Genomic DNA, 288,358 nt, shown 5'->3' on the forward strand with positions numbered 1-288,358 from the left:
CTAATATATCGGGATTGATTTATTTCATTAAATCAACATTACTCCAAACATTCTTAAAAATATTTTCGAGTCTTCAAAATAATTTTTAACCACCACAATCCAATCCCACAAATCCCAATCGCAATCATAACTTAATTCAAGCACAATCAAACAATTACAACTCCTAATTCAATAACCTAGAATAATAATATTTAACTAATATTTTGCATCAAACTAAATAAAATTTATACATTTATTACTTTTATATTTATTAATATTAGGACATAGATAACGATCATCACAGTCCACCGTCAGCTCACCGATGTTCATCGCTGACGGCGGTAAAACCCGGAGGTACCCGGTTCGGATTCCAATCACGGGTTTTGCCAATAAAATTTTGATCGCAAGTAATTTATATCATTAAAATAATCAAGTAAATGTTTTTCCTGCAAAAGAAATTCAAGAAAGAAAAATTCGAACCAATCTTAACACATAACAGAAAATGAAGTGCGGCAACAATACAACCGGAAAACAATCACCGGCCGAAATTCAAGAACACAGCGTCAACACACCCAACTGAAATACACATACATATATACCTATGTATATATATATATACATACACAATCATGTAGAACAGACTAAGCAACCCGACCAATCGGAGATGGGGCGGCAGCGACAGCAAAGTCAAGAACAGGAGAGAAATGACCGGAGCCGAAGCAATTAAACGGCAAAAGCAGAAACGGGGGCCGAAAAAATCAAGGTGGCCAAAAATCTCAGCAACAGGGGAACAGACGTGGGGAAGAGTAAGATCAGGGAGATGGAGCTGTGAGAGATATAAAACAGAGATGTAAATTTTGTGTGTATTTATCTGTTGTTTGGTTTTCATGGTTATCAACACAGTAGCAACCCACCAATTAGAAAATTCCATGCACCTGTGCAAGTTCCCAGCACTTGACACATGTCATTTTTCCTTTTCTGACAGCTTTCTAACAGCCCTATTTGGCCCCGTTTTTGCAATTAACGAACCATCGCGCGAATAAAAATAATCCTGAAAAATTCCAAATTAATTTTAAAATATCACAAATATTTCAAGGTTAATAAAAATATTTTTTTCATAATTTTTAAAGTATTTTTGAAATGCAACTCGTACCCGCATTTCACAATTAACGAACCGAGCTGCACTTAAAACATTCAGAAAATCACGAAAATAGTCTTAAAATATTACAAATATCCCGAAGTTTATAAAAACATAACTTTCGTAATTTTAAAAAAAATTCTGAAAGCAATTTATACCCGCTTTTATCAATTAAAGGAATCAACATGCGGGTAAAATTAATCCCAAAAATTTCGAAAATATTTTTAAAATTCCCAGAATAATCCAAACTTAAAAAAATATGAGTTTCACGATTTTTGAGACATTTCTGAATTTAATATGGAAATTACACTTAAACATAATCAAAAAATTATACAAGGCTAAATAATTGATGAAATATTGATTTCTAAATTTAATAAAATTCCAAAAATAATTATTGTAATTATAAAAGCATAACAACAATTTTAGGGATAATCCAGATATTTATGGAAACAAATCTATAATAAAACCACTTTTAAAAATAAAACAATAACAATACGGCTCAATAATTAATTACGCGAACAACCCTGTAGACCACAAATCACCCATAGATAATAATAAAACAACACATAGCTGACAAGAGCTATACAATAATTTATTTATTTAATAATTCCATAAACACACATTTAAATAATAAGAAAATATACGAGTCGTTATATCCTTCCCCGCATAAAAAGATTATGTCCTAAGAATCTAATCTTAACTAACTAAACAAACGAGAATATTTGTCGAGCATATCTGATTCTAACTCTCAAGTAGACTCTTCTATTCGAGGATTTATTCAAGCATACTTACTATATATATAAACCCATTCCTGAGGACTCGCTCTTAACGATCTAGAATTTGGATCAATCACTCTACGCAGAACAAATTTGGATGAGAGCCCATTTGCTCCTAATCAATGACTTGGTTCGAATCAGAAACAAATCACTTTAACATTGACATGTGGAACACACTATAAATTTGCTGCAACTGCAGCGGTAATACTAACTCATGAGCAACTTTATCTATCTTTCTCGATACTTTGAACGGTTCCGTATTTTTAGGACTCAACTCTCCCCTTCTAATCAAACCTAACCAATCTCTTCCAAGGTGAAACTTTTATCGCTACAATTGATCCTATTTCTATATCCATACTCTTTCGATGCAAATCCGCCTTCTTTCTTTTTCTATCCCAAGCTGCTTCAACTCAGGACCTTACAACATCTCTACTCCCACTTTCTCTCACTAGTGTGGGGACCCACACTCATGTCCATACAAGGCTTCGCAAGGTAGCATTCCCCTACTAATATGATAATTATTAGCATAGGAAAACTTAAACAATGGTGGGTGATTACCTCGGTTTCCTTTTTAAACCCAACATATATACCCTCAACATATCTTATATCTCCTGAACGTCCTCTCACTTTGACCCTTCGACTAAAGATGCTAGATGGTACTCACTTTCAACTTAGTTTCCAATATTCGCACACCTCCTAATCATTTCCATCCGTTAAGACTGAAAAGTAATCTCTTATATTCTCTTCTTGTCACCTTCAGGTATTCGAACTTCAACTTTCACTCTTTCCAATTCTCTTATTAATTTTTCCATGATCTTAATTACATTCAATCCTTTCCGTCTGTACAAGGCATCTGTAACTACATCGGCTTTGCTTAGGTGGTTATTAGTGGAATAATCAGAATCTTTTGTTAATCTCAGCCAAAATTCATACTTGAAACTTAATGTATAGTTGCTTCCCTTCTAATCTTCGTAGGAAAATCCTTGGGCGTTCTATATAAACTTTCTTATTCTTTGAATAGCTGAATATTTTATCAATAAATACAATTTTCTTATCCAAGTACTCCTTATAGACTATGTTCTATAAATCCTTAGAGACGACTCATACACTTGTTACCCCACATAATATCATCGAAACTTGCAACACTCATAACTTGTTCTAATCGCAGTCTTTGATATGCCCTTAGGCTGGGTCTTGAGTCAACTTAGAGCATAACACAATCCTTAAATAAGGTCATATGAATAATCAATTCTTATATAGGGGTTACTTATTCTAATTTATCATCTTTTAAATTTTCCAATAATCGGTACATAATCTCATATTTTGATTCCTCTTCTCCAACAACATCACCGGTACACCCTACAGAGGTATATCTGGTATGATCACCTCCCCTTTTTAATAATTTCTGCAGTTACTTAACTAATTCCTTCATTTCTACTGGCCTCTAGAGAAACTCTAGCGCATTCATTTATTACTCAAACTTCTTCCAGCTTAAGTACTTTTTTTCTTCGTATCTCTACATATGGTGGATCTACCTTATATTCATGGCTTATTAACTCTTTTTCTCGCATGATTGGAAGAACTTATTATCTTTCTCCTGCACTTAGAAACTTACCTTACTATTGGCTTCCGTACACTTTACAATTCACTTCTTCTAAAAAATCAATATTTTCCTTATAACAGGTCAACCAATCGGTTTTTAAAATCACACCGAACTCTTCTAGCTTGAAGGGTATCATATCAGCTGCAACTACGTCCAAATTCTAAACGCTCGGTCTCTTGGTCCTTTTGAAAGTTTTGCCTCTAGCTGTGCTAGATGTTGGCCCTTGGGATGTAGTATCTTGAGTAACCGTTCTACAACTCCTTGCAATATGCCCAACTTTTCCACATTGTAACATGTAACTCCTGGATTTTCTGGATTGCCCTCCGACGCATAATGACCCTTATGACCATATTTGAAATATTGAACATTCTTTTTGCACGACCCACTGTGTCTCCTGTTACAGGACTTGCAATCCACTGTTGACTTGACTGACTGGGCTGGAGTGGAAGCAACTGAAGTAGCATTAGACCTAGCCTGAGAGAAACTCTGTCTCCGGAATCTCTTACTCATGTTTTGGCCAAACCGATTCTGCAACTCCTGACTAAATTCTCCTTGGTATGTCCCGTCCATAACACCTTCAGACTTCCTTTTCTTATCACCCTCTTTCTTAACAGCCAACTTCTGGTCACTTTCCATTACTAGGGCGGCCTGAACTACAGAAGAGTTTATTTTGAGTTGCAATGCCACAACTCCTCAGCAAATTTTAGGCTTCAACCCTTGTTGAAACCTCCTTGCTTTCTGGATCTCCGCACTTACATACTCAGGAACTAATCGGGCCAATTCTATAAACCTGGCCTCATATTCCAACACACTTCTTCCACCTTATTTCAGTTCTAGAAACTCGACTTCCAACTGATTCCTTAGACAATCGGGAAAATACTTTTCCAAGAACAATTATATAAATCACGTCCAGGAAACAGGGCCTTCTCCTTCCAACACACGAGTGGATTCCCACCAATAATTTGCTTCATTCTTAAGAAAGTAGCTCGCATAATCTGTATTAAGATCATCACTTACTTGCATGAGGGTAAATGTCTTTTCCATTTCCTTAATCCAATTTCTAGCAACCACAGGGTCCACGTCACCTTTAAACTTCGGGGGCTTAACAGACTGAAAGGATTTAAAACTAGTTGTTTGGTTTAGCTCTCTTTGTTGATGTTGTTATTGCTGAATCTGTTGGATTAACTGCAACTACACTTTGAGCAAGTGGTTCTTATGTAGCCTGGGCATTAACAGGTGCATCTGCACTTTGAGAAGATGGTTCTTATGGACTGTACCCCTTATGTGGTGATTAAAGCTTGGTCTTTTTACGGAGAAAAACTGTTGAAGTCTTTTCTATTCTCTTGAAAGACTTCTGCAGACCAGCTTCCTGAGCAATTTCAACAACTTTGGTTGTTTGAGAATCAGTAATTGTCTGATCAGGATTTTTCACTATCTTGTCACGAATTGCTAGAGACCTGTCAGGATTTGATGATGACTTATCAGGTTTTGTTGATTCCTGATCCAGAGCAATATCAGCCAATACATTAAGACCATCTGTTTGCTTTAAAACTCTTTCCTGCCTTGATCAGTCTCCTTTTTTAGGCTTAGCAGCTGTAATTGAAATTTGGTCTTCTTCTGCAATAACACCAATATCCTCCACTGGTCTAGCAGGCATCTTGAACACAATTGGACCATCACTGTCACTCACAGTGTCTGATGGCTCATCTACCAGCTTAAAAGAAGCTGTAGTCTTCCTTCTCTTTCTTCCTACATTCTCCTTGATACTTGTTAATGAGAAAACATTTTTCTTTCTTACTCCACCTTGTGTCTCCAATGATTTAGGTGAATATGAAACAATAATTAGACCTGATTGTCTCTGAGACACATCAGTCTTAGCTACTATCTTTGATTTTGCAACTGATTCTTTTTTAGAAGAATCAAAGGTGATAGAATGTTTCGATTTAAGTGAAGAAAAATGAACACTGTGGTCAGGAATAGGGTTGGATGTACCCTGTTCCACAATGTCAGGATTTGGAAAACTGTACTTGTGAGGCATTTTGTTAGGCAAAAGCACCCACAATTCTCTTGGTATATTATATATTTTTAAAAAAATAATGTAAATTACATGATCAGTTCCATTCGAAGCTCCTCCTATAACTGTGCTGTCACTTCCTGATAAATTTACATTGCTCCCCCTCAACTTGTGCATTATCATAATCTTGAATTAATATCATCATGATTTGCCTTCTTTCCTGATACCACCACAAGTGCAACCTTTTCATGAGTGCATTCTCTTCCAAATTTTATGTACTGATGCTTTAGTACCAGACAAGTTTCCGGACCATCAGTATTTGCATAAAGTTTGGCTTCATAGATGTTTCCATGTCTGTAGGCATTGAAAACAATCTTCTTTGTGATCTTATGAACTACTTCACAGTGAGTGTCATAGAACACAACATAGAAACCTCTGTAAGTAATTTGAGTGATGCTCAACAGATTGTGCTTCAGTCCATCTACCAGAGCTCCGTTTGAGATGATGACATTTCCAATGATTATTGTAACGACTGTGAATTTTCGTGAATTAATTATGTGAGTAAAGTGTAATTTTGTGTTATTATATGAGAATGGAAATATTTAAATAAATATTATATTCCAGTTTGACGTGACAACTGGTATAAAGAGAATGATTATGAAGCGTAGTTGAAAACGCTCAGCGTTGGGCCGTCAGTCAGGACGCGACCCGTTACGCGAAGAAGGAATATTAGTAAAAAGGAAAATTTTATGATTAAGTATATTTCATTACGAAACGTGATATGTGAAACTATGTTAAGGTGCATGATTATGTGATTATATGCTTGTACGATATTATTTGGAATTTTAGAAAATAAGAAGTGCATTAATTGCTATATATATATAGGTTATAAATGCATTTTTATTCTTTAAGAAAAAAAGTTTTTAAAATTATTATTATTTATAAAATTCGAATTTGATTTTATTAAATTCCTAAAATTCTAAGCTATTTTATGATGTCACTCCTCTAATTTATAGATTTATGGTTTTATTTATAAAATGTATTCTTTGTAATTAATTAGATTAATAATTATTAGATTACCCAATTGCCCTTGCATGCATTTCCACTCACAATATAAGAGAAGGGTAGTTGTGTCATTAACCACCCCACTATCTCATTTCAACTTAACCAAATTACCATATCATCCTTGCATGCATTTTGTGCTAGTAGTGAGAGAAGAGTAGGTTGGTAATTTTACAATTCCACTAATATAAGCACATGGGAGGATCAAACACAAGGCTTGTCATTTCTACCACCACTTCATTCACATCATTTTTCATCTCTCCCCTCTCCTTCTTCTCTCTCCGCTCTCTCTCCCTCTCTTCTTCTCTCTCTCACCGAACTCTCTCTCTTTCTCTATCCTACATGCAACACCAAAATCTACTTAAAATTCAAACATCTTGCCATTAATCTTTATCTTTTTCAATTCTCTATCCATATACTCTTTTCATGTAAGCGTTTAAGGGAGTTTTTGCATCAACATCTTTTGGTTATATCTAAGAAAATATAATTTCTTAGTGTATGACATTAAGAGAGAGTATAGTACATGAGTTATGTGATTTTCTTGGTTTGTTTTGGAGATAGGTTCGACTTTTGCTATTAAAAAGATTTAAATAGTGGAGGCATTCAGGCTAGAAAAGGGAAATGAAACTTAGGTGGCAGTAGTTCAGCTTCAGTAGTTCAGTTTTAATTTCAGTAAAGCAGGAAAGCGATTTAAGGTAAGTAACTCTGCCTTGTCTTATGAATTGATATTAATAATGCCATGATAAAGTAGTGATCCTTTTTAATACTTGTGATAAACCTGTTATTGATTTCTGAGAAATCCTAATATTGATTCTTGTGGTAACTTGTTGTTGGATCATGTTTGTCCCGTTTATAACAATTTAATTGATTCATACCCTATTACATTTCCTATTTCCTTTGTCACCCAATGATCTCGTAAACCCTAATAGAACCTTTACTAATTTCCTTGCAAAATATTTTGATTAACCTGAATTCTTCATTAACTTGAATACCTTTGCCTTGTTGATTAATTCCCTTGTATACCTCAAACTTGATTTCTAGTATTGCTTCAATAATTCCTTATATTGAATATTGCTTATAATTCGAATTCCTTAAACTACCTTTGTTTGATAACTATCCTTTGTTTCCATCTCCAAACTTTGTAACTGGATGTACGCTATGTACTACACTTGATATCAGACACCCCTACCTTTGTTGATTATCGTTATAACTCTTTTTCAATACTTCTTCCTTAATTGTTGAATCATTGATATTCATCCTTGATGACCCCTCTAGTATGAGGATGGTTCTTCTTTTGATAAGAATCTCGTAATCCTAATCCTTTGATTGTTGATCGTAGTCTTATTGTTTAGAATCCCTTAAAGATTGACATGATTCTTTCATGCCTTAAGAACTTTTGAAATGTTATTCTTTCTGACATCTAATTCTTATAAAAATGCAAAGTTTTTAAAAGTATAATTGCCAAATGAGCAAAAATGTTTTCTTAACTTAGTGGATTAGACCTAGACGTAAGTCCTTTTCACACTTATTGATAGGCTCACATATAGCCTAGGGATCCCATTATATTTGAGAACCCAACGCGGTTCGGGATTACTCCACGGCTGATCACCGACTGTAATCCGTAGCGTCTTAAAATGATTTTGAGCAATATTTTGGTTAAAAAGTTTTGATTTGAATAATGATGCCATGATATCATATATCTTGTTCCATGATATTGTTATGCTTTTCTGATATGATTTCTGCTATTGAATTGCGATGAATGTCGACTTTCACCCTATCTTGATCCTTGATTCTTGAAAGCCCAAACCTTTCTTCATAACCTTTGTATAGCCAAAGATAGAAATCTTCCACCTAGAAATTTAAAAGTAGAATGCCTCAGATTTTGCTATTGTTATTATTATTGTTTTATAGAACTGCTATATAGTTATTTGCTGAGCTTTTGTACTCATTTATATTTGCTTTGCTCTAACCATAGCAGTTAAGAAAGAAGATGGCTAGATTTAGACGTTCAGCTTGCATGGGCGTTCCAGGAAGTCCCTACCATGTCATAGGTTTCCAGATGCCAGAGCAGGTAGCAGTGAGTGTGAGCATGCGTAATAGATGGAAAGATTCTTTAAGTTGGTTCAGATTCAATGTGTTATTTGTCGGTTCCATTTAGGAATCGAATGAAATTGAATTCATTAATATTTTGGGTTGTAATATATTTATTTTGGTTGGTAGTTGCAATCTTGTCTCAAACTTAATACTGTGTAGATCTTGTTAGTAGTTAATCGGGGTTTAATATATCTGTTGATATTATTAGTTTAATGGTGTGTGATTCCTCATTTCCTAACCCCGAGATTAAGGTCGTCACAGGTTTGGTATCAGAGTTACAAGATCTAGTCCCTGAGACAAGTTAGGATAAAGGGTAATTGGGAAATTATATTGCGAGAGTGTTCGACTCATATAGAGTTGAGTTAGACTATTAGGTGTAGTCTAAGTGAATAGGATAAGAGTGTGAATTGAGTTAGGGCTTTGAGTCAGTTGGAGGTTTATTTAACCCTAATGTTGTTTCGTGGCTGCTATTTTATGTCTTCTCTCAGGACCCTACTTCAGACGATAGCGGTTTTAATTTAGTTTCTGATTGATGTTGATAATTAGGTTGTTGTTAAATATCAAAAGTGGTATTAATATAGATGATTGATGTTGACTTCAGTATGGGATGTTGTGAGCATCAAAGTTCATATTGATATCTAATTTGATAGGAAATCAAAATGTGTATTAATATCAAGAGTTGAGAGCTTTGGTGGATAGATTAGCTCGTAAGTCTAGGCAGCAGACTTCAGTGTTGGACGACGAGTGGATAGTTCGTGATGGTGGAGTAGTTTGTCGGAAGAGATTGGACGAGGGACCGTCCACTAGTGATGCAGATGTTGAGGCCCGGAGGGTTTATAAGATCATTCGTTGGATGTAGTCCATATTGAGAGAGATCTTGGATAGTTAGATGGTGATGACCATGTAGGACCATTGGTGGAGCAGTATTTGTCGATGTTGTTGTATTATGTTTGGTTCCTTATGGTTGTAGTCAGTAGAGGCTAGGTAGAAGTTGAGGGTAGGAAGTGGGATGTTTTCCAATTTTTCCTCGATATTATCCTGCTGTATTATTGTACCTTATGCCTGAACCTATTGTACCTAAACTTCTTTATTATGCACTGTTGAAGCCTTATATAAATCTTTCGCCTTGTAAACCCTGGAAATCTTTATCAACTCTTTTATATACCATGTTTCTAATACCTTGTAAATCATATCTTGTACCATGTGATGACCATAACTGAGGAGCGAATTATGTAGTAATAGGATTGCATGTGCAAGCGGATAACCCTATCTTGATCCTTGATTCTTGAAAGCCCAAACCTTTCTTCATAACCTTTGTATAGTGAAAGATAGAAATCTGCCACCTAGAGATTTAAAAGTAGAATGCCTCAGATTTTGCTATTGTTATTATTATTGCTTTATAGAACTGCTAAGTAGTTACTTGCTGAGCTTTTGTGCTCATTTATATTTGCTTTGCTCTAACCTTGGCAGTTAAGAAAGAAGATGGACAGACTTAGGCGTTCAGCTTGCATGAGCGTTCCAGGATGTCCCTACTGTGTCATAGGTTTCCAGATGCTAGAGCAGGTAGCAGTGAGTGTGAGCATGCGTAATAGATGGAAAGATTCTTTAAGTTAGTTCAGATACAATGGGTTATCTGTTAGTTCCATTTAGGAATCGAATGAAATTGAATTCATTAATATTTTGGGTTATAATATATTTATTTTGGTTGGAGTTGCAATCTTGTCTCAAACTTAATCTTGTGTAGATCCTGTTAGTAGTTAATCGAGGTTTAATATATCTGTTGATATTATTAGTTTAATGGTGTGTGAGTCCTCATTTCCTAACCCTGAGATTGAAGTCGTCACAATTTTATTGCCATATGCCAGTGTTTATCCTACATTTCCATCACCATAGGAAACCATTGGGCCAGTCTTCTCCTCATATTCTGATAATAGGGATTTAGTTCCAGTCATATGTGATGAACAACCATTGTCCAAGACAAGCACATTCTTCTTGTTTCCCTGTAATCAGAAATATTAAAATCAGTTAGAATTTTTAAGAACCCAGACTTGTTGGGTCCTTTTAGACATCTTATGTGTTTTTTCATTAGAAGACTGCTTGTCAGGATTTGATCCACAAGAATTACCCCATTAGGATTTGTCTTGACAACTTTAACTCTATAAGATGTATGCACATTCAGTTTAGCAATTCTATTTAAAATAACATTTTTATTGATTTTTGGTAAAGGATCATAAGTTTGGTGATACAGACTATGATAATCTTTACTAGTGTAAATAGAATGACAACTGTTACCACAATGAGAACAAGGGTTCCGTGGCTTGTAAAGTACTGATCTACCACTAATATCAGACTCAAGAATCTTAGAGATTTTCTTTTTAGGCTTCCTGCAGTCAATAACAATATGATTAGTATTACCACAGTTAAAACAGACTTTCCTAGGAGCATCAGGAATGTACTTGTAGTTGCTTGCCTTATTTGTCCCTTGTTTTCCATTTCTACCTCTCTGAGTCCTAGATTTGAGAGTCCTATCAGTTAACTCATAAATTTTCTTGTCTAACTGACTTTTAGAAAGAATTCCTATATTTTTGCTTTTCTTTTCTTGTATTTTAGGCTCTTCTTTCCTTTTATCAGAGACTCTCATTTCAACTTTCTTCTCATCAGAATTCTTAGAGGTAGAACCAACTTCATAGATAGATTTCACTCCATTTTCATCAGTTCTAAAAAACTTAACATGAGTAGTGTTATTAATAGCCTTATTGATATTCCTATCAGTAAATTTATTATAACCTAGACATTCTTTCCAATTTTTGTCACTGGTGAAACTATGAACATTCTTTCCTGAAGTCATCTATGTTTTAAATACCTCTCTTTATTTCTCAAGAAATTTCTCTAGTCTGGCCTACTTGATGTTTATCTAAGTTTTATTATATTGAGCCTTCTTACATGCTTTTTGATTCTCATGCATGCATACTAACTCAGCTTCTAGGAAATCATTTCTTTCTCTAAGCTTCTTATTATCAGCAATTAAACTGTCATATTCAATAGTCTTACTTTTAAAAGTGACATGCAAAGAGTATAAGAAAGTTTTCAGTTCAGAAATGTTATCAATATCAATAGGGAACATAACAGAAGGTACCTTATAAGTTCTTGAAGCATCCTCTCCATGATTTTCCATGAGTGCATAACATTCATCGTCATTGTTAGTTCTCGATGAGTCCATCCAGTCTTTGTTGGAGTTTGTTATGACCAAATCCTTTCCAGTTGACTTGGGGCACTCAAAAGCCAGATGTCGCCTTTCATTGCAGTTGTAAGAAGTCACTTTGGTCTTGTCAAACTTCCTTCCCTTGTATTGTCCATCACTCTTTCTGAACTTGCCTTTGCCATCACCATAGAAATTCCTGTTGAAACCACCTCTTCTTTGTGGTTTTGCAAACCTCATCCTTCTAAAGCCTTTCACCAATATTGCAGCCATTTCAACAACTTGAGGTTCATTAGATCGATCTCAGAATCCTCATCAGTATTTGTGTCAGGATCTGATGAATAATCAGTATCTGACTCTTCCACTATGTTCCTTCTTGTTGAACTTTCACTCATATTTTCCTTGCCTTTGTGAGCCTCAGCATTATGAGCCACAACCTTCATCTTCTGACCCTTTATATTCTTCCTTTGTGGGATCTCCAGGTCATGAGTTTTCAGCATCCCATACACGTCATCGAGAGTCAGTGAATCAAGTTCATATTGGTGCCTAATTATTGAGGCTTGAGTATCCCAATCTTCTGGAAGAGCTCTCAAAAACTTGGTATTAGAGTCTTATCTTTCATACTCTTTTCCAACCAGTGATATATCATTCAACAGTGTCAGAAATCTATCATAGATTTCAGTAATTAACTCATCAGCCTTGGAATCAAATTGCTCATATTCTTGCACAAGAACAACTCTTCTATTCTTCTTGATTGCCATTGTACCTTGACACTGTGTCTCCAAGGTGTCCCATATCTCCTTTGCAGTCTTGTAGGAAATTACCCTATTCGACATCACATTATCCAGACTATTGTGCATAATATTCCTGACCTTTGCATCCTTAAGAATTGATGCTTTCTCAGCATCTGACCACTTTGACTTCTCCTTTCTGACATATTGTTCAGGAGCATCTACGGTCAGAGATATAGTTTCCATGGGATAAAGAGGTCCTGGATATCAACATGTGTGTCATCAATAGATTCCAGGAACATCAGCATCTTTACTCTCCATGTAAAGTAATCAACTTTCTTTAGGATGGGAATTTTCATGCTTTCATACTTACTTTCAGGCATCTTGACCTTTGCAAATTAATAGTTAATTTGACCGCTCTAATACCATTTGTTGCCCAGTAAAGTAATTGTTTAAGGGGGTTGGATACAATTACTAAACAAATCGATGTATTATGAAAGTAAAGTAAGAACAGATGCATTAAATAACAGTTTATATTGACCTTTAATAAAATGATACAAAACTCTCTCAAGAACAATATTCGTAAGAGCTTCTAGGTTATACGAATACTCGAGTTCCATACCACACATAAAACGTTAACCAATTATGTATTTATATGCTACACAACTACAACCAATCACTATCAATCACATAGTATAATTCTACCACTTTCTATACATATCTATATCAACTGCGATCCTATAAATCAGCACCTTCTGATTTATCTCGCAGTTCTGAATTGTCATCAAAGTCATTCTCAACGGATAACCTGATCAACAGATATATGTTATAGCTTCGACGGATATTCATATGTAGATATCAACGGATAACTGAATAGATTGTCAACGGATGATAATGAAGCTTTCAACGGATAATCATATCCTAACAATTGATCATATCCCGATTCCTTGTCAGATCCTGACGCCTTGATAAATCCTGAATCCTGAAATAAACAGTTCCTAACATCATGATAATCACATTGTCGATTGTAGGGTCGACTCTCTTGGGGAGTCTGCATTGGCTTTGGTGGATAGTAGAATGACATATCTTTAATTTCCTTCCGGATTCCCCCCGGGTCCGGTTTAGTGGGGTCCAATCTGACTCCTGCCTAGGATCCGTGGCTTGCCTAGTTGGTCCTGGGTCACTCTTGGATTCTGTCCTGGGACCAAGTCTTTGAAATATGGGAGTACTCTGCACAACATGGGTCTGTTGAATTTGCTTGAACTTTTTATCCTGATGGTAACCCCCTTTCGGTCGGTCATCAGAGTTCTTGCTCATGGATCTACCGTTATGGGTCATCCTTATAGCTTGGAGCACATCAGTTTCCTTGATGAACCTGACATCCATGGAGTAGGAAGCAGCCATACTTTGGGGTTCTTTGTTGATTAATTCTATAATGTACCTTTCATTATGCTCCGGGTTTAGGTTTCTCCGGAAGATGCTTAGAGCTTCTCGCTCATCCAAGTTCGAGATCTTATTTATTTCTTCTTGGAAAAGCCTCATGTAGGCTGAGAGAGATTCATTATCATATTGGCATATAGTCTCTAGATGGCACATATGCAGCTCATGTGTCTTCTTGGCTCAGAACCTTCTGAGAAAGGCTCTGCGGAATTCTTTCCAGCTGTGGATGCTTCGGTAGAGGATCCGGCTAAACCATCTCTGAGCCCCCCCTTGAGAGTTGATACAAAAAACCTGGAATTGGTTAAGTCATTGTAGTTGTAATATCCGAAATGTATCGTATAATTATTTTTGACAATACATGAATATTATGTGAATATTATATGAATTTTTGGTGAATTATGTGTTAATTGGTATCTCTGTTTGATGTTTATATGTGATAAAATTTGTGAATTTTAATTTTTATATTTCAAGAATGAGGTATAGATTATTTTGATATTTTTTTAATAATTTATATGTCATGATTTGATTTTATAATTGTTTTATAAATTTAATTAATTATTTTTTGATTTAATTATTAATTATTTTGATTATTCGGGAATCGTCCAACTTCATCGATTTTTACATTTTTGCTACCCGAAAATTATAGGAAAACTCATTTCTAGCATAATTTAATTATTCCAAGCATTTTCCGTGTTTTGACTTTTTCGATCTGGAGTACGGTTTTACCTGTACGATTCCCAATACAAATTTTATGATATTATTTAATCATTCCGATAAACCGATAAAACAGATATACGAGATATACGAGATATTTAGATTAAACTACTATATTATCTTCTTATAGTACATGCAACCAAAAGCTCAGGATCCCAAAACTGTATTTTAAAGTCCAGTTTTGATGTTTATCCTAAAACCGGTACCGAACTTGATCAATTTTATTAATACTTAGCTATTAAGTATTTTATTTTAATATCCGATATGATCCAACGGGGTACCAATATTTTTGTAAATATAAATAGCCCTTACATTACTTTGTTTTCTACATATAAACACAAACAAACAGTAAAATTAATTAATTATCCAGAGAAAATAGTAATATTCGTCGCGTTCTTCATAATCAAACGAGGATTTGATGGCGTTATTGAAGTCTGATATTGGCGTAAGAGTAACCAAAACGAATCTCTCGAAGAGTAGATTCAAGTTCTTCAATCTATACACCTGCAGAATCATCAAGTAATTTCCTATATTTTTAATTAAATTCGAATTTAATTTGATTAAATTAGGACTTTTTGATTTTGATATTGTTGATGTGATTTGATGATTGCATGTTGTAGATCAATAAATTCTAGTCAATTTTATATATTATATGACTAATTTTGAGCTTCATATCATAGAGAAATCAGTGTTTGATTCTTGAATTTATAAAATTAGGGTTTATATGCTTTGAATGTTCTTAAGTAGAATTTGGAGGTTTTTGATTCAAAGGTTATTAGTGAAATTGATTAGTACCATTAGATAGATCGTGTAAAAAGCAATCGATTGATGTTGGTTTGGAGTACGGAGGGTTCTTGGTTTGAGCTCACCAGAAAACGAAGCATGGCTGCGGCGTTTTTTTTTAAATCAACGTTATTGCCGTTTGGCCGTGTTTTTGATGAAATTAATATTGTCAACTTGTTTCTAGAATCAAGTAGATCAAGTACCGTGAATTTGGTTCATTTATGGGCGACTTTGGAGCCACCGAAAAAGCTCCATGGTGGCGGCCATGGAGTTCTGGCCAGCGACGGGGGAAGGGGGGAATGGTAAAATTACCATTTCATCATTCTTCTTTATAAAAATTATATTTCCCTCCTAAACATTTTCAAAACTTACAGTTTTCACCCCGTATAAAATTTTAAATATTTATACTTTACCCTTTTTATAATTTTTTTAAAAAAATTGTTTTTATTTATTTATTTTAATTCCAAATTTCTTTTAATAATTTAAAAATCCAGAATTAAATTTAAATTAATTAATTAATTAATTTTAGTTAATAAATAATTATTTAATTGGTTAAATAATTTAAATAATAATTAGTTATTTAATTAATTTAATTATTAATTAATTATTTAATTGGATTTAATTATTTTTTTGATTTAAAAATTCCGAAAAATAGTTTCGAACTTTAAAATATTTTTTCTAAATTATGTTTAATGCTCAATGATAATTTATAAATGATTTTAGATCCAATTTCGGGTATTCGAACCTTGTTATTTTTTATAAAATGATTCTTTTACCCGTTTTAATTCCGAAAAATGTTCAAAAATTCATATTAAATGCCAGAAAAATTATTTTAACACCGAACCTTCTTTGAAAAATTATTTAGAAAACATTTTACGTGCTATGTGATATGTGTTATCTGATTGATGTGTTATATGCCTATGTGCTCATTGTTTGATTGTTTTAGTCATAACTTTCAATTCGTAAGTCGGATTTGGGTAAAACGAAGGGTCGATGGAATCTTATGACGTCTGTGTGACGATTAGAATGAAATGTGATTGAGTATTGATAGATATTTGTGATGTCTAGCAAAGGAAGTGAGTCGTAGGAAAGGAAAGCAAGTGGTTAGTGAATAGAACCCTAGACGAGTACAAGTGAAGTTGGAAGTCAATTGAGATAAGGCAAGTTTATTATGAACCTTTATTGAGATATATTGCAAGTGCTTTGAATATAAGTGAGTTATATAATATAGTAGCATGTGATAGTTGAATTGCTTAGCCCTAATCCCTGACCAAAACATTTGATACTTGAATTGTAAGCCTTATTCATTGTGAACCACTGATTCTTGAAGTCCTAGATACTAAACCATATAAATACGATACTACTCCACAAATACATTCCCACCATACACCAATCACTGAAACAAAATTGCTTAATATACAATAACTCATACCCTCTATAGAATTGAAGCCGTTCTTCATACATATGTTGATATACCCTTGTGATACTCATGAATTACATTATGGTTTGAGATAAATGTCTTATCAATATTGATTATAATCTTGTTTTGTTGAAGCACATTGTTTATTATATTGAATTGTTATAGAATTGGATAGCTTTCGAAATGTGGACCAGATTTGTGGTCAGACTAGATTTGTGATCATGTTAGGCCGATGTGTGCCTTGGATCTAGTATATAGAGCAGACCTTGTGACATCAGAGAACCAAACTTTGTATAACCATTAAACCATTGTTCATCTATTACCTGATTCTTCTACAGATTTGAAGCCATTTTTCATACATATCTTGATATACCCTTGTGATACTCATAAATTGCATCATGCTTTGAGACAAATGTCTTATCAATATTGATTATAATCTTGTTTTGTTGAAGTACATTGGTTATCATATTGAATTATTATAGAATTGGATAGTTTTTGAAATGTGGACTAGATTCGTGGTCATGTTAGGCCAATATGTGCTTTGGATCCAGTATATAGAGCATATCTGTGTGCCTTGCTCGGGGTTAGTGCGTGACTGATCAGCAACCTAACCTTGGTTTTTAAAATTTAAAAGTGAATATCCAAATCTAATAATCGTACGATTAACTATCACCCAGGAAAAGCAAATGTAGTGGCAGACGCGTTGAGCATGAAGGAGAGATTAATTTTGTTGACTACACCAAAATAGTTATATAAGGAGTTTCAAAAGTTGGAATTGGAAGACAGAGTTGTAAGCCAGTAGAAGTGAAGATGTATACTGACCTTTCATTCAGAGTTGTTAGAAAAGATAAAGAGATGCCAAGAGGAGATAATGAATCAAGATATCAACAGTTTGGTAGGAGAAGAGTTATGCACTTAGAAAGATGATGAAGATATTGTCAGAGTTTCTTCCATAATTTGGATTCCACCAGTAATGGAGTTAAAGAATGAGATTCTACAAGAAGCCCACAATTTTAAGTATTCAATCCATCTAGGGAGTACTAAGATGTACAGAGATTTAAAGGAAAACTATTGGTGGCCAGATATGAAGAGAGAGATTGCAAAATGGGTTAGTAGATGTTATACATGTTAAAGAGTTAAAGCGGAGCCTCAAAGACCAAGTGATTATTGCAACCATTAGAGATTCCAGAGTGGAAATGAGAGCATATTGCTATGGATTTTATAGTCGGATTACCATGGACAAAAGCAAACCACGACGCTATTTGGGTTATAATGGACAGACTAACCAAGTTAGCTCATTTTCTTCTTATTAATGAAAGATTTTCATTGGACAAGTTGATTCACATGTACTGGAAGGAAATAGTAGTTCGTCATGAAGTTCATGTTTCTATTGTATCTGAATGAGATTTATGATTCAATTCAAGGTTCTGGAGATGTTTTCAGGAATGTTCGAGAACTAAATTGAATATGAGTACAACTTATCATCCACAGACTGACGACCAAAGTGATGAACTATCCAGACTATTGAAGATATGTTATGTGCTTGTGCCATCGACTTTAAAGGAAACTGGGATGAACATTTACCGTTAGTAGAGTTTTCTTACAATAATAGTTACCACGCCATATTGGAATGCCTCCTTATGAAGCGCTATATGGACGCAAATGTCGATCACCATTATATTGGGATGAAGTTGGAGAACTTAAACTACTTAGACCAGAGTTGGTGCAACAGACGAAGAAAGTTGTCGAGGTTATTCAGAGAAGACTAATTGCAGCACGATATCGTCAAAGGAAATACGCACATCAAGCTAGAAAGGACATAAATTTTGCAGATGGAGAACTAGTATTGCTGAATGTGTCGCCATGAAAGGGATTGTCCAGATTTGGAAAGAAGGGAAAGCTGGGTTCTAGATACGTTGGACCTTTTAAAATTTTGAAACGTGTCGACAAAGTAGCATACGAATTGGTGTTACCCCTGCATATGGATCATATTCATAATGTCTTTCATGTGTTAGTGCTTAAAAAGTATAATCCAGATTCTAGGTATGCGATAGAGTATGAGCCGATAGAACTTCATGCAGATTTATCCTATGTTGAGAATCCAATAGAGATTCTAGAGAGAAGAGAGAAAGTATAGATAAATAAAGTTGTAAATCTAGTAAGAGTATTATGGATAACCCAAAGGTTGAGGAATCAACTTTGGAGTTAGAAACTGATATGCGGGAAAAGTACGCTCATTTGTTTGCTTAGGTGATTTTGAGGACAGAATCCTTTTTAAGGAGGAAGGATGTAATATGCAGAATGTATCGTGTAATTATTTTTGACAATAAATGAATATTATGTGAATATTATATGAATTTTTATTGAATTATGTGTTAATTGGTATCTATGTTTGATGTTTATATATGATAAAATTTATGAATTTTTATTTTTATATTTTCAGAATGAGGTATAGATTATTTTGATATATTTTTTAATAATTTATACGTCATTATATGATTTTATAATTGATTTATAAATTTAATTAATTATTTTTCGATTTAATTAATTATTTTAATTATTCGGGAATCGTTCAACTTCAACGGTTTTTATGTTTTTGCTACCCAAAGTTACAGGAAAACTTATTTCTAGCTTAATTTGATTATTCCAAGCATTTTCCGTATTTTGACTTTTTCGATCCGAAGTATGGTTTTAACTGTACGATTTCTGATACAAATTTTACGAAATTATTTAATCATTTCAGTAAACCGATAAAACATATATATTCTATATACGAGATATTTTGATTATACTACTATATTATCTTCTCGTAGTACGTGCAACCAAAAGATCAGGATCCCAAAACTGTATTTAAAAGCACAATTTTGATGTTTATCCTAAAACCGGTACCGAATTGGATAAGTTTTATTAATACTTAGCTATTAAGTATTTTATTTTTATATCCGATATGATCCAACGGGGTACCAATATTTCGTAAATATAAATAGCCCTTATAGTACTTTATTTTCTACATATAAACACAAACAAACTGTAAAATTAGATAATTATCCAGATAAAATAGTAATTTTCGTCGCGTTCTGCATAATCAAACGAGGATTTGATGGCGTTATCAAAGTCTGATCTTGGCGTATGAGTAACCAAAATGAAGCTATCGAAGAGTATATTCATGTTCTTCAATTTAAACACCTGCAAAATCATCAAGTAATTTCCTATATTTTTAATTAAATTCGAATTTAATTTGATTAAATTAGGACTTTTTGATTTTGTTCATGTGATTTGATGATTGCATGCTGTAGATCATTGAATTCTGGTCAATTTGATATATTATATGACTAATTTTGAGCTTCATATCATAGATAGTTCAATGTTTGATTCTTGAATTTATAAAATTAGGGTTTATATGCTTTGAATGTTCTTAATTGGAATTTGGGGGTTTTTGTATCAAGGGATATTAGTGAAATTGATTAGTACCATTAGATAGGTCGTGAAAAAATGAATCGATTGATATTGGTTTAGAGTACGGAGGGTTCTCAGTTTGAGCTCACCGGAAAATGCAGCATGGCGGCGGCGGTTTTTTTAAGTCGATATTATGGCCATTTGGCCGTGTTTTTAATGAAATTAATATTGCCAATTATTTCTAGAATCAAGTAGATCAAGTACCCGTGAATTTGGTGCATATCTGGGCGACTTTGGAGCCACCGAAAAAACTCCATGGCGGCGGTTATGGAGTTCCGGCGGCGGCGACGGGAGGAAAGAGGTGAGGGGACAATAAAATTACCATTTCATCCCCCTACTTTGTAAAAATTATATTTTTCCCTTAAAAGTTTTCATAACTTACAGTTTTCACCCCCGTATTAAATTTTAAATATTTACACTTTACCCCTTTTATAAATTATTTTTATAAATTATTTTTATTTATTTATTTTAATTCCAAAAATACTTTTTAATAATTTAAAAATTTATAAATAAATTTAAATTACTTATTTAATTAATTTTAGTTAATAACTAATTATTTAATTGATCATTTAATTTATATATTAATTGATTAATTAATTTAAATATTTAGTAATAATTTTAATTGATTATTTAATTGGATTTAATTATTTCTTTTAATTTAAAAATTCCGGAAAGTAGTTTTGACCTTTAAAATATTTTTTATAAATTATGTTTAATGCTCAATGATTACTTATAAATGATTTTAGAGCTTGTTTCGGGTATTCGAACCTTGTTATTTATTTATAAAATGATTCTTTTACCATTTTAATTCCGAAAAATGTTCAAAAATTTGTATTAAATGCCAGAAAAATCATTTTAACCCCGAACCTTCTTTTAAAAATTATTTTAGTCATAACTTTTAATCCGTATGTCGGATTTGGGTAAAACGAAGGGTAGATAGAAGCTTATGACGTATGCGTGATGATTAGAATGAAATGAGATTGAATATTGATAAATAATTGTGATGTCAATAAGAGGAAGCGAGGCGTAGGAAAGGAAAGCAAGTGGTTAGTGAATAGAACCGATAAACGAGTGCAAGTGAAGTTGGAAGTCAATTGAGATAAGGCATGTTTATTATAAACCTTTCTTGAGATGTATTGCAAGTGATTTGAATATAAATGAGTTATATCATTTAGTAGCATGTGATAGTTGAATTGCTTAGCCCTAAACCTTGACGAGAACACTTGATACTTGAACTGTAAGTCCTATTTATTGTGAACCACTAATTGTTGAAGTCTAAGATACTAAACCATTTAAATACGATACTACTCCACAAATACATTCCCACCATACACAAATGACTGAAACCGACGCTTAATATACAATCACTCATACTTTCTACAATACCTTGTGACATTAGAGAACCAAACCTTGTATAACTATTAAACCATTGTTCATCTATTACCTGATTCTTCTACAGACTTGAAGTCGTTCTTCATGCATATCTTGATATACCCTTGTGATACTCATAAATTGCATTATGCTTTGAGACAAATGTCTTATCAGTATTGATTGTAATCTTGATTTGTTGAATTACATTGTTTATAATATTGAATTGTTATAGAATTGGATAGTTTTCGAAATATGGACCAGATTCATGGTCAAACCAAATCCGTGGTCATGTTAGGCCAATGTGTGCCTTGGATTTATTATATAGAACATAGTTGTGTGCCTTTCTCGGGGTTAGTACATGATTGATCAACAACCTAACCTTGGTTTTAAAAATTTAAAAGTGAATATGCAATTATAATAATTGCTTAAAAAGAAACTTGATTCCTCTAAATCATTTCATTTGATCATTGGTTAACCTCAGTTGTTGTTATTGTAACTTGCTGAGCTAGTTAGCTCACTCTTGTGAATCTTTTTATATTCTTTTCCAGTTATAAAGGAAACTGTTGGTAGCGAGGAACCCCAAACTATTGCACGATATAGGATTCCAACTTGAGTGTTGGAACGAGCTAGCGAAAGCTTTATGCTTTAGTTAGAGTTTTGCAAGTTTGCAAGAATGTTTTATTATCAGTTGTAAGTTAAAAAAGTTGGGATTTGGTACATTTTAATGTAAATTAAGGTTGTGGCTTGTTTCATACTTTAACCTGTTACGATCCGTGGTTGAGTAGTGTAGGGTCAGTGCTTATAATATTTCATATACAGGTTTATATTGTGTGTTGTGAACTCCAAACTTCTGACTTGTGTTTGGAGGGCGTCACAGTAGTAGTATATCTGGGCAATTTGCTCAAAATAATTCAAGTGTTCTTCCGGATCCTCCAATCTGTCAAATGAATTAAAGTTATAATGCTTGAGGCCTCTTTTCCAAGGAATGGCCTCTAAAGAATGGCTGAATGGTGTTAAATTTTCCCTAACTTCCATTCCAGAGTGTTTGTCCATCTTTCGTTGTAGCTTCATTATCATCAAAAATGACCTCGGGGATGGGGTCCCTCCGGGTCCTTTTAGTCTTAGACTTGGTTAGTAGCCTCTCCTCTTCTAGCTGCATTCTTTTCTGAATCTTGAGCTCAAGTTTTGCTTATTCCTCCCTTCTTATCCGCTTTTCATCTGTTCCAACCTTTTACATCTGACTTCTTTTGTTTCTTTCTTATTACTTTGATCCTTTTGATTCTTCTTCTATTTAGCCTCGATTCTATCAAAGACAGAGCGCCGAGATTGTTGAGAGTCCTCGGACTCTTCCTGATTATCTTCTTGTTCAACTTCCTCTTGAGGCCAGACTTTCTCTTCCCTGTACAACCGAATTGCTTCAGCTAGTTCATCACTGGTTTTCTTGGCCATGTGTTCCTCTGCCACTAGGACATTGGTTTGTACTGATTCAGCTCAATAAGGTTCCTGGCATCCAGGGTGTTATCATTCTCTCCATAACCAGGGTATGGGTTAATGGTTTCTTCTGGAGAGTGTCTCGATGTAATAACCCAAATTTTTTAGACTTTGTAAAATATTTGATGAATAGTAACCCTGACGATCGAGGAAAAACTTTTTAGCCCACACTATCTTATGCATGGAAAATTTAGTTTTCGAGTCGATATTATGATTATACGTACCAAATGAGTGTGTGTAAAAGCCAATAGTTTTCAAATAAAATGAACTTTGTAAAATGACCTTATCTTACGAACCATCTAGGAATAAGAGAATCACATTACAATCACGAATCTGGAATTCTATAAATCAAAACCCAAATACAAGGTTTCAAAGTATAAAGGACTTATAAGAAATGATTTACCCCGTGAATCGCTGACGAAGATTTATTACGGGAACGAATAAGCGACCAAGCGAATACGTAAGCGAATAAATAAAATATATCAAGCCATGCAACTTTCCATGCAATCCATGCAAACTAATTAGTAAGAATGTAACCAAGGACTGGCAACCAAATAGTAACCAACCTAAGAACATAGTAACCTAGCTAGGGCAAATAGTAGCATGAATAGTAGTTGAAGTACTTGGCTAGTAAACTAGCTTTGAAAATAGCCAAGCTAGCAAGATATGATGAAGATATGCATATCTAGGATTATATACACAAATAAGATATCACTTATTCAAGAATAAACCCAAGAAAGCAAGCAAAATTCTCTCCCTCTCTCTCTTAAAGCTTCCATTCGGCCCTTAAAGAAAAACCAAGGAATCAAAATTCAAACTCCAACTTCTAGCCATGGATAAATGCTCCAATTAATTACCAAGCTCCCTATATATCAAACTAAGGTAAGATAAAATTTTCAAAGTATTTCATTAAGATTTGGATGGTTAAATAAATCCATGAAAGTGATGATGAATAGTGTCAAATAGTAACATTTCTCGATTTCTTGATTTTCATGGAAAGATTTAGGAATCTTAAGCACACCCAAGCCTCACCAAACATCATCCATCAAGAAGAACACCTTCTAAGTTATCAATAAAGTTATAAATCTTTACCCAAACTTTGTTTAAGGTTCAAGTTTCAACAAAATCATGGATCTTAGTAATAAACCTAGTTTTGATGGTTGATATGTTGATCTTGATGATTAGTTAGTTAGATTATAAGGTTGATGTTGTGGCCTCAAAAACTTGATGTTCTTAAGAAGATTAAGTGTTAAGATAAGTATATGATGATTGTTGATTATTGATTAGTAGTGTAGAGGGAAAACGAAACTCGAATCGCGAGCGTAACGTCGATAAAACAAACGAATTGTAACCTTAAGTTTTCAGTAGAACTACAGAATGTATAAACTGTGATTTCTTGAAAAAGTAAGATTTGAAAATGATATAGCTTGTTTTAGGATCATTTAGGCGCTTGAATCGCTTGATTTCGATTTATAGTTCAAAAGTTAAGCCCGTTTTGGTGAAAACGATTTACGCGATAAAAACTGCTACGAATTACGAACTTTGGATATATAAATGATCGACTCAAAAGTATTAAAAAATAATGAAATTTTTATAGAGAGTAATAAATGGAATATATTAATATCTATAAAAATTTCAAGTGAAAATATGGATTTTTCAATTTTATAAAAATGTCGGAGCCGAGATCGTGCGAGTAGAAATCCTTAAGAATCGCGAGTGGAGCCGAGTGGCAAAAGTAAAAGAGATTAATGGACATGATGGATTAAGAAAAGAAAATGGAGTTAATGAGTACTCGTACTTTATTAAAATTATGAGAGTAAAACGAGTCATGTAAATGGATAGTAAGTATTGCGTATTTACCAAGTGACGATCAATACGATTAAAATCTAACGGAACAATAAATGTTCTTGATTTTAGATTTCCGGACGAACTCTAGAGCTCCCTCCACCTCGAAACTTCCAGGAAAGTTTACGAACCCGACTCTATATATTGTTGTATTGTGAAGATTGTTTTACTGTCTTTCGTACCAATACCATGTTTGTCATGATAGTAAAATACGAGTTTTTACATATTAATAATAATTGAGTTTACGATGAATATATTGTAGAATATTTTAACGCTATAGTAGAGCGTGATGTACAAATTATACGACCGAGAGTCGGTCAGCTTTTATAAAGTAAAAACCTGGGGATCATCCCAAAGTTGTTTTGGACGATTAAGAGTCCGTACGTATTTATTCCAAGGGACTCGATGTTCTCTTGCGAAATATTGAATACCTCGAATTCATTTAAAACGATTTTCAACGATCGTATTCCCTCAACTATATTTAATTAATCGAACATTGAATATTATTTCAAATATTCATTTAAATAGGAGAAGTGTTCTCCAACAAATATTTATTTCAAACTCAATTATTTTATATTCATTAAAGGTTACTTTAATTATTTAAACATAAATTACTTGAGAAATATTATTTCAAATATATTTTTTAAAATATAACAATTCGAGGTTTAATTATTTAATTATTTAATAATTAATATTTAATTATTAAATATTCATTAAATGATTTAAATATCCAAAAATCTATTTTATAAAATATTTTATGAACTCCAGAAAATCAGTTTAATACTTTTGGATCGTCGAAATATTTTATCTTGATGTATTTTAAATATTTTGACTATAGTTTCAAAAGAAACTCCCTTTAATTATTTATCTGTTAACAATGGTCAACTCACATTATCATAATACTTTCTCAGAAAATTCATATATATATATATACATATCAATATGTACCTATCAAAAAATAATATGCTTGGGAAACAATATAAGTTTCAGATATATGATAGGATTCTTACAAGAACAAGGAGAGGTAGACTCCAGTACTTCGTGGACTGAGGAGACTACCAATTTACTACCGCATGTGAAGGTACCTTATATACCGATGAACATGTGGAGTATGCGTACCTGAGAGGGATGGACGCAAAATCGTGTCTTGAGAGGGATAGACACGAAGTGTTTACCTGAGAGGGATGGACACAGAAAATACCCAAATACAGCCAGGGTGATAACTGATAACAAAGGAAATCATCCTTCTACATGTAGAGGACAATAATAACATTCTGATATACGACTGATCATCTATATTAGGGACTTCGGTGGATGTCATATTCTTCCAATTGGAATTGAGATGCAATACCGTAACCCAAGCCTATGTGCTGGGTTTACCATTAAGGTATTTGTAGACTAATAAGTCAATCAAAGAATTTTTTTAAAATAGGTGTGTAATCACCAAGAAAAACTATTTTAAACAAAATATACATATCATATACGGAATCAGATATGAATTTCTTATATAGTATTTTCATACTGTACATTATTGTGCTGGGCATTATAGCTCACACTTATTTTCTTAAAATGACACAACACAACAGTGAACCAAGATTCCGGTCAGAAAGCTCACAGCCCTAAAGGGAGTAGAAAATGGTCAGCTTTTCCGTAGATTGTTTGGTGTAGTGCCATAGGTAGACCGTATAAGCTGGATTGGGTTTCAGTTGTTTTTAGTCCGACTTATATGTAAGTATGACTTATGTAAGGTAGCAATAAAGAAATGTATATTTGTCTAACCTTAAGTAAAGGTTACACCCGTGGTAAGTCTTAATTAATTTTGGTCTGTAATAACTATCACCTGGCGGAATTAATAACTTTAGTGATGCATTATTCGTTTCCAAGACAATAAACTATAAGACAATAAACTATAAGTGTGTGTGTGTTTATAAGTGTGGAGTCATAGAGGTGTGAGTAAATATATAATGTTGTGCAAGATAAGTGTTAAACATGATTCAAGATGGCGTGGCCTCCTAGATCCCTGACCCCGGATTTTGGGGCATCACAGAAATGGTATCAGAGCATTAAGTTATCAAATCTTGGAAACGACAGGAGATAAAATAAGTAGACATTAGAATAATAATAATCAATTAGAACTCCAGTCAAGTTCGTTGTCAGACTACATGGGTAGTCTTGACATTTTTACCCTCAAGGGAATCCCGACTCTAAGTTAGTAACACCTTGCCTATTGTGTCATGTACCAGTGGAGCCTATGAGGGAGGTTGACCCTGTTGATGACGTTATACCATTTGAGCGCGACCCTACTCCCGAGCCGAAGGACCCACCTATTGATAACTCAGATGATGACCCTATCGAGGATCCCCCAAAGGAGGAGAATGACTTCCCTACCCCTATAGCAGATGATGTTGAGGAGCCCCAGGACGATGGCGTAGACTGGGTAGACATAGAGATGTACCCTCTCCCGACTGTTCACCCTCCCACCCCTTACCCAGGGATACTGAGCCCCTTTTCCTCCGCTGATAATAATAAGAATGACGAGATGGAGGCACGGAATTATGAGATTCATGACATATCCTCCAGTGACCCGGGCTCGCCCCTACCACCCCAGCGACCATCCATGTAGCAGTGCATGAATGGATAGTGGCTCAGTTGAATGCTGAGATCACCGTGATGTTTGCCCGCATTGTGGAGCTACGATAGGCACTGACCGCCGAGAGAGCTACCAGGATTGGGTACCCCGGGGACTTTAGGGCTACTTCCCCGACCATAGCTCGTCGGGAGATTGATGAGATTGAGCTCCGTACTCAAGTACAGATGAGGATGACTACGATGGGAGGATACATTCCAGTAGTTGATGGCGAGCTGATGCTGGCAGGTATGATAAGGAGGGTCCGGTAGCTCACGCGCAGTGACTCAGACTGAGAGAGCAGTGGCCGCATATGGACCTTGTACACGGCTGGGTGACTTGACACCAATTTTGTCAGGATAGCTAGTAGTAGATAGCATTTCTAGCCCTTCAGGGTGCCTGGTGTATGTATTTGTTATTCAGTATTCAGGATTATATAGGTTATATATTGTATTCAGAAACAGATATGGATTCGGATGGTTATTATTATCCCTAAGGCGTAGTTTGGTAGACCATATTATATATTATCTGACAGTTATTAAGAAATTGTTTTACCTTATTATTGCACCTTGATAAAAGCATGCTAAATATTTAAATACATGCTTACATACAAATAAACTAATCCAAATATAAAAATATGCAACTGTATTAACACCATTTTTAATACCAGAACGATGCCACCCCGTAGAAGAGGAACCAGGGCTCAGCCTATATAATCTATTAATCAATGGCAGGATAAACCTGACCATATAGTGAATGAGGAAAGTTAAGAGGACCTAGACTTTAATGAATTCGATGAAGAAGGATATATAGAAGATAAATCTGAGCATACCCACCAAGGGGGAAACCCCATGAATGAATTTATGGATCTTTTAAGGGCAAATCTGAACCAACAACCCCTTCCACCACTGCCACATGTTGTCCAACAAACTATTTCTACCGCCTTCAGGGCATTTAAATCCCTCATACCCCCGGAGTTTCTAGGATCCACCGAACCCATCGAGGCACGGGCCTGGTTTAAGGAGATAGAAAAGTATTTCGAGATATTAGGTGTTGAAGAGCGATATAAGACTATCTTCGCCTCCTACATATTGAAGGGGGAAGCTAACTATTGGTGGGAGTCCAAGCGTAACTTCGAGACTGACACTGTAATCTCATGGAATAGATTCATGTGGTTGTTTTTAGACAAGTATTTCCCCAGGTTTATGGAGACTCAGATGGAGATCAAGTTTCTAGAGCTGAAGCAGGGTAGAATGACGGTGGCGGCGTGTAACACCACCAAATTCGGGGTCGGGGATCCGAGTTGTCACGAGTTCCATTTCCTTTAATAATACTTAATCTTAATAATCAACCAAATACTGTGTACTGTGACCTCATAATATACACACACACCATAAGTTATAGTCTCAGAGATGAATATCCAAAAATAACACAAGTCATTTTATTCCACAATTATAAGTCATTACACCTCAAAAGGATTTCTGAATAAATTTACATATTCTTTTCCATTATTACAATGCATAAATATACATAAGTCTAGTACATTAAAAGTTGAAAGCCTAGCCTACTGGTAGTTCCTACCTCAGCTACAACGGCATCAACGCCAACTGGAAACTGCGGAACGTTTCCTATCCGCTCACGAATTAGGAGCTTGGTCCTGTTCATCTTGTCTATCTGTTGTTGTATGATGAAAGAAGAAAGCAAGGGTGAGCAACAAGCCCAACAAAATAATATGTATAATAATTTACAATATATGAGTATTTTCATAGTACTCATGAAAGTCTTGGTCAAGTAAACATGAACCAAGTTTGATATATTAACGCGACCAAGTCGCAAAATATTCAGTATATATGTATATATACTTTTAAAAATCTTGGAAGTCCTCTTCCATGCATAATATACACAGAGTTCTAGTTTATAACTGTATAATAATATCGTTGCAAGGTGATCTCATATATCTAACCTTGTCTCAACATTTTTCTGAAAATCTTTATCATGCATAAGATAATCATTAACCATATATAAGTTGAAAAGATGAAGTTACAAGATATTCCAATATACTTATATCTTTTCTGAATACTACTTGAACTACCACCGTTCAAGGTATAATCAGTATCAAAAGTTCATCACATAGATGAGACTACAAGATAAGACTTGAATAGATTCAATCTTCGAAATATCATTACAAAGAATGAGGTTACGAGATACTTCATTAAGTCTCGATATATATATATATATACCTATATATATATATCTCATACACTCCTTGAAAACCTCTGTCATGAAAAGTATAAACAGAGTTGCAATATCCAATGAATTTGGAAAGGAGAAAACCTTGGCATTAACTTGATATCTTGCTGATCAGGAAAAGGTACCAATTAAGTCACCTTTTCTACTAGTAGATGGATGAATCCCCCACTGGTCATCACGCTGGCCACATTGGGACCTTATGCTGGACTGCCACTTAGCCACTTATGCCGACTCAACTAGATGGACTTACTTCCCGAACGTTGGGCAAGTAATCAAAATGTTTTCTCAAAACAGCAATCTCGTTGCGAATATAAAATACACCACAGAACCGGATCCCTCAGGTTTTGAGCGAGTATTTAAATCCTCTTCGAAAGGAAGATCTTAATTCTGAAAATGAGTTTTGGGATCCGCTCTAACTTTTAAAATCATTTTAAAGACTCGTAAACCTTTTAAAGAATGTTTAGAGTAATGATGATTTAATAAAATAAATCAATCCCGATATATTAGGAAATATCTGAATATTATTATTTAAATAATATTCCCATAAGGATAATCTTTATGAAAATATTTGAAGTAGAAGTTTTAAAACTCATACTTGAAATGAATAATAAATAACAAAAGATATACTTATATGAAAGTAGGATCTTTATTTGAATAATCGAAATAAGTTTGATTATTATTCACACCATCAAATATACCTTTTTCGATTAATATTTATAGAAAACTATATATATATATATATACTCGGGAACATCAACTTTCGGTTTAGAGAAATGTTCACCTTCGGGTCCCTTATACTAAGGGTATACGCAACTACTGCTTATCTCTAGCATATGTATTATGCAGTTTATAAGCATTTGAATTGACAATAGAATATCAAGATTATGAAACAGGAATGCATATATATCATATCAACATGCTCCAATATATCGCAAGATTTGCTAATAACAATCATGCACTTATCACAAGATAATGCATATACACATATACATCACAACAACAGTTATACGGGTAGAAAACTTGCCTGAGTGCTCCGGGATAGACTTAAGCTTAGAGTGGGTCCGGTAACCTATGAACAACAACATAATCCTGAATTAGACCACGGTCGCTTAAGAAACTAGTCAAAACTCACTCATACCCGAACGGTCGCTTATATGCTTAATGATTTACGTACCCTCGACTCCACCAATTTTAATAAATTAACCGTTATGAATTTTAAGGCGACTCTTTCGTGAGTACTTTACCAACTGCCCATTCCACCTTACATAATTGTTTCATGTTTCGATTAATCATTTACGGGTCTCAATTATGGTCTCAAAGTTACTCGAGGTTTCGGGGTTCGCCCGCGAAATGCCATTACTTAAAATGGTCGTTTCTCCTAAACCGTAAATCGGATCTAAGCGAACGACATATCAAAACGAAGCTTGAATCATAAAATTTCTAATTATGGTAATGGTAAGTTCATGGAAGTGAGTGTTCGGGTGCAAAAGTCATGCACAAAACAGTCTACGAAAAATTGGGCATTACGACGGCTATAACTTATCGATTCCCAAATTTTACCAAATCAATTCAATAACAAACCACCACCAATCAATACCATTTCACCATAATTCAACCACAATACAAGATCATTCAACCATAACTCAAGATCTCAACTTATTCATCTAAACCAAGTCAAAATGTGTCCAAGAACTTCAAATCCAACAAATATCATTCCTAACTCCAAAATCAAAAAAACCACTTACTAAACAAAGCTCTAAACATGATTACACACCCATTACACTAACCCATCATCTAAACATTAGGATATCCAAATAAACAAAACTTAAGATTAAGATCATGAAGAGTTATACCTTCCTTGAAGCTTTTAATCCATGAAAGATCCTTGGAATGCCCATGGAAGCCTTGATCTATGCTTAAGCTACCTTGACCTTACAAATAAAATCAAGAATCAAAAATTTGTTCTTGAAAGTTACTATTCACCCTAAACTTTTAGGAATTGTTTAACTAGGTAAACCTTGGATCCAAACTTATAGTATAACTAAGTTATGAAATATAGGATCCAAAGAAATAAACCTTGCAATTTTCCATGGCCTAGAGCTTGAGTTTTGAAAATCTATTTCACCATTTTTATGAAAAGGCCGAATGGAAGAAGAAGAAAATGGGGGAGAGCTTTTTCTTGCTTGTTTTTCCTTGGGAAATGAGAAAGAAATGCTTGGTGGAGGAGATTTTTGAACAAATATCTTGATAAAGTGATGACATCACTTGCTCATTTCATTGCTTGCATCATTCCTTTGACACATGTCCTTCCCTTATGGTTTGATGATGTCATACTCCTCTAATCTCTTTGATTAGTGCTTAATTATTTGTTTAATCCTTTGGTTACTTGTATAAGCTTGATCCTGGGTCGCTTATTTGTTTTACGGTTCGCTTAACTCTCGTTCTCGGTGATTGTTTGAGGGATCATATCCGGGATCTTATTACTTGGGCTTCCATAACCCTCTCTTCATATTTTATAGTCCTTTAATGATCCTTGCTTAAAATCCTTGAATTAAAATCCTTGAATTAAAATCCTTGAATTAAAATCCTTTTAATCATGTTACCTTATACTCAATCCTTTCGGTATCTGGTGGATTTTTGGGAAAAATCAAAGTGTTCGTATTTGGATTCTGACGATCTTTACATACACTCATATACTTTATGGAGTACTAATAAGATCTCAGAATATCAATAAAAGAACTCCTACATAGTGTGGCATGAAAAATTTCCTTAATCAGCAAAAGTTACTATTCATCAGAGTCTCAAAAATTCCAAAATTTGGGGTTATTACAGTCTCCCCTCCTTAAAAGGATTCCATCCCGGAATCAGATAGAAAATGAATAGGGATACTTTTCTAGCATGCACTTTCTAGCTCAAGTCAATTCTTCCCACATTGTGGTTTTACCAAAAAACCCTAACTAGTCTGATAACCTTGTTGCTAAGCACTTGTTCCTTTCAATCCATAACCCTTACTAGTTGCTCCATATAGGTCAAGTTTGGTTGCATGCCTATGCACTCGTATTCCCTTATATGTCTGACATTCAGATTATCGTTCCTTAATATTGATATGTGGAACATGTTATGGACTTGCTGCAGGTTACGGGGTAGGGCCAGTTCATTTGACAGCTTCCCAATACATCTTGATATAGCCAAGGGTCAACAAATTATGGACTTAGCTTTCCTTCCTTTCCGAACCTCATCAATCCTCTCCAAGGGAATGCCTTTAACAATAATAGGTTCCCTACTTCATACTCTTTGTCCTTTCGTTGTCAAATCAGCTTACTTCTTATGTCCATCTTGGGCTACTACCAGCCGTCCTCTGATTAAATCTATTATATCCTTGGTCCTTTGGACCACTGCTGGTCCGAGCATCTTGCGCTCTACAACTTCATCCTAACATAAGGGAGATCGACATTGTCTTCCCTCAAGGGTCTCATAAGGTGACACCCCAATACTGGCATACGATCCATTGTCGTAAGAAAAATCAATCCGTGTTAAGTGATCATTCCAAATTCTTTCAAGTCTATTGAACAGACTCTCATCATAGCTTCTAGCGTTATAGCTTTTGCTTCTCAATACCCACTCTTTTCTAGTTCGTAATCGTTACTATCTTCCGTACCTAATATTATACTCGTTACACTTTTGCTCGTTAGTGTTTTATAACCTTTTAATAAATGCGTCAACCTTAGTATCACGAATGCATTTTCATTCCGAATACCACCATACTTTTACTACTCCTTTTTCAACTGCTTCTATTTTCCAAAGTTTGATGAATCATATAGAAGTAAAGGAATTTATTGAGATATCACTATGATCATGAACACTTGTTCTATTGCATAGTTAGTACAGAAGGTGGCCAGCCTTTAGTACTTGACAAACAATTTAAACAACATGTGGTATCCTACTAGGCTTGTATCACACAGATAGCTAGTCATTCAGAAATACCTCCCCTTCTAGAAGGGTTGTTCTTCTCAGCTTACACGATATGAAAAGGAGAGAAAAGAACGAATTGAAGAGAATTGTATATATAACAAAAATACTGCTACAAAATATCTGGCTTGGAATCTACCTCTGAACTATAGAGGTTTTTCACAGGAGAACAAAATATAAATATATATATATATATATATATGTATCAATATCAAGTATTATAACATCGCAATTCACGTGCCTGAATATTTACTATTCCATCCATAATTCCATGGACCCATGCTCTTGCGAGAGCTTGTAAACAATCACCTTTGAAACTCCCTCGACTTCGAAAATCGAATCTGGGATTTCATTCTAGATATCATCGTTACTAGAATCCTATGCTTGCATGCAACCTTCCTCGTATAGTAATACTACTCTTTATTGATAAGAAGGAATAATTATATCATAGGTAAATATTTGGCTTAGTTGGTCTATCAATAATAACTTATACATTACCACGACCCGATTAGTGGTACTGAATCTCAACATCCATTCCAATCGAACTCTTACAGTTGTAATCGGCTCCTTACTCGCAAAATCACTGCTACATTACTATGGTCCACCATTGACCTACTGTAGTTATTCGTTTTCCTTGGAATCTTAATAGCTAACCATACAGAGTCCATACTTGTCGTATCGAATTCTTCTAAGGAGGTAACATAATCACCATTCATGATTCATGAATAACATTCCCGAACTTGACATACATATGACATGAACCAAATAAAATTACAGAAGAGTTTCAATAAAAGCAACGATAGCAGGTTAATACCATTATTAACCATATGTCTTTATTGGGAGACATGCATCTCAAAGATTCATTTAGTCATTTCGTAACATGGTCCTGGCTTATCTCAAGATAGTACCTTCTAAGATAGATAACCCGCTCATGGCAATTTCATGAATTAAACCTTTACCAAACTACTATTACGGTTGGGTATTGCACATTCATCAGAAGGAATATCAATCTTCCAAACCATAATACAACCTTCACGGCTTTAACCATCATCACTGTATTCCTCTGGCACGAGCGCCTATAATTGTCCTCTTACACTTAAAGTGTCGGCCATCTCTTTGGCCTTTCCTGATAGTAAAATTTCCTTACAATCAATGTCATTTTAACCACCTCCAACTAAATTTTCTACCTCATTTCAATCACTGCTTATGTGAAAATGCTTTTCTTAAGTCCCGGTGAGAAAAAAAATCACCATTTTTCCATAAGTCATTGCCTTAGTCTTTAGATGTGAACATTGTCACGGCTGACTCTCGATCATACTTATGACATCTCTTATCTTGGGTCCTTCTTGTTTTCACCAATCTTGACCCTCATTGGGTCAATCTATACTTTCTTATGGTTCAACACGTGCCCCACCTGGCATTATTATAATTACGTCATATTTCCTTTATCAAAATTTCTATTCTTGAGAACTTTGAATACTACCTTTCTCCTTGTAAAACCTCTAAGGTTATCCTTAAATCCTTCATCAGGTACACTCTAGGCACATGGCATATCCAGATACCATTTACTAATACCATAATCATTGTCTATATACTTCTGAAAAATTTCTCCACTGATCCTTAAAGGTTGTTGTTACCTTAATCCTTTCCAATTTATACTGTCAAAACTCATAATGTCCCTATTAAGGGTGAAATGCCAACCTTTATGCATTCCCCTAGGATTTATCTTAATTTACCGAGGTTCTATCCTTAATTCCACCTTTAAAAAGGTACATGCATCCTTCCATGGATAAATCAAGTCATATATCCTTGATAGATTACCTTATTTAATCATTCCCATCTCGATAGTCTATACCAAATTTCATAATAACATCCTTATTCAAAACGAGGTCAATCAATATGGCCTCCAAAAGATAACAACGGTTATCCGCTTTTCTTACCTGATTTAGTAATGATAACAGGGATGTTCTATAAGATATTGGTCGTGTTCAACGTGAACTTTTTAGTTCTAACTACTCATTTACCTCTTTATTTATCTCAACAGTCATCTTAATGTTGGGATATCTTTTATACCTAGCGTTCCCCTTTTTGGGTATCAATTCACATGCGTTACTTACACTTCACATTCTTGAAGGTCACTTCCTTCATCCAATTTCCTAATTTCTTACTTTCTTGTCTCCTCAGTCTATCCACGTCTCATTATTTATCCTTCGAACTATCTCAAGGTTTCCTCGAATCCTCCCAACTTAAAGGGGATAAAATATATGTATCTCTTATGCCTTCAACCGTCAACTTTAACTCATGGTGAATCACCCTCATCCTAACGATCATATATTTTTCTATTTCTATTACTATGAGTCTTTAGGGTTTCCTCATACCCAACTCCCTTATCATTCCTTAAACTCTATTGCCTTTATATTCCTTTCCACTTCAGTTTATTTTTATTTTCCTTTCTTTTACAATCATTTCATGAACCCAGTAATCATTGACTTCAAACATCATGTCGTTCTGGGATTCTTGTCCTTAGAACGAATCTTGACAACTTTTACAACTTAGATTCATAATTCATCATACTCGTCTGCCTTTGTTCTGGCTCTAAAGCTTTTACACTATCTCTATAACCTTGGGAAGTACTTTCCCGAAAATAATTGACTGAACTTTAATCGGTTTATTATAACCTCTGGCCCCGTGTCTTTCTTGGCCTTTCACCAGCGGGTGGCCTCTCTCTTAGGAGGGTAAGTGACAAAAATAGTCTTTTGTGATTCGTCAATCCTTTAGAATCTCATATGATTCCTATATTTCCTTTATCTAGATTCCTGCCTCGACTGGGTCAGCTTGTTCCTTGGAACTCTGAGAGCTTAGCGACTTAAAGGTCCTGAAAAAATTTCTCACCGCATTGTTTCCTCAGGGTGGTGGTTAGGGATAATAGTCTAAGTTCTGTTTAGAAAGGTCCATGAATTGTCGTATAGGAGTACCGTCTCAGGTCTCCTTTCCTTACTCGGCTTCTGTTTCCTTAGTCTGAACGTTCTGTCCTCCTCCCCATAATCGGGGTCATCCTGCATGTTTTAAATCCTTATTTTCCACTTCATTATGTTATGGGTTCCTTCTATCTTGATGGCGACCTCCCTGACTATCACGTTCAGGGTTTACTCTAAATCTTATTCCTCAAACTAGGGCTTTTATCTAAGATCTCATCTTTAAGCTCTTGAACATTTGGAACCCCAAATTTTTTAGGAACACCTCATTATTCCCTTATCATCTTTCTCGGTATTAATCTCTTCTCTAGTCATTGGCTCTCTTCCTTCATTCATCAATTTTTCTTGGCACAATATGATCTTTTTCAATAATTCGGGCTGCATTACAATCTCAAACAGCTTTTCGGTACTGACTCCGGTTACCTTCACTTCTATTTCCATTTTCTCGTAATCTCTTACCAATTCTTCCGAAGACATTATCATCTCGTGTCTCTCCTTTCTACTAAGGGCGTCAGCCACCATATTGGCTATTCTTGGATGATAAAGAATCTCATAATCGTAATCCTTGATTAGATCTAACCATCTCCTCTGGCGTATGTTGAGCTCTTTCTGCGTGAAAATGCACTAGAGCTCTTATGGCTTGTGTAAATCTCGCATTTCTCTCCATACAAGTAGTGCCTCCAATCTTTAGGGCAAAACTATTTCCATGAGCCCAAGCTCATGGGTGGGGATATCGAATTTTATATTCCCTTAATTGTCTTGACGCGTACGTGATTACCTTGTGGTGCTGTATAAGAAGCACCCTAATTCCCTATGTGAAGCGTCATTATAAATCATAAAATCTCCTTTTCCATCCGGAAACGCCAACATAGGGGCCGTCACCAATCTTTGCTTTAGTTCTTAAAAGCTGTTCTCGTATTTCTCTGCTCATTCGAACTTCTCAGTCTTACGAGTAAGCCGCGTTAAAGGGGCTACTATCTTTACAAACTTGAATGAACCTATGGTAGTTATCGGCCAATCCTACCTCTGGCAGTCGTCCTGACCAAGGTTATCCATTCCTCATCGGTCCTTTCTTCATTCTTGTCAGGATCCTCCACAGAATCCTCTTCAGCAACAATCCCTTCTGGGATAACATCCTCAACTGCTACATCCTTAATATGAACATCATTTGGTCCCTCATTAGGGTGCTCCATTGGATCCACAATCTGATCCCCAATATGTAGTAAAACATCATCATATTATTGCTCTTGAACTTCAGGGTTCGGAGTCCCACTACCACATACGATAACGAACTACGCTTCTATCACGATATTTATAAGGGTTCCCATAAGGGTTTTAACGGTCAGTACTACATTAGGTAGTCTGACTATGAACTTGGCAAGAGTTCTTATTATCTTAGTGAACTTCTTATCTTAACGTCGCATCATCTCTGAGGTTTATAACGCTTAGCTCTGATACCATTTCTGTAACACCCCCAAATTCGGGGTCGGGGATCCGGGTTGTCACGAGTTCCATTTCCCTTAATAATACTTAATCTTAATAATCAACCAATTACTGTGTACTGTGACCCCACAATATACACACAAACCACAAGTTATAGTCTCAGAGATGAATATCCAAAAATAACACAAGTCATTTTATTTCACAATTATAAGTCATTACACCTCAAAAGGGTTTCTGAATAAATTTACATATTCTTTGCCATTATTACAATTCATAAATATACATAAGTCTAGTACATCAAAAGTTGAAAGCCTAGCCTATTGGTAGTTCCTACCTCAGCTACAGCGATATCAACGCCTACTGGAAACTGCAGAACGTTTCCTATCCGCTCGCGAATTATGAGCTTGGTCCTGTTCATCTTGTCTATCTGTTGTTGTGTGTTAAAAGAAGAAAGCAAGGGTGAGCAACAAGCCCACCAAAATAATATGTATAATAATTTACAATATATGAGTATTCTCATAGTACTCATGAAAGTCTTGGTCAAGTAAAAATGAACCAAGTTTGATATCTTAACGCGACCAAGTCGCAAAATATTCAGTATATATGTATATATACTTTTCAAAATCTTCGAAGTCCTCTTTCATGCATAATATACACAGAGTTCTAGTTTATAACTGTATAAAAATATCGTTACAAGGTGGTCTCATGTATCTAACCTTGTCTCAACGTTTTTCTGAAAATCTTTGTCATGCATAAGATAATCATTAACCAGATATAAGTTGAAAAGATGAAGTTACAAGATACTCCAATATACTTATATCTTTTCCGAATACTACTTAAACTACCACCGTTCAAGGTATAATCAGTTTCAAAAGTTTATCACATAGATGAGACTACAAGATAAGACTTGATAGATTCAATCTTTGAAATATCATTATAAAGAATGAAGTTACGAGATACTTCATTAAGTCCTGATATATATATATACACCTATATATATACATTTCATACACTCCTTGAAAACCTCTGTTATGAAAATTATAAATAGAGTTGCAATATCCAATGAATTTGGAAAGGAGAAAACCTTGGCATAAACTTGATATCTTGCTAATCAGGCAAAGATACCAATTAAGTCACCTTTTCTACTAGTAGATGGATGAATCCCCCACTGGTCATCACCCTGGCCACATTAGGACCTTATGATGGACTGCCACTCAGCCACTTACGCATTCATGGACGCCCACTGAGCCCATGTTGCTAATGCCGACTCAACTAGATGGACTTACTTCCCGAACGTTGGGCAAGTAATCAAAATGTAAAACAACAATCTCGTTGCGAATATAAAATACACCACAGAGCCAGATCCCTCAGGCTTTGAGCGAGTATTTAAATTCTCTTCGAAAGGAAGATCTTAATTCTGAAAATGAGTTTTGGGATCCGCTCTAACTTTTAAAATCATTTTGAAGACTCGTAAACCTTTTAAAGAATGTTTAGAGTAATGATGATTTAATAAAATAAATCAATCCCGATATATTAGGAAATATCTGAATATTAATATTTAAATAATATTCCCATAAGGATAATTTATGAAAATATTTGAAGTAGAAGTTTTAAAACTCATACTTGAAATGAATAATAAATAACAAAAGATATACTTATATGAAAGTATGATCTTTATTTGAATAATCGAAATAAGTTTGATTATTATTCACACCATCGAATATACCTTATTCGATTAATATTTATAGAAAATTATATATATATATATATATATATATATACTCGGGAACAACGACTCCCGATTTAGAGAAATGATCACCTTCGGGTCCCTTATACTAAGGGTATACGCAACTACTGCTTATCTCTAGGATATGTATTATGCACTTTATAAGCATTTGGATTGACAATAGAATATCAAGATTACGAAACAAGCATGCATATATATCATATCAACATGCTCCAATATATCGCAAGATTTGCTAATAACAATCATGCACTTATCACAAGATAATGCATATACACATATACATCACAACAACAGTTATACGGGTTGAAAACTTGCCTGAGTGTTCCGGGATAGACTTAAGATTATAGTGGGTCCGGTAACCTATGAACAACAACATAATCCGGAATTAGACCACGGTCGCTTAAGAAACTAGTCAAAACTCACTCATACCCTAATGGTCGCTTATACGCTTAACGATTTGCGTTAATTGTTTGCGTACCCTCGGCTCCACCTATATTAATAAATTAACCGTTATGAATTTTAAGGCGACTCTTTTGCGTGTACTTTACCAACTGCCTAATCCACCTTATATAATTGTTTCGTGTTTCGATTAATCATTTACGGGTCTCAATTATGGTCTCAAAGTTACTCGAGGTTTCGGGGTTCGCTCGCGAAATGCAATTACTTAAAATGGTCGTTTCTCCTAAACCGTAAATCGGATCTAAGCGAATGACATATCATAACGAAGCTTGAATCATAAAATTTCAAAGCATGGTAATGGTAAGTTCATGGCAGTGAGTTTTCGGGTGCAAAAGTCATGCACAAAATAGTCTAAGGAAAATTGAGCATTACGACGGCTATAACTTAGCGATTCCTAAATTTTACCAAATTAATTCAATAACAAACCACCACCAATCAATACCATTCCACCATCATTCAACCACAATACAAGATCATTCAACCATAACTCAAGATCTCAACTTATTCATCTAACCCAAGTCAAAATGTGACCAAGAACTTCAAATCTAACAAATATCACTCCTAACTCCAAAATCAACAAAACCACTTACTAAACAAAGCTCTAAACATGATTACACACCCATTACACTAACCCATCATATAAACATTAGGAAATACAAACAAACAAAACTTAAGACTAAGATCATGAAGAGTTATACCTTCCTTGAAGCTTTTATTCCATGAAAGATCCTTGGAATGCCCATGGAAGCCTTGATCTATGCTTAAGCAACCTTGACCTTACAAATAAAATCAAGAATCAAAAAATTGTTTTTGAAAGTTACTATTCACCCTAAACTTTTAGGAATTGTTTAACTAGATAAACCTTGGATTCTTGGATCTAAACTTATAGCATAACTAAGTTATGAAATATAGGATCCAAAGAAATAAACCTTGCAATTTTCCTGGCATAGAGCTTGAGTTTTAAAAATCTATTTCACCATTTTTATGAAAAGGCCGAATGGAAGAAGAAGAAAATGGGGGAGAGCTTTTTCTTTCTTGGTTTTCATTGCGAAATGAGAAAGAAATGCTTGGTGGAGGAGATGTTTGAACAAATATCTTGATAAAGTGATGACATTACTTGCTCATATCATTGCTTGCATCATTCCTTTGCCACATGTCCTTACCTTATGGTTTGATGATATCATCCTCCTCTAATCTCTTTGATTAGTGCTTAATTATTTGGTTAATCCTTTGGTTACTTGTATAAGCTTGATCCTTGGTCGCTTATTTATTTTACAGTTCGCTTGACTCTCGTTCTCGGTGATCGTTTGAGGGATCATATCCGGGATCTTATTACGTGGACTTCCATAACCTTCTCTTCATATTTTATAGTCCTTTAATGATCCTTGCTTAAAATCCTTGAATTAAAATACTTTTAATCATGTTACCTTATACTCAATCCTTTCAGTATCTGGTGGATTTTTGGGAAAAATCAGAGTGTTCGTATTTGGATTCTGATGATCTTTACATACACTCATATACTTTATGGAGTACTAATAAGATCTCAGAATATCAATAAAAGAACTCCTACATAGTGTGGCATGAAAAATTTCCTTAATCAGCATAATCAACAAAAGTTTTTATTCATCATTGTCTCAAAAATTCCAAAATTTGTGGTTATTACACGGAGTACGAGGCCAAGTTTACTGAGTTGTCATGATTTTCACCAGAATTTATGAATATGGATGAGAAGAAGGCACGAAGGTTTTAACTTGGTCTGAAATAGTGGATTCAGAACCGAGTGGCGATGTTAGAGCTGACAAATTATGCCACCCTAGTGCAGAAGGCCTCGATTGTTGAAGCAGACATCGAGCAAAGTTTAAAAGAGAAGGAAAATAGGAAGAGGAAGATATGATGTCAAGGAGGAGGAGGAACTAGGAATAAGAGACTTCCGAGCAGGTTTGTCAGGGGAGTGGTGTCCCAACCTGCGAGGGGCCCCAAATTTAGAAAGGCCCCGAGTGAGAGTGTCGGCCAGGACGGAGGACCATCTAGAGCGATATTTCACAGTCAACCCCGCGCCCCTATACCAGATTGCTGGACATATGGGAAGAAATATCACGGAATGTGTCCAAGCAATAGTCCCTTTGAAGTGTTACAAATGCAACCAACCAGGGCACCTTTCCCTAAATTGCCCATAACTAGGAGTGACCTGCTTCTAGTACGGAAGGGTAGGACACATGAAGAAGGATTGCCCCACGTTAAGGCCTCAGGCTTCAGGGATGAGCAGAGCTGCTTCCAACCAGCCTCCAGCTGCTAGGACTTTCAACATGACCATTGAGGATGCTATCTGGAACACTAATGTGATAGTAGGTACCCTTCTATTAAATTTCGAACATGCAAATGTCTTATTTGATTCCGAAGCGATCAAGTCATTTATATCTCAAAATTTTGCTATGAAATTAAATCTTAATGTTATAACTTTATGTGAGGTATTACAAGTAGAAATCGCGAATCGAAAGATCATTCTTGTTAATCAAGTACATCCTAGATGGAAGTTGAAACTAGAAGGGAAAGTCTTTGAGGTTGACTTAATCCCATTTGTGTTAAGAGAGTTCGATATGATCCTAGGAATGGACTGCTTATCCAGAAATGGAGCGCAAATAGATTGTGAGAAAAAGAAGGTAAAAATAAGAGTGCAAGATGGAAAGGAGATAGTGTTTAAAGGTCAACGATAGACCCAAAAATTTCTAACAATGGCCTAGACCAAGCGGTTGTTAAAGAAAGGTAATGAGGCCTATTTGGCATATGTGATGGACATGAAGAAGGAAGTCCCTGACATACAGGACATACATGTATTAAATGAATTCGAGAATGTCTTTCCAAAAGGACTTACCACAGTTGCCACCCAACAGAGTGATAGAATTCGCTATAGAACTAGCACCAGAAATGATACCAGTATCTAAGGCCCCATATAGACCAGCCCTAATTGAGATAAAGGAACTAGCTTCTCAACTACAAGAATTGTTAGACAACGGGATGATAAGAACAAGTGTGTCACCATGGGGTGCACCAGTTCTATTTGTAAAGAAGAAGGATGGTAGCATGAGGCTATGCATAGACTATCGAGAGTTGAACAAACTGACAATCAAGAATATGTATCCTCTCCCTAGGATTGATGACCTATTCGACCAGCTTAAAGGTGCTATGCACTTTTCCAAAATAGAATTATGGACATGATATCACCAGTTGAAAATCAAACCTGAAGATATGCTAAAGATTGCCTTTTGCACTAGGTATGGACATTATGAGTTCTTGGTCATGTCATTCGGATTGACCAATGCACCCGCAACCTTTATGGATTTGATGAATAAAGTGTTCAAGAAGTACCTAGAGATATGTGTCATAGTCTTCATATATGATATTCTAATCTACTCAAAGACAGAGCAAGAACACGCGTAATACTTGAAGATAGTCTTAGAGATTTTGAGGAATGAGAAGTTGTACACCAAGTTCTCAAAATGTGAGTTTTTGTTCAAGGAAGTTCAGTTCTTAGGACATGTGGTGAGTAGAGAAGGAGTGCTAGTCAACCCCGCCAAGATAGAGGCGATATCCAATTAGGAAAGACAGACTACCCCAATCAAGGATATGAGTTTTTTGGGCTTAGCAAGATATTACCAGAGATTCGTGCAAGATTTTCCAAGATAGCTAGCCCATTGACTAGGATTACCCGAAAGATGGAGAAGTTTTTGTAGACAGGGAAATGTGAGAAGGGCTTCCAAGAGTTGAAAAAAAGACCGGTATCGGTGCCAGTACTCGCTCTTCCTGATGGAAAGGGAGAGTTTGTGATATACACCGATGGCTCGCACAAGGGTTAAGATGTGTACTTATGCAGCACGAAAAAGTGATGGCGTATGCATCTCGGCAGTTAAAGGAATATGAGATAATGTACCCTACCCATGATCTAGAGGTAGCGACCATAGTGTTTGCCCTGAAAATCTGGAGACACTACCTGTATGGGGAAAATGCGAGATTTAAATAGACCATAAGAGCTTTAAATATTTTTTCAGCTAGATGGAATTGAACATGAGATAGAGGAGATGGCTAGAGCTGATTAAGGACTATGATTATGAAATCCTATACCACCCGAGTACAACTAATGTGGTGGCTGAAGCCCTTAGTAGGAAAGAGAGACTTAAAATGATAATGACATATGAGAAGCTAGTTAAGGAATTTGAAAAGATGGAGATCGAAGTGAGGATAACCGGTAAGGGATTTGAAGGACTATTTCAAATCAGGTTAATACCGGAACTAGCTGAGAAAATACGAGTGTGTCAGGAGAAGAAGATGGATGAAGACAGAGAGATATTGACCTGTTAGAGAATCATGAGGTATGCATCCCAAATTTGGGTTCCAAATGTGCGAGAACTAAAAGATGAGCTGCTGCACGAAGGGCACAACTCCAGGTATTCAATCCACCCAGGATGTACGAAGATGTACCGCGACCTAAAGGAATACTATTGGTGGCCTAACATGAAGAGAGATGTAGCAGAGTGCTTCAGCAAGTGCTTGACTTGTCAGAGGGTAAAGGCTAAACATCAACGACCGAGTGGACTATTACGGACCCTGGAAATTCCGGAATGGAAATGGGAGCATATAGCCATGGATTTTGTGACATGCCTACCAAGGACTAAAACCAATCACGATGCCATATGGGTCATCTTAGATAGACTGACCAAGTCCGCACACTTCTTGCCAATTAACAAAAGGTACACTGTAGACAAGCTAGTGGATATCTACCTGAAAGTGATCATAGTAAGGCACGGAGTTCCCATTGCTATAGTGTCAGATAAGGATCCAAGGTTTAACTCCCGATTTTGGAGAAGTTTTCAAGAATGCGTAGGCACCAGACTGAACATGAGTACAGCTTACCACCCCCAAATGGACGGGAAAAGTGAAAGGACTATCCAGATCATAGAATATATGCTAAGGGTCTGTGCCATTGACTTTAAGGGAAATTGGAATGACCACTTACCCTTGATTCAGTTTACCTACAATAATAGCTATCACGCTAGCATAAGAATACCCCTGTATGAAGCTCTTTATGGAAGAAGATGTTGCTCTCCCTTGTGTTGGGATGAAATTGGAGAACATAAGATCCTAGGGGCTGAGTTGGTCTTGCAGACCCGAGAAATGGTGGAACACATCAGGAAGAGGCTGCTAGCGGCTCAAGATAGACAAAAGAAGTACGCCGAACAGACCAAAAAAGATAGAGAGTATGAAGTGGGAGATTTAGTGTTGTTGAAGGTGTTGGGTTTCGAGGCATAAAACGCGGCGAAAATAATAAATAAAATCATAAAAATAGAATAAACTGAAACCCACCGCAGGATCCATGCGAAAAACAATATTTAATTCGTGGATGGGATGTTTACCTTAAGGAGCTTTACGATTATGGTTGTCAAAAGGGGATCCTAGCTTTAACCGAACACCAGGTATCCCGCCTTAACGATCTCCGCCGTAGAGGTATCCACACGAAAACTGGTACGGAGGAGGCGTGTACTAGTACCAAGAATGAACCTATTTTCCCCTCTCTCTCTCTCACCTTTAGCTGCTAGGGTTTTTTTTATGTAATAAAAATGTAAACCTAATGGTAGCCTTAAGGATGTTTATATAGAGAGGCCAAAAAACGGTCCTAACCCTAATCCAAGTTAGAGTTTATTAAAAATGAAATTCTATTTATTTAATAATTAAGTTTAACTCAATTATTAAATAATAACTGAATTTCAGATTTAATAATATATAAATTCGAAATTTATTTATCCCATTAATTAAGTCTAACTTAATTAATAATAAATAATTCAAATTTTCCTTTATAATTCAAATCCGAATTTGAATTAAATATTCCTCCATGCTTTTTTTTGTGCGACACTATAGGTTATTATTACATTAGAAATAATTTAAATATCTCAAATTTAAATTATAAACGATGAGTGGCATCTAATAATACATCATTACTACCTAAATAATAATAATTAAATCGGCGATTGATTAAACCTTTCATGAATAATGTATAAAGTAATATAATCCCTTTAACCATATATTATAGATTAAAATTGAGGCATGTTATGTGTCATCCTCTTCATGGTTTAATCCAGGTTTCCTTGATCAATGAGTAGACTGTCATTTCAAATCAACATTTGAGCGTGACGTCACGCATTTCATGGTCTAGCTCACACAAGAGGCCAATAATATTTCTCCAATAATTAGGAGGGTTAAATCCTTTCTAGATTATTCATATTTCTCACACGATTCTTAAGATACCCGAAGTCCACTTTTATCATTACCCGGTCAAAGGAAACTTTTTGATGTAATCAAAGTATATTAATCATCGTATAGAAATATAATGATTTCAAGTCGAAGGACCATTACATCATGATCACTGTGAGAATTACCTATGACACAACAGACATGTAGAAACTCGCATTGGGTATATCCAACACCATGTATATTTACATATGCATGTGTTTTCGACTTTAGTAGCACTATACATATGATCAATGAGATGTGATCATCAGTCAACAAACACACTAGTCTGAATGCATCATTATTGTCTCCTAATAATAATATTCGACTAGGGATATTTGGGAATATAGATACTGTTCACATAATCTCATTTCTAAGTCATGTACTTAGAGATATAGAATTCATATCATATTCCAAGGATATTTATTAATCTAATATTTATATCACAGTAAATTAAGACTTAATAAATTATTTAAAAGAATAATCGATAAAACATAAATATTAATAATCTAAATATCATAAACAAAATATAATACTGTTGTATGTAGGGCACAAACACCAACAAAATGTAGCTCCATGGAAAGGAGTAATGAGATTTGGAAAGAAAAGAAAAGTACTAAGTCCCAGATTTATTGGACCCTTTAAGATCTTGAGGAGGATAGGACCTCTAGCTTACAAACTCGCCTTGCCCCCTAACCTGCGACAAGTGAACATTGTGTCAATGATAATGAAATACGATATTGATGTGCGACATGTGATAAAATATGAACATGTAGACTTACAACCGAACCTGACCTACATCGAGCAACCAGTAAGAGTTTGAAGTATATATTTACGCAAAAAAACTTAACATGAGATAACGAAGATGGTTGGAGTTGATCAAAGATTATGACTGCACGATTAACTATCACCCAGGAAAACAAATATAGTGTGTTAGGTCCCAATGTGTATGTAGAAGGGGGGGTTGAATACAAACAGTACCGAATAATCGAATTAAATGCGGAATAAAAAATGTGAAACAAAATTCAAGTTAAATAAAAATATTATTAAACTTGAAAGGTGTTACAACAACTGTATCGATTAAAAGGAATTAATCTCAAATTAATTATCACAAATCTAGAAACATGAACTTTTTCTATTTTTGTAATAAAAAGATTCAAATGCTAAACGCAATTTGAGATTAAGTTCTAGGGATTTTGATCCGCTAGATTGTTACACAAGAACAAGATAAAGATTTCTAGTTGATTGGATTTAACTTTACAATCTAGAAATTGATCTTGAATAAAGCAGATGAAAATGAAATATTTGCTGCGGCTGCTGTGTTCTTGTTTTTGACTTGTGTATTGGATGATAATGCTTTATGCTGCTTCTGTTTCTTTTTAATTCATTCAACATAATTGAATTGAACTGGAATGACAATCCTGAGCTCAGCAAGACTTTCGGTATGACAATCAAATGAACTAGCAAGACTATCAGAATGAACTAGCAAGACAATCAGAATGAACTAGCAAGACAATCCTCCTCCCAGTGTAACTTTCAGTGAGACTATTGTTTGTACTAGCATGACTTTCGGTATGACTATTGATTGTCATACCGATTGTCATACTAGTACAATCAGTTTGACTTGCTGAATTTAAATGAATTTTAATCCAATTTAAATTCTGAAAATTCCTAAAATTAATTCAGAATTAATTAATCAATTAATTCAATTAATAAATAAATTATTCTTCGCAGATATAATTTATTTTCTTAATTAAATTAGATGACTTAATTAATTAATAGAGAATTAATTCTAGTCTTCAACAACACCCATCTTTCTGCAAATCTTCTGAAAATCACTGAAAATTATGAATCAATTCCACCACTTTAATGTTGACACTCGATGTACTGTCTGGTTCATGAGTGACTAACTTCCGTGACGTTTCTTCATGTCTTGACTTTGACACTTTGATTTTCTTCAGATTAAATCCTTGTAATTAATGATACTCTGACGAGATCTCTGTCACTTGATTAAATCCACGATCTTGATTTATATCACTGAGGCATGATCAACTTCTTGAACTTCTTCCAGTGAATTAACTCCTCAAGTCTGTAGATGAACCTTATTTCTGAATCCTTTGACAGATATTACTTTGCGAGATCTCTCTGACGGTAGATCCACTATTTACTTATTACATTCTTATTTGAGTTGAGTTAAATCCTCGAATATACAAATAGGCCTATGACATATGACTTACAATCTCTCCCTATTTGTTTGTTAGACAATAACACACAAATACCTATAGGATAACTCAACTAACAAATAAGAAAAAGATATAAACAGAAATGCAAAGTAAATAGTAGAAAAGTTCTGGAATAGATTTAACATTTTCCAGATTCCAAGTAGATGTTCCTCTAGACTGAACATATCTTCAAGTAGTTCCATCTTCTTCTGTACAACCACATTTCCTGTTGAGAAGCACATATCTCTCTTGCTTCTCCCCCTATGAGAATCAACTGATTAAAGAAGATCACCTTCGTTTACCACCTCTCCTGTACAATAGGATCCGCAGATAAAAGCCAATGGTACTCCCCTTTTGAAAACAGCTTCTTCCCTTACTTAGAAAATCACCTTGTGTTTACCACTTCTCCCGTACAATATGATCCGTAGTTACAAACAACAATGGTGTGGTGTAGTGTACATATGATCTTTTTCTTCCTTCCTGCTATTTCTCCCCCTTAGTTGAGGAATCCTCCAAACTATTACTTAAGCTTTTATCTCCCCCTTAAAGAAGGAATGTATGCCGTCGTCTGAAGGAGTTCTCATATTTCACTTGGTTGGAAAAGAAATAACAAGAAGTTTCTCTTTCTTCCTCATTGTGAGTGTGTGATTCTGTTTAGTGTACCTCACATGTGTTTCACTCTTCTCTCCACTCGTGTTTATACTCATTTTCACAAGTGTATCACTCTTCTCTCAAAGCTCCATAATCCAGCTGTACCTGCAAAGAAAATCACCTTAGCCATCCTTAAGGAGGTCACAGGTGGTGCAATGGGAGTTCACAAATCCCCATCCTTGTTAAACTCGTCAGATGAATCTGAGTCATAATTTACAAGTTGCTAGCTTCCCTTTTAGGGTTCCAGACTTGAATTCTGGGAAGGTAAACAATGATCCAACGAATTTACCATAAAGATCAAAGTTCCCTTCTAATGTCTGTGAAGACATTTCCTTGTGACTTATCAGGTAATATCTAAATCATTGTCAACAAGTTGCCGATCTGCGCCTATATCAGATCCACTATCCACAGATGCATCCAGGGGATTTAAGCCTGGGGAGGTAGACACTGACCACTGACATATGGCTTTTGGATCAGTATCCTCTCCTAACACCTGTAAAGGCAATTGGTCCACTAACGAACCTTGAACAATCGAATCTGACCTTAAAATGGTCGAAACTCTTGTTTCCGTCAACTCATCCTTTGTGTGTGTAACCTATCCTTGTGCATCAAGAATTGTTTATGTTTGAAGTGGTGACACTATATCGGATACCTTGGCCGACAGGCAAATTTCAATAGACGCACCCTTTTGAGAGAATGAATCTAGTAACTGTTTTTGTGCCTTTTCAGCAATTACATCTTTTTGAGAAGATGTATGGGGGCTAGCAGTTGTCTCGGTTTAAATACTACTCATCTATGTAGGAGACAGAGCTACTGGGTTGACTACAGAACCTTCCTTATGTGGTGTACTAAGGCACTATCTCCCTCACGCTCATTCATACTACATTTAGTGGTAAGAGAGTGTTGGTTGGTTCTGTTTTTGTGTTTGTCTTTACAGTCTGGGATAGACGTTGTGGGTTTTCAACCTCATGACTGTCAATGAAAGAAAGTCATTGGAGACTGAACCTGTAACACAGAACATATGGCACTATAGAGAGATAAAATGATTTATAATAGTGATTTCAAAAGATTTTACATGAAATAAGAAATCACTAATGTAGAAAGAAGTTTGATTTTGTTTTTCAATATGAATGAGTTTTTGATAAAACATTGATCACTTAGGGTAAAGTCTAAGTAATTCTCATTCATGTCAAAAGCTTACAAATATCTGCAACATAATGTTAACAAAATATCATTGACCGATACTTGTCAAGTACTTTAGATACTAATTGTTATGTTGCATAAACAATATATCACTGCATATATAAAACAATATAATTGTGCCTAATGATAAGAGAGTTAAAAATATGATGACTCTACTAGTTCATATTAAACAATAACTTCAGTTAGAGTGCCATACCATGTTCTTGACGATTGCTTGAGTAGTACACTAGTTCATACCAACCTGAAATGAGATTGTGAAGAAGAGATTGCATAGTCCAATAGATCTGCAGCTGCAAAGTCCATGAACTGTGGTGCATTGACTTCCTCTTTTGACTCACCAACCAGGAGTACACTTGTACACATCTTACTAGAGTCCAATTCCAAGTGTAATGTGCAGAAGGTGTGTGATATGTCGTAATATTCTCAAGTCTCGTCACTGGTGCTATATGTTAGATGATGCTTCCTGATAATAACCTAGCACACTATACAAAATATTCAATGATAACATTCCCAGCTTGCAAACAGCCATATCCCCCGGATAAACCTTTGCTGTTATCTCCAAAGGTAACCAGGGGGCCAGCTTTCTCAATCCACATTTAATAGCAGGGCTCTATCTCCGGTCATATGTCTTGATGATCCACTGTCAAGAATCCACACTTCCGGTTTCACCTATTTTAATGCCCTGCAACATAAATGGATTAACCTTTCTTCGGAACCCAAACTTGGTTGGGCCCGACATACTTGTAGAACTGTCCTTTGTCAGGCAAAACAACATTTTTAATTTTAATTGCCTCAACTTTCTCAATGACTGAACATTTGACCTTGTAAACAGCCTTAACAAATTTCTGTTTAAGCTTAGGCATAAATGTCTCCTTTCTAGCCTTAGAAGGACTAGCAGTCTTAGACCTATCATGCTTCTTGTTATTCACATGATGACGAGGAGTAGTCTTATCATTAGAAATATGCTTACCATTAAAATAAGCATACATCATATTAAAAGCACAAGACATACAATTAGAAACACCACATGATTTATGAGAGTGATTAACAGCAGGCAATTTATGCATGGTAGACATGGCATTTTTGTTATCCAACTCATGTGTGTCTGAGTTAGTCTCAGTTGCTTTCACAACTTTGACTGGAACTTTCGACACACTTGACTTGGAAACAACCTTCTCATTAGCAAGATCTTCAGCACGTATTTCTTCTTGAATAATAGAAGAGGTCGCATCAAATGGTTCAGCAATTGATGGTTTATAGAGGGGTTCATCAACACCCTTAAGCACATATGGTACTTCCCTCCCTTTAGCACAGACACGAGGAGGGGAGTTTATGCCTAATTCTCCAATAACAACATTATAATCATAACCTATTCCAGATGTTTGATTAACAGATTGCTTACTATAGAACTCTTTAGCCTTCGAACAAGAATTGAAGTAGGCTCTAACCTTAGTCTCAAGACCGGTGATCTTGTCTTTGAGAATAGTTTCGAGTTTTCTATAACAGTCAACTCTATTCTCTAGAAAAGATACTTGTTCTTTTAATTTATCTTGATTAATGTGCACAAGTCTTATTTCATTGACCTCTTTCTCAAGGTCTGTGATCTGTAAACTTAACAGTTCATTATCACGACGTGCACAATCTAAGTTACCTCTTAGATGATAAACCATTTCAGCATTAGAAAGTTTTACCTCTATTCTTGACGATGAAGCTTTTCCATCAATAGCCATAAGAGCAAGATTTCCTTCATCTTCATCTTCACTATCAGTATCATCCCAACTTCTTCCCTTTGCCAGATAAGCCCTTTCAGAGTTCTTTCTTACTTGCTTTGGCTTCCTACATTCTGTGGCAAAGTGTCCCAACTCATTGCAGTTTTAGCATCTGATGGTGCTCCGATCAACCATCCCTGTTTTGTATCCACCACTGCTGGTGTTAGAGGATGAAGATCCACCTTTCTGGAATTTGTTGTAGTTGGACTTGTACTTAAGTTTGGGATTCCTCTTGAATCTGACATGGGAGAATCTCTTGACAATTTGGGCCATTGACTCGTCTTCCAATTGCTCCAGCTCTTCCAAGGAATAAAAATCATCACTTGATTGATTTGTAGTAGGAGGATCATATTCTGCTACTAACATATTTTCCTCAGCCTTGGAACACTGTACCATTCTCTCCAATTGTTGAGATTGCTGTTGTTGTTGACCTTCAGCTACAAGTGCAGTAGATGTGCTGACCATTCTATCTTTCCCGTAGACTTCCTTTTGCTGAATCTGCTCCAACTCATAGGTTTTCAACACACCATAGAGTCTATCTAAAGAAATCTCACTCAGATCTCTAGCTTCTCTAATGGCAGTGATTCTATGTTCAAGATGAGTTGGCAGTGTTAAAAGAAACTTTTTGTTGACTTCCCTGATTGAATAATATTTCCCATTTATGTTCAGGTTGTTGATCAACGTATTATACCTCTCAAACACTTCAGTAATTCCTTCTCCTGGATTTGATTTAAAATATTCATACTCAGAGGTTAGGATCTCCAACTTGTTCTCCCTAACTTCCTCTGTGCCTTCATTAATCACCTCAATAGTTTCCCACATGTGTTTGGAATTTTACAGTTCATCACATGTCTGTTCATCAAGGGATCAAGGGAATCAATTAATATTAATTGAAGGCTGGCATCCAAGGAGGCTTCATCTTTTTCAGCAGGAGAAAAATCCTCAGGATCTTTAGGATAGGTTCTGGCTTTGGTGATCACAACATCATCTACTATCACCTCCGGTTCAATAACCATCGGATTTCTTATCCCCTTCTTTAACAAGTTTGAATATTTGGGATTTGCCACTTGTAAAAATAAGAGCATCTTCTTCTTCCACATAATATAATTCTCTTTATCAAATTATGGAATTTTAACGGTTCCAACTTTTTGTGAAGTCATTATGAATTTTTGAATGAATAAAAATTCAAGGAGTTGAAAAATCACAAAAGTCTAGGATCTTGATTTGTTCGTTAATCAGAAGGCTCTGATACCAATTGTTAGGTCCCAATGTGTTTGTAGAAGGGGGGGTTGAATACAAACAGTACCGAATAATCGAATTAAATGCGGAATAAAAAATGTGAAACAAAATTCAAGTTAAATAAAAATATTATTAAACTTGAAAGGTGTTACAACAACTGTATCGATTACAAGGAATTAATCTCAAATTAATTATCACAAATCTAGAATAAATTCGACATGAACTTTTTCTATTTTTGTAATAAAAAGATTCAAATGCTAAACGCAATTTGAGATTAAGTTCTAGGGATTTTGATCCGCTAGATTGTTACACAAGAACAAGATAAAGATTTCAAGTTAATTGGATTTAACTTTACAATCTAGAAATTGATCTTGAATAAAGCAGATGAAAATGAAATATTTGCTGCGGCTGCTGTGTTCTTGTTTTTGACTTGTGTATTGGATGATAATACTTTCTGCTGCTTCTGTTTCTTTTTAATTCATTCAACAGAATTGAATTGAACTGGAATGATAATCCTGAGCTCAGCAAGACTTTCGGTATGACAATCAAATGAACTAGCAAGACTATCAGAATGAACTAGCAAGACAATCAGAATGAACTAGCAAGACAATCCTCCTCCCAGTGTAACTTTCGGTGAGACTATTGTTTGTACTAGCATGACTTTCGGTATGACTATTGATTGGCATACCGATTGTCATACTAGTACAATCAGTTTGACTTGCTGAATTTAAATGAATTTTAATCCAATTTAAATTCTGAAAATTCCTAAAATTAATTCAGAATTAATTAATCAATTAATTCAATTAATAAATAAATTATTCTTCGTAGATATAATTTATTTTCTTAATTCAATTAGATGACTTAATTAATTAATAGAGAATTAATTCTAGTCTTCAACAGCACCCATCTTTCTGCAAATTTTCTGAAAATCACTGAAAATTATGAATCAATTCCACCACTTCAATGTTGACACTCGATGTACTGTCTGGTTCATGAGTGACTAACTTCCGTGACGTTTCTTCATGTCTTGACTTTGATACTTTGATTTTCTTCAGATTAAATCCTTGTAATTAATGATACTCTGACGAGATCTCTGTCACTTGATTAAATCCACGATCTTGATTTATATCACTGAGGCATGATCAACTTCTTGAACTTCTTCCAGTGAATTAACTCCTCAAGTCTGTAAATGAACCTTGTTTCTGAATCCTTTGACAGATATTACTTTGCGAGATCTCTCTGACGGTAGATCCACTATTTACTTATTACATTCTTATTTGAGTTGAGTTAAATCCTCGAATATACAAATAGGCCTATGACATATGACTTACACAGTGGTAGACGCGTTAAGCAGAAATGAGAGATTCAATGTGATGATAGTACCAGAAGAGTTATATAAGGAATTTCAGAAGTTGGAATTGGAAGTCAGAATCTGCAAGCCTAATGAAGCAAAAATATATGGTATGACCTTTCAGCCAGAGTTGTTAGAAAATATAAAGAAATGTCAAGAGGAAATAATGGATCAGGACATCAACAGATTAATATGAGAAGAGTTATGCACTCAGAATGATGATCAAGCTATTCTCAGGTTTTCTTCCATAATTTGGATTCCACCAATGACATAGTTGAAGAATGAAATTGTAATAACCCCAATTTTTGGAAAATTTTGAAATCCTTATGAATAGTGTTTTTGCTGAATGAGAAAACTTTTCATGCCACACTATGTAGGGGTTCTGATATGGATATTCTGAGATTTTATTAGTACTTTATATAGGATATAAGTGTATGTAAAGATCGTCAGAATCCAAATCCGAACACTTTGATTTTTCCCGGAAATCCAATAGATACGGAAAGAATTGAGTATAAGGTAACAGGATAAAAAGGATTTAAATTAAAGGATTATAAGAGAGGATCATAAAAGGAATACAATATATTGAGAAAGGTTAAGGGAACCTAAGTAATAAGATCCCGGGTATGATCCCTCAAACGATAAACGAAAACGAAAGTTAAGCGAACCGTATAACAGATCAGCGGTCATTAGGCAAACAATTAGGAAGTTAATCAAAGGGATTAGAGAGGGTGATGTCACCCAACCAATGAGAAGAGGACAAGGAGGGGAGGATGACATCATGAGGATGACACAAGCATGACATGGGAAGGAAGGAGATGTGGTGACTTTTTAACCACACAAACTCAAGGGCAACAAGGTAATTAACAAAAAACAAATCAAAATCTCATCCACCAAGCCAATCATTTCATTTTTCATCAAACAAAACACAAAAATCTCTTTCTTCCCAAGCTAGCTCTCGGCCCATTTCTTAAAAATTGAAGATCCAAGCTCCACCACTTACTATTTAGCAAGGTAATTATCTAAGCTTCCCCATGGATAGTTACATACTTCCTATAAGTTTAAGCTTCTTGTTAGGAATATATGTGCATTAGTTTGATGATATGTTTAACAAAACACTTAAGTAGAAATTCAGTGTCTGTAGCCTCAACGGATAAGACCACTTTGGCTATCCGTTGATGGTGTAGCTTTACTTAGAAATAAGTCTAGTGTTGTAGCATATTTCAGTCTCTGTATTTAAGATGTAATTCTTAGAAGTTGAGAGAAACTATGAGTCATGTTGACTACTAGAAGATATGCAGATAGGAAGGCCAATTGTAAATATTTCATGCCTTGTAATTTTGTATAAATGAAATGGTATCAACGGATGACTTAAAGACCTTCAACGGATGAGAAGCTAAGCTTCAACGGATGTCTCTAAAGCTTCAACGGATAACATCCTTCAACGGATGAGTGCATCAACGGATGAAAGCTTCAACGGATGTTCTGTTGATTAACCGTTGATAAGTGGTAGTTGTACCTACAAACAGAGGCACGTGGGTGAACAGAGATAACTGAAATGTGGCAGCCTAATTTCAGGAACATCAGAAAAAGCAGCCGTTCTACTCTAGTATAAAGAGACATTAAGTCAACAAAGTACTGGAGTGAACTGGAGAAGAAACAAGTGGAGATCTTACTTTATTATTTTATATATCCTTGTCTTCACTTGTAAACTTGGTAATATATAAACCAAGTAGTAGCTAGTAATTAGATAAGAATTTTTCCAGAGCTGTTTAGAAAAATCTTGAGAGAAAAATTATCTAGTTTGTACTAGGATGCAGCTGTGATCAAATTCTTAGATCACAGAATTTCTGAAATACCATCTCTGGTGGAACAACAAATCCACCAGAAAAGTTTTTAAAGGTTTATTGTGTTCTTTACATTTGTGTTTGAATATATATCTGTCTATATCAGCTTAAAGCAATTCACACACTTGTTCATCTTGAACACACAGTCTTTATAAACTGCTCAAAACTTGAAAAAGTTTTGAGATTTACATTCAACCCCCCTTCTGTAAATCTCATTGTTAGTTCTCTAGAAATAACAATTGGTATCAGAGCAGGCTCTTGACAAACAAAGAGTTTAAAGATCTTGGAATCTAACAAAGATGAGTAAGAAGGATATTGGAGTAAAAATCCCAGTTCTTGAAAGAGACAGTTATCACCACTGGAAGGTGAAAATGCACCTTCATCTACTCTCCCAAGATGAAGGTTATGTAAACTGTATTGAGAATGGTCCTCACATTCCCCACAAAGTAGCCACAGTTGCTACGGCCACAATTGCTGTTGGTCAATCCATTCCAAAACCTAGAGCAGAATGGACAATGGAAGACACAGAAGAAGTCCACAAGGATAAGAAGGCTATGAACATTTTGTTTAATGGTCTTGACAAGGATATGTTTGATAATGTGATAAATTGCTCAACTGCCAAAGAGGTTTGGGACACAGTTCAGCTGCTGTGTGAAGGTACAGAACAAGTAAAAGAGAACAAGATGCAGCTTCTCATTCAACAGTATGAGTATTTTCATTTTGAAGAAAATGAATCTTTAAATGACACATTTAACAGATTCCAAAAGCTGTTGAATGGATTGAAGCTGTATGGTAGAGTGTACCAGGTGAAGGATTCAAATCTTAAATTCTTAAGATCCTTGCCAAAGGAATGGAAACCCATGACTGTCTCCTTAAGAAACTCTCAGGATTATAAGGACTTCACTCTTGAAAGATTATATGGAATCTTGAAGACTTATGAACTAGAGTTGGAACAGGATGAGGTATTGGAGAAGGGGAGAAAGAAAGGAAGTTCAGTTGTATTGGTAGCTGAAAATGAGAGGGAATGCAGACAAGAAACTGTGAGATCTACATCAAACTCCAAAGATGGTACAAGATATCAGGAATCAAGCAAAGGAAATGAGCAAGTTGCTGAGAATGAAGACAACTCCAGTCAAGATGACTCTGATAGTGTTGATGAGCATCTTGCATTTCTGTCCAGGAGATTTGCAAAGATGAAGTTTAAGAAAAACACTAGAGCCACTAAACCTCATAAGAACATGGTGGACAAATCAAAGTTCAAGTGTTTCAATTGTGGTATAAGTGGACACTTTGCAAGTGAGTGCAGAAAGCCAACTTCTGAAAAGAAGAAATTTGACCAAGTAGATTACAAGAAGAAATATTTTGATCTGCTCAAGCAAAAGGAAAGGGCTTTCATTACTCAAGAAAAAGATTGGGCAGCTGATGGAGAGGAAGAGAATGAAGATGTGGAGTATGTCAACTTAGCTCTCATGGCTAATTCTGAGGAAAATGAAGTTAGTTCATCAAGCAATCAGGTAACAACTCAGGTAATCACTACTGATGTAACACAACTTACTAAAGAAGAGTGCAATGATGCTTTTAATGACATGTCTACTGAATTGTATCATTTGCGTGTGTCTCTTAAATCTCTTGCTAAAGAAAATAGTAGGATTAAAGAGAACAATCTGTTTTTAAGTAATAGAAATGCTATGTTAGAAGATAAGTTGATTGACCTAGAGAAAACCAAGCTTGCATTGTATATCTGTTGAGAATGAACTAGCTGAATCTATTAAGAAAGTAGAAATACTTTCTAATCAATTAAAGAGAGAGCAAGAGGTGATTAAAGCCTGGAAAACATCTAGGGATGTTAGTGCTCAAATTGCCAAGGTCCAAGGAATTGAATCATTCTGTGAAACTGCCTGGGATAAAAACAAAAAGAAACTGGAATTAATTGATGGGCTGTCAACGGATGTGGAATCAACGGATGATGAAGGTTATCCGTTGAAGGAAGAAAATGAGCATCCGTTGAAGGTTCCTCAATTAAAACAGGCAGATGTTTCTAATAGTGAAAATCTAAAGAAACTCAACAAAAAGTTTGGTTCAACTTCCAAGAACTTTGTTAAAGAAGAAGCAAGTACATCCAAAGATGTCAGTAAGGTGAATATAGGGCACATGACCTTAGAACAGTTAAATAATAGGCTCAAGATGGTTGAGGATAAAAAGGAAACTAAAAGAAAATCTAACAGAAATGGGAAGGTAGGTGTTAACAAACATAACAATTACACACCTGATAGGTATGCTCCTAGAAAAAGCTGTGTGCATTGTAGTAGTGTTAATCATCTATCTGCTAATTGCAAATCTATTAAGAAAACCCCCATAACTGTACCCTCTTCCATGCCTAACATGTCTGCATCATCTCTACATGCTATGCCTACTATGTCTCAACAGAATCCTTATGCACATTTTGCAAACATGCCATATTTTAACAATCCTTATCTTGCTGCATTTAGTATGCCTCAAATGCCATACAATATGCCTATGTGGAATAACATGTATGCACAATCCATGCCTTATCATATTCCAAATGTGCTAAATGATTCTGTGACTAACCCTACACCTCAACCAACTACATCCAAGACCAAGGTTGACTCAAAGTTACCTAAGTCTAGAGATGCAGGAGGAATGAAGTCTAGGAGAAAGGCTAACAAGAATGGACCCAAGGAAACTTGGGTACCAAAATCAAATTGATTGATTTTATGGTGTGCAGGGAAATAGAAGAAATCTATGGTACTTGGACAGTGGCTGTTCAAGACACATGACAGGAGATTTCACCCTGCTCACAGAGTTTAAGGAAAGAGCTGGCCCTAGCATAACCTTTGGAGATGACAGCAAAGGGTTTACTATGGGATATGGCTTGATTTCAACAAGGAATGTCATCATTGATGAAGTTGCATTAGTTGATGGTCTCAAACATAACTTACTGAGCATCAGTCAACTATGTGATAAAGGGAATACAGTTTCCTTCAATTCTGAAGCCTGTGTTGTCACTAGTAAGAAAGACAACAAAGTGGTTCTAACTGGAGTTAGAAAAGGAAATGTGTACTTAGCTGACTTCAACTCTGCAAATGCAGAATCTATTACTTGTCTCTTCAGCAAAGCAAGTTCAGTTGAGAGTTGGCTATGGCACAAGAAGCTATCCCATTTGAATTTCAAGACAATGAATGATCTAGTCAAAAAGGACCTAGTAAGAGGAATTCCTCTTGTTGAATTCTCAAGGGATGGTTTGTGTGATGCTTGTCAGAAAGGCAAACAAAGGAAAGCATCATTCAAAAAGAAGCTTGAAACAACAATTGATGAACCATTACAGCTGCTACATATGGATTTGTTTGGACCAGTCAATGTATTGTCAATTGCAAGAAAAAGATATTGCTTAGTGATTGTAGATGATTTCTCAAAGTTTTCATGGGTCTATTTTCTTGGATCAAAGAATGAAGCAAGTGAAATCATTATCAATCACATCAGGCAAGTCAATAATCATCCTGACCTGAAGGTTAGGAATATCAGGAGTGACAATGGAACTGAGTTCAAAAATTTATCAATGAGGTTGTTCTGTGAAGAAAATGGAATCATGCATGAGTTCTCAGCTCCAAGAACACCTCAGCAAAATGGGGTAGTTGAAAGAAAGAACAGATCTTTAATTGAGGCTGCCAGAACAATGCTTGAAGAATCAAAGTTACCAACATATTTCTGGGCTGAAGCTGTTAATTGTGCCTGTTTCACTCAAAATATCTCTTTGATCAATCAAGCTAAAGGCATGACTCCTTATCAGTTGTTCAAGAGAAGAAAACCAACTCTAAACTTTCTTCATGTCTTTGGATTTAAATGTTTTATACTAAGGAATCAATCTGACCATAAAGGGAAGTTTGATGCAAAGGCTGATGAAGGGATATTTGTTGGTTATTCAGCTGGAAAATCTTATAGGGTCTACAATCTAAGAACCAACATTGTTATGGAATCTGTGCATGTTGTGTTTGATGATGAAAAGATTGATGGACTAACAGATGAGGGACAAAATGAGAGACTCAAATTTGACAACATTGAGATATATTGTGATGATAGTGAAGAGGAGACAGATGGAGATGACACTTCAAAAGGGATTCAAAACATGCCCTTGGATAATACACAGAATTCTGCATCCGTTGATAGAGGCAATGCAGTATCCGTTGAAAGACATGGTGTATCATCCGTTGAAGTACTAAATGAAGCATCCGTTGATCATAGTTTATCAACGGATAATCGATTTACATCATCAGTTGATAGAACTCCAAGTTCCCTGCAAAGGACCAACAACTCAGGGGGAGTTTCAACTAGTCAACACTCTGTCTCACATCATGACAATACTGAGGCCACCTCATCTAGAGCACATCTTCCACTTCAAAGGAAATGGACCAAGAATCATCCCTTTGAACTGATCATTGGTGATGCATCATCTAAAGTGCAAACAAGAAGAGCTACTCAAGATGAATGTCTGTATAGTAGTTTTCTATCTAAGGAGGAACCTAAGAAAGTGGAAGAAGCCTTATTGGATCCAGATTGGATATTAGCTATGCAGGAAGAGCTAAACCAATTTGAGAGAAACCAAGTTTGGAAGCTGGTACCCAAACCAAAGAACAAGAGTCCTATTGACACAAAATGGGTATTCAGAAACAAGATGAATGAAAATGGCATTATCATAAGGAATAAAGCCAGATTGGTTGCTAAAGGCTATTCTCAGCAAGAGGGAATAGATTTTGATGAGACATATGCTCCTGTTGCAAGACTTGAAGCCATCAGAATTTTTCTAGCCTATGCAGCTCATGCCAATTTCAAAGTCTATCAAATGGATGTCAAGAGTGCATTTCTAAATGGGAAATTAGAGGAAGAAGTCTATGTAAGTCAACCTCCAGGATTTGAAGATCCAAATTTTCCAGACTATGTATATTATCTGTTGAAAGCACTCTATGGACTGAAGCAAGCACCTAGAGCCTGGTATGAAACCTTATCAAAATTTCTTTTGGAGAATCACTTCACTAGAGGTACTGTTGATAAAACTCTCTTCTTTAGGAATGTTAATGGCTCTAGTATACTTGTTCAAATTTATGTAGACGACATAATATTTGGTTCTAAAGATGATAAACTTTGTAAAAAGTTTGCTAAGCTAATGCAAAATAATTATGAAATGAGCCTTATGGGAGAACTAACCTATTTTCTTGGTTTACAAATTAAACTAGTTAGTAATGGAATTTTCATTAGTCAAACTAAATATATTCATGATCTTTTAAAGAAGTTTGACTTAATGGAATGTTCATCTGCAAAAACTCCCATGGCCACTGCCACCAAACTTGAATTAAATAAGACTGAAAGGTCTGTGGACATTACAAGTTATAGAGGCATGGTTGGTTCACTTTTATATTTAACTGCTAGCAGACCAGATATAATGTTTGCTACATGTCTGTGTGCTAGATTTCAAGCTGATCCTAGGGAGTCTCACTTAATAGCTATCAAAAGGATTTTCAGATATCTCAAGGGTACACCAAATTTAGGTATTTGGTATCCTAGAGAATCTGGCTTTGATCTAATTGGTTATTCAGATGCAGACTATGCAGGTTGCAAAATAGACAGGAAAAGTACAACAGGCTCCTGCCAATTCCTGGGAAACAAGCTTGTATCATGGTTTAGCAAAAAAGCAAAATTCAGTCTCTACTTCTACAGCTGAGGCTGAATATATTGCTGCTGGAAGTTGCTGCTCTCAAGTGTTATGGATGAGAAATCAACTCCTTGACTATGGACTTCATGTTGATAGAATTCCTATCTTTTGTGACAACACAAGTGCCATAGCCATAACAGAGAATCCTGTACAGCACTCAAGAACCAAGCACATTGATATCAAGTACCACTTCATTAGGGAGCATGTCATGAATGGTACAGTGGAACTACATTTTGTTCCAAGTGAACAACAAATTGCAGACATATTTACCAAGCCACTTGATGAATCAACATTCACAAGATTAGTAAGTGAGCTAGGTATGCTTAATTACTCTTAAAATTCATGTCCTTATTGCAATTTGATTTGAAGCCTGAAATATATTAGTTGCTAGAACAAATTTGACTTTTAACAAAGTTTATACCATCAACGGATGTTTCCTATCCGTTGAAAGTCAAAATTGCTCTATCAACGGATATTCATTATCCGTTGAAAGACAAATACATTTCTGGAATTTTTATCCGTCAACGGATAAAACTGAAGTACCTTTCAACGGATGACAATTTGCCTTATCCGTTGAAATGTCACATCAGTCGATTCAGGTGTTTCACAGCCATTGATTCTATTTTCTTAACCGTTGATACTCATACATACATCTGTATGTATTAGTTTTAAAGGTAGTTGTTAGAATACTTACAGTTTATTCTTAAACGGCTGAAATTCACTAACATATACTTATTGATTAATCTTTTACTAATTTTTTTTTGAAAGCATATAAGCCCTTCTGATTTTTCATTTTTACTTTACGCTTTCTTAAAATTTCAAGCATTTACCATTTTCTCTCTGCAAAGCCTTCAAGTTATTCTCTGCAATTTCTACTCACAACAATGGCACCAGTCGTGAAAATTATGTCTCAATCTGGGTTCATCTATGAGAAGAACAATTTCATAGCTTTGGTAGAAAAGAATGAAGCCCATTCAGACTATCACAAAATGATGGACTTCATCAAAAACTGTAAACTTAGCTATGCAATGCTGGAAGCCCCAACGATTTACTGTGAAGTAGTTGAGGAGATTTGGACAACTGCTGAGTTCAACTCCAAAGATATGACTATCTCCTTCACTCTCAAAGGTAAAAATCACTGTATTAACTGTGATGATTTACAAGCATGTTTTAAATTACCTGAGAACAATGCCATGACACCACACACTGATAATGATGTATCCAGCATGTTAGATTCCATAGGTTATTCTCTTAACTCTGCTAGTTTAGGGAGTATTAGAAGAAAAGGCCTTAGGAAAGAATGGAGTTTTCTTGGGGATGCCTTTATAAAGGTTTTCTCTGGGAAAATTAGTAATTTTGATACCATAACTTCATCTCTTGTTAATATGCTCTATATGCTTGTTTCTGATAGGTATTTTAACCTTAGCAACTATGTGATGCTAGAATTGGGTACTAGATTAGGTAACAAAGCTAATAGACCTAATAACATCTATTATGCTAGATTCTTTATGTTATTGGCTAACCATGTTGCTGAAAAGAGTTCTTGCAGATTTATTGAGAATGGATCTCAACAGCAGTGTGCCATTGGTATATTTACCAATCATGAATGCACCTCAGGTAGGTGAGGTAATTGCTTCTACAACTCCTACTTCTTCCAACCCCTCTATTTCTTTATCTTCTAGTGTGGCCATGAAATCTGTGACAATGCCCCAACAGATTTCTACCAAGGTCACCAAAACTAAACTTTCAAAATCAAAGACAAAGAAAACCACCTCTGTTGTTTCTCAAAAGACAACAGTTGTAACACCAACCATTAACCCTGAGGGGAGTGAACAGGGTGTGAGTGGTGAGGGGAGGGGTGAACATCAAAGAAACCCCCAGGATAAGGAAGGAGAGTTAAGTGCTTCCCAAGCTAGCCAAGCCACAGTTTCTCAAAAAGCTGTGGTGGTTGAAAAGGTATCTAGTACATCCCTAGTTGCATCCTCCCAAAAGGATGTTACTATTGAAAATAGTTCCCAACCAGGAACACAGAACAAACGAGGGAGGGACACTGAAGCCAAACACTCACCAACAAAAGCTTTTATTAGAAGAAAGAAGGCTAGAACCCAATCTTCTACACAGGGTGCACACACTGCACAGATACATCCATCTGTATCTATGCCTTCTCAAACTCAGTTTGATGTGGCTCCAATAAATGTGGAGTCACAGCCCCATTCTCTCACAATAATCACACATCAATCACCAAACACTTCATCACCATCTCTGGATGTGGATATGTTATTCCCATCAATTCCTGATTCTCCCTCTTTACAACTCAGGGAGGAGCCCCACTCAAATACAGGTGATCATCATCTCTTAGATGATTTGTTGGATCACCCGCAAATTCTTTCAGATATAATTGAAGGATCTGTGTCACCACATCTCAAATCAATCTACACAGATTCAACAGTTATATCACTTTCAATTTCAACTTCTTTTCCTTCTTCAACGGATATCACTCATCCGTTGACAAGCGGTTGCTCTTCAACGGATAAGCTTAACAGCAGTTATCCGTTGATAACATCAGTTTCACCTTCAACGGATATTCCACATCCGTTGATAGTCTCTCCACACATAACTGAATCAATTCCAAGTGAAGAAGACATGAATACTGTGCAATCACTCTTAGGATTGAGGGAAGGGAGTGAAAATTTGAGTGAGAGGCTGGGTTGCTCCCAGGCAAAAGGAGAAATTGAGAGCTCAAAAATGCATGCTATTTCTTCCAGCATGGCAAAAGTAAGTGAGAGGAGTACCACCTTAGTAGGTGAAGGTGAGGGAGTGAGTTGTGTGAGCCAGGGGGAGCCCCTGATGCAAGAAAATAGAGAAAAAGAGAGAAAGGCAGGTACAGTAGATATAAGGGTGGAACCAGCCATTGCTAGTGAGTCAATGATTGTGGATGATGCTGAAAAGGAAAGACAATTTCAGCAACATTACAAAGCTGTAATTGATAACATTTCCTTGGATGCTGACACTTTTACTCATCCTGTGTCAGCCTATCAAATGTTGGCTGCTCAGGGCAATGAGGAGGCAGAAAAGACACTAAATCTAGTACACACAACAGAATCTCTTCAAAGGAATAAAGCTGCTATTAACAAGATGCCTTCTACAGCTGGTGAGCCATCTGAGGAATTTGGAGTAAATTCTGATGATGATGACTCTGTTTCTTTTGATGGAAGCATGAACTTAGGGGGAGATGAAGGGCCTAGTTCAATTCCAAATCTACCTGAATGGGCTTTGACAAAGGAGTATAGATCAGGGGAATTCAATGTCTCCTTAGTCAAACAAATTAACACTATTCAACAGGCCATTCAGAACACTTCACATGCAAGTATCAAAGCTATCCTTCAAGCTCACCTGGACTCACTGCATCTCATGAAGTTGCAGCAAGTAAAGCAGAATCTGAGTATGGATGATCTCAGGAAGGATATTGCTGACTTGAAATCCTACAGTTCTGAAAAATTGGATTCAGTCATGCCATATGGTACATTGCAGGACTTGGTTTTGAGATTGAAAAAGGAATCAGTTACTGAGAAAAGGCTGGCCAAGTTGGAAGACAGAGTTCAAGTTATTGAAGATTCTGTGGCCACCATTCTTCACAACCAACAATCTCAAACCAGTCTCCTAATGCAGCTGGCAAAAGCACAAGGCTTGACCCCTCTCCTTGATGATAACAAAAAGGGGAAGAGTAAAAGGGAAGGGGAAGGAGAGCCATCTACAAAAATCAAAATATCTAAAGTGCTAGTTCCTGCCATCACTACTTCTCCAATCATTCAAATCAAAGGAAAGCCTGATGGAATTGATTTGATTCAGCTAGCAGCAGCTGAAATTCAAGTGAAAGAGCAAAGGAGGAGAATTGATGAAAGGTTGCAACTGTTGTTTGGCTCTACACAAGATAAATCAACATCTGTGAAATATAGCACAAAGATTGAACCAATCAACATGGAGCTCAAGCCAGTAAGGAGACATAAGGATGGAGAAGCTTCTTCCAAAGAACTACAAGCTATAATTCTCAAGCCCAATAAAAGATCCAATAAGGACTCTACAAAGAATCCTTTAAAAGAAGTGGACTTTCCTCCTCCAAAAGCTGATGAGAACAAGCTTTTAGGTAGGAGTATTGCTTATCTCAAAGAGACCATGGATGAGGCTGTAAGGAGAAATAGGGCTATTATCTCTAGAGAGGGAAAGAGCATATGTGTGATGCAAGGACATCCCAAATTCTCAATAGCCAAGAAGGAAGAAGTCAGGCAACTAAAGGCTGATAAAAGAGCACAAGCAAAGCTTGAACAACAGCTAAAGTCAAGTCAAGTTGAAGAAGAGAAAGGAATTGAAGTCAGGGGTGAAGACAAGATTGCAAACCTAGATGAGGTTTTTGGGAGTATATTTGGTGAGAGTATGAAAGAAAGAGAGGAATGGCAGAAGGGAAACAGAAGAAAGGCCAAGGCACATAGAAGGAGTGAAGATAATACTGAAGTAACCAAATCTATATCTAAACCACTACCTTCCATACCTGAACCTCTTGTTGCTAATCCCACTATAAACATCCATGGTGAACCAATCATTCCAAAAGAGGAACCTATTGATTGGGACACCATCAAATTGCCTACCTTTCTAACCACTCTTCCACTACCAAAGAAACAGAAAAGAAAACCCAAATCTACACCTCCCATAACCTCTAAGAAATTCACTCAAAAACAAAAGTCTAAGCCTAAGCCATCCATTTCTAAAGATGATTATGTTCACATCTGTGACATAAAAGAAATTTCAGACATTGAACTCTATCTGGATGAGCTGGAGGATGTAAGAGGAATAGCTGCTTACAGACAGCTACCAGAGAGATTAGTGTTCAGATACAAAGGAGCTGGGGAAAGAACATGGCCTCTCCACAGGATTCTGAATGAAGGCTACTCTACCTTGATTAGAGTCTTTTCAGCTATACAAAAGGATTCTGGCTTTACCAGAACTGCCAAGACTGAAATTCTCAACAAGATTGCCAATATAAGGAAAACTTGGAGGGAGCCCAATGCTTTACCCAGGACTTTGCTCATTCAAGAAAGGGGAATTACAATTCACAAATCACCTCATTGGTTGATGGAATTTAGAGATGATAAATGAGTCAGAAGATTTTTCAGACTTGAAGACCAACTCAAGATTGCCAGCAATGAAACTCTCAAGGAAATGCAATCTAAGTTGGATATCAGTGTTGAAGATGAAGCTGAATTCTTCAGACAACTCCAACTCCAAATTGAGGAAAATGACAAAGGGCTAGGAAAGAAAACCAGGGAACAAAGAAGAAAAAGATGATTTGCTCAGGCTAAAGGAGTATCCTTGGAAATACTGTAAATCTTCAATTTCCTCCTAGTACATACATTTTTGCAGCATTTTCAAATTTCTACTTAGTTTCAATTCATATATCTGTTAAGTGTTTTGTTATCATCAAGTTAACCCTGAATTTATGCCTACAATTCTTATAGACATAAATAGGGGGAGATTGTTAGGAATATATGTGCATTAGTTTGATGATATGTTTAACAAAACACTTAAGTAGAAATTCAGTGTCTGTAGCCTCAACGGATAAGACCACTTTGGCTATCCGTTGATGGTGTAGCTTTACTTAGAAATAAGTCTAGTGTTGTAGCATATTTCAGTCTCTGTATTTAAGATGTAATTCTTAGAAGTTGAGAGAAACTATGAGTCATGTTGACTACTAGAAGATATGCAGATAGGAAGGCCAATTGTAAATATTTCATGCCTTGTAATTTTGTATAAATGAAGTGGTATCAACGGATGACTTAAAGACCTTCAACGGATGAGAAGCTAAGCTTCAACGGATGTCTCTAAAGCTTCAACGGATAACATCCTTCAACGGATGAGTGCATCAACGGATGAAAGCTTCAACGGATGTTCTGTTGATTAACCGTTGATAAGTGGTAGTTGTACCTACAAACAGAGGCACGTGGGTGAACAGAGATAACTGAAATGTGGCAGCCTAATTTCAGGAACATCAGAAAAAGCAGCCGTTCTACTCTAGTATAAAGAGACATTAAGTCAACAAAGTACTGGAGTGAACTGGAGAAGAAACAAGTGGAGATCTTACTTTATTATTTTATATATCCTTGTCTTCACTTGTAAACTTGGTAATATATAAACCAAGTAGTAGCTAGTAATTAGATAAGAATTTTTCCAGAGCTGTTTAGAAAAATCTTGAGAGAAAAATTATCTAGTTTGTACTAGGATGCAGCTGTGATCAAATTCTTAGATCACAGAATTTCTGAAATACCATCTCTGGTGGAACAACAAATCCACCAGAAAAGTTTTTAAAGGTTTATTGTGTTCTTTACATTTGTGTTTGAATATATATCTGTCTGTATCAGCTTAAAGCAATTCACACACTTGTTCATCTTGAACACACAGTCTTTATAAACTGCTCAAAACTTGAAAAAGTTTTGAGATTTACATTCAACCCCCCTTCTGTAAATCTCATTGTTAGTTCTCTAGAAATAACACTTCTAATTCCAAGCCAATCTTTTTCTATAAATCATGAAAGAAGATGGTGAATAGTGTTTTTCAAGAACTAAAATTTGTGTTCTTGAAGTTTTGTTTAGATTAAGCTTGGATAAGGACTTTAAGGGTGATTCCAAGCCATTCTCTTGATTCTCCACTCTCCAAGGAAGGTATAAACTACAAACCCTAGCTTTAGTTTTGAGTAATTAGGATTGAATGTGTTTGATATAGCATATGTGAAGCATGATGCTTGATTGGTTGAAGTTTGGTTGAGTTTGTAGAGATTAGTTGGTTTTGTTGCATTGTTGGAGTTGTAAATCTTGGTAATTAGTTAAAGAACCTAAGTAAAGCTTTTAGTTCATGTGGGGAATAAGTATAAATGGTTAATGTGGATTTGTTGGGGCTGTTATGATGTGGTTTGGAGGGATATTGGTTGTATGATTGATTTGGGGTTGATTTGTGGTTGGTTTTGAATGGTTTAAAATTGGGAAAACGCGTAAACATAGCCGTCGTAACGTCCGATTTTCTTTAGACTGTTTTTGTGCATAACATTAGGACCCGAGAACCCCCTGCTAGATTTTGACCATTGCCATGTTTAGATAGTTCATATTACGAGCTTCGTTTTGATATGTAGTTCGTTCGATTCCGATGCACGGTTTAGGAGAAACGACCGTTTCAAGTAACGGCGTTTCACGAACGAAACTTTTCCCCTCGCCTTACTTTGAAACATAGGTTAAAGACCAAAAAGGTTAATTAATGTATGAAACAATTATGGTAAGAGTGTTAGGCAGTTGGTAAGACACTCGCGAAGGAATCGCCTTAAAACTCGTAAAGGTTAAATTATTAAAAATGGTGGAGCCGAGGGTACTCGAGTGACTTAAGAGAATCAGTAAGCGCAAAACGAGCGTTAGAGTCTGAGTTGGTTAGAGTATAGATTTACAAGTGACTTTGGTTTAATTCCAACTTACTTGTTGTTTATAGGTTACCAGACTCGTCCCAAGCCATTCGTAACCCCCAGTCTCTCAGGCAAGTTTTCTACCCGATATACTGTTGTTGTGATGTAAATATATGTATATGCATTATCTTGTGATAGTGCATGATTGTTATTAGCAAATTTTGCGATATATTGGAGCATGCTGATATGGTATATATGCATGTCTGTTTCGTAATCTGGTTATCTATCTGTTGATTTCAATGCTTATAGTTGCATAATACATATGCTAGAAATAAGCAAGTAGTTGCGTATACCCTTAGTATAGGGGATAAAAGGTGAACATATTTCTAAACCGGGAGTCGATGTTCCCGAGTATATTATATATATATATATTTATATATATATGGATATAGATTTTAAAACTATGGATCGAATAAGGTTTATTCGATACCTTTATTTTACTTAATTGAATATTAATTTGAGTATTCATTCGAGGGCTTATGACTCAGTTTATATTATTATTGAATATTACTTGGATATTCATTTGAGGATGTATGACTCCTTTATTTTATGAACATTATTTATAGTATTCATTCGGGGTATTATGACTCCGCTTATTACTTAATAATATTCTTTATTGTATTAAAGAATAAGGTGTCGATAATCAAACTTATTTTTGATTATTCAAATAAAGATATTACTTTCGTATAAGTATATCTTTGATTATTTGCTATTCATTTCAAGTATAAGTTTTAATACTTCTACTTCAATTATTTTATAAAGATTATTCTTTATGGGAATATTATTTAAATAATAATATTCAGACATTTTCTAAATATTCTGGGGACTGATTTACTTCATTAAATCAGCTTCACTCCAAACATTCTTAAAAATGTTTTGCGAGTCTTCAAAATGATTTTTAAAAGTTAGAGCGGATCCCAAAACTCATTTTTTTTAAGATCCTCCTTTCGAAGGGGATTTAAATACTTGCTCAAAACCTGAGGGATCCGGCTCTGTGGTGTGTTTTATATTCGCAACAAGGTTGCTGTTTTGATAAATGAATTGATTACTTACCCAACACTCGGGAAGTAAAATTCTTGGAACAAGTTAATCCATTAACAGGCATCGCCTGGGAAATATCGGTGAGTTCTCCTTTCCAAATAGATACGACTTCTTGGTGGAGCCGTATCAACAAGTTTCTACTTAGGGAAAGTGGGGACGAGCTTTACGTTTCAGAGTCATGGATTTCATCTGAACTAGGAGTGGCGTAAGTGGCCGAGTAGCGCCGGCCCAGCCTTATTATATTGGCCCAAATGGCCTGGAAGTTCCGCTAAGGCGGTCCATTCCTTAGGAGTTCAGTGTTCGGTTGACAAGTAAATCCGACAGGTTCTCCTCTACATGTAGAAAATGGTGGGGTTGTACTACTACGACTGATCATCGTAAGTGGTCTTCCTGGCGCGGCAAACTCCCGTAATGAGTTCATCATCCAATTGGATAATTTCCGCAACACTACCCAGAGCACTTCGATAGAAAGGCTACGGTTGGGCGATTGTTGAGTGTTGGCAGGGTCAAGTTTTCAAAATGATGTTACATCAAATGAAGTATCTCGTAACTTCATTTTATTTTGATAATATTTTAAAGATTTAATCTATTCAAATCTTGCCTTATAGTCTCATCTATGTGATGAACTTTTGAAGCTAATTATAACTTGAACGGTGGTAGTTCAAGTAGTATTTGGGAAAGATACAAGTATATTGGGGTATCTTGTAACTTCATCTTTTAAACTTATATCTAATTAATAATTGTCTTATGAATGATAAAGATTTTCAGAAAAACGTTGAGACAAGGTTAGATATATGAGATCACCTTGCAACGATATTTTTTTTTACAGTTATACACTGGGACTTTGTGTATATTATGCATGGAAGAGGACTTCCAATATTTTGAAAAGTATATATGTGTATATATATATATATACTGAATATTTTACGACTTCATCGCATTAAGATATTAACTTGGTTCATTTCTTTTGACCAAGACTTTCATGAGTACTATGAGAAGGCTCATATATTGTTAATCATTATACATATTATTTTGGTGGGCTTGCTGCTCACCCTTGCTTTCTTCTTTCATCACACAACATCAGATAGACAAGATGAACCGGACCAAGCTCCCGATTCACAAGAGGTTAGGAGACGCTCCGCAGTTTTCTAGAAGCACTGATGCCGCCATAACTGAGGTAGGAACTACCAATAGGCTAGGCTTTCAACTTTTGATGTATCAGATTATGTATATTTATGAATTGTAATAATGGCAAAGAAATGTAAATTTATTCAGAAACCTGTTTAAGGTGTATTGGCATATAATTGTGGAATAAAACGACTTGTGATTATTTTGGGATATTCATCTCTGAGACTATAACTTGTGGTGTGTGTGTTTATTGTGGGATCACAGTACAGAGTAGTTGATTATTTATTAAGATTGGGTGTTGTTAAGGGAAATGGAACTCGTGACAACCCAGATCCCCGACCCCGGATTTGGGGGTGTTACAGAAATGGTATCAGAGCTAAGCGTTATAAACCTCAGAGATGATGTGACGTTAAGATAATAAGTTCACTAAGATAATAAGAACTCTTGCCAAGTTCATAGTCGGGCTACTTAACGTAGCACTGACAGTTAAAACCCTTATGGGAACCCTTATAAATATCGTGATAGAAGCGTAGTTCGTTATCGTAGATGGTAGCGGGACTCTGAACCCTGAGGTTGAGGAGCAACAGCGCGATGATGTTTATTACTAATTGGAGATCGGATTGTGGATCCGATAGAGTGTCCTAATGCAGGACCGGATGATGTTGATATTGAGAATGTAGCGGTTGAGGATGTTGTCCTAGAAGGGATAGTTGCTGAGAAGGATCCCATGGAGGATCCTGACAAGAATGAATAAAGGACCACTGATGAATTGATGACCATGGTTAGGTCGACTACCAGAGGTAGGATTGGTCGGTCACTACCAGAGGTTCGTTCAAGTTTGTAAAGATAGTAGCCCCTTTAACGCGGCTTACTCATAAGACTGAGAAGTTCGAATAGGCAGAGAAATGCGAGAACAGCTTTTAAGAACTGAAGCAAAGGTTGGTGACGGCCCCTATGTTGGCGTTGCCGGAGGGAAAAAGGAGATTTTGTGATTTGTAAGTGACGCTTCACATAAGGAATTAGGGTGCTTCTTATATAGCACAGCAAGATAATCGCGTCTGCGTCAAGACAATTAAGGGAATTTAAAATTCGATATCCCCACCCATGAGCTTGGGCTCGTGGCAATAGTTTTGCCCTAAAGATTTGAGGCACTACTTGTATGGAGAGAAGTGTGAGATTCACAAACCATAGGAGCTCTAGTACATTCTTACGTAGAAAGAGCTCAACATACGCCAGAGGAGGCGGTTAGAGCTAATCAAGAATTATGATTGGGAGATTCTTAGTAAAAAGGAGAGACTCAAGATGATAATGTCTTTTGGAAAGTTTATAAGAGATTTTGAGAAAATGGAAATAGGAGTGAAGGTAACCGGAGCCGGTACCGAAAAGCTGTTTGAGATAGCAATACAGCCCGAATTATTGGAAAAGAACATATTGTGCCAGTAAAAGTGATGAATGAAGGCAGAGAGCCAACAAATAGATATGAGATTAATACCGAGAGAGATGATAAGGGAATAATGAGGTATTCCTATAGAATTTGGGTTCCAAATGTTTAAGAGCTTAAAGATGAAATCTTAGATGAAAGCTAGTTTGAGGAATAAGAGTTAGAGCAAACCCTGAACGTGATAGTCAGGGAGGTTGCCACCAACACAAAAGGAACCCATAACATGATGAAGTGGAAAATGAGGATTTAAATTATGTAAGATGACCCCAATTATGGGGAGTAGGAAGAAATATTTAGACTGAGGAAACAAAAGTCGAGTAAGAAAAGGAGACCCGAGATGGTACCCCTATACGACAATTCATGGACCTGTCTAAAGAGAACTTAGACTATTATCCCCAACCACCACCCTGAGGAGACAGTGCGGTGGGAAATTCTTTCATGACCTTTAAGTCGCTAAGCTCTCAGAGTTCCAAGGAACAAGCTGACCCAGTCGAGGCAAGAGCCTGGCTAAAGGAAATAGATGAATCATTTGAGATTCTAAATGATTGACGAACCACAAAAGACTGTTTTGTCACTTACCCTCCTAAGAGAGAGACCACCCGCTGGTGAAAGGCCAAGGAAGGCACGGAGCAAGAGATTATAATAAACTGATTTAAGTTCAGTCAATTGTTTTCAGGAAAGTACTTCCCAAGGTTATGGAGATAGTGTAAAAGCTTAAGAGCCAGAACAAAGGCAGACGAGTATGATGAATTATGAATCTAAGTTGTAAAAGTTATCAAGATTCGTTCTGAAGACACGAATCCAGAATGACGGGATGTTTGAAATCAATGCTTATGTTGTGTTGGTTCATGAAATAACGATAAGAGAAAGGAATATAAAGGCAAGAGAGTTTGAGGAATGATAAGGGAGTTGGGTATGAGGAAACCCTAAAGACTCATAGAAATAGAAATAGAAAAGTATGTAATCGTCCGGATGAGAGTGATTCACCATGAGTTAAATTGATGGTTGAAGGTATAAGAGATACATATATTTTATCCCCTGTAAGTTGGGAAGATTCGAGGAAACCTTGAGATAATTCGAAGGATAAATAATGAGACGCGGATAGACTGAGGAGACAAGAAAGTAAGAAATTAAGAAAATTGGATGAAGGAAGTGACCTTCAAGAAGGTAAAGTGTAAGACCGGTGGCATGATACCCAGAAAGGGAGACGCCAGATATGAAAGATATCCCAACATTGAGATGACTGTTGAGATAAACAACAAAAGTAAATAAGGAATTATTAAGAAGAAGTTCACGTTGAACATGACCAATATCTTCCAGAACATCCATGTTATCATTACCAAATCAGGAAAGAAAAGCGGATGACTATTTTTATCTTTTGGAGGCCATATGGATTGACCTCAATTTGAATAAGGATGCTATTATGAAGTTAGGTATAGACTATCGAGGTGGGAATGATTGAATAAGACACCCTTATCAGGGATATATGACTTGATTTATCCATGGAAGGATGCAGGTACCTTTTAAAGGTGGAATTAAGGATAGAACATCGGTAACTTAAAATGAATCCTAGGGGAATGCATAAAGGTTGGAATTTCACCCTTAATAGGGACAGTATGAGTTTTGACAGTATGATTTGGAAAGGGTTAATGTAACAACAACCTTTAAGAATCAGTGGAGAAATTTTTTAGAAGTATATAGACAATGGTTCTAGTAATAGTAAATGGTATTTTAATATGCCCTGTATCTAGGGAATACAGGAGGAACGATTGAAGGATAACCTTAGAGGTTTTACAAGGAGAAAGGTAATATTCAAAATTTTCAAGAATAGAAATGTTGATAAAGGAAATATGACGTAATTATAATATTGCCAAGTGGGGCACGTGTTAAACCACGAGAAAGTATGGATCGAACCAGTAATGGTCGAAATTATTCAGGGCAATTAGGACTTAAGATAAAAGATGTTCTAATTATGATTGAGAGTCAGTCATGACAGTGATTAACCTCTAAAGACTGAGGCAATAACTTATGGAAAAATGGTGATTTTTTTTTACTCATCAGATTTTAAGGAAAGCATTTTCACATAAGCTGTGATTGAAATAAGGTAGAAAATTTATTTGGAGATGGTTAAAGTGACATTGACTGTAAGGAAATTTTACTATCAGGAAAGGCCAAAGAGGTGGCCGACACTTTAAAGGTAAGAGGATAATTATAGGCGCTTGTGCCAAAAGAATACAGTGATGATGGTTAAAACTGTGAAGGTTGTATTATGGTTTGGAAGATTGACATTCCTTCTGATGACTGTGCAATACCCAACCGTAATAGTAGTTGGTAAAGGTTTAATTCATGTAATCGCCATGAACGGGCTATCTATCTTAGAAGGTCCTATCTTGAGATAAGCCAGGACCATGTTTCAAAAAGGACTAGACGAACCTTTGAGTAAGTCTTCTATTTAAGGCATATGATTTAGAATGGTATTAACCTGCTATCGTTGCTTTGATTGAAACTCTTCTGCAATTTTATCTGCTTCATGTCATGTATGTATGTCAGGATCAGGAGTGTTCTTCATGAATCATGAATGGTGATTATGTTACCTCCTTAGAAGAATTCGATATGATATGTATGGACTCCGTATAGTTAGCTATTAAGACTTCAAGGAAAATGAATGACTACAGTAGGTCAGTGGTGGACCATAGTAAGGCAGCAATGATTCTGCGAGTAATGAGCTGATTACAACCGTGAGAGTTGTATTGGAATGGTTGTTGAGATTGAGTACCACTAATCGGGTCGTGGTAGTGTATAAGTTATCATTGATAGACTAATTAAGTAGAGTATCTACCTAGTGAATAATTATTCTTTCTTATCAATAGAGAGTCGTATTACTATACGAGGAAGGTTGCAGTGCAGGCATAGAATTTTAGTAACGGTGATGTCTGGAATGAAAACCCAGATTCGATTTTCGATGTCGAGGGAGTTTCAAAGGTGATTGTGTACAAGCTCGATGAAGAGCATGGGTCCATAGAATGATGGACGGAATAGAAATATTTAGGCATGGGAAATACGATGCTATAATACTTGATGTTGATATAAATACATATGTTTTGTTCTCCTATGACAAACCTCTATAGTTCAGAGGCAGGTTCCAAGCCAGATATTTTGTGGCAGTATATTTTTCATATATACAATTCTCTTCAATTCGTTCTTTTCTCTTCTTTTCATTTCATGTAAGCTGAGAAGAACAACCCTTCCAGAAGGGGAGGTATTGCCGAATGACTATCTATCTGTGTGATAGAAGCCGAGTAGGATACCAGCTATTGTTTAATTTCTTTTCAAGTACTAAAGGTTGGCCAACTTCTGTACTAACTATGCGATATAACAAGTGTTCATGATCATAGTGATCTCTCAACAAATTCCTTTACTTCTATTTGATTGATCAAATTTTGGAAAATAGAAACAACTGAAAAAGGAGTAATAAAATTGTGATAGTATTCGGGATGGGAACACATTCGTGATACTAAGGTTGACGTGGTTATTAAAAGGTTAAAGAACGCTAACGAGCAAAAGTATAACCAGTATAATATTAGGAACGGAAGGTGATAGCGATTACGAACTGGAAAAGAATGGGTATTGAGAAGCAAAAGCTATAATGATTAGAAGCTATGATGAGAGTCTGTGTAATAGACTTGAAAGAATTTGGAATGATCACTTAACGCAGATTAAGTTATCTTACGACAATAGATCATATGTCATTATCGAGATGTCGCCTTATGAGATCCTTGAGGGAAGACAATGTCGATCTCCCTTATGTTAGGATGAAGTTGTAGAGCGCAAGATGCTCAGACCAGTAGTGGTCCAAAGGACCAAGGATATAATAGATCTAATCAGAGGATGGCTGGTAGTAGCCCAAGATGGACATAAAAAGTATGTTGATTTGACACGAAAGGACAAGGAATGGGAAGTTGGGGACCTAGTGCTGTTATAGGTATTCCCTCAGAAAGGATTGATGAGATTCGGAAAGAAAGGAAAGCTAAGTCCACAAGGTGTCGGACCCTTGGATATGTTAAGAAGTATTGGGAGGTTAGCATATGAGCTAGCCTTACCCCCCCCCCCCCCCCGAACGTGTAGCAAGTCGTAACGTGTTTGCTTATCAATGTTAAGGAAGTGTAATTCAGATGCCAGATAAATAGGGGCATATGAGCGCATAGACATGCAACCAGACGTAACCTATATGGAGCAACCAGGAAGGGTTATAGAGTGAAAAGGAACAAGTGCTTAGGAGAAGGATTATCAAACTAGGCAGAGTTTGGTGGTAGAACCACAATCTGGGAAAATTACTTGAGAGTTAGAAAGTGCAATGCTAGAAAAGCATCCCCAACTGTTTTCTATCTGATTCCGGGACAGAATCCTTTTAAGGAGGGGAGACTGTAATAACCCCAATTTTTGGAAAATTTTGAAATCCTTATGAATAGTGTTTTTGCTGAATGAGAAAACTTTTAATGCCACACTATGTAGGGGTTCTGATATGGATATTCTGAGATTTTATTAGTACTTTATATGGGATATAAGTGTATGTAAAGATCGTCAGAATCCAAATCCGAACACTTTGATTTTTCCCGGAAATCCAATAGATACGGAAAGAATTGAGTATAAGGTAACAGGATAAAAAGGATTTAAATTAAAGGATTATAAGAGAGGATCATAAAAGGAATACAATATATTGAGAAAGGTTAAGGGAACCTAAGTAATAAGATCCCGGGTATGATCCCTCAAACGATAAACGAAAACGAAAGTTAAGCGAACCGTATAACAGATCAGCGGTCATTAGGCAAACAATTAGGAAGTTAATCAAAGGGATTAGAGAGGGTGATGTCACCCAACCAATGAGAAGAGGACAAGGAGGGGAGGATGACATCATGAGGATGACACAAGCATGACATGGGAAGGAAGGAGATGTGGTGACTTTTTAACCACACAAACTCAAGGGCAACAAGGTAATTAACAAAAAACAAATCAAAATCTCATCCACCAAGCCAATCATTTCATTTTTCATCAAACAAAACACAAAAATCTCTTTCTTCCCAAGCTAGCTCTCGGCCCATTTCTTAAAAATTGAAGATCCAAGCTCCCCCACTTACTATTTAGCAAGGTAATTATCTAAGCTTCCCCATCGATAGTTACATACTTCCTATAAGTTTAAGCTTCTAATTCCAAGCCAATCTTTTTCTATAAATCATGAAAGAAGATGGTGAATAGTGTTTTTCAAGAACTAAAATTTGTGTTCTTGAAGTTTTGTTTAGATTAAGCTTGGATAATGACTTTAAGGGTGATTCCAAGCCATTCTCTTGATTCTCCACTCTCCAAGGAAGGTATAAACTACAAACCCTAGCTTTAGTTTTGAGTAATTAGGATTGAATGTGTTTGATATAGCATATGTGAAGCATGATGCTTGATTGGTTGAAGTTTGGTTGAGTTTGTAGAGATTAGTTGGTTTTGTTGCATTGTTGGAGTTGTAAATCTTGGTAATTAGTTAAAGAACCTAAGTAAAGCTTTTAGTTCATGTGGGGAATAAGTATAAATGGTTAATGTGGATTTGTTGGGGCTGTTATGATGTGGTTTGGAGGGATATTGGTTGTATGATTGATTTTGGGTTGATTTGTGGTTGGTTTTGAATGGTTTAAAATTGGGAAAACGCGTAAACATAGCCGTCGTAACGTCCGATTTTCTTTAGACTGTTTTTGTGCATAACATTAGGACCCGAGAACCCCCTGCTAGATTTTGACCATTGCCATGTTTAGATAGTTCATATTACGAGCTTCGTTTTGATATGTAGTTCGTTCGATTCCGATGCACGGTTTAGGAGAAACGACCGTTTCAAGTAACGGCGTTTTGCGAACGAAACTTTTCCCCTCGCCTTACTTTGAAACATAGGTTAAAGACCAAAAAGGGTTAATTAATGTATGAAACAATTATGGTAAGAGTGTTAGGCAGTTGGTAAGACACTCGCGAAGGAATCGCCTTAAAACTCGTAAAGGTTAAATTATTAAAAATGGTGGAGCCGAGGGTACTCGAGTGACTTAAGAGAATCAGTAAGCGCAAAACGAGCGTTAGAGTCTGAGTTGGTTAGAGTATAGATTTACAAGTGACTTTGGTTTAATTCCAACTTACTTTTTGTTTATAGGTTACCAGACTCGTCCCGAGCCATTCGTAACCCCCAGTCGCTCAGGCAAGTTTTCTACCCGATATACTGTTGTTGTGATGTAAATATATGTATATGCATTATCTTGTGATAGTGCATGATTGTTATTAGCAAATTTTGCTGTTACGACCGGCATTTTATGTAATATTATTTGTGAATTTGGTATAATATTAAGTCAAATGAAAATATATTCAATGATTGTACGTTTGTGTGAGTGAAAATTTCTGCATTTTAAATTTGCTTTGGGTAGTATATGATTTTTCAAAGCAAGAGTTTATTTAATTTCTTTATTTTTGATTTATAAGGAATATTCTAAGCTTTGGAAATATCTTCTTTTAAAAGGCATTTTGTTCACAAATTTTGAAAATGATTTTATGAAGTCTCTAAAAATACAAGTTAATTTATGGTATAAATTTTATAATTTTTGAACTTGTATTTTATTTTATAAAAATAAATCATTATAAATTTTAGTTGTCATATTTATCAAATTACATGAATAACCTTGCATGCAAACTCTCTTCTATTTAATCAAAGGGCAAAGAAGACATTCTCAACCCCACTAACTCACATTTTGCTAACCAATTTACCCCTTTACCATTGCATGCAAATCTACCTAACTATATTGGAGGGTTACTCTTGTAAAATCTCAAACCCACTCACATTATAGTCAAATCAATGCATAAAAACAAGTCCAAGAAGTGATCATCACCTCACTTCACCACACCACTTCACTCTCTTCTCCCTCCCTCCTCCCTCACCTCTCGGTTTTTCCCCTCCCCTCTCGGCAACCACCAAAACCGAGCCCCATCCCCTTCTTTCTTCAACTCTCACTCAAACAATCATCTTATATCCAAGTAATTTTACTCCCTATATGTTATTCTTATATATATTTCAAAAGTTTAGAGTGAAAAACCTATGTTTTGACCTTGCATGGTGATGTTTTTGTTAAACTCAAAGTGAACCTCCTTGATTCTTGTGAATCTAAGGCTTTCACCATGAGATATAGTATCATAGGGTCAAGAATGGCTAGACATAAGAGTGTTACACTTATGAAATATTGTTCTTACCCTAATCCATTCGGCCATGACTTGATAGGAGCCGAATGGATGGTGTTTTGTTGCCTTGTTACATTTTTGTGTATTTTGTGATGATAACGTGAATTTTATAGTAAAAGCTTGATAAAACCCTTTTGCATGCTAGTTGATCATTTAGTTGTAATCCATGTTAGGCTTGCATGTTGAATTATGATAAAAATTTATTTGGAAATCATGTTGCTTTGGCTTGAAAGATCCGAAAGCATGCATGCATGTAAATCACTTTTGATTTTTTTTGGAAGTTTTGATCATTTAGATTCATGTTGTTAGTGAGCCTTAATTTCAGTAGGAATAATGTATTAATATTGATTTATACTTCTTATTGCATGGTAATAATTCGTGGTTATCTATTATAAAAAAATATATATATATCTTGTTGCTTCAAGAGCATAAAGGTTTGTGAATTGTAAAGAGTAGTCTCTTTTGTTTTGCCATAGTTGCACCTTAGGTAAGGATGATCTCACCAAGGTTATTTTGAGAAAAAGGGAGTTAGTTCAGTAGAATACCATGTATAAGTCTTTGTTTAAGTTTTGAGTTGTTGTTAGATAGGTTTGTCAAGTCAAAGCCTTGGAAAAATGAGAGTTATAGTTTCTGCAGAAAAATCAGTTTAGTACCCTGAGGTTTAGAGTGAGTTTTGACCATGTCATTGATGTGCACTTTGAGGCCCAAGCTACCAGAAGTTAGTATGGGGAGTATATAATAGGTTTTAGGAGTTGGTTGGAGGTTTGCATGTTATTTGGTTAGGTGCACAAGTAGAATAACAAAATCTGTCCAGCAGGGGACAGTTTTGTTGCAACTTAGAAATAGGGAGATTTGGCCATGTCATGGGTAGGCCCTCATTAGGCACAATTGGGCCTTAGTTAGAGGGTATGTCAGAGAAGTTTTTCCAACCATAGTTCATAGGATATGAGTTAGAACCATGTGTCACAAGATAATTCAAGTCAGGGCATTTTCTGCCCAGAAAAACAGGGGAACCTTGGACTTTTAGCTTAGGCCCAAGAAGGCCCAAGCCAGGCCTTTGAGCCACATCAAGCTTGGGAGATGCCCTTAGGTCAGGAGAGTCTTGTGTAAAAATTTTGAAGAAAAACTTGTAGTTTAAGAGTGTCTAATGCACTCAAGAAACCTTAGTTACCATTCTGAAATTTGCACCAGTGAGCACTTTCACTTATCACATAGCTTTAGAACACTTAGAAGTGAGTATTAGGTCGACCACCATAGTTGTAAGATAGTATAAGGTCAGTAGAGCAAAAGGCACAAGTGAGGGTCAATAGGTTTTGGATATTTTAGGAAAGGCACATTGAGTTAGGAAGCCCAAATTTGAAGACTTTGTTTAGTTAGCGACCAAGTGACTTAAGTTGTGAGTCGAGATCATCCAAGCCTAGTGTGGCATTATGGTGTATATGATGTTATTTGGTATTAATATACGATATGTGATTATGTGGCTACGTGTGTACATTTGAAAATATAATGGTGGATATGAATTAAGTGCGTATAGGCCTAAGTGCCATCCATGTTTAATTTCGGGTTGTAAATAGGTTAAGATGGTAAGAATATATTATAATGAGGATTATTATTATTTATGTAGGATCTCGAGACGAGGGAAAACTTGCCATAAAAGTCGAGTGAAGCTCCAGTTGTTGCTCCTACCAGTCAGACCAGACCAGTCTATCTCAAGGCAAGTGATTCAACTTGACCTTCGTATTTACTGTAAACAGTTCATATATATCGATGCAATTATCCTGAGTCATTTTGATATATTTAAATCAAGCGTATCTTTTGTTTATCTTTGAGTTACATAGAGATGCCATGAACCCTCGAGTACGTATTGCAAGTAGTTCAAAAGTCTTTCATGATAGTTTAATGCCATGATAAAATAGAGATTTGTTACAATACTTTATTGATCCTTTTGATTATCATGCTATTGATCCCTGAGAAATCTTGATATTGCACCCTGATGCTTTGATTCAACTCTTGAAATAACCTCGATAGAAACTTTATCTTGATACCTAAAAGCCAATCATTTCTTAAATTCATTCATGATTGTTTGATAACCCTATCCTTACCCTAAAGCTTGATACCCTGTTATATCTTGAGCTGATGATCACTTTCTTTATATTTTAACACCTCTATCCTATTGGAACCAGTGATGCTTATCTTCTTGATGTTCTAGTACCTATACCTTGTCTACAACCATTGCTTTAAGCCTAGTTGGCATTACTCTTTCATATTATCCAATAGCCTTGCTCAATTTCCTTGTCAAAGTTCTTGTTTATGGAAACCTCTCAATTACCCTAATATAGTAAAGTCTAGTGGATCATGGCCCTGAAATTTAGTGTCATATTTCCAGTGTTTCAAGTTGATCCATAATCCCTTGATAAAAATGATTACAGTCGAAAGAGATTTTGTCATAAATCGGCATCAGTTTTTAAAATGATTAAAATGTGGATTTTTCAGTCCCAAAGGGGGATAAATGTTTTCTTTGAATGGTGGATCTGGACTGAGACGCGAGTCCTTTCCACACTTATATTAGGCTTAAAAGTTGCCTAGGGATTCCCAATAATGTTTTAGAACCCAGCGAGGTTCGGGATTACTTCGCGGCTGATCACCGGCTGTAATCCGTAGCGTCATAAAATGATTTTGATTAAGAATGATTTTAAAATTGTTTTGATGCAAGCATAATGATGCCAACTCACATAAGTTTTATCTCTCGTTATCATTGATTATGTCTTTCCATTGTCATTCCTAAAGGTATATCTCGATTTATGTTTTGTGTTGTACTGTTAGCACTTGTTGAGCTTTTGGCTCACTTCTTGCTTTACCCTGATATTAAAGCTAGCAGCTATGGTTAGATTCAAGCAGACTGCCCGTAAGACCTGTGATGCTGATGCTTATGTTCGAGCTCAGGTAGAATAAGTAATAATAGCTGTGAGGATTCGGTATTTGTAATCAGATGTAATAGCTGGTAGTGATGGGCTGTTCCAAACCCTAAACTGTAAGATCTTGGATTGGTTGTGTATCCTTCATTAAAATGATATAATAGCTATATTTATTTCGCTATTTAAGTTGGGGGTGTGACAGGTTTTGGTATCAGAACTACGGTTTAGAGTCCCTGGACAGCCCAAATAGGTTATAGGATTTGTGTGTAGGTAATAGATATTATGCGAGAGAGTAGGTTAAGTAAATTATTATTAATACTCCTCTTATTGGTTGTCAGCAAAGGGCGCATTCCTCGTCATCCTCTGGGTCGGACGACACTATTGCTTTCTCCGTGTATGCTGAGTTGAGGCGCGAGTTCGACATGCTTCAGGGCAAGTACGACCGACTGATAGACCGACTGAAGAACGTGTATCCGGACAGCCGAAACTACGAAGGGAAGCCCAAGGAGCAGATGATTGCGAGACTTGAGACCTTGGTTCAGTACGTCAACACCAAGCTTGAGGAGATGCCAGCACACCGGGACCGTACCAGCCATTATGTCATTCAGATGGTGGCGGATGAGCTCCAGAGCATTGTGAAGACGCTTCGAGAGGAAAAGACTACCAAGCCCCGTTCAGATGGAGTGGAGCCTTAGTTCTTTCCATTTACCTTTCATGTTGTTGTACTATCAGACTCTATGGAATCCCCAGTTGTTTCCGTCTTTCCTTTAAATAAGCCTGTTATTCCTAGAATCAGACTATGTCCCAATCCTATGTACTGTGACCTTTAAAATTTCAATAATTATGTGCTATTGTTCCATTTGCTCTCAACTGTTATTTTATGTTTTTATCATCATATCTGCTTAATTTGGAAACTTGACCCCATATGTAAATGAGAATGCCATGCGATACCCTCGAATCATTTTATCATTCATATCTGTTATGATACAACTCTTATTTCAGGATCATGCCTCCCAAAAAGAAGAACCCAACAACCACCTTCACCACAGACCCAAACATTCTTCGACTACTGGAAACCTTGCAACAACAAACCAATGCTATAGCTCAACAACAACTAACTCTTCAACAACGAATTGAAAACCAAGATAACCGTGAGCCACACCAACCACCTGAACCACCAGTACCACCTAGACAAATTGTCACTTTCAAAGCTTTTCAGAATGTGAATCCACCTGTATTTCATGATACCACTGATCCAGTGATAGCAAACACATGGATCAAGGAGATGGAAAGGGCTTTTGAGTTGGTACAGTTAGGAGACGATCAGAAGACGCCGTATGCCACTTACTTCTTGAAGGGAGAAGTCATCTATTGGTGGGGAATCAGTAAAAGCTATGGAAGTCACTCAGCAGGTTTCTTGGGAGAGATTTAAGAAGTTATTTCTGGACAAGTATTACCCTAAGTACATGCAGAATCAGATGGAGCTAAAATTTCTTGAGAGGGAACATGACTGTACTGGAATATGAGAAGAAGTTCACTGAGTTGTCAAGGTTTGTGACAAAGTATACTAGCACTGAGGAAGAAAAAGCAAAGAAATTTCAGCAAGGATTGGAGCCTTGGATCAGAGATAGGGTGGCTATGTTTGAGCTTGAAACTTATGCGGGAGTAGTATAGAAAGCTGCTCTGATTGAGAATAATGGGATGCAGTCAAGGAAAGAGAGGGATAACAAGAAGAGGAAGGTTCCATTTTATGGAGAAAAGTCTGAAGCTGGAAGTTCGCAAGATCGGAATGTAAAGAGGATTGGTTTCCAGAAGGGCGGAAATTTTCAAAGGAAGGGAAATTTGGGCAAAAGGCAAGAATCAAAAGGGAACAATCAGGCAAGCCAAGGGCAAGTTGGAGAAAACAGGTTCCAGAGGCCAGAATGTAAGCACTGTGGAAGAAGGCACCCCAGAGTATGCAATAAGCTGAGTATGACCTGTTATAGGTGCAATCAGAAGGGACATTTGGCAAACGAGTGCAAGATGCCGAAGCCAGGAGTTACGTGTTACAAGTGTGGGAAGACTGGACACATGGCTAGGGAGTGTAAGGCAACAGGACCAGTCAGAGCTCTGATGAACGTGGCAAGTACCAGTGCAAGCGTGCCAGCTGAGGTATTGGCATTACCTCCACCACCCGCACCAACCTCGCAAGCAACAGCAAGGACATTTGATCTAAAGATGAAAGACGCTGTTCAGAATTCTGAGGTGATAGCAGGTACACTTTTATTCAATAATGTCAAAGCTAAAGTATTGATTGATTCGGGAGCAACAAGATCTTTCATATCAGAATCTTTTGTTGATAAGCTCCAATGTGATAAAACGGTTATGAGTGAGGTAGTAAATGTGGTAATTGCGAACCAAGAGAAGATTCCTGTGAATCAATTTTGTCCAAAATGTGAGATTGATATTTCGGGATATAAGTTCTCAGCCGACTTGATACTCTTCAAGCTGGGAGAGTTTGATATAATTTTAGAAATGGATTGGTTAGGAGAGAATAGTGCTCAGATAAATTGTAAGACCAAGAGAGTGTATTTAAAGACGAAGAGTGGAGAGAAGGTAGTATTTAAGGGGCAGAGGCAAGAGCAACTATTTCTTACAATTATTCAGGCTAAGAAGTTACTTAGAAAAGGTTGTGAGTCATTCCTAGCATATGTAGTGGATTCAGAGAGAGGCAGCCCCAGCATGGAAGATATTCCTGTAGTTAATGAGTTCCCCGATGTGTTTCTCGATGAACTACCAGGCTTACCACCAGATCGACAAATTGAGTTCGAGATCAACCTTGCTCCAGGCACGGAATCAGTTTCAAAGGCTCCGTATAGGATGGCACCAGCAGAAATGAAAGAGTTGGCGAGCCAGCTACAAGAATTATTGGATAAGGGAGTGATACGACCAAGTACGTCGCCATGGGGAGCACCTGTTCTCTTTGTGAAGAAGAAAGATGGGAGTATGCGTCTATGCATAGATTACCGGGAGTTGAATAAAGTAACGATCAAGAACCGCTACCCGCTACCAAGGATAGATGACCTTTTTGATCAGTTAAAGGGAGCAAAATGCTTTTCGAAGATTGATTTGAGATCGGGATACCATCAATTAAAGATCAAGGAAGAAGATATTCCCAAGACCGCATTTAGGACCAGATATGGGCATTATAAATTCCTAGTAATGCCGTTTGGATTGACCAACGCTCCGGCCGCATTTATGGATCTGATGAATCGAGTATTTAAGAAGTATTTGGATAAATTTGTCGTGGTATTTATTGATGACATCCTTATTTATTCTAAGTCGGAAGAAGAACATAAGCAGCACCTCTGGATAACATTGGAGATACTCCGACAAGAGAAGTTGTATGCCAAGTTTACCAAATGTGAGTTTTGGTTAAAGGAAGTTCAATTTTTGGGGCATGTTATTGGAAATGAGGGAGTTAAAGTGGATTCGGCGAAGATTGAGGCAGTTATGAGTTGGGAGAGGCCAAAGACTCCTACGGAAGTGCGAAGTTTTCTAGGATTGGCCGGATACTATAGAAGATCGTCAAGGATTTCTCGAAGATCGCCACGCCATTGACCAAGTTAACCAGAAAGAATCAAAAGTTTGAATGGAGTGCAGAATGTGAAAATAGCTTTCAAGAGTTAAAACAGAAGTTGGTAACAGCTCCGGTGTTGGTACTTCCAGATGATCAAGGGAATTTTGTAATATTCAGCGACGCTTCACATAAGGGTTTGGGTTGTGTGTTGATGCAACACAGTAAGGTAATAGCATATGCGTCAAGACAGTTGAAGCCGCACGAGTTAAAGTATCCGACGCATGACTTGGAACTAGCCGCCATAGTGTTCGCACTCAAGATTTGGAGACACTATCTCTATGGAGAGAAGTGTGAAATCTACACGGATCACAAGAGTTTAAAGTACATTTTTACTCAGAAAGAGCTCAATATGAGGCAGAGGAGATGGCTGGAATTGATCAAGGACTATGACTGTTCGATAAATTACCATCCTGGAAAGGCGAACGTAGTGGCCGATGCGCTGAGTCGGAAGGAGAGATTGAATATGATGATAACATCAAAAGAGTTATCTGAAGAAATCGGAAAATTTGAATTGGAACTTTGTGCTTATGGGAAAGTCAAAGAAGTTTGTCGTGCAATGACCTTTCAGCCAACACTAATGGAAAAGATAAAGAAGTGTCAAGAGGAAGTAATGGAAAAAGAGAAAAATCAGTTATCTGGAGAAGAGATTAATACTAAAAGGGATGAGCAAGGAATACTAAGGTTTTCATCCAGAATATGGATTCCTCATGTACCTGAATTAAAGAATAAGATCCTCCGTGAAGCCCACCATTCGAAATTTTCAATCCACCCGGGAAGCACCAAGATGTATCAAGACTTAAAGAAGAACTTTTGGTGGCCAAATATGAAGCGAGACGTGGCAGAATGGGTTGCGAAGTGCTATACTTGTCAGAAAATAAAGGCAGAACATCAACGACCAAGCGGATTAATTCAGCCCCTGAAGATTCCAGAATGGAAATGGGAAAATATCGCTATGGACTTTATAGTAGGGCTACCGCGAACAAAATCCGGACATGACGCAATATGGGTTATAATTGATCGTCTTACGAAGTCGGCGCATTTCCTTCCAATAAATGAGAAGTCGTCACTGGACAAGTTGGTTCATCTGTATGTGCACGAAATCGTATTAAGACATGGAGTACCCGTATCAATAGTTTCAGACAGAGATCCCCGATTTAACTCGAGATTCTGGAAGCAATTCCAGGAATGTCTTGGCACGAAGTTGAATATGAGCACGGCATATCACCCGCAGACTGATGGTCAGAGCGAAAGGACGATTCAAACAATCGAAGACATGTTGCGCAGTTGTGCAATCGATTTTGCAGGAAGTTGGGACGACCACCTGCCATTGATTGAATTCTCATATAACAACAGCTATCATTCCAGTATCGGCATGCCACCATATGAAGCTTTGTACGGGCGAAAATGTAGATCACCAACAAGTTGGGATGAAGTAGGAGAAGGAAGAATTCTCGGCTCAGAATTGGTACAACAGTTGCATGACTCAGTCAAGTTAATTCAGAAAAGGTTGCTTGCTGCTCAAGATAGACAGAGGAAGTATGCGGATCCAGCGCGTAAGGATGTTCAATTCCAAATTGGCGAAGCTGTATTGCTAAAGGTGTCACCTAGGAAAGGGTTGATGAGATATGGCAAGAAAGGAAAGTTAGCACCTAGATACATAGGTCCTTTTAAGATTTTGAGTCAAGTAGGAAAGGTGGCCTACGAGTTGGCCTTACCAGCTCAGTATCGGCATGTGCATAATGTGTTCCATGTGTCGTTACTTAAGAAATATAATCCTGACACTAGCCATGTGATAGAATATGAACCCGTAGAAATTCAGGCAGACCTGTCATTTGTGGAGCAACCGGTTAAAATACTCGACTGGCAAGTAAAGAGTCTTAGAAATAAGTCAGTAAAGTTAGTAAAAGTACTTTGGAGGAACCCTAAGGTCGAAGAGTCGACTTGGGAGTTAGAGTCTGATATGCGTTCCCGGTATCCTCATCTGTTCTCTTAGATTCTGGGGACAGAATCCCTTAAGGGGGAGAGGATGTTACGACCGGCATTTTATGTAATATTATTTGTGAATTTGGTATAATATTAAGTCAAATGAAAATATATTCAATGATTGTACGTTTGTGTGAGTGAAAATTTCTGCATTATAAATTTGCTTTGGGTAGTATATGATTTTTCAAAGCAAGAGTTTATTTAATTTCTTTATTTTTGATTTATAAGGAATATTCTAAGCTTTGGAAAAATCTTCTTTTAAAAGGCATTTTGTTCACAAATTTTGAAAATGATTTTATGAAGTCTCTAAAAATACAAGTTAATTTATGGTATAAATTTTATAATTTTTGAACTTGTATTTTATTTTATAAAAATAAATCATTATAAATTTTAGTTGTCATATTTATCAATTTACATGAATAACCTTGCATGCAAACTCTCTTCTATTTAATCAAAGGGCAAAGAAGACATTCTCAACCCCACTAACTCACATTTTGCTAACCAATTTACCCCTTTACCCTTGCATGCAAATCTACCTAACTATATTGGAGGGTTACTCTTGTAAAATCTCAAACCCACTCACATTATAGTCAAATCAATGCATAAAAACAAGTCCAAGAAGTGATCATCACCTCACTTCACCACACCACTTCACTCTCTTCTCCCTCCCTCCTCCCTCACCTCTCGGTTTTTCCCCTCCCCTATCGGCAACCACCAAAACCGAGCCCCATCCCCTTCTTTCTTCAACTCTCACTCAAACAATCATCTTATATCCAAGTAATTTTACTCCCTATATGTTATTCTTATATATATTTCAAAAGTTTAGAGTAAAAAACCTATGTTTTGACCTTGCATGGTGATGTTTTTGTTAAACTCAAAGTGAACCTCCTTGATTCTTGTGAATCTAAGGCTTTCACCATGAGATATAGTATCATAGGGCCAAGAATGGCTAAACATAAGAGTGTTACACTTATGAAATGTTGTTCTTACCCTAATCCATTCGGCCATGACTTGATAGGAGCCGAATGGATGGTGTTTTGTTGCCTTGTTACATTTTTGTGTATTTTGTGATGATAACGTGAATTTTATAGTAAAAGCTTGATAAAACCCTTTTGCATGCTAGTTGATCATTTAGTTGTAATCCATGTTAGGCTTGCATGTTGAATTATGATAAAAATTTATTTGGAAATCATGTTGCTTTGGCTTGAAAGATCCGAAAGCATGCATGCATGTAAATCACTTTTGATTTTTTTTGGAAGTTTTGATCATTTAGATTCATGTTGTTAGTGAGCCTTAATTTCAGTAGGAATAATGTATTAATATTGATTTATACTTCTTATTGCATGGTAATAATTCGTGGTTATCTATTATAAAAAAAAATATATATCTTGTTGCTTCAAGAGCATAAAGGTTTGTGAATTGTAAAGAGTAGTCTCTTTTGTTTTGCCATAGTTGCACCTTAGGTAAGGATGATCTCACCAAGGTTATTTTGAGAAAAAGGGAGTTAGTTCAGTAGAATACCATGTATAAGTCTTTGTTTAAGTTTTGAGTTGTTGTTAGATAGGTTTGTCAAGTCAAAGCCTTGGAAAAATGAGAGTTATAGTTTCTGCAGAAAAATCAGTTTAGTACCCTGAGGTTTAGAGTGAGTTTTGACCATGTCATTGATGTGCACTTTGAGGCCCAAGCTACCAGAAGTTAGTATGGGGAGTATATAATAGGTTTTAGGAGTTGGTTGGAGGTTTGCATGTTATTTGGTTAGGTGCACAAGTAGAATAACAAAATCTGTCCAGCAGGGGACAGTTTTGTTGCAACTTAGAAATAGGGAGATTTGGCCATGTCATGGGTAGGCCCTCATTAGGCACAATTGGGCCTTAGTTAGAGGGTATGTCAGAGAAGTTTTTTCAACCATAGTTCATAGGATATGAGTTAGAACCATGTGTCACAAGATAATTCAAGTCAGGGCATTTTCTGCCCAGAAAAACAGGGGAACCTTGGACTTTTAGCTTAGGCCCAAGAAGGCCCAAGCCAGGCCTTTGAGCCACATCAAGCTTGGGAGATGCCCTTAGGTCAGGAGAGTCTTGTGTAAAAATTTTGAAGAAAAACTTGTAGTTTAAGAGTGTCTAATGCACTCAAGAAACCTTAGTTACCATTCTGAAATTTGCACCAGTGAGCACTTTCACTTATCACATAGCTTTAGAACACTTAGAAGTGAGTATTAGGTCAACCACCATAGTTGTAAGATAGTATAAGGTCAGTAGAGCAAAAGGCACAAGTGAGGGTCAATAGGTTTTGGATAGTTTAGGAAAGGCACATTGAGTTAGGAAGCCCAAATTTGAAGACTTTGTTTAGTTAGCGACCAAGTGACTTAAGTTGTGAGTCGAGATCATCCAAGCCTAGTGTGGCATTATGGTGTATATGATGTTATTTGGTATTAATATACGATATGTGATTATGTGGCTACGTGTGTACATTTGAAAATATAATGGTGGATATGAATTAAGTGCGTATAGGCCTAAGTGCCATCCATGTTTAATTTCGGGTTGTAAATAGGTTAAGATGGTAAGAATATATTATAATGAGGATTATTATTATTTATGTAGGATCTCGAGACGAGGGAAAACTTTCCATAAAAGTCGAGTGAAGCTCCAGTTGTTGCTCCTACCAGTCAGACCAGACCAGTCTATCTCAAGGCAAGTGATTCAACTTGACCTTCGTATTTACTGTAAACAGTTCATATATATATCGATGCAATTATCCTGAGTCATTTTGATATATTTAAATCAAGCGTATCTTTTGTTTATCTTTGAGTTACATAGAGATGCCATGAACCCTCGAGTACGTATTGCAAGTAGTTCAAAAGTCTTTCATGATAGTTTAATGCCATGATAAAATAGAGATTTGTTACAATACTTTATTGATCCTTTTGATTATCATGCTATTGATCCCTGAGAAATCTTGATATTGCACCCTGATGCTTTGATTCAACTCTTGAAATAACCTCGATAGAAACTTTATCTTGATACCTAAAAGCCAATCATTTCTTAAATTCATTCATGATTGTTTGATAACCCTATCCTTACCCTAAAGCTTGATACCCTATTATATCTTGAGCTGATGATCACTTTCTTTATATTTTAACACCTCTATCCTATTGGAACCAGTGATGCTTATCTTCTTGATGTTCTAGTACCTATACCTTGTCTACAACCATTGCTTTAAGCCTAGTTGGCATTACTCTTTCATATTATCCAATAGCCTTGCTCAATTTCCTTGTCAAAGTTCTTGTTTATGGAAACCTCTCAATTACCCTAATATAGTAAAGTCTAGTGGATCATGGCCCTGAAATTTAGTGTCATATTTCCAGTGTTTCAAGTTGATCCATAATCCCTTGATAAAAATGATTACAGTCGAAAGAGATTTTGTCATAAATCGGCATCAGTTTTTAAAATGATTAAAATGTGGATTTTTCAGTCCCAAAGGGGGATAAATGTTTTCTTTGAATGGTGGATCTGGACTGAGACGCGAGTCCTTTCTACACTTATATTAGGCTTAAAAGTTGCCTAGGGATTCCCAATAATGTTTTAGAACCCAGCGAGGTTCGGGATTACTTCGCGGCTGATCACCGGCTGTAATCCGTAGCGTCATAAAATGATTTTGATTAAGAATGATTTTAAAATTGTTTTGATGCAAGCATAATGATGCCAACTCACATAAGTTTTATCTCTCGTTATCATTGATTATGTCTTTCCATTGTCATTCCTAAAGGTATATCTCGATTTATGTTTTGCGTTGTACTGTTAGCACTTGTTGAGCTTTTGGCTCACTTCTTGCTTTACCCTGATATTACAGCTAGCAGCTATGGTTAGATTCAAGCAGACTGCCCGTAAGACCTGTGATGCTGATGCTTATGTTCGAGCTCAGGTAGAATAAGTAATAATAGCTGTGAGGATTCCGTATTTGTAATCAGATGTAATAGCTGGTAGTGATGGGCTGTTCCAAACCCTAAACTGTAAGATCTTGGATTGGTTGTGTATCCTTCATTAAAATGATATAATAGCTATATTTATTTCGCTATTTAAGTTGGGGGTGTGACATTTGCGATATATTGGAGCATGCTGATATGGTATATATGCATGTCTGTTTCGTAATCTGGTTATCTATCTGTTGATTTCAATGCTTATAGTTGCATAATACCTATGCTAGAAATAAGCAAGTAGTTGCGTATACCCTTAGTATAGGGGATAAAAGGTGAACATATTTCTAAACCGGGAGTCGATGTTCCCGAGTATATTATATATATATATATTTATATATATATGGATATAGATTTTAAAACTATGGATCGAATAAGGTTTATTCGATACCTTTATTTTACTTAATTGAATATTAATTTGAGTATTCATTCGAGGGCTTATGACTCAGTTTATATTATTATTGAATATTACTTGGATATTCATTTGAGGATGTATGACTCCTTTATTTTATGAACATTATTTATAGTATTCATTCGGGGTATTATGACTCCGCTTATTACTTAATAATATTCTTTATTGTATTAAAGAATAAGGTGTCGATAATCAAACTTATTTTTGATTATTCAAATAAAGATATTACTTTCGTATAAGTATATCTTTGATTATTTGCTATTCATTTCAAGTATAAGTTTTAATACTTCTACTTCAATTATTTTATAAAGATTATTCTTTATGGGAATATTATTTAAATAATAATATTCAGACATTTTCTAAATATTCTGGGGACTGATTTACTTCATTAAATCAGCTTCACTCCAAACATTCTTAAAAATGTTTTGCGAGTCTTCAAAATGATTTTTAAAAGTTAGAGCGGATCCCAAAACTCATTTTTTTTAAGATCCTCCTTTCGAAGGGGATTTAAATACTCGCTCAAAACCTGATGGATCCGGCTCTGTGGTGTGTTTTATATTCGCAACAAGGTTGCTGTTTTGATAAATGAATTGATTACTTACCCAACACTCGGGAAGTAAAATTCTTGGAACAAGTTAATCCATTAACAGGCATCGCCTGGGAAATATCGGTGAGTTCTCCTTTTCAAATAGATACGACTTCTTGGTGGAGCCGTATCAATAAGTTTCTACTTGGGGAAAGTGGGGACGAGCTTTACGTTTCAGAGTCATGGATTTCATCTGAACTAGGAGTGGCGTAAGTGGCCGAGTAGCGCCGGCCCAGCCTTATTATATTGGCCCAAATGGCCTGGAAGTTCCGCTAAGGCGGTCCATTCCTTAGGAGTTCAGTGTTCGGTTGACAAGTAAATCCGACAGGTTCTCCTCTACATGTAGAAAATGGTGGGGTTGTACTACTACGACTGATCATCGTAAGTGGTCTTCCTGGCGCGGCAAACTCCCGTAATGAGTTCATCATCCAATTGGATAATTTCTGCAACACTACCCAGAGCACTTCGATAGAAAGGCTACGGTTGGGCGATTGTTGAGTGTTGGCAGGGTCAAGTTTTCAAAATGATGTTACATCAAATGAAGTATCTCGTAACTTCATTTTATTTTGATAATATTTTAAAGATTTAATCTATTCAAATCTTGCCTTATAGTCTCATCTATGTGATGAACTTTTGAAGCTAATTATAACTTGAACGGTGGTAGTTCAAGTAGTATTTAGGAAAGATATAAGTATATTGGGGTATCTTGTAATTTCATCTTTTAAACTTATATCTAATTAATAATTGTCTTATGAATGACAAAGATTTTCAGAAAAATGTTGAGACAAGGTTAGATATATGAGATCACCTTGCAACGATATTTTTTTTTACAGTTATACACTGGGACTTTATGTATATTATTCATGGAAGAGGACTTCCAATATTTTGAAAAGTATATATGTATATATATATATATACTGAATATTTTACGACTTCATCGCATTAAGATATTAACTTGGTTCATTTTTTTTGACCAAGACTTTCATGAGTACTATGAGAAGGCTCATATATTGTTAATCATTATACATATTATTTTGGTGGGCTTGCTGCTCACCCTTGCTTTCTTCTTTCATCACACAACATCAGATAGACAAGATGAACCAGACCAAGCTCCCGATTCGCAAGAGGTTAGGAGACGCTCCGCAGTTTTCTAGAAGCACTGATGCCGCCATAGCTGAGGTAGGAACTACCAATAGGCTAGGCTTTCAACTTTTGATGTATCAGATTATGTATATTTATGAATTGTAATAATGGCAAAGAAATGTAAATTTATTCAGAAACCTGTTTAAGGTGTATTGGCATATAATTGTGGAATAAAATGACTTGTGATTATTTTTGGATATTCATCTCTGAGACTATAACTTGTGGTGTGTGTGTTTATTGTGGGGTCACAGTACAGAGTAGTTGATTATTTATTAAGATTGGGTGTTGTTAAGGGAAATGGAACTCGTGACAACCCGGATCCCCGACCCCGGATTTGGGGGTGTTACAGAAATCCTACAAGAAGCTCACAATTCTAAGTATTCAATCCATCCTGGGAGTACCAAGATGTATAGAGATTTAAAGAAGAATTATTAGTGTCCAAATTTGAAAAGAGAGATTGCAGAATGGGTTAGAAAATGTTATATGTGTCAAGGAGTTAAGGCAAAGCATTAGAGACCAAGTGGATTGTTACAACCGTTAGAGATTCCAGAGTGGAAGTGGGAGCACATTGTTATGGATTTTATTGTCGGATTACCAAGGACGAAAGCGAACCACGACGCCATTAGGGTTATAGTGGACAGAATAACCAAGTCAGCTCATTTTATGCCTATTAATGAAATATTTTCACTGGACAAGTTGGTTCACATGTATTTGAAGGAGATAGTAGTTCGTCATGGAGTCCCTGTATCTATTGTATCTGACCGAGATCCGCGATTCAATTCAAGATTTTGGAAAAGTTTTCAGGAATGTTTGGGAACTAAGTTAAATATGAGTACAACTTATCATCCACAGACTGACGTCCAAAGCGAAAGAACGATCCAGACAATTGAGGATATGTTATGTGTATGTGCCATTGATTTTAAAGGAAATTGGGATGAGCATTTGCCCTTAGTAGAATTTGCTTATAACAACAGTTATCACGCCAGTATCGGAATGCATCCCTGTGAAACTTTTTGTGGACGCAAGTGTCGATCACTAGTATATTGGGATGAAGTTGGAGCACGTAAGATACTTGAGCCAGAGTTGGTACAACAAACAAAAGAAGTTGTCGAGGTTATTCAGAAAAGATTAATTGCAGCGCAGGATCGTCAAAGGAAATATGCAGATCAAGCAAGAAAGCCTATGGAGTTTGAAGAAGGAGATCTAGTAATGTTAAATGTAACATCGTGGAAGGGATTATCTAGATTTGGGAAGAAGGGAAAGCTGAGTCCTAGATACGTTGGACCTTTCGAAATTTTAAAGCGTTTCATAAAGGTAACATATGAATTAACATTACCCTCGCATATGGAGCACATTCATAATGTCTTTCATGTGTCAATGCTTAAGAAGTACAATCCAGATTCTAGGCATGTAATCGAGTATGAGCCGATAGAACTACAGGCAGATTTGTCATACATTGAGAATCCAATAGAGATAAAGTTTTAAGGAATAAATTTGTAAATTTAGTAAGAGTATTATGGAGAATTCCAAGGGTTGAATAGTCAACCTGTGAGTTAGAAAGTGATATGTGTGAAAAGTTCCTTCATCTGTTTGCATAGGGGATTCTGAGGACAGAATCCTTTTAGAGGGGAATGATGCAATATCCGGGATATAATGTGTAATTATTTTGTCAATAAATAAATATTATGTGATTATTATATGAATTTTCTGTGAATTATCTGTTAATTGGAATCGGTGTTTGGGTGTTTATATGTGGTAAAATTTGAGAATTTTAATTTTTATTTGTTCAAAATAAAGTACAGATAATTTTGGTATTTTTTATTAATTTATATGTTGTTATATGAATTTTTAAGGATTTATGGATTTAATAAATTATTTTTCAGATTTAATTGTAAGTTATTTTGAATAATTGGGAATCGTCCAACTTTAACCATTTTTACAACCCAGAAGTCTCGAGAAATCTCCTTTCTAACCTAATTTGAATACTCTGAGCATTTTCCGTGTTTTGACTTTTTTGATCTGGAGTACGTTTTTACCTGTATGGTTCCCAGTACAAATTTTACGATATAATTTTTGTTTCGGTAAACCGATAAAACCCGTAGTTTCGAGAAACAAGATATTTTGATTAAATTAATATATTATCTTCTCGTAATTCATGTAACCAAAGCGCTGAGACCAAGATTGTATTTGCAAAAAGCCTGGTTTTGATAATTATCCTAAAACCGGTATCAAATTGGATCAGTTTTATTATTACTTAACAATTAAGTATTCTATTTTTATATCTGATATGATCCAATGGGGTACAAATATTCTGTAAATATAAATAACCCCTACCATATTTTATAATGTACAGATAAACATAATTAAACATTAAAATTATATAATTTTCAGAGAAAAATCCTAGAATTCATCGTGTTATTCATAATCAAACCTAAAACCAGAAGTGTTAACGAACCTGGATTTGGATGTGTGAATAACCAAATTGAAACTTGTGAAGATTACTATCAAGTTCTGTACCTTAGACAACTGCAGAATCAACTGGTAATTTCCTATATTTTCTTTTATTTTCGAATTAATTTGGATTAAATTTTGAATTTTTGATTTCGGTGTTCTTTGTATGATTTGATGCTTTTATGTTGTAGAGAATTCAATCCTGGTCATTTTAGTATATCATAAGCTTGATTTGGAGTTCAATAACATGTTCAAATTTGTGTTTAATCTTCGAATTATGAAATTAGGTTTTATAAACCATTTGAATGTTTTTCAATTGAAATTATGGGTTTTTGATCTAGGGGTTATTAGTAAAATTTATTGATGCCAACGTGTAAAGCTTGTAAAAAAGAATCGATTGGTGGTGGTTTGAAGTGCAAATGATACCAGAATCGAGCTGGCCGGAGAAAAGAAGAACTCGTCGTCCGGTGAGTTTGCTTCGAGTTATTCCGACCAACTCAGCAAGGTTTATCTGTTTGTTTTGATTGCATGAATAGATTTCTGGTGTCCTGTAAATCATATCTGTAGTTTAATCCCTGAACTTTTGAAGATGGTCAAGTTTAGTCCCTGAAATTTCTGGAATTTGCAAAAATAAGATTCCTATTTTGCAAATTAATAAAAATCATATTTTCTATTTATTTTTAATTTCAGAATTTTTTTTAATATTTAAAAATTTCAAAAATCAATATTTTAATTCTGAAAATTATTTTTAATTGAAAAATAAATCTGAATTAATTAATTATTAATTTTAGTTAATAATTAATTATTCAATTGGTTATTTAATTTAAATATTATTAATTAATTAATTTAATTAGTTATTAACTAATTTTAATTCATTATTTCATTAGATTTAATTATTTTGGTTGATTTAAAAATTTTGAAAAATAGTTTTGAGCTTTAAAATGTTCTAAATTATGTTCAAGGCTCGATAATTATTATTAAATGATTTTAAAGTCAGATTCGGGTATTCGAACCTCCGTCCGTCCCCCTCAATTATTTACATTGGAGGACGAGGGCTTGACACGCACTTTAATGCTCTTATTAAATGTAGTTGCATAATTTTTTTTAACATATATATTCTTTTAAATAAAAATATAATGTTCAAACTTTTATAGAAAAAAAGAAAATTTTAAAAATAAATTACGGAAATATACTTTATAGTTTCATTAAAATGCGTGTCAGGCATGTGAAAAAAACTGTAAAAAATTGAAAGGGACGGAGGTAGTAATTATTTATAAAATGATTCTTTGACCCATTTTAATTCTGAAAAATGTTTAAAAATTCGTATTAAATACCCGAAAAATCATTTTTAACCCCGAACCTTCTTTGCAAAAATTATTTTTATCGAACATCTTACATGCTAAGTGTTATGTGCTATCTGATTGATGTGTAATATGCCTGTATGTACATTGTTTGACGCTTTTCATTATAACTTTCAATCCGTACGTCGGATTTGGGTGAAACGAAGGGTAAATAGAAGCTTATAGCGTCTACGTGACAATTAGAATAAGATGAGAATGAGTATTGATAGATACTTGTAATGTCTAGCAGAGGAATCAATGCATAGAGAGGGAAAACAAGTGGTGAGTGAGTAGAAATCGATAGACGTGAGCAAGTAAACTGAAGGTCAATCGAGATAAGGCAAGTATCTCTGAACTTTCTTGTGATATGTATTATAAATAGTCCTGATTTATATTGCAAGTACTTTGAATTACTTACCCTTGAACCCTGATCACCTCAATTGATATTCGAGCCGTAAGCCTTATTCTTTGTAAACCACATACAAACGATACTACTCCACAAATACATTTATATCATACACCGATTAACGAAATGGTTTTTTTAACGTACAAACATTTATACCTTCTACAATACCTTGTTATACATTATTATCCGTCGATATCATCATCCGTTGATATAAGTTCTGAAGTGAACTTCTGATAGTTTCTGTTTGATATCATCAATTGCTCCTAACAATCTCCCCCAACTTGTTCATTATGGAAATATGGACAAGTTCCAATTGATGATGTCAAAACTATCTAAATGTAGGAATCAAGTATGCATATTCAATCTTGCTTCAGTGAATATCAGACTTTACTCTTCCTTCTGAACTGCTTCTTTATCTTGAGAAATGTCAGCGGTTAATTCATCAGCCCAATCAGCTCTATAAATCTTTTTTCTTTGGCGAGCTTGGCTAATTTCTTCTTCTTCACATTCTTCTTTAGTATCATAATCTTGAACTACTCTATAGATTAGATCTATCAGCATTTGAGATTTAATTTCTTAGATACTGTTTTCTTCTTTACAACAGCTATAACTTTAGACTTTGTAATCTTTGACTTCTCTCATATCTTCTCTTTTCTTTTAAGCTTCTTGTTAGCAGCTATAATAACTTGTGATCTGAGATCTTTTGCCTGACTGATTTCTCTTATAACTATACCTCTGGTTGGTCTTTTAGAAGGATCATCTTCATAAATTACTTGAGAAATAATAGCAATATCAGCATTTACTGTCCTCGTGGAATTCTTGAAGTCTTCCTCCATTTGCCTTGACTGTTCAAGATCAACTCCAGGATTTTCTTCTGCAAATATACTTCTACTCACCTCAGAGTCAAATAATTGAATCTTTGGATCCTTGTTTAATAGAGTTGTCTTTCTTCCTTTAACTTTCAGAGTTTGAAGATATTGACTTGCTTCAGCACCAGCTTCTATCTCCAGAATACCTTGGTCTTCATCAGCAGCAGTTGTGACTTGTGAATATTTTTGCATTTTTATAGTCACAGTCAAATATTCTACTCTTTTTTTATTCCTCTTACTCTCTCCACCTTGTCTAGATTGAAATCTAGTGATTTCTTTTGATGAACCACTAATTCCAACTAGCTCTTCACCTCTTCTCCTTTCACTTTCCTTTTGTCCCACCCTTATTACCTCCATCAGGATTTTCATCATCAGTATTTGTCAATGTCAGATGTTTGCATTTAGATCTAAAAATTTTCTCCCCCCTTTTGGCATTACTACCAAGCTGTAGATAAAGAATCGGCTCAATTGAATTTTGTACTTCTGTAAGTTGATCAGACATTTGAGCTTGTTTAGCTTCCAATCTAGCTTGACTGGCTTCAATTGCAGTTTGTCTGGAAACTATTGGTGTAATTTGTTTATGAATTTCCTGATGAGTAGCCAGCTTTGAAGCAATCAATGATTCTTTAATCTGATTGATTCGAGTATTAGTTGCTTCATGAGCTGTGTGTAAGGATCTGACAACTAAAATTGATGCTTTCAAATGATTCAGCATATCAGGATTTGTAATCTTCTTTTCTTCTGTTTCCAGATGTATAACAACTTGTGTTTTGGAAATAGGATATGTATCATCTTTCCAATGAGCATTCCAGAAATTATCAAAATAATTATGCTTCTTCTTAGCATCTAACTCTTTCATTTTCTGTTGTCTCACATGCATAGGCATATCTTCAGGGAAGAAAAGAACATCCTCAGGATCTATAATAACATTAAAAACATTAGCTTCTTCACCAATATTAAATTCTTCAACAGTGATGCATGACTAATTTATAGTTATTTTATGTCATGTTATGCTTTTTTTAACCTTGTTTTGTGATGTTTTAGTCCTAAATAATTAGTACTAGTTGTTATTTAACTTAGATGGATGCTAAGACTTAATTTTATGATGCTGAGGTTCAGGGCCCGAGCCTGACGAAAATTGTAATTCAAATAGATTTCTACTTTATTTTAAAATCTCTTTTAGTTACCTTGTATGATTGAAAAAAGGTACCATCTGAGTATGAAAACAATTAATTAGGGTTTTATAGAGGGGGATGTATTAAGAGAGGCTAGAGAGAACTTGAGCAAGGATTGAAGGGATTCACTCAAAGTTTGAGAGATTTCATCAAGTTGTATCTTTCTTAACTCTATACTCTTGTAATCATGATTTTGGATATTAATATATGTTTGTTTTCTTCCTTAATTATGAGTAGCTAATTTTCTAATTCGAGAATTAGGTAGTATTCGTTGGTAATATATGTTTATTTGATTGTAATGCAAATTCTCTGCTTTGTTAATCTATCATTGAGGGCTTAACCCAAGTAAGGGAGTCATGAACCTTTAATTTTATCTATAGGAGTTGATATGAATTGGGAGAGGGGTCATAATTCTTGTTTATGAAATGATAGACATAGTTTAATTATTGATTGGGAGATTAATATGTGATCTATGAAACTTATAATTCTTGGGTCTTAATAGTTTATAGTTATATTTCAGTTGATCATGTGAGTGACTTTGGGATATAATTGTAGGCATTATTTTGTATCTTGGGAGAAAACAAGTAAACTTTAGAAGAGTTGGTTTTAGCAAAGTACGAGGAGTAGATATCGTAATACATCAATAATCATTGAACCAATAGAAGAACCCTAGTTCTCGGGTTATTTTTCCTTATTTATAAATCTTTGATTTAATTACTTGGTAGTTTAATTTAGTTAGTAGCAAACACACCAATTATTTCTACACACGTCTAGACATTAAGAGATCATATACTTGAATTAATATTGATTTAATCCTTCCTTGAGAACGAACTTACAAAAATACATAACAACAAACAACAACCGGATTTTGCACTAATTGCTGAACTTCATCACCGGCTTTAGCATATAAAATAGTATTAAAAATTGGTGCAGTATGTGATCCAGTAGCTTCAGAAGCTTCCACACCTTCTGTAGTTGACTCCACATCTTCAAGTATTGTAAATAAATGAATTGGAGCTTCGAGATTAACTTCCAGAACCTCACTTCCTGTAACATGATGTGGTGATTCTGAAATGGATGAAACTTTATGAATGGACTGTTGTGCTACTACATCTTCAACAACAATAGGGATTTTTTTAGGTGATGGTAAAGTAGAGTTAATGGACTATTTTTCAACAAAAACAGAGATTATCTCATGTGGTGAAATAGTAGAATGTATGGACTGCAAGAAAGTATTTGTACTTAAACTTGCATGGAGATTAATAGCCCTTGGTACATCAGAGTTTTATTGAGATTTAACATATTGTTGTTTAACATCTGTTTCTTTAGTACTCTAAGAACTTGCAAACATATAGCAATTAAAACTTAATCTCTCTATTTTTTTTAAAGTAGTCTCACTACTCCTCACACCACACATCTCATGACTTTTAATAGTCAGAGCTTCCTCATAAGGATTACTAAACCTTATCTCTCATCTACCTCTCCTTTTGCCAGGAAGGATCCTGCCTCTCTTAAATTCTATTTTTCTCACAATCTTTTCACACATCTCAAAGAAAAAGGCTCAGAAAGATTGTCCTACAAAAATAAGAGGTGGCTAAAGAAGGGTGATCTGTGGTCATACAACTAGAGGTAATCCTTAAATAAGGTCTAGAAGTAATCATACCAACATGATTTATATCATGAAAAATAAATGCTGAAAAGACTGAATTAGTATTTAGAATAAATGTTGATAAAGTAATAACATTATTTATACCTTGTGAATATACAATTAAGCTCACAGTTGATATTGTGGTTATGAAAGTTTTTGTTTATCAATATTGAGAACCTCCATTTGAATTGGAGAGGATTTGATCAGGTTACTTCCATGTACCATGATCTCAAACCTTGTTCTTCTTGCAAAGAACTAACACTGTAATGTGTTTATTGAAAGCTATCACAGAGTCTTCAGTAAAAACTAATGAAACCTCTTTGTCTCTATTAGTATCATTAAGATCTACCTCAACAAGTAGTTTTTAACCAACTAAATATTGTTTCTGAGTGGTGAGCACAATTCAAGAATTATGTCACTTGATTTTTGGCAATATTTGAGAAAAGAATTCAAGTGTTTCAATTGTGAGAAGAAATTTAAGATAAAGATGTGTAATGTTAAGAAATGAGTGTGAACAACTTTCTTGATGAGAAAAAGAAAGTTTCAAAGAATTTGGATATAATGCAACACTCAAAGATTATAATTCTCATAAACTCAGAATTAAATCTTTCATAAATTCCTTTTTTAACAACAGTTACTTCTTTATTGTGCTTAATCTGTATTGAAGTGATCACATGAACTTGAAAAGAGATTAGTTTATTCACATGCACTTTTAAAAACATCTGAAGTTAAGAATGTAGTACTGATTTGGATATCAACAGTTAAAAGCATTCAAGCACACACAAGAAAGTAAACAAATAGTCATTCACTTAAAGAATCAAAGAAGCTTAAAGATTATCATTAATCATTAAGAAGAAAAGTACAAGATTTCATAAAATTTTAAACATAAAATCCTAATACAATCTAACTACTAGAAATTCTTCTTCTTTTCTTCTTCCAACTTCTTCATCGAACTCTGATGGAAGATACGTGACATAGAACCTGCAAGAGAAATGATATTCTCTTGCAATGCCAACCATATGAGGCGATGTTGTTCTTCCTCGAGGAATCGTTGCGCAACCTCCTCAGCTCTTTTCATCTCTTCAAAACGGATGTATATTCGAAATTGATGAAGTGACTGAGTGTCATCCGAGTTTATTCGATCAAGAATCGACTGTGGGATCTCAGAAGAAGGATAATCTTGGCCGTTGAAGACTACCTTGAGATGAAAGGGATCGAAATACAACCTTCCATATTCAGGAATAGAGACTGGTCGATAAGCTCCATGTGAAAGAGAACAAACAGTGGCCATAACAACTGAATGAAGAAATTGAGTGAAATTTGGAGTTTGAATGAAAACGGTAGTGAGTAGTCTTGAGAGTGGAGGGTTGTATTTATAGCAAAGAGGTTTAGAAACTGAAGGGACTCTTTGATTAACCATGTAATAATTAACCATAATGCAAATACACCATTACACGTATCTAGGAAAATAAAAAGTAATCTCTCTCTTCAGATTCCTATTCCCAATGTAAATACTCAAGTATTGCTAGATACTTGCATCAGTAGCTAACCCATTTAAGAAATTAAAAGATATTCCACTAACTCACTAATAAATTAAAAATACTGAATAACCATTTATTTTGAATAAATTCAAAATAATCAATGAAGTATAACAGTGAATCATGGTTTGACTATTATCAGTATTTTAATTCCAACTATCAGGATTTATTAGTCAAAACTGGGTTGACCAATATCAAAATTTATCAACTACTGACATAACCTATTAGTCAAACCAAGTTTAACCAATAACACAACATGTACGCATAATCAGTAGTTCAACATGCATTTTTCATATGAGATAATTTAGCACAAATTGCATGTTATCATGGCATCAACATTTAGCACATAAATCAGTATCCAACAAGTACTGACACATAATAAGATACCATGCTTCAAAAATATCAATAGTCTTAATTATTAGAGTTTGAGAATTGTCCTGATATCATTGCCAATTCATACACCAATCTTGTAAAAGTAGCTTCACAAAGAGGCTTGGTGAATATATCTGTTACTTGTTGATCTGTTGAAACAAAGACCAATTCCACTCTACCTGATTTCACATGTTCCCTTATGAAATGTTACCTGATGCTGATGTGTTTAGTCATTAAATGTTGTACTGGATTTCCTGTCATTGCAATAGCACTTTGGTTATCACAATATATAGGAATAGAAGAATAGTCTAACCCATAATCCAGTAGCCGATTCTTCATTCATAGAATCTGAGCACAACAACTTCCAGCAGCAATGTATTCTGCTTCTGCAGTTGATGTGGAAATTAACTTTTGTTTCTTGTTATACCAAGAAACCAATATGCCACCAAGAAATTGGCAGCTTCTAGAAGTGCTTTTCCTGTCTATTTTGCATCCTGCAAAATCAGCATCTGAATATCCAATTAGCTTAAAGTCTGAATCTCAAGGATACCATAATCCCAGATTCATATTTCCTTTGAGATACTTAAAAATTCTTTTCATAGCTAACATATGAGGTTCTCTAGGATCAGATTGTAACCTTGTACAAAGACAGGTAGCATACATGATTTCAGGTCTACTAGCAGTCAGATATAAAAATGAGCCAATCATACCTCTGTAGTTAGTTATATCTACTGAAGAACCAATATTAAAATCTAACTTGGTTGCAGTGGCCATGGGAGTTGATGCAGTTGAGAAATCTTGTATTCTAAATATTTTGAGTAGATTCCTGGTGTATTTGGATTGATTCATGAAGATTCCTGCATCAGTCTGTTTAACTTGTAACCCCAGAAAGTAACTCAGTTCTCCCATTATACTCATTTGATACCTGGACTGCATTAGCTTTGCAAATCTCTCACAGAGTTTATCATTAGTAGATCCAAAAATAATATCATCAACATATATCTGTACGAATAAAAAGTCTTTACCATGGTATTTATAAAAGAGAGTTTTATCAATTGTACCTCTTATGAAACCACTCTCTAGCAGAAATAGAGCAAGTGTTTCATACCAGGCCCTTGGAGCTTGCTTCAGTCCATAAAGTGCTTTATCCAGTAAGTAGACATGATCTGGATACTTTGGATCAATAAACCCTGAAGGCTGTTCGACATAAACTTCCTCTTCGAGTTCTCCATTTAAGAATGCACTCTTCACATCCATTTGGAACACCTTAAACTTCTTGTGAGCAATATAGGCAAAAAGGATTCTAATTACCTCAAGCCTTGCAACTGGAGCAAATGGGTGGCGCCCCAAAACCCGGGGTCAGGAGTCTCGGAAGCCACACTATCTAAACTCACACAACTCACACTACAATATGTAAATACTCACGCTTCACGACCCGACACTTAACACACACACACACTTATAGGTTATTGTCTTGGAAACGAACCATCATTACTAGAGAAATTTTATTACAACCCAAATATAATTAGTCTTACCGGGGGGTGACCTTTAAGTAAGGTTAATCCGCCGGCCAAATATACGTTTCTTATTTCTTATCTTACATAAACTATACTTATAAATAAGCTGAACTATAAACAACTGAAACCTAATCCAGGTTATTCCGACTACTTGAGGTACCGCACCAAACAATCTACGGAACAACTGGCCATTTCCTACCCATTTCCTGGATGTGGTTCTCATGGCAGGCATCTTGATTCACTGTTGTGTTTTGTCAATTTAAGAAAACAAGTGTGAGCTATGATGCTCAGCATAATAATGTACAATATGAAAATGACTGTATAATAACATCATATTTTATGTATGTGTTTTATTTAAAAGTAGATTTCTTGGTGTCCCACACCTTCTTATGAAAACAATTCTTTAAGGGGTTTTATAACCTGCGAATACCTTAATAGTAATCCCAGCACCAAGGCTTGGGTTACGGTATTGCATATCAATTCCAATTGGAAGAGTTTGGACATCTCACATGAGCCACCGCATACGATGATCAGTCGTCTTACGAAAGTAACCTTCTTTACTAGTAAAAGGACGAACACCGTCATCTCTCGGGTATCACCCTGGCCGCATTCGGGCTACGTGTCCCATTTTCGGGTATGCAAATACTTCACAAGTTCCTGAGTACACAGAGTACCTTCGCCTGCGGTACCTTTGGTAGCCCATCTAGCACACGTAGTACCAGAGTCTACCCCTCCATTGTCCTTCAACATAATTCTATCAATATCGAGAACTCGAACCACATCAAAGTTCCCCAAGTGTTTTGCTTGTTGATAGAGATAGTTTATCTTTTTTTTTTAAAATATAAGTGTATATATATGTATATACGTACTTCCGAGAATTTCGGAGGAAGTACTAGGGATGTGAGTTGACCGTTGTCAACAGATAATTAATAAGGGGAAAAGTTTCTTCTCGAAACTATATTCAATATAATAATAAGTCGGGATAATATTCACCGACGATCTGAAATTATTCGAATAATATTTCTGAATCAGAAAGTATATCAGGATCTATGATCTTTAAATCAATAACAATCCTTAAATAAATAATCATTAATTAAATAGTAGTCTATAAATAATTAATTGATAATTGATATTAATCATACCTCGAATGAATTATTCTCTAAACGATTTATTTAAATAATATTCCTCAATTAGTTTGTGTTTACATAATTAATAATCTATAATGATTAATCGGGTTTGAAATAAATAATCGTTGAAGTATACTATTCCTATAATAAAGGAATACGTATATAGTATTTATTATCCGAAGCAATAAAATATAGTTGAGGGAATATGCTTGTTGGGAAATCGTTTTAAAAGTTCGAGGTGTTTTAATGTTTCTTAAATGGACGATGAGTCCCTTTAAAACGTACTACTATGGACTTATAACTGCCCTATGATATCTCCGGAACGATTCCCGGGTTTTATCTTAAATCCCGACCGACCCTCGGTCTTATATAACACATCACGCTTAAAGCGAAATAACATTTCACGATATATACTTATCGTACAACATCGCTATATTATGTGAAAATTCAAAAACTACGTATCATGACAAACATGGTATTTAAGCGATGATAGTAAAACAATCATTTCACAACACAACAATAAAAATGGAGTTGGGTTTGTAAACTTGCCTGGGTATCTCGAGGTGGAGGATGCTCTAGGTTCCGCCCCGAAATCTATAACCATAAACATATTTCATTTCGTTAGGTTCCGTCCTAACTTACGGTAACTCGCACTCATGTGCTACTCATTATACACCCTCTCAATTCATAATACCCTTAATATTTCTTTTAAGTCATAAACACTTTATGGTCACTTCATTTTCCTAAGTATCTTAAGTTCATTCTCAATATCGTCGTCGGCTCCGCTTAAGGATTCTTACGGTTTCTACTCGCGCGGTCTCGGCTCCGACATTTTTATAAAATTGAGAAATCATTATTTTCACTTGAATTTTTTATAAAAGTTAGGAAACTCAATATTTTACTCACTGTAAAAATATCATGATTTATGAACATTATTTAGTCTATCCTTTATATTTTCAAAGTTCGTGATTCGTAGCAGTTTTTGTCGCGTAAATCACTTTTACTCAAACGACCATAACTTTTGATCCGTAAATCGGAATCAAGTGATTCAAGCGCCTAAACGATCCTTATAAAATTTTCTATCCTAAACAGATGTTATTTCTCAAGAATCTACAGTTTACAACTTCGGGACTTTCTGCAGAATCTTAAAATTACGGTTTGTTGGTTTTAACAAAGTTACGTTTACGATCGGGGTTTCGTTTACGCCTTAACTATCAACATAACCACCAACAATCATCATATAATCATCAACACACAAAATCCTCTCAAGAACATAATGTTCTTGAGGCAATAACAACCAACCTTAAATCTACTTAACTAAATCATCGAGATTTTATCAATAACACTTAGTAAGCTAGGTTTACTAACACCTACTAAATGGATCTTAAACATGAACCTTAAATAAAGTTAGGCCAAAGATTTTTACCTTTCTTGAAAGCTTGAGATGTTTTCTTGAGGATGGTGGAGGCTTGGAAGTGCTTGGTATGATTTTTGGAACCTAAAACCACCATTAAAATCAAGAACCAAAGAGAGGTTACTATTCACACTATTCACTAGTGAGTGTCTTGAATTTATTCCACCCATCAAACCTTGATAAAAAGAGATGAAATATTTTTCTTACCTTAGTTTAGTTGCTAGGAGGCTTGTGAATTAATTGTGTGATTTTACAAGAACTAGAGCTTGGAGTTTTGAATTCCCATTTCCCTTTTTTTCTTCAAATTGCCGAATGGGAGCTTTGTGAGGGGGGGGGATATTTATAGCACTTGGTTGCTTCTCTTGGATGATTTCTAGGTCGCTTCTTGGAAGGTGACTTGATATCTTTGCAATTTGATCTTTATTCATCCTAGGATAGCCTTAGGTTTATTCCTTATCTCCAAATCCATGGACATATCTTTGTAGCTTGCTAGCTTACAAGCTAAACTACAAGGTTAGCTCCTTAGCACACTATTTGCTAGCTAGCTTGGTCATCCTAGGGTTAGCTCACTATTTGATGAAGTAACCATGGTTACTTCCTTACCATGGTTTGGTTAGTGCGTTACATTTAATTAATCGTTTACGCGTTCGTTCGGTTACTTAAACGTTCTCCGCAATACTTATTCGTAAATGGTTCGCAATGTAATTCTTTTCATATTTATTCCTTATATTTTTATTTTTCCTACTTGAATATAAATTTGTAGGATTTTAATCTCGTAATTATATTGTGATTCCCGTAATCCTTGATAAGTCGTAATTACGGTCGTTTTTCAAAGTTCGTTTTCTTCGAAAACTAATAGCGTTTACATACACTCATTTGGTACGTATAGTCGTGATATCAATTCCGAAACTCATTTTCTTATGCACTATATAGTGTGGGCTCAAAAGTTTTTCCCGTCTGTCAGGGTTACTATTCATTAAATGTTTTACAGGGTCTCAAAAATTCGAGTTATTACAGTCTTCCCAATCAATTAGAAAATAAGTGGGGATATCTATTCCTCATGGTGTCTTCAAGTTCCCAAGTTGATTCCTCAACATTTTGATTTCTCCACAAGATCCTAACTAGCTTCACCATTTTCTTCCTCAACACTTGTTCTTTCCGGTCCATTATCCTAACTGGCTGCTCGATGTAGGTCAGGTCTATTTGTAAATCTACCTGCTCGTACTCTATTACATGTCGGGCATCGACATGGTACTTTCTCAACATGGATACGTGAAACACGTTGTGTACTTGTTGCAAATTAGGAGGCAAGGCGATCTCGTAAGCTAGAGGTCCTATCATCCTCAAAATTTCAAAGGGTCCTATGAATCTGGGACTCAGCTTACCTTGCTTTCCAAATCTCATCACTCCTTTCCACGGAGATACCTTCAATAACACAGAATCTCCTACTTCATATTCTCTATCCTTCCTGGTCTGGTCGGCGTACTTCTTTTGTCTGTCCTGGGCTGCTACCAGTCTCTTCCTGATGAGTTCTACCATTTCTATGGTCTGCTGGACTAACTCTGGTCCTAATATGTTGTGTTCTCCAACTTCATCCCAACACAGGGGAGAGCGACATCTTCTCCCGTAAAGAGCTTCATACGGGGGCATTCCTATGCTAGCGTGATAGTTATTGTTGTAAGAAAATTCTATCAGGGGTAAGTGATCATCCCAATTTCCTTTGAAATAGATGGCACACACTCGCAGCATGTCTTCAAGGGTCTGTATAGTCCTTTCGCTTTGTCCATCAGTCTGGGGGTGGTAAGCAGTACTCATGTTTAGTCTGGTGCCTACACATTCCTGGAAGCTTCTCCAAAATCGGGAATTAAACCTCGGGTCTCTATCTGACACTATGGCTACAGGAACGCCGTGTCTTATTACAATTTCCTTCAAGTAAATATCTACCAACTTGTCTACGGTGTACCTTTCGTTGATTGGTAGGAAGTGTGTAGACTTGGTCAGTCTATCAATGATAACCCATATAGCATCGTGATTAGTCTTTGTCCTTGGTAAGCCTGTCACAAAATCCATGGCTATGTGTTCCCATTTCCATTCCGGAATTTTCAGGGGTCGCAACAGTCCACTAGGTCGCTGGTGTTCCGCCTTCACTCTCTGGCATGCCAAGCACTTGCTGACCCACTCCGCTACTTCTCTCTTCATGTTAGGCCACCAATAATATTCCTTAAGGTCACGGTACATTTTCGTACTTCCTGGGTGGATTGAATATCTAGAGCTGTGCCCTTCATGCAACAGCTCGTCCTTTAATTCTTGCACATTCGGAATCCAAATTCGGGATGCATACCTCATGATCCCTTCCTCATCCTTCTCGCATCTCACTTCTTCACCGGTCAATGTCCCTTTTTCCTCACTCATCTTCTTTTCCTGACATACTCGTATCTTTGTAGTCAGTTCTGGTACTAGCTTAATCTCAAATAATCCTTCTGTTTCCTTATCGGTCATCCTCACGTCAATTTCCATCTTCTCAAATTCCTTAATTAATTCCTCCGATGTCATTATCATCTTGAGTCTTTCCTTCCTACTAAGGGCGTCAGCCACCACATTAGCTTTACCCGGGTGATACAAAATTTCATAGTCGTAGTCTTTTATCAACTCTAACCATCTCCTCTGTCTCATGTTCAGTTCCTTCTGAGTAAAAATATATTTGAGGCTTTTATGGTCAGTGTAGATCTCGCATTTCTCACCGTATAGGTAGTATCTCCAAATTTTTAGGGCAAATACTATGGCTGTTAATTCTAGGTCATGCGTAGGGTATCTGCTCTCATATTCCTTCAATTACCGAGAGGCATACGCTATAACTTTGCCGTGCTACATTAGTACACATCCTAATCCTTTAAGCGATGCGTCGCTGTATATCACAAACTTTCCCTTTCCATCGGGAAGAGCGAGCACTGGTGCTGACACCAGCCTCTTTTTCAGTTCTTGAAAACTCTCCTCACACTTTTCCGTCCATACGAACTTTTCTGCCTTCCGGGTAAGTCTAGTCAGTGGACCGGCTATCTTAGCGAAGTCTTGCACGAATCTTCGGTAATATCCTGCTAAACCCACGAAACTCCTAACCTCTGTTGGGGTTGCTGGTCTTTCCCAATTGGATACCGCCTCTATCTTGGCAGGGTCAACTAAAAATCCTTTGCTACTCACCACATGTCCTAAAAACTGAACTTCTCTCAACCAAAATTCGCACTTCGAGAACTTGGCATATAATTTCTCATTCCTCAAGATTTCTAAGACTATCCTCAAATGTTCTGCATGTTCTTCCTCTGTCTTTGAGTAGATCAGAATATCATCTATAAAAACTATCACACATATATCCAGGTACTTTTTGAACACTCTATTCATCAAATCCATAAAGGCTGCGGGTGCATTGGTTAATCCAAACGACATGACTAAGAACTCATAGTGTCCATACCTAGTGCGAAAAGCAATCTTTGGTATATCTTCCAGTTTGATTTTCAACTGGTGATATCCTGTCCTTAAATCTATTTTGGAAAAATGTACAGCTCTTTTGAGTTGGTCGAATAGGTCATCAATTCTGGGAAGAGGGTACCTATTCTTTATAGTCAGCTTATTCAGCTCTCGATAGTCTATATATAATCTCATGCTGCTGTCCTTTTTCTTTATGAATAGTACTGGTGCTCCCCATGGTGACATACTGGGCCTTATCATTCCGTTATCTAATAATTCTTGCACTTGAGAAGCTAGTTCTTTCATCTCAACTGGGGCTAACCTATATGGGGCCTTGGATACTGGTGCCGTCCCTGGTGCTAACTCTATAGCGAACTCTATTTCCCTGTCAGGTGGTAATCCTGGTAAGTTTTCTGGAAATACATCCTCGAATTCGTTTACTATGGGTATGTCCTGTATGTTGGGGACCTCCTTCTGGGTATCTATCATATAAGCCAAATAGGCCTCGTTACCATTCCTTAACAATCTCTTTGCTTGAAGCATGGTCAAAAATTTCTGGTTCTGTCATTGACCTTTAAACACTACTTCTTTGTAATAACCCCAATTTTTGGAAATTTTTGAAACCCTTATGAATAGTGTTTTTGCTGAATGAGAAAAATTTTCATGCCACGCTATGTAGGGGTTCTGTTATTGATCTTATGGGATATTATTAGTACTCTATGTGGTATATAAGTGTATGTAAAGATCGTCAGAATCCAATTCCGAACACTTTGATTTTTCCCGGAAATCCACAAGATACGGAGAGAATTGAGTATAAGGTAACAGGATAAAAAGGATTTAAATTAAAGGATTATAAGAGAGGATCATAGAAGGAATACAATATATTGAGAAAGGTTAAGGGAACCTAAGTAATAAGATCCCGGGTATGATCCCTCAAACGATAAACGAGAACGAAAGATAAGCGAACCGTAAAACAAATAAGTGACCAAGAGACAAGCTTGTACAAGAAGCCAGGGATTGTGACATCATAAAACCACAAGGTGTGGACAAGTGGGAGCATTATGACATGTGCAAGGTGACACAAGCATGACATGGGAAGGAAGGAGGTGTGGTGGCTTTTTAACCACACAAATTCAAGGGCAACAAGGTAATTAACTAAATCAAACACAAAAACAAGCCAACCAAGCCAAGAAAAATCATTTTCATCAAAATCAAAAAGAAACCAAGGCATGGTTCATCATGCTCTCGGCTTTTTACTATTGCAAATGGGCAAGAATTCAAAAACTCAAGATCCAAGCCTCCTAAATTGGTGAGTTAATTCCCTAATCATCTTCATGCTTAGTTAGGGCTATATCATGAGTTTAAGCCATCAATTCCTTCTCCATCTTCTCCATTTAATCAAAGAAGAAGACTATGAATAGTGTTTTCAAGTTTTTAACTTGAAGTTTTTCTTATTTTTCTTGAAGATCCAAGCATTCTTAAGACTTCTCAAAGCTTCTTAAGGCTTCCTAGCTCCTCCCACCACTCAAAGGAAGGTATACCATCTCCAAACCCTAGAGTCCTATATATTATAAGATGATTTTGATTAGTAGGATGATTTTGTAGCTTGTTGTTGTGATTAGAGTTTGGGATTTGAAATGGTAGTGAAATGGAATGGTAAATGTTGAGGTTTTGATGAAAAGAACTTAAGTATGATTAAAGTTAAGCTTAGGCATAAGTATGAATGATTAAATTGAATTGGTTGGGGTTGTTATGATGTGATGAGGATGGATGTTGGTTGTATGTTGGATTTGAGGTTGATTTGGAATGGGTTTGAATGGTTTAAAATATTGGAAATCGCGTAAATATAGCCGTCGTAACGTCCGATTTTCTTTGGACTGTTTTTGTGCATAGCATTAGGACCCGAGAACCCCCTGCTAGATTATGACCACTGCCATGTTTAGATAGCTCATGTTATGAGCTTCGTTTTGATATGTAGTTCGTTCGATTCCGATGCACGGTTTAGGAGAAACGACCGTTTCAAGTAACGGCGTTTCGTGAACGAAACTTTTCCCCTCGCCTTACTTTGAAACATAGGTTAAAGACCAATAAGGGTTAATTAATGTATGAAACATTTATGGTAAGTGTGTTAGGCAGTTGGTAAGACACTCGCGAAGGAATTGCCTTAAAACTCGTAATGGTTAAATTATTAAAAATGGTGGAGCCGAGGGTACTCGAGTGACTTAAGAGAATCAGTAAGCGCAAAGCGAGCGTTAGAGTCTAATTTGGTTAAAGTATAGATTTACAAGTGACTTTGGTTTAATTCCAACTCACATGTTGTTTATAGGTTATCAGACTCGTCCCGAGCCATTTGTAACCCCCAGTCGCTCAGGCAAGTATTCTATCCGTTATACTGTTGTTGTGATGTATACATTTGTATATGCATGATCTTGCGATAAATGCATATTGGTTATTTAGCAAATTCTTGCGATATATTGTAGCATGTGATATGGTATATATGCATGCCTATTTCATATTCTTGAAATATATATCTGTTGGTTCAGTTGATAATACCTATGCTAGAGAATAGCGGTAACTTGCATATACCCTTAGTATAGGGACCCAAAGGTGAAAATATTTTCTAAAACCGGGAGTCGAGGATCCCGAGTAGATTTTGTATATATGGATATGGATATATATATATATATATATATATATATATATATATATATATATATCGAATAAGGTTTATTCGATAACTTTAACTTTATTTTATTATTGAATATTATTTGAATATTCATTCGAGGGCTTATGACTCTTTTATATTATTTATTGAATATTATTTGAATATTCATTCGAGGGCTTGTGACTCTTTTATATTATTTATTGAATATTATTTGAATATTCATTCGAAGGCTTATGACTCAGTTTATATTATTTAATGAATATTATTTGAATATTCATTTGAGGATCTATGACTCCGATTATTTGCTGAGGTATATTCTTTATTTTATTAAAGAATAAGGTGTCAATAATCAAACTTATTTTCGATTATTCAAATAAAGATAATACTTTCATATAAGTATATCTTTGGTTATTTAATACTCGTTTCAAGTATAAATTTTAATACTTCTACTTCAATTATTTTTATAAAGATTATTCTTTATGGGAATATTATTTAAATAATAATATTCAGTCATTTTCTAAATATTCTGGGGACTGATTTACTTCATTAAATCAGCTTTACTCCAAACACTCTATAAAGTGTTTTCGAGTCTTCAAAATGATTTTTAAAGTCAGAGCGGATCCCAAAACTCATTTTTATATTTAAGATCTTCCTTTTTTAAGGGGATTTAAATACTCGCTCAAAACCTGGGGAATCCGGCTCTGTGGTGTATTTTATATTCGCAACGAGGTTGCAGTTTTGGTAAATGAATTGATTACTTGCCCAATGTTCGGGAAGTAAGCCCATCTAATTGAGTCGGCATAAGCGACAGGCCGGGGTACGGTCTATGAAAGTGTAAGTGGCTGGGTGGCAGTCCATCAACGCGTAAGAGGCCGGGTGGCGGTCCAGCACTAGGTCCTTATGTGGCCAGGGTGATGACCGGTGGGAAATTCATCCATCTACTAGTAGAAAAGGTTACTTATTGGTATCTTTGCCTGATAAGCAAGATATCTGGTTTATGCCAAAATTCTTTTCCTTTCCAAAATTCATTGGATGTTTCAAACTCTGTTCATACTTTACATAACAGAGGTTCCAGGAAATGTTTAAGAGATATATATATATGTGGATATATATATATCGGGACTAAATAAAGTATCTCGTAACTTTATTTCATTCAATAATATTTCAAAGATTGAATCTATTCAAATCTTGTCTTGTAGTCTCATCTATGTGATGAACTTTTGAAACTGATTATAACTTGAACGGTGGTAGTTCAAGTAGTATTGGGAAAGATATAAGTATATTGGGGTATTTGGTAACCTCATCTTTTATACTTATATCTAATTAATAATTGTCTTATGAATGACAAAGATTTTCAGAAAAACGTTGAGACAAGGTTAGATATATGAGATCACCTTGCAACGATATTTTTTTATACAGTTATACACTGGGACTTTGTGTATATTATGCATGGAAGAGGACTTCCAATATTTTGAAAAGTATATATATGTATATATACTGAATATTTTGCAACTTCATCGCATTAAGATATCAAACTTGGTTCATTTCTTTTGACCAAGACTTTCATGAGTATTATGAGTAGGCTCATATATTGTAAATCATTATACATATTATTTTGGTGGGCTTGCTGCTCACCCTTGCTTTATTTCTTCATCACACAACAACAGTTAGGAAAGATGGCCAGACTCCAGCAGACCCAGCGCAAGCGCGTGGGAAGCGTCCCGCGTCTTCCCGTTGATGTTGTAGCTGCTATAGCTGCAGAGGTAGATCTATTGTTGATCAGACCATCTACTTTTGAGAATCAATTATGTATAATTATAACTTGTGGCAGATAATGGCAATTAACTGTAAATTTATCAAGTAATCATTTTGGGTTGTAATAACTTTTAAATTGTGGATTCAAAGACTTGTACTTATTTAAATTTCATCTCTGAGACTATAACGGGTTGTGGTGTGTGTTAGTGTGGGGTCACAGCATAAGGTTATTTTTTATTAATTAAGTGAAGTGATATTGTGGAAAGAAAGACCGTGACGACCCGGATCCCCGACCCCGGATCTGGGGGTGTTACATTCTTTATAATTCTACACTCTTATCTTAACTTTCTTCTGTTCACAATCTATTTGCGCTCCGTTACTGGATAACCAATCCATTCCTAAGATCACATCAAATTCTCCTAATGCGAATGGTATTAGGTCGACCTCGAAGATCTTCCCTTCTAATTTCAGCTTGCACTTAGGGTATATTTGATTTACAGGGATTATTTCTTTGTTTGCTATTTCCACTCGTAATACCTCACGTAAGGGTATGGCATTAAGTTTTAACTTGCTAGCAAAATCTTGAGATATAAAAGACTTGGTTGCTCCAGAATCAAATAGGACATTTGCATGTTCGGAATTTAACAAAAGGGTACCTGCTATCACGTAAGTGTTTCGGACAGCATCCTGAACAATCATGTTGAAGGTCCTAGTGGCTGGAGGTCGGTTGGATGCAGCTCTACTCATTCCTGAGGCTGGGGGCTTCAACATTGGGCAATCCCTCTTCATGTGCCCTACCTTCCCACATTGGAAACATGTTACTTTGGGCCGGGTGCAACTGTTGGCAAGGTGCCCGATTTGGTCACACAGGTAACATCTCAGAGGGGCTCTTGTCTGGGTACACACTCCAAGGTGCCTCTTCTTACAGGTTGGACATTCTGGTATTGGGACACGTGGTTGGCTATGAAATGTTGCCCTAGATTGTCCGCCGCCCTGGCCAACGCTCTCACTTGGGGCCTTTCTGAATCCGGGGCCTCTTGTAGGTTGGGACACCGCTCCCCTGACGAACTTGCTTGGAAGGCTCCTATTCCCGGTTCCTATTCCTTGGCTTCCTATTTTCCTCTTCCTATTCTCCTTTTCTTTCACAGTCTGTTCACTGCCAGCTTCAACAATCGAGGCTTTTGGTACTAAGGTGGCATAGTCTGTCAGCTCTAACACTGCTACTCGGTTCTGTATCCATTGTTAAAGACCAAGCTGAAACCTTCGCGCTTTCTTTTCTTCGGTATTTACAAACTCAGGCACAAATCTAGACAACTCAGTAAATTTGGCCTCATATTCTGCCACGGTCATCTTATCCTGTTTCAACTCCAGAAACCTAATCTCCATTTGGGTTTCCATAAACCTAGGTAAGTACTTGTCTAAGAACAGTCGGGTAAATCTATCCCATGGAATCACAGCATCAGTTTCTAGGTTTCGTTTGGACTCCCACCAGTAGTTAGCTTCTCCTTTCAGCATGTAAGAAGCGAAAATGGTCTTATGTCGTTCCTCAACTCCTAGTATCTTGAAGGACTTTTCTATCTCTTTCAGCCAGGCCCGTGCTTCAATGGGGTCGGCAGATCCTAGAAACTCTGGGGGTTTGAGGGATTTGAAGGCTCTAAAGGCAGTAACTGCAGTCTGTTGGGCAACATGGGGCTGTGGTGGAATAGGCTGTTGGTTCATATTTGCTCTCAGCAGTTCCATAAATTCATTCATGGGGTTCCCTCCCTGTTGGGTATCCTCAGCCTCTTCTTCTATATATTCTTCCTCATCATATTCATTATAGTCTATGTCTTCTTCACTTTCCTCATTTACTACTGGGTCACCTCGTTGTTGGTTAACAGACTCTGTGGGCTGTGCCCTGGTTCCTCTTCTACGGTGTGGCATTATTCTGATAAGGAAAATTGGTCACATGATTATAACAGTTAGGTTATTTTATTCATATATAAGCATGTCATTTATTACATAACAGGTTTTATAAAGTGCATTAATATAGACATCATTTCTTAATAACTGCTTAGATATATATTCATAAGATCTCCCAATTATATCTCGGGGATGAAACAACTAGCCGAGTTCATACATGCCTGATTACAATCTATCACTACTAGTTCTAAATACTGAAATGAAAATACCTAAGCCGTGTACCCTGAAAGGCTAGAAACGTTATCTACTACTAGCAATCCTATCAAAATTGGTGACAAGTCACTCAGCCTTTTTCAAGGTCTACATCTAGTCACTAATCTCTCAGTCACTATCACTGTGAGTGAGGTCACTCACCCTCCTCATCGCTCCTGCAATCATCATTTCTGCATCAACTACTGGGATGTATCCTCCCACTGATGTCATCCTCATCTGAACCCAGGTACGGAGCTCGGTCCCATCGATCTCTCTACGGGCTATGGCTGGGGAAGCAGCTCTGAAATCTCTGGGGTATCCTAGTCGGGTGGTCTCTCAGCTGTCAGTGCCTGGCGTAACTCAACAATGCTGGCAAACGCTGCTGTGATCTCAGCATTAAGCTGACCCACTACCCAATCGTGTATGGCTACATGCATGGTCGCCGGTGGTGGTAGAGGTGAATCTGGGTCGCTAGAGCATATGTTATGGACCTCATGGAACTGTGCGCGTATCGCCTCCTCATCATCGTCATCAGTATAGGACATAGGGCTCTGGATCCCTGGGGGTGGTGTAGGAGAGCGAATAGCCTGGTGTGGGTACATCTCTACATCTCTCCATATTACGCCATTAGCTACGGGGACAGGAAGCTCAGTCTCCACCTCTAGGACATCCTCAGTAGGGTCATCGTCTGAATCATCAATGGGTGGGCTCTCTGGCTCGGGAATAGGGTTATGCTCAGGAATCATGACATCATCAACAGGGTCAACCTCCCTCCTAGGCTCCACTGGTACCTGACACAATAGGCAAGGTGTTACTAACTTAGAGTTGGAATTCCCTTGAGGGTAAAACAGTCAAGACTACCCGTGTAGCCCGACGACGAACTCGACTTGAGCTCTAATTGATTGTTTTATTATTCTTAGGTCTACATATTTTATATCGTATCGTTTCCAAGATTTGATAACCTATGGCTCTGATACCATTTCTGTGGCACCCCAAAACCCGGGGTCAGGAGTCTCGGAAGCCACGCTATATAAACTCACACAACTCACACTACAATATGTAAATACTCACGCTTCACGACCCCACACTTAACACACACACACACTTACAAGTTATTGTCTTGGAAACGAACCATCATTACTAGAGAAATTTTATTACAACCCCAATATAATTAGTCTTATCGGGGGGTGACCTTTAAGTAAGGTTAATCCGCCGGCCAAATATACGTTTCTTATTTCTTATCTTACATAAACCATATTTATAAATAAGTCGAACTATGAACAACGGAAAACTAATCCAGCTTATTCCGACTACCTGAGGTACCACACCAAACAATCTACGGAACAGCTGGCCATTTCCTACCCATTTCCTGGCCGTGGTTCTCATGGCAGGCATCTTGATTCACTGTTGTGTTGTATCAATTTAAGAAAACAAGTGTGAGCTATGATGCTCAGCATAATAATGTACAGTATGAAAATGACTGTATAATAACATCATATTTTATGTATGTGTTTTATTTAAAAGTAGATTTCTTGGTGTCCCACACCTTCTTATGAAAACAATTCTTTAAGGGGTTTTATAACCTGCGAATACCTTAATAGTAATCCCAGCACCAAGGCTTGGGTTACGGTATTGCATATCAATTCCAATTGGAAGAGTTTGGACATCTCACATGAGCCACCGCATACGATGATCAGTCGTCCTACGAAAGTAAGCTTCTTTACTAGTAAAAGGACGAACACCGTCATCTCTCGGGTATCACCCTGGCCGCATTCGGGCTACGTGTCCCATTTTCGGGTATGCAAATACTTCACAAGTTCCTGAGTACACAGAGTACCTTCGCCTGCGGTACCTTTGGTAGCCCATCTAGCACACGTAGTAACAGAGTCTACCCCTCCATTGTCCTTCAACATAATTCTATCAATCTCGAGAACTCGAACCACATTGAAGTTCCCCAAGCGTTTTGCTTGTTGATAGAGATAGTTTACCTTTTTTTTTAAAAATATAAGTGTATATATATGTATATACGTACTTCCGAGAATTTCGGAGGAAGTACTAGGGATGTGAGTTGACCGTTGTCAACAGATAATTAATAAGGGGAAAAGTTTCTTCTCAAAACTATATTCAATATAATAATAAGTCGGGATAATATTTACCGACGATCTGAAATTATTCAAATAATATTTCTGAATCAGAAAGTATATCAGGATCTATGATCTTTAAATCAATAACAATCCTTAAATAAATAATCATTAATTAAATAGTAGTCTATAAATAATTAATTGATAATTGATATTAATCATACCTCGAATGAATTATTCTCTAAAAGATTTATTTAAATAATATTCCTCAACTAGTTTGTGTTTACATAATTAATAATCTATAATGATTAATCGGGTTTGAAATAAATAATCATTGAAGTATACTATTCCTATAATAAAGGAATACGTATATAGTATTTATTATCCGAAGCAATAAAATATAGTTGAGGGAATATGCTTGTTGGGAAATCATTTTAAAAGTTCGAGGTGTTTTAATGTTTCTTAAATGGAAGATGAGTCCCTTTAAAACGTACTACTATGGACTTATAACCGGCCTATGATATCTCCGGAACGATTCCCGGGTTTTATCTTAAATCCCGACCGACCCTCGGTCTTATATAACACATCACGCTTAAAGCAAAATAACATTTCACGATATATACTTATCGTACAACATCGCTATATTATGTGAAAATTCAAAAACTATGTATCATGGCAAACATGGTATTTAAGCGATGGTAGTAAAACAATCCTTTCACAACACAACAATAAAAATGGAGTTGGGTTTGTAAACTTGCCTGGGTATCTCGAGGTGGAGGATGCTCTAGGTTCCGCCCGGAAATCTATAACCATAAACATATTTCATTTCGTTAGGTTCCGTCCTAACTTACGGTAACTCGCACTCATGTGCTACTCATTATACACCCTCTCAATTCATAATACCCTTAACATTTCTTTTAAGTCATAAACACTTTATGGTCACTTCATTTTCCTAAGTATCTTAAGTTCATTCTCAATATCGTCGTCGGCTCCGCTTAAGGATTCTTACGGTTTTTACTCGCGCGGTCTCGGCTCCGACATTTTTATAAAATTGAGAAATCATTATTTTCACTTGAAATTTTTATGACAGTTAGTAAACTCAATATTTTACTCTCTGTAAAAATTTCATGATTTATGAACACTTTTTAGTCTTTCCTTTATATTTTCAAAGTTCGTGATTCGTAGTAGTTTTTGTTGCGTAAATCACTTTTACTAAAATGACCATAACCTTTGATCCGTAAATTAGAATCAAGTGATTCAAGCACCTAAACGATCCTTATAACATTGTCTATCCTAAACAGAGGTTATTTCTCAAGAATCTACAGTTTACAACTTCAGGACTTTCTGCAGAAACTTAAAGTTACGGTTTATTGGTTTTAACAAAGTTACGTTTACGATCGGGGTTTCGTTTACACCTTAACTATCAACACAACCACGAACAATCATCATATCATCATCAACACACAAACTCCTCTCAAGAACATCATGTTATTGAGGCAATAACAACCAACCTTAAATCTACTTAACTTAATCATCAAGATTTCATCAATAACACTTAGTAAGCTAGGTTTACTAACACCTACTAAATGGATCTTAAACATGAACCTTAAATAAAGTTAGGCCAAAGATTTTTACCTTTCTTGAAAGCTTGAGATGTGTTCTTGAGGATGGTGGAGGCTTGGAAGTGCTTGGTATGATTTTTGGAACCTAAAACCACCATTAAAATCAAGAACCAAAGAGAGGTTACTATTCACACTATTCACTAGTGAGTTTCTTGAATTTATTTCACCCATCAAACCTTGATAAAAAGAGATGAAAGATTTTTCTTACCTTATTTTAGTTGCTAGGAGGCTTGGGAATTAATTGTGTGATTTTACAAGAACTAGAGCTTGGAGTTTTGAATTCCCATTTCCCTTTTTTTCTTCAAATTGCCGAATGGGAGCTTTGTGAGGGGGGGGGGTATTTATAGCACTTGGTTGCTTCTCTTGGATGATTTTTAGGTTGCTTCTTGGAAGGTGACTTGATATCTTTGCAATTTGATCTTTATTCTTCCTAGGATAGCCTTAGGTTTATTCCTTGTCTTCGAATCCATGGACATATCTTTGTAGCTTGCTAGCTTACAAGCTAAACTACAAGGTTAGCTCCTTAGCACACTATTTTCTAGCTAGCTTGGTCATCCTAGGGTTAGCTCACTATTTGATGAAGTAACCATGGTTACTTCCTTACCATGGTTTAGTTAGTGCGTTACGTTTAATTAATCGTTTACGCGTTCGCTAGATTACTTAAACGTTCTCCGCAATACTTATTCGTAAATGGTTCGCAACGTAATTCTTTTTGTATTTATTCCTTATATTTTTATTTATCCTACTTGAATATAAATCCATAGGATTTTAATCTCGTAATTATATTGTGATTCCCGTAATCCTTGATAAGTCGTAATTACGGTCATTTTTCAAAGTTCATTTTCTTCGAAAACTAATAGCGTTTACATACACTCATTTGGTACGTATAGTCGTGATATCAATTCTGTAACACCCCCAAATCCGGGGTCGGGGATCCGGGTTGTCACGAGTTCCATTTTCCTTAATAATACCCAATCTTAATAAATAATCAACTACTCTGTACGGTGACCCCACAATAAACACACACACCACAAGTTATAGTCTCAGAGATGAATATCCAAAAAAATAACACGAGTCATTTTATTCCAAAATTATATGCCATTACACCTTAAAAGGGTTTCTGAATAGATTTACATTTCTTTGCCATTATTATAATTGATAAAGATATATAAGTCTGGTATATCAAAAGTTGAAAGCCTAGCCTATTGGTAGTTCCTACCTCAGCTACAGCGACATCAACGCCTATAGGAAACTGCGGAACGTTTCCTATCCGCTCGCGAATTGGGAGCTTGGTCCTGTTCATCTTTTCTATCTGTTGTTGTGTGATGAAAGAAGAAAGCAAGGGTGAGCAACAAGCCCACCAAAATAATATGTATAATGATTAACTATATATGAGCATTCTCATAGTACTCATGAAAGTCTTGGTCAAGAAGAAATGAACCAAGCTGATATCTTAACGCGACCAAGTCGCAAAATATTTAGTATATATGTATATATATACTTTTCAAAATCTTGGAAGTCCTCTTCCATGCATAATATACACAGAGTTCCAGTTTATAACTGTATAAAACTATCGTTGCAAGGTGATTTCATATATCTAACCTTGTCTCAACGTTTTTCCGAAAATCTTTGACATGCACAAGATAATCATTTACTAGATATAAGTTTAAAAGATGAAGTTACAAGATACTCCAATATACTTATATCCGAATACTACTTGAACTACCACCGTTCAAGTTATAATCAGTTTCAAAAGTTCATCACCCAGATGAGACTACAAGATAAGACTTGAATAGATTCAATCCTTGAAATATCATTATAAATAATGAAGTTACGAGATACTTCATTAAGTCCCGATATATATATTCACCTATATATATATACATTTCATACACTCCTTGAAAACCTCTGTTATGAAAATTATAAACAGAGTTGCAATATCCAATGAATTTTGGAAAGGAGAAAACCTTGGCATAAACCTGATATCTTGCTGATCAGGCAAAGATACCAATAAGTAACCTTTTCTACTAGTAGATGGATGAATCCCCCACTGGTCATCACCCTGGCCACATAAGGACCTTGTGCTAGACCACCACCCGACCTCTTACGCGTTGATGGACTACCACCCAGCCACTTACACTTTGATAGACCGTACCCCAGCCTGTCGCTTATGCCGACTCAATTAGATGGACTTACTTCCCGAACGTTGGGCAAGTAATCAAATTGTTTTCTCAAAACAGCAACCACGTTGCGAATGTAAAATACACCACAGAGCCGGATCCCCAAGGTTTTGAGCAAGTATTTAAATCCCCTTCAAAAGGAGGATCTTAAATATAAAAGAATGAGTTTTGGGATCCGCCCTAACTTTTAGAAATCATTTTGAAGACTCGAAAACATTTTTAAGAATGTTTGGAGTACTGCTGATTTATTAAAGCAAATCAGTCCCAATATATTAGAAATATCTGAATATTATTATTTAAATAATATTCTCATAAAGATAATCCTTATAAAAATAATCGAAGTAGAAGTGTTAAAACTCATACTTGAAATGAATATTAAATAACCAAAGATATACTTATACGAAAGTACTATCTTTATTTGAATAATCAAAAGTAAGTTTGATTATCGAAACATTATTCTTTAACAAAATAAAGAATATTATTTAATAAAAATAAGCGAGTCATAAGCCCTCGAATGAATATTCAAAATAATATTCATTAATAAAATAAAGGGAGTCATAAGCCCTCGAATGAATATTCAAAATAATATTCATTAATAAAATAAACGGAGTCATAAGCCCTTGACTGAATATTCAAAATAATATTCATTAAATAAATAAAATAAGGTTATCGAATAAACCTTATTCGATTAATAGTTTTGAAAACTATATCAATATATATATATATATATAAATAAATAAATAAATATATATATATATATATATATTATACTCGGGAACATCGACTCCCGGTTTTAGAAAATGTTCACCTTTGGGTCCCCTATACTAAGGGTATACGCAACCATTGCTTAGCTCTAGCATAGGTATTATGCAACTATTAAGCATTTGAACCAACAAATATATATCAAGATTACGAAATAGACATGCATATATACCATATCACATACTCCAATATATCGCAAGAATTTGCTAATAACAATCATGCATCTATCACAAGATAATGCATATACACATATACATCACAACAACAGTATAACGGGTAGAAAACTTGCCTGAGTGCTCCCGGATAGACTTAAGCTTAGAGTGGGTCCGATAACCTATGAATAACAACATAAGTCGGAATTAAACCCCGGTCGCTTAAGAAACTAGACTTTAACCATTTAGAGTCCTAACGTTTGCTTTCGCACTTAACGATTAACTTAAGTCGCTCGAGTACCCTCGGCTCCACCATTTTTAATAAATTAACCATTAAGGGTTTTAAGGCGATTCTTTCGTGAGTACCTTACCAACTGCCTAATCCACTTTACATAATTGTTTCTTACCCCAATTAGTCATTTAAGGTCCTTAACCAAGGTTTCAAAGTAAGGCGAGGGGTAATGGTTCGGTCGCGAAACGCCGTTACTTAAAACGGTCATTTCTCCTAAACCGTACATCGGAATCAAACGAACTACATATCAAAACGAAGCTCGTAACATGAACTATCTAATCATGGCAATGGTCAAAACCTAGCAGTGAGTTCAAGGGTCCTAATGTTAAGAACAAAAACAGCCTAAAGTAAATTGGACATTACGACGGCTATGTTTACGCGATTACCCAAATTTAAAACACTCCAATTCAACCCACAATCAATCCACAATCACAACCCAATAAAAACTCCATCCATACTACATCATAACAGCCCCAACAACGCAACATTAACAATTTATACTTATTCCCCACATGAACTAAAAGCTTTACTTAAGTTCTTTAACTAATTAACAAGATTTACAACTCCAAACACATCACAAAACCAACCAATATCTAAATACACAATAACCATGCCTCTCATGAACCATACCAAACATACTAACTCTAATTTATACAAAAGTAGGGCAAGGGTATGAGATTATACCTTCCTTGGTGAGTAAAAGTACTAGGGAGCTTGGAATCACCCTTGAAAATCCTTACCAAAGCTATATCTAAACAAAAACACAAGATCAAAATTTCAAGTTCTTGAAAAACACTATTCACAAAGAACTTTGATGAATTGATTAGCTATGATAATCATGGAATCTTGAGCTTAAACTTATGGCTCATCTAAGTTATGAATTATAGGAGCTAAAGAAACAAACCTCTTGAATTATGAAGGTGTGTAGCTTAAGTTTTGAAAAATTTCCCTTGATTTTCCATGAAAAAGCCGAGAGCTTGATGAAGAAATGGAGTGTTTTGTGTTTTTTTGTGATTTGTTTTGATTTGCCTTGGTTGGTTGACTTTTGTTTTGCTTTAATCATTTTTAACCATGAAAAAAATTTGTGTGGTTATAAATCAACCACACCTCCTTCCCTTATGGCATGCTTATGTCACCTTTCCTATGTTATCTTGTTGGTTTGATGACATCATCATCCCTAACCTCCTTGATTAACTCTTAATTGCTTGCCTAATGACCGCTGATCTGTTATACGGTTCGCTTAACTTTCGTTCTCGTTTATCGTTTGAGGGATCATACCCGGGATTTTATTACTTGGGTTCCCTTAACCTTTCTCAATACATTATATTCCTTTTATGATCCTCTCTTATAATCCTTGAATTTTAATCCTTTCAATCATGTTACCTTATACTCAATTCTTTCGGTATCTGGTGGATTCTCGGGAAAAATCAAAAGGTTCAAATTTGGATTCTGACGATCTTTACATACACTTATATACCACATAGAGTACTAATAATATCCCAGAAGATCAATAAAAGAACGCCTACATAGTGTGGCATGAAAAGTTTTCTTATTCAGCATAACACTATTCATAAGGGTTTCAAAAATTCCAAAAATTGGGGTTATTACATTCTCCCCTCCTTAAAAGGATTCCGTCCTGGAATCAGATAGAAAATGAATAGGGATACTCTCTTAACATTGCACTTTCTAACTCTCGAGTAAATTTTCCCACATTGTGGTTCTTCCATCAAACTCTGAATAGTTTGATAACCCTTCTCCTAAGCACTTGTTCCTTTTCACTTTATAATTCTTCCTGGTTGCTCCATATAGGTTACGTCAGGTTGCATGTCTATGCGCTCATATGCCCCTATATTTCTGGCATCCGAATTACACTTCCTTAAAATTGATACGTGGAACACGTTATGAACTTGCTACATGTTCGGGGGTAGGGCTAGCTCATATGCTATCCTTCCCAATACGTCTTAATATATCCAAGGGTCCAACAATTCGTGGACTTAAACTTTCCTTTCTTTCCAACCCTCATCAATTCCTTTTTAAGGGAATACTTTTAACAATACAAGGTTCCCTCCTTCATACTCTTTGTCCTTTCATTTGTCAAATCAGCATACTTCTTATGTCCATCTTGAGCTACTCCCAGCCGTCCTCTGATTAGATCTATTATATCCTTGGTCCTTTGGACTACTGCGGGTCCGAGCATCTTGCGCTCTATAACTTCATCCTAACATAAGGGAGATCGACATTGTCTTCCCTCAAGGATCTCATAAGGCGACATCTCGATAATGACATATGATCTATTGTTGTAAGAAAACTCAATCCGTGTTAAGTGATCATTCCAATTTCTTTCAAGTCTATTGCACAGACTCTCATTATAGCTTTTAGCATTAGAGCTTTTGCTTCTCAATACCCATTCTTTTCCAGTTCGTAATCGCTACTACCTTCCGTTCCTAATATTATACTGGTTATACTTTTGCTCATTAGCGTTCTATAACCTTTTAATAACCACGTCAACCTTAGTATCACGAATGTGTTTCCATTCCGAATACCACCATAACTTTACTACTCCTTTTTCAGCTGTTTCTATTTCCCAAAGTTTGATCAATCATATAGAAGTAAAGGAATTTGTTGAGAGATCACTATGATCATGAACACTTGTTATATCGCATAGTTAGTAGAGAAGGTGGCCAGCCTTTAGTACTTGACAAGCAATTAAACAACATGTGGTATCCTACTAGGCTTCTATCACACAGATAGATAGTCATTCGGCAATACCTCCCCTTTTGGAAGGGTTGTTCTTCTCAGCTTACATGAAATGAAAAGAAGAGAAAAGAACGAACTGAAGAGAATTGTATATTCGTAAAAAAAAAATTTATTGCCATAAAATATCTGGCTTGGAATCTACCTCTGAACTATAGAGGTTTGTCATAGGAGAACAAAACATATATGTATTTATATCCACATCAAGTATTATAACATCGTATTTCACATGCCTAAATATTTTTGCTATTCCGTCCATCATTCTATGGACCCATGCTCTTCCTCGAGCTTATACACAATCACTTATGAAACTCTCTCGATATCGAAAATCGAATCTGGGATCTCATTCTAGACATCATCGTTACTAGAATTCTATGCTTGCACCGCAACCTTCCTCATATAGTAATACGACTCTCTTTTCATAAGAGGTAATAAATATTCAATAGGTATATACTCTACTTAATTAGTCTATCAATGATAACTTATACACTACCACGACCCGATTAGTGGTACTCAATCTCAACATCCATTCCAATACAACTCTCACGGTTGTAATCAGCTCATTACTCGCAGAATCATTGCTGCATTACTATGGTCCACCACTGACCTACTGTCGTCATTCACTTTCCATGAAATCTTAATATCTAACCATACGGAGTCCATACATGTCGTATAGAATACTTCTAAGGAGTTAACATAATCACCAATCATAATTCATGAAGAACACTCCAAACTCTGACGTACTTTCATGACATGAAGTAGATAGAATTGCAGAAGAGTTTCAGTCAAAGCAACGATAGCAGGTTAATACCATTCTTAATCGTATGCCTTAAATAGAAGACTTAACTCAAGGGTTCGTCTAGTCCTTTTTGAAACATGGTCCTAGCTTATCTCAAGATAGTATCTTCTGAGATAGATAGCCCGCTCATGGCGATTATACGAATTAAACCTTTACCAAACTACTATTACAGTTGGGTATTGCATAGTCATCAGAAGGAATGTCAATCTTTCAAATCATAATACAATCTTCACGGCTTTAACCATTATCATTGTATTCTTCTGGCACGAGCGCCGATAATTATCCTCTTACCTTTAAAGTGTCGGCCACCTCTTTGGCCTTTCCTGATAGTAAAATTTCCTTACAGTCAATGTCATTTTAACCACCTCCAAATAAATTTTCTACCTCATTTCAATCACAGCTTATGTGAAGATGTTTTCCTTAAAATCTGATGAGTAAAAAAAAATATCACCATTTTTCCATAAGTTATTGCCTCAGTTTTTAGAGGTTAATCACTGTCACGACTGACTCTCAATCATACTTAGAACATCTTTTATCTTAAGTCCTAATTGCCCTAAACAATTTCGACCATTACTGGTTTGATCCATACTTTCTCGTGGTTTAATACGTGCCCCACTTGGAATCATTATAATTACGTCATATTTCCTTTATCAACATTTCTATTCTTGAGAATTTTGAATATTACCTTTCTCCTTGTAAAACCTCTAAGGTTATCCTTGAATCGTTCCTCATGTATTCCCTAGATATAGGGCATATCAAGATACCATTTATTAATACCAGAATCATTGTCTATATACTTCTGAACAAATTTCTCCACTGATTTTTTAAGGTTGTTATTACCTTAATCCTTTCCAATTCATACTGTCAAAACTCATACTATCCCTATTGAGGGTGAAATGCCAACCTTTATGGATTCCCCTAGGATTCATTTTAAGTTACTGATGTTCTATCCTTAATTCCACCTTTAAAAAGGTACATGCATCCTTCCATGGATAATCAAGTCATATATCCCTAATAAGGGTGTCTTATTCAATCATTCCCACCTCGATAGTATATGCTGAATTTCACAATAACATCTGTATTCAAAATGAGGTCAATCAATATGGCCTCCAAAAGATAACAACGGTTATCCGCTTTTATTGCCTAAATTGGGTAACGATAACAAGGATGTTCTGGAAGAGATTGGTCGTGTTCTACGTGAACTTCTTCTTAATAATTCCTTATTTACTTTTATTGTTTATCTCAACAGTCATCTCAATGTTGGGATATCTTTCATACCTGGCGCCTCCCTTTTTGGGTATCAAGCCACCGGTCTTACACTTCATATTCTTGAAGGTCACTTCCTTCATCCAATTTTCCTAATTTCTTACTTTCTTGACTCCTCAGTCCATCCGTGTTTCCTTATTAATCAATCGATCTATCTCAAAGTTTCATCGAATACTGTCAACTTCAAGGGAATTAACTATACGTATCGCTTACGCCTTCAAACCTTGAATTTATCTCATGATCAGTCACCATCACACTGATGATGACACACTTCTCTATATTTATTGTAAGGGTTTCTTAGGGTTTCCCATACCTAACTCCCTTATCATTCCTCAAACTCTATTGCCTTTATATTCCTTTCCACTTCAATTCCTTTTTATTTTCCTTTCTCTTATCATTATTTCATGAACCAACACAACATAAGCATTGATTTCAAACATCCCGTCATTCTGGATTCGTGTCCTCAGAATGAATCTTGACAACTATTACAACTTAGGTTCATAATTCATCATACTCGTCCGCTTTTGTTCTGGCTCTAAAGCTTTTATACTACCTCCATAACCTTGGGAAGTACTTTCCCGAAAACAATTGTCTGAACTTTAATCAATTTATTATGACCTCTGGCTCCGTGCCTTTCTTGGTCTTTCACAGTGGGTGGTCTCTCTCTTAGGAGGGTAAGTGACAAAAACAGTCTTTTGTGATTCGTCAATCATTTAGAATCTCAAATGATTCCTGTATTTCCTTTAGCCAGGCTCTTACCTCGACTGGGTCAACCTGTTCCTTGGAACTCTGAGAGCTTAGCGACTTAAAGGTCATGAAAGAATTTCCTACCGTATTGTTTCCTCAAGGTGGTGGTTGGGGATAATAGTCTAAGTTCTTTTTAGACAGGTCCATGAATTGTCGTATAGGAGTACCGTCTCGGGTCTCCTTTCCTTACTCGACTTTCTGTTTCCTTAGTATGAAATGTTTCATCCTTCTCCCATACTTGGGGTTATCTTATACGTTAACATCCTCATTTTCCACTACATTATGTTATGGGTTCCTTCTATCTTGATGGCGACCTCCCTGACTATCATGTTCAGGGTTTGCTCTTAATCTTATTTCTCAAACTAGCTTTCATCTAAGATTTCATCTTTAAGCTCTTGAACATTTGGAACCCAAATTCTGTAGGAATACCTCATTATTCCCTTATCATCTTTCTCGGTATTAATCTTTTATCTAATTGTTGGCTCTCTGCCTTCATTCATCACTTTTTCTGGCACAATATGTTCTTTTCCAATAATTCGAACTGTATTGCAATCTCAAACATCTTCTCGGTACCGGCTCCGGTTACCTTCACTTCTATTTCCATTTTTTTAAAATCTCTCATAAACTCTCCCAAAGACATTATCATCTTGAGTTTCTCCTTTTTACTAAGGGCATCAGCCACCACATTGGCTTTCCCCGAATGATAAAGAATCTCCCAATCAATATTCTTGATTAGCTCTAACCGCCTCCTCTGGGGTATGTTGAGCTCTTTCTACGTGAAAATGCACTAGAGCACTTATGGCTTGTGTAAATCTCGCACTTCTCTCCATACAAGTAGTGCCTCAAATATTTAGGGCAAAACTATTGCCACGAGCCCAAGCTCATGGGTGAGGATATCGAATTTATATTCCCTTAGTTGTCTTGACGCGTACACGATTACCTTGATGTGCTGTATAAGAAGCACCTTAATTCCTTATGTGAAGCGTCACTACAGATCACAAATCTTCTTTTCCATCCGGCAATGCCATCATAGGGGCCGTCACCAATCTTTGTTTCAGTTCTTGAAAGTTGTTCTCGTATTTCTCTGTCCATTCAAACTTCTCAGTCTTACGAGTAAGCCGCGTTAAAGGGGGCTACTATCTTTACAAACTTGAATGAACCTCCGGTAGTGACCGACCAATCCTACCTCTGGTAGTCGACCTAACCATGGTCATCAATTCATCAGTGGTCCTTTATTCATTCTTGACAGGATCCTCCATGGGAACCTCCTCAGCAACTATCCCTTCTAGGACAACATCCTCAACCGCTACATCCTCAATATGAACATCATCCGATCCCGCGTTAGGACGCTCTACCGGATTCATAATCTGATCTCCAATAAGTAATAAAACATCATCGCATTGTTGCTCCTCAACCTCAGGGTTCGAAGTCCCGCTACCATATACGATAACGAACTACGCTTCTATCACAATATTTATACGGGTTCCCATAAGGGTTTTAACTGTCAGTACTACGTTAGGTAGCCCGACTATGAACTTGGAAAGAGTTCTTATTATCTTAGTGAACTTATTATCTTAACGTCACATCATCTCTGAGGTTTATAACGCTTGGCTCTGATACCATTTCTGTAACACCCCCAAATCCGGGGTCGGGGATCCGGGTTGTCACGAGTTCCATTTCCCTTAATAACACCCAATCTTAATAAACAATCAACTACTCTGTACGGTGACCCCACAATAAACACACACACCACAAGTTATAGTCTCAGAGATGAATATCCAAAAAAATAACACGAGTCATTTTATTCCAAAATTATATGCCATTACACCTTAAAAGGGTTTCTGAATAGATTTACATTTCTTTGCCATTATTACAATTGATAAAGATACATATGTCTGGTACATCAAAAGTTGAAAGCCTAGCCTATTGGTAGTTCCTACCTCAGCTACAGCGACATCAACGCCTATAGGAAACTGCGGAACGTTTCCTATCCGCTCGCGAATTGGGAGCTTGGTCCTGTTCATCTTTTCTATCTGTTGTTGTATGATGAAAGAAGAAAGCAAGGGTTAGCAACAAGCCCACCAAAATAATATGTATAATGATTAACTATATATGAGCATTCTCATAGTACTAATGAAAGTCTTGGTCAAGAAGAAATGAACCAAGCTGATATCTTAATGCGACCAAGTCGCAAAATATTCAGTATATATGTATATATATACTTTTTAAAATCTTGGAAGTCCTCTTCCATGCATAATATACACAGAGTTCCAGTTTATAACTGTAAAACTATCGTTGCAAGGTGATTTCATATATCTAACCTTGTCTCAACGTTTTTCAGAAAATCTTTGACATGCACAAGATAATCATTTACTAGATATAAGTTTAAAAGATGAAGTTACAAGATACTCCAATATACTTATATCTGAATACTACTTGAACTACCACCGTTCAAGTTATAATCAGTTTCAAAAGTTCATCACCCAGATGAGACTACAAGATAAGACTTGAATAGATTCAATCCTTAAAATATCATTATAAATAATGAAGTTACGAGATACTTCATTAAGTCCCGATATATATATACACCTATATATATATACATTTCATACACTCCTTGAAAACCTCTGTTATGAAAATTATAAACAGAGTTGCAATATCCAATGAATTTTGGAAAGGAGAAAACCTTGGCATAAACCTGATATCTTGCTGATCAGGCAAAGATACCAATAAGTAACCTTTTCTACTAGTAGATGGATGAATCCCCCACTGGTCATCACCCTGGCCACATAAGGACCTTGTGTTGGACCGCCACCCGGCCTCTTACGCGTTGATGGACTGCCACCCAGCCACTTACACTTTGATAGACCGTACCCCGGCCTGTCGCTTATGCCGACTCAATTAGGTGGACTTACTTCCCGAACGTTGGGCAAGTAATCAAATTGTTTTCTCAAAACGGCAACCACTTTGCGAATGTAAAATACACCACAGAGCCGGATCCCCCAGGTTTTGAGCGAGTATTTAAATCCCCTTCGAAAGGAGGATCTTAAATATAAAAGAATGAGTTTTGGGATCCGCCCTAACTTTTAGAAATTATTTTGAAGACTCGAAAACATTTTTAAGAATGTTTGGAGTACTGCTGATTTACTAAAGTAAATCAGTCCCAATATATTAGAAATATCTGAATATTATTATTCAAATAATATTCTCATAAAGATAATCCTTATAAAAATAATCGAATTAGAAGTGTTAAAACTCATACTTGAAATGAATATTAAATAACCAAAGATATACTTATATGAAAGTACTATCTTTATTTGAATAATCAAAAGTAAGTTTGATTATCGAAACATTATTCTTTAATAAAATAAAGAATATTATTTAATAAAAATAAGCGGAGTCATAAGCCCTCGAATGAATATTCAAAATAATATTTATTAATAAAATAAAGGGAGTCATAAGCCCTCGAATGAATATTCAAAATAATATTCATTAATAAAATAAACGGAGTCATAAGCCCTTGAATGAATATTCAAAATAATATTCATTAAATAAATAAAATAAGGTTATCGAATAAACCTTATTCGATTAATAGTTTTGAAAACTATATCAATATATATACATATATATATATATATATATTATACTCTGGAACATCGACTCCCGGTTTTAGAAAATGTTCACCTTTGGGTCCCCTATACTAAGGGTATACGCAACTACTGCTCAGCTCTAGCATAGGTATTATGCAACTAATAAGCATTTGAACCAACAGATATATATCAAGATTACGAAACAGACATGCATATATACCATATCACATGCTCCAATATATCACAAGAATTTGCTAATAACAATCATGCATCTATCACAAGATAATGCATATACAAATATACATCACAACAACAGTATAACGGGTAGAAAACTTGCCTGAGTGCTCCCGGATAGACTTAAGCTTAGAGTGGGCCCGATAACCTATGAACAACAACATAAGTCGGAATTAAACCCCGGTCGCTTAAGAAACTAGACTTTAACCATTTAGAGTCCTAACATTCACTTTCGCGCTTAACGATTTACTTAAGTCGCTCGAGTACCCTCGACTCCACCATTTTTAATAAATTAACCATTAAGGGTTTTAAGGCGATTCTTTCGCGAGTACCTTACCAACTGCCTAATCCACTTCACATAATTTTTTCTTACCCCAATTAGTCATTTAAGGTCCTTAACCAAGGTTTCAAAGTAAGGCGAGGGGTAATGGTTCGGTCGCGAAACGCCGTTACTTAAAACGGTCGTTTCTCCTAAACCGTACATCGGAATCAAACAAACTACATATCAAAACGAGCTCGTAACATGAACTATCTGATCATGGAAATGGTTAAAACCTAGCAGTGAGTTCACGGGTCCTAATGTTAAGAACAAAAACAGCCTAAAGTAAATCGGACATTACGACGGCTATGTTTACGCGATTACCCAAATTTAAAATACTCCAATTCAACCCACAATCAATCCACAATCACAACCCAATCAAAACTCCATCGATACTACATTATAACAGCCCCAACAACTCAACATTAACAATTTACACTTATTCCCCACATGAACTAAAATCTTTACTTAAGTTCTTTAACTAATTAACAAGATTTACAACTCCAAACACATCACAAAACCAACCAATCTCTAAATACACAATAACCATGCCTCTCATGAACCATACCAAACATACTAACTCTATCTTATACAAAAGTAGGGCTAGGGTATGAGATTATATCTTCCTTGGTGAGTAAAAGTACTAGGGAGCTTGGAATGACCCTTGAAAATCCTTACCAAAGCTATATCTAAACAAAAACATAAGATCAAAATTTCAAGTTCTTGAAAAACACTATTCACCAAGAACTTTGATGAATTGATTAGCTATGATAATCATGGAATCTTGAGCTTAAACTTTTGGCTCATCTAAGTTATGAATTATAGGAGCTAAAGAAACAAACCTCTTGAATTATGAAGGTGTGTAGCTTAAGTTTTGAAAAATTTCCCTTGCTTTTCCATGGAAAAGCCGAGAGCTTGATAAAGAAATGGAGTGTTTTGTGTTTTTGTTGGGTCCCAATGAGTTTGTAGAAGGGGGGGTTGAATACAAACAGTACCGAATAATCGAATTAAATGCGGAATAAAAAATGTGAAACAAAATTCAAGTTAAATAAAAATATTATTAAACTTGAAAGGTGTTACAACAACTGTATCGATTACAAGGAATTAATCTCAAATTAATTATCACAAATCTAGAATAAATTCGACATGAACTTTTTCTATTTTTGTAATAAAAAGATTCAAATGCTCAACGCAATTTGAGATTAAGTTCTAGGGATTTTGATCCGCTAGATTGTTACACAAGAACAAGATAAATAATTCTAGTGGTTTGGATTTAACATTAACAAACTAGAAATTGATCTTGAATTTGTGCAGATGAAGAATGTTATATTTCAAGGCGGCTGCTCTGTTCTTGACTTGTGTGTATGAATAAAATGATATGCTGCTTCTCTGCTTCTATTTAAATCAACAAACGAATAGAATTGACTTGGCATGACAATTCTATAGCTGGCAAGACTTTCGGTGAGACAATTGAATGAACTAGCAAGACAATCTGAATGAACTAGCATGACAATCAGAATGAACTAGCAAGACAATCTGAATGAACTAGCATGACAATCAGAATGAACTAGCAAGACAATCATCCTCCTAGAGTAACTTTTGGTGTGACAATTGAATATGGCCTAGCATGACAATCGGTATGACAATCCTGATTGTCATGCTAGTTCATTTTCAAATTGTCTTGCTGATTTAATGCTTGAATTTAATCCAATTAAGCTTCTGAAAATTCCTAAAATTCCTAGAATTAATTCAGAATTAATTAATCAATTAATTCAATTAATAAATAAATTATTCTTCGCAGATATAATTTATTTTCTTAATTAAATTAGATGACTTAATTAATTAATAGAGAATTAATTCTAGTCTTGAGCAGCAACCATTCTTCTGCAAATCTTCTGAAAATCACTGAAAATTATGAATCAATTCCACCACTTCAACGTTGACACTCGATGTACTGTCTGGTTCATGAGTGACTAACTTCCGTGACGTTTCTTCATGTCTTGACTCTGACACTTTGATTTTCTTCAGATTAAATCCTTGTAATTAATTGATACTCTGACGAGATCTCTGTCACTTGATTAAATCCACGATCTTGACTTATATCACTGAGGCATGATCAATTTCTTGAACTTCTTCCAGTGAATTAATTCCTCAAGTCTGTAGATGAACCTTGTCTCTGAATCCTTTGACAGATATTACTTTGCGAGATCTCTCTGATGGTAGTTCCACTATTTACTTATTACATTCTTATTTGAGTTGAGTTGAATCCTCGAATATACAAATAGGTCTATGACATATGACTTACAATCTCCCCCTATTTGTTTGTTAGACAATAACACACAAATACCTAGAGGATAACTCAACTAACAAATAAGAAAAAGATATAAACATACATGCAAAGTAAATAGCAGAAAATTTCTGGATGAGATTTAACATTTTCCAGATTCCAAGTAGATGTTCCTCTAGACTGAACATATCTTCAAGTAGTTCCATCTTCATTTGTACAACCACATTTCCTGTTGAGAAGCCCATATCTCTTGCTTCTCCCCCTATGAGAATCAACTAATTAAAGAAGATCACCTTCGTTTTACCACCTCTCCCGTACAATAGGATCCGCAGATAAAAACCAATGGTACTCCCCTAACTGCTTCTTCCCTTACTAGGAAATCACCTTGTGTTTACCACCTCTCCCGTACAATAGGATCCGTAGTTAGAAACAACAATGGTGTGGTGTAGTGTACATTTTTAGGATCTTTTTCTTCCTCCTTGCTATTTCTCCCCCTTAGTTGAGGAATCCTCCAAACTATTTCTTAAGCTTTTATCTCCCCCTTAAAGAAGGAATGTATGCCGTCGTCTGAAGGAGTTCTCATATTTCACTTGGTTGGAAAAGAAATAACAAGTAGTTTCTCTTTCTACCTCACTGTGAGTGTGTGATTCTGTTTAGTGTACCTCACATGTGTTTCACTCTTCTCTCCACTCGTGTTTACACTCATTCTCACAAGTGTATCACTCCTCTCATAGCTCCAAAAATCAGCTATACCTGCAAGGAAAATCACCTTAGCCATCCTTAAGGAGGTCACAGGTGGTGCAATGGGAGTTCACAAATCCCCATCCTTGTTAAACTCGTCAGATAAATCTGAGTCATAATCTACAAGTTGCTAGTTTCCCTTTTAGGGTTCCAGATTTAAATTCTGGGAAGGTAAACAATGATCCAAAGAATTTAGCATAAAGATCACAGTTCCCTTCTAATGCCTGTGAAGACATTTCCTTGTGACTCATCAGGTAATATCTGAATCATTGTCAACAAGTTGCCGATCTGCACCTATGTCAGATCCACTATCCGCAGATGCATCCAGGGGATTTAAGCCTGGGGAGGTAGACACTGACCACTGACATATGGCTTTTGGATCAGTATCCTCTCCTAACACCTGTAAAGGCAATTGGTCCACTAACGAACCTTGAACAATCGAATCTGACCTTAAAATGGTCGAAACTCTTGTTTCCGTCAACTCATCCTTTGTGTGTGTAACCTCTCCTTGTGCATCAAGAATTGATTATGTTTGAAGTGGTGACACTACATCGGATACCTTGGCCGACAGGCAAAATTCAATAGACTCACCCTGTTGAGAGAATGAATCTAGTAACTGTTTTTGTGCCTTTTCAGTCATTACATCTTTTTGAGAAGATGTATGGGGGCTAGCAGTTATCTCGGTTTAAATACTACTCATCTATGTATGAGACAGAGCTACTGGGTTGACTACAGAACCTTCCTTATGTGGTGCACTAGGCACTATCTCCCTCACGCTCATTCATACTATATTTAGTGGTAAGAGAGTGTTGGTTGGTTCTGTTTTTGTGTTTGTCTTTACAGTCTGGGATAGACGTTGTGGGTTTTCAACCTCATGACTGTCAATGAAAGAAAGTCATTGGAGACTGAACCTGTAACACAGAACATATGGTGATAGAGAGAAAATGATTTACAATAGTGATTTCAAAAGATTTTACACGAAATAAGAAATCACTAATGTAGAAAGAAGTTTGATTTTGTTTTTCAATATGAATGATTTTTTGATAAAACATTGATCACTTAGGGTAAAGTCTAAGTAATTCTCATTCATGTCAAAAGCTTACAAATATCTGCAACATAATGTTAACAAGATATCATTGACCGATACTTGTCAAGTACTTTAGATACTAATTGTTATGTTGCATAATTATGACGACTCTACTAGTTCATATAAAATTACAATTTCTGTTAGAGTGCCATACCATGTCCTTGATGATTGCTTGAGCAGTATACTAGTTCATACCAACCTGAAGTGAGATTGTGAAGAAGAAATTGCATAGTCCAATAGATCTGCAGCTGCAAAGTCCATGAACTGTGGTGCATTGACTTCCTCTTTTGACTTACCAATCAGGAGTACACTTGTACACATATTACTAGAGTACAATTCCAAGTGTAATGTGCAGCAGGTGTCTGATATGTCGTAATATTCTCAAGTCTCGTCACTGGTGCTATATGTTAGATGATGCTTCCTGATAATAACCTAGCACAATATACAAAATTATAATGATAACATTCCCAGCTTGCAAACAGCCATATCCCTCGGATAAACCTTTGCTGTTATCTCCAAAGGTAACCAGGGGGCCAGCTTTCTCAATCCACATTTGATAGCAGGGCTCTATCTCCGGTCATATGTCTTGATGATCCATTGTCAAGAATCCACACTTCCGGTTTCACCTGTTTTAATGCCCTGCACTACAAATGGATTAGACCTTCTTCGGAACCCAAACTTGGTTGGGCCCGGCATACTTGTAGAATTGTCCTTTGTCAGGCAAAACAACATTTTTAATTTTAATTGCCTCAACTTTCTCAATGACTGAACATTTGACCTTGTAAACAGCGTTAACAAATTTCTGTTTAAGCTTAGGCACAAATGTCTCCTTTCTAGCCTTAGAAGGACTAGCAGTCTTAGACCTATCATGCTTCTTGTTATTCACATGCTGACGAGGAGTAGTCTTATCATTAGACACATGCTTACCATTAAAATAAGCATACATCATATTAAAAGCACAAGACATACAATTAGCAACACCACATGCTTTATGAGAGTGATTAACAGCAGGCAATTTATGCATGGTAGACATGGCATTATTGTTATCCAACTCATGTGTGTCTGAGTTAGTCTCAGTTGCTTTCACAACTTTGACCGGAACTTTCGACTCACTTGACTTGGAAACAATCTTCTCATCAGCAAGATCTTCAGCACGTATTTCTTCTTGAATAACAGAAGAGGTCGCATCAAATGGTTCAGCAATTGATGCTTTATAGAGGGGTTCATCAACACCCTTAAGCACATGTGGTACTTCCCTCCCTTTAGCACAGACATGGGGAGGGGAGTTTATGCCTAATTCTCCAATAGCAGCATTGTAATCATAACCTATTCCAGATGTTTGATTAACAGCTTGCTTACTGTAGAACTCTTTAGCCTTCGAACAAGAATTGAAGTAGGCTCTAACCTTAGTCTCAAGACCGGTGATCTTGTCTTTGAGAATAGTTTCGAGTTTTCTATAACAGTCAACTCTATTCTCTAGAAAAGATACCTGTTCTTTTAATTTGTCTTGATTAATGTGCACAAGTCTTAATTCATTGACCTCTTTCTCAAGGTCTGTGATCTGTAAACTTAACAGTTCATTATCACGACGTGCACAATCTAAGTTACCTCTTAGATGATAAACCATTTCAGCATCAGAAAGTTTTACCTCTATTCTTGACGATGAAGCTTTTCCATCAATAGCCATAAGAGCAAGATTTCCTTCATCTTCATCTTCACTGTCAGTATCATCCCAGCTTCTTCCCTTTGCCAGATAAGCCCTTTCAGAGTTCTTTCTTACTTGCTTTGGCTTCCTACATTCTGTGGCAAAGTGTCCCAACTCATTGCAGTTATAGCATCTAATGGTGCTTCGATCAACCATCCCTGTTTTGTACCCACCACTGCTGGTGTTAGAGGATGAAGATCCACCTTTCTGGAATTTGTTGTAGTTGGACTTGTACTTAAGCTTGGGATTCCTCCTGAATCTGACATGGGAGAATCTCTTGACAATTTGGGCCATTGATTCATCTTCCAATTGCTCCAGCTCTTCCAAGGAATAAATTGATTGATTTGTAGTAGGAGGATCATATTCTGCTACTAACTCATTTTCCTCACCCTTGGAAAACTGTACCATTCTTTCTAACTGTTGAGATTGTTGTTGTTGTTGACCTTCAGCTACAAGTGCAGTAGATGTGCTGACCATTCTATCATTCCCGTAGACTTCCTTCTGTTGAATCTGCTCCAACTCATAGGTTTTTAACACTCCATAGAGCCTGTCCAAAGAAATCTCACTCAGATCTCTAGCTTCTCTAATGGCAGTGATTCTATGTTCAAGATGAGCTGGCAGTGTTAAAAGGAACTTTTTGTTGACCTCCCTGATTGAATAATACTTTCCATTGATGTTCAGGTTGTTGATCAACGCATTGTACCTCTCAAACACTTCAGTAATTCCTTCTCCTGGATTTGATTTGAAATGTTCATATTCAGAGGTTAGGATTTCCAACTTGTTCTCCCTAACTTCCTCTGTGCCTTCATTAATCACCTCAATAGTTTCCCACATGTGTTTGGAATTTTTACAGTTCATCACATGTCTGTTCATCAAGGGATCAAGGGAATCAATTAATATTAATTGAAGGCTGGCATCCAAGGAGGCTTCTTCCTTCTCAGCAGGAGTAAAATCTTCAGGCTCTTTTGGATAGGTTCTAGCTTCAGTAGTCACCACACCATCTATTATTACCTCCGGTTCAATAACCATCGGAGTTTTTATACCCTTCTTTAACAAGTTTGAATATTTGGGATTTGCAACTTGTAAAAATAATAGCATCTTCTTCTTCCACATGATATAATTTTCTTTATCAAATTGTGGAATTTTAACGGTTCCAACTTTATGTGAAGTCATTATGAATTTTTGAATAAATAAAAATTCAAGGAGTTGAAAAATCACAAAAGTCTAGGATCTTGATTTGTTCGTTAATCAGAAGGCTCTGATACCAATTGTTGGGTCCCAATGAGTTTGTAGAAGGGGGGGTTGAATACAAACAGTACCGAATAATCGAATTAAATGCGGAATAAAAAATGTGAAACAAAATTCAAGTTAAATAAAAATATTATTAAACTTGAAAGGTGTTACAACAACTGTATCGATTACAAGGAATTAATCTCAAATTAATTATCACAAATCTAGAATAAATTCGACATGAACTTTTTCTATTTTTGTAATAAAAAGATTCAAATGCTCAACGCAATTTGAGATTAAGTTCTAGGGATTTTGATCCGCTAGATTGTTACACAAGAACAAGATAAATAATTCTAGTGGTTTGGATTTAACATTAACAAACTAGAAATTGATCTTGAATTTCTGCAGATGAAGAATGTTATATTTCAAGGCGGCTGCTCTGTTCTTGACTTGTGTGTATGAATAAAATGATATGCTGCTTCTCTGCTTCTATTTAAATCAACAAACGAATAGAATTGACTTGGCATGACAATCCTATAGCTGGCAAGACTTTCGGTGAGACAATTGAATGAACTAGCAAGACAATCTGAATGAACTAGCATGACAATCAGAATGAACTAGCAAGACAATCTGAATGAACTAGCATGACAATCAGAATGAACTAGCAAGACAATCATCCTCCTAGAGTAACTTTCGGTGTGACAATTGAATATGGCCTAGCATGACAATCGGTATGACAATCCTGATTGTCATGCTAGTTCATTTTCAAATTGTCTTGCTGATTTAATGCTTGAATTTAATCCAATTAAGCTTCTGAAAATTCCTAAAATTCCTAGAATTAATTCAGAATTAATTAATCAATTAATTCAATTAATAAATAAATTATTCTTCGCAGATATAATTTATTTTCTTAATTAAATTAGATGACTTAATTAATTAATAGAGAATTAATTCTAGTCTTGAGCAGCAACCATTCTTCTGCAAATCTTCTGAAAATCACTGAAAATTATGAATCAATTCCACCACTTCAACGTTGACACTCGATGTACTGTCTGGTTCATGAGTGACTAACTTCCGTGACGTTTCTTCATGTCTTGACTCTGACACTTTGATTTTCTTCAGATTAAATCCTTGTAATTAATTGATACTCTGACGAGATCTCTGTCACTTGATTAAATCCACGATCTTGACTTATATCACTGAGGCATGATCAATTTCTTGAACTTCTTCCAGTGAATTAATTCCTCAAGTCTGTAGATGAACCTTGTCTCTGAATCCTTTGACAGATATTACTTTGCGAGATCTCTCTGATGGTAGTTCCACTATTTACTTATTACATTCTTATTTGAGTTGAGTTGAATCCTCGAATATACAAATAGGTCTATGACATATGACTTACAGTTTTTTTGTGATTTGTTTTGATTTGCCTTGGTTGGTTGACTTTTGTTTTGCTTTAATCATTTTTAACCATGAAAAAAATTTGTGTGGTTATAAATCAACCACACCTCCTTCCCTTATGTCATGCTTATGTCACCTTTCTTATGTCATCTTGTTGGTTTGATGACATCATCATCCCTAACCTCCTTGATTAACTCTTAATTGCTTGCCTAATGACCGCTGATCTGTTATACGGTTCGCTTAACTTTCGTTCTCGTTTATCGTTTGAGGGATCATACCCGGGATTTTATTACTTGGGTTCCCTTAACCTTTCTCAATATATTATATTCCTTTTATGATCCTCCCTTATACTCCTTGAATTTAAATCCTTTCAATCATGTTACCTTATACTCAATTTTTTTGGTATCTGGTGGATTCTCGGGAAAAATCAAAAAGTTCAAATTTGGATTCTGACGATCTTTACATACACTTATATACCATATAGAGTACTAATAATATCCCAGAAGATCAATAAAAGAACCCCTACATAGTGTGGCATGAAAAGTTTTCTTATTCAGCATAACACTATTCATAAGGGTTTCAAAAATTCCAAAAATTGGGGTTATTACAATTTCCGAAACTCATTTTCTTATGCACTATATAGTGTGGGCTGAAAAGTTTTTCCCGTCTGTCAGGGTTACTATTCATTAAACGTTTTACAGGGTCTTAAAAATTCGAGTTATTACAAAATGTCTCATTATAATCAATGCCTTCTTGTTGTGAGTAACCCTTTACAACAAGTCTTGCTTTATTCCTTGTAATAATTCCCTCACTGTCAGTTTTGTTTCTGAACACCCTTTTTGTGCCAACTACAGATCTATTCTTTGGTATTGGCACAAGAGTCCAGACTTTGTTCCTTTCAAATTTATTCAGCTCCTCTTGCATTGTTGTAACTCAGTCAGTGTCTTGCAGAGCTTCTTCAATCTTATTAAGTTCAGTTTGAGATTGAAAAGAATGGCAGAGACATTTATTCTGAATGGCTTTTCTTGTTCTTACACCACTATCAGGGTTTCCAATAAATAAGTCAGGTGTGTGTGACTTAGACCATGTTCTTGCAGACGAAATTTAACTCCTTGAAGACGAACCTCCCCCTTGATCCATGAACTCTCTGTTATTTCTTTGATTAGTACCACTATCGTTTCCTGATGCTCCCCCTGAATCAATATTCCTATAGTTATCAGTATTTGACTCATCGGAATTTGAGGTAGATGAGTTTGATGATCTTTCTGTCTGATGTTTCTTGAGTTAAATCACTTGTAGTAGTCTCTGGATTTGAGTCATGTTGCTCCCCCTCAACATATGCTTCAGTGTTATAAGTATTTCCACTATTTTGTGGAACCTCAGAGCATTGAGTGATATCAGGACTTACTGTATCAGAGTCAGGACTTAAAAGTTCAGTATAAGGTACTTCATTTTCAAATCTCAATTTGTCATGGTCATCTGCATCTTCTAGACCTGTTATCTTCTTGTCATCAAAAGATACATGTATAGATTCTATGACTATTCTTGTTCTCTGATTATAAACTCTAAAGGATTTTATGGACAATGGATATCCCACAAAAATTCCTTCATCAGCTTTCAGATCAAACTTGGTCAGCTGTTTCAGATGAGTTTTGAGAACAGAACACTTACAAACAAAAACATGAAAGTACTTCAAATTTGGCTTCTTTCCCTTCACCATCTCAAATGGTGTTTTTCCATGTTTGTTGATCAATGCTGTATTTTGTGTAAAGCAAGCAGTTTGCACAGCCTCATCCTAGAAGTAGGTAGGCAATCTTGCTTTCTCTAGCATGGTTCTTGCAGCTTATATCAGAGTTCTATTCTTTCTTTCAACAAATCCATTTTCTTGTGGAGTTCCAGGAGCAGAAAACTCTTGTTTTATCCCCTTGAGTTTGCAGAACTCTTCCATAGAGCTATTCTTGAATTCAGTTCCATTATCGCTTCTGATGATCTTCACTTTGTATGTTGATTCTTTTTCCAGCTCCCTCACATGATCAAGAAGAATGGATGGAGATTCATCCTTGGTGTACAGAAAATACACCCATGTGTATCTTGTATATTCATCAAAAATTATGAGTGCATACCTCTTCTTGGCAATTGACATAACATTTACTGGACCAAAGAGATCAATGTGAAGTAGATGATATGGTTCAAGAATGGAGGATTCAGTTTTAATCTTGAAATTAGTTTTCCTTTGCTTGGATTTTTGGCATTACTCACATAAGCCATCAGGAGTAAAAACTTCATTGGGCAATCCTCTCACAAGATATTTCCTCAAAAGTTCATTGATATTTTTGAAGTTGAGGTGAGAAAGTCTTTTATTCCAGTTCCAGCTGTCTTCCACAGATGCTCTACTCAATAGAAAAACTTCTAAATCATCAATACTTTTGGAGACCCTGGCTTCATATAAACTACCATGTCTTACACCAGTCAATGCACTCATTCCATCAGACTTACTGACAATTTCACAATGCTCCTCATAGAAGTTGACATGGTAACCTCTGTCACATATTTGACTCACACTGATCAGATTATGCTTCAGTCCTGTAATTAGAGCTACATTTTCAATGATGACATTTCCAATTTTGATTTTTCCATATCCCAAGATTTTTCCTAAGTTGCCATCTTTATAAGAAATGCTTGGGCCCGCCTTCTCCTCAAATTCTGATAGCGGGGATTTATAACCAGTCATATGTCATGAGCGTCCACTGTCCAAGACTAGAGAATTCTTCCTATCACCCTGCAATCAGTAATTTGAATCAGTTAGTGTTTTTAAGGACCCAGACTTGCTTGGATCCTTTGGCCTTTTTAAGTTTGTTAACATATGCAGCAGAAGACTTTTTATTAGAGTTTATGTTATCATCCTTACTATCAGTATTTATACATACATAATAAGATTTTTCTTTAATTAAAGAGGGTTTCAGTTTATAATAATCATAATACAAACTGTGATACTCTTTGCATGTATAAATAGAATGCCAAACACTACCACAATGAAAATAAGGACTCTGTGGTTTATATCTAACTGTTCTATTCCTAAACTCTGATTTGGAAGGAACAATATTTATCTTTTAATTCTTCTTGCAAGAATTAGCAAGATGATTAGTGCTACCACAGTTTGAACAGGTCTTTCTAGGTGCATTAGGAGGAGTTACATAATTTCCATTCTTATTAACACCTACCTTGCCATTCCTATTTTTCCTAGACCTTTTCCTCTTATCTTTTATGTGTAGATCCTTCAGCTTTTGCTTAAGTTGTTTCTGAGTCATTGAACCAATATTTACTAATTTTGTGAGAACTTGTTCACTCTTATCAGTAATTAAGTTTGATCTAGGTGTTGAGGTTGTACCTTCCTCATGGATTGACTTAACAGTATTAGCACTAGGATTAAACTTAATGGTCTTTATTTGAACATTGTTCAGTTTAAACTTTCTATTAGTTTTTATTGGTTCTGTTCTCTCAGTTTCTTTTCCACTTTTCTTATCAGAATTAGATCTAGCTGAATATCCTAATCCTGATCCCCAACAGCCATTCTCTAAAATTTCTTGAGTTAGTCCAAAGTTTAATAAATTCTCTTTCTTTTTCTAGCTCCTTCTCTAGATAAGCATGTTTTTCTAACAATTTTTCTTTAACATAAACAACATTATCTCTTTCTTTTTGAATTTCTAGCATGGAAAGCAACTCAATTTCCAGGTGATCATTCCTTTTCTTCAACTCAGAGTTTTCACTCTTGATTCTATTATTCTCTAAGGTTTGATCCCTATAACTAACATGCAAAGACTTAAGAAATAATCTTAATTCATAGATAACATCATTATCAAAAGCAAGAGTAGTCTGAGGTACCTTTAATTCAGCACTGTCAGCCTCAACATCAGCTTTTGCCATGAGAGAATAATTGACTACATCATCTGAATCTGATGAATCATCCCAGTTTCTCTTCCTTGAGATCAAGTCTTGTTTCTTCTCAGCTCAGGGTTTTCTACAGTCAACTGCAAAGTGTTCAATTCCATCACAGTTGAAACATCTCTCTTTTGACTTGTCAAGTTTTCCAGATCTAGATTCCTTCACATCAGTATTTCTTCTGTTGTTCCTCTTATCATAGTTTGAGAAACTGGAACCTTTTCTGAAAAATCTTCTCCCTTTCTTGAAGTTCTTGTAGACCATCTTCTTGAAGCTTTTAACCAGTAGGGCAGCCATTTGATCCATGTCTTCATTGTTGTTATGATCACTATCTGTATATGATTCAATATCGGTATTTGATTTATCATCAGAATTTGATGATTCAGTATCTGACTTTGCAATCATGGCTTTCCCTTTGGAGTAGATTTTCCTCCTAGCTTTCTCCTTTGGCTTCTCTTCAACCTTGAGTGCAACTGGTCTAGATTTAGATCTTTTCCTCTTGTTTTTTTTGCTCCATCTTTAGTTCATGAGTTTTCAGAACTCCATAGATCTCATCTAGAGGTGTGTTATCAAGTTGATAGTTATCCCTTATTGATGTGACTTTAAAGTCCCACTTTTCAGGGAGAGCAAGTAGGAACTTCAAGTTTGAGTCCTCCAAATCATATTCTTTCTTGAAAAGAAATAAGTCATTCAGCAACTTCTGAAATCTGTCATAGATCTCAGTTAAGGACTCATTGTCCCTTGAGTCAAAGTGCTCATATTCTTGAGTAAGTACTGTCCTCCTATTCTTCTTGATAGCGGTTGTACTTTGACACTTTACTTCTAAAGCATCCCATATCTCTTTTGCTGTCTTACATCCAATGACTATATTAGACATAACACTATCAAGACTGTTATGCAGGATGTGTCTGACCTTAGCATCCTTCATGATAGATGAGATATCTTCAGGAGAATAGTCCTTCATGTCTTTGTCTATCATCTTCTCTGGTTCTCCTGCAAGCGAAACAACTACCTTCATTGGTCTATGAGGACCATCATAGATCATGTTTAGATATTCAGGGTTTGTGGCTTCCAAACACATGGCCATCCTGACTTTCCAGATTGGATATTCATGTATCTTCAGGATAGGCACCTTGATTGCTTCATACCTACTCGTGTTGCTGCTTATCTGTGATGTGGCTGGGGGTGGTGGCTTCAGATTCGGTGCTTCTTCTTCTTTATCCGACATTGTTGATTGATTTTCAGATCTTAAACTGTGTGTACGTTAATAGCAGGCTCTGATACCAATTGTTAGGCCCTTAATCAACTGTAGAGGGGGGGGGTGAATATAGTTAATATAATCAATTCGACAAAGCTTCAACAGAATCAACAGTTTTTATATTAACAGATAAAAACTGATTACAAGTGTACTCTCTTGAAAGGATCAATAAATATCCTTGGGAGCTTCTAGGTTATGCGAAAGATATAAAATGTCACAATGCATATAGCATGAACCTCATCTGTGCTTTATATAGAGCATAACTATACAATGTATAAGGAATCCTATTCTATTAACAACAAGGAAACCTATACAATACTTCTGAGATAAAGTCCTTCACCGCCTTTAATTTCTGTTACCTTTTCCTTATTGAAGATCAACTGATGTGACAAATACTGATTACATCATCCATTGACATCATCATCCGTCGATATCATCATCCGTTGATGTCATCATCATCCGTTGATATAAGTTCTGTAGTGAACTTCTGATAGCTTCTACTTGATATCATCAATTGCTCCTAACATCTCAGTATTGTCACTGTGACTTGCTGAGCTAGTTAGCTCACACTTGTGAATCTGTTTATATTATTTTTCATTTAGGAAAGAAGTTGTTGGTAGCGAGGATCTCCAGACCAGTGTGCGAGCTAGGATTCCAGGTTGAGTTGGATCAAGCTAGCTGGAGACTTTTATTTTAGTTTTGAGTTTGAAAGTTTGTAATAATGTTTGTTAATCAAATATAAGTCAAACTAGTTAGGATTTGGTACGATGTAATGTAATTATGGTAGTGGCTTGTGTTCATACTTTAACCTGTTGCGATCCATGGTTGTGTAAAGTAGGGTCATTGCATATATTATTTCTTAAAAAGGTTTATATATAATGTGTGTATGTGTGTTGTGAACCCCAAACTTCTAACCCGGGTTTGGAGGGCGTCACAAATCTAACGGAACGATAAATGTTCTTGATTTTAGATTTCTGGACGAACTCTAGAGCACCCTCCACCTCAAAACGCCCAGGCAAGTTTACGAACCCGACTCTATATACTGTTGTGTTGTGAAGATTATTTTACCGTCTTCGTACCAATACCATGTTTGCCATGATAGTGAAATACGAGTTTTTACGTATCAATAATGATTGAGTTTATGATGAATATATCGTAGAATATTTTTACACTATAGTAGAGCGTGATATATAAATTATAAGACCGAGAGTTGGTCATCTTTTATAAACTAAAAACCCGAAGATCATCTCAGAGTTGTTTTGGACGATTAAAAGTCCGTATATATTTATTCCAAGGGACTCGATGTCCTCTTGCGAAGTATTAAATACCACGAATTCATTTAAAACGATTTCCAAAGATCGTATTCCCCCAACTATATTTAATTAATCGAACATTGAATATTATTTCAAATATTCATTTAAATAGGAGGAATATTCTCCAACGACTATTTACTCCAAACTCAATTATTTTATATTTATTAAATGTTACTTTAATTATTTAAACATAAATTAGTTGAGAAATATTATTTCAAATATTTTTTTTAAATATACCTATTCGAGGTTTAATTATTTAATAATTAATATTTAATTATTAAATATTCATTAAATGATTTAAAATAATTTAAAGATCCAAAAATCTATTTAAAAAATATTTTCTGAACTCCAGAAAATCAGTTTAATACTTTTGGATCGTCGAAATGTTTTATCTCGATGGATTTTAAATATTTTGACTATAATGTCAAAAGAAACACCCCTTAATTATTTATCTGTTGACAACTGTCGACTCACACTATCATAATACTTCCTCCGAAAATTCTCGTAAGTATATATATATATCAATGTGTACCTATCAACAAGCAATATGCTTGGGGAACTAATATAAGTTCTAGATATATGATAGGATTCTTACAAGGACAAGGAGGGTAGACTTCAGTACTTCGCGGACTGGGGGGACTACCAATTTACTACCGCATCAGAAGGTACCTTATATACCGATGAACATGTGGAGTATGCGTACCTGAGAGGGATGGACGCAAAACCGTGTCTTGAGAGGGATAGACACAAAATTGTGTACCTGAGAGGGATGGACACAGAAAAAGCCCAAATGTGGCCAGGGTGATAACCAACAACAAAGGGAATCATCCTTCTACATGTAGAGAACAATAATAACATTCTGTTGTACTATTGATCATCGTATAGTAGGGGCTCCGGTGAACATTCTTCCAATTGGAATTGAGATACAATACTGTAACCCAAGCCTAGGTGCTGGGTTTACCATTAAGGTATTTGCAGACTAATAAGTCAATCAAAGAATTATTTTGAAAAGAGGTGTGTATCACCAAGAAAAACTATTTTAAAGAAACATATACATATCATACAGAATCATATATGAATTTTTTATACAGTCTTTTCATATTGTACATTATTATGCAGGGTATTATAGATCACACTTTTTTTCTTAAAATGACACAACACAACAGTGAACCAAGATGCCGGTCAGAAAGCTTACATCCCGAAAGCGAGTAGGAAATGATTAGCTTTTCCGTAGATTGTTTGATGTAGTGCCACATGTAGACCATATAAGCTGGATTGGGTTTTAGTTGTTTTTAGTCCAGCTTATATTTAAGTATGACTTAAGTAAGGGAGAAATAAAGAAATGTATATTTGGCCCCCGGTCTAACTTTAAGTAAATGTTACACACGTAGTAAGACTTAATTACTTTTGGTCTATAATAACTATCACCTGGTGGAATTAATAACTTTAGTAATGTATTGTTCAATTCCAAGACAATAACCTGTAAGTGTGTGTGTGTTGATTAGTGTGGGATCATAGAGGTGTGAGTAAATATATAATGTTGTGAAAGATAAGTGTTAAACAAGATTCAAGATGGCATGGCCTCCAAGATCCCTGACCCTGGATTTTGAGGCATCACACTCGATTTACTTTTGGGTCCTATGCCTGCGAATGGTCCTGGACCTGAGTGCTTGCAGAGGGTCTCCCCGTTGTACTCTTTCCAGCTCTAACCATTGTATCAAGTGTATGAACAACTGGCCAAGATTTTAAGCTAAAAATATAGATCTAAGGCTGCTTTTCAATAATAGAAAAAATTACCCAGAACAACAAAAAACAAACTTTCTGGGTTTTGGCTAACAATATTGCGGAATGAGTATAACTGGGTCTATAACACGAAGAAAATATGCAAGCTAAAGCAGATCTAGGTTCTAAAATAATCAAAACTATCTATAGCACATACAAACGTGGCTTAAAAATGGACGAAGCTGGGCCCACATAAATGTTTCCTAAAATGATGAGCACACACAAATGTGACTTAAATAGATATCATTCATGGTTATGCGAGAGGTAGGTTTCTTGGGTTCTTACAGGTTAAGGAAATGGAATCTTTTAAAAGTTTGCTGATGAAAGTAAATCCAGGGGTACCGAGACCCAAGGATGGAGAGCCCCTCATTCTAGCACCAAATGATAATTCTGGTGTGCGGGGCTACTCCTCCCAACACCGCGCCTGGACCCTTGTAGAGGTGTGGTGTAGTTGTTGTGGGGTTTCTGTAAAACAACATCGGAGGGGGGTTTGAGCACCACGACGACTCCAACGTGAGAGTAAGAACTCGCTTTTGGGGGAAGATGAAGGTAGATAGGAATGCAGGATGGCTGTGTATGTATACTTGTGTGTAAAAGAGCGTAACCCCTAAATCCCTTCTCTTTGAGGTATATATAGACCAAAGGTAGGGTTTAGGAGTTGGTACCTTTAGATCAGGGTCGTTCATTGCAGGAGGCGTAGGACGGCTAGATTGGATGGATTCCATACACGTGTCCTGGTAAGGACCACATTTAGGATACACCAAAGATGTGCTGATGCGTGTCATATTTATCTCAGTTGTTGGTTATTGATAGCTGTCATTGTCACGTGTCCACATGTCCCTCCTTGGTGGGATGTGGGGTATGCTTGTATCTGAGCTGAGATGGTAAACACAGTGCCAAAACCCTCTATATTTAGTAAGAGCCTTTTGAGGTGCCTTAATTTCTCAGAGTGAGTTCTAAATGTTATTTGAATCCTGACTCCCCGATGCTCCTCTTTGAGTTTGCAGCAATTTGTAACCACTTTTGACCGTGTATTGACTTGAAAGTTCCCACTCCCATTATATCATATCCATCTCCAAGTCTTGCTCAATATGAGTTATTCTAATGCACTCCTGATCCCTACTGTTGAAGATATCTTATATGACCTTCCAGTCCCAAGCATGCGTACATGTGCATGTTGAGTGGCATTTATGACACTTTATAGTGCTCTAATAAGCTTTGAATTGATGTATTTGTACTCAAGTTGTTAAGTGTTTTAATATGTTTTCTAGTGTTTTTGCATTTCTGGAATTAATCTGTGAATCAGGTGAACTAGCATTGTTTTGGTGCTAATTTGGTATGAAGGTGGTGTTGGAATAAAAGCTCGTGGAAAGCCGGCTCAAAGCAGCAAGGAAAAAGATGAAATCTGAGTTTTTCCCAGAAGGACGGCGCGCCCACGCTGTGACAGCGCGCGCCCGTGCCAGATTCCAGAAAAGCAGCGCACCCGCGCTGTGATAATGCGCGGCCACGCTGGTGCGAAATTAAAGAATCCTGATTCTAATTCAATTCTAAGTAGAGAGTCTTCCAGATTGCAAAGGGCTGCTATGTATATTAAAAAAAGGTCATTTTTAATAAGTAATTAAGAGAGAGACATACCAGAGCGCAAGGAGAGCCGTAAGAAGACCGTTTTAGCACAATTCAACAAAGGCGAAGAAGATCTTGTTTTTACTTGTGAATCTTTGTCTTAAGTTGTATTTGGATGCTAGTTTTCTTACTTGTGAACCTTTACTCTTGTTTGTACTTGGTTTTATTTATTCGTTATAAAGACTACGTTTGTTATACCATGCTTTCATCGAAACCCTCATTGATGATGAGTCTGATCATGGGCTAATCGTTATCATGGGGTTCTGGTGGATTTATTTATGGATTTATTTAGGTAAATTGTTTTGATACCTTAGTATGTGGTGATTGATTGATATCCTAGTATTGGTTGTGCATATTCGTCTTATGAGCGTCGCAAACTTATAAGATAGTGTGTTAATTCTTAATGAAGCGACAGTGAATTTAAGGATTTAGAACTTGCCATGCTAGCATAGGTTCATGTATTGTTATGCATGATTCGTAAGTAATTTTAACCATCTTACTTGCCCTGTGTAATCTAGATAGATAACTTGTGCTTAAACCATTATGTTGTCAAATTCTATAGACGTATAGGGTCTCAATATAATTGGTGTCTATTCAGCTTCTATCTCTTTTGTGGATGTCTTGTAGTATAGTACTCGTGCAACGAAAGTTGGCGTTTATCAGTTTCGTATTGTCTGATTAGTGTCATCACCATTGCATGCTAAGGTTGAGAACAATAAGGCTATTGAATGAAGTATTTAATGAAGTTAGAATCCCATGTTTGTCATATATATTAATTCAGTCAATCTTGTTCTCTTAGTTATAATAGTTAGCTTAATTCTTAGTTATAAATAACCACAATTTGTTATCGTCTACCATACATTGTTGGTTAAGTGCGGGAATTAATTAATTAACCAATACAGTCTCTGTGGGAACGAACTAGAAAATATTATATACTACTTGTGAACTCGTATACTTGCGTGTAATATTAGCGCGTGTTTAGCGACTAACAAGTTTTTGGCGCCGCTGCTGGGGACTACAGTGTTAAGTTATAGTTTATGTGCTTTCCATCAGTGGTTGTTAAAGTTCATTAACTCAGACATTATTACTTATCTGTTTCCTTGTCTTATTTCAGGTACTCTAGCGAGGGTATATGCATACGCGTTCGCGTACTCGTAACAGAACACTGGATAAAGCCGAGGAAGAACTTGTAGGAGTTCGTAAGGAAGTTTTTGAGGAAGAAAAGAAGGTAGAAGAAGAAGAGAAAGTTGGAGAACCAGCTTTAGTAGAGATGGGTGATCAAGCGGAAAATCCGAAGGCTTTGATGGACTATTCTCAGCCTAAGATTAATGACATTCAGTTAAGCATCATCAGACCAGCCATCAGGGCTAACACTTTTGAGATCAAGTCAAGCACGATTCAGATGATACTGTTAGGGCGAAATCACGCACTAATATTCACGCAAGTATACGCGTTCGCAAGTAATATAGAATACTTTCTAGTTCGTTCCCTCAGAGACTCAAACTAATTTATTGTCTAATTAAACTCACTCACCAATGTATGATTATTTCTCAATGTTAAGATAACACTTAAAATTGTTGATCAAATATTAACTATAATTAACTACTTAATTAACCACTTAACTAACACTTCAATTTATCAATAATAAAACACTCATGAGATCACAACTTCATTATTACTTCCTTCTATAGCCATAGTTATTACCTTTAGCATGTGACAGTGATGATATTAATCGAATAACACGAAACTGATAAAAGCCAACTTTCATTGTACTAATACCATTCTACCAAACATCCATAATTAAGATAGAAGTTGAATAGTCATCAATTATGTTGAGTTCCTATATGTCTACAGAAATTGACAACACAACGATTTAAGCACAAGTTATTCCTTTTGATTACATAGGGCAAATAAAACTGTTAGAGTTACCCACTAATCATGCACAACGTACATGAACCTATGCTAGCATGGCAAGTTCTAAATCTCAAGATCCACCGTCGCTTCACAAGAGATTAACACCCTATCTTATATGTTCGCGATGCACATAAGACGAATACGCACAACCAATACTAGATATCATGCAATCATCACACACTAAAGTATTAAACAATTAACTAGAGAATTTCATAATAAATCCGTTGCAACCCCATGATCACGATTAGCCCATAATAGAACTTATCGCCATCATGGGTTCATATGAAATCATGATAAACAAACACAAGAAAATATCAACTAAACTGATTATATTAAAACAGAGTACGTCACAAGAGTAAATAAGTCAAAGCAAGAAAACTAGCATCCAACGTTACAACGAAACAAGAATCACAAGAATATATGCTTCCTCTTCGTTGCTGTGTGCTAAATCGGTCTTCTTCTCTATCTCCTTCGCTTCTTGCAAAACACAATCTAAAACATAATCTCCTCTTCATACTCTGTGAAAAACGTCTCAAATCTACTTATATAATAGTCCCATAAAACTCAGATTACATAGAAGTTGGAAGCTAAACAGAAGTAGAAGTCTAAAATAATTCAGCTTTTTCCCCGACCCTGCGCGGCCGCTCAGCATTTCTGCGCGGGCGCGCAAGGCTGCTGCGTGGCCGCTCAGCATTGCTGCGCGGGCGCGCAGGACCCTACTGGAAAATTTCCAGGTTTGCTCCGTTTTTTCGCCGTAATCTGCCCGTTCTTTTCCTCTCGCAATGGTGAACACATGCCAAGGCTTATTCTTGATGATTCCTTCTCCGAAATGCAACTAATACCCTGAAATGCATAAACACTAGAAAAACGCATCAAATACACAAAATACTTGATTTCAAGACCCCAATTTAAGCCATTTTAAGACGTTCTAAGTGGTATAAAATGCCACTTATCACACCCCCAAACTTAAATCGATGCTTGTCCTCAAGCGTCACAGACTCAAAAACAAATAAAAAATATGCATGAATGCAATCTATATGAAAATGCAACGATCCCCCTTACTACAATTAACCAACCAATTTGTCACGTCTCAACGAATGCAGTTAGACATTAAAGATCAATAAACTCATGCAAACGGACATACAGCCAGAAACGTGGTGTGTGCAAATGCTTAACAGATATGCTTCAGAACTAGACCAATTACTATGACTAGACTATCCTCAAGGCAATCCTACGATTATACAAAGAATAAAAATTCTAGGCACAAAGTGATATACAACACTACAAGAACTTTGGAGCTTACTACGGAATCGTGCTTTTTATTTACAACTCAAATGCTTATTTGACCGTGCAATGAGTGAGGTCCACAAAAAACTTATACAATGGTATCCATGTAATGAGCGTTAGGTTAGCGGATCCCAGACTCTAAAAGCCTTAGGTCACTAGGCACAAACTCCCCTAAGAACTTAATAACTCGAATACCAAAGAGCCCACTCTTGATCAATTATACATAAATATATATATATATATATATTTTTTAATAACTCTGAGCAAGTGCGTTTCGCTCCATCTTGCTCAACCCTAGACTACTCGCATAACATACGAGCCGGCTACTAGCCATTTGACGCCTAGCCACAACTAGCAACACAATTCCATTTTTACTCCATTTTTTTTCTTTTTCATGCCTTTACCACTAAGAACCTATTATTAAATTCTAAGCATAATAAATAGATTATCCTTGAAAATAATCAGATCATAACAACAATCTAGTCCTTAAGCATTCTCTAAGACTTAGTGAAAATACAAGTGCTTCTAGCATGCATATCAACCTACACAACTTAATATCACTTTAATGCTATCACTACACTCGCCTCAATATCACAATTCAGTCGATAAATCATTGCAAAAGGGATCATGGTATATGCATGAGCTATATGATATGACAAACAAATAAAGCTATATAAAAAAAAACTATATGGCAAAAATTATGCAACTATATGAACTAACTATCATAAATATGCAGCTATATGACACACACAAAATATTCCTTAACTACCACCCCCAAACTTAAAATCTTCACTGTCCCCGGTGAAGGTAGTAGAAAGGAACACAGGGTATACCTACTCGGAGTCATCATCATCATCACCCTCAGTGGGTGGAGTATCAGGCGGCGGGTATGCAGAGTCCTCACCAAAAACTGGCCACTGGATATCAGCTCCAAGGCCTCGAAAAGCAGTCCCTAACGCAAGGGTGAGCTCCTGAGCAAACCTGCTCTGCGTCTCATACATGGCATCCATCCGCCGTGAAAGCCTCCTATACTGGGCATCACCCATCCCAGCACCCTCCTGAGCTCTCGAAGAACTAGCCTCACCACGCCCTGGCCTGGCCATAGTAGCACCTCGTGCTGGACGCCCTCCTGGAAGACGATAACCCAGCCCATGCTCCTCAGGCTCACCACCGGTCCACTCCTGCATCCCATTCAGAGTGCCAGAATCTATCGGAGTTGCTGGCAACTGTAACTGCTCATGAGCCGGCCAGTTCACTCCTACTGCTCGGCATAGCTTCGTAACCGTGGATGCATAAGGGATGTTCATATGTTTTGCTCCCCTCAAAAACTTCAGAATTCCTTGGTAGATAAACTCACCAAGGTCCACATAGTATTCCTCATTCAGAATTCCCCACAACAACTGTGCTCTCTCAACTGTGACCTCGTATGCATGTGAAGAAGGCAAAATATTAGCACATATAAATGCATTCTATGCACGGGCATACCTGTTCATGGCGATCGCCGGAAAGTGACGATACTCATTATTGGCTGGACTGCGATTCCAAACTGTGCCCGGTCGACAGAGAGTCGCACAAATCAAATCCAAGTCAAAGTCCTCAGCAGTCTTTTCATTCCAGTTCTCCTCCTCGGGCTTCCTCTCTCGCTGTCCAATCACACGGCGAATCGCCGCAGGATGATAATCAACCGTCAGCCCACGAACTACAGAAAACCCATTCTTTTGAGCCTTCGCGTTCGCGTAGAACTCGCGAACAACACTCATCGGTACTGCTTCGGGTGACTCACAAAAAGCTATCCACCCCTTCTTTGCAATCATGGGCAACAACTCACCATCCCTCCCTGATGGTAAAAACCCCCTCTCCTTCAGAATCGGCTTCCCCAACAGCCTAGTGTACTCCTCCTCCGCGGCTCTGTCAGTTAACCGAGGCCTTGCAGCAGTACCCCTTGATGAATCAGCAGTAGGAACTGTGCTGCTGCTGTCAATAGTGCGTGCTCTCTTGGGTGCCATTGATTTGTGAATAAAAGTGTGTAAGAACTGATTTTTGATGTTTATGAGAGGGTTTAAGTGTAGGAAGTTGTGGGAGATATGTAGGATAGGTGTATGTATATATAGGGTGTGGAGTAGGTTAAATTAGATTAGGAGTGGGGTTGAGGGATAAAATCATGGGGTAATGGGAAAAGAATTCGTGGGTTTATGGGCTGTAATGGGTTTTTGTGTTTTTGTTTTTTTTTTTTTTTTCTGAACTATAAAAAAAAATTTCTGGAACTCGACCCCTGCGCGGCCGCTCAGCATTTCTGCGCGGGCGCGCAGCAAGCTGCGTGGCCGCTCAGCATAGCTGCGCGGGCGCGCAGAGGGTCTCTGGAAATTTTTTTTTTTAGCCCCTGTTTTCTGATTTTTTTTGTGTTTTTGGATAGGTTATTAACTTCTAAGGGTTCCTGTAACAACAATTCATGGGTTGCCTCCCACGCAGCGCTTCTTTTTCGTCATTAGCTTGACGTTCCGTACCTTTCTCACGTAGTCAACAACATGGCACTAACCACCTCTCGGTTTGCCATGTCCCCATAGTAGTGCTTCAACCGCTGACCGTTAACCTTGAATGCTTGGTCCGAATCATTCTCAAAAATTTCCACCGCTCCATGTGGAAACACAGTTTTGACAATAAAAGGTCCAGACCACCTTGATTTCAACTTCCCAGGAAAAAGTCGGAGCCGAGAGTTGAATAACAGAACTTGTTGCCCTGGCACAAATAACTTAGGATGTAGCTTCCTATCGTGCCACCTCTTCACCTTTTCCTTATACATTTTGTTATTCTCGTATGCTTGAAGTCGAAATTCATCAAGTTCATTAAGCTGAAGCATTCTTTTCTTACCAGCTGCATCTAAATCCAGGTTCAATTTCTTCAATGCCCAGTAGGCCTTATGCTCAAGCTCCGCCGGTAGATGACATCCCTTACCGTACACCAACTGAAACGGTGACATCCCAAGTGGAGTTTTGTATGCTGTTCTGTAAGCCCAAATAGCTTCATCGAGCTTTAAAGACCAATCCTTCCTTGACGGACAAACAACCTTCTCTAGAATGCGCTTTATCTCTCTGTTAGACACTTCCGCTTGACCATTTGTTTGCGGATGATAGGAAGTAGCTACTCGATGATTCACATTATAACGCTCACTACTAGAAAAAGTAGAATAGACATCGGCTAAAAACTGATGTCTATGAACAAAAAAATCCGATGTCTTCGTGGGTGATGTTAAAGACCCCCCATTTAACATCGGTTTTAAACTGCTGTTAAAGAAGACGTATAACATCAGTTTTTAAAGATGTTAAATTTCTAATTCATATCTAATCTTCACATATTATCATAATATGATATTTTTATCAATTTAAGCATACATGAAATAGGCAAAATATTTTCATTTACCCATTAAACTAATGTTACTAATACCAGTAACAACGGTTTTCAAGATAAACCGATATAAACATAACTTTTGACATCGTTTCTTTATTTTAAACCGATATCTATTGGTGACAAACCGATGTCTATAAAGCTTAATAACATCGGTTTTCTGTTTTAAGATTTTTTTTATTGTAGTATTTAACATCGGTTTTAATCGGTATTACCGATGTGAATGTTCAACCAAAACTGATGTATTATGTTAAAATAACATCATTTTTCATTAATATAAATGGTGCACATTTTAAAAAAATGAATGCCAAAAAACTTGTCAAAAGAAGAAACTATTAAAATCAAACTCCAATGATCATTACCAAATCAAATCGATCAAGTCCTACAACGATGAAAAATCGAAAACTTGTAATTCCCATAGCTATGCCTATAATACAATTCATACATCTATGTAATAAATGACAACTGATTACCCACATATCATTTGCCAACTAAACTACGGAAGCTTCGCCATGGAATATTTCCAAAATATGGGCTCGGTCCACATGGAAACAAGGATGTTCTTGACTGTGATGTGGCACAATCTCTTCTCTCCTTAGGCATCTTGATACATGCAGAAGACTGTCACCAAAGAGAGAAAAAACATTGCACTATATATATTATGTCAAGCAGAATGAACTTACCATAGCAGCAAAAAATTGTAAACAACTATATTTACCTTGTACATTTTTTTATAAATATATGTTGCAGTTCCATGAGCAAGTAGAACATTGTGACCTACAACATAAGGCTCATTTGCAGAATTTCCATCCTTGCAGTATAAATAGCTAATAATTTAACATCTTCTCGGTGCCTCAAGCACTAAATCATAGCCTTGAATGGAAAAAGTATAGGGCTCATTGAAGGTCATCTGGTGTTTAACCCTGTCACCAAATTCCTGGAAGCATGTCTCAGCAAATGTGATAAAAGTCATCACTGCAAAAGCAATTATCTTCTGATAATCGAAAAACTTCACATACCTTTCTTCCTGGGTGAAACTTCTTCATAAAATGAACATTTTCCTCTTCTCTGTCTTTTAAAAGATAGCTGCCTTTCCTTTATTATATTTAGCACAAAGATTCACTCAGTAGCCAGTACCAAACACCTACATTGGGTTACTTTTGGTGTATAACAAGAATATGAAGCCAAGGAAGCATACTCGATTTCGTATTTAGAAGCCAGACGTGTATATTTTTCTGCATTTACTTTCGCAATCACAATGGAATCCTTCGATTCAAAAGGGAAGAAGCAGCTTTATCCAACTGCAGGCAACAATTACAATTGTCAGTATCATGCTCATCATGGAACTGAGAATAGTTCCTAGTATTTACGCCATAATGTTACCAAGCAATCCATAAAGTACATAGGAGCTCAAGTACTTCTCAATTTTAGGCCTAGATCAGAGTAACTTTTGAGCTTTTACAGATCCTTATTGTCTTTTTCCATTTTCCTCTTTCTGGTAAATTTTATGACTGTGAATTACAGTCAATAATCAGGCTGTGAATTACATTAGAGTATCCAAGAATATGTTATGATCCAAATCAACTCCAGACTCAACAATTACTAATAATTATGAAATTGATATCAGATTGTCTGTAAATAAAAAGCATACCTGCCCAGCAATAGCAAGATCAGCCATAACCAACTGGTTAGCCCAATCAGTGGCAACCATCAAACTCATCACATCCACAAAGCTAACCTGCTTACTACTAAGTTCATTCTCCAGATCACCAGCATCAGACACATCAATTGCCCAATAAACACTAATAAAGTTATGTTAGCTCAGTTTACTAAACATACATGGGAACTGGTAAAGAAGGCAGATCTACCATTGATTCATCTGAGTATCCAACACAAGATTATGTGATGTAGGCCCTCGATATTGGAAGACAGCATAAATGTATATTCCATCTGTTAGCATACCAAGTTGCGAATGTGCCATTTTTTCTTTTGGCATATCAAACCTTCCGCCCCATGTATTGTTAGTAAAGTTGTAAATGTCGACATGATAATGCACCAAAATCATTATAAAAAATGATATAACACAATATTGAGTACCAAAAAGTTAGCAAACACAAAAACATGAGTCCAAGAATTTACAAGATCGATGGTGCTATATCAAGTAAACACAAAAAAAGATCATTAATCTATAAAGCAGCTCCGTCGAGACAGGGGACATGTGTACTAACCGTCTATTTTCCAATTAATTAGAAGGGCAGACCAATCAACACAAGTATTTGATAACACTCTTTCCTGGTTCTATTTTTCGGCTTTTCGAAAACCACAACTTTACTAACTAATCATAAATATACATAAAAACTAGCGGGGATAACAAACATAAATAGTATGTGTAAACAAATACATAGAAGTCTTTTGTAATAAAGAAGTTGCTACAAACATTATAAGAAACATTATTTTTAGGATTAACAAGATTAGGGAAGAGCTGAGGAGAAGTGTGCCAGTTAGATATGTAAGAATTAGAAGAAGCCCAAAAGAGATCTTTACAGACCCTTGCAAACCCAACTTCTGGTATTCCAAGATGTTCACTATCAATGTCCATGAGTTTCATCTCATCTTGTGACTTGTAGCACCATAATAAGATTAGCGAGAAGTACAACCCATTAATATATTTTTTATAATGTATCACCTACATAAATAATTTAAACAATTACTCATCTAAATAAAACTTTAACATACTCAATTCAAACAATTACTCAGTTATTAACAAATTAGGGTTTAAAAATTTACCCAATAAAAGCTTTGACCTCCACCGCAAAGAGAGCACAAAGAGAGCACAGAGAGAGCAGTCGAGGAAAGAAAGAGCGATACTTTTACTTCAGTTGAGCGAGAGGGATGGAGTTGTTCTTCAGTCGAGTAGATCTTCAGTCGGGCAGAGAGAGACGAGAGTTTTTGATTTATTTGATTTTATGTTTATGTTTTTAGAGATGAGAGTATGTATATGTGTTTTTAATTTTTAATTTTAAGTGAAAAGTTGAAAAGAGGGGGAGGGAGATAAGGATTGAAATTTTTTCAAGGCAAAAACGGGGGAATTTTAAAGAGGGAATCAATTATTTGGCTAAGGGGGAAATGGGGGAGGCGTGCTGGATTAAAATTTTAAAACAGACATATAACATCAGTTGGTATAAATAATCGATGTTTATATAACACAAAGACACCGCTTGATTAAAACCGATGTAAAAAATACTTTTTACATTGGTGCCAACAGCAACCGATGTCTAAGAGGCGATGTCTATTCTACTTTTTCTAGTAGTGGCTGCATCATAGAAGTGAACTTACGGTTGCAAAAATGCGATCCTTCATCACTTATAATTACCCGAGGTGTTCCAAACCTTGTGAAAATTTGCTTATGAAGAAAATTTAGCACTGCCTTTGCATCATTTGTCGGTAAAGCTTTAACTTCGACCCATTTTGAGACATAATCGACTGCCAGCAAGATGTACTGATTATTGCAAGACGAGATAAAAGGCCCCATGAAATCGATTCCCCATACATCAAAGACCTCGACTTCAAGCATCACATTTAATGGCATCTCATCCTTCCTTGACAAATTTCCCACTCTTTGGCAACGATCACACCTTAAAACAAACTGATGAGCATCCTTGAACAAGGTGGGCCAGAAAAAACCTGCTTGCAGAATACGAGCTGCCGTCTTCTCACCTCCATAGTGTCCACCATAAACCATGGAATGGCAGTCTCGTAATATCCCCTCCGTCTCACAAAACGGGATACATCTCCTGATGATCTGGTCAGCTCCCTGTCTAAACAAATATGGTTCATCCCACATATACCACTTCACCTCAGGCAGAAACTTCTTCTTTTGCGCGGATGTCAAATTAGGAGGCATTATATTGCTGACAAGATAGTTTACAATATCTGTAAACCATGGTTCTTCCTCCTGAATTGCAAACAACTGCTCATCCGGAAAAGATTCATTGATTAACGTCCTATCTTGTGAAGTAGAATCGGGATTCTCCAACCTAGAGAGATGGTCAGCTACTTGATTCTCAGTACCTTTTCTATCTTTGATCTCTAACTCAAATTCCTGAAGTAAAAGCACCCAACGAATGAGTCTCGGCTTCGAATCCTTCTTAGAAACCAGATAGCGAATAGCTGCATGATCAGTGAATACTGTTACTTTCATACCAAGCAGATAAGATCGAAATTTCTCAAAGCCAAAGACTATAGCCAAAAGCTCCTTCTCAGTAGTGGTGTAGTTCAATTGGGCCCCATTTAAAGTCTTACTCGCATAGTAGACCACATGGAAGAGATTTTTCTTGCGTTGTCCCAGAACTGCACCTACCGCATAGTCACTCGCATCACACATCATCTCAAACGGTTCTGTCCAATCTGGTGCTGTAATAACTGGTGCCGTGATCAAACTCTCCTTGAGAGTTTTGAATGCTGCCAAACATTCATCATCAAATTTAAAAGGCACATCTTTCTCAAGTAATTTGCACAACGGCTTAGATATCTTTGAAAAGTCCTTGATGAATCGCCGATAAAAACCCGGATGACCGAGAAAACTACGGATTCCTTTCACTGAATTAGGTGGGGGAAGATTTTCAATGACTCCCACCTTGGCCTTGTCCACCTCCAGACCTTTGCTAGAGACCTTATGCCCAAGGATAATGCCTTCACGCACCATAAAATGACATTTCTCCCAATTAAGCACCAAATTAGTTTCCACGCATCTTTTGAGTACGGTGCGCAGATTATTCAAGCATTCATCATATGAGTTTCCAAAGACGGAGAAGTCATCCATGAACACTTCGACGTTATTTCCAATCATGTCAGAGAATATAGCCATCATACATCTCTGAAAGGTGGCCAGGGCGCCACATAACCCAAACAAAACTCTTCGAAAAGCAAATGTGCCAAATGGACAAGTGAAGGTAGTCTTTTCCTGATCCTCTGGTGCAATACAAATCTGATTATACCCGGAATAACCATCCAGAAGACAAAAATACTCATGTCCCGCCAATCTGTCAAGCATTTGATCAATGAATGGGAGAGGGAAGTGATCCTTCCTTGTGGCTTTGTTCAATTTTCTATAATCCATGCATACTCTCCATCCTGTCACTGTTCGAGTAGGGATGAGCTCATTCTTTTCATTTGTGACCACAGTGATACCTCCTTTCTTAGGTACACATTGCATGGGACTCACCCACGAGCTGTCAGAAATAGGATAAATGATGCCTGCATCTAGCCATTTCAGAATTTCTTTCTTCACCACCTCCTTCATGATCGGGTTCAGTCTTCGCTGCTGTTCCACAGTTGGCTTACTACCTTCCTCTAATAGAATTTTATGCATACAATATGAAGGACTTATCCCCTTGATGTCTGCTATGGTCCATCCTATAGCCGATTTGAATTCTCTCAAAATCCTTAAGAGCTTGTCTTCCTCACTACCTGAAAGGTCAGCTGAAATAATAACAGGTAACGTAGATGAATCACCTAAAAAGGCATACCTCAAGTGTTCAGGTAATGGTTTAAGCTCCAAGGTAGGTGCTTCCTCTATTGATGGTTTGAGCTTCCCTTCAGCATTCTTAAGGTCAGAAGTACCAAGAGATTCAAATGGTATATTGAGCTTTCGCTTCCATGGAGAAGCGTTCAGATATTGTAATTGCTCGTTGCTATCTTCATCATCGCTGTCAAAATCCCCCACTAAGGCCTTTTCCAATGCATCAGACATTAGCATGTGATCGAGTTCCGAAGTAACTGCGGAATCAATCACATCCACTTTTAAACACTCCTCATCTTCTGTAGGGAATTTCATTGCCTTGAATACGTTGAAGGTCACATCCTGATCTTGGACCCGCATAGTAAGTTCCCCTTTTTGCACATCTATCAAGGTACGGCCAGTAGCCAAGAAAGGCCTCCCCAAGATTATGGGAATCTTTTTATCTTCCTCAAAATCCAGAATAACAAAATCAGCAGGAAAGAAGAGCTTATCCACCTTGACGAGCACATCCTCAACTATGCCCCTTGGGTACGTAATGGAACGGTCCGCCAATTGTAGCGACATGTATGTGGGTTTTGGGTCAGGCAGATCCATCTTTTTAAAGATCGACAACGGCATCAGATTAATGCTTGCTCCCAAATCACAAAGGCACTTGTCAAAAGTTAGATTGCCAATGGTGCAAGGAATGGTGAAGCTTCCTGGATCTTTCAGTTTTGGTGGTAACTTTTGTTGCAGAACCGCGCTGCATTCTTCCGTGAGAGCAACGGTTTCAAGGTCATCCAGTTTCACCTTCCTTGAAAGAATAATCTTCATAAACTTCGCATAACTAGGCATTTGTTCCAGAGCCTCAGCGAAAGGTATATTGATGTGAAGTTTCTTGAACACCTCCAGAAACTTCTCGAACTGTCTATCCAGCTTTTGTTGCTGCAATCTCTTAGGAAAAGGTGGTGGAGGATAGAGCTGTTTCTCCCCTGTATTAGCCTCAGGCAGAGTGTGTTCAATAGTAGTCTTCCTTGGTTCCGCCACTTTCTCCCTTTGCTTAGATTCTTCATCTCTAACTTCAGCTTCGACTTCTTTTGCCTTTTCAGCATCAGCTACTTTTCCAGACCTTAAGGTAATAGCCTTGACTTGCTCTTTGGCTTCCTTCCTGCCTGGTACTTCCGTGTCACTGGGAAGAGTGCCAGGTTGACGATTGAGCACTGCATTGTCTAATTGACCGATTTGATTTTCCAAGGTCTTGATAGAAACCGCCTGACTCTTGCACAACAGCTTAAGTTCCTCAAAATCAGCACTAGTAGGTGCAGCTGCACTTCCCTGTTGAGGATATGATTGCCTTGTAGCATACTGCTGTGGTTGCCGGAATCCAGGTGGGTTAAACTGTTTACTCACTCCTTGCTGATATGGTGGCTGAATAGCATTCTGATTATTTCCCCAGCTGAAATTTGGATGATTTCTGTTGTTAGGATGATAGGTCGCTGGCACAGGCTGCTGTTGTCGCTGATAATTATTCACATACTGAACAGATTTGTTGACAAGAGAACACTGATCCGTAGCATGAGAACCTGCACAAAGCTCACAAACCATAGCTATTTAATTAACTCCATACGTAGCCAAAGAATCAACCTTCATTGATAGCGCTTGGAGCTGGGCTGCAATAGCGGTGGCTGCATCAACTTCCAGAATACCTGCTACCTTGCCTGATGTCATCCTCTGACTTGGGTTTTGATGCTCATTTGCAGCCATCGTCTCGATAAGATTATACGCCTCAGTATAGCTTTTAGCCCATAAGGCGCCTCCAGCTGCTGCATCGAGCATGGGCCGAGATTGGGCCCCCAAACCATTATAAAAACCAGTGATTACCATCCAATCCGGCATTCCATGATGTGGACATTTTCTCAACATTTCCTTGTAGCATTCCCAAGCCTCGCACATAGATTCTGTAGGTTGCTGCGCAAACTAAGTAAGAGCACTCCTCATAGCAGCAGTCTTTGCCATTGGATAAAACTTCACCAGAAACTTTTGCGCAAGATCTTGCCACGTAGTGATGGACCCAGCTGGTTCAGAATGTAACCAGTCTTTAGCTTCATCCCTCAGTGAGAATGGGAAAAGCCTCAACTTGATAGCCTCATCAGTCACGCCATTATACTTAAAAGTGCTGCAGATCTTGACAAAATTCCTTATGTGCATGTTGGGGTCCTCAGTTGCCGCTCCTCCAAAAGAAACAGAATTCTGCACCATCTGAATAGTGCCCGGCTTGATTTCAAAGGTATTAGCTTGAATAGCCGGATGAAGGATGCATGACTGAATGTCATCAATTTTAGGCCGAGAAAAATCCATAAGAGCTGGATCAGCTTGAACAATACGATCTCCCATGTTTACTGGTTCTTTCTGCTCAGTTCCTGAATCCGAATCCTCAAAATCTAACTTCTCCGGGGTATCAAGAACTTCGTCTTTCTCCTCAGGTGTATCTAAGGTCCTCTTGCGAGCACGAGAACGAGTTTGCATAAACGGTTGCTAAAGTACCTGAAACACAACCGAAAAGAGTAATTAACTACTACGTCCTAATCACTGAGTCCTAATGACCAATGATGGTAAGTACATAAACTAAACAAATACGCCGAGTCCCCGGCAGCGGCGCCAAAAACTTGTTAGGGCGAAATCACGCACTACTATTCACGCAAGTATACGCGTTCGCAAGTAATATAGAATACTTTCTAGTTCGTTCCCTCAGAGACTCAGACTAATTTATTGTCTAATTAAACTCACTCACCAATGTATGATTACTTCTCAATGTTAAGATAACACTTAAAATTGTTGATCAAATATTAACTATAATTAACTACTTAATTAACCACTTAACTAACACTTCAATTTATCAATACTAAAACACTCATGAGATCACAACTTCATTATTACTTCCTTCTATAGCCATAGTTATTACCTTTAGCATGTGACAGTGATGATATTAATCGAATAACACGAAACTGATAAAAGCCAACTTTCATTGTACTAATACCATTCTCCCAAATATCCACAATTAAGATAGAAGTTGAATAGTCATCAATTATGTTGAGTTCCTATATGTCTACAGAAATTGACAACACAACGATTTAAGCACAAGTTATTCCTTTTGATTACATAGGGCAAATAAAACTGTTAGAGTTACCCACTAATCATGCACAATGTACATGAACCTATGCTAGCATGGCAAGTTCTAAATCTCAAGATCCACCGTCGCTTCACAAGAGATTAACACCCTATCTTATATGTTCGCGACGCACATAAGACGAATATGCACAACCAATACTAGATATCATGCAATCATCACACACTAAAGTATTAAACAATTAACTAGAGAATTTCATAATAAATCCGTTGCAACCCCATGATCACGATTAGCCCATAATAGAACTTATCGCCATCATGGGTTCATATGAAATCATGATAAACAAACACAAGAAAATATCAACTAAACTGATTATATTAAAACAGAGTACGTCACAAGAGTAAATAAGTCAAAGCAAGAAAACTAGCATCCAACGTTACAACGAAACAAGAATCACAAGAATATATGCTTCCTCTTCGTTGCTGTGTGCTAAATCGGTCTTCTTCCCTATCTCCTTCGCTTCTTGCAAAACACAATCTAAAACATAATCTCCTCTTCATACTCTGTGAAAAACGTCTCAAATCTACTTATATAATAGTCCCATAAAACTTAGATTACATAGAAGTTGGAAGCTAAACATAAGTAGAAGTCTAAAATAATTCAGCTTTTTCCCCGACCCTGCGCGGCCGCTCAGCATTTCTGCGCGGGCGCGCAAGGCTGTTGCGCGGCCGCTCAGCATTGCTGCGCGGGCGCGCAGGACCCTACTGGAAAATTTCCAGGTTTGCTCCGTTTCTTCGTCGTAATCTGCCCGTTCTTTTCCTCTCGCAATGGTGAACACATGCCAAGGCTTATTCTTGATGATTCCTTCTCCAAAATGCAACTAATACCCTGAAATGCATAAACACTAGAAAAACGCATCAAATACACAAAATACTTGATTTCAAGACACCAATTTAAGCCATTTTAAGACGTTCTAAGTGGTATAAAATGCCACTTATCAGATACATAACTCAGTTCAGTTTGGAAGTTCTCCTACTGAAGACCCTAACATGTACATCAGGGATTTCATCGAGATCTGTGACACCTTCAAGTTTAATGATGTGACTGAAGATGCTATCAAGCTACGCCTTTTCCCATTCTCTCTAAGGGACAAAGCTAAGTGCTGGTTACACTCTCTACCAGCAGGGTGTATCACCACTTGGGAGGATCTTGTGTAAAAGTTTCTCACTAAGTTCTTCCATATGGCGAAGACTTCTGCAATCAGGAATGGTCTTACTCAGTTTGCTCAGCAAACTGGAGAATCTCTGTGTGAGTCTTGGGATTGATATATGGAGATGCTTAGGAAGTTCCCAAACTGTTACATATTGAATTCTCAATGATCAAGAAGAAGCTCAGGATCTGGCTGTTCGGATGTCATCAGGATCTGATGTATCATCAGGATTTTGTATGTCATCAGGATTTGTATGACATCAGTATTGGAAGATAGTCAGAATTAGAGGATTTGTTATATTTCTTATAATGTGGAGAAGATATCTGTTACATCTGAGAGATAGGACTTTATCTGTTTAGTTTAAGATATGTATAAGTTTCAGTTAGTCTTTGATAATGCATATCTTAGATTAATCTATTGTAGCTGTGTAGTATATAAAAACAATTTAGGTCATCACTTAGTGTACAACACTCGAGGATCATTCGACCTAGAAGGTCTCAAGAACATCAGTATTTCTTGAGAGGATTTTATAACAGTTTTTATCAGATATATAAAAAGCTGTTATATTTTATTACTTGTTCGAAATATTTATACAATTGTATCCAACCCCCTTAAACAATTGTATCTTTACTGGGCAACAATTGGTATCAGAGCACACTGATAAATTTACAATCAGAAATGATCTAAACATGTCTCTAAACAAGTATGAAAGCATTAAAATTCCCATTCTTAAAAAGACTGAATATCCAACATGGAAGGTGAAGATGCTCATGTACCTGGAAGCTACAAATCCAGATTATCTAGACGTAATCAATGATGGACCCTTCATACCAACAAAACTGGTGCATGCAACTCCTACTGTTGCTGAACACTATCAACTGAAGGAGAAGACAGAATGGACACCGGAAGAGAAAGTAGATGTGCTGAAAGATGCAAAGGTAAAAAACATTTTGCATAACAGTCTTGATTCTGTGATGTCAAACAAGGCCATAGCCTACAAGACTGCCAAAGAAATCTGGGATGCTCTTGAAACTCAATGTCAAGTAACCATGGACATCAAGAAGAACATAAGGGCTATTCTGATTCAAGAATATGAAAACTTTGAGGCCAAGCCTGATGAAAGTCTCACCGACATCTATGACAGATTTCTGACTCTGCTAAACAATCTGTCTTTGGTGGGAAAGGTGTATGATCGAGAGGATTCAAACACCAAGTTTTTGAGAGCTTTGAATGAAGAATGGGAGACTCAGACTTTAATCATACGACATCAGTATGATCTGGATGTAATTACTCTGGATGAAGTCTATGGCATGCTGAGAACTCATGATTTGGAGTTTCAGCAAAGGAGGGAGAGGAAAAGCAGCAAAGGCAAATCTGTTGCTTTGAAAGTTAATGATAAAGCTTCAAAAGAAAAGTCTGTTGGAGCTGTACGAAAGAAGAACAATTTTCCAGAATCAGATACTGATGATTTATCATCAAATCCTGATGATGATACTGATTCTGAAACTGATAAGAACATGACAGATTCTGATGTCATGCAAATGGCCGCATTGGTGGTTAAGGGCTTCAGGAGAATGCAATTCAGGAAGTCTAGGAACAACAGAAGCTTCAGGAAGAAGTTCACTGGAGGTGAAAAGAAGTCAACTGGGAGAAAAAATGGAAATGACTCTAAAGCTGGGAAGCTAGACAAGACAAAGATCAAGCGCTACAACTGTGATGAACCTGGTCACTTTGCCTCAGAGTGCAAGAAAACAAAGCATAATAAAGGGAAGAGCAAAGCCCTAATCACTTCAATTAAGAATTGGATTGACTCCTCTGACTCTGAAGGTGAAAACACATGCTATGCACTAATGGCCAATCTTGATGATCCTACTGCTTTTGAGCCTAAGGTACAAACTCCTTTCTTCTCTTTTGATACTGAAAATATATCTGAATTGAAATCTATTCTTAAATCTTTGCATTGTAGTTTTAAGAATAAGACTTTAGAAAATGATAGACTTTATAACTGAAATTAACACCTTGAAATTTAGGAATGATCAGTTAGAGTCTGACTTAATTCATCATATAGAACTGAAGAATGAATGTGAGAGAGCTAAACATACAGTTAAGATTCTTGTGGCTAGATACAGTATGCTAGAAAAGGATCTAGAAAATGAAATAAAAACCCTAAAGACTGGACTAATTCAGGAAAAAAGGTTCATGAGATGATCTCAAAGAAAAACTGGAAAGAATGCCTAGGCTATAAAGATGGAATTAAGGATGTTGACACTGAAAATAAAATTTCCCTTAAAACTCCTATTAAGTTTATTTCATCAGAAGCTGATGAACCCAAATCCACTTTTGAAAAGGGTTCAACATCAGTATCACAAGAAAAACTGGTAGATGATAAAACTCAAAGAAAGAAAAGCAAGGAAACCATTAAGTCTATTCAGAAAGAAAAGAACATAGGACTTTTGTCAGCAAGACAATTGAGAAAGAAAATATCTGAGGTTACTGACAAACCTCAAGTAAAAAGTCCTAAAAGAAAGAGGAATGGTAAGCAAGGTATTTCTAAGGATTCAAATTACAAGGTTGTTCCCAATGCTTCTAGGAAAACTTGTTTTAACTGTGGAAATACTAATCATCTTGCTATTGATTGCAGGAGGAATAAGAAAAGGAAAACTGCTTTTCCTGAGTCTGATGTTGGGGGTAGATCAGTATTTTATAAACCATAAAATCCTTGTTTTCATTGTGGTAGTAGTTGGCATTCGATTTATACTTGTAGTTCTTATCACAAGTTGTATCACAATTACTCTGAACCTTTACCTAAGTTTAATAAGGTTGCTTGTGTGATTAATTCTATTGGTTTCACTAAACTTGCTTCTGACAAGACAAATCCTGACAAAGGAAAGACCGTCAAAAGTATTCATGACACACAAAGCCTTAAGTTGTCCAAAAAGAGGATCCAACAAGTGTGGGTCCTTAAAAATCCTTCTAATTAATTATTCTTCTGATTGCAGGGTAACAAGAAAAATACACTTGTCTTGGATAGTGGATGTTCAGGACACATGACTAGAAATAAATCCCTGCTGTCAGAATTTGAGAAGAAGACTGGCCCAAATGTATCTTATGGAGATGGAAATATAGGACATACTCTGGGATATGGAAACTTGATAATTGGAAAGGTAGCAATATAGAATGTAGCTCTGGTGGAAGAACTGAAGCATAATCTTCTAAGCATTAGTCAAATCACTGACAGAGGTTATCATGTTGTATTCTATGACTCACACTGTGAAGTTGTTCATAACAAATCAAAGAAAATTGTCTTGATAGGATATAGACATGGTAACATTTATGAAGCAAGGCTACATGAAAGTCTTGAAAATGAAGCTACTTGCCTTATCTCTAAGGCATCAGTAGATGAGAGCTGGAACTAGCATAAGAAGCTCTCACATCTCAATTTCAACTCAATCAATGAACTTGCCAAGAAGGAGCTTGTAAGAGGATTGCCAAACATGCTATACTCAAGTGATGGACTTTGTGATGCTTGCCAAAAGTCTAAACAAAGAAGAGTATCTTTTAAAAGCAAAACAGAATTCTCTATCTCTGAGCCATATCACATGCTGCACCTGGACCTTTTTGGACCAGTGAACATAATGTCCATCAACGAGAAAAGGTACACACTTGTAATTGTTGATGATTTCACTAGATATTCATGGGTTTATTTTCTACACAGAAAGGATAAAACTCCAAAAATTCTTCTGGACTACATAAGGCAAATTGAAAATGGATCTACTCACAAAGTGAAAATCTTGAGAAGTGATAATAGCACTGAATTCAAGAACTCAAAGATGGAGGAATTCTGCAAGTACAAAGACATAGAACAACAATTCTCAGCTCCTGGTACACCTCAACAAAATGGTGTTGTTGAGAGGAAGAACATAACCTTAATTGAAGCTGGCAGAACTCTGCTAGAAGAAGCAAAACTACCCACTTACTTCTGGGATGAAGCAGTAAACACAGCATGTTATACTCAGAATGTCACTTTGAAAAATAGACATGGTGTTACTCCTTATCAAATGTTAAAAGAAAAGAAGCCCAGTCTCAAACATCTTCATGTATTTGGATGTAAGTGCTTTTTTTTGAGAACTCATACTAATCAGCTTGGAAAGTTTGAATCAAAGGCTGATGAAGGAATCTTTGTTGGATACTCACAATCAAAAGCTTACAGGGTGTTCAACCTAAGAACACACACTGTAGTAGTCTCCATCAATGTATCTTTTGATGATAAGAAGATTCCTGGTTTTGAAGAAGACACACATAAAAGTTTAATCTTTACAAATGAAAACGCATTGTTGGAATCTGGATCAATCTCTAATGAACTGTGAAATCCTGATGATCCAAATTCTGACACTCCTTCAGATTCTGAAGATAATCATTGTGCTAATGAGCCTGCACAAGTTGAGGGGGAGCAACAACAAAGGTCAGTTGATGATACTAACACTGAAGAATCATCTCAAAGTTCTTCTCAATCCAATGCTGATTCAACATTAGAAGAACATGAGTCAAGTCCTTATAATTCATCAGGAAATAACCCAACAGATTCAAGGGGAGCCTCAAATGGATTTGATGAGGCATACAATTCAGGGGGAGCATCTAGTTCCAGAAGGATACTTCCCAGTGCCAAAAAATGGACTAAGGATCCTACTCCTGATCTGATCATTGGAAATCTTGATGATGGTGTAAAGACAAGAAGTGCAACTCATAATGAATGTTTTAATCATAATCTACTTTCAAAAGAAGAGCCAAAGAAAGTAGAAGATACACTCAAGGATGCAGATTGGGTCATGGCTATGCAAGAAGAATTGAATGAGTTAGAAAGAAATGAAGTGTGGAAGCTGGTGCCTAGACCTAAGAATAGGTCAATTCTGGGCACAAAGTGGATCTTTAGAAATAAGACTGATTCTGATGGAACAATCATCAGAAACAAGGCAAGATTGGTGGAAAAAGGATATTCTCAACAGGATGGTATTGACTATGTTGAGACATTTGCTCCGGTTGCTAGGTTGGAAGCAATCAGAATCTTCTTGGCATATGCTGCTCACAAGAAGTTCAAAGTCTTCCAGATGGATGTCAAGAGTGCATTTCTGAATGGAGAACTTGAAGAAGAAGTCTATGTTGAATAACCACCAGGATTTGTGGATCCTAAACGTCCTGATTATGTTTACAGACTTGATAAAACACTCTATGGACTGAAGCAAGCACCTAGAGTATTGTATGAAACCCTTGCTCAGTTTCTACTTGAAAGTGGATTTAAAAGAGGTACAATAGATAAAACCCTACTTTATCTGAATAAAGTTAAAGATTTTCTTTTAGTTCAAATTTATGTTGATGATATCATTTTTGGATCAACTAATCAAACACTGTGTAATAAGTTTTCAAAGTTGATGCAACCAAGATATCAAATGAGTAGGATGGGAGAGATGAGTTACTTCCTAGGCTTGCAGATTAGATAGATTGATAATGGCATCTACATCAATCAGTCCAAGTACACAAGAAATCTACTGAAGAGGTTTAATATGCAAGAAAGTGCAACTGCAAGTACTTCTATGGCAACTACTACAAAACTTGATCCAAATAAAGGTACAATAGTTGATGTGACAACCTACAGAGTTATGATTGAATCTCTGTTATATCTAACTGCTAGCAGGCCAGACATTATATTTTCCACTTGTTTGTGTGCAAGATTTTAGGAAAATCCAAGGGAGCCACATATTATTGCAGTAAAGAGAATTTTCAGATACCTCAAGGGTATTGTTTCTCTTGGACTTTGGTATGCAAGAGAAGCTGATTTTGTATTATGTGGTTATTCAGGTGCTGATTTTGCTGGATGCAAAATAGAGAGGAAAAGTACTTTAGGAAGCTGTCAGTTCTTGGGAGGCATATTAGTCTCATGGTTCAGCAGGAAGTAGAAATTTATTTCTACTTCAACTACTGAGGCTGAATACATTGCAGCTGGGAGTTGCTATGCTCAGTTGTTGTGGATGAGAAATCAGCTCATGGACTATGGATTATCATTCTTAAAAATTCCTATTTATTGTGATAATCAAAGTGCTATTGCTATGACACGAAATCCGGTACAACACTCTCTTACAAAACACATCAACATCAGATATCACTTCATAACAGAGCATGTCATGAAAGGAACCATAGAGCTTCATTTTGTTCCTACTGAACAGCATCTAGCTGATATCTTCACAAAGCCATTACCTGAAGCAACATTTACAAAGCTTGTGAATGAACTTGGTATGGTTAATTGGGACAAGTAAATTTTTATGTTATCTATTTGATCAAATCCTGATGTATATTGATCAAATATGTCCTAAATGTTATGATTTTTAGTTATTAAGCCATAAATATTTGATGTATTCTATTTTTATATGCATGAAAAATTAAGTGAATTTATTTGCTAATTGTGCATGTCCGAATAAATATATCACTATCATCATTACACATCGGTCTAGGGAGGCGCGCCTTATAAAGAAATCTTTTGGTTAATTCATTAAGTTAACTCTAAACTTAATCATTACTCAGTCCTCTAGTCCCTTGATATTCCATTGACTATTTAACCGTCATTTCATCTCAGACATATCATCTTCTATTATCACACAAAACCATTCTCTCTCTTTTACTCCTCACTATTTTCTTCCTTCGAAAAATGGTTCTTGTAAACATGTTTATGAACTATAAAAACTTCAACGTCGAGTTCAGTTGTGGTGACTGGGAACAGGAATGGCACATCACTGCCATTCCTGATGAGATATGGAACTTGGTTCCACAAGAGGTTCAGACAAATCTCTTGTTCTTTGAGATGGACTATCAAATCCATCTTGATCACTTGGAAGAAGAACGTAGAGAGGCTCTTCTTCAGCAGGAATGGATCATCCGTCTTGCAGTGCTAGTTGTCAGTAGCAGGAGGAACTAATCGATAGTTTTCCTTCTTAGACCAAGGCCGTTGATGTTCACCATCTTATAGTAGGATTATCTTGTAATCTTTTGCATGTAATCTACAAATTTCATAAAATGTACTCTTTTGATATTTTAATGAAATTTCTTTTGATTGCAAGATTTAGTCTTTGTTTATCTCGTATTATGTGCATGTGAATGTTCTCATTGAAGCCTGTTAATCTTTACTTCATCTACTTGAACTGTATTTCTTGATGAATGGTTTGATTAAAATTGTGGTTACTAATAATTTATGATGATTTGACAAACAAATGTTGAATTTTAATTGACATATCTTGAGTTAGTCAAATCCTGATAACAGGTCAGCACGTTCTAATTCAGATTATTAGTGTTAATCGATCTCTGAGTAAGCTTTATTGTTGCAATTAAGTGTCCCACTTTATTAATGATTATTGGTGGATTATCATATAAACAAATTTCAACAGTTGTGTCTTGATATAACTGTATGTATTTTGTATTTACTTCCGTAATTTCCTCCAACATTAAAATCAATTACTCAGATATTGTTTCCTGTTCGAAGTCAAATTCGCTAGGTTACCTTCTTCATACAAGTGTGTTAAACATATTTCTAAAAAGTGAAGCTATAAAACCAAAAGAAATTCCGTGACACAATTCATCATACACATAGTTTCACTGCACACATCTCACACTTACTCTCTCGCACAAGCTATTCACATCATGACAACTTCTGAAGTTTCACCAATCTTCAGTCAAACCATAATCATTCATGGAAACATATTTGGCACTAACAATTGCTTAGCTCTGCTTACACATCAGCAACTACCATCATCTTTTCATTATATTCAGGATTTTCTCCTTCTATGTCCAATTGGATATGCTCTCACAAATCCTGTTAAGGTATCATACAGGGCTGTCATCCAGGTCTGGAACAAAGCAGTGGTAAATTCAACACATACTAGCTTTTCTTTTGAGTATAAGGACCAAAGATATGAAGTTGATGCTGACATTCTACTTCAAGCCTTGAGATTGCCTGCTCTTGATGGTGCTCCTGATACTCACACCAATGAGCAACTGTTTGATATGCTAAGGACTTTAGGCTATCAAGGAGAAATCACAACCATTAGAAAACTGGTCAGAACCAAACTTAAAATAGAGTGGAACTTTTTCTTTGACTGCATCAGTAGATGTTTCTTGAATAAGACAACAAACTTTGATGCTCTTCCATCCACTTCCCTGAGAATTGGGTACAATCTTCTTAACTCTGGTAATTTTGATTATGGTAATACTATATTACAGTTCATCATTGCTAGGATAGCAGATGCTTCAGGAGTAATAGGGTATACTATATTTTTACAACTGATTTTCACTTATCTATGCCCTAATGATATTTTTGACGATGATGAATTACTCCCTATTTTTCAAATTTGAAAAAGCAATCACTGATCATATCAAAAGGGATAAAAAGAATAAATTTTCAGGACCACCCTTTCTTCATAGAGTAATTGTAAAAATATAGTTTCACTGCACACATCTCACACTTACTCTCTCGCACAAGCTATTCACATCATGACAACTTCTGAAGTTTCACCAATCTTCAGTCAAACCATAATCATTCATGGAAACATATTTGGCACTAACAATTGCTTAGCTCTGCTTACACATCAGCAACTACCATCATCTTTTCATTATATTCAGGATTTTCTCCTTCTATGTCCAATTGGATATGCTCTCACAAATCCTGTTAAGGTGTCATACAGGGCTGTCATCCAGGTCTGGAACAAAGCAGTGGTAAATTCAACACATACTAGCTTTTCTTTTGAGTATAAGGACCAAAGATATGAAGTTGATGCTGACATTCTACTTCAAGCCTTGAGATTGCCTGCTCTTGATGGTGCTCCTGATACTCACACCAATGAGCAACTGTTTGATATGCTAAGGACTTTAGGCTATCAAGGAGAAATCACAACCATTAGAAAACTGGTCAGAACCAAACTTAAAATAGAGTGGAACTTTTTCTTTGACTGCATCAGTAGATGTTTCTTGAATAAGACAACAAACTTTGATGCTCTTCCATCCACTTCCCTGAGAATTGGGTACAATCTTCTTAACTCTGGTAATTTTGATTATGGTAATACTATATTACAGTTCATCATTGCTAGGATAGCAGATGCTTCAGGAGTAATAGGGTATACTATATTTTTACAACTGATTTTCACTTATCTATGCCCTAATGATATTTTTGACGATGATGAATTACTCCCTATTTTTCAAATTTGAAAAAGCAATCACTGATCATATCAAAAGGGATAAAAAGAATAAATTTTCAGGACCACCCTTTCTTCATAGAGAGGTCAGGCAATTTTTGTTGAGAAATAGACCTACTCCTACACAAGTGCCTGCAAATCCTGATACTGGCACCTCTGTTATAATTCCTGATGCTAAGACTCAAGAAATCACCCATCTTGTTTCTAACCCAAGCATTTCTTCTTCCAAACAGCAAACATAACAAGCCTCTAAATTAGCCTCCTCTGTTGTCTCTCAAAAGACATCAGTTTTAACAATGGAAGAGGCTGTTTAAGAAATCTGTCACATCTGGACATATAGCTAAACAAGTCTCACTGAGTGATAGTGAGAAGAAAGAAGACTGCTTTCCAATCAGGAAAAGAAGACTGATCATTCATGAAGATTCTGAATCAGATGATCAGATGCCAATAGGGTCCCTGTCAAAAATCAAGAAGTCCATTGATCAAAATCCTGATGACTTGATTGACACTACTTGAATCAAGGAGCCAACTAATGATGCTAGTGCTCTACTTGACAAGCTTCCAGTAATTGAAGCAACTGGTGAACACAAGAAAACTCCAAAGAGTCAGTTGAAAAGAAGAAGTGAAAAAGTAGTTGGATATATCAGAAAGAAGAAGAAGACTCATCCTCTTGACAAGGATGTTAGTACACAAGAACCTAGGTCTCAAAGGGATTTAGCAACTGCAACACATCCAGTCACACAAGAACCATCTTCTCAAAGGGAAGATGCAGACACTGAGGCTGCACAAATCATTGTTAATATTGCTCAGAGTGATCTTCTTGCAGACTCTGTTCAACTACTTCAGGAAAAGCAAACTCATTAGGAGATACTGTCATGAGTGGATGCAATCATTGATGATCCTATTTTTGAGAAGAGCACACAAGAACCTTCATCAAGCATTGCTTAAGTAGCTCACATATCTCAGACTCCATAAGAATTATCAGTTCAAAGTACTGATGATGGTCTTTCACCTTCTCCTGACAGATCAAATCCTGATGATATAACAGTTTCTACTGAGAATCATCCTTCAACTGCACTAGCTACAATTGATGATTCATTACTAGTTGCTAGTTTGAAAAAGCATCTTGATATGCTATTTGTTCCTCCACTTTCATCACTTCCACTTGAGGAATCACCTTCAGGTATTGTTAACTTCTCATATATTCTCATATTTAAATGATTATAAATAGTCTCTTATTTGAGGTTACCTCTATTTATATGACAAGCATACAACTCTTCTCAGCCATCACTTATTTCTTTGCTATATGTATGATTGAGCCTTTCTGTGAGACTGTGTGAAAATAAAAAAAAATGAAAAATATTTTGAGTGGCAGTCTCTAGTACTGGAAAAAGGAGAGGTAGTTTTGAGACAAGAACCTTATAAGTTTTTCTTTACTTATAAAGTTTCTTCTGTGAGAATAATATTACTCATAAAATTAATATATTATGTGAGAAGTGATGAGATCACTTGAAAAGAACAGAGTGATTTAGGCGTTACTATGTTTCTGTTTCAGGATCACATCAACCACAGGCATCTCTTGCAAAGAATCTGGATAAATACAAGGCAATTATGCCTGATTCTGCACATTCTTCTGATGGCTTGTCTGACTCTGACAATGATAGTGATGACGATGATCCTGATACTGCTCCGCTCAAGTCTGCAATTGATGCATCTAAGAAGTCCAATGTTGGTTCTTCTTCGCACTTCACTGAAAATCCTTCTTATTACAATCCTGATGCGGAGTATTTCAGACAGACAGAATGGAATTATAAATGGAGACTTGCAAATACTTCTATCTCATCTGCTGTTGGCCTGCAACACATTCATCGTGCTTATGATGAGATTCAAACTCCTTATCTGAAGTTGCATCTTAAGGCCACAACTATTTCTGTTAAAGGAATTCACTCTGAACTTGATAAAATGAAGAAGTCTCATGTTGGTGTCAAAGAGAAAATTGATGGATTTTTGCTTCACACACCAAACTCAGCTGAAATCAAAAGTGTGAAAAATACCGTCAAAGATGTTGTCAAATCTCAAGACAACATGGCCTCTAGACTTTCCTCCTTGGAAGACAAGGTTTCTTCTATAAGTGACAAACTGGATGCTCTATTTTCTCTTCTTTCAAATACTGATGCCAAAAAGGGGGAGAAGATAGTTGCTACAAATTGTACACCAGATTCTATTCAGACAAATGATAAAGATATTGATGATGATGGTGATAAGAATAATCCAGTTATAGATGTTTAAATTGCTTCTACTGCTCAACAACTTCAACATTATAAGAAGAATGATTCTTCAGGACAAAGGAAGTCTACTGGTGCTTATAAAGCCAAGCACAAGACTACTGCTGGTGCTCCTGAGGATGATGATATTACAATCTCAATTTAGCAGAAGCTAAAGAGATATTCTTTCCCTTACAGGCATAAGGAAACAAGTGAAGAAATTTTATTTTGTACTACAAAGATAAGAATTTAAGCAAAAGAATGCTATGAGTGCTCTTGGGTATATAACTGAAGAATTTCCTGATCTAACGCCTAAAGAAACAGTTATACAACAAAAGGAGCTTTTGGCTCAAATTGAAGCTGAAGCTAAGACTTCTAAAGGAAGAGGAAGAAGAGGTGGTAGATCTGCAAGACAAAAAGGAAGAGGAAGAGGTGGAAGAACTTCTGGATCAAGGCAAGTGACTGCTTTCAACTCTACTTTTATAAATTTTCTATCTATAGAAGGTTATGTTCCTGTACAAGGAAATGAAGAAGATAAAGAGGTTCCGAAGCCAGAAGAGTTGATTATACCAAGGAAGAAAAGATCAGCCACTGACATTGATCAAGTTGATACAGTAAATCAGAATGTAACTCCTGATGCACACACAAATCCTGAGTTAAAAGTAGATCCTGATGCTTTGAACCTGATGACTGATTTTAACTCTGATGAAAAGGTGATCAAAGCATTAAGTGAGTCAGCTCTTTTTCTAGTAATCACTCCTCACATTTTAGAGACTGATGAAAAAGAAAAGATTAATAAAAGGGAAGTTTATCAAGCATGCAAAGAATATTTGCAGAGAGTTTTAAAATCAAAGAGGGAGCTATTGCATAAAGTAAAAGGGAAGACTGATGATTTGTCTTCAAGCTATGTTCCTCTCGGTAAGAAGAATAGAAGATGGAAAGACATCCATGTATTAAATTATTCTAAAGGGTTTAAGCATGTTGAATTTGTGTCAGGTGGGTTAAGAGATTCTATCTCAGAACAGGAAGATGTTGATAAGTCCATCAAGAAGCCTTCTTGGGTGGTATACAATGAAAAACTGAAACTTATCAAATCTCGAACCAGAGGAGGCATTGGTCATTCCAGCATGGAGATCTTGGAATCTGATCTGCTTGATACAGATACTTTGACAGAAAATCTTGGTGAAAGAATTTCTCTTTCACATCTTGAGAAAGTTGAAGCTGTGAAGATTGTTCATAGAAATATAAATGGTAATGATGTCAGAGAAGAGATTCTGTACTTTTTCAGAGATGGTAAAGTAAAAATCTTCACATTGTAGTAACTCTTAATGAAGACTGTGACAAAATTGAAATACATTCACTATCTTCTTAGAGTTGAGAACAAAGTCACCAGAAACTGGTCTTGAAATGATCAGAAGAAGAGTCATGACAAAAGATGATAAACATAATGGTGATTATGTTCCTAAGTACATAACTTATACTGGTCAAGAAATGCAGATGAAAAAGGGAGCTGCAGTGCTACAAGTTTTTCTCAACAGTCCTAAGTTATCCTTCAGTCCTGATCATGAAGATGTTAGTTTAAGCTTCATGTTGATGGGTGATCTTGAGATAAGCAAAAGTTCAATTTCTAAGTTAAGATTAGCTATCTATCAGCTTGGAGAAGACACTGAAGAGAAGATAGAGTTGAAGAAAAAGCTTGTTAAAGTCCAACGAGACAAGGAGGAACAAAAATTAAAGAACTTTCTTGGAACAACCATCAGTTATCTGAAGATACTGAAGTAAGCTTTACTCCTTGTACATTTTGTAGTTTGGTTTTGGCATCATTGAGAATGGAATTTATAATTCATTGCATTAAGCATAAATTGGGGGAGATTGTTACATATTGAATTCTCAATGATCAAGAAGAAGCTCAGGATCTGGCTGTTCGGATGTCATCAGGATCTGATGTACCGTCAGGATTTGGTATGTCATCAGGATTTATATGACATTAGTATTTGAAGACAATCAACATTAGATGATTTGTTCTGTTCCTTATAATGTGGAGCAGATATCGGTTACGTCTGAAAGATAGGACTTTATATGTTTAGTTTAAGACATGTATCAGTTTCAATTAGTTTTTGATAATGCATATCTTAGATTAATATATTGTAGCTGTGTAGTATATAAACACAGTTTAGGTCATCACTTAGTGTACAACACTCGAGGATCATTCGACCTAGTAGCTCTCAAGAACATCAGTATTTCTTGAGAGGATTTTGTAACAGTTTTTATCAGATATATTAAAAGCTATTATATTTTATTACTTGTTCGAAACATTTATACAATTGTATCCAACCCCCTTAAACAATTGCATCTTTACCGGGCAACACACATCATGGCATGCCTAATTGGATGATTATCAACTGTTTCTACAATGGATTGGGTGCTACTTCTAGACCCATGCTTGATGCAGCATCAGGAGGAGCCTTGTGGGCTAAAAGCTACGATGAAGCTTATGAACTTATTGAACTGATGGCTGCTAATGAGTACTAGAATCCTTCCCAAAGGCTCACTCAGGGAAAAGTTGCAGGAATTCTGGAGTTGGATGCAGCAACTGCTATCGCTACCCAACTTAAGGCTTTGACGATGAAGGTGGACACTTTGGCTAATTATAGTGTTAATCAAATTGCTAGTGTCTGCGAGATTTGTACTGGTGCCCACGAGATTGCTCAGTGCGAAATTTCTAGTGAATCAGCTCAGTTTGTGAGCAACTTCCAGTGATCGCAGCAACCAGTGCCAACCACCTATCATCCCAACAACCGCAATCATCCTAATTTCAGCTGGAGCAACACTCAGAATGCGGTTCAACAACCTTATCAGCAATATCCAGCTAAGCAGTACAACCCCCTGGTTTTTAGCAACCGCAATATGCACCAAGATAACAACTCCTGCTCCAACAAGACAATGAAAAATCTGAATTAGAGGAGTTGAAGCTAATATGCAAGAGTCAAGCCGTTTCTATCAAGACCTTGGAAAATCAAATTGGACAAATTGCCAATGCCTTGCTAAATCGTCAGCCTGGTACACTACCTAGTGACAGTGAAGTTCCAGGAAAGAGGGAAGCTAAGGATCAGGTAAAGGCAATCACTTTAAGGTCTGGAAAGGTTGCGAATCCTGAGCAAACTCATGTGTTGACTGAAGAAGCTGAGGCTGAGAAAGAAGTAGAGCAGCAGGAAGTAGAAGTGGAACCAAGGAAGACTATTGTTGAGCACACTCCTCCTGAGGGTAATACAGGGGAGAAGCAAATCTATCATGCACAACCTTTTCCCAAGCGGCTGTAGAAGAAAAAGTTGGACAAACAATTTAAGAAGTTTATGGAGGTGTTCAAGAAAATTCATATCAACATACCTTTCGCTGAGGCTCTTGAGCAGATGCCTAGTTATGCAAAGTTTATGAAAGGTATTCTCTCTCGGAAGGTGAAGTTAGATGATTTAGAGACAGTCGCTCTCACGGAGGAATGCAGTGTTGTGCTGTAACAGAAGTTGCCTCCAAAGCTTAAAGACCCAGTAAGTTTCACTATTCTGTGTACTATTGGAAAAGTGTCTTTTGACAGATGCTTATGTGACTTGGGAGCTAGCATCAATCTAATGTCTTTGTCAATTTTCAAGCAGTTGGACTTACCTGATCCCAAACCGACATATATGACCTTGTAGTTGGCCGACCGTTCTATTACATATCCACGAGGTATTGTGGAGGATGTCTTGGTCAAGATTGATAAACTCATCTTCCCTGCCGATTTCGTAATTCTTGATTTCGAGGAGGATAAGAAGATTCCCATAATCTTGGGGAGACCTTTCTTGGCGACTGGTCGAACCTTGATAGATGTGCAGAAGGGTGAGCTCACAATACGAGTTCTGGATCAGGATGTTACTTTTAATATGTTCAATGCTATGAAATTTCCTACTGATAATGAGGAGTGCTTAAAAGTGGAGTTGGCCGATTCGGTGGTCACATCGGAACTTGATCAATTGCTAAGATATGATGCCTTAGAAAAAGCCTTGTTGGGAAATTCAGATAGTGAAGATGACGAAGGTGAAGAACAATTGCAGTATTTGAATGCTTCTCCCTGGAAGAGGAAGATAGATATGCCTTTTGAATCTCTTGGAATGGAGGAATTGAACAAAGCTCCTAAACGCCTCAAGCCATCTATTGAGGAAGCTCTCACTATTGAGCTTAAGCCTTTACCTGAGCATTTAAGGTATGTGTTTTTAGGTGATGCATCTACTCTTCATGTTATTATTGTATCTGACCTTTTAGGTAGTGATGAGGAAAAGCTTTTGAGGATTCTGAGAGAGTTCAAATCGGTAATTGGATGGACTATAGCAGATATCAAGGGAATCAACCCTTCTTACTGCATGCATAAAATTCTGCTAGAGGAAGGTAGCAAGCCTACAGTCGAGCAGCAAAGAAGACTTAATCCAATTATGAAGGAGGTAGTGAAGAAGGAAATTCTTAAGTGGTTAGATGCAGGGATCATCTACCCTATTTCTGACAGTTCATGTATAACGACTCGTAGATTTTTATTATTTAAATGTGTAATTATTGAGTAGTTAAATAAATAAAATATGTATATGGGTTCTGTCAGCGGGTTATTGCTTTATTATTATGTATATGTGATTACTAGTGTATGAGATTGAATTGCATGGTTAATTATTGGGTTGTATGATTTTGTTTCACTTTTAAAGTGATTTTATTACAGTTTTATTTTACATAAATATTTGGATTGTCTCTAAAATTTTTATTATGATTCTATAATTACAATAATTATTTTTGAGATTTTATAAAATTTAGAAATCAATATTTAATCAATTATTTAGCCCTGTATGATTTTCTGATTTCCTTTATTGGTAAAATCCGTATTTAATTCCAGAATTCTTCAAAAACGGTGAAATTCATATTTATTGAAGTTTGGAATATTCCGAGAATTTTAAAATTATTTTAGAAATTTTTGGCATTAATTTCACACGCGCGTTGATTCGTTTAATTGATAAAAGCTGGTATAAATCACATTTCAAAAATTATTTTAAAATTACCAAATTTAGGGTTTTATAAATTTCAGGATATTTGTAACATTTTACGACTCTTTTCGTAATTTTCTGAATTTGTTTTAAGTGCAGCTCGATTCGTTAAATTAGAAAAATGTGGGTTTGACGCGCAATCCAAAAATATTTTAAAAATTACGAGATTTACATTTTTATTAAATTCTGAATATTCTGGAAATTTTAAAATTATTTTAGAATTATTTTGACTTATTTTTACCAATAAGTTATTCGTTAAAATGCAGATTCGGGTTAAAAAAAATTCAAAGCTTTAGTCGGGAAATGGGACACGTATCGAATCATTACCACAATATTGTATACGTGTGACACACTGAATTGCTGATCTTTGCTGTAAATAATAATAATAATAATAATAATAATAATAATAATAATAATAATAATAATAATAATAATAATAATAATAATAATAAATAGAAAGAGGAGACCGTGTTCATCTCCTCCTTCCCCAATCTCTCCCATTTTTAATCTCACTCTCTTGAATCTCTGCTCTCCTTCAATCTTCTCTCTTCTTCTCTGTTAATTTTCACCTTTCTCCCCCACATTCTTCTGCTATTTCCGGCGAGCACGCCGGCTGTTCATTTTCGCGGCCAAGCTCCGGTTAGTCGTTGTCTTTCCGGCGATTCCTTGTTGTGGTTGTATAATTAGTTGCATATGCGTATATATACACTTGTTATGTGTATTACTGTGTGTATAGTCCTGTGTTCCGTTGCCATCAAATTCTATTGGTTGCCGCCAATATCTTTCCAGCGAGGCAGCCAGGGTGCGCGGCGTGTGTGGGTTGTGGTCCTGTTGATTGTTATACATTTGTTGTGTTATTTTTGTTGAGTATTCGGTTTATTCGAATGCTCTATAATTGTTCGAATTAATTATTGGTATATCGCATATAGTTCAGATGAGTTTCTGTGATTTTAATGAATTTTTCCGATTGATTAAGTAATTCGGACTTGAACATTATGGCGAAACTTCGATAGGAAACCAGTACGGGTACCGTCGAAGTTATGCCGCCGTCAGCAATGAACTCGTTGAGGTGACGGATAAACGGCAATGATGAATCTTGAGCCTAATAATAATAATATATAAATTTTATTTTAGAATATTCGAAACAAAAGTAATAGTAAATATTTAGTTTCAAGATTGTTGAGTGATGTGATTTGTTGGGACTAGAATTGTATTGATCGTTTGATTGCATTATTGGTTGGATTGTGGTTATTAATTGATTGGGTTGACGTCGAATTGCTTCGACGGGTAGTCCGATAAATAAAGGGGACGCTGCCCGATTTCCGGGAAATTGAACTACGGGAATACGGAAGTGTATCCGATAATTATCGGGACGTCGAGCGACTATATAAATACATGTGTGTTTTATACAAAATTTGATTGTACGATGTGATGAAATATTTTGCCAAAATCAATAACCCTGATTTCGTAAAATTACGAGTATACGTATTTTCTGGAAACAAACACCGAACCGATTTCCGGGAATGTGAACCCTAATTGTTGTGTGTGTTATTATGATATGTATAATGAATAATTACGTGTCGGGATATATTATCGTATGGGTAGGTTGTTAGCGAGCATATGTCAAGCATACCTAGATGTCTAACATAGAGTATTTTGACTTTGTCGGTTCTAGTCGGGAAATCAAAAGTGGATGTTGGAATAAGGATAACCTAGTGGACAGTCGACGAGCTCAGTAGAGTTCCCACCGAAGAACCTGAGTGTTGAAGTCGAATCCAAGGTGATCTAGTGGTTAGACATTAAAGCCTGAGCGTCCTAGTCGGCTCAGAGTCAATAAGTAATAGTTTTAAAGCTCTGCAAGGCAAGTACCCCTGTCCATTCTTTTATGGTTCAGTATATATGAATAGTTGTTGTTTTAATCTCGTAATGGAACAGAAAAATTTTAAGTTACGTATCCCCTGTATTTTAAAATGTTGTTTAAATGTATTTTTGGGGAAAAGTAACTTCTGAAAGTACCTATCTCTAAAATGTGATTAAAAATGGAAAATAGGTTTTGAATAGTGTGTTGTGACATAATTGATTTGAACAAGAGATAGGTAAAAGTGATTTTAAAACTGGATAAAATGAATCAGATATTGGATAATGTTGCGTAAGTGGTTAATTCGGTTGCGCGCATTACATAACCGATTAGTCCAGCATAGTTAATTAGAGACCTAGCTAGTCTCTGCGGATCCGGTTATTTTTTGTGAAAGCCTCATCAGCTTTCCTAAACATTTTGTGTGATAGCCCGACCAACTATCCTAGATAATTTGTGTGGAGGCCAGATCAGCCGTCGCTAGATAACATCCAATACATATATGATTGTGATTTAGTGGTTCCCATAACGGAACAGATGATTTTGTGGTTTCAGTAACGGAACAAGTGATTGAGGTTCCAGTAACGAAACAAATGGTTTTGGGTCCCCGTAATGGGACAATTGGTTTTATGGTTCCTGTAATGGAATGGAAGGTTTGAAAATGAAAATAGCATGCTAAAATTGAACTCTGGTATTTATCCACAGCACACTACAGTTTTAATTTTGTTTTACAGAGCATGCTAGTTTGGATATCCAGTTTATACGTCTTTTACATATTTCTAACAAGTTATGAATTTTGTTCCTATAACTAATTTACTTTAAATCGTTTTTACTTGTTATTCATATAGTGGTACTGCTGAGCAATTGATTGCTCACCCTTGCAAAATGTTTTATATATGTATTGCAGATGCCTAGGGGATTCTTTCGTGATAGTCAGGGCATAGTTTGAGTTCCTTCCGTGTCACGCTCCTCTGAGGTAGTTGTGTTAGACCAAAGTGGGTCTGTTGAGTTGTTGTACTAAGATAATATTGTCAGGATTGTCTTTAGTAAGTTAGTTTTGTGAGGATTGTAACCTAAGTCATAGTTAAACCCGAAAAAGATCTTGGAAAAAGGGGTTGTGTTGATATAATAATGTTGAGTTGGATTATGTTATGTTGTTGTTATTGTTATTGATGACGTCAAATCCTGACCCCGGGGTTGATGCCGTCACAGTTGGTATCAGAGCTACAGGTTTGAGTCCCTGCTTTAGGTTAGGAATATAGTCAAAAGAGTATAGGAAGGTTTATATATATATATAGATATGAGTCAGCAACTCAATCAGAGGAGCGAGTCTATGAGTTCAGTCAAGGGTTTCGGAGGCGTAACCCTGACGTCTATTGAGTATTGGCTGGAACTACCGTAGCTTAGAGTACGTCTCCTTCGTATATGTATTATTGGTAATACCCGATAGAAATTTCTAGTTTTCCTCTCGAGAATACGAGTCTGATTTAGAGAATTCAGTTTCTGAGCAGACCTTGATGTGTTAGCTGAAGAGAAACTAACGTTATTCTCAAAAATCGCATTTTTATGTTAAGTATTGTGGCTGGACCGAGTGTGTGACCTCGGTGAGTTCAGATAATATGATAAAAGTCAGTGGCTGCTATGACGGCCAAGTTTTATAGTGAATGTGGATCAGAATGGGGGGTGGTATCTTTGAACCTTTATACTTCTTTCTTGAAACGTATTTTGTTTCCGGAGTCATTGTTTCTTGTCATATAAGTTGCTTACTTTTCCTGTGAGAAAGTTGAGTACTCGGAGTAAGCCACTTAGGGTTCTGTTGGTTCAATTATAAATCATATTTTCTCCCACCTTATTTGTAAATCTATATTTAAATATTGTTTCTTTTCTCGGAGATTGTATCGGTTGATTGGGATAAATAATGCATATAAGTTGACCATTTATCTGTGTGACAAAAGGGTCTGGTGGGACGCCACCGAGTTATTTGTTATGAACTATGTGGTACTAAGACTGGCCATCTTATGTACTTGTATGGTTTCTCTCAGTCATACCTACATCTTCCTCACTGTTCCTTCTTATTCGATTCCCTTGATTCCTTGACTTTGAAATTTCATTTGAAGTCCCGAGGCAGTGAATTATTAGTAGCTTTTGTAATTAGACAATCCTGGTTATTGAAAGTAAATAAGAGTTGACCGTCTGGAGGAAATAGAAGTTTTACATCGGGTTGCTAGCTATCTCAGAAATGACAATAGTAGAGAGGATTCATGATTCGATATTGAAGGTTGCGGCATTAAAAAAGTTAACTCTGTGGAAGATGGGTCAATTGTAAGAGATAAGAAGTCGTCTTGGGAGGAATGATTGATTGAAATTCAAACTAGTGTGTTAACCAAGTATGTGACTCTTAAGTTTAACTTGACTTACCAATTTACCCTTTTTGGGTGATGCCTAGTATAACCCGTCTAGCTTTGCGGTATATGGAATTTGTTAGTGTTGTATTTCGATGGTGCTGGAAGGTTGCTCAGTTGTTGTTATATTGAGAGGGCATGTTATAATATTTATTACCTTTATATCCCAGTTTTCTACACTGTTGTTGATTCTGCTACTGTTATTGTTGCTAGTGTTGCTAATCTAGATATCTTTTATAAATGGATCCTAAGAATAAAGAAATGGGTGCTTTGATTGGGAAGCGTTTTCCTGAAACAGGTGCACCGTTTGAACGGTGATATTTTTGTTATACATCCTTGTTATTTTTTTCAATAAATTCCCTGTTATATTTCAGGAAAATGCCACCCAAGAAAGCTACCCAGTCCAAAGAAAATAGTAGTAGTTTGGCGGAGGGTCCAGTTACAAACGAAATTCTGGACTTGTTGTGCCAGCAGCAGCAACAACAGTTGTAGTTAATCCAACAGATTCAGCAGCAACAACATCAACAAGGAGAGCTAAACCAGACTACTAGTTTTAAATCTTTTCAGTCTGTTAAGCCCCCGGAGTTCAAGGGCGAAGTGGATCTTGTTGTTGCTGGAAATTGGCTTAAGGAAATGGAAAAGGCATTTACCCTCACGCAAGTAGGTGATGATCTTAAAACCGATTATGTAGTTATTTTCTTAAGAATGAAGCAAATTATTGGTGGGAATCCACTCGAGCGTTGAAAGGAGAAGGCCCTGTTTCTTGGATAAGATTTACAAAATTATTCTTGGAGAAGTATTTTCCCGATGGTTTAAGGAATCAGTTGGAAGTTGAGTTTCTAGAATTAAAGCAAGGTGAAAGAAGTGTGTTGGAGTATGAGGCCATGTTTACAAAGTTGGCCTGATTGGTTCCTGCGTATGTAAGTACGGAGATTCAGAAATCAAGGATGTTTCAACAAGGGTTGACACCTGAAATTCGCAGAGGAGTGGTGGCATTGCAACTCAAGACATACTCCTCTATGGTTTAGACCGCCCTGGTAATAGAAGGTGACCAGAAGTTGGCTGTTAAGGAAAAGAATGATAAGAAAAGGAAGTCTTTTGGTGCTATGGACAAGGCAGATAAAGAAGAATCTAGTCAAGAAATGCGGAATCAGTTTGGCCGAAGCAGGAGTAAGAGTTTCCGGAGACAGAGTTTCTCTCAGGCTAGGTCTAGTGCTACTTCAGGTTCTTCAACTTCAACCCAGTCAGTCAAGTCAGCAGTGGATTGCAAGTTCTGTGACAGGAGACACAGTGGTTCCTGCAAAAAAAATGTGCAATGTTTCAAGTGTGGACATAGGGGTCATTATGCATCGGAATGTAATCCAGAAAATCTAGGATTTACGTGTCACAATTGTGGAAGGTTGGGCATATTGTAAGGAGTTGTAGAATGGTTATTCAAGAAACTTCATCCCAAGGGCCAACATCCAGCACAGCTGGAGGCAGAATTTTCAAAAGGACCAAGAGATCGAGCATTTAGAAGTTGGACGTAGTTGCAGTTGATCTGAAACCCCTCGAGCTAGAAGAGTTTAATGTGATTTTAGGATCTGGTTGGTTGTCCAATAGTATGGCAATGAGTGGTTTTAGAAGAAGCGAAGTATAAAGTGAACAGAATCCAATAGTAAGGCAAGTTTCTGGATGCAGAAGCAATATAAGAAGTTCTTCCAATCATGCGATAAAAGGAGTAATAAGCTAAGGATATAAGGTAGATCCACCATGAGTAAATATGCGAAGAAGAAAATACTTAAGCTGGAGGAAGTTTGAATAATAAATAAATGCCCAAGAGTCTCTCTGGAGGCCGGTGGAATGAAATAATTAGTTCAATAATGGTAAAAGTTACTAGAAAGGGAAATGAGCTTACCAGATATAGTTCCTTGGGCTGCACCAGTGATGTTGTTTGAGAAAAAGAATGAAATTATGAGATTGTGTCCTGATTATCGGGAGTTTAACAAAATGACGAATAAAAACAAATAACTTCTATTAAGAATTGATTACTTATGTGACCTAATTCAAGGAATGTGTAATTTCTCGGGAATTTACTTAAGATCCAGCCTGAGGACATATCATAGATTGCGATTAGAATGAGTTATGAGCGTGGCAAGTTTGGTGATGTCATGTGGAGTAACAAGTGTATAAGTCGTCTATAAGGATTTAAAGAACGTAGTGTATAAGGAGTATTTGGATAAGCAAATTGTATTTATTGATAGCATCCTCAGCTATTCGAAGATTAAGAAAGTCTGTGTGGAATGCTTAAGGATTTCCCTACAAAGATTGGAAAGGAAGCGGCTTGGGATAGACAAAGAAAGAAGGCGAACTTGCATTAAAAGAGTGTGAATATAAAAATAGGATCGTTGGTATTAACAAAAGATTCACCTTGACAGAGATTGGTTGAGTTCGAATAAAAGGGACAAGTAGAGTCCTAAATATATGGAACCGTTCGAGGTATTGAGAAATATAGGTAAAAGTTGCTCATGAGTTGATCTTACCGTTGCAGTTACAGTATATATCATATGTTCCACTTATCAATATCCAAAACGATGTGTTCCTGATTCAAACCAAGTCGCCCTAGCTCGTTGAGAGCGAGTTTCTAGGAATGAGCTATATGTGTAGTAAGTATGCTTTCCGTAAATCCGCTGGTAAAAGAGTCAAGTTGAAAATTAGAGTCAGATATGCTTGACAAATATCCTCACTTATTTAGTTAAACCAGATTCTGAGGACAGAATCTTTTTAAGGGGGGAAGGATATAACGACTCGTAGATTTTTATTATTTAAATGTGTAATTATTGAGTAGTTAAATAAATAAAATATGTATATAGGTTCTGTCAGCAGGTTATTATTTTATTATTATGTATATGTGATTACTAGTGTATGTGATTGAATTGCATGGTTAATTATTGGGTTGTATGATTTCGTTTCGCTTTTAAAAGTGATTTTATTACAGTTTTAGTTTTCATAAATATTTGGATTTTCTACAAAATTATTTTTATGATTTTATAATTACAATAATTATTTTTGAGATTTTTTAAAATTTAGAAATCAATATTTCATCAATTATTTAGCCCTGTATGATTTTCTGATTTTCTTTATTGGTAAAATCCGTATTTAATTCCAGAATTCTTCAAAAATTGTGAAATTCATATTTATTGAAGTTTGGAATATTTCGAGAATTTTAAAATTACTTTGGAATTTTTTAGGATTAATTTCACCCGCGCGATGAATCATTTAATTGATAAAAGCAGGTATAAATCACGTTTCAAAAATTATTTTAAAATTACAAAATTTATGTTTTTATAAATTTCGGGATATTTATAACAATTTAAAACTATTTTCGTAATCTTCTGAATTTGTTTTAAGTCCAGCTCGATTCTTTAAATTGGAAAAATGTGGGTTTGACGCTCAATCCAAAAATGTTATAAAAATTACGAGATTTACATTTTTATTAAATTCTGAATATTTTGGAAATTTTAAAATTATTTTAGAATTATTTTGAATTATTTTTACCCATAAGCTATTCATTAAAATGCAGATTCGGGTTAAAAAATTTCAGAGCTTTAGTCTGGAAATAGGACACGTATCGAATTATTACCACAATATTGTATACGTGTGGCACACTGAATTGCCTATCTTTGATGCAAATAATAATAATAATAATAATAATAATAATAATAATAATAATAATAATAATAATGATAAAATAGAAAGAGGAGACTGTATTTATCTCCTCCTTCCCCAATCTCTCTCATTTTTAATCTCTCTCTCTTGAATCTCTGCTCTCCCTCAATCTTCTCTCTCCTTCTCTGTTAATTTTCATCTTTTCCCCCATTCTTCTGCTATTTCCGGCGAGCACGCCGGCTGTTTCATTTTCACGGCCGAGCTCCGGTTAGTCGCTGTCTTCCCGGTGATTCCTTGTTGTGGTTGTATAATTAGTTGCATATGTGTATATATATACACTTGTTGTATGTATTACTGTGTGTGTAGTCCTGTGTTCCGTTGCCATTTGATTCTATTGGTTGCCGCCAATATCTTTCCGGCGAGGCAGCCAGGGTTCGCGGCGCGTGTGGACTGCGGTCCTGTTGATTGTTATACTTTTGCTGTGTTGTTTTTATTCAGTATTCGATTTATTCGAATGCTCTATAATTGTTCGAATTAATTATTGTTATATCTCCTATAGTTCAGATGAGTTTCTGTGATTTTAATGAATTTTTGCGATTGATTAAGTAATTCGGACTTAAACTTTTTGGCGAAACTTCAACAGCAAACCCGACGGGTACCGTCGAAGTTATGCCGCCGTCAACAATGAACTCGTTGAGCTGACGGATAAACAACAATGATGAATCTTGAGCCTAATAATAATAATATATAAATTTTATTTTAGAATATTTGAAACAAAAGTAATAGTAAATATTTAGTTTCGAGATTGTTGAGTGATGTGATTGGTTGGGACTAGAATTGTATTGATCATTTGACTGCATTATTGGTTGGATTGTGGTTATTAATTGATTGGGTTGATGTCGAATTGCTTCGACGGGTAGTCCGATAAATAAAGGGGACGCTGCCCGATTTCCGGGAAATTGAACTACGGGAATACGGAAGCGTATCCGATGATTATCTGGACGTCGAGCGACTAAATAAATACATGTGTGTTTTATATGAAATTTGATTGTACGATGTGATGAAATATTTTGCCAAAATCAACAACCCTGATTTCATAAAATACGAGTATATGTATTTTCTGGAAACAAACACCGAACAGATTTCCGGGAACGTGGACCCTAATTGTTGTGTGTGTTATTATGATATGAATAATGAATAATTACGAGTCGACATATATTATTGTTTGTGTAGATTGTTAGCGAGGATTTGTCAAGCATACCTAGATGTCTAACATAGAGTATTTCGACTCTATAGGTTCTAGTCGGGAAACCGAAAGTGGATGTTGGAATAAGGATAACCTAGTGGACAATCGACGAGCTCAGTAGGGTTTCCACCGAAGAACCTGAGTGTTGAAGTCGAATCCAAGGTGATCGAGTGGTTAGACGTTAAAGCCTGAGCGTCCGAGTCGGCTCACAATCGATCAATAATAGTTGTAAAGCTCTGCAAGGCAAGTACCCCTGTCCATTCTTTTATGGTTCAGTATATATGAATAGCTGTTATTTTAATCTCGTAATGGAACCGAAATGTTTTAAGTTACGTATCCCCTGTATTTTAAAATGTTGTTTAAATATATTTTTGGAGAAAAGTAACTTCTGAAAGTACCTATCTTTAAAATATGATTAAAAATGGAAAAGAGGTTTTGAATAGTGTGTTGTGACATAATTGATTTTAACAAGAGTTAGGTAAAAGTGATTTTAAAACTGGATAAATCGAATCAGATATTGGATAACGTTGCGTAAGTGGCTAATTCGGTTATGCGCATTACATAACCGATTAGTCCGGTATAGTTAATCAGAGACCTAGCTAGTCTCTGCGGATCCGGTTATTTTCTGTGAAATCCCGATCAGCTTTCCTAAACATTTTGTGTGATAGCCCGGCCAACTATCCTAGATAATTTTTCTGGAGGCCTGATCAGAGTTCCCTAGATAACATCTAATACATATCTGATTGTGATTTAGTGGTTCCCGTAACGGAACAGATGATTTTGTGGTTCTAGTAACAGAACAAGTGATTGAGGTTCCAGTAACGGAACAAATGGTTTTGGGTCCCCGTAAGGGGATAAATGGTTTTATGGTTCCTGTAATGGAATGGAAGGTTTAAAAATGAAAATAGCATGCTAAAATTGAACTCTGGTATTTATGCACAACACACGACTGTTGATTTTGTTTTACAGAGCATGCTAGATTTGATATCCAGTTTATACCTCTTTTACATATTTCTAACAAGTTATGAATTTTGTTCCTATAACTGCTTTACTTTAAATTGTTTTTACTTGTTATTCATATAGTGGTACTGCTAAGCAATTGATTGCTCACCCTTGCAGAATGTTTTATATATGTATTGCAGATGCCTAGGAGATTCTTCCGTGATAGTCAGGGCAAAGTTCCAGTTCCTTCCGTGTCAGGCTCCTTTGAGGTAGTTGTGTTAGACCAAAGTGGGTCTGTTGAGAGTTTTGTACTAAGATAGTATTGTCAGGATTGTCTTTAGTAAGTTGGTTTTATGATGATTGTAACCTAAGTTATACTTAAACCAGGAAAAGATCTTGGAAAAAGGGGTTGTGTTTATATAATAATGTTGAGTTGGATTATGTTATGTTGTTATTATTGTTATTGATGACGTCAACTCCAGACCCCAGGGTTGAGGCCGTCACAATTGGTATCAGAGCTACAGGTTTGAGTCCCTGATTTAGGTTAGGAATAGAGTCAAAAGACTATAGGAAGGTTTATACGTATATATATAGATGTGAGTCAGCAACTCAATCAGAGGAGCGAGTCTATGAGTTCAGTCAAGGGTTTCGGAGGCGTAACCCTGACGTCTATTGAGTATTGGCTGGAACTACCCTAGCTTAGAGTACGTCTCCTTCGTATATGTATTATTTGTAATACCCGATAGAAATTTCTAGTTTTCTTCTCGAGAATACGAGTCAGAGTTAGAGAATTCAGTTTCTGAGCGGACCTTGATGTGTCAGCCGAAGAGAAATCAACATTATTCTTAAAAATTGCATTTTTTATGTTAAGTATTGTGGTTAGACCGAGTGTGTGACCTTGGTGAGTTCGGATAGTATTATAAAAGTCAGTTGCTGCTATGACAGCCAAGTTTCATAGTGAATGTGGATCAGAACGGGGGTGGTATCTTTGAACCCTTATACTTCTTTCAAGTTTGATGATGAGTGCCTTGCTGCTTTTCAGACATTGAAGAAGAGTTTAATCACGGCACCGGTCAAAACTGTACCTGATTGGAATGAACCTTTTGAGATGATGTGCGATGCAAGTAACTATGCAGTTCGAGCAGTTCTTTGGCAGAGGAAGAACAATATATTTCATGTGGTCTACTACGCTAGTAAGACCCTAAATGGTGCTCAACTGAATTATACTACTACAGAGAAAGAAATTTTGGCTATTGTCAATTATTATGAGAAATCTCAATCTTATCTACTTGGGACTAAGGTGACAGTTTTCACTGTTCATGCTGTAACTCGATATCTAGTCTCAAAGAAGGACTCGAAGCCTAGATTGATTAGATGGGTTCTTTTGCTTCAAGAATTTAAACTAGAGATCAAGGACAGAAAGGGGACTGATAATCAAGTCACTGATCATCTCTCGCGTTTAGAGAATCCTAATGCTACTTCATTGGATAAGACATTGATAAATGAATCTTTTCCCGAGGAGCAACTGTTTGGAGTGCAAGAAGAAGAACCGTTGTTTGCAGATATTGTGAACTACCTTGTGAGTAATATCATGCCTCCCGACTTATCTTCTGCTCAAAGGAAGAAGTTTTTACATGAAGTGAAGTGGTATATGTGGGATGAGCCATTTCTTTTTTGTCAAGGAGCTGACCAAATCATCAGGAGATGTATTCCTTACAGCGAAACGGGGGGGGGGAGATCTTGTGAGATTTCCACTCAACGGCATATGGAGGACATTATGGTGGAGAAAAGACAGTAGCTCGTGTTCTTCAAGCAGGTTTTTTTTGGCCGACATTGTTTAAAGATGCTCACCAGTTCGTTTTGAAATATGATCGATGTCAACGTGTGGGTAATATGTCTAAGAGGGATGAGATACCTCTTAATGTGCTTCTTGAGGTTGAGGTCTACGATGTTTGGGGAATTGACTTCATGGGGCAATTTGTCTCATCTTGTAACAATTAGTATATCTTGTTGGAAGTTGATTACATGTCGAAATGGGTTGAAGTTAAGGCGTTGCCAACGAACGATGCGAAAGTGGTTCTTAATTTTCTTCATAAGCAGATATTCACAAGGTTTGGAACTCCAAGAGTCATAATCAGTGATGAGGGGTCGCATTTTTGTAATCACAAGTTCACTGCTACGATGAAAAGGTATAATGTGAATCATTGCATTGCTACGGGTTATCATCCTTAGAGCTGAGGTGTCTAACAGAGAGATCAAGCGCATTTTAGAGAAGGTTGTGTGTCCATCAAGGAAAGATTGGTCTTTGAAGCTTGATGAAGCTGTTTGGGCTTATAGAACAGTATATAAGACTCCATTGAGAATGTCGTCATTTCAGTTGTTTTATGGTAAGGGGTTTCATTTGCCTGTGGAGCTCGAGCATAAGGCATATTGGGCTTTGAAGAAGTTGAATCTGGACTTGGACGCGGCTGGAAAGAAGAGGATGCTTCAATTGAATGAACTCGATGAGTTTTGACTTCAAGCTTATGGGAACAACAAAATGTATAAGGAGAAAGTCAAGAGGTGGCACGATCGGGGTTTAGTGCTCAAATCATTTGTGTCGGGGCAACAAGTTCTTTTGTTCAACTCTCGTCTCTGTCTTTTTCCCGGAAAGTTGAAGTCAAGATGGTCAGGGCTATTTATTGTCAAAACTGTGTTTCCACATGGAGCGGTAGAAATTTTTGAGAATGATCCGGGCCAGGCATTCAAGGTAAATGGTCAGAGGTTGAAGTATTACTATGGTGACACGGAAAACCGTGAGGTGGTTAGTGTCATTGTATTGTCCGTTTGATCTCGAGATTCTACGTCGAGCTAGCAACGTAAAACAAGAACTTCTTCGGAGGCAACCTAAGTTTGTTGTACATTAGTAGGTAGAGGAAGCAAGAAGAAAGGAGAAAATCACAAAAAATCAGAAAAAGAAAAAAAACAGGGCTCACTTTATAAGCTTGGCGCGCACGCGTTGTGCTAGCGTGTGGCCGCGCTGATTTCACAGAAACATGGCGCGCCCACGCTGTTACAGCGTGCGGCCGCGCCGAATTGGCAGAAGTAGCGCGTGCCCGCGCTTTCTCAGTGCACGCCTGCACCATGCCCCGTCTCAGAAAAAAATAAAAGGCAGTTAAGGTGGGAAAAACGGGAATTTTGTTCCAAAATCAATTCATAACCGAATTTTACTCCCCCACATCCCATAATTCCCTCTCCTAATCAATTCCATTATTCCCAAGATTCCTACAATCAATTCCCACTTCTATTACTTATCAAATTCACACCTCTCCACCTATATATACATACACCTCATACACAAACTTCTCCACCAATTCAAAAATTCTCAAACACAACTCTTATTCTCTCTTCCCCCTTCCAATGGCACGCAATAGACAAAGGACACAAGTTGATAGCAGCAGCACCACCGATTCATCAAGTGTGGGTGGTGTAAGGCCAAGGTTCTCTACTCCTGAGGCTGAAGCGGAGTATACTAGGCTTCTTTCAAAGCAAATCAACAAGGTGCGAGTTTTCTTCCATCAGGGAAGGATGGTCAGCTGTTGGAGATGATTCTTGAGATGGGCTGGGTTCCTATTTACGAGGCACCGGCTGCTGTGCTCATGAGTGTTGTTCGTGAGTTCTATGCGAACACCAAGGCCGAGAAGAATGGCTTCACGGTGGTTCGAGGGAGGACGGTGGAGTATAGTGCAGAGGCTATCAGGACTGTGATTGAGCAGCCCGCGAGGAAGGTGGGGCAGGACACCTGAAACAATAAGACTCTGGAGGACTTTGATCTGGATCTTATTGTTGCTACTCTGTGCCATCCCGATACTCACTGGAAGATCAAGAGGGGCACGACTGAGTATTCTACATTCCCGGCTTCCAGAATGAACAGGTTTGCCCGTGCATGGAACGCTTTTATATGTGCTAATATCATGCCATCTTCGCATGTGCATAAGATTACTGTGGAGCGTGCACGGTTGTTATGGGGCATTCTTCAGGGTGATTATATAGATTTGGGGATGGTGATTTATCAGGGGATTCTGAAGTTCTTGAGGGGGAGTACTACGGGGTCTATTCCATATGTGTCCGTGGTGACGAAGTTGTGCGTGGCAGTTGGTGTTCATTGCCCGCACACGAGCAGTTGCAGATCCCGAGTGCTCCTATTGACAAAACTACTTTGGCTACGATGCAAGAATGGGATGAAGGCAAGCCCAATCTGAAGGGGCTTGGTTATACTTTTGACCACCTACCTGGTGGGAGGCCATCTGCTGGAGCCACTCAGGCGAGCAGGACTACATGGAGATCTCAGCTAGGAGATGAGGCAGGGCCATCACAGCAAGCCCATGAGGAGGAGGAAGGAGCTGATATGGGAGCTGGCATGAGTTTAATGCAGTACAGGCTTCTGGCACGGAGGATGGATGTGATGTATGACATCCACAGCAGGTTTGCACGTGATCTCGCCCAGGCACTTGGGACAGCTTTCAGAGCCACCTGTATTGATATCTAGTGGCCAATTTTTGGTGAGGATTCCATGTATCCACCTCCAGACACACCCGACACTCCACCCGCTGAGGGTGAGGATTCTGATTCTGATTAGGTATGCCCGATTCCTTAATATTACCTTCACTGAGGACAATGAATATTTTAAGTTTGGGGGTAGTAATTGAAGGAATATAGTTTTGTGTGAGTCACATATTATTTCCATATTCATAATAGTTTAGTTCATATAGTTTGCATATTTTGCCATATAGTTTTTTTATATTTATTTTTGGTAGTTTTATGTTATTTTATTCATATAGTTTTCATGTATTTGCATTATAACATAATCCCTTGGATGATTTTTCCAGTTGACTTGTGATATTGATGCTAGTGTAGTGATGTCGTGTTTAGAGATGTTAAGTCATATTAAGTTGATTTGCATGCTAGAGACATTTGTATTTCACTAGGTCTTATAGGTTGCTAGAGTGCTAGATCATAGTCATGGTTTGTTGTTTTGTCGAGGTTTAATCGTTTGTTTATATTTAGTATTTAGGATATTCTCTTAATAATAAAAGAGATGGATATTTAAAAATGGGAGGAAATTAGATTTCATTGCTAGTTTTATGGCTAGGTGTTAAATGGCTAGTAGCCGACTCATATTTATATGAGTAGTCTAGGATTGAATGAGATGGAGCGAAACACACTCATTCAGAAATTCGTTAAAAAAAAGGAAAAAAGAAGGAATAAGTGTTATGTATAATTGATCACGAGTGGCCTCTTTAGTACTCGAGTTATTAAGTTCTTAGGGGACTTTGTGCCTAGTGACCTAATGCTTTATAGTCTGGGATCCGCTAACCTAACGCTCGCTACAAGAGTACTATTGTATAAGTCTTTTGTGGACCTCACTCATTGCACGATCAAATAAGCATGCCTGTGTTGTTTTATTGTGAATAAAAGCATGAATCATGATAAACTCCGATATAGAATTGAAGTGTTATAATTATTTTGAGTCTAACTTTTATTCTGTTTATAAACTTGTGATTGTCTTGATAAGTAGTGAGTCATGATTGTTGATCTAGTTACGATAGTATATCTGTAAGCATCTGTACACACGCACGTCTCTAGTTTGTAAGTTGATTTGCATGATTTAATTGATCTTTAGGAGAGTAACTGTGATATGTTGCTTTTCGATTGGTTTAGTTATTCTATGGGGATCGTTGCATTCATATTAGTTGCATTCATGCATTTTTATTTTCTTGTTCTTTGAGTCCGTTTATGCTTGAGGACAAACATCGATTCAAGTTTGGGGGTATGTTGAGTGGCATTTATGACACTTTATAGTGCTCTAATAAGCTTTGAATTGATGCATTTGTACTCAAATTGTTAAGTGTTTTAACGTGTTTTGTAGTGTTTTGCATTTCAGGCATTAATCTGTGAATCAGGTGAATTAGCATTGTTTTGGTGCTAATTTGGTGTCAAGGTGGTGTTGGAATAAAAGCTCGTGGAAAGCCGGCTCAAAGCACTAAGGAAAAAGATGAAATCTGAGTTTTTCCCAGAAGAATGGCGCGCCCGCACTGCGATAGCGCGCGCCCGCACCAGGATTTCAGAAAGGCAGCACACCCGCGCCGTGATAGCGCGCGCCCGCGCCGGTGCAAAATTAAAGAATTCTCATTCTAATTCAATTCTAAGTAGGGAGACTTCCAGATTGCAAAGGGCTGCTATATATATTCAAATAAGGTCATTTTTAATAAGTAATCAAGAGAGAGACAGACCAGAGCGTAAGGAGAGCCGTAAGAAGACTGTTTTAGCACAATTCAATAAAGGCGAATAAGATCTTGTTTTTACTTGTGACTCTTTATTTTAAGTTTTATTTGGATGCTAGTTTTCTTACTTGTGAACTTTTACTCTTGTTTGTACTTGATTTTATTTATTCGTTATAAAGACTATATTTGTTATACCATGCTTTCATCGGAACCCACATTGATGATGAGTCCGATCATGGGCTCTAGTGGATGTATTTATGGATTTCTTTAGTTAAATTGTTTTGATAGCTTAGTATGTGGTGATTGATTGATATCCTAGTATTGGTTGTGCGTATTCGTCTTATGAGCGTCGTGAACTTATAAGATAGTGTGTTAATTCTTAATGAAGCGACAGTGAATTTAAGGATTTAGAACTTGCCATACTAGCATAGGTTCATGTATTATTATGCATAATTCGTAGGTAATTTTAAACATCTTACTTGCCATGTGTAATTAAGATAGATAACTTGTGCTTAAACCGTTATGTTGTCAAGTTCTATAGACATATAGGGTCTCAATATAACTGGTGTCTATTCAACTTCTATCTCTTTTATGGATGTCTGGTAGTATGGTACTCGTGCAATGAAAGTTGGCATTTATCAGTTTCGTGTTGTCTGATTAGTGTCATCACCATTGCATGCTAAGGTTGAGAATAATAAGGCTATTGAATGAAGTATTTGATGAACTTAGAATCCCATGTTTGTCATATATATTAATTCAGTCAATCTTATTTTCTTAGTTATAATAGTTAGCTTAATTCTTGGTTATAAACAACCTCAATTTGTTATCGTCTTAGCATTGAATAATAACCATACATTATTGCTTAAGTGCGTAAATTAATTAATTAACCAATACAGTCTCTGTGCGAACGAACTAGAAAAGATTATATACTACTTGCGAACTCGTATACTTGCGTGTAATATTAGCGTGTGTTTAGCGACTAATAGTGCACATTAGTGAATTAAGTTTTTGGTTAACAATAGAGGGAGATGTTGTTATAATGCAAGCATTTTATTTATTCTCCAGCCATGCATGTCTAATAATTATAATGTCATTCCCCGATCCTATCATCCATCTTGATCCAGCTAAAATCACATTTTTTGCTTCCACCTAGCTTCGCCAAATAAAACTCGGGTTGTTGTCCAGTTATGCTTCCAAGAAGGAACAATTTTTGAAGTACCTGGATTCATATGTTTGACCAGTCAAACTAGATGAAGTTGTTATTAATCTATAGCATTGCTTCCCCAGCATGGCTAAGTTAAAATCCCAAAATTTCTAAAACCCAAACCTCCAGAATGCTTATGTTTAGTCATGCGACCCTAGGTCATCCTGTTGTCTTAGAATTTTTTATCTGATTTGTATTTCACCAAAAAGTTGCTAGCACCTTCTCAATTTCTTTAGTGATATGCATAGGCAACAAGAAAACATTCATAACAAAAGTTTGTAAGGATTGTGGTGTTGTTTTAATCAAAATATCTTTGGCTGGTCTAGATAACTTATTTAGATTCCAACTTTGAATTTTTGCTTTTACACGGTCCTTTAAATATCCCAAAACCACTTATTTCTTCCTACCAAAAATTTTAGGAAGTCCCAAATATGTACTAGATGCATCCGCTTCCACAACACCATATTTGGCCTCTAGCCAAACCAAAAAAGTGTTAAAATGACCAAAAAGTGTTACCTAAAGCAAAAAATCGGGCTATGTTTATACTTTTTCAAAATTAATGAGTGTTAGATTTGCCCCTGCTATAATAGGGGTATAATGTAACACTTTTTGAAACTTTGATAACACCGGTAAAAGTGTTACAACAGAGCACTTATGGTTACACTTTCAGTATCTATTGTACACTATGCATGTGTAACAATAGTTTTAATGCAACACCATTAAAGGTCTAGTAACACCGAAAACTATGTTGCAATAAACTCTTTTGTAACATCATATTTGCTATTGTAACATTATATGATAAAACACTTCAATTTTTTTGGTAACATTTTTTTAACACTCTTGTATTTGTTGAAACATTTTTTCCCATTTTTACCAACATAAAAATATATATTGATTACATTCCAAATGTAATAATCCAAATCTACTTGCAAAATTTAAAACTTAAATACATATCTAACAACCAATGTTCAAATTCAACAAATACAAAGTTCCAATTCATCCAAAATAAACAAAATTCTAAATTAAAGTAAAAGCCACAAATGCTTTGTCACAAAAATTTATTCGTATATTATTAATTGAAATTGTCCATCATCGGAACACATACATATATAGCTTGTGTGTATGTTTTTATCAGAACTGGTACGCAAATGTTAATGTTAATGTTAAATCAATGGGAGTATTATTTGTAGCCTTTGGAATCGACACTACTGCCAAAATGCCGCTTATTGCTGCTGGAACAAGTCCGATCATGAACATTGGCAAGTTTCCGCCTCCAAATGTTGCATCTATTGGTCCACTCATGAACGAAACTAGAATTTGCATTACGTTTTTAACATGTTCATCGTTGTTTAACGCAAAATCTTAATAGCAAAGATAGAGCTCTAAATTTCATGTAAATGATTAAGAGTTGAATGCTAATGAATAAAAACTTACTTGCGGTATACAAATTGAGACACGGATAACCCCTAGGGAGAGATCTGTATACACAAATTTTAAACGAATTAATCAAAATTTTAATGAGGCTTAATTTGATTCAGCAATAATAAGCGGAGAAATAGACAAGCAGGGCAAATTTCACATTGTCCTTGTGCATTTCCATATTTGTTAGCATAAATAGTTTTTCTTTTTGCATCTCCATATTTTCTGTAAGAAACCAAATTTTTGACATCGGTAAAAGACCTTTATAAATGGTAATATAATAACTTGAATTTTTGAGACCTTGTAAATCGTTTAATGAATAGTAACCCAGACGGATGGGGAAAAACTTTTGAGCCCGCACTATGTAGTGCACGAGAAAATGAGTTTCGGAGTTGATATTACGATTATACGTACCAAATGAGTGAATGTAAACGCTATTAGTTTTCGAAGAGAACGAACTTTGAAAAACGACCGTATTTACGACTTATCGAGGATTACGGGAATCACAATATAATTACGAGATTAAAACCCTACGAATTTATATTCATATATAATAATTAAAAATATAAGGAATAAATACGAAAGGAATTACGTCGCGAACCATTTTACGAACAAGTATTACGAAAACGTTTAAGCGACCGAGCGAACGCGTAAACGATTAAATAAATGTAACGCACTAACTAAACCATGGTAAGAGAGTAACCATGGTTACTTTATCAAATAGTAAGCTAACCTTAGGATTATTAAGCAAGCTATCCAAATAATGTGCTAAGGAAGCTAACATAAGTAGTTTCTAGGAAGCTACCAAAGATTTGTCCCTAAGATTTGCAACAAGAATAAACCTAGGGTTCAACCTAGGAGAATAAAAATCTAGTGCAAGATCTTCCACCCCATTTCCTAGAAGTTACCTAGCAAATCAACCAAGCTAAGCAACCAAATGCTATAAATACCCCCCACCCCCATTTTTTCTTCCATTCGGCCCCAAGGAAGAAAAGAAGGAATTCAAATTCCAAACTCCATGCTCTAGTTCTTGTAAAATCACCGAATTAATTCTCAAGCCTCCTAGAAATTAAACTAAGGTAAAAAAATTCTTTCATCTCTTTTTATCAAGGTTTGATGGGTGAAATAAATTCAAGAAACTCACTAGTGAATAGTATGAATATTAACCTCTCCTTGGTTTCTTGATTTCAATGGTGGTTCTAGGCTCCAAAAATCATACCAAGCACATCCAAGCCTCCACCACACTCAAGAACACATCTCAAGCTTTCAAGAAAGGTAAAAATATTTGGCCCAACTTTATTTAAGATTCATTTTTAAGATCCATTTAGTATGTGGTAGAAAACTTAGTTTAAGAAGTGGTATTGTTGAGATCTTGAAGTTGAGTAGATTTAAGGTTGATTGTTGTTGCCTCAAGAACATGATGTTATTGAGAGGATTTTGTATAATGATGATGAAATGATGATTGTTGATGGTTGTGTTAAGAGTTAGGGCATAAACGAAATCCCGATCGTAAGCGTAACTCCGTTAAAACCAATTAATCGTAACATTAAGGTTCTGCAGAAAGTCCCAAAGTTTTAAACTGTAGTTTATTGAAAAATAACATTTATTATGATAGGAAATATTATAAGGATCATTTAGGCGCTTGAATCGCTTGATTCCGATTTACGGATCAAAAGTTATGGTCGTTTTAGTAAGACTGATTTACGTGACAAAAACTGCTACAAATCACGAACTTTGAAAATACAAAGGATTGATTTAAAGTACTCATAAATCATGAAATTTATACAGAGAGTAAAATATTGATTTTCCTAACTGCCATAAAAATTTCAAGTAAAAATAATAATTTCTCAATTTTATAAAAATATCGGAGTCGAGACCGCACGAGTAGAAACCGTAAGAATCCATAAGTGGAGCCGACTACGATAAAGAGAATGAACCTAAGATACTTAGAAAAATGAAGCGATCATGATGTGAATAAGGACTTAAGGAATAATAAGGGTAGTATAAGTAGAGAGGGTGCATAATAAATAGCGCATGAGTGCGAGTCGCCGTAAATTAGAACGGGACCTAACGAGATGAATTGTGTTTGTGGTCATAGATTTCCGAGCGGAACCTAGAGCATCCTCCACCTCGAGATACCCAGGCAAATTTTCAAACCCTACCTTTTAAGAAATGTTGTGTTGTGAATATTTTACAAAACCGTGATATATGCATGAGATTGCTTTAAACTGTTTTACGAAGTTTTGAGATGTATTACATTACTCAATTGTTGATAATTTCTAGTATATGTTCATACCAAGTTCAAAATATTATATTTAGACCGAGAGCCGGTCGATGTAAGCTTATAAAAACCCGGAAGTATCCCGGAGGAGTTTATAATTGAAAATGTTGACGTCAGCGAGTAGTGTGGCGTGTATATATTTAGACTGAGGATTGGTCAGTAAAAGTTAATGAAAACCCGGAGGTATTCCGGAGGTGTTTTAATTAAGAATATTAACGCTACAGTAGAGCGTGGTGTATTGTATAAGACCGAGGGTCGGTCGGGGATTAAGATAAAACCCGGGAATCATTCCGGAGATATTATAGGACGGTTATACGTCCATAGTGGTACGTTTTAAAGGGACTCATCGTCCACTTACGAAACATTAAAACACCTCGAAGTTTTAAAACGATTTCCCAATGAGCATATTCCCTCAACTATATTTTATTGATTCGGATATTAAATATTATATACGTATTACTTTATTATAGGAGTAGTATACTTCAACGTTTATTTACTCAAACCCGATTAATCATTATAGATTATTAATTATGTAAACACAAACTAGTTGAGGAATATTATTTAAATAAATCTTTTAAAAGAATAACTCATTTGAGGTATGATGAATATCAATTATCATTTAATTATTTATAGACTATTATTTAATTATTGATTATTTATTTGAGGATTGTTATTGATTTAAAGATCATAGATCCTGATATACCTTCTGATTTAGAAGTATCATTCGAATAATTTCAGATCGTCGGTGAATATTATCCCGACTTATTATTATATTGAATATAGTTTCAAGAAGAAACTTTCCCCTTATTAATTATCTGTTGACAACGGTCAACTCACATCCCTAGTACTTCCTTCGAAATTCTCGGAAGTATGTATATACATATATATACACTTATATTCTAAAAAGATAAATTATCTCTATCAACAAGCAAAACGCTTGGGGAACTTTGATGCGGTTCGAGTTCCCGGGATGGATAGAATTCTGTTGAAGGACAATGGAGGGGTAGACTCTGGTACTACGTGTGCTGGATGGGCTACCAAAGGTACCGCAGGCGAAGGTACTTTGTTTACTCAGGAACTTGTGAAGTATGTGTATACCCGAAAATGGGACACGTAGCCCGAATGCGGCCAGGGTGATACCCGAGAGATGACGGTATTAGTCCTTTTACTAGTAAAGAAGGTTACTTTCCGTAGGATGACTGATCATCGTATGCGGTGGCTCCTGTGAGATGTCCAAACTCTTCCAATTGGAATTGATATGCAATACCATAACCCAAACCTAGGTGCTGGGATTACTATTAAGGTATTCGCAGGTTATAAAAACCCCCTTAAAGAATTGTTTTCGTAAGAAGGTGTGGGACACCAAGGAAAACTATTTTTGAATAAATCATATATATAATATATGATGTTATTATACGAACATGTTCATACTGTACATTATTTATGCTGAGCATTATAGCTCACACTTGCTTTCTTTTAAATGACACAACACAATAGATAACCAGTATGCCGGTGTGGGACTTAGTCGCTTGCAGTCATGGGGAGGATCCTTGGCAGCTTTGTCTCAGGTGTGCTAGAGTATCAGCTAGGTATAAGATATCAGTCATAATTATTGTAACTTCATGTAGAGGTTATAAATAATTGTTTGAGATCCTGTAAAGTACATTGGAGTGTAATAAAAGAAGATTACATTTTGTACGTCGTTTCTAAGGCTATAACTTGTGTGTGTGAGTATGAGATTGGGGTCTGTTGGATTATTGAATCAATACCAGGTTACACATGAGTGAAGGATGGCGTGACAACCCAGATTCCTGACCCCGGATTTGGGGGCATTACAGAAATGGTATCAGAGCATTAAGTTATAGTACTCAGAAACGAGAGTGTTAGGAGTCTGTCTAAACGCGAGATTTCGTAAGAGCTCATATAGAGTTCATCATTGGACTACCGGATGTAGCCTCAATGTGTAGGTTAGGATAAGTGTATATTTGAGGAATTAAGGTATGACTAATGAGACCATTGGAGATTATCATAACGATAAGGAGAAAAATTAGAATCATATTTGATTTGGCAAAAATGTGGATGTAGAGCTTGGAGCTGAGTCTCCATAGCATTTGGGGTAAAGACGATATTGCCAACACCATATGTAAATTTTGATAACACGAGCCTTGATACTCGTAGTTCTTTATAGGTTGCCCATGAAGGGGCATCACATGTGAGGATCATGAAGTCTAATTATTAGCATACAATTGAGGTTATTGGCCCAAACTAGTTGACAGTGTCATTTTACCAAGGAGTATGGGAATACCGTATTAATCACAAACTCACCAGAGATAATGTCCAATATACCCTTGAGGATTCTAATTCTATTACGGAATATGTGAATGTAATATAAGAATGTCATCATAGGACGAGTACACTATGTGATATTATTAGTGCACTTAACATGTAAGGTTATAATGGTTTAGCTCAGAGATCGAGAGCATCGAGAATTGATGGCATGACTACAATTTGATGGCATAAGATTACAATGAGCGATAGTTCGATCTTAGAACCTCTTAAAAAGGATAGACCAGTGAGTCTAATGCGGAATTCTTCGGTAGAAATGATGTCAGAGGTAACGTATATATACACTTAGACCTCTAATATATTCGGTAACGTATGTTCAATTACACACACATGCCACTGAACTTATGGACTGCATTAAGATCCCTAAGAGATCTCTTTGATCTGTACCCAGGGGGAACTGGCCACTTATAGTTAGTAACGGATGCGTGTAGCAGGCAACTATCGGCTTAACAGATGTTTTGGAATATTTCTGAGTAAGGTCTTCGAGGTAAAACACCGGAATGACAGATATACATGCGAAAGTCAAGTTAGTAAGCGATTTTAAAATGATGTTGAAAGAGAAACTATTGGAACATGGAATTACAAAGACGAAGAGGTGGTATCATCCTCAGAAGGGTAATAAGGAGAGTTAGGATAATCAATGAGATATTTTGCCACCTACTCACCGTCATGTTACTCCCTCCAAATTGTTGATCATTCGTATTGCCTTGATAAGTTATATCAAGACAATCCTTTTCGTTCCCTACTTGAACTTCTGATATGACCATCTTGGATAGTCTTTCTCCGCATCAGGACTTGTTCAATTCTTTCCGTTAATCCATGAACTTTCATTCATAGATTATGATCTTCTTGATCAACTCAGAGATATTTATACTTCATTTCAATTATCCAATAGATTTATATATATAAATTTTCCCTCAATTCATCGATGAATATTCATAATGAGTATCTTCATTAGATTCTTCTTTCATACTTACTCTTCTCAGTCGAGATTGTAAATATCTAACAAATTGTGATCTAATATCCATATATTACTCGGGAATCCTTTTCCTCTAATCGAGATGAAATTTTATATTGAACATTGAAATCATAATAAGGGTATCAAATTGATATTGGTATTCCGATTCAATTCTATTTAAAGATCTGATAAAGTATGTGAACCAGGGCACCTATGAGTGTACCCTTTATTTGGAAAGAAATATTTGATAAGAGGCTATCGATTGTTCCGATGCCAAGACCACTCGGTTTAGAGTTATAATTGTCTTTCTCGGCCCAAATTTAAAAACTCTTTATTTCAAAATCGTCATCCCGGTAGCCACAATTTCTTCAGTGGTTATGATGTTAAGATTTTGCAAACAATCTGAAATATGCCTAGTTGCATATGTTCTCAGGAATGACTAGTTAATTGTCCTAACAAGTCAGAATTTTAATTAATACGACAAAAGCCTAGCTAATCGTCCTAGCTAGTTGCTATGGGCCAAACCAATTGTGCTGGCCATTTTCTTAGCCGGTTAATAATATTGCTTGATATGGACTAGTTATTATTTTGCTAGTTCCACTTCAAATAAAATTTTGATTATTCCATAATGCATTATACATGCCAGATTTAATTGTTGATGAAATTTTCAAAGAATGATTTACTTGAGACCTAACTAGGTCGCCCACTCAAACGAGAATTCATATTCAGTTTTATGAAATATTTTGTTCATGAAATATTTTATTCTTTCGTTGTATAACGAATATCCAATTAAAATTTTAAAGTGATGGAAGAACAATATACTTTCTTATTTATTAATCATTGGATCGAATTCCTTCTTTCAAAATAGCACCTCTTTGAGACCTCAATGGTTAACCTTTGGTTGAGGATGTTATTCAATATTTCTTTCATTTTTCGGGAAGAAAAGTATTCTTTCAATGGGAAAATCTTACAAATATCATTCGTATGATGTTATTATTCAGCAATCATTGCCTTCAAAAGATATTCTCCATAAATATCATAATATAAAATTTTAAGGACATAGAAGGATAATCTTTGTTATATTCTTCCTTCCAAGTTATAAATCTTCTGAGTGTTGCGACTCTTTTATTCAGAGCTCATTATTTGTTTAGATGTTAGATTTTGAAACCTTGTTAAGACTGTGTAAATTTCATCGATATCGTGAAAATCTTTTTCCAAGGTTAATTGCCTTCCCAATAAAGAGAGGTATAGTTGAGAACCGATTGTGGTAATATGAGACTGAAAGCCCAATGCTATTATGGTGTAATCGGAGTATCGTGAGGAGTAAGTTGATTTAAAAAGAAGAACACCATGTTTAGTTATTATCGTAAGTATCTTTAAAATAGTTATAGAAGAGCGAAAATAGGGATACAACGTGATTAGTGAGGTATACTTTTATGAAACATTATCGGGATAGGTGCTAATAAATTCGGGAAAGACCAAGCATGTATGAATTTGAGGAATAAGATTTTCAAAAGATAAAGGTAAGGTTAGTAGCAATTCCGTGCTAGAAATACTCGACGATAAAAATAGGATGTTGCGTGAAGTCTAAATGATATGTCTACGCAACTTAAGGACCGTGACATAAGGCTTTCTAATAATAATCTAGAATAATTGTGATAAGGTTCGGACTGAAAGGGACGAGGAGTTTATTTATGAGGAAATTTGGAATTTTTTTTTCACACTAAGCACGAGATAGAGGATATAGTCAAGATGATCAAAGGCCACGATTGAGGAATTTATTATCATCAAGGAAAGGCCAATGTGGTGGCCGATACTTTAAGCAGGAAAGGATATATGGGGATGACAAATCTCAGAATAACTGATGAGAAGGATTGCCTGAAAGGAACACTTTATTACTTAACAAGAAGACTTAAAGATGCCTAAAAACGTAAACAGATATTAGTCGTGACCGGATATGAAAAGGGATGTCATCGAGTAGGTAAGTAAGTATTCGACATAGTTGGAAAATGAAAACGGAAAGGCAAGGGTTAAAATTTTTGGCGATTTCGACTTGTAGATAACCCAAATAGGGTTAAGAGTTAATTATAATAAATTTTGAAGGAGGATTATCAAGAACCAAGTTAGCTGTCGTGCTATTTGAGGATTTTGAGTGATAGATTAAATAAGACCGCTTACTTTATTATGCAAACGATAGATGTCCACTCTACAAAATTGATAAGAATGCGGAGGAGATAATTAGGACAGAGAGACCCCGTGACGACTGCGCCACACAAGAACCCAAGATTTAATTTCACAACGGGACTATTTCCCAAGATATTTTATGAAAAAAAAGAAAAGAAAAAAGGACGGACAGAGGCACGACTTAGAGTTCTCAAATCGACAAGTAGAACGAGAGGACTATCCTGATCATTGAAGATACATCTAGCGGCTTACCTTTTATTTGGAAAGGTTTGGAGAATCGTCTATTGTTGATGGATAATTCGTGTAGATGTACTTACCACGCTAGCATATGAAAAATAGTAGCCAATATCCCTCGCGAAGAGCAACGTGAAAAGAATGAAGGATGTCATTGTCAGAACTGATAGAAGGCAAAGAAGATCGTACACGCCCTATAAAGGCCACTAGTATCAGGTACCAATAAAGGTGAATACGTCTAAGGCGCTAGCGAGAATAACAAGTACGAACCAGAAGGTGTCATAGTACTATAGATATTATACGAGGAATGATTAAAGAAGTCCGACCGATGACGGAAGCTGAAAGTTGCACGATCCTAAAATGAGTCAATAAATTACGTATGAAATGGTGCTTCCTTAAGATGGCGACAGGATGATGACGTGCTTTACGTTACTACGGGAAGAAGTGTTAAATCCGACGCTAAACATGTAACAGGAGACGAGCGTGTAGAAATGCGACGAGAACTTCTTACATAGAATAATCAACAGAGATGATGCGCCCAAAATGGGAAAACGTTAAGGAATTAAACTCTAGCACTAGTAGGAGCGATGTAGGGAGAAATGAATAAGCTAAAGAATAATTCCAAGCACTTGAAGATGCGTTAATCGTCCATGTTATCAATTTTAAGGGAAATGAAGTGGCCATTGACGTTAATCGAATTATCGACAATAACGAGTTATCATGTGTGCATTGGGACGGCTACAAAGTTTGTACGGAAGAAAGAATCGTTCTCTCTTAGGTTGGGAAGAAATTGGTAAACGGAGGATACTGTACCATAGTTGAGTCAACAGACCAAAGAAATTCCTAGAACTTATCAGAACCCGGCTAATGGCAGCCCAGGATGAACAATAGAGATATGGGGACCAGAACTATAAAGACAGAAAGTATGAAGTAACAGACCAAGTATTGTTGAGAGTACCTCCCGATGAGGGTGTGATGAGATTCGAAAGGGAAAGGAATATTGAACCCAAGATTTATTGGACCAGTTGAGGAATTAAAGGACTAAGAAAGTTGACTTATAAATTAGCACCATCGTCGAACAGTCACCAAGTTTATAATGAGTACCACGAATCGAGGATTGGAAGTTTAACCGTAAGAACTAAACATATGATTGAAAATGAGCTAATAAACTCGTAGCCAGACTTAGCGTATATCGAGTAACGTGTAGAGGTCATAAGACTACAAGAACGAGTACCCGAAAATATATTGGATGGATGAGTGGAAATTTTATGAAGAGATCAAATACTGCAAGGTCAACGTGAAAACTCGAGGTTGTCATGCGAGAAGCATATCCCTACCTGTTTCTGAACTGATTCCAGGACGGAATCCTTTTAAGGGGGGAGACTGTAAGAACCCAAATTTTTGACATCGGTAAAAGACCTTTATAAATGGTAATATAATAACTTGAATTTTTGAGACCTTGTAAATCGTTTAATGAATAGTAAACCTGACGGACGGGGAAAAACTTTTGAGCCCACACTATGTAGTGCACGAGAAAATGAGTTTCGGAGTTGATATTACGATTATACGTACCAAATGAGTGTATGTAAAAGCTATTAGTTTTCGAAGAAAACGAACTTTGAAAAACGACCGTATTTACGACTTATCGAGGATTACGTGAATCACAATATAATTACGAGATTAAAACCCTACGAATTTATATTCATATATAATAATTAAAAATATAAGGAATAAATACGAAAGGAATTACGTCGCGAACCATTTTACGAACAAGTATTACGAAAACGTTTAAGCGACCGAGCGAACGCGTAAACGATTAAATAAATGTAACGCACTAACTAAACCATGGTAAGAGAGTAACCATGGTTACTTTATCAAATAGTAAGCTAACCTTAGGATTATCAAGCAAGCTATCCAAATAATGTGCAAAGGAAGCTAACATAAGTAGTTTCTAGGAAGCTACCAAAGATTTGTCCCTAAGATTTGCAACAAGAATAAACCTAGGGTTCAACCTAGGAGAATTAAAATCTAGTGCAAGATCTTCCACCCCATTTCCTAGAAGTTACCTAGCAAATCAACCAAGCTAAGCAACCAAGTGCTATAAATACCCCCCACCCCCATTTTTTCTTCCATTCGGTCCCAAGGAAGAAAAGAAGGAATTCAAATTCCAAACTCCATGCTCTAGTTCTTGTAAAATCACCCAATTAATTCTCAAGCCTCCTAGCAATTAAACTAAGGTAAGAAAATTCTTTCATCTCTTTTTATCAAGGTTTGATGGGTGAAATAAATTCAAGAAACTCACTAGTGAATAGTATGAATATTAACCTCTCCTTGGTTTCTTGATTTCAATGGTGGTTCTAGGCTCCAAAAATCATACCAAGCACATCCAAGCCTCCACCACACTCAAGAACACATCTCAATCTTTCAATAAAGGTAAAAATATTTGGCCCAACTTTATTTAAGATTCATTTTTAAGATCCATTTAGTATGTGGTAGAAAACTTAGTTTAAGAAGTGGTATTGTTGAGATCTTGAAGTTGAGTAGATTTAAGGTTGATTGTTGTTGCCTCAAGAACATGATGTTATTGAGAGGATTTTGTATAATGATGATGAAATGATGATTGTTGATGGTTGTGTTAAGAGTTAGGGCATAAACGAAATCCCGATCGTAAGCGTAACTCCGTTAAAACCAATTAATCGTAACATTAAGTTTCTGCAGAAAGTCCCAAAGTTGTAAACTGTAGTTTATTGAAAAATAACATTTATTATGATAGGAAATATTATAAGGATCATTTAGGCGCTTGAATCGCTTGATTCCGATTTACGGATCAAAAGTTATGGTCGTTTTAGTAAGACTGATTTACGTGACAAAAACTGTTACAAATCACGAACTTTGAAAATATAAAGGATTGATTTAAAAGTACTCATAAATCATGAAATTTATACAGAGAGTAAAATATTGAGTTTCCTAACTTCCATAAAAATTTCAAGTAAAAATAATGATTTCTCAATTTTATAAAAATATCGGAGTCGAGACCGCACGAGTAGAAACTGTAAGAATCCATAAGTGGAGCCGACAACGATAAAGAGAATGAACCTAAGATACTTAGAAAAATGAAGGGATCATGATGTGAATAAGGACTTAAGGAATAATAAGGGTAGTATAAGTAGAGAGGGTGCATAATAAATAGCGCATGAGTGCGAGTCGCCGTAAATTAGAACGGGACCTAACGAGATGAATTGTGTTTGTGGTCATAGATTTCCGAGCGGAACCTAGAGCATCCTCCACCTCGAGATACCCAGGCAAATTTTCAAACCCTACCTTTTAAGAGATGTTGTGTTGTGAATATTTTACAAAACCGTGATATATGCATGAGATTGCTTTAAACTGTTTTACGAAGTTTTGAGATGTATTACATTACTCAATTGTTGATAATTTCTAGTATATGTTCATACCAAGTTCAAAATATTATATTTAGACCGAGAGCCGGTCGATGTAAGCTTATAAAAACCCGGAAGTATCCCGGAGGAGTTTATAATTGAGAATGTTGACGTCAGCGAGTAGTGTGGCGTGTATATATTTAGACCGAGGATTGGTCAGTAAAAGTTGATGAAAACCCGGAGGTATTCCGGAGTTGTTTTAATTAAGAATATTAACGCTACAGTAGAGCGTGATGTATTGTATAAGACCGAGGGTCGGTCGGGGATTAAGATAAAACCTGGGAATCATTCCGGAGTTATTATAAGACGGTTATACGTCCATAGTGGTACGTTTTAAAGGGACTCATCGTCCACTTACGAAACATTAAAACACCTCGAAGTTTTAAAACGATTTCTCAATGAGCATATTCCCTCAACTATATTTTATTGATTCGGATATTAAATATTATATACGTATTACTTTATTATACGAGTAGTATACTTCAACATTTATTTACTCAAACCCGATTAATCATTATAGATTATTAATTATGTAAACACAAACTAGTTGAGGAATATTATTTAAATAAATCTTTTAAAAGAATAACTCATTCGAGGTATGATGAATATCAATTATCATTTAATTATTTATAGACTATTATTTAATTATTGATTATTTATTTGAGGATTGTTATTGATTTAAAGATCATAGATCCTGATATACCTTCTGATTTAGAAGTATCATTCGAATAATTTTAGATCGTCGGTGAATATTATCCCGACTTATTATTATATTGAATATAGTTTCAAGAAGAAACTTTCCCCTTATTAATTATCTGTTGACAACGGTCAACTCACATCCCTAGTACTTCCTTCGAAATTCTCGGAAGTACGTATATACATATATATACACTTATATTCTAAAAAGATAAATTATCTCTATCAACAAGCAAAACGCTTGGGGAACTTTGATGCGGTTCGAGTTCCCGGGATGGATAGAATTCTGTTGAAGGACAATGGAGGGGTAGACTCTGGTACTACGAGTGCTGGATGGGCTACCAAAGGTACCGCAGGCGAAGGTACTTTGTGTACTCAGGAACTTGTGAAGTATGTGTATACCCGAAAATGGGACACGTAGCCCGAATGCGGCCAGGGTGATACCCGAGAGATGACGGTATTAGTCCTTTTACTAGTAAAGAAGGTTACTTTCCGTAGGATGACTGATCATCGTATGCGGTGGCTCCTGTGAGATGTCCAAACTCTTCCAATTGGAATTGATATGCAATACCGTAACCCAAGCCTAGGTTCTGGGATTACTATTAAGGTAGTCGCAGGTTAGAAAAACCCCCTTAAAGAATTGTTTTCGTAAGAAGGTGTGGGACACCAAGGAAAACTATTTTTGAATAAATCATATATATAATATATGATGTTATTATACGAACATGTTCATACTGTACATTATTTATGCTGAGCATTATAGCTCACACTTGCTTTCTTTTAAATGACACAACACAACAGATAACCAGTATGCCGGTGTGGGACTTAGTCGCTTGTAGTCATGGGGAGGATCCTTGGCAGCTTTGTCTCAGGTGTGCTAGAGTATCGGCTAGGTATAAGATATCAGTCGTAATTATTGTAACTTCATGTAGAGGTTATAAATAATTGTTTGAGATCCTGTAAAGTATATTGGAGTGTAAAAAAAGAAGATTACATTTTGTACGTCGTTTCTAAGGCTATAACTTGTGTGTGTGAGTATGAGATTGGGGTCTGTTGGATTATTGAATCAATACCAGGTTACACATGAGTGAAGGATGGCGTGACGACCCAGATTCCTGACCCCGGATTTGGGGGCGTTACATTTTCCCTATTGGATTTGTCAGGACTAGCCTATCATAACATACAGGAAATTGACAACCTAATTTCAGCAGTAAATCTCAATATCTCATCTATGATGTCCAACCTACAAAAAAGATATAGCTCTCAGTACAGAGGTATTTAACTTTTCTCACAACATCTACTCAACATAAATTAAAACAAAATTGGTTATTGAGGGGATGATAGTACATATTATGGAAATTTACGTATTTTTATTCAAAAGGAATTAAATGACTAGACAATTATGGTTGCCTCCAAAATAAAATGACTAGACAATTTTCAAAATTATAATTAGATTCTTAGTGAGTCTAATTCATTTTTCAAAGTTTTATTTCTAAATTCATTGAGAGAGTGATTTTTTTACGGAGGTAAATAATCAAGAGGACTTATAGGAAAGTTACCTACTCTGTGAAGTCTTCTTTTCCCGCCTTTATGTAAGAGGTAGGTTCCTAGAATTACTGTTCTTTCTTTTTCAATCTTTGTTTTCCTCTGTGTAGCCAAAATTGACAATAATTTAGAAAAAGAAAACGAGAGCATAAAATAAATATATTTAAACTATACCAACCTGTAATAGCTTTGACAATGATCACATACCTAATTCCAATGCAGCTGTTTCCTCAATAACAAATCTCAGAATAATTTCATCACCGTGTCCTCTATATAACACGAAATTTTACAGATACACTTTTGTCTCCCTTAAACCAATGAAAAGTAACCCAATTGCTCAAAAATTATACACAAGTACATCATCACATATGAATTAAACAAATAAATGAACAAAACTTAGGTTTGATTCCTCTGTTCTAAATTGATTGGAAAGTAAATCCAAAGAATAAGAAGGGGAGCAACTTGCCGCTTACTTGCAAATTATTCATCAGTAGAGCAACATACCTGAACAAGAAGAAAATAACAAATCAGAGAAGGAAATAAGAAGAAGAATAAAAGAGCATACCCGAACAAGAAGAAAGCCCCAATTTCTACAAACCCTAATTTCTCCAAGATCAGACCCGACTGAAAATTTTAATACTATACTAAACCTTGATATCCAAGCTCTGACCCGACTAAATGTTTAGAACCCTAATCTTCAAACCTAATTTAGAACCCTAATCTTTAAGCTCTGACCGACTGAGTGTTCAGAACCCTAATCTTCAAACCTTATCATCGCCTTTGAGTGTAGAGAATGCAGAGAGTGTAGAGAGTGTCAGTATTTATTTTATTTTTTTGAGTGTAAAAAGGAGTAGGTCAAATTAGCTCATTTAGGGCGCCCAAAATTTGGTGAAATTTTGGCCAAAATTGGCCCGCAACTATAATCCCGTCTAAATATTAAGTGTTATGGTAACACTAGTTGTTATATCAATGCTAACAATAATTTTTGTGTTATAATAGTGATTTCATCATGTCTATCGTAACATCTTATATTCTCTATTATAACGCAAAAAAATGTTAGCTCAGATCAAATTTTGGTAATTTAAGGTAACATTTCTGCTTGTAACACCAAAAAAAGTGTTGTTACAGACCAGACATGGTGTAGTGTTCTTGCATACCAAGTTGATGACATACCGAAAGCCTATTATACTGGATTACATTGCCACTAAAAGAGATTGAAGACTCTAGGTCGGGATTGGTCCTGATTCTGGGTTGAGCATGGGCCCGACTATCAACCTGAGTCGAACTCTCTTAACTTGCTTGTTCCGGGTGAGGAGGGTCACGGTTTTCTAGCTGAGCTTGTCTTACCCTAGATTTAGGTTGGATTCTAGCCGGATTGCTTACACCCTATCATTTTCCCCCACTCCCTTATGTAGATTTTCTGGATGAGGGAGTAAAGTAGGAGTGAAAAATGTTGCTTCTTTCTTGCCCCCCAATCCGGGTGTGGTGTTGTAGAGACCAATCCAGATTTAAGTAGGAGAAATTGATTGCCTTGGAAAAATTTTGCTTCTTTCTTACCCCTCAATCCGGGTATGGTGTTGTAGATACCAATCCGGATTGAAGTAGGAGAAATTGGTTGCCTTGGAAAATTTTTACTTGTTTCTTGCCCCCCAATCCGGGGATGGTATTGTAAATACCAATCTGGATTCAAGTAGGAGACATTGATTGGGTTTGAAATTTTTTGCTTCTTTCTTGCCCCTCAATCGACGTGTGGTATTGTAGAGACCAATCCGGATTCAAGTACAAGAAATTGATTGCCTTGGAAAAAATTTGCTTCTTTATTGCCCCTCAATTCGGGTATGGTGTTGTAGATACCAATTCGGATTGAAGTAGGAGAAATTAGTTACCTTAGAAAATTTTTGCTTCTTTCTTTCCCCCAATCCGGGTATGGTGTTGTAGATACCAATCTGGATTGAAGTAGGAGGCTGGGACCTAGGTACGAGGCTTGGACCCCGTTATGAGGCTTTGAATTCCGTAAGATTGGGGGAAGTTGTAACAATTTTTTTAGTTATTTGCCCCCCTCGATTTAAATTGTGAGGAGTAATTGTTGCTTGAAAAGCGCCAACTAATAATTATTGTTTTTAACTACATGTATATATATATAGATATTTGTATATATATTTGTAACTGAAGTGGTAGCCAGTGGTATGCTGCCACGTGGCAGGCGGTTCCTCACCCCTGTTCCCCTATAAAAACCTATTCCCCTCTTTCTTTTCCTTTTTTGTTCTCAAACAAACTTCAACAATCACCACTCTTCTTCTTTGTCTCAAATTGATTATAGATTCGAAGGCTTAGTCGTGCTTCTTCGCTATTGGTTTGTTGCTATCGTCGTTGTTCTCTCTTTTGTGCTCGATCGACTTGTAAGCTCCATTCTCTTTCTCTTTTTATTCTTGCTTTTCCGAGTTTTTGCATGCTCCAATTTTCTTATACGCGAATTTTGCGTAAAATAGGGGTTTTATGTGTTGTTTTTTTGGTATATACTTTTGTTTTGTGGTTTATTTCAAGTTTTTTGCTTAGATCTGTGATGTATTGGTTGTTGTTGCATTGAATTTGGTTTGGAATTTTCTGGGTTTTTATGCATGTTTTTGGTGTTCATATTGATAATAAGGGTATGCAGGGGTAAAATGGATATATTTTGGTTTTTGATTCTTGGTAGAAATTGTCATTGGGTTAGGGTTTTTTTATAGCCAGGTTGGGAGGTGTATACCTAGGTATGGTCTTATTTCTATGTTTCTATTTGCTTGTTTAGGCTGGGAGTATGTTTATACCTGGGTTTGGAGGCATACCCGGGTATGGGTGATTGAAAAGTGTTTTTTGCTTTGTTTGTTGATAAGTAGGAATATAGTGTTTTGGGTAATCCTAATCCGGATTAGTGATGTATGGTCGGGTTGGACTTGCATTGTCGGTCCAGAATGGCAGGTTATGGTAGAACTAACGTAACGTGTCGGGTCCGGACCATTTAGTGAAAAAATAAAACTTATAGGAATCCAGACTAACTCACATTGATCTTAATAGGTATATGGTCGGACCAAGGTACTTGCCAAGAGACCGCTTTCCTGCTACCCGGGTTCATCAAGCCAGGAAAGTGTTCCAGATTCTTTTGAGAAAAGCTAATCCCGGGTAGAGATGGGTAAGGTCGATATGACCTCAACCAAAGTTATTAGCAGGTTCTGGTACAAGAAGCTTCTGGATTGATCTATACCATTTACTCCTGAGGGATACTCAATTGATGTGAAGTATCATTTTATGACCAAGGCTAAGGATGTTGAAAATTATGTTTATTATCTGAGAATCAAGTATGAGAAGCAGCCAGATGGTCATCTCAGGGTTTACGATCAGGACGATCTTGATCGCGCTTTTGCAGATATGGCTATAGCCAAAGATCATTACGCCTTGAAGGATCATTCTTCTGAGGCCGATCCAGCTGAGATGGATAAGGCAGTCCGAACCGCGTTTCAGTTGACCCCGGACATCGAGTGGAGATGGCTGGAACCCCATGAAAGGATCTACCATCGACCGACTGATGGCTTCGTCCCGGTTTGGACGGAGCATCTTAGATCTGGGTGGATTCCCCGGTCTCATATGTTTATTAAACATCTCTGTAAACATGTTTACAAGATCTCCCCCATACAGATTACGCCTAATGGGATCAAGTCTATGACCTGGTTTATAGCTTGTTGTAATAAGGCCGGGTTCCAGCCTACTCTGAAATTGTTTCATCAACTCTTATATTTGTCAAAATCAAGTCAGAAACCATTTTATGAGATCCGGTTTTGGGCTGCTGAGTCCGGGTAGGTCCAAGCCTATTATGCACCAGACTTCTGAAGTACAGGAATGGGGAGATAATTCTTCGTAAAGGTATGGATTTGGCTTACCTTCCCTACTTCACTCTTCAGGGGATTCAAACAAAATTCCACCCGGCTATTCTGGAGGGTGAAGCTATTGAGCAGATAAGGGCTTTTTGTGACTGTCTCTGGTTTTAGCTTACCCGAGATACATTTTTGAATCATAAGACTCTTTTCAATTACGGGTGTAAGCTTGTTGTTGTTTGCTTTACTTATATGTTAGATATATTTGTGATGCCATGTCTAATCTGATTTGTTTAGTTTTAGAACTAAATATCAGGACTTATCAGGACTTACTGGAAATCAGGATTTACTGAAGATCAGAAGATATCAGAACTTAAGGTATCAGAATTTGTGATATCAGAACTTAAGGAAGATATGCTTTAGGAGTAAAGTGCGCCTGATTTATAGGAGAGGATCTGGACTAAAACAAAGGAAGATATGCTTAGGAGTTGGACGACTAGAAGACTTGTAAATAGATAATATCTGATTGATATATTTTAGGAAGAGATATATTTCATATCAATTAGAAGATATCTTGTAACTGTGTACTATATAAACACAGCTTAGGGTTTACACTATATGTGTTATCATTCACGAGAATATTATTCTTCGTAAACCTAGTAGCTCTTAGTGATATTGTTCATCACTGAGAGAGTAGTTTAACCTACTTTGTAACAGAGTTTATTATATTGAATAAACTTGATTACTGTTACATAATTTGTGTTCTAAATCTATTTGATTATATAAACACTATATTCAACCCCCTTCCATAGTGTTGTGTGACCTAACAAGTGGTATCACAGCTTCTCTGTTGATATACAAATAGTGAGATCAAGTTTACAATCATGTCTGACGAAACACAAACTCCACCTAAGCCCACCAAAACTCAAGATACTCAAAACAATCAAACACAGTTGATATGAAAGTATTAGGGTTCCCATACTGAGAGCATCTGAGTATCCTATATGGAAGGTAAATATGGGTATGTTTCTGGAAGCCACAGATCCAGAATACCTTGATAGAATTAATGATGGACCATATAATCCTACCAAGCTTTCTGTTGCAGTTGCTGATCAACCAGTAAAGACCATACCAAAGGAGAAAGGTGATTACACACCTGAAGACATCTCATCTATTGCCAAGGATGCAAGGGTAAGGCATTTACTTCATAGTACAATTGACAATGTCATGTCAAACAGGGTAATTGGATGCAAGACTGCAAAGGAAATATGGGATGCTTTGGAGACAAGATGCCAGGGAACTGAAGCCATCAAAAAGAACAGTAGACAATACTCACACAGGAGTATGAGCACATTGACTCAAAATCTGATGAGTCACTAACTGATTTATATGACAGATTTGCCAAACTCTTGAATGATTTGTCACTGTTGGACAAGAAGGAATATGATCTTGAAGATTCAAATCTAAAATTCCTTTTAGCTCTTCCTGAAAATTGGGATTTGAAGTCTACTACCATAAGAGACAACTATGACCTTGCTGAAACTACTCTTGATGAAATTTATAGTATGCTCAAGACTCATCAACTTGAGATGGATCAAAGGAGCAAAAGGCATGGAAGAAAGTCAAAGACAGTTGCACTTAAAGCTGATGAGGAATCTCCTAAAGTGGTTGTCTCAAAGAGGGGCAAAGGAAAGGCTCTCATTATACAGTCTGATTCAGAGTCATCATATTCTGATGATGATGATTCAGAATCTGAAAATTTATCTGAAGTGGATGTTGACGCAGAGATGATGCAACTGTGTGCTCTTATGGTGAAGGGTATCACAACGATAGCCTATAAGAAATTCAGAAAGGGTAAGAAGTTTTCCAGGAAAGGTGGAAGTTCTGAAAAGAAAGGGTTCAGAAAGACTGACGACAAAGGAGGAAAGTCTGAAAGAGGAGATAACTCAAAAGTCAAATGCTACAATTATGGTGAAAGAGGCCACATCTCTCCTGACTGCAAGAAAGGAAAAGGTGATAAAGGCCAGGCACTTATCATAAAGAAGAAAAACTGGGAAGACACTTCAGATTTTGAAGAAGAGGTGAACTATGCTTTGATGGCAAATGCTGATAGCAGTTCTGGAACTGCTGAATTGAAGGTACCTCATTCAACTCTTGCTTTTCATACTGATGATATTTCTGAGCTAAGATTATATCTTAAAACCATGTTCAAGAGTTTTAGAGATCAGACTTTAGAAAATGAAAGATTAAAATCTGAAAGTCTTGCTCTTAGAAACAGAAATGACTACTTAGAAAAAGAGTTAGTTATATTTCATCAAACTCAGAAAGAAAGAGATGAGGATTTGTACGTTAAATATGAACTGCTAAAACTGAATAAATCTCTTAAATCTGAACTAGAAAAGGAAAAAGAGATAATCAAAACTTGGACTAACTCTGGAAGAACAACTCAGAAAATCTAAGAAAATGGAAATTGGAAAAAAGGACTAGGTTACCTAGATAATAAAGAAGAAAAGGAAACTGTGTCATCTAAACCAAACTTTACCAAGAAATCTGAAAAGCCTAAAGTTAATCCTGTCAAGTTTTTGTCAAATTCAGATAAGTCGAAATCTGAAAAGATGAAAGACTCTAAAACAGAAGTCAAAGAAAAGTCAACTTCTGACAAAGTAAAACAGGATAAACCAGATGTAGTAAACATTGGCTTAATGACAAAGAAGCAGCTTAAGTATAAGCTGAAAGAGATTAGAAAAGTGAACAAGGTAAAGGAAGCTAGGAAAAATAGACATGGAAAGGAATGTGTGAATAAAAGCAATTATTATATACCTGTTCCTAATGCTCTTAGAAAAAAATGCTATAATTGTGGAAACTCTAACCATCTTGCTTCTTTTTGCAGGAAAAATAAAGATATAAACTCTTTACCTCATAGATCAGGAGTTAAGAGTCAGTCTGTTAGGTTTAAACCACAAAATTGTTTTCATTTTGGTAGTTTATGGCATTCTATTTATACTTGTAAGGAATATCATAGTTTGTACTATGATTATTATCAAATAAAACCTTCTTTAAAGAAAGTTAGTGTAATTCCTTCTAGTGTAAATTCTGATGCAAAGTCTGATATAAAGTCAGATAAAAAGCATGTTAGCATAAATTCTGAAGCTAAATCCACTGCAAATGCAAACAAACTTAATAAGGCCAAAGGATCCAAGCAAGTATGGGTCCTTAAAACTAACCAATAGTGGTCTTTGTGATTGCAGGGCAATAGGAAAAATATCCTAGTTCTAGATAGTGGATGTTCAGGACATATGACTGGAAATAAAGCCCTGCTATCAGACTTTGTGGAGAAAGCTGGCCCAAGAGTTTCTTATGAAGATGGCAACATAGGAAAAACTCTGGGATATGGCAATATTAATCTTGGGAATGTCATAATTGAATAAGTAGCTCTTGTCTCAGGACTTAAACACAATCTGCTAAGTGTGAGTCAAATCTGTGACATAGGTTATCATGTGGATTTCTTTGAAGAATACTTTGAAGTTGTAAGTAATTCTACAGGCAACGTGATTCTGAAAGGTTACAGACATGGTAACATATATGCAGCCAGACTTTCAACAAATTCTGATAGTTCTGCAATCAGGCTGTTAAGCAGAGCATCAATTTAAGAAAGCTGGAACTGGCACAAAAGACTCTCTCATTTAAATTTCAACAACATAAATGAGCTAGTAAAGAAAGATCTTGTGAGAGGACTGTCAAAATCAGTATTTGCTCCTGATGGTCTTTGTGACTCATGTCAAAAGGCAAAACAAAGAAAATCCTCATTCAAGAGCAAAACTAAATCCTCAATTCTTGAGCCTTATCACTTACTGCATGTTGATCTATTTGGTCAAGTCAATGTCATGTCCATTGGAAAGAAGAAATATGCTATTATTATAGTGGATGAGTTCACAAGATACACTTGAGTGTATTTCTTGCACAAGAAGAATGAAACTGCATATACACTAACTGATCATGTCAGACAACTGGATAAGTTAGTCAAAGATCCTGTTAAAATAATAAGAAGTGATAATGGCACTGAGTTCAAGAATTCAATCATGGAAGAGTTCTACAAAGATCATGGAATAAAGCAGGAATTTTCTGCACCTGGAACTCCATAGCAGAATGGAGTTGTAGAAAGAAAGAACATGACTCTTATTGAAGCTGCACGAACTATGCTTGATGAAGCAAAGCTACCAACCTACTTTCGGGCTGAAGCTGTGCAGACTGCTTATTTTACACAGAATGCTAGACTCATAAACAAGCATGGAAAAACACCATATGAGATGGTGAAGAAAAAGAAGCCAAATCTGAAATATTTTCATGTATTTGGATGCAAGTGTTTTATTCTTAAGACTCATCCTGAACAACTGTCAAAATTTGATCTAAAAGTTGATGAAGGAATTTTTGTTGGATATCTACTTTCCACAAAAGCCTTCAGAGTCTACAATTTAAGAACAAGGGTTGTCATGGAATCTATCAATGTATCTTTTGATGATAAAAAGATTACTGGACTTGAAGATTTCAATGATCATGATCAGCTGAGATTTGAAAAGTGAAGATATAAATTATGATTTTGTAAATTCTGATGACCTAAATCCTGATTCTGTAAGTTCTGACGGGTTAAATTCTGATGTCATTGAAAGTGTGGTAACTACTCCAAAGGAAAATGCACCTGTTCAGGGGGAGCAAGCTGATGAACATACCACATCTCAAGACTCTCAAGAAGCATCAGAACCAGTTACTGGCTCTTCAAATTCTGATTCATCAAGTGCTGATGAGCAAAATTCTAACAATTCTGGAAACTCTGATTCTTCAATTCCTGAAGGATCCAACTCAAATTCGAGAATCTCAGAGAGTATAACTTCAGGGGGAGCATCAGAAAATGCTGATGGAGACAGCATGGATCATGGGGGAGGATCCAGTTCTAGAGATCAACTTCCATCTGCAAGGAAGTGGACTAAATCACATAAACCTGACTTAATAATTGGAGATCCTGAAGCAGGTGTCAGAACTAGAACAACAACAACAATAAATGAATGTTTCTTTCATTCCTTTCTATCTCAGACTGAACCAAAGAAAGTGGAAGAAGCTCTTCAAGATGTTGATTGGGTGCAAGCAATGTAGGAAGAGTTAAATGAATTTGAAAGAAATAAAGTCTGGACCCTAGTGTCAAGACCAAATGACAGATCCATTGTTGGTACAAAATAGGTGTTCAGAAACAAAACTGACAGTGATGGCATAATTACAAGAAACAAAGCAAGGCTGGTTGCTAAAGGTTACTCTCAACAGGAGGGTATTGATTATGATGAAACATTTGCTCCAGTTGCTAGATTGGAAGCCATAAGAATCTTTTTGGCTTATGCTGCTCACAAGAAGTTTAAAGTCTTTCAAATGGATGTGAAAAGTGCTTTTCTTAATGGAGAACTGGAAGAAGAGGTATATGTTGAACAACCTCCAGGCTTTGTAGATCCAAAATTTCCAAATCATGTCTACAGGCTTGACAAAGCACTTTATGGCCTTAAGCAAGCTCCCGGAGCATGGTATGAGACTCTGACTCAATTCCTTCTGGAAAGTGGATTTCACAGAGGCACAATTGACAAGACTTTATTCTACCTCAACCATGGAAAGGACTTACTTTTGGTACAGATATATGTTGATGATATCATCTTTGGCTCTACAAATACAAAACTCTGTGAAAGATTTTCCAAATTAATGCAGTCAAGATATCAAATGAGTATGATGGGAGAACTTAGCTATTTTCTGGGACTTCAAGTCAAGCAAACTGAAGAAGGTACTTTCATAAATCAATCCAAGTACAGCAGAAATTTACTCAAGAAGTTTGGAATGCAAGACAGTTCTACTGCATCAACTCCCATGGCCACTGACACCAAGTTAGATAAAGATATTGGAGCATCAGTAGATTTTACTAACTACAGAGGTATGATTGGCTCTTTACTCTATTTAACTGTAAGTAGACCTGATATCATGTATGCTACCTGTCTTTGTGCAAGATTTTAGGCTGATCCAAGAGAATCTCATCTAATAGCTGTGAAAAGAATTTTCAAGTACCTCAAGGGTACAAATGATCTAGGATTGTGGTATCCTAGGGAATCATATTTTAAGATAATAGGTTACTTAGATGCAGATTTTGCAGGATACAAAATAGACAGGAAAAGCACTAGTAAAAGCTGCCAATTTCTTGAAGGCAGATTGGTTTCTTGGTTTAGCAAGAAACAGAAATCAATTTCCACATCAACTGCAGAAGTAGAATATATTACTGCAGGAAGCTGTTGTGCACAGATTCTTTAGATGAAGAATCAGTTACTGGACTATGGGTTAGAATTTTCTAAAATACCTATTTATTGTGAAAATCAAAGTGCTATTACTATGACAGAAAATCCAGTTTAAAACTCAATGATAAAGCACATCAGCATTAGGTACCATTTCATAAGGGAACATGTGATGGAAGGTACAGTGGAATTGCATTTTGTTCCAACAGATCAACAACTAGCAGATATCTTCACAAAACCACTATGTGAAGATACTTTTACAAGACTGGTAAATGAACTTGTGTTAGTCCCTAACAATGCAACAAGAATTACAGAAGGGGGGTTGAATGGAATTCTTGAAACTTTTTCTGAATTATAAAATGTTCTAACTTAAAATATATATTTCAGTGTTTTGATTTGCAAAGAGCGAAATGACAAGTTAAAAATGAATCAAAACATAAAGTAATAAAAACACAAGTCTTTAAAATTTTCTGGTGGATTTGAATGTATCCACCAGAAATATATATATCAAGAGAACTCTGTGAAGCTTGAATAGCTCACAGCTGCTTACAAAATAAGAACAACTAAACTTACAAATAAATGCTAAATGATTCAGCTTACAATTATTTCTCTGAGAAAAATACTTGCTTAGTCTTCTTGTTGTTCTATTTGCTACTCTTGGTTTATATATCACCAAAATTACACAGTAATAAGATAAGATAATAAAACAAAACCTATCAAGTCTAATACTATGCTGCTTCACTACTCTATTCCAGCATCTTTGAACATCTTCATAATAGGATGGAAAAGGTAATGCTTTTTTGTTCTCAAAAACCCAGTTGAATAGGATTCCACATTCCTTTTGCATACACTCGACGCATGTGACTGTGTTGTCACTGACACCAGATGTTTGAATTGATCATTCATCGGGTACATGATCATTTGTCGGGTTGCCTTGTTAATCATCCGTCGGGTAGCTTTGTTGATCATCCGTCGGGTAGCTATTTGGCACTTGACTTCATTTCATTTAACATAATTACAAGACATCATCTATTTATAATTAATCAACCTATTCTACATATCTATTTACAATCAACATGACTTTTATGCTACTACAGAATCTATACAAAGGTGTTTACAGAAATGTGCTACATGACTTATTTTTACATAAGCTACTCACTCGATGGATGTCAAATCATCATCCGTCGGGACTATATTGAGTCATCCGTCGGGACTATATTTGATTATCCATCGAGTGCTACATAATTTACTAAGTTGAATCTACTAAGGTGTTTTGTTAAAAAAATCATCAAGTTCACAACATATTCTTAACAATCTCCCCCAATTTATGTCTACTAGAATTATATCCATAAATTAAGAGAAACTTGATGATAACAAAACACTCTAAGAATACAAATTTAAATGAAAGTAGATAAAACTGTAAAGTGCTGCAAATAACAAAATGTACAAAGATTTGCTCACAGTCATTTTCAAGGTGCTCCTTTAGCCTAAGCAGATTGATCTATTTCCTTGATGATCTGGATCTCTTTCCAAGCTTTTTGTTGTTTTTTTCTATTTGATTTTGGTGCTGTCTGTGGAATTGCAGTTCATCAGATTTTGAGAGATTTAGCATTCCTTGCATTTCTAAAAGAGTCTCATTGCTAGAGATGCTCAACTGGTCTTCTAATCTGAAGAATCTTCTAACTCCCTTATCATCCATGAATTCCATCAGCCAGTAGGGCCTTAGATGCACTCTACTTCCAGTGTAAGGAATAGTTAGAGTCTTTGGGAGTGCATCTTTGGCTCTAATACTCCTCAGTTCTTCAATCTTCTTTAGAACCAGTCTTCTAGCTGTCACATTGAATCCAAAGTTCTTCTTAAATGATGAATAAACCTTTGTCAGCACAGATTGGCTTTCTTGAAGGATCCTGTGAAGTGGCCATTGAATCTCTTTTCCTCCCTTGTACTTGAAAACTAACCTTTCAGGTAGATTCCTGTAAGCATCAATCCCTCTAACTTCTTCCAATTCATCTAGATAGAGGTTTAGATATGAGAATTCCTTGATGTCACAGATGTACATGATGTCTCCCTTGTTGACTTTGGTTTGAGCTTTGGTTTGGGACTTGGATCTGAGAGTTGAGAGCTTCACTTTCTTGACTGCTCTGGTCTTTGTCTTCTTTGGCTTCATGAAGTGAGGTAGATTGAGTTCAAGTATTGGTGGACTATCCCAGTCTATTGGCTCATCCTTTGGAATGATAGGTTCACCATGAAAATTCTTGGATGGATCTATCTTGAATTCTCCATGTTCCACAGAGGGCATGGATGTTTGATTTATTGTAGATGTAGACTTTTTGGGAAACTGATCTTCCAATTCCTTTTTATCAAAGTCCACTTTTCTCTTTGCATGAAGTTTGTATCTAAAACTTTTTCTCTGCTGTGATTCTTCTTGCATTTTCAGTTCCTTAGATTCAGTGGTTTCAGATGATTGTTCAGGAATTTGTTGTGTAGGTTTCACAACTTGCAGCTTGGCCAAGATATCAGCTTGCTCCTTCTTTTGTTTAACCTTTTTAGCAACTAGAGCAGCTTGCTTCTTTTCTTACTTCAATCTTGCCTTTTCTTCTCTTTTTGCTTCAGCAAATTGAGGGTGCCCAGCCACCACACAAATTTTCTTACCATTCCTGAAAACCTTGGCAATTCTTCTTTTCAATGCTAAATCAGCTGGATCCTTGTAGAATGTAATAGATCTTGACAGCAGTTTCTTTTCATCAGGCTTTGATGTCTCATACACTGTATCCAATGGGTTCTTTAAAGAAGGTTTAGGATAGTTCACCTTTGGTTTCAAAATTAGCTCAGCCTTTGGAGATTTGATGCAGGATGGTTGTCCTCTTTCCAGATTATTCATGCTCATATCATTCACAGAGATTTTCCGGACTTGAGAGTGATGAATGGCTGATTTTTCTGGCTTCTTTGCTAGCCCAAACCTCTTTTGAATGTCCTCATCAATTTTCTCCCAGTTGATTGGGCTCAACTGCTTCTTTTCAACTGCTCTCAATGTGGCTGCTGCTTCATTAATCAGATCAATGTTGTCTTTAGTTGGTGGCTTTGGGAAAGCAATTGTAGGCACAGTTACTTTGCTAACTTGAATGTTAAGCTGTTTCTCCCCCTCACTTGAGCCCTTCTCCCCCTTTTTGTTATCATCAAGTTGTGTGGGAGGGAGTTGAGCATCCACCAACTGTTGGAGTAGTGCAGTCTTAGTTTCTTGATTGTTAAGTATCTTGGCCATTGACATCTCCACAACAGATAATCTTGAGTCCATGGCCTCAACTTTTCTATTGAGATCAGCCTCCTTCCTTAGCTTTTGAACAATTTCAGTCATGGTGGTAGCAGGAAGTCTAGTATCCAACCTTTCTATGACATCCTGCTTTACTTCAGAAATTTCTTGCTTGATTGCATCCACACTCTGACTGTGTTGGAGGGTTTGAATTTTATGCAGCTGGAGTGCTTCAAGATGTGCTGTGAGTAGCTTCTTTGTGCTAGCATTAGAAGATGCCTGAATGGCTCCTTGGGTGTCATGAATCAGCTTGAATAGTGTTGATTGGAGGTGTGAGTAGGAGCATTCTTTTGTTAGCATCCAGGAAGGAACATCTGAATCTCCCCCTATGCTCATGCTATCTTTCTCATCATCCCCATCAGCATCCCCAAAAGAGTTTTCATCCAGTTCAAAATCACTGCCAATGTTAGAAGGCACAGCAGTGATTGCATCATTTGCTCTCTGTAAAGATTGTGTTGTATGCACCAAGTTAAGCAATCTTTCAGCCTCATCATTGCCCTGTACAGCTAGAGTTTGGTAAGTTGTCACATGGTGAGTAAATGTCTCAGCATCCATGGAAATAGAATCCATAACAACTTGATATTCTTGCTGAAATAGCCTTTTCCTTTCTGCATCATTGACATTCATTGACTCACTTGCAATGGTTTCCATCCTTATCACTCCTGTACCTATATTTCTCTCATGATCTCTCTTTTATTGCATCAAGGTCTCACCTTGGCTCCCTGCCCTCACACCCTCACCTTCACCATCTAAGGTGGGACTCCTCACACTCACTTTTGCCAATCCTGAAGAAATGGACTGCATTAGTTCACTCTTTTCCTCTCCTTTTTCCTGGGAGCAACCCAGACTTTCACTCATTTCACTCCCTTCCCTCAGTCCTAGGAGTGATTGCACTACTACTAAATCTTCTGAACTTGTAATAATTGATGAAATTTGAAGCTGTGCAGAGACACTCGACGGATAAGGAATATTCATCAGCTTAGCAGTTTGACTATCCGACGGATAACTGCTGTTAAGATTATCCGTCGGGATACAATCACTACTCGACGGATGAACAATATCCATCGAGTGAGTAGAAATGAATGAATTTGGAGTGGAAACTATTGTGGACTCTGTGCAGATTGATAAAAATTTTGGCACAGATGTCTCAACAGTTTCAAAAAGAAATGGCAAGTGAGCCGATAAATCATTTACAAGATGATGCTCACTTGCTTGGATTTTTGGCTTCTGCAAGAGAGTTAAAGATGGAGAATTTGGAAGTGATGTGTTTATCATGTCAATATCCAAAGAGTGTATGGGAGAATTTGGTGTTTCAGGTGCTTCAATTATTAGAGATTTTGGCTGTGACTCAACATTTATTGGAGCCACATCAACCTGACTTTGAGAAGGTGCAGTGACTGTGTCTTTAGCACCAGTTTGCACAGTGTGTGAACCCTGTACATCCCCAAGGGTCTTTGATTTCTTCTTTTTAGTGTAAGTTTGGGGTGAGCTTGTGTCCCTTACCCTTTTGGCCTGTGCTATTGGCTGAGAGCTCTGTTCAATAGTCATATCCTTTTGGGAGGATGCAACTAGTAATGAGTTTATATCCTTATTAAGCACTACAGTTTATTGGGAAACTGCAGTGTGGCTAGGCTGGGAAACACTCACCTCTCCAACCTTATCCTTAGGGTTTCTTTGATGTTCACCATGTCCCTCACCTTTCCTACCCACCTTCACACTCCCCTCTTTAGGTTTTGTGGATTTTACAACTGCCATCTTTTGAGAGATACCAGAGAGGGCTTTCTTTGTCTTTGTTTTTGAAATTTTGGGTTTGGTAGCTTGGGTAGGCAACTGTTGGGTCAATGACACAGTTGCCATAGCTACATTAGAATGCAAAGAAGTTTGTGAGGTTGGAAGAGTAGAGATAGTTGAAATTACCTCACTTACCTGAGGTGCCTTCATAACTGGAAAATAGAAGAGTGGCACCTCTTTGTGATGGTTTGCCCTGTTCAAATCTGCAATGATTCTCCTTTCTTGAACCCAACAATCTAATTTGTTGGTTGGATTCTCAAGCACAATATCCTCAGAGAGGTGGTTAGCAAGCATCAATATAAATCTAGCATAGTAAACATTTTTACCCGTCTTATTTAGCTCCCCTAACTTAAACCCCAACTCAAATATGACAAGATCACTAAAGTTAAAAAATTTATCAGTTACTAGCATGTAAAGCATGTTGAGCATAGAGATATTAACTGAATCAAAATTGCTAATTTTACCAGAAAATACCTTAGTAACTACATCACACAGATAACTCCATTTCTTCCTAAGACCCAACCTCCTAATTTCACTTAATTTAGAAGTAGAGAGTGCATAGCCCATGGAATTAAGCATATTAATAATGTCAGTGTCTGTGTGTGGAGAAGTTACAATATTATCAGGAATTTTGAAACATGCTTTAACAATATCACTATTAACACAAAATTCCTTACCTTTAATAGTGAAAGTGATAGTCTTATCAGTTGAGTTGTATGTTGCAGTCGTCCACATTTCTTCGACACCCTCACAGTAAATGGTGGGTGATTCCAGCATGGCATAGTTGAGTTTGCAGTTCTTCACAAAATCTATCATTTTGTGGAAGTCGCCAGACTGCTGAATACTTTTGTTCACTAGAGCCGTGAAGTTGTTTTTCTCATAGATAAATCCAGTTTGAGACATGATCTTGACGACTGATGCCATTATCAGAGAGTGAAAATTGCAGAGAGAGAGAGATGATAATTGCTTTTGAGAAAGAGAGAAGTTAGAGACGATGATTTGAGAATGATAAAAGAAAAGCAATGAAAATGAATTATGTTTTTATACTATCTCAAAAATAACTGTCAAAAATAATAAAGTGAAATAAAGTAACCAATAAGAATTGCCCAAAATAGCCGTTTAAAAATAAACTGTAAAAATTCTATCAATTATCCATCATGTTATGCTTATAAACTGTAAGTATACTCGATGGATAATGTTTAGAGAATCAACGGCTAAGAATTAGACAATTCGATGGATGAGGATAAATCAGTTATCCGTCGAGACATAAAATATTCCAGAAAAATAATTGATTTTATTAACAAATTGTATACCGACGGATGATCAAACTCGATGGATAATGATGTCGAGATGTAAATTTTGACTTAGCCAAAATTTCATGCAAGACTAAAAAATCATTTAAATTTCTGGCTGCATTACAACTTGCAAATTATCTGTAAAGATTCAAGAGTAAATAGGCATACCTAACTCACTTACCAACCTTGAAAAGGTGGATTCATCCAGTGGCTTGGAAAATATATCTGCAAGCTGTTTTTCACTTGGAACAAAATGTAGTTCCACAGTACCATTCATTACATGTTTCCTTATGAAGTGGTACTTGATGTCTATGTGCTTTGTTCTTGAATATTGTACTGGATTTTCAGTGATGACAATTGCACTTGTGTTATCACAGAAAATAGGAATCCTTTCCACTTGCAGACCATAGTCTAGCAATTGGTTTTTCATCCACAAAATCTGTGCACAGCAACTGCCAGCAGCAATATATTCAGCTTCAGCTATAGAAGTAGAAACTGAATTTTACTTTTTACTGAACCCGGACACAAGCTTGTTTCCTAGAAATTGACAGGTTCCTGTTGTACTTTTTTCTATCAATTCTGTAACCGACATAATCTGCATCTGAATAACCAATTAGATCAAAACCAGAATCATTAGGGTACCAAATGCCAAGTTTTGGAGTTCCCTTGAGATATCTGAAAATTCTCTTAATAGCTACTAAATGAGATTCACTAGGATCAGCATGAAATCTAGCACAAAGACATGTAGAAAACATTATATCTGGTCTACTAGTTGTTAAGTACAGAAGTGAGCCAACCATGCCCCTATAATTTGAAATATCCACAGACTTTTCAGTAGTGTTTAATTCAAGCTTAGTTGCAGTGGCCATGGGAGTTTTTGCAGATGTGCAATCCATTAGATCAAACTTCTTTAAAAGATCATAAATGTAATTAGTTTGACTAATGAATATTCCATCACTAACTTGCTTAACTTGCAAACCAAAAAAGTAAGTTAGTTCTCCCATCATACTCATTTCATACTTACTTTGCATCAATTTGGCAAACTTTTTGCAAAGTTTCTCATCTGTAGAGCCGAAAATAATGTCATCTACATAAATTTACACAAGTATGCTAGAGCCATTAACATTTCTAAAGAATAAAGTTTTATCTACAGTACCTCTAGTGAAGTGATTCTCTAAAAGAAACTTTGACAAAGTGTCATACCGGGCTCTAGGTGTTTGCTTAAGTCCATAAAGTGCTTTCAAAAGATAGTAGACATATTCTGGAAAATTTGGATCTTCAAAACCAGGAGGCTGACTGACATAGACTTCCTCCTCCAAATCTCCATTCAGAATGACACTTTTGACATCCATTTGATAGACCTTGAAATTGGCATGGGCTGCATAGGCTAAGAAGATTCTGATGGCTTCAAGTCTTGCAACAGGAGCAAATGTTTCATCAAAATATATTCCTTCTTGTTGAAAATAGCCCTTCGCAACCAATCTAGCTTTGTTCCTAACTACTATGCCATTTTCATCAATCTTTTTTCTGAATACCCATTTGGTGTCTATTCTGACTTTCAGCTTCTTTTGATGACCCGACAGATGGTGAATTTTGAGTACCGACGGATGAAGCTGGTTGTCTCCTGACGGATAAAGCAGATTGTCTCCCAACGGATGAAGCATTTTGCAACTCGACAGATGTTGAATTTTGTGCTTCATTGGTAGTAGATTTTTCTAAATTATCCTTTGATACTATTTCTTGATCACTTTCATCATCACTAACCATCTCCATATTATCAAATTTGAGGCTCTCATGGTAATCTCCATCTTGTAGTCCTTCAATCTTTTTATCATCAAACACAAGATGTATTGGTTCCACAACAATGTTGGTTCTCAGATTGTAGACTCTGTATGCTTTACCAACAGCATATCCAACAAAAATTCCTTCATCGGCTTTAGCATCAAAATTCCCATTCTGATCAGTTTGATTTCTCAAGATATAACATTTGCAGCCAAAGACATGAATAAAATTTAGAGTTGGCTTCTTTTTCTTGAACAATTGGTAGGGAGTCATGTATTTTACTTGATTAACCAGAGAAATATTCTGAGTGTAGCATGCAATATTTACAGCTTCAGCCCAGAAATATGTTGGTAACTTAGATTCTTCAAGCATTGTCCTTGCAGCTTCAATAAGTGATTTGTTCTTTCTTTCTACTACTCCATTTTGTTGTGGAGTTTTTGTTGCTGAAAACTCATGCAAAATCCCATTTTCTTCACAAAATTCTCTCATGACAGAATTCTTGAACTTAGTTCCATTGTCACTCCTGATTCTTCAAACTTTGAAATCAGGATGATTGTTGACTTGCCTTATGTGATTGATGATGATTTCACTAGCCTCATCTTTAGACTTAAGGAAATATGTCCAAGAGAACTTTGAGAAATCATCTACAATTACTAGGCAAAATCTTTTCCTTGAGATGTACAACACATTGATTGGTCTAAACAAATCCATGTATAGCAGTTGCAAAGGTTCTTCAATTGTTGAATCAAGCTTCTTTTTGAATGATGCTTTAATTTGCTTTCCCTTTTGGCAAGCATCACAAAGTCCATCCTTAGCAAACTCCACTTGAGGAATGCCTCTAACCAGTTCTTTCTTTACAAGCTCATTCATGGCCTTGAAGTTTAGATGGGATAGTTTCTTGTGCCTAGCCAACTTTCATCTTGACTTGCTTTACTGAGAAGACAAGTAACAGATTCTGCATTTGATGAGTTGAAGTCAGCTAGGTACACATTTCCTTTTCTCACTCCAGTGAGAACCACTTTGTTTCTCCTCTTGTTTGTCACAACGCAGGCTTCTGAGTTGAAGGTCACTGAATTGCCTTTATCACAAAGTTGGTTGATACTCAACAAATTATGCTTGAGACCATCCACTAAGGCAACCTCCTCAATGATGACATTATCTTTTGAAATCAAGCCATATCCCACAGTATAACCCTTGCTGTCATATCCAAAAGTAATACTTGGGCTAGCTCTCTTCTTGAACTCTGTGAGCAGGGTAGAATCACCAGTCATGTGTCTTGAACAACCAATATCCAAGTACCATAGATTCTTTCTCTTTCCCTGCACACATTAAAATTAAATCAAGTTGATTTCGGTACCCAAGTTTCCTTGGGTCCTACCTTGTTAGCTTTCTTCTTCTGTTTCTTAGGTTTTATCTCATTTAACTTGGGGATATCATATTCATCCTTAGTCATTTGAGTTGGACCTTTAAAAACATTAATTAGAACATAATTATCATGCACATTTTGATTAACAGGAAATGGCATGCTATTAGTAAACATGTTATTCCAGTAGGGCATGCTAAATGGCATTTGAGGCATACTAAATGCAGCATAATAAGGATTAGGTGCAAATGGCATATTAGCAAATTGTGCATTCATATTCTATGTAGACATAGCATTCATAGGCATAGAAGGCATGGCATTCATGTTGGGAAAAGGAGGTGGCACATATATGGAAGTAGGCATGACAGTTTTGCAATTAACAGACAGATGATTTACACTACCACACTTAACATAGATTCTTCTTGGAGCATACTTATCAGGTGTGTAGTTGTTATGTTTGTTAATCCCTACTTTACCATTTCTATTGTTTTTCTTTTTAGCCTCTATTTTAACCTCAATCTTTTATAGTCTGTCATTCAATTGCTTGATAGACAGATGACCAACATTCACTTTCTTCTCCTTTCTCACTTGACTAGATTCTCCTGAAATGAAGTTTTTGGAAACCGATCCATATTTTTCATTTAACTTGGCAAGTTTGGCTTTACTCACAGGTTTTCTCACAGCCGACAGATGAGGATTTATGTCACTCGACGGATAATCCTTTTGGTTATCCGAAGGATGACTCTCATCATCCGTCGAGTCCACATCTGTTAGCAATCCTTCAACCAAATTGGATTCCAGCTTCTCCTTATTCTTCTTCCAGGCTGCATCAGAAAAGGACTCAATACCTTGAACTTTGGTGATTTGATCATGAACATCTCTAGATGTTTTCCATGCCTTAATCACCTCAGGTTCTCGTTCAAGCTGCTTCTTCAAAATCTCTTCTTTCTTCAAGGACTCAGTTAATTCATCCTTAGCAATCTTACACTCAATTCTCAGTTTTTCAAATTCAATAAATTGAGACTCTAGCACATTATTTCTCTCACTTAAAAACAAATTGTTTTCTTTGATTTTAGCATTTTCCTTAGTGAGGGACTTAAGTGTAACACATAAATGATATAATTCTATTGACATGTCATTTATTGCATCATTACACTCAGCTTTAGATAAATGTGCAAGGTTAGTGGTGATTACCTAATTACTTAGAGAACTTGACTCTGTTTTATTAGACTTGGCCATTAGGGCTAGATTGACATAGCTGACATCCTCATCCTCATCCAGACCATCTGCTGTCCAGTCATTTTCTTGTGTAATGAAAGCCCTTTCCTTTTTTTTGAACAACTCAAAATATTTCTGTTTATAATCCACAGGCTCAAACTTCTTCTTGCTGGAATCTGACTTTCGACACTCACTGGCAAAGTGCCCTGCCAAGCCATATTTGAAACATATGAATTTTGATTTATCCACCATGTTTCTATTTGGCTTAGCTGCTCCAAAGTTCTTCTTGAACTTGAGCTTGGAAAATCTTCTGGAAAGAAATGCTAGATGTTCATCAATGTCATCCATATCATCTTGGCTCAAAGAATCTTCATTTTCTGCTACCATCCCCTTGCCCTTATTTTCACAGACCTTTGAAATAGACTCAACAACTTCTATCTTCATCTCCTTCTCTTTCTCTAACTCAGCAACCAGTGCAATGGACCCTCCTTTCTTTCTTCCTTTCTTCATTCTTTCATCTTGCTCTATTTCAAGCTCATAAGTCTTTAGAATGCCATACAGTCTCTCTAGTGTAAACTCCTTGTATTCTTGTGAATTACTCAAGGAGACTGTCATTAGTTTCCATTCCTTTGGTAGGGATCTCAGAAATTTGAGGTTAGAATCTTTGGTTTGGTAGATTCTTCCATGCAGCTTTAGAGCATTTAGTAGATTTGAAATCTACTAAAGATATCAGTGAGAGTTTCACCTTCTTCAAAGTGGAAATGCTCATATTGCTGAATTAGTAACTCCATCTTGTTTTCTCTAACTTGTTCAGTGCCATCACAGATAATCTGAATTGTATCCCAAACTTCCTTGGCAGTTTTACAAATGATGATGTTGTCAAACATGTCACCATCAACTCCATTGAACAGAATATTCATGGTCTTCCTGTCTTTCCTGGATTGTTCAATATCAGGATCTGACCATGCATGCCTTGGCTTGGGAACTGATGGCTCATTCCAGTTGCAGCTCTCATTGGTACATGAGGGGCTCTCTCTATGCAATCCACATAGGCCTCATCTTGAGAAAGTAAATGAAGATGCATCTTTACCTTCCAGTGATGGTAATTATTTTTGTCCAGAAAAGGAATCTTGACTCCAACATCCTTCTTGTTCATCTTGCTGTTTGTTGTGATCTTTAAACTCTTTGTTCTTCAAGAGCTTGCTCTGATACCAATTGTTAGTCCCTAACAATGCAACAAGAATTACAGAAGGGGGGTTGAATGGAATTCTTGAAACTTTTTCTAAATTATAAAATGTTCCAACTTAAAATATATATGTCAGTGTTTTGATTTTCAAAGAGCGGAATGACAAGTTAAAAATGAATCAAAACATAAAGTAATAAAAACACAAGTATTTAAAACTTTCTGGTGGATTTGAATGTGTCCACCAGAGATATATATATCAAGAGAACTCTGTGAAGCTTGAATAGCTCACAGCTGCTTACAAAATAAGAACAACTAAACTTACAGAGAAATGCTAAAGGATTCAGATTACAATTGTTTCTCTGAGAAAAATACTTGCTTAGTCTTCTTGTTGTTCTATTTGCTACTCTTGGTTTATATATCACCAAGATTACACAGTAATAAGATAAGATAATAAAACAAAACCTATCAAGTCTAATACTATGCTGATTCACTACTCTATTCCAGCATCTTTGAACATCTTCATAATAGCATGGAAATGGTAATGCTTATTTTTTCTCAAAAACCCAGTTGAATAGGCTTCCACATTCCTTTTACATACACTCGACGCATGTGACTGTGTTGTCACTGTCAACAGATGTTTGAATTGATCATCCGTCGGGTACATGATCATCCGTCGGGTTGCCTTGTTGATCATCCATCGGGTTGCTTTGTTGATCATCCGTCGGGTAGCTATTTGGCACTTGACTTCATTTCATTTTTGCAGAATTACAAGACATCATCTATTTACAATTAATCAACCCATTCTGCATATCTATTTATAGGTCAACATGACTTATATGCTACTACAAAATCTATACAAAGGTGTTTGCAGAAATGTGCTACATGACTTATTTTTACATAAGCTACTCACTCGATGGATGTCAAATCATCATCCATCAGGACTATATTGAGTCATCCGTCGGGACTATATTTGATTATCTATCGAGTGCTACATAATTCACTAAGTTGAATCTACTAAGGTGTTTTGTTAATGAAATCATCAAGTTCACAACATATTCTTAACAACTTGGAATGGTTTCAGGTTCTTTCTCAAAATCAATTTAGTTTTTATTCTCATACATCAGACTTTATTATCAGTGTTTACAGATTTTCTTATTTCAATGTAATCTGTGCTTAAATTATAACATATTAAACACTGCTTATTATCTGATGTGATTCTATAAACTCTGAAAGTGTTTTAAATGTTCTGTGACTATTCAATCCAATGAGGATTATCTTGTTAGATGCTGACTTAGTAGTCTTTAACAAACTATGAATCCCATATTTGAATAAGTTATTTATGTGGAAATCAATAACACAAGAAAATTCTTATTTTGATCTGAGTCAAATTTACTTTGTGTATCTTATTACTAAGTCACAAACTAGATTATTGCTTCTTATCTGTCAAATTATGATGTTAGTAAATATTAAGGATGAACTACATGCTTGATAAGCCTCACTTATCTGAAGAAAACAAAAGAAAAGAAAAATTGAAATCAGGCACTCCTTTGAGATCTAGAGTAAATATGTGAAATTGAAGATCCAAGTGCATTGCTGGTATTAAGTAATATGCATTAGAAAAGCAAATTAATTTTTCTTAGTGACTTTTCACATTCTCTGATTACTGGAGAAATACTCTGATAACAATATAAATTCTGATGGCAGTTGTAACTCATTTACACTGAGAAGCCACTGTCTAAAGAATTTCAAAAGATGCATAAAATGAGCACAAACAGTGAGGTGGATTCTTGCAAAACTTTATTCTATTGTAGACTTCACAATTCAAGACAGATTTTAAGCAATTTTCTTAGTTATGCCTTATTTCTAAGATATACTGAAGTTTATCAGACTTTAATCTTTATCTAATTATTTGCACATACACACACTATCACTCCATATGAATGATGAAAATTACTGTGGTGATTAAGTTGTTTCTGACAAACAGTTAAGTATTATTTGCATAAATTCTGATGACAAATTATGATGAAAGTTCTTATGATTAAACTCTGAAGAAACCAGTCAGTATTTATGTGAAGAAACACAGAAACAACCATTCAGTTTTTTGAGTACATGAGCCATGTTCTGATGATCGTTAAATTCTGATAATAGTCAAGTTCTGATGCAAATCCTGATGCTTACGTGGCATTATTTATTTACTTGAATTATTTGTATTTTTTACTGTAACAGTCATATTTATCAGAAAATAAATAAGTGAGATAAAAATAGTGATAATCATTTGGTTAATGGGTTGCGTGTTTGTTTTGGTAACCGCATGTGAGCAATAATTACTACACGTTTACTGTGCCCACTATTAATGTTTTGACTGTTTACATGCTGCCAGGTGTCACATGTCTATTTTACTTCCAAAAAGAGCCGTTGAGTGGGAAGAGTTTAAATATTAGAGATAAAAGATTACACAAATCTTTTACCTTATCTCTTACTTTAATCTCTTATTTCTTTTACTCTCTCTCTCTTTCTCTCTATTTTCTGACGGACTTTCTTACAGGCATTTTATCAAACACCTTGCAAACACACGATTTTCACTTGATTTCTCACAGAAATGGCACCTAAAGATCTTATTTATGATGGAGCCAAGTTTGTCCCCAACAACTACATGGCTATTCTCAACAAGGACGAGCCTCCTTCAGAACTTCACTTCATTCAAGATTTTCTCGCTCGAAGTAAAATTGGGTATACTCTAACCCAACCACAGCTTCTCTCAGGCAAACAAATTCTGGAGTTCTGGAGGTCTGGGGTATATGATGATGGTGGTAAAAATGGGTCCCAAGAATTATTTTTACAATAGGGGAAGATGAACATTTGGTCACCCTGTCTACTATTCGACAAGCTTTGCATCTACCAGAAAACTGTACTTATAGTTCACTAGTTGGGGAGTCAGCTCTTCAAAATATGATGGCAAATCTTGGGTATGAGAAATCTTTGTCCAAGCTGGGACAACTAAAGAGGCCCTATATCAGGAGGGAGTTGAGCTTCTTTTTCGACTGTATTACCAAAGCCTTTGCCAACAAATGCTCCAACTTTGATGCTATCCCAATAATGAGTCAGCAAATTGGGTATGCCCTTCTTAATCAAACTCATTTTGATTATGCTACTGCAATTTTGGATTTTATAGGTGATAGGATGAAAGAAGATAGCAACACAGTTTATTTTGCTAGATTCTGTCAGCTTATATATAATTTCTGTTGTTCTGATGAACCTCAAAACTTTAGTGAGATAATTAAACCCTTTAAACTTCATAAAAGGGCTTTCATAGACTTATTATCTGCTGATAATAAGAAGAATGTACTAAGACCCCTCCAAATTCCTCACTCTATCTAACAATTCTTAGTAAATTTTGATCCTGACACATACACAACCATATATCATGATGTTGCATCTACACAGGCTACTACTTCTCAACCTCCACCAACACAGCCTTTCAATACTCAACCATAGCCTACTATTAGAACATACTATCAACCAACACAATCCTCTCAACCACAACCATCAGCACCTACTATCAGAACCTTACCTCTCAAATCCAAAACCAAACCAACCTCTGGTACTTCGCAAAAGGTACCGGTTGTAAAATCTGACACATCCTCTAGGCCCAAAACCAAAAGGACTATCTCTGTGCCTAAATCTCCACCAAGGAGAAGAAGAAGGATGATTCTGAGAGATGAATCTAATGAGGATAAACAAGTCCAGGTTCCTGCATCAGAACCTGTGACAGTAGAAGCTGAAGAGTCAACTCTTCAGAACGAGAATGAAGCTGAGGGTTCTGGAATTCAAAAAAGGAAAAGACCTTCAAGTTCTGATACAGATAAAGTCACTCGTCCATCTAGAAGATCAAGGAAGACTAGAGCAGGTGTGAAAATTACACAATCTCAATATGAAGATGCTGAGGAAGGGGATCAGGAATCTCTGATCTCATCAGAACCTATTGTAATTGAAGCCCTTCCTGCACCTGAAGGCACTGTTCATGACACAGTGATTACACCTCCTATCTCTCCATTCAAAGAAACAGCTATGGTTGAAGATTCAAGATTAAGTCCTGAAATTGACATTTACAGGTTGCATATTCCATCTGTCTTGTATCTGGAAGCACCACTAGCAAATGTGTCAACTCCACTTGTTTCTCCAATAATAAATGCTGAAATTCGTACTACTCCAATTCTGCATTTGGAAACTGAAGATCAGAATTTGGAAACAGAAGCTCCAGAATCTCCTCCTGCTACACACACTCTGGTGTTATCGGAAAATGATGAGATTTTATCAGATTCTGGAGATAGTGCTCCAGCAAGTGCTCCAGTAAATGCTCCAATTCTTGGCAAGGAGGCACTGATTAAGTTTGTTGAAGAAGATGCTCATGTTCCATGAGAGGAAACTTTTAGAGGAGTTGAATGGAAAAGGAAGTGGAATGAACCTGACTTCATTCCCAGCTCACATGTTCTGTCAGAACATGTTGCAAAAGCTGATGAATAGCTGACAAATTCTAATTTTAAACTCCAACTTAAAGTCACTGCTCTCAGTACTAAAGCACTTCAAGGTCAAGACTCATGAAAAGGTTGATAAACTTCTGGAAACATCTGATAAGCTAGACCTGATGCTCAAGCTAGACAAGAATAGGTTTATCAGACCAATTCATGACAAAGTGGAAGCTATTGAGCGTGTTCAAGAAAAGCAACAGGTCCAACTGGATGAGGTCCTGCAGAATCAAGCCTCTCAATAAACACATCTAAATGAAATCCAATCTTCAGTGGAACTCCTTCTTTCACTACTCCTGCCAGATGATGCCAAAAAGGGGGAGAAGGTAGTTAATTCGAAATGCTCAATTAGCAAATCACTAAAGAAAAAGGATGATTCTGAAGATGACAAGGGAAACCCTAACAAGGGCAAATGTCAAGGTCAAGGCCAAGGCAAGCAAAGCAACAAAGTTTCTTCACAAAAATTAATTTCTGATTCTAGCAAATCTTCTACACAAAAAAATTCAAGTTCTGAAGCTGTGAATGCACAAACTCTGATAGCAAGTTCCGATAATCATATTCTGATGACAAAGTCTGATGTTCTGATTCAGTATGGAAGTCAAGACTCTCAGAATTGTTTACAAACTCTGAAGCTTAAGGGAAGGGAGACTACTGTCTACTATAAGGTCCCAAGATTCATACCCTTGATGAAGAAATTGCTAAAAGATTGTTTCTCAAGCATAATCCTAGAGGATTTAGAGACTCTAAAGGAGGAAGAAGCTAGATTTGCAGCTGAGAAGATAAATCCTAAGTCTAAAGCTTCTAATGCAAAGAAACCTCCAAGGCCTAAGGAAAAAGGTATAGTGATAAAAGAAAGATCTGCCACAGAGATTCCTACATCAAGGACTAGATCTCAAACTACTACTGATCCCAAAGATAAGGGAAAAGGAAAAGTTGGGGAAACAGTTAAGAAACAGGAAATGAAGATTCCTCAAATTCTGATGGATCATGTGTTCAAGTTGGTTCAAGTCTTTGATGATGCTGTTGCAAAAGATGAAACTGTTGAAACTCTGAAAAGAAGAAAGATGACAGAAGAATCTAAGAAAACCTCTGACATAGCTCAAGTTGTTTAGAGTGAAGATATTTCAAAATAGCAAGCTACAGAAGAATCTGCAAATCCTGCACAAATCATCAAGACATCAACCTCTGACAGAGCTCAAGTTGATTTGAACAAGATGACAGCTACTGATAAGAAGAAACTCCTATGGAAAAATTTTAAACCATCAGATCCTAAGAAAAGTCAACTGCTATATAATTTCTTGACTGTTGGATTGAATGCCAGAGAAGCAAGAGATAGATCAGCGTTAGGATCAAGCGAAGCCAAGCTGAAAACAGGAGTTGAAGTAACTATCAAAGATCCATTTTTATTAACTGACAAACCACTTGAGGAAGTTACGCAGAAACACCTTGATAAGGTTATATCTGTTCAAGTGGTACTGGATACTCATGATAAGAGTAAAGTCAAGGAAAAGCTGATTCTATTTCTTAAAAATAGAAGAACATACAGAATGTCAGAATCAGATGTGCTGAACAAATCTCTTAAAGAACTTCAATTCTATCATTATATTTTGGAGATAAAGTCTGAGGTTACCAGAAGATGGCCAAATTTCATGATGAAGACCATAAGGGATAAAGCCGGAATCTCTGGAACAAGGGTTGCAGAATTTATTCCAAAAATAGTTGAAGATGATGGAAGAGAAATTCCAATAAAGAAGAATTCTGCTAAGATAGAAGTTATTCTGAAAGAGAAATGTATGTGCTACAGTGAAGACTCCTCTCATCCAAGGGTAATCAGACTTAGTGATGGATTGGAAAGAAATCACATTTCAGCACTTAGGACTGCCATCGACCAGATTGGAAGTCAAGATGAAGAAATGAAGCAAGTCAAGGCTACATTAGCTCAAGTCCTGAGAAATACAGAAGAAAAGCTGATATCAAACTTTGTCAAGAATCACTTTGGATTCAGATTGATTCAGTAAGATTGGTAAAAGCTGCAAGAACTGTAAGTTGTAGTTAGTTGTCTAAATAAACTCTCATTGCATTTGTACTTAAATGTTTTTGACATCATCAAATCTATTAACTTGTATATTTTTCATAATTTACAAGTTGGGGGAGATTGTTAGATATATTTGTGATGTCATGTCTAATTTGATTTGTTTAGTTTCAGAACTTAATATCAGGACTTATCTGGACTTACTGGAAATCAGGATTTACTGAACACAGGAAGATATCAGAACTTGAGGTATCAGAACTTGTGATATCAAAACTTAAGGAAGATATGCTTCAAGAGTAAAGTGCGGTGATTTATAGGAGAGGATCTGTACTAAAACAAAGGAAGATATATTTAGGAGTTGGACGACTAGAAGACTTGTAAAAAGATAATATTTGATTGATATATTTTAGGAAGAGATATATGTCATATCAATTAGAAGATATCTTGTAACTGTGTACTATATAAACACAACTTAGGATTTATACTATATGTGTTATCATTCACGAGAATATTATTCTTTGTAACCCTAGCAGCTCTTAGTGATATTGTTCATCACTGAGAGAGTAGTTTAACCTACTTTGTAACAGAGCTTATTATATTGAATAAACTTGATTACTGTTACATACTTTGTGTTCTAAATCGATTTGATTGTATAAACAATATATTCAACCCCCCTTCTATAGTTTTATGTGACCTAACATTATAGATTTCTGCTTTATTTATAACCGACTTTATGTATACTCGGCTATTCTCGTGCTTTTATACCCGGATCATATGTACAGTGCTTATCCGGTTTTACTCAGTTGTGTTGACTTGATTTTCCTCGTTTTCTTTCAGGTTTTCCCCACTATAATCCGTATTTTACTTCTATAATGTCTTCCTCTACGTATGTTGCTGCTTTCAACACCCTAGGACTTGCTATCTAGACCAAGAGCATTGGGGTGCCGGGTTCGGATCAGCAGATGTTGAAGGAGGAGCCGAGTCCTCTGCTCCCAGGAATGATGTCGATCCTAATTCTGAGCTCATTAATGTTAACACTATAATTCGGGAAATTCCTGATGTAGCCGAGCCCTCTCGCAAGAGGAAGAAGAGTGTGCCAATTTCCATGCCTCTCCGGGGAAAAATGTTGTTGCTGACCGGGTTATTTACGATTCTGAGGGGAAGGATCTGGACGGGGAGCCTGTGAAGGTTGGTACCAAGACCCTGATGGATATGGCTAACTTCATGTAGGACATTCCAGATGATGATGATTGGGACAAGATGGAAGGGTCCTAGATGGCAGCAGCTTTCAAGAAACTTAGCGGACATTGGGGACAAGTAAATTTATATTTCACTTCTTTTTCATACCCGTGTAGGATTTTTTGACGTAGCCATTTTTTCTTGTTTCTTTTTAGGTTGGGGTGCTATTGATGTCTGCTCGGACATAGCCTTCAATGAGCTCCGGGAGGCCAACAAGAGGACTGATTCTGAAAAGGAGAGGGCTGCTAATTTGAAGGATGAGTTGGATGAGGCCCGGGAGGGTTTCAAAATAGTTAAATCCGGGTTGAACCGGAAGCTTAGGGAGGAGAAGTACCGGGCTGATGATCTTGTGAAGGAGGTTAAGAATCTTAAGGCTGAGTTGGCTACCAAGGAGAACTTAAACAAGGAAGCTACCATTGCCGAGTTCAAGGCAAGTGAGGAGTATGATATGGGAGTTGCTCAAACCGGGGCCCCTGATGTTCAGAGAGCTTGGGTTGTAGCCGAGAGACATGTCAAGACCGATCCCGGGGCAAGCTGGCCGAGCTTCATTCAGTAGTTGCTTGTTGCCAAGGCTGCCATTGAACAAGGGAAGGGAGAACCGGAACCCTACGATGGCCCCAATCCTAGTTTCCTGTAGGTGAATCCGGCTTTGCAAAGCTGTCTTGGCTATGCCACGTAATTATTATTTTTCTCGTACTTTATTATTGTGGATGATGTTTGAACCTTGAATTTGGTCGAATTGGTGTTCAATCTGGATTACTGCTTTTATGAATTTAGTTTCGTTTGTCGTATCTAACTGTGTTCTTTATCATAGTTTTTATACTTAGAAAGTGTTCTAAGTAAAAATCTGAATGCTTCAACCCGGGTATGAATTCATAGCCAGGTTGATATTCATAACCGGGTTGATATTGGTTTTATATTGCTTTTTATTCTTAGAAAATATTTTAAGTATAAAATGATTGTTTTTTAACCCGGGTATGAAGTCATAGTCGGGTTGATGTTTGGCCTTTTTTTACTTTTTATACTTGGTAGATATTATAAGTACAAAATGATTGCTTTCAACTCGGGTATGAAGTCATATGCGGTTCAATGTTTGCTTTTTATATTGCTTTGTATACTTATGTTCTTACAGGTTAAAGAAATGGATTCTTTTAAGAGTTTGTTGATGAAGGTGAATCCAGGGGCACCGTGACCCAAGGATGGAGAGCCCCTACTTCTAGCTCCAAATGATAACTCCGGTGTGCGGGGAGGCTTCTTCCGACGCCGTGCCTGGACCTTCTTGCGATGGTTGCGGTGTAGCTGATGTGGTGTATCTGCAAAACAACACTAGAGGGGGGTTTGATCTCAGCGACGCTTCCGTTGTGAGAGTAAAAACTCTCTTGGAAAAAATGAAGATAGGTAGGATAATAAGGTGGTTGTGTGTGTATACTTGTGTGTAAGAGAGCGTAACCCCTAAACCCTTTTCTCTTGGGGTATTTATAGCCCAAAGGTAGGGTTTAGGGATTGATACCTTTAGATCAGGGTCGTTCATCGTTTCAGACAGAGGACGCCTGACTCGGATGAATTCTATACATGTGTCCAGGTAAGGACCACCTTTAGGACGCACCAAAGGTGCGCTGACGCGTGTCATACTTGTCTCAGTTGTTAGTTGTTGATAGTTGTCATTGTCACGTGCCCAGCTATCAACTTGAGTCTGGCTCTCTTAACTTGCTTTTTCCGGGTGAGGAGGTCTCGGTTTTCCAGCTGAGCTTGTTTTACCCTAGATCTGGGTTGTGGTCTAACCGGGTTGCTTACACCATATCAAAACACGCTTAAAAAAGGAAGGATTTTGGAGCATCTCAAGGATATGTTAAAGTGTGTTTTTTATGGAATAAAAACAGAACTTTCATCAAGAAAAAGATGAATCATACAAGAGTGTCTCCATCAATTCAAGAGAAGACGAGAAAAAGTGTTGATAATTGAGCGAACATGGAACTTTAGCCAATACATGGGCCACCTTGTTCGCTTGTCTTTAATAAAAGAAAGAGAGAATTATATTCTAGAATCGAGAATCCGATGACACACCTTAATAACATTTCCTATTTGCAAGAAGATTGTCACAGTTGCGCTGGATGTCTTGAACCGATAGTAGATAGTCTGATTCGATGATCACTCGTTTACAAGACATAGAAAGCATCCATTGCAACCCCTCAAAAATAGCATTAACCTCAGGTTCAAGAACTGTGTTGACATTGTTAAAAGAAGAGTATTGCACTTCTAATGCACGAAGTGGTGATACAAATATTGATTATTGTGCGACATAAGAGCTTGAGCAAGTAAAGAAAAACAGATATTGAAGCTCAAAAAGTGGAAGGTACGGCCTATATTCTAAAGTTTGGATAGATGTGCAATGAAAGATCAATCGGGGAACAAAAGTTAGAGTAATGTGTACACTGATAATACATCCATCCAGGGGACGCATCATTGGAAATTTATTATTGTACAATATATTATTATATATAAATAATATATGTCATTTATTAATAATTTTATAATCTCATAAATATAAAATTTTAACCAGTGTAAAATATTTATAATAAATTTTATTTTAAAACTAATTAATATGGGCTCATATATATATATATAATTTTAAAAAATTATAAAATAAAATAATAATTATAGTTTATTAAAAGAAATCTGTGTGTGGCACGGATTCTAAAATAATATGAATAAATTTGGAGTCGCAGTTCTCAATATTGTCAGGCCTTTCAGAAAGCTGCACAAAATTAAGTCGTTGAAAATCACTCAATTATGTGTGCATGAATTAGCTGCATATGTATATGATTCAGCTGTAACATACTTACATCACTGAAATGTTTATATGAATTTTAAATTTCATTCTCACTTTGATCCAATTAATCCTTTACAAGTACACATTAGCAACTTGGGACATATCCGATAGTCTCTCAAGTATTTTTTAAATATATTATATAATATTGACTCTTAACAACTTAATGTGCATTCACCTCCAACAATATTTTTTATATCCACTTTTTAAATAATATTTTAATATTAAAATATCTTTCTTTAATAGAAGCACAATATAAAATGAAGGGAGAAAATGGGTGATTGAATTATTTTATAATAAAATATATGTTAAAAGTAAGTTGTTGGCTCTTAAAAGATAGAAGAGTAAGTAATCTCTTAAAGTTTTAAAGTTTTGGAGCTCCAATTTTGACAATACTCTTCATTTTTATACTTAAGTGTTTGTTTAAAGAGGTTGTTAGATATGGTCTGAGTGGTTGTTTGGTTTGGTATACCAAGAGTGTTGACTTCCGAAGGAAATGCTTTTTTTTTGTTTGGTTGACAGCAAGGAATTTCAACTTGTTGGGTATTAATTTCCCATAACTCATTTGGTTAACTAGCGTACTTTCTTGGTGATATATTTTAAATTATTATCTTGGTCATTATTATTTTCACTAATAACTACTCCCTCTGTCCCTCCCATTTGTTTACACTTTCCTTTTTGGGATGTCCCATCCAATTGTTTACATTTCAAAACTTTTCAAAAATAGTAAAGTTTTTATAATTTTTAAATTAACTACATCCACTATTTTCCTCCACTATAACCACTTTATACATATAATATTAATCGGTCCCACTACTTTACTCATTTTTTCAACTTTTCTCCACTACTTTATCATTTTTCTTAAACTCCGCGCCACACCCAAATGTAAACATTTGGGAGGGACGGAGGGAGTATTTTTTTTGCTAAATCACTAATAACTATTTGTTTTTTTAATCCTTTTTAATAAGTAAAATCAAAAAGAAAAAAATGGTTATATAAAATGATGTATATTTATAATTTAAAATAATAATAAAAAAGGAATTTTAATGTTAATATTTTTATTTGCAAACCCTTATACTAACTAAAATTTTAAATGTCAAATACTATTACATAGATTTAAAAATAAATATTAAAAATATAATTAACACCTATATTATACTTTATTAAATAACTGAGTTATGTTTTGTTAATTTTTGTTTGCATATATTTTCAGTTTTACTTATATTAATAATATATAAATTATTTTTATTTCTCGTGACTAACCTAAGTTAGATAGGAGTGGGTAAGTGATTTCCCAAGTTTTATGGGCATTTGGACTTCCCAGCAACTTACAATACCTACTCTTTGTCCAACCAAACTACTACTTAAATCAGTGTTACCATGAAGAATTTCCTGACCGGCGTCCTGACTGGAAGGAGACCTGGCAATGGCTGGCTGGTAGGAGACATGGCAATGGCAAGCAGAGAACGAAGACCAATAACCTCCGCTTCACTTGGACTATCAGTATTGTGTGATCCATGGCAAAATCAAGGTTATGTTCTGCTATAGTCACACAGAACTCTACAAGTTTGTCATGTTGGATGTCCTGGGTAAGCATTCATTTCCTTATAATTGTTAGTAGCTGTGCAGTCACACTGTCCAGGTAGTCTCATACTCGATTTGAAGGCTGTGAGTCCCCATGAACAGTAAGATAAAACCTCAGAACACGATGAGGCAATCCAGCGCCATAAACAGCTGGTTCTTGTCCTGCATTTTAGTTGTAGAATATCCAAATTGGATTGTCTTGTAAGAGACACATAACTTGTAAGTCGATTCACCACTAAACCAAAATCATGTTTGTGAAATAGAGAAAGCAAGGCATCCTGTATATTTGGAAAAATGAACATAAAACATTAAGCAAGGCATCCGGTTCAAAGAACATTAGACAAGAGATGGATATACTAAACCACAGGGTCGCCAAAACAAAGAAGAAGAGTCACGAGCGAGTAACAAACCTATTTCCAGAGAAATAGAAAAAAAAAATATTAACAGTTGATAGATCACTAGATTTTACTTACAGCAAGATTCCAGTATTTCTTATATAAGAAGTATCAACAACAGAAAATTATTATGAGTGTTGGTAATAAATCTTCTGTGTTTCTCTTCACAAATTCTCTCTGCATATCACCTCTTTCTCAAACATAATTGTTCATCTATCATTGGTATCAGAGCCTTTTCCATCCACACTTCCTCGCCTGCAAACCCTACACTCTGTTTTTTCTGTTCACAATTTACGGAAAAAAAAAGATTAAATTAAAAATACAGTCTGGTCGTGTAAATTAGTCCTGGCGCCATCGACAAGGAGTTCAACAGCTATGGAGAATCAAATCAAGAACCTAGAAAAAAATTTGAGCAGCAAACCACTGAAACTAACAAAAAATTTGATGCACTGATGAATGTGCTGAGAGAGATGAAGGAAGCCCATATATCCCAGAATGACAATAACAAAAGTTCGGGGGAATTTTCTCGAGAAACAAACACTGGAGGTCCAATTCACAACAAAACTCATCACGGTTATGTGCCAAAGTTGGAATTACCAAGGTTTGATGGTTCTAATCCTCGATTATGAGTTAAAAAGTGTTGTAAGTATTTCAACTTGTGCAAAATTCCTGAAGATCAGCGTGTTGATTTGGATTCGTTATATATGATTGATAAGGCTGAAAACTGGATTTCTAGCTATTTGTCGGTAAGGAAATTTTTGGATTGGAATGATTTTGTGATAGATCTTAATGCTAGGTTCAAGGATGAGACGGGAATTAACGCGGTCGAGCAGTTCAATAAGTTACAACAACACGACTCTATTGAACTATATATAGATGAATTTTGAAAATTTACGAGCCTTAATGTTGCAAAACAACTCTGTGCTGCCTGATTCATATGTGTTGGAGAGCTTTATAGGAGGGTGGAAACCTGCTGTTAAACCCGTGGTGAGGGAATTTAAACCAACCTCCATGGCTGATGCTATAGAAATTGCAAGTTAAACCAACCTCCATGGCTGATGCTATAGAAATTGCAAGATTACAAGAGGAATCCCTTAATAGTGTTAATACAAAAATCATCAAGTCCACTGTGACCAACAACTACACCCCAAAATTTCAACAGTACACACCCTCGCTGGCTAACACCAAACCACCATTACTACCAAGACCGGAACCCAAACAAGTCATTACACCTTTCACTAAACAGACTTCAACTCCTGCGAAAACTTTTAAACATATACCTGCCGATGTCAGAGCTGAAAAGATTGCAAAGGGACTGTGTTACTATTGTGACCAACCTTATGACAGGAACCATAAGTGTAAATTCCGAGAACCTCAATTATTTACGGTTGAGATCCCAGGCACGGATTTAGATGTGTATGATGATATGACAAATCAAGAAGAAGAGGGTACTACGGTAGGTGATCATTTCATCTCTGTTAATGCTTTAGCGGGCAGTCAAAGTTTCCAAATAATGAGGGTTCAAGGTGCAGTGAATGGAAAAATTATAAATATTTTAATTGACTCGGGAAGTACTCATAACTTTCTGGACTTGTCACTTGCTAAAAAATTGGGTTGTAATTTAAAAGAAATTAACCCTCAGTCCATCATTGTAGCAGATGGCAGTCATCTTCCCTGTCAACATGTCTACAAAAATTTTATACGGAAGATACAAGGGTCTGAATTCAACACTGATGTGATGCTTATACCTTTAGGAAGTTGTGATATGGTGTTGGGTATTCAGTGGTTGAGTAAGCTTGGACCTATATTGTGGGATTTTACAGATTTGGTGATGCAGTTTAAATTTCAGGGAAAATAGTTTGTCCTTAAGGGCATTCCTATCCATAAATTGAAGGTGGTTGAGGGAGCGCCTAATTCTAACTCATGAAAAATGCTGCCCATCTTTGTTTTTTACAGTTGATTAAGCATCCAGACACAGCAAGGTCACGACAACAACTTCTTGATAAAGGTTCTCCAAAAGCATATCAAGAATTGGAAAATTTGAAGGAGACCTATAAAAAGGTATTTGAAGAACCTCAAGAGCTTCCTCCTTTGAGGGGTTCCTTTGATCATACCATTCCTCTAGAAAATGGCACAGGCCCCGTAAATATTCGACCTTACAAATATCCGTTGAAACAAAGAGATATTATTGAGTTATTGATCCAAGAGATGTCGGATAGAGGAATTCAAAAATAGCTCAAGTCCTTTTGCGTCACCTGTTGTGTTAGTGGGCAAGAAGGATGGTACTTGGAGGCTATGTGTAGATTACAGGGAGCTAAATAAACGGACTATAAAGAATAAGTATCCAATACCGGTGGTTGATGAGCTTATTGATGAACTTTCTGGGGCTACAGTGTTTAGTAAATTGGATTTGAGATCAGGTTATCACCAAATGAGAGTGCAACCGGATGACATTTACAAAACTGCATTCAAAACTTATACAGGTCATTATGAGTTTTTGATAATGCCATTTGGCCTTACGAATGCACCTGCCTCATTTCAATATTGGATGAACAATTTTTTTAAACATTTTCTAATAAAGTCATTTTTGGTTTTCTTTGATGATATCTTGGTCTACAGCAAAACTATCGAAGATCATTGGCAACATTTGGCTGCAGTTTTTGAAGTAATGAAGACAAACATGTTGTTTGCGAAAGCTAGTAAGTGTGTTTTTGCTACTGATAAGGTAGAGTACCTCGTCCATTTTATCTCTGCTACTAGAATAGAATCTGACCCACAAAAAGCAGCAGCAGTAGAGAGTTGGCCCGTACCTTCTTCTATGAGAGACTTAAGGGGCTTTTTGGGGCTCGCGGGATACTACCAAAAATTTGTTAAAGGATATGCTACTATTAGCAAACCATTAACAAATCTGCTCAAGAAACGTACTTTTACGTGGAATGAACAGGCTCAAGAGGCATTCTCAGCCTTGAAGCACGCATTAGTAAATGCACCCGTCTTGGCACTGCCTGACTTTTCAGAATTATTTGTAGTGGAAACAGATGCTTCGAAAATGGGGATAGGAGCAGTCTGGATGCAAGAAGGTCATCCTTTGGCCTTTATCAGCAAGTCTTTGGGCCCGAAATTACAAAATTTATCTGCTTATGAAAAAGAATTACTTGCTTTGGTGTTTGCTGTCCAAAAATGGGAACACTACCTTTTAGGGAGTCACTTCATTGTTAAGACAGACCAGAAAAGCTTGCAGTGGATGTTGCAACAAAAATTGACTACACCATTTCAACAGTTTTGGATTTCTAAGCTTATGGGCTTTGATTACGAAATACAATATAAAAAAGGGGTAGAAAATATTGCTGTCGATGCATTATCCAGGGTTCAAGGAGCTGAATTATTGTGTATGGCACTTTCCGTATCATCTTCTAAACTTCCCCAGTTGATTAAGTCTAGTTATTAGCTAGATGTTGGCCTCACACAAATCATTCAACAACTAGAGCAACACATCAGCATTTCTCATTACAAATCACAAGATGGTTTGTTATACAAGAATGAAAAGATTGTAGTAGGACCTGATGCTAATCTCAGAAGTAAACTTATTAATTGGCATCACGCTTCGGTTGAAGGAGGCCACTCGGGAAGAGAAATAACTTTGAAGCGAATTAAGAGCTTATTTTATTGGAAGGGTATGACACAACATGTTAGACAGTTTGTAAGAGCCTGCTTGGTTTTTCAAAAATCTAAAACAGAAACAATCGCTAGCCCTGGTCTATTACAACCTTTGCCGATACTTGAAGAGGTGTGGACTGATATTTCGATGGATTTTATATCCGGATTACCTAAATCAAATGGTTAAGACGTTATTTTTGTGGTTGTAGACAGGCTAAGCAAATACGCACACTTTATGACTTTATCACATCCATTCACAGCCATTCAAGTTGCACAATGCTATTTGAATAATGTTTTTAAACTTCATGGTTGGCCGCGAAGCATAGTCAGTTACCGAGATTCTGTGTTTTTGAGCACTTTCTGGAAAGGTTTGTTCAGTTTACACGGAACTGAATTTCTTTTGTCATCTGTATACTATCCACAAATGGATGGGCAGACAGAGGTATTAAACAGGTGTCTTGAAACATATCTTAGGTGTATGTGTAGTGAGAATTTGAAGGACTGGAGTTCTTGGTTACCACTAGCTGAGTGGTGGTATAACACTCATTACCACACATCTGCGCAAATAACTCCTTATGAGCTTGTCTATAATCAGCCCCCTCCATTACATTTGCCGTACTTACCAGGGGAATCTACTAATCATGAAGTTGATAGAAGCTTGCATAGAAGAGAGGCGATGCTGACAAAATTAAAGTTCCATTTGATCCGGTCTCACGTGAGAATGAAGCAACAAGCTGATAAACACAGGTCTGAGAGAAATTTTAAGGTTGGGGATTGGGTATGGCTTAAATTGCAACCTTATAGACAGCAGACTGTTGCGTCCAGAAGCAATCAGAAGTTGGCTTCAAAGTATTTTGGTCCATTTAAAGTGATAGCTACAATTGGTAAAGCTGCATACCAACTTCATTTTCCACCATCGGTCCAAATTCATAATGTGTTCCATGTCTCTCAATTAAAGCCGGTCATTGGTGAGGTTCCGCTTGTTGTTCAGTTGCCCGGAGAGATGCAGATTACAGTACCCTTTAATACGGAGAAAGTCCTGAAACAATACTGGACAAAAGGTTTGTGAAGGTTAATAATGTGGCCCAGGTGCAATTTTTGGTGAAGTGGAAGGACTGTCAAGTGCACGAGAGTTCCTGGGAAGTAGCTGGGGATTTTGCTTCCAAGTTTCCACACCTGGTGGATATCTAATCCAGACTTGGGACAAGTCTGTATTCAAGAAGGGGTATATTGATATGGGAGCTTTTATTTAGGCTTTTATTTAGAGCTAAATAATAGCTAAATAATATTATTTCTTGCATTCCAGTATTTCTTATATAAGAAGTATCGACAACTGAAAATCATTATGAGTTTTAGTAATAAATCTTCTGTGTTTCTCTTCACAAATTCTCTCTGCATCTCACCTCTTTCTCAAACATAATTGTTCCTCTATCATAGTGTCACGGAGTCCCCACGGTAGAGACCATTCTTCTCATATCTCATTTATCTCCACCATATCCATTCACCTCAATCCCCATTCCTCCTCCAAAAATTTATACACACAAATCCCACAACCTATACATACATACAATCAATGGCCACAGAGCTCCACTTGACCACACTCAATGACCTCCCCGATGTAATCCTATCAAACATAATTGCCACAATTTTGGACACACGTAGCCGCAACTCAACCTCGTTAGTGTGTCAGAAATGGCTCCACCTAGAACGCTCAACACGCACTAGTCTCACACTTCGGGGCAATGCTCGTGATCTTTTCATGGTTTCTTCTTGTTTTCGATCTGTTACGCATCTTGATATCTCGCTTCTTTCTCCTTGGGGCCATTCTCTTCTGTCCCTTTCTTCTTATTCTGATGATCCTCTTCTTATTTTATTAAAAAATCTATAAACCAGCCCACCAATTCCTGAATTAACCGCCTACCATTTGCAATTTGCATACATGTGTAACTTATTTGTTTATTCGTCTGAACCACTGAATCGTATAGTTTGCCAGATTCACGGGCCGTTCACAGGTTATTGATTTCTGTAATCGGCTCAGCTCAGCACGGACTGCATATTCTCACGGGCCGTTCACGAGTTCAGTTATAAGCGAACCGGCCCGTCCAAAACTCGGCCTGGCACGTTTGGCCCGTTCGTTTGGCCGGCTTTATCTACGAGTGGTGCTAGAATATTTAAAAGCATATTGAAAAGTGCATGGTGTAGTTCACTCTCATGCTTATGAAGAGCACGATTAAGTGAATTCGCTTTGGCCACAAATGAGGCTAATGCATTCAAACTACTGTCGGTCTTAACCTGAAAGTTGCATCGTTTTTATACACAACTTTATTGAACAATAACTAAATGGATGGTCAAATTTACCTACCCCATGCTTCAAGTAACCCATGTTAGAAAAAATGGATTTTAGATTATAATTTTTATTATGTTCTTCATGATAATCCTAAAATCTAATGATTGGAAATTGTTCCATGATATGTGAACTTAAACTTTTATATATGGATCTAAGTATTTTCTTAGTGAAATACATAAAGAAATAGAGTTGAAACTAGTAGCTTGTAAAAACTTGAAATGGAAAATGTATCATTTGTCCCACATTGAAAATAAATAAAGTGAGGATTTTATTTATTTGTGATTTTATTTTTTAATTAGAATTAATTTGTCAGTCGGACTGGGTTATTATTTATGTTGGGCTTGGTTACTTTGTAAGTGGGATGAGTCAGATTCAATGAATCTGGACATGTAACTGATAATATATATTCATAATTGAAAATATTAAAACTGATTTAATGTGTGGATTAAATACAAAAGCTGTTACATTTTATTTAATTTCAAATCAGCAGTTTTGATTTATGTATTAAATGAGCAGTTTTGATTTCTAATATTAAAGTCTATTAAAGTCTGTTAATGTCAGGGTGGTCAGTTACACTTAGCCTCTACTATAAATAGAGGCCTAAGTTGTAGATGAAAAAATACCACACCTACATTCTCTTCTTCTCTTTATTTTCTCTTCTCTCCCAAGCACAATTCTGAGCTGCTAATTTTTCCGGAGACTGAGGTGCTAGTCGAAGTAGGATTTTTTGTTGCTGTGAACATCAAGTCCGGAGCTGTTTTATCCTGGAGGAGGCATTGCAAGCAACCTAACACAGCAGGTGGGGGCAATTATCTCTTTAAGAGCAGTCAGGGCTTCGAACAAGGCCTGGCGACTCAGCTGATTATTTTCTTGTTGCATTGTACCTGTTGGCTTCCATTGCTTTTGGTTTCTTTTCACTGTGTTAAAACTATGGTTACTGGTGTTAGTCCCAATGTATTATAGAAGGGGGGGTTGAATACGATACCTACAATATTTTTCGATTCGATTACAAGTTCTTCGTTATAAGTACGGAATTAAAGTAGACACAAAACAATTCGAGGAATATATTGTTTAATTAATATAATACTTGAGGTAGCTACAATATAATCAATGAATTAATTAGCTACAATAAATTCAGCAGCACAACACTATGTTTACAAGCTTAATAAATGAGGTTCTTTAATGGAGCTCCCGTAAACACTTTCTGTTGAACTGAAGAAGATAACCAAATGAATACAGACTCATTTTTCTGCTTTGTAGTCTTCAAATTCATTTGGACAGGTGGCTAAATTTGAACCACTTGTTTCATTTGAATTTGCTGCATATTAATTCTAAAAACCTCCAAGTACTAAATGGCGACAAAGAAAATGTTAACCTGCGACTAACAAATCTAACCTACGACCAAGAACTTATCTTGTAACAAGGCCTCAACCTGCGACTAGATTTCTCAACATGCGACTGAGGAATCAACCTGCGACTGAGAACTTAAATTGGCTAAGTTCTCAACATGTGACTAACTCCAACATGTGATTAACAAGGCAACCTGCGACTTGATATGTCAACCTGCGACTAACAAGCCAACAGGCGACTAACAAGCCAACCTGTGACTAACACTTGCCTTAGAAAATTTCTTTGTCTCCAATAGTTGTATTAATTTTATTTTTCCTGTGTTGCTGAATTAAATCTCCTCTGAATTTTTGATGTTTAGTGCACTGGTCTGGTTCAAAAACAACTAACATGAGTTGATATAATTCAACTCCTTTTGCACTGCAAAGCTGATACATCTTGGAAGGTTGTTTCTAGCTTTAATCACTGAACCCCTGATCTTCAATACTTCAAATCAAACCATGTAACTGATACTGGAAGTCCTTTTATGTCTTATTCTTCATGGAGGCTTAAACATGTAAATGAACTTCTTTTCATGACCTGAGTGTGGATATAGAGATCCATTTGCATCTTTTAATTCTTTATATGTATCATGTCTTCATCTTTAGGGTTCCTGTGCTTCACAGTTTAATATTGTTTATCTGTTTCTGTTTTCATGTTGAGTTATAATTCCTCGATTACATGTTACATTACATTATACTTTACAATCTCCCCCTATTTGATTGTTAGAGTTCGACAAGAAAATCCCTAAGGATAACTCAACTGACAATAAGAAAAAGTACAACCTCAAAACAGCTAAAGATATTAAATACATTCTAGATTACATATTCATTTCCAGATTTCTTAAGTTACAAATTACAAAGAAGTGTTCCTCTAGCCTGAACAAATTATTTATGTCTTCTTTGTCTTTGTCTTCTTGGACTTCTTTCCTTGACTGCATTCTCCTTCTTGAGTAGATTTAAACTCAACAAACTTTCTCTTGGGAGCTTTCTTTTAAGGATCTGTTAATTTTGTTGATTCTGGGAGAGATGATCCTTTGCTTCTATTCAGAAGGACAACCCGTCTAGCTTGGACCAAATTATGGGCTTCTATTTCCAGTGCATTAATGGGAGGTTGTAACACCTTCCAAATTCGGGTATAGAATTGGGGTATTACTGCCACTAATTAACTTATTAAACCTGTACAATAATAATAATATACATATAACAACCCCTTGATACTACTACTTAGGATCTTTTAAGGTTAAGGTTTGAAAACAAGAACGACTTACTATCCTTATTACAACAACCCAAATAAAAAGTCTTACAAGCCTTCTTTATTACAAACCAGTTATCTACATAAATTTTAACTAAGATTCTTTAATTCAAACAACATCTGCATCTATTCCCACTACACCTGCATGGGCAACTCAAAACTCTCTTATGAGATTGGAATTAGCACCCTTGGTGCTAGAGGTTCCCGCTGTCTGACCCACTTCTTGACCACTCGGGTACGGATGGGTTTCATTCTCGGCCTTAACTGACAAACAAAGTGAATAACAATAATACGGGGGAGCCATAATTCCTCAACAAGCCTGCAACACACACACACACACACATATATATATATATATATATATTGGAAAGAGAATGTTAAATGAACCGGTAATCTGATTATTCGAGTAACCACATGTTTCTGAAGGGAATGAAGGCCACTATCGGCGAGTACCAAATGAATTAGACTGGACACAAAAACAAACATATGCACTATAACCTGCTGATGAGTCAGGATATAGCGCAGATCTATACCCAAGTACATAGACCCACCAACATATAGGGTACCCAGGCACTATGGCCTAATAATCAAGGGTCTGGTTCATACCCGGCCCGCATCGTAACCATCTAGTCCATGGATCAGCATTCAGAACAATCAGTATGCTTTTGATGTATCCAAACATCAGAATATATCAGAGTATATGTATATATGTGTATATCACTATTGGAATATGAATAGAGGATTTAATGAATTAGGAGAAATCAGGAATCGAAATGAAATATGAATAAAAGAACAACAATTGTGTATCAGTGTTTGTGAACAGGAGTTATTAGAGTATAGCTGCCATAGGGATTTGGAAGCAATTCACTATTCTGAACTTAGAATAGGGGAAAAACTTGCCTGATACTTATTTTACTTCAGGTATATCACACTTCTCGAGCACGGGTTGATTCAGCCTTGTTGGAGTTGTATCTATCAAAGAAAGATACTCATTTAGTTGATTGACATCGTAATCGTATCTCAGACTGAGTCCACGTAACCCTTATCGTCTACCCATATGATTCTATCTGACCCGTATACGTATTATCTAGCAACTAGGAATCAAGTAATCACGTAGGTCATATAGCACAAAAGGCACATAATCAATTTAGACTCACAAATAATTTTAGAATCAAAATGGGATCTATATTCGCATTAATACACAATATCTGACTCGTTTCCTATTTTCTGGGGTTTATTGGACTCGTGTTCCTAAATAATAGGGTCTGTAATTAAATAAATATCATAAGTCGACTCGCTCTCGAAGTAAGTTAAGATTTATAATTATTTTTAATGGATTAGGGGCATTTTTCTGAGTCTAGCGGCTTTCATTTCGATTAAATCGGATAAACGGTTCAATTACTATGCAATAAACAAGAATAAATCAATTACTATTTAAAATAATTAATTATTCGAAAATAATTGAACCTCAAATATATTTTTAAATAATTATTTAGGTAAAATCAAATTTAAAAATGATTTCCCCTAATTTTTGGAATTAAATATAATTTATTACAAATTATTCAATTAAATTGATTAATAATAAAATAATTAATCAATTTAAATAAATAATAAGTAATTAAGGAATATATAAATAAATAAATAAATAAATATATTTTCAAATTTCTAAAATAAGAAAAGCAATCTAAAATTATTTACAACATAAATCAGATAATTAATCAAATTAATTATTTGATTTACTAACTATTAAAACTGATTTTCTGATTTTTATAAAATAAAAACAAATTAGAAAAAACAGTAACAGGTTTTTAGAATTCAATTCAGGGTAATTATGATCAAAACCGGGTTAACCACCAGGTTGAAACCGGGTCGACTCCGAATCTTCAAGAACAAATCAGGTCGCCGGCCTGTTCTAAAACCCGTCGACGAACCCCAGTTTCTGGTGATAATCCGGAAGCAAAACAACTTAGATCGCTACTAAAACTTACTGCAAACAACCCCCAAAGACCTTACGAAGCTAGATATTCACTTCTAATATACGAACGATCGTCGTATTAGCCGGAAAAATCGAAGAACACAGAAACGGCGCCGATTTCCAGCCACCTCAAATTTAAGACTAAAAATTACGCAAAAATCATCAATATAACGAGCATGAGCCGATCTATCACTCTATGGCATCAAATCATATCAACAATCAACAAAATGAAACCCCCCAAATTCGAATTAAATTCTAAAAATTAAAATTAAAAATTAATACCTCTGATGATGATTTTGATGAGATAATCTGATAGAATAGGATTCAAGCTTCAAAACGGTTACTCACACTTCAGATTCTAATACCCCTAACACGATCAAATCCGCTTCGATCTTCAAGAACACTGAAGAACCTTAATTCCTTTTTTCTGGATTTTCTAATTAATTTTCTGATTTTCTAATAATTATTTAATAATTAATTAATAATAAATCAACTATTTATACTAGTAATAAGAATACTCCCAATAAAATTAAGACCCTAATTATACATCTAATAAAATTAATTGGCCCCTAATTTTATAATTTTTGGGTATTAATTTTGAATTTTTGAATATCCATTAAATACAAAATATATGTCAAAAATTCCCAAAAATTGTGAATAATACAAAAATGCAAGAAAAATAATACTTGATAATTTCATGATCCTATAAAAAAATGTGATTTTTGTGGGGCTTTTGACACCCGAAGGGGCCCGGAAAAGTCATTTTTCACGAAACGAGAAAATTTGTAAAATAACTGGATGTTCAGAATATCGGTATGGTATAAGCCGTACTAAGAAAAATAAGGCCAATGATTTTGTTTAAATTATCAGCTAGTAAAACACTATTTGGGCCGTACAAATTTTGATATAAAAGCATTTAACCTAGAATAAAACACCCGATAATTACCCAAAACACATCCTGACCAAAACAGAACACACGTAGCACATAACAACTAGAGTTTTATAACTCAGTACACTTAATGACATAATAAAATACATATATCATCTTTATTAAGATATAATACAAGCATAATTTCTCAGTTGTTACATCCTTCCCCCTTAATAGGATTCTGTCCTCAGAATCTTGCTAGGAAAATAAATGGGGATACTTTTCTAACATTTCACTTTCAAGTTGCCAGGTTGACTATTCAACCATAGGATTTCTCCAGAAGATTCTCACTAGTGGTACATATTTATTTCTCAATACTCTCTCTTGCCGATCTAAAATTCTTATTGGTTGTTCTATATAAGACAAATCAACTTAAAGCTCTATTGGCTCATATTCTATTGCATGCCTCAAATCGGGATTATATTTCTTAAGTATTGACACATGAAACACGTTGTGGATATGTTGCATATGGGGCGGTAAGGCTAACTCGTAGGTGACCTTTCCAACTCTCTTCAAGATTTCATATGGACCAACGTATCGTGGCTTTAACTTGTCTTTATTTCCAAATCTAGTCAATCTTTTCCATGGCAATATCTTTAGTAATACATATTCTCCTTCTCAGTAATCCACATCCTTCCTGGTTTGATCTGCGTATTTGCGTTGTCGATTTTGTGCTGCTTTCAGTAGCTTTTGGATAAGCTCTACCTTTTTCTTGGTCTGCTGGATCAGTCTTGGACCTAGAATTTTGCGTTCTCCAACTTCATCCCAATATACAGGTGATCTACACTTTCTTCCATATAGGGCTTCATTTGGCGTCATTCCAATGCTGGCATGATAGCTATTATTGTAAGAGAATTCCAGTAGCGGTAAATTTTCGTCCCAACTGCCTTCAAAATCTATTACACATACACGTAGCATATCTTCAATTATTTGAATTGTCCTTTCGCTTTGTCCGTCCGTATGTGGATGATAAGCGGTACTCTTGTTTAATTTGGTACCAAGGCATTCTTGAAACTGTCTCCAGAACCATGAATTAAAATGTGGATCTCGATCGGATACAATGGATAAAGGAACTCCATGTCACATCACTATCTCCTTAAGATATAGATGTACTAACTTATCAAGCGAGAACCTTCCGTTGATTGGGAGAAATGTGCTGACTTTGTTAATCTATCAATAATAACCCAAATCGCATCATGGTTTGCTCTGGTTCTGGGAAGTCCTACTATAAAATCCATTCCTAAATGTTCCCATTCCCATTTCGGAATATTCAGTGGTTGTAGTAATCCGCTTGGACGTTGATGCTCTGCTTTGACTCGTTGGCACGTATAACATTTACTGACCCATTCAGCTATTTCTTTCTTCATATCTGGCCACCAAAAGTTTTCCTTTAAATCTTTGTACATTTTCATGCTCCCATGATAAATTGAATATCTCAAGTTATGAGTGTCTCATAAAATTTCTTCATTCAATTCCGGTACATTGGGTATCCAGATTCTCGAGGCAAATCGCAAGATTCCTTTATCATCTTTCTGACTTGTAATTTCTTCTCTTGTCAAATTATCGATTTCATGATTCATTACTTCCTCCTGACACCTTCTTATCTTTTCCAACAGTTCTGGCTGGAATGTCATTGCATAGTTCATTCAATTTCCAATTTATCAAACTCTCTGATCAATTATTTTGAGGATGTCAACATGTTTAATCTTTCCTTTCGACTTAATTCATCTGCTATAACATTTGCTTTACCTGCATGATAGTTGATTGACACATCATAGTCTTTGATTAGTTCTAGCCAACATCGCTGTCTCATGTTGAGTTCTTTCTGCGTAAAAATATATTTCAGACTCTTATGATCCGTGTAGATCTCACATTTCTCGCCATAAAGATACTATCTCCAGAGTTTCAGTGCGAACACAATGACGGCTAATTCCAGATCATGCATCAGATATTTTTGTTCATGAGGTTTCAGTTGTCTAGAAGCATACACAATTACATTATCGTGCTGCATTAATACACATCCAAGTCCTCAATAGGAAGTGTCGCTATAAATGATGAAGTCTCCTTGATCATCTGGTAGCACAAGTCGATTCTTCAATTTTTGAAAAATTTCTTCATATTTTTCATTCCATACAAACTTTTTCTTCTTCCGGGTCAGTTTGGTTAATGGCGTAGCTATCTTCGCAAAGTCTTTAACAAATCTTCTGTAATAACCAGCCAATCCCAAGAAACTTCTAACCTCTGTCGGGGTCTTTGGTCTTTCCCAATTTAGAATAGCTTCAATCTTTGCTGGATCGACTTGAATTCCCTCAATACTGATTATGTGACCTAGAAATTGTAGCTCCTTTAACCAGAATTCGCATTTTGAAAACTTTGCATAAAGTTGTTCCTTCCTCAAAGTTTCCAAAGTGATTCTCCGATGTTCTGCATATTCTTCTTTAGTCTTCGAGTAGATGAAGATGTCATCAATAAATACAATGATAAATTTATCAAAGTACTTTTTGAACACTTTATTCATTAAATCCATGAACGCCGCTGGTGCATTGGTCAGTCCAAACACCATTATGAAAAATTTGTAGTGTCCGTATCTAGTTCGAAAGGCAGTCTTAGGAATATCTTCCGCCTTGATCTTTAACTAGTGGTACCCTGACCTTAGATCGATCTTTGAAAACCATGCCGCTCCTTTCAGTTGATCAAATAAATCATTGATCCGTGGCAAAGGATATTTATTCTTGATATTTAACTTATTCAACTCACGATAGTCGATGCATAGAAGCATACTACCGTCTTTCTTCTTCACAAACAATACCGGTGCATCCCATGGGGATACATTAGGCCTTATGATTCCCCCTATCCAGAAGATCCTGCAATTGTGTTGCCAACTATTTCATTTCAACTCGTGTCATTCGATACAGAGCTTTCCAAACTGGTTCAGTACCTGGTGCCAAGTCAATAGTGAACTCAATTTCTCGATCCGTAGGTAGTCCTAAAAGTTCATCTGAAATGACATCCGAAAATTCATACACCACATGAATCTTTACATCCTTGGCGTAGCAATCTTTTAGTCTGCATCATCGTTAGGAATCTTTGCCTCTGTTTCTCACCTTTAAATGTTACCATTGCATTTTCTTCAGTTCGCAGATGCACTTTTTTATTCGCGCAATCGATCTGGCCATTGTTGTCGGCTAACCAGTCCATTCCCAGAATAACATCAAATTCTCTTAACTTGAAAGGTATCAAGTCAACAGAGAAATGATGTCCCGCTATCGCAATAACGCACCCTGGACACACTCGGTCTATGATAATTTGATCATCATTTGCTAACTTTATAATTAATGTTTCGTCCAACCGTTGGGTTTCACAATATAACTTATGAATAAGTTCTTCAAAAATAAAAGATCTTGTGGCTATAGAATCAATCAATACTTTTGCATTTACAGAATTCATAAGAAGCGTACTTGCAACCACGTTTGGACTCTGCATAGTTTCTTTTATTGACATATTAAAGGTCCTTGCCCTAGGCTGATTCTGCTGTGGTGGTGGAGGTAATGCCAAAATCCTTGGAATACTGGCTGCCATAGCTGCTCCTCTACAATCATTTGCAATATATCCCTTTCTTCCGTATTGAAAAAAGGTAATCTTCATCTTCCCTCTTGGGCATTCACCAGAATAGTGTCCCTTTTGCTTGCACTTAAAACATGTGACATCCGGCTTGTTACAAATTCTCGTATGTTTCTTTCCACATGTCCTGCAATTGGGTATTGGTGGTCGGGTGATTCTTTGTTGATTTGGGGCTTGAAGCCGGTTACCCGTTATTTGATTACCTTGTTTTGTCCTTCTAAAATATATATTTTTCCGGGCTTAAAATCCCGACCTCCTGTTGGAATGATTTTTAAAACTTCCTTGTCCCTTTTCCGTTTGGGACACCTCACTTTCCCCTTCAATAATCATAGCTTTCTGAACTACGCCTGTGTAGGTTGTCCGACTTCAATCCCTATTGGAATCTCTTAGCTCGTTTCTCATCAATATCAACCTGTTCTGAAACAAACCTATCCAATTCAGTAAACTTGGCCTCGTATTCAGTCACTGACATATTCCCTTGCTTCAACTCCAAGAACTTAATTTCCATCTGGTTCTTCATATAGCGGGGACAATACTTTTTCAGAAAAAGCTCGGTGAATATATCCCAAGTTACAATACTGTCGCCTTCTAGTACTTTCTTGGACTCCCACCAGTAATTAGCTTCTCCTTTCAGAAAATAACCGGCAAAATCTGTCTTCTGGTCTGCTTCCACTTTAACCAATGTGAACGCCTTCTCTATCTCTTTCAGCCATGCCCTAGCTTTAGTGGGATCCACCGTGCCTTCAAATTTTGGAGGCTTTACCGACTGAAACTGTTTAAAGGTAACAACAGGTATAACTGGTGGTACTTGTGGCTCAGGACGAAGTGGCTGTTGTAACACCGCTGCTGGAACTGTTGTTATTATTGCTGCATTTGCTGCTGCATCATCGTCATTTGATGTTGCATCAGGTGAAACATTTGGTCTATATGGTGGTTATTATTATTTTGCCCTTCAGTATTATCATTGGATGACTCAGTTCTGGTCTTTCTTTTTTGTGCCATTTTTCTGATAATAAAACAAATGGTTCTTTTAATAATAATTTACTAAACATGTGATAATAGATAAAAGAACCATTTGTCTGGTATTAAAACAGGGAATTTAAACAATGAATTAATGGAAAGAAAACAATTTGATAAATATCAAACGAGAAATTAACACAGTTCAAAATTTAAACAAATTGTTTGAAATAATTTTAAAAATTTGGAACAATAGATGATACAACACTGTTTTAAATAAAACAGAATTTGAGATAAGGAAAAACTGTAAAATAGTAAAGTAAATGTAAATGCTATAAGGACTAAAATTTAAAATAAAAGAAAAAGTTGAAAAAATTATTTTATATATATATCTGACACAAGCTTCAGGTGTTAGTGCTTGGTACAAAAGGTCTACGTCAGATCTGTCACTGCTACAGCTGCTACATGTCAAAACTAGATACTACACATATACATGTCTAGTCACACTATACTATGCTGCCTCTATCTACATATGTCACATATAGTACAACACATCTGACTAACTGGCTGATCTCAAAAACCTGGTGGTACACGGTCTATCTCCTGTCGGATCGAATCTAAAACTGTCTCCACCAATCTCATGGCTCGGTAGTACACTGTGTCGGTATAAATATCCTCCCGGCTCAGCTCTCCTAGCTCCTGTGAAGCCGCCCGATAAACCTTCCTGAGCCTCTCTCTCAGTACATAATTTGGCTGTAAGGCTGTCACGGGACCATACTTTCGGCTCTCAAACAATCCAAGGATCTCACTGCACTGAGCTCTCCACATCTGTATATCCTCTCTAATCCTGGCATACTTATGGTACGGCACTGCCCGCGGCTCTTTAAGATCTGTCTGCGGTCCCCGGGAAGGTAAATGCACAGGCTGATCAAGGACATGCTCATCCATGAACTCCGCAGGTGGAAACTGATAAATCCCTGGCACTGGAGGATAGATAGCTAGGGGAGGTGGAAATAACCCCGGTGGTATCTAAAACTCCATCAGCTAAGGATCTGGATGTACATCTGGCTGCTGAAATGGAATCTCTGGCTCTGGCTGTTGCAATGGTATCTCTAGCTCATCCAACTGTGGAAAATCAGTCAGGTCAGGTATCTCAAGCATCGGAAACTCGAGAGGTGGTAGCTGAGGTATCTCGGGCTCAAAGTATGGGAAAAAGTCTATAGGATCAGGTACCTCTAGATCTGATGGATCCACAGGTGTAACTGGAGGCATAGAAACTGATGGTATAGCTGGTCTAGACATAGTCCTCTCAGACGAAGATGAAGTCATCTGAAAAAATAACCATAATAAAAGAAAAGGTCACTTGCCATTTCTAGAACTTATAAATTCCTAATCTAAAATTAATAAAACCCTAATACTACGAGTCCTATCTTATGTGATCTTCCTATCTTATCTTAACCTTAATGTTCTTGTTTCAGGGACCAAAACCTAAACTCTGATGCCAACTGTAACACTCTCTAAATCCGGGGTATAGATTTGGGGTATTATTGCCACTAATTGCCTTTTTAAACCTGCATAATAATAATAATAATAATAAAATAATATACATAAACAACCCCTTGATACTACTACTCAGGATCTTTTAAGTTTAAGGTTTGAAAACAAGAACGACTTACTATCCTTATTACAACAACCCAAATAAAAAGTCTTACAAGCCTTCTTTATTACAAACCAGTTATGTACACAAATTTTAACTAAGTTTCTTTTATTCAAACAACATCTGCATTTATTCCCACTACACCTGCACGGGCATCTTAAAACTCTCTTCTGGGATTGGAATTAGCACCCTTGGTGCTAGAGGGTCCCGTTGTCTGACCCGCTTCTTGACCACTCGGGTACGGATGGTTTTCATTCTCGGCCTCAACAGAAAAACAAGGTGAATAATAATAATAGAGGTGAGCCATAATTGCGCAACAAGCCTGTAATATAAATATATATATATATATGTATATATATAGTGTAAATAGAATGTTAAATGAACCGATAATCTGATTGTTTGAGCAACCACATATTTCCGCAGGGAATGAAGGCCACTATCGGCGAGTACCAAATGAATTAGACTGGACACAAAAACGAACATATTCACTGTAACATGCTGATCAGTCAAGATATAACACAGATCTATAACCAACTGTATAGACCCACCAACATATAGGGTACCCAGGCACTAAAGCCTAATAATCAAGGGTCCGGTCCATACCCGGCCCGCATCTTAACTATCCAGTCCATAGATCACCATACAGAACAATTGGTATGCTTTCGATGTATCCTAACATCGGAATATATCAGAGTATATGTAAATATGTGTATATAACTATTGGAATATGAATAGAGGATTCAATGAATTAGGAGAAATCAGGAATCAAAATGAAATATGAATTTAAGAACAACAGTTGTGTATCAGTGTTTGTGAACAAGAGTTATCAGTGTGTAGTCGCCAAAGGGATTTGGAAGCCATTCACTATTATGAACTTAGACTAGGGGAAAAACTTTCCTGATACTTGTTTTACTTCAGGTATATCACACTTCTTGAGCATGGGTTGATTCAGCCTTGGTGGAGTTGTATCTATCAAAGAAAGATACTCATTTAGTTGACTGACATCGTAATCGTATCTCAGACTGAGACCACATTGCCCTTATCGTCTACCCATATGATTTTATCTGACCCGTATACGTATTATCTAGCAACTAGGACTCAAGTAATCACGTAAGTCACATAGCACATAAGGCACATAATTAATTTAGACTCACAAATAATTTTAGAATCGAAATGGGATCTATATTCGCATTAATAGACAATATCTGACTCGTTTTCTATTATCTAGGGTTTATTAGACTCTTGTTCCTAAATAATAGGGTCTATAATTAAATAAATATCATAATCAAACTCGCTCTCGAAGGAAGTTAATATTTATAATTATATTTAATGGATTCAGGTCATTTTTCCGAGTCTAACGACATTCATTTTGATTAAATCGGATAAACGGTTCAATTACTATACAATAAACATATATATATATATATATATCAATTATTAATCAAAATAATTAATTATTCAAAAATAATTGAACCTCAAATATATTTTTAAAGAATTATTTAGGAAAAATCAAATTTAAAATAATTTTTTCCTAATTTTTTGAATTTAATAGGATTTATTACAAATTATACAATTAAATTGATTAATTATAAAATAATTAATCAATTTAAATAAATAATAATAATAAAGGAATATTTAAATAGATAAATAAATAAATAAAGTTTTGAATTTCTAAAATAAGAAAAATAATTTTGAATTGTTTACAAAATAATTCAGATAATTAATCAAATTAAATATTTGATTTACTAAATAATAAAACTAATTTTCTGATTTTTATAAAAGAAAAACAAATTAGAAAATACAAAAAAAAGGTTTTTAGAATTCAATTCAGAGTAATTAGGTGAAAACCGGGTCGACCACCGGGTTGAAACCGGGTCGACTCCGGATCTTCAAGAACAAACCGGGTCGCCGACTGGTTCTAAAACCCGGGGATGAACCCCGGTTTCCGGTGACAATCCGGCTGCAAAACAACTCAGATCCCTACTAAAACTTACTGCAAACAACCCACAAAGACCTTACGAAGAAAGATATTCACTTCCAACATATGAACGATCGTCGTATTAGTCGAAAAAATCGAAGAACACGGCAGCGGCGCCGGTTTCTGGCCACCTCAAATTGAAGACTAAAAATTATGCAAAAATCAGTAATAGAATGAGCATGAGCCGATCTATCACTCTATGGCATCAAATCATATCAACAATCAATAAAATGAAACCCCCCAAATTCGAATTAAATTCTAAAAATTAAAATTAAAAATTAATATCTCTGATGATGATTTTGATGAGATAATCTGATAGAACAGGATTCAAGCTTCAAAACGGTTACTCACACTTCAGATTTTAACACCCCTAACACGATCAAATCCGCTTCAATCTTCAAGAACACTAAAGAACCCTAATTCCCTTTTTCAGGAATTTCTTAATTAATTTTCGGATTTCTTAATAATTATTTAATAAATAATTAATAATAAATTAGCTATTTATAATAGTAATAAGAATACTCCTAATTAAAATTAAGGCCCTAATTATACATTTAATACAATTAATTGACCCTTAATTTTATAATTTTTGGGTATTAATTTTGAATTTTTAAATTTCCAATAAATACAAAATATATGTCAAAAATTCCCAAAAATTGTGAATAATACAAAAATACAAAGAAAAATAATACTTGATAATTTCATGATCCTATAAAAATAAAAATTTGATTTTTGTGGGGCTTTTGACACCCGAGGGGGCCCGGAAAAGTCATTTTTCGTGAAACGAGAAAATTTGTAAAACAACTGGATGTTCAGAATATCGCTATGGTATAAGCCATACTAGGCAAAATAAGGCCAATGATTTTATTTGAATTATCATCTATTAAAACACTGTTTGGGCCTTATAACTTTTGATATAAAAGCATTTAACCTAGAATAAAACACCCGATAATTACCCAAAACACATTCTGACCAAAATAGAACACACGTAGCACATAACAACTAGGGTTTTATAACTCAGTACATTTAATGACATAATGAAACACATAAATGATCTTTATTAAGATATAATACAAGCATAATTTCTCAGTCATTATAGAGGTGGATTATTCAGCTCATGAAGTATCAACTGAAGAAATTTAACTTTGGAACACTTAGGAACAAGATCAAACAACATTGTAGATCTTTTGGACATTACGAAGACTGTTATCCTCTTAGGATGTCCTCATACTCTCTTGGTGTCGTTGATTGATTCTTCTTCCACCACTTCATCAAGTATCTTTATGATTGAGATTAAACCAATTTTGTCCTTCTTACATGTGGAGAGTTTGACGTAAATTAAGGGTTGATGTATTACTTCTAATCCGCTTGTTCTGAAATCATTGAACTTAAGATTTGCTTTATTAATCTGAAAGAATAGTTCCCCTTCATTGTTAGTGTTGATGAGAGGTTCACTATCTTTTAGAAGATTAATTTATGGCCCTCCATTGATGAACAGCATCTCATGATAAGCTCTTTTAACTTTCTTCATGTCCTTCTCTGTATCCCTGATCATTTTGTCATTGAGCCTATAAGCATATAGAACTTTAGGAGCTTTAAGGTTTGCATCTGATCTTTTGACTCCTGGTGCTTCCAGATTTGCTCTTTTGCTCTTAAGTTGACTTTCCAGGAAAGTGAGTTGTAGATATCGAATGGATCTTATTCGTTGATCATACATGGCGATGTTTTATAATCTGCCATCTGCAACTACTTTGATCACAAACGGAGTAAAGAATGCTTGGGCAGATACATCCATCATCATTTTCCAAAGCTTGTCTCTGAAGTATTCATTCTCATTCGATCTCAATCATGGGATTTTTGATGCTAAAATAAACAATTCCACTATATTCAGCTTTTTCAATACACTAGTAAAGATCTTCATTTGAAGTCCATCTCTGTGGTTGACAGTAATCTTCCATCCATTCGCTAGAATATTCACAGTGGTGCCAGTGATTACCCTATCGAATTGAGGGTAGAACTCATGAATATTTGGATAGTCCTTTTTGTACTTCTCTACAGTGTTAAGAAGATTCTTGTTGCCAGGGTCTAGTTTGGGACAACTTTCTGATTTTTTAATTTTCCTTTTGATCTCATACAATCTACTTCATTTCCTGTTAGCTCAAAGATAATATTCTCTTGCTTCTCTATCTTCCCTTCTTTGTATTTCTCTCTATACTCTAGCTCTTGATCTCTCAATATCTTCTTGAATTTCTTGATAGGATCGATTGAGCTTTTTAGACAATCCATACTACAAGCAGTCATCCGAGAAAGCATCTTCATCTTCAAATTCTTCATCCTCATATATGACTTTTCTCTCTTCAGTCATCACTGCTTCAACTCTGAATTCAAAGCCCTCAGGAACATCGCTTTCATCTATTTCTCCTTCCTCCAACTCATACTCAGATAATAGGGGTTTGGAGCATATATCTCTGACATAAGACCCCTTTGAGTCGTAATGACTTTGCTTAGGAGATCTTGCTTTGAAGTTGATTGCTCTCCCTGAGTTGAAGAACTCTTCTCAGAAGCATGTCTTGCTTTCAACAACACTCTTTCATCAATCCTCTCTTCCTCTTCCTTTTCATCCTGAAGCTCATCTCCAAATTCATCAAAACCAGGGTCAGCTGTTTGAAAAGCATCCTGAATTAAGTCCACAGTTGCAATTAATTTTTCTTGCTCCACCCATTTCTCCCCCTCAGTTGTGTTATCCTTCAGAGCTGGGGTTGATTGAACATGCAAGATCAAGATAGGGATCTCTTGAGATGACGGTTATGAAATAGACAGTTTCTTGCTGACTGAGGTCTTTGGCTCAGTACTAGCAAGACCTGTTTCAGTGGAGACAGGGATTGGTGCTTTCTTACTAACGGAGATCTTTGGCTCAATATTGGCAATTGCCTTTCCCTTCCTAGAATGAGTGAGAGATTGATACACGTATTCTCGTAAACTAGCAAATGATGCTTGTTGAAGTTCAAGTTGTTCGGAAAGACGGGCAATCTGATGATCCCTGACAAACAGTTCATTCTTGATATATTGATCCTTGAGAGCCAGTTGTTATTTAAGATAGCTGTCTTTAAATGCTAACTGCTATTCAAGGTAAGATTTTGTGACGTATTGTGACAGGTCTATAGTTGTTGTTTGGGAGGTAGGTGTCTCACTGGTTTCTCGAAGTGTATCACTTAACACTCTTTAACCCAGTTTAGGGATTGGTGTTTCACTCACCTTCACGGATACACTCCGCTCATAGCTCCGAGATCGAGATGTACCTGCAGAAAACACTGGAGCCATCCTTGAGGAGGTCAGTAGTGGTGCAATGGGAATTCGCGAGTCACGATCCTTGTTCAAGATAAGTTGCTTGTCATCACGAGATGACTGATCCAGAGTTGGAATATATGGGAGGATCACTGAGGCCGTCATATGTGGCATCTGTTCCTCAGCTTCCTCTAGTTTCGGTGAAGACACTTTCCCCTTATGCTCACCAGTTGAATCTGGTTCATTGCAAATGAGTTGCCGATCCGCACCTATGTCGGATCCCCTATCCGTAGATGCATCTAGGTTTATTAATCCTGGGAAGATAAGTGTTGTGCTAGATGTAGCAGTGATTACATCACTCTCTCCTAACACCTGTGAAGGCAGTTGATCCATTGAAGGACCTTGAACAGGATATTCTAACCATAAAATGGTTGAATGCCCTGTTTCCTTCAATACTTCCTCACCAAAAAGAACTCTTCTAATCGACTCATTTAAAGCTTCAAGAGCTTGAATATTGGAGAGTGTGTTTGACTCATTATAGGATGTCGTGGCCGACGGGCGAATTTCAATAGACCCACCTTGTTGAGAAGATGGATCCAATAACTGTTTATCTACCTTTTCAGCCATTGTATCCTTTTGGGAAGATACATGGGAGGTTACATTTTGTTACTCCCTAACAATCTAACAAAGAAATACAGAAGGGGTGGGTTGAATGTAATTCTGGCTACTTTTCAAAAGACAAAGTATTTAAATACAAGTACTTAAAAACTTTCTGGTGGATTGAACTTTTCCACTAGAGATATATATTAAGTAGAGAACTCTGTGTTACAAAATTGTACACAGCTGCTTACAAGTTGAACAACAAGAACAAAGAAATTCTTTTCATATTTTGCCTTATCTATTTCTTTAGTAAATTCTTACTTACTTGGATGCTATTTAACTTGCTACCCTTGGTTTATATATCACCAAGTTACATGATAAAAAGATAAGATAATAAGACAAATTATTTCTAGTCTAATTTCATACTGCTACACTTCTCTTTCCTGTATCTTTGAATATCTTCAGTTTGGCATGGAATTGGAAATGCTTCTTTGTTCTCTAAAACCTGAATTAACCTGATCATCCGTTGAAACTCAGATTGATCATCCGTTGAGACTCGGTTTGATCATCCGTCGAGGTTTGTGTTGATCATCCCTTGAAACCTTGTGAATCATCCGTTGAGACTGTTTTCTTGACATTTGACTCCATTTTATTTATACAAGATTACAAGGCATCTAATAATTACAATTAACCATTCTATCTTGCATATCCATCTAGTAGTCAACATGACTTAAACAATCTACAACATCTAATTCACTAAGTTACTTTAAGTATGCAGAAATGTGCTACTAACCTTAGTGTTACATAAGATGCTCTTTCAACGGATGTTGAATAGATCATCCGTTGAAAGCTACAATTTCACTTAAATAAAATCTACTAAGTGTTTTGTTCAAGTTATCATCAAGTACAAAACATATTCCTAACAATCTCCCCCAATTTATGTCTACTGGAATTATAGCCATAAATTAAGAGAAACGTGATGATAACAAAACACTCTATGAATACAGAATGAGATAAAGTAGAATAAAATTTACAAGTGCTGCAATTTATTGAAAAATCTTACAAAAAAAGATTTGTAGAGTGTCTTATAGATCATTTTCAAGGTGCTCCTCTAAAATGAGCAAATTTAGATCATTTCCTTGACGACCTTGACTTTTTTCCCAGCTTCACATCATTCTCTTCAATTTGATATTGGAGTTGTCTGAAAAATTCTGATTCATCCTCATTTGTTAGATCCAGCTTTTCTTGCATCTCCTTGAGAGTTTCACTGCTTGCAATCTTTAGCTGGTCTTCCAATCTGAAGAATCTTCTAATGTATTTTTCATCCTTGAACTCCATAATCCAATATAGCCTCAAATGCACCCTATCTCCATTAAAAGGAATTGTCAATACTCTTGGGAGTGTATATCGTCCTCTCCAGCTATTCCTTATCTCCTCAATCTTGTTTAGTACCATTTTCTTGGCAACTATATTAAATCCAAAGTTTTTTTTGATTGCAGAGAAGATGGTCACCAAAGTGGAATAACCTTCATTGAGAATTCTGTGAAGTGGCCCTGTAATCTTTTTACCACCCTTGTACCTGAAGACTAGTCTCTATGGAAGGTGCTTGTAGGCATCAATAGATCTGACTTCTTCTAGATCATCCAGATAGAGGTTTTATGTCTAAAAATTCAAACAAGACACATATGTAGTGTTGATCTCCTTTGTTGACATTAGGTTTGGGTTTGGCCACTTGCTTGGATTGAAGCTTGACAGGCTTGACTGTTTTGACTACTCCTTCCTTTGTCTTCCTTTGTTTGGCAAAGATTGGAAGATTTAGATCAGGAAGAGGCAATTTGTCCCAATATATAGGTTCATCCTTAGGAACAATAGGTTCACCATGAAAGGTGATGTTAGGATCAATCTTCAATTCAGCCTCCTTCACAGTAGGTATGGCTGATTAACTTGAAGTTGTAGATTGGGTTGACATGTAATCTTCCTTATCTTCATTGAAATCTATCTTCCTCTTTACATGGATTTTGTATCTAAACTTCCTCTTTATCTGCTTTGGTTCTTCCTTCTTTCCTTCATCCATATTTTTAGCTGTCACAGCAGGTAATGTAACTTCTCTGGTTACAGGCTTCTTGGCTAGATTCTTGGCTTCTAAAGCAGCTTGCTTTTATTATTGTTTAAGCCACACCTTTTCTTCTTTCTTAGCCTCTACAAACTGTGGATGTCAAGCCGCTACACAGATTAGTTTACCACTCCTGTAGATCTTAGCAATTATGTTCTTTGACACTGTGTCTCTGGATCCTTGGATAAGGCAATAGACCTTGTAAGGAGCTTCTTTTCATCTGGCCTAGGGGTTTCACAAGATAGATCTAGTGGATTTTTGTCTGAATTCTTTGGATGATTTCTTTTTGGTTGAAAGATCACACTGGCCTTTGGAGATTTGATTATTGAGGGTTGACCCCTTTCCATGTTCCCTAGGCTCATTTCATTTTCTGAAATTTGTCTCAATTCGAAGAAGTGAGAAAAGACCTTGTCTTGCTTCCCAATTGGACCAAATTTCTTCTTGATATTTTCATCAAACTTCTTCTATTTTGCATCCAGTTCTTGCTCAACTGCTGCAACATCAAGCTTTTTAATTTTTTCATTTGATTCCAACTTAGCAGTTGCTATCTTGATCAGATCAATACTGTCCAAGACCGGTGGCTTAGTGAAATCAATTGATGGAACAATCACCTTGCTAACTTGTATATTTAGCACTTTCTCCCCCTCACTTGTTGACTCCCCCTGGCTAACTGAAACAATGGAGTCTTTCTCCCCCTTTTTATTAGCATCAAGTTTAGTGGAGGTTGAAGTTTGTGCAGCCACCAGTTTCTGAAGTAGTAGAGTTTGGTGGGCTTGATGTAGATGGATTTCAGTAATTGATGTTTCCAGGGTTTTGAGCTTTTTGTCTAAGGAGTCCACCTTGCTGACTAGATCAGAGTTTTTCCTAAGTTGTCTGTTGATGTCTAGCATGGCTGTGTTAGGAAACTTAGCATCCAATCTCTCAATAACATCCTTCTTGACTTGATCAATTTCTATCTTCAGCTCAGTGACATCCAGATTTTATTTGAGAGATTGAATTTGATGTAGTTGGAGAGAGTTTAGATGTTCTTGTAGAAGTCTCTTGGTGTTGGCATTTGTAGTAGTTTGGAGAGCTGTCTGAGTTTGCTGAATGATGTGAGAAAGAGTGGGTTTAAAATGGTGCTCATCACATGCTTTGGAAAACACCCAAGATGGAATGTTTGATCTTGAGCTAGGGTCTGATTCTCCCCTATATCCATGAACTCTCCTTCATCATCATCTTCATCCCCAAATATATCCTCAGAACCACCAGTTTCATAATCAACATCATCACCAGCTGTGGGTAATATGGCTATGATGACATTCTTAGCCCTTTGTATAAAAGCAGTAGTGTGCACCAAGTTGAGTATCTTCTCAGCCTCCTCATTACCCTCTCCAGCCAAAATTTGATATGCTGGAACAAGATGTGTAAATGTCTCAGCATCTAAAGAGATAAAATCTATCATAGCTTGATATTCTTGCTAAAACAGTTTCTCTTTTTCTGCATCGCTGACATTCATTGACTCACTAGCAATGGTCTCCATCTTTATTTCTCCTGTACCTATTTTTCTCTCATTTTCTCTCTATTTTTCCATCAAGGGCTCCCCTTGGCTTCCCACCCTCACACCCTCACCTTCACTACTATGGTGGGACTCCACTCACTCACTTTTACCAAGCTAGAAGAAATAGCTTGCAGAGTTTCACTCATTTCCTCTCATTTTGCCTGAGAGCAACTCAGCCTCTCACTCTGTTCACTCCCTTCTCTCAATCCTAAGAGTGACTGTACAACCACTAGATAGTAGTTGACAGTTTCAATGGATGACTGATGTTAAGCACATCCATCGAGATACAGTCACTAGTAGAAAGATGAACAATATCCGTCGAGATAGTAGAAATGACAGAGTTTAGAACTACTGTTGAATCTGTGGTGATTAATTTGAGATTATGCATAATATTCTCAGTAGAACAGAAAGAAATGGCAAGTGAGCCAACAAATCATCTAAAAGATGATGCTCACTTGCTTGAGATTTTGGCTTCTCCATGAGAGTTAAAGATGGAGAATCAGGAATTGATGTTTGAATCATGTCCACATCCAAAGAATTTGTGGGTGAGTTTTAAGTGTGATGTGCTTCTATAACTAAAGATTTTGGCTGACACTCCACATTTGCTGGAGCCACATCAATCTGACTTTGAGAAGGTGCATGAACTGAGTCTTTGACTGCAGTAGGCACAGTGTGTGCACCCTCTGTATCCCCAATAGTTTTTGATTTCTTCTTTTTGACATAAGTTTGGGGTGAGCTTGTGTCCATAACCCTCTTGGCCTGTGCTCTTGGGCAAGAGCTTTGTTCAATAGTCACATCCTTTTGGGAGGATGCAACTAGCAATGAGCTTATATCCTTGTTAAGCACTACAATTTGTTGGGAAACTGTAGTGTGGCTAGGCTAGGATGCACTCACCTCTCCAACCTTATTCTTAGGGCTTCTTTGATATTCACCATGTCCCTCACCAGTCTCACTTCCCTTCACACTCCCCTCTTGGCTTTTAGTGGATTTTACAACTAGTTTCTTTTGAAAGAAACTAGAGGGGGCTTTCTTTGACTTGGATTTGGAAACTGTTGGTTTTGTAGCTTGGGTAGGCACCAGTTTGGTCACTGTCACAGGTGTCATATACGCATTTGATTGCAAAGAAGTAATAGGTTGGGAAGTAGTAGGGACATAAATGTTTACCTCACTTACCTGAGGCTGTTCCATGATTGGCATGTACACAAGGGGAACATCTTTGTGGTGATTTATCCTGTTTAGATCAGCAATAACTCTTCTCTCTTGGACCCAACAAGCTAACTTGTTTGTTGGGTTCTCAATTGAGAGGTTCTCAGAAAACAAAATTAGCTATCATCATGAAGAATCTAGCATAATAAATATTCTTAGACCTCTTCTTAATATCCCCTAATTTACTCCCTAACTCATACATAATAGATGTGCTAAAATTGAAGTACTTATCACTAAGAAGCATGTAAAGCATGTGAATAAGTGAGTAAGATACATCATCAAAATTGCTAATTTTTCCAGAAAACACTTTGATAAATGAATCACACAGAAAACTCCATTCTTTTCTAAGACCCAATCTCCTAACATCACCTAATTTAGTGGCATCAAGAGCATATCCCATAGAAACTAGCATATTACTCACATCAGTGTCTGTGGGTGAAGCTAGTGTGTTATTCTCAGGCAATTTAAAGCATTTTTCATAGCATCACAGTTAATACAATGTTCAGTACCTTTGAGAGTGAAGGTAATAGTGTTGTCCTTAGAGTTGAACACTGCTATAGTCCAAATTTCCTCGACAACTTCACAGTAGATGGTTGGAGATTCAAGCATGGCATAACTCAATTTGCAGTTCATTATGAAGTTCATCATCTTGTGATAATCTTCAGAAGCCGGAATTTACTTGTTCACTAGAGCCATAAAATTGTTCTTTTCATAGATAAACCTAGTTGAAGACATGATTTTGACTACGGGTGCCATTTCTGTGATTGGAGTTAGTTGCATGAAGAGATTATTTGCTTTGGGAAGAAGAAAGATAGAGAAATTGCTTGAGAATGATAAAAGTGAAAAATAGAAATGAAATTAGCTTTTATACTTACTCAGACATAAACTGTCAAAAATTAAAAAGTAAATAAAGTAACTAATCAAATTAGCCCAAAATAGCCGTTTCAAATATAAAGAAAATTGTCAAAATTCTCAGATTATCCGTTGAAATATACATACAGACTGTAAGTAAATTCTATGGATGATGCTTAAAATTAACAGCTAAGATTGAGTGCAATTCGACGGATAATGATAAAAGTACCCAGAGTGATAATTAATATTTTTACGGATAATAAAATTTAACGGATGTTCATTTTCAACGGATAATAAACATCCGTCGAGATATAAATTTGGACTTAGCTAAAAGTTTATCTTTGACAGAAAATATCAACTTTTACTCCGGCTGCATTGCAATTTGCTTAGACATCAATATAGATTAAGAGTAATTAAGCATACCTAACTCACTTACCAACCCAGTGAAGGTGGATTCATCAAGTATCTTGGTAAAGATGACTGCAAGCCGCTTCTCACTTGAAATAAAATGAAGTTCCACATTACTGTTCATAATATTCTCTCTAGTGAAATGGTACTTGATGTTAATGTGCTTGGTCCTTGAATGCTGTACTGGATTTTCAGTAATTGCAATGGTACTTGTGTTGTCACATAAATAGGAATCCTATTCAGCTGTAGACCATAGTCCAACAGTTGATTTTTCATCCATAAAATCCGAGCACAACAACTACCAGCTGCAGTATATTCAGCTTCAGCTGTTGAATTAGAAACTGAATTTTGCTTTTTACTGAACCAGGATACTAGCTTATATCCTAGAACTTGACAAGTTCCTGTTGTACTATTTCTATTAATTTTACAACCTGCATAATCTGTATCTGAATAACCAGTTAGATTAAAACCCGTATCTCTAGGATACCAAAAGCCAAGTTTTGGTGCTCCTTTGAGATATCTGAGAATTCTCTTAATAGCTATTAAATGAGATTCTCTAGGTACAACCTGAAATCTAGCACAAAGACATGTAGCAAATAATATATCTGGCTTACTGGCTGTTAAATATAAAAGTGAGCCAACCATGCCTCTATAACTTGAAATATCCACAGACTTTTCAGTAGTGTTTAATTCAAGTTTAGTTGCAGTGGCCATGGGAGTTTTTGCAGATGTACAATCCATTAAGTCAAACTTCTTCAAAAGATCATAAATGTATTTGGTTTGACTAATGAATATTTCATCACTAACTTGCTTAACTTGTAAACCATGAAAGTAATTTATTTCTCCCACCATGCTCATTTCATACTTACTTTGCATTAGTTTGGCAAACATTTTACAAAGGTTTTCATCTGTAGAACCAAATATAATATCTACATAAATTTGAACAAGTATATTAGGGCCATTAACATTTCTAAAGAATAGAGTTTTTTCAATAGTACCTCTTGTGAAGTGATTTTCTAAGAGAAACTTTGAAAAAGTATCATACCAGGCTCTAGGTGGTTGCTTCAATTTATAAAGTGCTTTCAAGAGGTAGTAGACATATTCTGGAAAATTCGGATCTTCAAAACCAGGAGGCTGACTAAAATAGACTTCCTCCTTCAAGTCTCCATTTAGAAAAGCACTTTTGACATCCATTTGATAAACCTTGAAATTGGTATTGGTTGCATAGGCTAAGAAGATTTTGGTGGCTTCAAGTCTTGCAACAGGAGCAAAGGTTTCATCAAAATCAATTCCTTCTTATTGGCAATAGCCCTTAGTAACCAATCTAGCTTTGTTCCTGACTATTATGCCATTGTCATCCATCTTGTTTCTGAATATTCACTTAGTATTAATATAATTCTTTCCTTTAGGCTTGGGTACCAGCTTCCATACATTATTCCTTTCAAATTGGTTTAGCTCCTCCTACATAAATAAAACCCAATCAGGATCCAACCGAGCTTCCTTTACCTTTTTAGGCTCTTCCTGAGATAAAAAGCTGCTATATAGACATTCATCTTGAGTTTCTTTTCTTGTTTGCACTCTTGAAGATGCATCACCAATGATCAGTTCAAATGGGTGATCTCTAGTCCATTTTCTCTGTTGAGGTAGATTAGCTCTAGATGAAGAGGCCTCAATATTGTCTTGATGTGTGACAGAGTTTTGATTAGAAGAAACTCCTCCTGAGTTTGTGGATCTTTGACTTGTAGTTGGGGTCCTTTCTAATTATGATCTGTATTGGCCCTCAATTTCTATTGATGGTTCAACGGATGTTGAGTTTTGCCTCTTGACGGATAATGCAGTCTGTCTTTCAACGGATGATGCACTTGATCTGATTAATCACTTTCATCATCACTCTCTTCATAAATCATCTCAATATTGTTAAATTTGAGGCTTTCATGGAAATCTCCATCTTGCAGTTCTTCAATATTTTTATCATCAATCACAACATGTACAGATTCCATAAAAATGTTGGTTCTGAGATTGTAGACTCTATATGCTTTTCCAACTGCTTATCCAACAAAAATGCCTTAATCTACTTTGGCATCAGACTTCCCATGCTGATCAGTTTGATTCCTTAAGATATAGCATTTACAGCCAAAGACATGAAGAAAGTTTAGTGTTGGCTTCTTATTCTTGAACAATTGGTAGGGTATCATGCATTTTGCTTGATTAACCAAAGAAATATTGTGAGTGTAGCATGGAGTATTTACAGCTTCAGCCCAAAAATATGTTGGTAACTTTGATTCTTCTAGCATTGTCCTTGCAACTTCAATAAGGGATCTATTTTTTCTTTCCACCACACCATTTTGCTGTGGGGTACTTGCTGCTAAAAATTCATGCATGATCCCATTCTCTTCATAAAATGATCTCATCACAAAATTCTTAAACTCAGTTCCATTGTCACTCCTGATTTTTTTACTTTGAAGTCAGGATAATTGTTGACTTGCCTTATATGATTGATGATGATTTCACTAGCTTCATCTTTGGATATTAGAAAATATGTCCAACAGAATTTGAGAAATCATCCATAATTACTAGGCAGTATCTTTTCCTTGAGATGGACAATATATTGACTGGTCCAAATAAGTCCATGTGCAATAGTTGCAAAGGTTCTTCAATTGTTAAATCAAGCTTCTTTCTGAATGATGCCTTGATTTGCTTTCCTTTCTGACATGCATCACACAGTCCATCTTTTGAGAATTCAGCTTGAGGAATACCTCTGACCAAATCTTTCCTGACTAGCTCATTCATAGTCTTGAAGTTATGGTGGGACAACTTCTTGTGCCATTTTCAACTTTTATCTTGACTTACCTTGCTGAATAGACAACTGACAGATTTTGCATTTGATGAGTTGAAATCAGTTAAGTACACATTGCCTTTTCTCACTCCAGTGAGAACCACTTTGTTGCTTCTCTTGTTGGTCACAACACATGCTTCAGAATTAAATGTTACTGAGTTGCCCTTGTCACAAAGTTGGCTGATACTCAACAAATTGTCCTTAAGTCCATCCACTAGGGCAACTTCTTCAATGATGACATTATCCTTTGAAATCAAGCCATATCCAACAGTATAACCCTTTGGTAGGGATCTCAGAAATTTGAGGTTAGAATCTTTGGTTTGGTAGATTCTTCCATGCAGCTTTAGAGCATTTAGTAGATTTGAAATCTACTAAAGATATCAGTGAGAGTTTCACCTTCTTCAAAGTGGAAATGCTCATATTGCTGAATTAGTAACTGCATCTTGTTTTCTCTAACTTGTTCAGTGCCATCACAGATAATCTGA

The 288,358-nt window shown here is 36.3% G+C and overlaps 1 non-coding gene across 1 annotated transcript; it reads left to right on the forward strand.

Moving 5' to 3' along the window:
* The first annotated feature begins 168,906 nt into the window (after window positions 1-168,906).
* LOC141722468 (small nucleolar RNA R71) lies at window positions 168,907-169,013 on the forward strand. Its single transcript, XR_012575487.1, has one exon. It is a non-coding gene; the product is annotated as a small nucleolar RNA R71 (small nucleolar RNA).
* The last annotated feature ends 119,345 nt before the right edge of the window (window positions 169,014-288,358 follow it).

The sequence above is a fragment of the Apium graveolens genome, chromosome 4 (genome assembly GCF_009905375.1).
Source record: "Apium graveolens cultivar Ventura chromosome 4, ASM990537v1, whole genome shotgun sequence".
Taxonomy (NCBI): Eukaryota; Viridiplantae; Streptophyta; class Magnoliopsida; order Apiales; family Apiaceae; genus Apium; species Apium graveolens.